Source organism: Rutilus rutilus (genome assembly GCF_951802725.1).
Source record: "Rutilus rutilus genome assembly, chromosome: 3".
NCBI classification, from domain to species: Eukaryota; Metazoa; Chordata; class Actinopteri; order Cypriniformes; family Leuciscidae; genus Rutilus; species Rutilus rutilus.
The window spans coordinates 14,075,706-14,322,508 of NC_140211.1; the positions used below are offsets into that span (position 1 = coordinate 14,075,706).

Here is a 246,803-nt window from a genome sequence, read left to right on the forward strand (position 1 = left end):
TTTTTAGAGCCAGTAGCGACCTTAAAAGGTAGGGTAGGTAATTTCAGAGAGGCTAGCAATAGCAAGCTAGCTTTGAAAGCATAAGATCCCACCCTCCCTTCAGAGCGTCTCCAGAGCCACGCCTCCTTCAAAACACATGAACAGCCTCTGCAAAGCGTCACGAGATGAGAGACGGCGTTAAATTACCTTTATGTCTCAAAACACATAATATTACAATAGTAATGAACGTAAACAACTTACAGAGCTCTTACTTGAACCTGACAGCTGCAGATTCATTTCGGCCTTGATTGCGTTGATATAGAAACGCATAAATCCGATTGACGTGAACATCACAGGTTGCCATCTCACATTACGGTTACAACATGGCAGGAATAGCATAAGCTCGTTGTTTTGGTTCAGGAAGAACTGTAAAAGCTGGCTTCTGTTTGTTTGTGGTGCTCTGGGAACGTCTGTCTACAACTCTGCATAGCCTTAAGGAACACACTGATGCCATGTAATGTCTGCACATTAGGAAATACAAGGCCTATATGTTGACAAGCAGGTAGGACATTGTATCATTGCAATCAGACCGAATGCAGTGATTGGATGACAATTTTTTTTTTTGTTCTGAGACTTCCACAGAAATGTACATGTTTTAATATTTAGACCACTTCTATTTTTGATTTCTATCAGGATGTGAAGAGATAATCAACCAGTATATAAAAAAAAATTTTTGTCTACCCTTGCTTTAATTGTCTGTAAGCTGTGTCTTAAGAACTGTTCGACAGGTACATGAGCAAATCGTTTGTTCACTGAACAAGCATGAAAAACATTGTTTATACCTTTTCCAATGAAGATCTGTAAAGATTTTTGGGGGGATTTTACAAAATTCTCTTTAAAATACAGTATCCTGGAAAAGGGACGTTTCTTTTTTTGCTGAGTTTATATGTCCAACAAAGGGAACTTTTGTCAGATTTAGCCAACTTGAATGGACAATTGTGTCCACCAATTAAACTCACAGATACACACACAGTATCTTTGCCAATGTTGAGAAAGATCATTCTCTCCCTCTTTTTGAAGTTCAAATACAAGCCAGAGTTACAGAACTGAGAATATAGTATAAAACAGGGGTATCTCTCAGAGGCCAGGGCTGTTTGCATTTGAACATCACTATTTGTGGGCTCCTGACAAGATGTGACAGCACAACTATAACTCACCAAACCCTGCATTTTGGTGCATTTTCCAGCCTTAACCATTTATAATGGTTCAGTGGAGATTTCTTTATTTCAGCACAGACAATGGTCCCTTTCTTTATGGCTGCCTCGCTCGCTCTTTCTCTCCCTCACACGCATATACACTCGCGAGCAGACTCACACTCTCGTTCGCCGTCGCGCGCATTTTGATGGTAATTAATGACATCACTGCAAAGCGAGGGGAAGAAAGGCTGAGGTGCGTTTGTTTGCTGTGCGGACCGTGGGAACCTCGAGCCTCTTGAGAGTGGCGAGTCAGGCGCTGGAACAATACTCACGCTGTCGCCTCTCACCCAAACACCCCCTCGCGCACTCCCAGACCCTCACAGTACTCCTCCCTGCCTCCTCCTCTTCAATGATCTCCCTCTGTCCTGAAGCGTTGTGCTGGGAATCGGCTGCCCTCTTTCTGCCTGGTGCTGCAACGCACCGCTGGCCTTCATGCATGCACGCGCTTGGAGAGTTTTTACAGCTTAGTTTTAACGTTGTATAAGTTGCTAAGGAAGCATTAGTGTTGCTCATACACTGGGTCTTTTTAATGAAAATGTATATTTGTTTAAAACTACGGGATTTATTTTTAAATCGAGCTCCTAATAGACTTTGAAATTATAAATTGCATTAGTATCAAATCAGATGCAATAATGGTGGTCAAATTACTATTATCGTGGTTAGACACGTTTAATATCGCCCACTACCTCCAATAGCCAAAAATGATGCTATGCTAAGTGATGCACAGCTTGGGGTTAATTTTGGGATTTCTTTCTTTTTCGCGCAAAGCCAGACTGCTGTTGTTTTTTTCCTGGTATCATTTGCAGCCATGAAGCAAACATGAGGTGGAGGCGGATGCGGGAATGTTGCGTTGCGTGTGCTTCAAAAGTACTTCAAAGTGTTTATGTATTCTTAGATTTATTTTTATGTAAATAATATAGAATGAACTTTTTTTTAAGCAACAGATGGTCGCCCCTGGGATTTGGTGCCCTACAAACTGCGTATAGGCAGCGGCGGTAGGCCTACTGCAGCTAGTAGCAGCCCACCCTATCAACTCCATTCACAACATTTAGAACACCTTAGCAACTGCATATCTATCCCCAATCCACTCAGTACACCTTGGCAAAGCAACATGCTAAAAACTACAGAGAACTACCCAGCAACAATCCAGACTACCCTAGCAACTGTATCTGCTAGGCTACAACTTAGAACACATTTGACAACCACCTAAAGCAACCTCATAGGCAAAAAAAAAAAAAAAAACCACAAAGAATGAATGAAGGCATTTATATAGCGCTTTCATATGTACTACTGTACACCCAGAATGTCTTGGCAACCACGTCATTACTAATTCGTCTTTTACATGACATTTTTGCAAAGTAGTTTACAGTATATTTGTGACAGTAACCCTAACCACAATGATGACAGGTCAAGATTTGTCCTTTACAAGTCTCAAACCTTCAACTTTCCAGTTTCAAGCTCAGATCTTCAACAAATGCAATGCAGTCGACTTTTGTTGATGTTTTAGGATCTGAGAATAAAACTAAAGTTCCTCTGTATTTTTCTATGCTCAAACACGCTGGCTTGCTACCACTGTTGAAGCGCGGTCCCATTTGGTGGGCAACAGAGTGGTGTGGAACTGAGCTAGATGTCAATCAGCAGCCAGCCTGGGGCCAGAGGTTAGTAATCAACTCTCATTTCACTTTAATGTTGGCAGAGATGAGTGGACACTCACCATAGGTCATGCTCTTTAATAGTACAGTCTGTGCTCTGCAACATGGCACCTGTGTAATCACCCACCACTACACCCTAATGGGACATCCTAGTGTTATGTCTATAACCATAATTACATCCTTTCAAATGCTTTGCCACAGAGCTGAGAAGAAATGCACTGGAGAACTGCTAGATCTTGGGTGGTTAGGGGAACAGAAACCATTTATGACATGACTTTAAAAAGGGTCTTTAAAAATAGCAGGACTGGGTGAGAGACAGCAGGAAATACAGTGAGATGTAGTTTAGCAAAGATATGATGGTATAGCCTACTAAAGAGTGGTTTTATAATCATTGAGCATAAGCCTGTGGGATAGCAAACACAAGACAAAGGATTAGAGAAAATGGCAGAACTTTCCAGCGAGTGAGCAAATGCACCAAGTAGCCTAATAATAAAAACTTCAGACCTCGATCACCTAGTGACTGTTCACATCTAAAATTTTCGATTGGCCTATTTGAATTTCTGTGAACTGGATTTGATCAATTGTGGCAAGTCTCTTAACATGGGCTTAAATTAAATGTTTAAAAAAAAAAAAAACATTTTTAAAATAGCAATATTGTTCATTTCTCACAAAAAAAAAAAAAAAAAAAAAAATTAAGGAAAATACAAAACAGACAACAGGGTTGACATTTTATCACATACTTTAATAAATCAATTCCAAAAGGATATTAGGTGAAAATCTTATTAAAATTAGGGAAAACACTGAATACATTCAAGAAGTCTTCCGCAAAACAGGATGTTTTGATGTGAAAACCTTCACATCTGGCAAGTGACAAAACAAAAGTTAGTCTACTTAATTATACAATGAGGGTGACTGTCAGGCGATGTAGATTTTTCTTTACAGTTTATTAGCATACGGGTATTCTCCTCGGAATGTTTCGGTCTTCAGCAACCGTTGAGCTCTCCCGCGCATCTGCATTTGAATTATACCAACGGTTTTCCTCAGGCGCATTTTGCGCAAACAATTTTGGACACAGGACTTGCTCAGCCAACACACTTCGACTTGATGGATTGGTGAATACATTTTTATTTTAAGTGAAGACCTTAAGCTATGATTAGTAGCCTACAAGGCATATTTTTGCAGCAAGAGTTATTTGGAAAGTAATTTATTGAGCCAAAATGTAATAGTCCATTTCCAAAAATTATTTTTTTTACAGTGTGGCAAAACAGGCAAGTAATTCAGAATAATACTAGCAGTTCGTGATGATAAATGGATGGTAGCAATTTGATTGACTGTTTTGCAGGTGATGATGGGGATCGTAAATGAGGAGATCGATGGCGTGGGGATGCACACACCTTGTCTGGGTAGAAGTAATTTAACAGGTAATCTACTCACAAGGACAGAAGACGAGGGAGTAGAAATACACACAGGCGATACGCTGGCGCTTGGGAGTGCAGGTAAGCAGAGCTTGCTCAAACGAGATCAGATAATGTGTGTATCCAAGCCGAGGTGTGTGCTTTTATCAGTGAGGTGATGATCAGTGACAGGTGCAGGTGATAGCTGAATGAGTGCAGATGAGAACCAGGAGGGATGCTGGGAAATGCAGTCGAGAGTGTGAATGAGGTAGTGTAGCAGTGAAGGAGGACCGGTGAACTCGTGACTGTTGCATCTTTTGATCGTTTTTTTAAGCACACTGTTAAAAATCAATATTGAAGTTGATTCAGTCCTTTAGCACAGTGTTAGAGTAGCCCTACTCAGGCAGGTCAAACTAAGGAACCCAGCTGGAATTGAATTAAGACCAATCCGTGGTAATACTTAAACGCAAAAAGATACTAACTCACCTCAGAGAAACTCTTGTGCTGCTGAACAACATTTGACAAATCACAGTGTAAACAAGATAAAATACTACAGGTTGTGTCACCAGTTACCACACTGGGTGCCTTGCTGCTGGATGAGTTTTGACATGGTTTGGGTCCAAATGCTCTCAAAGATTTAGAAAAATTGTTAGTGTGGTCTTAGTTAGTAAAGGATCAGAATTGTGTGTGATAGTGCATGTTGTGTATGTTGGTTACCACTGTTGAATAGTGCATCCTCGGAAGTCTATACTGGATTGCCACAATTTGCCAGTTAAATGTCTTGCATGCTATAGGCTATTGTATATAGTTTATTACACTATGGCTGCAATGCTTTGTGTGAGGTATTCTGCTGTTGCATGAATCAACAACGCGCACAGTAAATCATGTTAAGTCCTTCAAAAACGATCAGTCATAAAATTATCTTTGGCTTATGTATGTGGAAGATTCACATTGATCATTAAAACATTTGGTTTTACCATCCAAACAAACACTACATCAAACAGTTACAATACAAAACAACAAATTATTTTGATATCAAAACTCTAATGAGAATTAAGGCTATCATTTGCCTTAAGAATAGCTTCAGCCCTTCATTAGATGAATCAGTCCTACTGTAGATAGATGAATAGATAGCCTACAAAATCCTACACTATGTGGAAGGCAAACCCTTGAAATCTACTTTCACACATGCTGTTCTAGTTTCCTATAAATGTCTGTTGATTATGAAGGGCATGAAAGGCACTTGACTTCACACTTCATGTAGACACTCTTGAATTTGTTTAGCAGTATATGAGAGTGTCGGCAGGGTCGATAATGCTTCCTTGGCTTTGGAATGCAAAGCAATCATTACACTTAATGAATCGCACAAGTAATCATTTTAGACACCTCAACATGCTTAACAGCTAGCAATAGTAAATAACTGATTTGCAAATGCAAAACCATCAGGATGATGGAAGGTATGAGCAAGGTTAAAATGACTCATTATTCCATATAGATTTGTTCCACTGCTCGAGGTCAAAGTATTAAGCTATTACAGTATTATGAGTCATTGTACAAAGCCTTAGGATACCAATAATTTCTGAATGGCAATATATTGTGAAAAATTCCTCACAGTGGTAAATGGATGTGCTCCTGCATGAGCCCATCTTAGTGTTTCTGTCACACACTTGTATAATGTCTGAAGGAGAGATTAAATGTTCTGTCATAGAGAATACGGCTCAAATATAATCACATATATGAATTACTGCAATTGCAGTACTGTCAAGAATCTTTAGATACGTAACCCGAAATGCTCAAGGGATTAGAACGTAACAACGGCTTCATTTTGATGGTTTAATTTCAGCCGCCATGTGAGAATTCCCATGGATTGAACACAATAGACGGCGCATCTGCAATGCAGTCTAGTCTACAGAATGGCAGATTAGTTGCCTCAGACTGACTTTTTGACCCCAGTGTCTGGGAATTGCGTCCTCCGATGGTAGTGGGAGGCAAAAGCATACACTTTTGAAAGCCAGAAATCTGATCAGACGGTGATGTCTGTGATGTCAATGGAGTAACGTGACTCCACCCCTCCAGCTCCACCCATCCTCGTCTGGCAGTCTTTGCACTTGAACATTGCTCAGTCTGGTTCCAGACAAGGGTCTGTCTGGGATGGTGTCTATTAAGAGGCTTTTGAGGGCGTATCTCCCCTCATGCATCCTATGTGGTGCTGTCATGCTGAAGCAAGACTCTGGGAACCCCAAAACGTTTCCCAGGGGCCTCACGTGTTCTTTGGTTCTCAGAGCTGCATGCAGAGATATGAATATGCATGCTTTCATAAATGGAGTCTGGCTGAGTTGTGATTGTGCATTAGCAGTTCTGCTTTATGTCCTGGAAACTTAGTATGTAGAGGCCCCCATTGACCATTCTCTGGACCCTATGGTTTAGATGCAAGAGACTGTCTGGGGCTCTTTTTGTGGAAGATATTGTCTGTTTTTACCTGGGAGCGTTTATGTTAATTATTTAATTAAGTTGCCAATGACAGCTAGAAAACAGCATATTCCAATATTACCTTTTCAAACTCATGGTTTATTGGACACATTTGAGCAAATCAAGATCTATATAATAGGGGTATCGCTTGACCTTAAAATATGCTGCGCCCCAGTATAATATTACTGACCCTTGCCTGTCAATGGAGATTACCTTATATGAGAATAATTTTCCCTGATGTTATTTCAGCAATCAAGTCATGTGTTTTCAAGAATCGGACGATGCCAGATTCGCAAGTGAATCACTTTTCATTTAGGCTAATGGGTCAAACAGCTTTACAAAAAGATCTGAAATTGTTTGTGGTTCAGGTTGATTCATTCGGATATGCAAAAACTGTACTCAAGTAAAAGTACAAGTACTATTCGAAATATTTACTCAAAGTAAAAGTAAAAGTAATAATCTTAATAGTTTCTTGAATAAAAGTAGAAAAAAAAGTATCCAATGAAAAAACTACTCAAGTAGCGAGTTAGTTACTTCAGATAATTTGTGTAAACTGGTTAACTGTGTCTTAGCAAAGGCATTCCTTTTCAAGACGAACAGGTCGCCGCCACTTCACAATACCACAAATTGCGGGTTGGTGGGTGTTCATTTCATACTCTGTGAACAATGGTAGCTTATTTAATGTATACAAGGTAGGCCTATATGTCCAAAAAACTGGTTATGCCATAGGCTACTTTGTAGTAGTGGTATCGTGTAGTTAGTGTAATAATCTGTTTGGTTGTAAAGTGTATTACCTGTATGAAATGAAATCGAAATGAAATCGAATGTAGCTATACCCGTGGAATCGTTCACCAATAGGATATGCAGATGTTCAACTAATAAAGATCTTCATTGCTGGCCACTGTAAAAAATAACACTTGCTGCCTTACATTTGACTGTGTAAGTCATTTCAACTAAATTACATTACACTGACTTAAAAAAATGTGTTGAATTTCGTATAACTTAAAAAAATAATGGCTTAACTTATTTTGATGAGTTGAAGTAATGTAAAAACATATGTGGTCATGACTTATTGATCATGTCATTTTGTACAGGATGCATTTGCAGATTCACTTTCAGTTGACTCTGTAGGCCCACGGGCACTTCATCCAGCACTCTTGATGTTCTTAAATTTCCTGTTACGACTCCAAGTGTGAAAGATTCAGTGTGTGCAGGAAACTGAACAAATCATTCAAACTGATTCGCGAACCAATTTAGACAGTTTTGCCAACTTGTTTGATCAAGTCTTTGAATCGACTCAAAAGAGTGATTTATTTGTGAATGGGAAATCGCTTATGCCCAAGAAAAAAATGACCCATGTATTGCATTAAAATAAAGTAATGAGAGGAATGTCAATACTAATGAAAATACTTCTTTTTTTCATTAGAAATGTACTCGAGTTAAAGTACCTGCATTTAAGTCTACTCTTTAAAACTCTAAAAAAAATGAAGTAAATGTACATTGTTACCACCCACCTCTACAAACTGAATTGTTTCCAGCTGTTTCTTACATCGAAATAGTATCAGGATACTTTATAAAACAAAACAAAAAGAGCATCGGATGAGATGGATATTTACAACCATTTTTGTAAACAGATCTTGGCAGTGACTTCTTTCGTTTGTCAGTGATGAAGCAGTTCTTTATTGCACATGCAGCTTGTGAACGACTCTGCTGCAGGTGAAGACAATTTATATCCCGTACCCATAACAGAACATAAAAAAAGATCAAACTATAGGGACAGTTTTATTGATAGGGGCATGTGCCCTAAAGGATAGCAATGCTCCTGGTCTATATAGAAATATAGTGGAAATCAGCCAAAGAGCAATCAGGGAAACCGGCCCAGCCCATATTCAGCCCATTGCATTCAAAGCAACGTTTTGTTCCATGGTACCACCCAGTAAGTCTGGGGTCCCCTTCACAAGGAATCGGGTCCCACGTGAGGTACGCAACCGACCTGTCATTCAGCAAACATCAGGAGAAAGAGATGTTTCAACCAAGGCAACAATGCTGCCAGACGGCATAGCGTGCACTCCTCCACTTTCTGCCCTGCCTAGCAACTGCTGTCCAGTGACAGAGAGGCTTCATCCTTAGCAACAAGAGCATAGAGATGGAGAGGTCTTATACCTTAGCAACAAGGCCCCTGCAACTGAGAAGGGCGCTTCTCTAAGTGTGACTGAAAAGACGTCCCTCTCCCCGCATCCCCCACCTCTTTTTCTGGTGTGAAGTTCATCTGATGGCTCTGAAAAGCGGAGCCTCCCCCTCTCAGACACTTGTCAGATGGAGAAAAGAAAGGGGCAGATACTTGGTGGATAAGATCATGACTAATCTGTTGTTTTTTGCTTCCAAGATCCGACGGGGCCTCTACAAAAACCTCACAAGGGCTGCTGGCAGCAGCGCACACAGATGACGCTGGGTCTCCTCTCTGGATCAGGGGGTGGGAATGAGGATACAAGGGGCTCCTGAGCCTTTATTTGGGCGGGAAACAACTTTATGACGAGATGCAACTTTTTCCCCTGCATTTTTAAAAAAATATTTAAGCTTAGATTTTTGTCCATTATATATTCAGTTGCATCACAAAAGCCTGCCAATTATCTAGACCATACTAATAAACCTCTTGGTGTGATACGCATGTGAATAATACAAGAATTTATGGACATTTTATTTGTCACTTCACATAATAAAAATGTTTGTCTCCGTTTTTTTAAGTAATTACTTTTATTCAGCAAGGATGCAGTAAATGTGACAATAAAAACTTGTATATTGTTAGAAAAAAATTACTTTTACTGATGAACTTTCTGTTCATCAAAAAACATAACAAAAAACAAAGCAAAATCAGTTCCCACTATTAATATTAGAGCAGCACAACTGTTTTCAACATTGATCATAATCAGAAATGTTTCTTGAGCAGCAAATCAGCATATTAAAATAATTTCTTAGGGATCATGGGACACTGAGGACTGGAGTAATGATGCTGAAAATTAGGCATGTTTCATGCATTATTACAAATAATTGACTCCAAACTCAACTATGCAATATGCTTTTAAAATCTTTAAAACATTTTAATAATATTTAAATAAAGAGTGAAGATGTCAGTTTTCTTAGGCTGAACACTTTTGGCCACTACTGTATATTCAGATAGAAAACATTTATTTTAAATAGTATAATAATGATGTACAATATTGTCGTTTTTTAATCAAATAAATGTAGTTTTTGGTGAGCATAAGAGACGTCTTTAAAAAAATAATATTTTTTTAAATCTTACTGACCCCCAAACTTTTTAACAGTGTAGTGAATCTTGTAGGTTCCTCTGCTTTGTGTCATTTAAATAGAAGCTGTGACTTTTTCTTTAAATGTTTTTCTTCAGAAAAATCCTGTGAATTAAAGCCAGTGAAGCCATCATCTGGGATAACAAAAATAATAATCCAAAAGTTGTTCAAACTTTTGTTCAATATTTTTTTATGTAAACTCATATTTGATCACCACATATTTAAAAAAAAATTACCTGTGAATGTTTTTGCATCATTTATACCCTGATCCATGAATATGGACATTAGCCCCACCTCCACTCACTCACACCAGCCCGTAGATGGTCAACTTTACTGAAGTTACTGTAGTAAATGCTACACAATGGTATCGCTCTCTACAACGTTGGACACATAACAGTAATTAATATGATTAGCTTTTTGCTTGACTACATTGTCAAACAGCTAATAATGTGTTGCTAATGTAACAAAAAACATGTTCCCATTCGCCATCTCAGAGTCAGACAGTTGCCTTCTAACAATCAGCATCCTTAGAAACCCTTTGAACATCATAAAACATCAGTGGAGGAAGGCATATAATTCATCATAACATCATAATATATACCTCATATACATAATTCACACGCTGTATTGCTAAATGTCCCCGATTTTTCACATCAACAGAAAAATAGGCCAAGATAACCTGGCTTCTCTTGAGACTCCCCAGTTTCACAGCATAGTAATGTTGATATGCTAAAGCCCACCGGCACGTTGACGTGATTGGTTACAAGGTAGTTTGTGATGTCAGAAACAGCAGATTTCAAACTGCGTTTTTGAGACTGTCTTTGGTTCACTGCCATTTTAGGGAGAAAATACTCAGCAATGATGTTGACTTTTGAATTTACACATGGTCTGTCTTATAAACACCACATAGACATATAATGTATATATTATAATATTCAAATACTAATTAATTTTCAAATTGCAGATGTATTTCAATGAATACCATAGTATTACCATGGTACATAAAAATAACATAAAATAAACATGACGTTATCATGGTTATCTTAGTGACATGTAAACAATTACTGGCTAAACAGGTGCTGCTGCTTTACAAACAAAATTCTCTTCAATTTGAGCTGGAAAATACAATGTTCTCCACAACCCAGAGAACACGTCAGTCAATAAGAAACTTTACATAAGAAACTTGCAAAAATGCAGCTAATGACTACGTGCCTCCTTTGCACATCACCTTAAACACATGTTAAACACCAGCAGATGGTGGAACAGAGGGAGAGAGGTGTTTCCTTTGCTCAAGTGCTTTTGTTTGTCAGCTTGCCCTGAAAGTCCATCCCTACTTCAGAGCTCTCTGCTTTTCTTCTTCTTGGTCAGGTATAGCAACCCTTTTTCCATGTCCACTGAAGGAAAATAATTTGTCCCTGTCTGTGTCACTCAACAGAGGAATCGATCAAAGGAGCCAATCAGTTTATTCCGACCAATTAGTCCCCTTTTTGCCCTGAGCATTGGCTTAAAGGAGCCGACCATAATCAGCGGTTCCACCTCCTAATTAGTTGTAATTCTAGTGCTGACATGGCTTAAGATCCTCATTTATAGTGCTTGTCACTCTGGGGGTGGGAACGTAGTACTGGGAACAGGAAAGGCTACCGTCTCTTTAAACACGACAGATGTGTTCATCTATTGATTCCATTCTCCTCCTCCATATTGAGCAGTGCACAGCTGATAGGAGAGCTGAGAAAAGGAGGATTGACCAAATAAAAAAAAGGTGAGATTAATGTGTTAAAGAAGAGAACCACAGTAAAGGCCCATTCACACCAGGGACAATAACTATAACAATAAAGATATAGTTTTAAAAAAATAGTACACACCACAACTATAAAGGCCCGTTCACACCAAAAAATGATAACTTACTCTGTATTTTTGTTGTCTGCCGCTTTAAATGCTGGAGCTCTTAAAGCAGGATGGATTCTGATTGGCTGTCAATGTTTTCATTGTTCATCAGCTGGAGAAAAAAAAGGGATGTTCCTCTTTGATGTTAAAGGTATAGTTTATCCAACAATTATAATTCTGTTTTATTTACTTGCGCTCTGGTTGTTCCAAACCTGTATGATTTTTTCTTCTTCTGCTGAACACAAAAGAATATATTTTGAAGATATACCCATATTTGTCAATTATCCTCTTTTATGTTCAGCAGAAGAAAGAAATCCATACAGGTTTGGAACAACTTGAGGGTGACTAAATCATGACAGAATTTTTTTTTTGGGTGAACTGTCCATAGAACATTATAGCTGTGGTGAGGACTCAGCTATTCTTTTAAATTCAGAATGATTTTGAAAACTATATTTTTATTGTTATTGTTTATTGTTATAGCCTTGGTGTGAACAGGCCTAAGTGACCATGACAATTGACATGACAAATCATGACAATTGTTGTTGCTTTTTAATGGAATATTGCAGTATTTATTATGAATGATTTATCAGGGTACATTATTATTATTATTTTTATTAATATGCCCTTGTTATCTTTAACCAAAATATCTTCCCCGCAACATCTTTTCTCTTCTCTGATGATGTGTTTACTGGCACAAGAGCAGGACAACCTGTCACTCTCAAGAGATCGACCAATAGCAAACCACAACCATCCAACAATCCAATCAATTCACGATGTACAAAATCATGCCCCGCCCTAGATTTTTTCTTGTTTGAGAAGCCATTTGTCTTGGATATGTCACAATTGGGAAGAAAAGACTATCGCAAGTATTCTTTACTAACTGTTTCATGCCGACTTTATTGATAATCACTTTCCCCCCAAAAAATGATTCCAGCTGATGAACAATAAAAAGATTGACAGCCAATCAGAATCCATCCTGCTTTAACGAGCTTAAGCATTTAAAGCAGCAGACGACAAAACTGCAACGCGTGCTTATAACGCACGTTATCGTGCGGCCTATTTTTCTAATTTAAAGGAACCTGCAGTCATTATTATGTGGCCATATCTCAAATGTAAAAGCTATCTTTTTGCAACATAATCCTAAAATGTCTTTTTTCTCATCCAGTATCCCACCAATCAAGCACAGAGAGTGACTGAAAATGCAAATAATATTTTCAAAAGAACTGCCATTATATGGACTCTTGCTTCATCCCTCCCACATCCATTCATGTTTTTCCCAATGCAGGTGGATCCTCTAATTAGAAGAACATTTTAGTTTAAGCTGCTCGTGCTCCATCTTTATTGTCCCACCACCATAAATTTCCTCTTGTGTCCGAATCAAAGAGAGCGACTGCAATGCATTGCCGTAAATGGACCCCTATATTTATTGTCCATGGGGTCATATTCTCTCAAACCTGACCCTTTGACCCATGCGAATGGATTCATGTCGCACTGAAAAAGCCTGATTCTGTTTTAACAAGGCTTAATGCTCTTGGTGGTAGAAACCAATGAATATGTATAAAGGAACGGCCGACATGAGAAGCAGTTTGGGAAAACCAACACATGAGAGAAGGAAGGTTCTCTAACAAGGGGACAAATAATAAGGATTAGCATGACAAACAGGGCTTGGATTGAGAGCCCATGATGCTATATATGGACTTTTCTCTATTAGGAAACCGACCCCTGGTTTCACAGACAAGGCTCAAGCCTAGTCCCAGACTAAAATGCATGTTTGAGCTGTTTTAACTAAAAACAACTTGTACTGACATCAAATATGTCGGTGCCATTGTTATGTTTTGTCTTATTTTTGTATTTTTATAATGTGCATTTATAAAAGCTACTTAAATGTCCAACTTGAACTAAGGCCTAATCCTTAATCTACGCCCTGTCTGTGAAACCGGGCCCAAGATTATGAAAGGTCTTATTTATATTCACATACTTAAATGCAACATGATTTTGTATGGTATGGAAGTGTGGTAGGGAAGTATGCGATTTCGGATGCAGCCACAGTCACGAGGATTCCTGTTTTATGAGACAAAATGGCTTCCTGCATGTTGGCTGCACCTGACTTTGATTTCGCGTCGTTTTTCAAATATTTTAATATTAAAATGTTTGTTTGTATAAAAAACAATTTAAAAATAAGAAGAATTTACCATTTTCTTCATTACGATCTCACTACATATTTCACACTATCTGTCATGCAGTGTTTACATTATAAACAGCCATTTGATCATACAGCCACAGAACTTCTTCCCATCATTTCTTCAGAAACTCAATTTAACCCTTAAACAGGACCTTCGGCTTTGGGACCCAAGCGGAATGAAGTGTTTTTTCCCCCGACCACAAGTAACGAAGGATTCAGTGACAGATTCTGGGTAAAAAGGTCTATCGACACAGATGTACCAATCAGCCAGTGCCAATCAGCCCTTAAGAGTGATATAATTGTCAGGTCAGGAGGGGAAAGACTGCTGAATGAAAGACACCACCTTTCCTCCAGCCCCCCCACACCCCCCCCACACTCACTGCCCACCATTATACCCAAGCAACAACAGGCCAATTTGTCCATGAGGCCCTTGTACCCACACTCCCTGCCGAGTTATTTAGCTCCTCTCCTGCTCTTCAATGGCAGGTACTGATTAGAGGGGCTGCAATCTCCCTCCCTGTCCCCTTAAAAAAAAGAGGAAAAAAAGAAAAGAAAAACTAGCCCCCTTCATCCTGGCAATCTTTAATCTGATTACAGGCTTTCTACAGCTTTTCAGACAAGACCGGCCATGTAGAACAATGGCAGGCCAAGTGGTTCCACACACAGCCTCTGAGCTATGTGATCCAAGTGTGGATCTCTGGGCGCTCTAACTCCGCTGGCAGTTCTTTTCAGAGTAAACTAAGGCTGGGTCGGCCCACCTGCCCGCTCCCCTTCACACAGGGGATTAGCCAGAACATCTCTGTTACAGGAGCGACACCCTCCCCCTCCTCAGACCCTGACCCCCCCGTCCCCTGCAGACTTGTTTGATTAGAGAGGAGAAGAGATTTGACCCCGGCTCTCTTGCTTTCAGCCGCTCAGCCCCGATGCGGCGGTAGATCCTTAACTCCGGGCTCCGCCTCCCTCTTCCTCATCCCCATGGGAAAGCCGATCGGAATCAGTGGACGTGCCGGCGTGCGGTTATACCTTGTAATCCCTCAAACCTGAGTGAGCTGTTGTGTATCTGTGCCTTGACTTTATTTTGTATGTATTTTTACTTTGACTTCAAGGAGGCTTCAAAAAAGCCCCTTCAAAACATAGAGGGAAAATAGCACTGGAGATTTTGCAGGATTTTTTTTTTTTTTTTTTACATTTATGGTGAACATGGACCAAAAAAATGGTGATAGAATCCGCAATCTGTCAAACTGCATAGAATAATAATTTCAAATAAACAAAGACAAACAAAAAAATATTTACGAAGTGCACAACAACAACAACAAAAAAAGAAAAGAAAAAGCAGCATACTAAAGTGTAATCAGGAGATTTGTATAAGCTGGAAGATAATAACAAACAATGAGTAAATGCATTGAGTTTTAAAAAATGTGAAGATGTGAAACTAGTGGAAAATCATTTTTGCTGATATTTTTCATTTTTGATCCATTTTTGTGTAAATATCTCAACTTTAGGCAGTCAAGAGAGCAAATAATGAACCAAGAATAAGATGTTAAAAATTGTGGCTGATTCAATTGTCGCACTGGAAATGGAAGGTCAAGTCGAGCACATTGCATTGTGGGATACAGTGTGCTTTGTATATTTCACATTTTGGAAAATAGTAGGTCCGTGTATACAGCTGATTATATTGTGCTCAATATACATATTGTGTATTGTTTCTGGCCTTAAAATTAAACAGTACTTTTTTCATTTAATTTTTTTTTAAATATAGATAGAATCCACAATCTATGTCATACTGAATGAATATCAAATAAACAAATACAAGCAAAAAAAAAGAAAAAAAAAAGAGTGTACAAAAAAAGAAAAAAGTGCTTAAAGTTTTGGCAGTCAGAACAAATATTGATCCAAAATTCAGTTGTCACACTGGAAATGGAGGGTCAAGTCGAGCACATTGCATTGTGGGATACAGTGTGCTCTACTGCGCATTTTGGGAAATGTTGTTATTGGTCTTCTGTGTATTTTATGCATCTAAAATGTACATATATTGTACTCAATATCCATAATATACTCTGCAGATATAATATTCATTTTTCAACTCAGCCTATTCTGAGTGTTTTTGTCTGCAATATTACACAGTCAGTAGCATTAATAATAGCAGACCTATTAAATTCATGAACATGAAATCATGCACAAACTGAAGTCCTTCATAAAGACACGAAATCACTCAACACCATCATCGGCGTCTTGCTGTGCTCATTCACAAAAGCAGTGCGTATTTGAAGTTCATTAAATGTCACGCTGATTGATCAGGAAATGACCCAATTGACCCCGTTTGACCCTCTACAAGGAGTCTATTTCCATTAGAATGGAGGAGTCTGGCCTGAGGGTGACCAGAAAGCACGCTAACAGATGACCAGCAGCTCAATTAAACAACGTTTTGTTGGGATTTTGACAGACTCTAGATAACCGCTAATCACTGCGCGTCTCTAGCAGTTACACGGTATTCAACTAGGGTGACCACCATCAAATGTGGGACGATTATAAGTTTGTGTGGGACAATGTGGGACATGTTACCAACACTAAAACCTAACCTCAAACTGTTATATAATGCTTATCTAACTTAATCAAAAAACATTTGTATTCTGCCTTTCAGCTGATAAAAATGCTTCGTTCTTTAGTCCCTTCCAGAAAACACCATTATATCACAATGTAACATAACATGTCTTTATTTGACATGTCATTTAAATTCAACATCACTGAGCCCAAAGGCAGCAGGCATCATGCTGATAACTATTTTTTGATACATTTCTGACCAAGTCCAATTAAAATCCAACAAAATAAATAATGAACTAATAAAATATAAAACAACATGAAATTAGATCACTGACAGTCTTATATATAAAGAATATATTAAACCAAAAACTTTCAAATTTTTAGAAAGGATGTGAATCAAAACAACCACAGCAGGCAACAAGTTGATAAATTCTGTTACATTTTTTATTTTAATTGACCGAATTATCCATTTGTTTTCTGACGGGGAACACATGGAACGTATCACCGCTCCACATTTTGATTGACAGCCGCCACAACCTACTAGTGGCCATGTTTACTCCTTTCCTTTCAACCATTGGATAGGATTTAAAAGACGGCTGTTGTAGTTGTGCTTCTGACGAAGCGCTGTTAAATATAGGTGAAAAACGATGCCGCAAATATATTAAATAAAATGCTTTCTTAAAAAGGCAAAAGAAAGCATGCACGTTTTCTCAATATGATAATTAAAAACCGACAGACTGATGAAAATGCGGGACGTTGTCTCAATATGCGACGTGCGGGACAAGGGGTGAAAATGCAGTGCGGTACAACGCAAAGCGGGGACGGGTGGTCACCCTATATTCAACTAAAACCAAAAGCAACGTTTAAGCATTTTTAATGAAATGAAACCAGAAATCTACGGTTTGATCATTAGTAGTAACCAAACAAATGTATTCATTAACAAGATTTATTTGTTTAAAAAAATTCTGCCATGTCAAAAGACAATCAAATTATTTTAAGTCCATGTCAAGACCTTTATATGTAATAGAGTTATAAGCCTACTCTGCTCTGATTGGTCAGACAGCCCAGTCTGTTTTGATTGGTTTACCGCTTACAATGCATTGGAAACGAAAACGCCTATTACCATATCTGAATTTCAGCTCCTCAGCACTTGATACACAGCGGTATGATCAGTAACAATGGCGTCTGTTTTTCCGTATCAATTCTAGCGCGAGTCCTCATTCTTTTGAAGTGCAAAGTGGATTCACAGAAAAGCATCTTTTCGACATGTCGACAACACGAACCAAACTCTTCCGTCTCAGCTATAACTACAGTGTTTGAGGGCGGGGCAAAGTAGATATTGTTCGTGGGCAGCCAATGAAGACCATAGACGCACTATGCAAATTTGTTACAAAGGTTTGTAACAGGAAGTGAGACAGGAATTGCAGGCGACTTGTTTCAGCAGTTCAGAATCGATTCTGACTTTTAAGAGACAATAACTGCAGACCTTTTACATTCACAAACAGCTATATTACACACTTAATGAAAGGTAATATTTGAAAAAGTATAGTAGTGATTTGGTCAAAGAAGAGAGGTTTAAATGGACGTTTTGCACAGCTGCCTTGATGTATATTTGAGAAAATTAAAGCAACAGTTACAGTATACACAGTACAGTATTGCCGTTCGTAAAATGTTAAACAAACAAACATTCAGCACCAATGTAAAGTCATTGAGTTGAAGATTGTAATATTGTCTTTTTATTTTTTTTATATTATTTTTAAAATAGCAAAGAATATACAGCTTTATAATTAAAAAATCCAAAGAAATAATATTACTATCATTCTACATGGTCTGCAGACACATTGAGCTCTCAAAAGTTCTCATTTAATCCTTCCTGATCAAATATAATAGCCAGGAAGGAAGCAATATCACATCACTGTACTCTTGAAAATAACTATAGATAAATAACTAACATTATTAACACATTCATCATATCAAAACTGTAATAATCTAGTCAATTCATTAACATTGCAAACATGATAAAGTACAATCATTATTATTTCATTCTTTTACAGAATGATTGAAACTTAATATAATTTAAGTTTAGAACTAGTACTGGTGAATTATGAAATATATATGCATTAGTTTCAGAAATTAGACATGTATAAACATCTTGATTAAATTAAAGGACTGTAAAACACACAGACTTGAAATTGAACTAAGAGCTGACCCTTTTAGCCTTGCAGGCCAATACCTCCAAAAGGTATTACAGGGACTAGATTCTCTTCAGCACAGACTTGGTCTGAACATTCTTTCTGTCTCTTAATTATTGTTATTTTGTCCCAATATGATGTGCTCAGGTTCATCTTCTTGTGTCATAAAGACATTGTGCATTTCTTCATTCTTGCATTAGCTTTGTTCCACAGAGAAGTTAGTATCTGACCTGAAGGATGAAAAAAAAGAAGAAATATTTTAGACTAAAACTATGAATTCATTCATTAATAGGTAGTTAAATAGTTCCCAAATAACACATCTGACACATCATCTTAGTCATTTTGTATAAAAATAGAGTTGATGTAATTTATTTCTTTACTGAAATGCTACTGCACAGTTACTCGATCATTCCGTTACTGTGCTCTTAAAGCTGGAAGTTTATTATGTGGTGTGTACTGCCATCTCATGGTGATGGATTAGAATGCAAGAAGCACTTCAAAGTTCAATTTACTTCTAATATAGAGAATTTTAACAAAATAAAATGACAAACATTTGATATTTTGATCAATCGTATATAAATAGTTACAGTATAGTGTCTCTTTGCATAACATCAAGAGAATCTAGGAGTCCATCCTTACATCCTGTCAGCACTTTTGCCGACCATGTGGCTGTTGTATTCTAGAATGGGAGGGATGCTCTCCTCATCTTCAGGCACCTGTAAAAGAATGAGTTTTATTTAAACACAACTCAGACCTTGACACCATATAGAAGAATCCCGGCTACTTGTCACATTTATATTTAATTACATTCTCATTTGAGTTCTATAGTGCCACCTAGCTGTGCAACAATGAAATACATATTCAAACTCACCTCCCAGTACACCTCATCATCAAAGCAGTTATCATCTGATGGGTCTCCCCAGAATGGCAGTCTCAGGATGCAACCTGTATTTACATATACCAGGGTTATTATAGTTGACTAAAACTAAAACCATAACTCAAATACATTTTCATTATTTGGAATAAAATAAACAATAACTGTAATTATATATATATATATATATATATATATATATATATATATATATATATATATATATATATATATATATATATAATTACAGTTATTGTTTATTTTATTCCAAATAATGAAAATATATAAATATATAAAAAATATAAATATATATCCCTCCCTATAATTATGGATACTAATTAATTAAATGAAAACAGAAAATACAACAAAAATATTTGTAAAAGATTTAATATCTCGATATTAAAATAACAATGACATATATTTATATTACATTGTGCAGCTGCTACATTTTATATTCTTACGTGTGGATGGACAGTATTTCAGTATATCCCTATCATTTCTTTTTTGTTTTTTGGATGCTCACCTACTACAATTCCACCAACGATTCCAAAAACGAGAGCAACACAAATACCAGCTGCCTGGAAGCCTCCTTGCGTGGCAGGTGTCCTCTTAGCAAAGGCCCCTTCAAAATCAAAGGTGTTTATCAACCTGAAAAAGAAAAGGATTTGTATCAGCAACATGTACACACTTTACCTATTCAAAAAGACTATCAATATTCAGTAATATTATCGATTTATCTGCACTGATGCTTTTGGATGAGAACAAAATTTGAACTTTATGACGAAACTAACTTTGCAACATTGAACTAAATTGAGTCTGAATTTCTGAATAATGACACTATTGCCACTGTAGAGCTGCTTATAACTGAACTGACTTTGTTTCATAATTGATGAACTATGCAACACTGACATACTTATAAAACTGAACTGAAACAACACTGAGCTGAATAATGACACTATTGCCTTCTGTAGAGCTGCTTTACAGCTGAAACTAAGTCATTTCATGATTGGACTATATTAAACAGTTCATTAAAGGTACACTATGTAACTTTTTTGTTCAAAATTAACGAAATTGAAATAATACATCATCAATCCTTATTCCAAAACGTGTTTTTGTAAGCCTATTATAAGTGTCAATATTTTAGGATGGGAATGATGGTTTTCGCGGAAAAATCGCACACGTCACTCGCCCTTGCGTCATATTTTACGTCATATCCGTAAATAGAGAAAGGTTGCTCCAGCTACTTAGACGTGTGTATGGTGTGTGAGTGGAATGGGTTAGTTGTCGCAACGAGTGAGAAAGGTTTACATGGATCACGCTAAATCTCGAACCTTCGGGGAATCAACCGTTTTAAACAAACGCAGAACAAAGGAGAGTCTGCTGTCAAAAGAGAACGAGACAGCTCGTAATAAAACCAGAATCAACACTGGCTTTTCGGAAATGGCAAGAATTGAGGGATTTGTAAAGTTGTAAAAGCAATGTGGAGATGGCGTTTTTATTACTCAACAGGTGAGCAAGGTATTTTATTGAACAGATACATTTCCATATGTAGCTCTAACAGAGTTTACTGTAAAGCATTATCTATCGTGATTATGGTTGCTGTAGCGCTGTGTGTGCTGGAATTTATTTTCAAGGAAGTTTCGTGTCTATTAACGGGTATAGCGACGCTATCTCATGACCAATTTGTACGAATTCGTACGAGTAAGTAAAAGGTGGCTAATTCGTACAAATTGCCATGAGATTGGGTTGGGCAAAGCTACAGTAATGTCTTCAGCTAGTCAGCTTGAGATCCTTTCCATCTAAACTGGTTATATCACTTAAGCCCAGTAGTGAATGTTTTATTAGCAGTAGGATAATCTCTCTCTCTCTCTCTCTTTTAGTTATGAGAAATAACCATATTCATCCACACAGAGCTTAAGCACAACCAAAACAATCGTCTTCGGCAAAATGCACGCAGTTTTGTTTTTAAGTGCTAGATGGTGCACCTTTAATGTGAAGCTGACTGAAAACAATCTGTATTGTGTAAAGCACTATATAAATAAATTTGACTTGATTTTTACAAATAAATCAACTTTGTTTGATTTAAATGTTTAAATTGATTTGTATACTAATAGAAAGTAAACAGTCACACTCACCCCTCGTGTCCATAGACGCTCTCACTGGCAGTAGCCGCTGTGATGGCACCTATAACTCCTCCGAGGATGCCGGGCATGGCATGCAGGTTGTGGATGCCACAGGTGTCTTGAATCTTCAGGTACTTCTCCATGAAGGGCTGCGTTAAAAAAAAAAAAAAGCAGGTATAAATGAATCTGTTCACACAGAGCAAATGACGCTCAAATCTGCTCTTCTGTCACACTCACAGTGAGCACCAGGTAGCCGAACGTGGAAATTATCCCACAGACGAAGCCCACGATGAGAGAACCGTAGGGTGTGATCATGAACTCGGCCGCTGTTCCCATCGCGACGCCCCCAGCCAGAGTTGCATTCTGGATATGCACCTATGTTGCACAAAACAGGTGCAATGTTACGAAACACAGATAGGATGCTGCAGACGTAATTGTGACATATTTAAGTGCTGTAACTTACCATGTCCAGTTTTCCCTTCTTGGCAGAAAGGCTGGATATGGCAAATGTAGTCAGTACAGAGGCAGCCAGAGCAAGGTATGTGTTTATGGCCGCCCGGTGTTGACCATCTCCATGATCTGAGATGGCAGAGTTGAAACTGGGCCAGAACATCCAGAGGAAGAGGGTCCCTGTAAGCGGAAACATCTTCAGATAAAGAACTGGATTTTTTTAAGCGGCTCATGTAAGATCTTATCAAGCGTGTGTAACATACAAAAATGACTCATTCATAACATACCGATCATAGCAAAGACATCAGAGTGGTAGACAGAGCTGCCCAGATGCTTGCTTTGGTCTAGCTTCGGTCGATAAAGAATCCATGATATTGTCAGACCGTAGTAGGCTCCGAAAGTGTGGATGACCATGGATCCGCCAGAGTCACGAGCCTGTGAAACACAAGAACAATTTAATAAAATCTCTTGATCTAGGCAGACATTTTCAGGCTGATGGCTACTCACCTGGGTTATCATCAAGAACTAAAACTATTTTTGTTTAAGGGTTAGTTCACCCCCAAAAAATGTAAAGTCTGTCATTATTTACTCACCCTCAAGTTGTTCCAAACCTGTACGAGTTTCTTTCTTCTGTTGAACACAAAAGAAGATATTTTGAAGAATGTCGCTAACCAGACAGTTGACGGTATTGACTTCCATGGTATTTTTTTCCCCATACTATGAAGTCAACGGGGCCCATCAACTCTTTGGTTACTCGTATTCTTCAAAATATCTTCTTTTGTGTTCAGCAGAAGAAAGAAACTCGTACAGGTTTGAACTTGAGGAACTTGAACTTGAGGCCGAGTAAAAGATGACTATCCATTTAATTGAAATAAAGCTGAAATAAAATTCGTTATTAGGTGAAAAACTCATTTTGTTTAATTCAAAGCACTGAAATTAATAACTGCAAATAAACTAAAACTGAAATAAATAAAAAATATTCTAAATGGTCAAAAGAAAATAATAATAATTTAAATTAGTTTTTATTTTCATGACTTAATTTTAGCAAAGTTTTTGTCATTTTGTTGTTTTTGTCATTTTTATTCTTTTTTTTATGTCTACATAGTTCTTAGTTATTTTAGTACTTAAACTAGAAGAAAATGAGAAATGGTGCATTTGAAACTAGCTGAAATAAACTAAATACATTTTTTTATATAAATATGTATTATTTTATTTCAGTTAACGTTTATTTAATTTCAAGTAATGGAAATGTTTATATGGTTTCAGTTTTAATTTTAGTTAACAATAATTACCCTGAAAACAAAATGTATAAAAATGTAACTAAAATGACTAAAATAACACTGCTACTCACATGGAGAAGAGAAAGAATGATGTGTTCCTCAACCGCAAACAGTGTGATGCCAAATAGCGTCAAGACCATCAGTTGAACTGGACTGACTTTTCCCAGGAGAGCTCCATATGCGATGAGACATCCCGCCACACAGAAGTCGGCATTGATGATACTGGTGAAAGCAAGATGGGAAATGATGAATATCAGCTGTATCACACAAGTCACCATCTTCTGACGCATTGTTCAAGAAAGTCACATTTGCAATGTGGTGATTTAAACGGCCCTCTGATGCCACATTCTTTTTGTGCAAGAGGAACCAAGGACCTTAAATAAATGAATCAAAAGAAGTTATTCGAAGATAGTGAGGTGCAAAACGTACTTCTCAATCCCGATCTTGATTGTGCCGTCAGTCGGGTCCAGAGAGTGGAACCAGCCCTGCATGAGCAGAGCCCACTGCAGACCAAAGGCAGCGATGAGAAAGTTGAATCCCACCCCGCCGAAGCTGTAGCGCTTCATGAAGGTCATGAGAAAGCCGAAACCCACAAAGATCATCACATGTACATCCTGGAAACCTGAGAAAAGTGGTCGAGAAGGTTAATGGATGAAAATATAACACAACTTCCGTAACTTTCTACCTACCGAAGGCTCAACAAAACTATTTTACTCATTACAAATTTGACCTATAAACTGATTTTAATGGCCTTATCAGTATCCAACCCTGCAGAACACGAATACTCACTTGGGTATCTGAAGTAGAAGTCGTTCTCGATGTCACTCGTGATGTTCTTCTCGTGTTTGTGCTCAGACCAGTGCGCATCTGATTCTTCATCGTAACGCACAAACAGTCCGAACAGGATGATCATGGCGATCTGCCACACGAAGCAGACCATAGGCAGGCTGATCCGGACGTCAGGGTTCTTGGTCCCGCACCAGAAGCCTCGGCAGCAGTCAACGAAGTTCCCCATGGTGGAGTAAAGAGATGATCTGTTGGGAGAAGTTCTCCTGTAATTTCTGAGTGAAGTGCAGCTGTATTTATAGCTGGGGATCTGGAGGCGTGTCACTGCTCACCTGGTGCAGGTCTGTCTTCTGGAAATGAAATCAGGGTGTCTGACAGTCACCTGACAAGACTGATCAATATCTTGTCTTGTGTCTGACTTCTTTTTTTTTTTTCTTTTTTTTAAAGAGGTCATACTAGTCTTACAAGACATAATTATAATTACACTTGGACTAAAGACAATTCAGACCATCTTCTTTGACAACTGCAATTCACCTTCAGGTGAGATTATTTTCGTTGCTTTTTTTTTTTACCACTACTAGAAGTTTTGGACTTTATATAATATAACTGCTGTGCAAACTGTCAAAATCAAGAAAATCAGGGCAAACATGTTACGTAAGAGTAGGAAACTTTCAATGTAGCTCTTTATTCTGCTTTGTCTCTCTGGTCTACAGGGCAAAAACTGCACTTCTTTTGAGTATCTGAATAAGTCAAATCGCCTTTTTAACTCCTGCAAAAAAAAAGAAGAAGATCTATTCAGTTCCTGATCGTTAGACTCTACACAAGTAGTTGACTTGAACTTTTCAGCCGTGTGACTAAGATAAAACTAGGTTAAACAAAAATTTTCAATTATTCTAAAATAATTATATAAGAGACTACATATTTTTTAATAAAAAATCTGTCTGACTACAGGAACTAGTGAAGGCAAAAAATATCATTAAAAATGATTAAGAATGAAATAGTGCTCAGTTACAAAACATAAATGTTGCTTCATTTATACAGTATATGTACATTTTAACCTAAAAAAAATTGATTTGATGATGTTGCATAAATTGAGTGATGCTGTCATTAATTATATTTCTATATTAAAAAAAAAATGTTCAAAGCGATTTGACTGCAGAGAAAAGCGCTATATTAATGTAATTAATTATTATTATTAAAATCTGCATTTTCTGCAAAATCTTTTTTTTTTTATCTTAAAGAGATAGCCAGGTGAGCATGACCAGTTTAATAGTTATTATCAAGCTTCTTTTGCAGGCATTCAACTCATAAGTCATAAGACACATCTAAACAGTCAATATCTCATGCTTGACATTGTTCTCTGTTGGGTACATACCAGATACTATCAGTGTTTCTGAAGTAGCTGAACTGCTGTGTTACATAACCAGATCACCTCATTATGAAAATACTAGGCATTTCTCCGATACCACATTTTCCAGCACGAGGCCTATACCCAACACCTGCATATTCACTGCATTTGTAATAAAAAAAAAAAAAATGGTTAGAGAACCCAAAATAATATGTTAGTTGGTACAAATTAGTTGGCTTAAAATGTATTGTAGAAGCTTCTGTTACTTTCACTGTTCATTCCATTGCTCTCATATTTTATCTTTCATTTACAGTTTTTCTTGATTGCTTAAACACTATAACCAGACTTTTGAACTGAAATTTCAAAACCATAACACCATTTATCAAAAAGCACACCCATTTTCCTAAACTATAAACACTATTCCCCTGTTTCAGACTGATCTCATGAAATGGCGTATGTATGACATGCCAATTCGTATTTCCATTTCTGGCGTGCTGTCAACACGCATAATCGCTTTTCAGCGTGTTTATCAACGCCGTTGACTTAACGTTACATTACTCTCTATATAAATATATATGACTTTCCCCAACCCCGTCCCTAAACCTACCCGTCACTGGGGTTAATACCATTTATCAGTCTTCCCCTACCATCCTAGTAAAAAAATATCGCTCCCCAGATGTAGATTTACATTTTGCTTCGTTTCGCTCGGACATTTAACGGCGTAGACATACACGCGGAATCACTCTGACATTTAACGGCATAGACATACACGCGGAAGATGACGGCGTGGACATATACGCGGATAGCTCAAAATGCGTATAGATAACACGCCACTTGACTTGAAAGTGGCGTGTATGTTTACGCAAAGTCATGATGTCATGTTGCCTGTTTTGACACATAAGTCAGATTTGTTGAACTGTCACTGCAAAATTCTACACATGTTTGGGGAATTGGGTGAGACGTTATGGATTTGTGTTTACCGTTTTGAGAATACGAGGCATAGTTCAAGAAATGCGTTTAAGCAATGGAGAAAAACTAATAGCACAGTGAATATTAAGAGCTGCTCCAGTAGGGCTCAGCGCTAAGTGTTTTTTTTCCTACTAGCCTGGTTGGGTCAGTGGTTTAAATATTTAGATACCAGGGAAACATCACAATTTTCAGGTACGCACTGCATGAAAAGGGTCGAATCTGGTCATTTCTGGCCATGGTAAACTTGCGTGTAATTTCAGGTTTGCCGGATGTAAACCTGAGCTAAGTTACACAGAACAGTACATTTCCAGAAATACCCAGATACTTGGCCTACATGGACATATACAGGAATCTGTGAAATGTCATGGCCATTCACAGCTGAAACACTGATGGCTGTTAGGTGTGAAGACCTTTGACATGTTAATGACCCGTAGTTAAGGTGCTTGCTGTGTTCTCAGATGGAGGGAGGGGGTGAGCCTGGGGAGTTTCACAAAACAGCGGCCAATAACAGTGGAAAGTGTTCAATAGTTAAAACCTAGTCTGGTAAAAACCTCTTTTCATGCAGTGACAGAAATTGGAAAAAGGAATCAAATGTAAAATAACACTGCATAGCATTACATATAAATTAATCCTTATCAAAGTTGCAAAACTTATTCAGTCAAGAACAGCAGGTGATTTTCTTTTTGTGTTTTGTTGTTATTAGGCTACTGTCACTTTAAAGGGATACTCCACTTTTTTTGGAAATAGGCTCATTTTACATCTCCCCCAGAGTTAAACAGTTGAGTTTTACCGTTTTCGAATACATTCAGCCGATCTCCGGGTCTGGCGGTACCACTTTTAGCATAGCTTAGCATAATGAATTGAACCGGACAAGACCATTAGCATCTCTCTCAAAAAAATGAACAAAGAGTTTCGATATTTTTCCTATTTAAAACTTGACTCTTCTGTAGTTACATTGTGTACTAAGACTGACAGAAAATGAAAAGTTGCGATTTTCTAGGCTGATATGGCTAGGAACTATACTCTCATTCCTGCGTAATAATCAAGAAACTTTGCTGCAGTACCATGAGTGCAGCAGGCGTAATGATATGACGCAGCACATGCCGCCTGATAATAGGCTACTGAGCTGGGGACCATTATCAGGTACTGCGTCATATCATTACGCCTGCTGGACTCATGGTACTGCAGCAAAGTTTATTGATTATTACGCAGGAATGAGAGTATAGTTCCTAGCCATATCAGCCTAGAAAATCGCAACTTTTCATTTTCTGTCAGTCTTAGTACACGATGTAACTACAGAAGAGTCAAGTTTTAAATAGGAAAAATATCAAAACTCTTTGTTCATTTTTTTGAGAGAGATGCTAATGGTCTTGTCCGGTTCAATTCATTATGCTAAGCTATGCTAAAAGTGGGACCCCCAGACCCGGAGATCGGCTGAATGGATTCGAAAACGGTAAAACTCAACTGTTTAACTCTGGGGGAGTTGTAAAATGAGCCTATTTCCAAAAAAAGTGGAGTATCCCTTTAAGAGCTGCATGTATCCAACATACTGTTAAACACTCGTTTTCTTTCTCAGTCTCAGCTGTTTACATTCACTTAAGACATTAAGAGAAGCAGCTTTCGTTTTATATCATGAATTGTATAAATGCATTTCTGCATTTTCAGTTTTTGCAATTGGTTTTCTTTCCTCGTGTCTTTTCACGCCACATACAGCTTAAAGCAAATTGTATATTTTGGGACTGATTTTTTTTCCCGGAATATTCTGAAAACACAATATTTGATGATTTTTTTACCCCTAACTTTTAGCAGCATGGACTTTTATTAAATTTCCATTTAAGTTGTATTCATTATTAAATATTATAAATGAATTTAAACACTTTTAAAAGGCAAACAATACATTTCCCTTAACTAGACTGCCTCCACAAGTGGTATTTAATCTAATCTAAATATATGGAAAAAATACTACATTTTAAAATAACCTGTGCTTTTTTCTTCTTCTTGGATTTAAAAAAAACGTTTATATTAAACAATCTCTCTTGCATCATCCATGCAATAAGATACACTATGACTCATTTAACATTTACACTACTTTAAGATAACATGATCAAAACTGAAATAACACCAATGAAAGTATGGGAAGTAAGAAATTAAAGCATAAGCAATTTACATGTGTATACAAAACTAATTTCAAGCAATAAGTCAGAAACATTTATATCAACAGACTATATTGTAAATCAATCGAGCGTGTCCAAACTTTTGCCTGGTAGTGTATTAATTTGTCTCGCATCCCAAAGTCAGTTGTAGAAAACAAAAAGGGGAGTGTGCATGTGCATTTCTTCACACTTAGCTAGAGAACATGTGGCTATTGAAGCGTTATGTTTCACCAAAAAAACAGGTAGAGAACATGTGACAAAGTGTGGTCCAAAGATTGTTATCAGGGTGGCATTCCAAGAATAACAGGAATCACTTGACTATACCTGGCCTTTGCAATCTGTCACTAGGACATTCCATTACTGATGACAAAAGGATATCACATGAATTTCTGTCAATCAAAGACAAGTCACCCCTTCACTTATTGTACAGCTGATTCTACATTAAGATAACAAAAATGAAAAAGCAAATCCACACCTGTACAGAAGGGTGCAGCTCAAAACCTTTCAGATGTGCTGATGTTCTGGATCGCAGAAGCATAGGATACAAGAAAAGAACATTCAATAATAAAATTTAAAAAACGTGGTGTTTATCAAGTCATTTTTGCTTATTAGTATGGTTGAATTGGATCATCAGAATCAGAATCAGAATCAGAAAGAGCTTTATTGCCAAGTGTGCTTGCACCCACAAGGAATTTTTCTTGGTACTGAAGCTTCCAGTGCACATATACAAATACAAATACAACAAGAACATAGTAATACAAATTCTAAGAATGAAAATATATAAAAAATAAATAAAAATAGTATAAAAGTAAAAAAGTAGGGTCACAGTTGGGTTTAGTCTGAATAAACATTTACAGATTATGAACATATTTACAGTATTTTGAGTAGTATGAATAATATAAATATCACCTGAATTAGAGAATATTACACTAGACAGTGGGAGTCTAGCGCATGTTACAGATTATAAACATATTTACAGTATTTTGAGTAGTATGAATAATATAGATATAAATATCACCTGAGTTTATTGCACTAGACAGTGGGAGTATTGCACTTACAGGCATATGCTTTGGGGGGCATGTTAAGTGTTCAGAAGGGAAATGGCCTGTGGAAAGAAACTGTTCCTGTGCCTGGAAGTTCTTGTGGCCAGTGATCTGTGTCGCCGTCCTGACGGTAACAGTTCAAACAGGGGGTGTCCAGGGTGAGTGGAGTCTGTGATGATTTTACCTGCTCTCTTCCTCACTCTGGAAGAGTACAGGTCCTGGAGGGTTGGCAGGGGGGCACCAATAATCCTCTCTGCAGTCCGGACTGTCCGTTGTAGTCTCCTGATGTCCGATTTGGTAGCTGAACCAAACCAGACAGTGATGGAAGTGCTTAAGACAGACTCAATGATGGCTGAGTAGAACTGGATCAGCAGCTCCTGTGGCAGATTGAACTTCTTCAGCTGGCGAAGGAAGTACAGTCTCTGCTGGGCCTTTTTCACAATGGAGTCAATGTGATTTGCCCACTTCAGGTCCTGGGAGATGGTAGAGCCCAGGAACCTGAATGACTCCACTGCTTCCACAGTGCTGTTCATGATGGTGAGAGGAGGGAGTGCTGGGGGTTTTCTCCTGAAGTCCACGATCATCTCCACTGTTTTGAGTGTGTTCAGCTCAAGGTTGTTATAGCTGCACCAGACAGCCAGCTGTTCAACCCCCAGTCTGTAAGCAGACTCGTCACCATTTTGGATGAGACCGATGACAGTGGTGTCGTCTGCAAATTTCAGGAGCTTGACAGAGGGGTCTTTAGAAGTGCAGTCATTAGTGTACAGGGAGAAGAGCAGTGGGGAGAGAACGCACCCTTGGGGGGCGCCAGTGCTGATGGTGAGGGTCCTGGATGTGAGTTTCCCCAGTCTCACTAGCTGCTGCCGGTCCGTCAGGAAGCTGGAGATCCACTGACAGATTGTGGATGGCATGGAGAGCTGAGTCAGTTTGGCTGTGAGAAGATCAGGGATGATGGTATTGAAGGCCGAACTGAAGTCCACAAATAGGATCCGTGCATAAGTCCCAGGTCTGTCAAGATGTTGCAGGATATAGTGCAGTCCCATGTTGACTGCATCATCCACAGACCTGTTTGCTCTGTAAGCAAACTGAAGGGGATCCATCAGGGGTCCGGTGATGTCCTTCAGATAGGCCAACACCAGTCTTTCAAACGACTTCATGACCACAGACGTGAGAGCGACAGGTCTGTAGTCGTTAAGTCCAGTGATTTTAGTTTTTTTGGGAACCGGAATGATAGTGGAGCGTTTGAAGCAGCAGGGAACTTCACACTGCTCCAATGATCTGTTGAAGATCTGCGTGAAGACTGGGGCCAGTTGGTCAGCACAGGCTTTTAGACAAGCAGATGAGATGCCGTCTGGGCCTGAAGCTTTCCTAGTCTTCTGTTTTTTGAAGACTCTGCTCACGTCCTCCACACAGACCTTAAGCTCAGGTTGGATGGCAGAAGGGGGGAGGAGAGGGGTTGCAGGAGGTGATGGTGGATGTGTGAAGTGCACATCAGGGCGGGTGTGAGGTGTGAGTCTGGGCTTCTCAAACCTGCAATAGAATGCATTGAGAGTGTCAGCCAGTTGTTGATTCTCCACAGATGGGGGGGATGGTGATTTGTAGTTGGTGATGTTCCTCAGGCCTCTCCAGACTGATGCCGGGTCGTTGGCTGAAAACTGGTTCAGCCAACGACCAAATGTCAGCAGCAAAGACTTTGGTAAATAAAGTGAGATTCAATACATAAAGTATACTTGTGTTATTTAACATTTAATTATTGCAGGTTTGCATAATATTCTGAATTTGCATTTCTGGTTTTAGTTATACTGAATCTGTTTTTGTGTATGTGAGATGCATAACTCACATTGAGTCTAGAACTACAATGTTTACAACGACTAATTACTCAATATTTCTCCCGATTTCATTACTTGTTTGAAAAAAGTAACACGTTACTATACTAGTTACTTGAAAAAAGTAATCTGAATAAATAAGTTGGGTGTCCACCTGAGATAATCACCATATTTATCTCCATATTTGAAACCATCATATTTAAAAATATGATATTAATCAAATAATACAATTTCATTTAATTTTACTACTGTATATATATATATATATATATATATATATATATATATACATATATATACACACACACACACATACATACACAGTTATACAGTTTCACAGATAAAAAGGAATCACTAAAGGCAACTGTAGTTCATATCACATTATCACCAGATGCAGTTCATGTGACCAAGATATGAAAGTAAAAGCATCTTACGAAACCATCATAAGCAAAATTATAAACCATCACATTATAAATCATCTCAATGACAAGCGGAGTGATGTCAATTAGTCAAAAACACACCCACAAACTGGGAAGAGAGTCTTGGCGGAAATAGACATGCTTTGATTAGGATCAGATCTTTATGATCTCACCTTGTGAGCAGCCGAACGGTTTAGAGAATTACCTGGAAATGACAAGCTATGAAGCGAACCGTCAAAGACAAACGAATTTCAGCTAATCATACCGTCACAAAGACAATGACTTACTGATAGTCAGGCTGATAGTAACAGTGTGCAGTAATGTGCCACATGCCTGGGCATGTGATGCCACGGACATAGATATTTTAAAAAAGATGCAATTTTTAGACCTTAGCAACAACAACAAAATTTCAAAATTTAAAAAAGCAGCATACTAAAGTGTAATTAGGAGATTTGTATAAGCTGGAAGATAATAACAAACAATGAGTAAATGCATTGAGTTATAAAAAATGTGAGGATGTGAAACTAGTTTCTGCTAAACCAGTGGAAACTGAGGATTAAACTGGTCCTAAGTCCTAATAATTATGGCCAGCGTGATTTCATAATGTGATTTCCCCCCCACTTTCAATTCTTTTACTTCAATGAAAGGTTAGATTTTTGCTGATTTTTTGAATGAAAGATCAAAAGGATAAACAATGCAGATTAATTTTTTACAGCCATTTTTGATCATATTGACCAGGGGTGCCATTAATTCTGACCACAACTGGCCATATTTATTTTATTTTTTAAATGTATATGTATTTGTGTGCTCATAATGCAAATGTCACAGGTTCACTCATCATTAAGGGTGACCTGTGAAGTATAGAGGAGCACTGAGGGAATTCTGTCATTGTGACATGGCAAGTGGTGAAGGTTAAATCACTGCTCCTCTACACTACCTCTACATGCTATTTCACACGGTTGTCCACAGATCTGCACAGTACAGGCTTCGACTTTTGCCGGATTCCTCTCATTGTGCTGCCTATGAGCTCAGCATACATGCATATAGAGTATAATATATTCTAAATTGCAAAATACATGAAATACACTCAATAATACAAATGACACATTTATGACCAATGAATATACATGATGTTTTTCCATTCGTTCATAATTATAGGACAAGTTGTGCAATTTTTTTATATTTACAAACAGCACAAATTTCTGGCCAGTGAAATCCTTGAAAGTTTCTCATAACTAAAATTCATATTCATTCAAGCAAATTTCCACAACTTTTTTCATGTCTGGAAATCACAATTTTAAAATTCCGTCAGATACAGTAACCAGGTTTTCCAAGACTGTGAAAAACCCTTAAATTACAGTTCTTAAAAGAACATAAGAAATATGTCTCTTATTTTTAGCTTATTTTTAAACTTTTTTTGTCTTATTTTAAATCATTTTAGTCCATTTTGTGTCCAGTCCCTTGTTTGAGAACCACTGCTATAATGTGTTTCTAACAAACATCTTTTTCCACATGAAACCAAAAAAGTAGCCACCTGCATCTCTCTAGTGTTTTTGGTAGTGCAGTTCCTAGACCTTTCAAGATTCAATCTCTACTGTACACAAAATGCTAATATCCGAACTGTAATAATCAATACAGGGAAGCTGAAATAACACCCCATGTGTAGCAAAACCACTTGCAGAACATAAAAATTCAAATGTCCTCCGGCAAACTGGTACTGTCCTCTGGCAAACTCAGAACTGGTATGACTATATGTCCAGTTTCCTGAGCTGTATTTTTAATTGCATGTGGACAAAAACAACCAATTAAAGGTGTAATTTGACCACAGATCTGTCAAAAAACACACACACACAAAAAAAAAACACTAGAGAATCTGCTACAGGCACTTTCACACAATGCTTTGAAACGCCCTTTTAAGAAAGGTGTCCTGCTACATGCCTGGTCTTAACCCCCTTTGAGGCTGATCATCCTGTCAAGCGTTTAGATGGGAACATTTGTCCAATGTGCTTTTTTTGTTGTTGCATAAATCAATGAGTTATTTTATGCATAAAAAATAACCTAACCTAACACACAGGGATAACATCGAACACTCGTGACAGCACCAACCAGCGAGTGCTGTGAGGAAGCAGGCGCTCCATGCGTGAACACCTGCGGCCCTTTCGAACGGTATTTGCTGTAGCATGTGGCTGCATCACGAGATGTGTCAGCTGACACTCAACATGTCACACTGGCATGTCATTTATCAATTCAGGACCATCAATGTCACCCTCTCAGAACAATGATGACGTCTTTACTTGGCTCCTGTGTCAAATACATAGCAAAGCAACTTTGAGAGACAACAAAGTGAGTCTTTAAAAATCTTTAAAAATCACGCTACTCTATCTTCATTTCTCTCATCATGCACTGATTATTCTGCGCCATAAAAACTGATAAAGACCAGAATGCGTTTATTCTGACTGCCGTGCGCGTGGAAATAGTTTCATTCAAGATGCTCAAATATCTGCTAGCATCAAGTTTCAACGTCTCCAGATGTGTCACACACAGTAAATGCAGATGTATGATGCATTTTAAATATTTGCAAATATGTGAATTTAAAGTCCATAAGATACACCTGTACCAAAATTTTTTAAATAATGTCTGCACAATGAAGTTACAGCTCCATAATATGTATATTTATAAATACAAATATATATAGGCTATATATTTTTTTATGAACAGATCTGTTGAAACTTTGCGCTTTTCAGAAATAATATATATGTATATTTTGTACGGAGCTGTAACTTCAGTGTGCAGACATTATGTTTTTTTCTTTGTATTGTTCTTTTTTTTTTTCTTACACCTGAGCCCAAATTGGGTTTAGGATATGCACACCTTTTTGTAATTTTCGACCCCAAAAAGTATTTTTAGACATTTAACCCACACTTAATGTATAAACGTCATTGCATAGATAGAATATCCCTGGAATCTGCAAACACACAATGCTAGATCTTTTCTTGAGTTGAGTAATAGCCATTTAACCAAATGGTGTTTAACTATGGACTTCAATTAAACCTAACAAACTTCTTTTTGTGAAATGTTCTGCTTAAGAAGTATGCCTGTGCTATCTTTTAAATAAATGCATGTTTTGATATTATATTATAGTCTGGTTTAAGTGTCCTAATACCTTTCAGGGCCTCTGTACGTTGCATTTGTGTAGAAACAATGGTTGTTCTTTTGCAAGAAGCATTTTTATCTTTTGTAAACACTTTAGTTTAGGGTCCAATTCTCACTATTAACTAGTTGCTTATTAGCTTGCTTATTATTGGCTGTTTATAGTATTTATATAAAGCACTTATTCTGCATGACCATATTGTACATCTCTTAACAATACCCAATACCCAAATTTAACAACTACCTTACTAACTATTAAAAAGCAGTAATTAGGAGTTTATCAAGGCAAAATTCGTAGATAATAGTTCGTTAATAGTAAGAATTGGACCCATTTTTCCATACTTCACACTCTATTAACCCATGTTGAGCATTTTTAGAACATAAAGATGAACCGGGTAATCCTAAATAATGGTTTTATATAGAGTTTAAATTAGCAGTTTGACAGTGCACTGAAATATTTTCTTATAATTCAAAAACTGTTCTGGACCCATGTTTATGGCATGTTAGCAGTAAAGCCTCTCAGCTTGGGTTATCTGTGACTTGTCCCAATAATCTCAACCAGTTTTCTAAGCAAAATGAATCCTGGATCAGCAGAAATGAAAAATCCAAGAAGTGTCATATGATAGTCTTGTATCATGCAATCAATTTCAGTTATGCAAAGTGTTAAAGTTGAGCAGGTTTGGCTGTGAGTCACATGTCATATCTTCTGCTTTGTCTTCTTTCGTCCCTAAGGCAGATAAGACACACCCATTCACACCTGTGAGTTCTGCAGTGCATTAATGTTTAGGAAAATGGAATGCTTTATGGAATCTATCCGATGTTTCATGGTGAAACTGCAGCACTGAAAGGCCAGAAATACATCTCAATGTACGGAAAATGTAAGATTTGTTCACACCAACAGCTAAATCAATTTTTGGTGGAGTGAACTGAAGGATTACAAATTGAAGAAACTATTTCAGATATGCTTCCTTACATAACATCACGGTGAATAATATTGTATTTAGCTTTTAAGGTTAAGATGACGATATCACACGAATGATTCTGCTCAGCAAAGTTGCAATTCCTGTTTTCTCTTTATCGTCTTTAATGGCTCGTGGAGTCCCAGTTTCACTCAGACTGATGGGATTAGCGTCTATGCAGTTTGAATGATAGTGTTATGCTGACTGGATTGAGACTGGTAACACGCTGGAGTCTAGGGGGGTTCCTTAACCTGTATACTTCAGTTACATGCTTTGTTCAACCTCAATGTAAATCCCTCCCCCTAAATGTGGGGGGTATTTTTGGCTTGCTCAGTTGGGGATATTTTGGGGATATTTAATTTTATCAATCAATAAATTCCACTAGAAACAAACCTTGTTGTATTATTTTAATTTAATACTGTGAAGCTGCTTTGATACAATCTGTATTGTGAAAAGCGCTATACAAATATACTTGACTTGACTTGACTTAAATGTATATAAAATTGCAAGGCAACTTTCTTTAGAATAGATTGTTGGATGACTGCAGCAACGCTCAGCGAAGTCCTCAATAAAGAATAACTTCTGCTTGAACGATATCCCAACATCTCCTGGTCTTGCTTCGATGAAGGAATGAAGTTTCCAACAGAACCGAAACTAAATTGCCTCTAAGAAGATAATGTTAGCATGTTCAAAGGTTTTTGGGTTTTGAAAAAAGGTCTCTTCTGCTCGCCAATGATGCATTTATTTGATCAAAAATCAAGTACAATTTAAAATAACTGTTTTCTATTTTAATATATTTTAAAATGTAATTTATTCCTGTGTTGGTAAAGCGGAATTTTCAGCATTATTACTCCAGTCTTCACTGTCACATGATCCTTCAGAAATCATTCTAATATGCTGATTTAATGCTCAAGAAACATTTCTCATTATTAATGATTAATGACAGCTAAGTTGCTTAATATTTTTAAGGAAACCAAAAGTATTTTTTTAGGATTCTTTGATGAATAGAAAGTTCAAAGAACTTTAACAGCATTTATTTGAAATATAAATATTTTGTGAGATTATAATTGACTTTACTGTCACTTTTGATACATTTTAATGTGTCCTGCTTCATAAAAAATAAAATAAAAAAAGTACTCGAATTGTTATCAATAATTATTAAATTTATTTACAATATTTTCATACAATAAACAGCGAATGTACAGACTTATATAAGATCACATTTGTCATCTGCAAAAAATAATTTATCTGTTATTTAAACATCGGAATGTCACCCAAAAAACATTTGGAACACCACATTACACAGAATTTAATATATAAAATCAAATATTCTTAATTATAATCTATTCTTATTAATAGTACTCGGTCAGAATGCTTTTGTTCAACTGTGGCACACAAATTAAAAAAATAAATCCTTTGCTTTGGCCTCATCTTAAAATATCTGCACTGTAAGCATGTGTGTGTGTGCGTTACCGACTTAAAGCACACAGATCTGCCTTTAGTTTGCGAAATGAGGGTCGTTTTCTTGGATCATACTGCCAGCACTGACACATGAGGGCATAGATTTCATCCGGACAGTTATTTGGGGCCGGCATACGATATCCTAAAAACAAAAACAAGACATAAAAAAAGATTTAAACAACACTTGCTTTGCAAACAGGCAATAAGCCATAGTTTGGTGTGTGTGGTACAGTATGTGTACAGTATGTGAAGTACCTTTCTCCACCTCGTCTCTGGTCTGTTGGTTATTCATGTTATTTGGTATGGTATACGGTGTGACTCCTCTGGAGAACGTCTCCCACAGCAGCACTCCAAAACTCCACACATCACTCTCAGTGGTGTATCGCCCTGATGAAACAACAGAGGGCAGCGTTGAGACATGAAACCCTCAATCGTGACCAGTCAAACATAATGGATACTATGTGCTTCGGGTACAGACTGATCCCCCTTAACTTAGCATAAAATACTTAAGAAACAGAACTAAAGCAGCACATATAGGTGTTTAACATCTGTTTTAGTTCTTTAAAAAAAAAAAAAGGTGACCAGATTTCTCATGGTGGAATACAAAGCGGGATGGACAGGCATCTTTTTTTCACAACTTACTGCGCATAATACCTTGATAAACTCTTTTAAAATATATTTGTTAAATGTACACACATGCTTTTCTGACATTGCATCTGACTTGATCTCCTCCACGCTCTTTAATATCCCTTTATTCCAATTAAGGAAAGAAGAAATAGGGAACAAAACATAAGTCAGGACACAAAAAAAAGAGCTGAAATACGGGACTATCCCAGGGAAACCGGGATGTCTGGTCACCCTGTTTTTAATGGATCAATCTATTGGCAATGTTTGCTTAGGGGAGCTATTATACAAAGTCTTGATTTAGTTTTTGGGGTCTAGTAGAATAGGTTTTCATGCTTGAATGTTCAAAAAACATGTGATTTTTCACATGTGCACTTCTCTTCCCATTAGTCAGTAACACTCTGTTTAGTTCCGGTTTCTATGAATCCCCTCTTTCCGGAAAAAAGTGCAGTGTGCTCTGATTGGTCGTCTGGACCAGTGTGTTGTGATTTGTCAACTGCTTCAGAAACGCGTGTTTCCATAACCCAGAGCTTTAACAGACTACAAACTTGGGAGAAACCCAACTGAGCCTGGTTTCTCTCAAGGTTTTGTTCTCCATTCTGTTACCTGATGGATTTTGGGTTCCTTGCCACTGTCGTGCTTAGTTGTGGAAACTTAATATTCAACAATATTATTGATCTGACTTACTGACGATGTTGAATGAGAACTGAACTGAGCTGGACGATGACATCATTTTTTTGCAGAACTGCTTTATAGATGAACTGATGATCTTTACAACGGAACTGAATCAACACTGAACTGACATCATTTTCCTGTTATCACTGTAAAGCTGCTTTGAAATAATCTGTATAAAGCGCTATATAAATAAAGGTGACTAGACTACAGACGCAACTCAACCAGGCCTCTAATTATTTAAATGAGGAACACTGTGATGTGTACGTTCCCTGAAGAAAACTCAAGACTACAATCGAGGCGTTTCAGGGAGTTCAGACACAGCGCGCACTGATATTGAAAATATCTCTCTACAGCAACACTACACACTACAGACATGTAAAAAAGCGTAATAGGCTCCTTTAAGTGATTGTTGGTACCATAATTGAGGGCCTCCGGTGCCGTCCATTTGACTGGGATCTGCTTCATTCCTCCTGTAGCAGAATAAACACCATCCTGCTCCTCACGAGACATACCAAAATCACTGATCTTCACCACGCTCTCCTCTCCCACAAGACAGTTGCGGGCAGCCAGATCCCTAGAGAGGGAGACAGGGAAAATTGGGATTTATTGTAGGTTGCTCTGAAAAAAAGGAAAGCATAGTGTAGAGAGAGAGCAACCAGAGCACGCTAGAAAAACAAGTATAAGAATGACAGACAGAGAAACACAGAATGCATTGGCTCTATTAAAACTCAATCCTTTCGAGAGACACTGAACTGTTTGACACAGCATGAGGGAAACAGGCACTATCAGATTTCCTCTCAGTCTCATTATCCCAAAATATTCCCATCGGGCATTGCTTGCAAACCACTGGTAAAAAGACTCAACCTTAATAGAGAAATACCTAGAGTCTACTTATTCGATTCAATAAAAACCAGCTGTGAGCTCTTTATGAGGTCTGCTAGTGCTTTATGGATCTACTATAGTTTTTCAGCGTTGAGACTAGGGGATCTTATGCAGTATATCACTATATTTCATTGTCTTTCTATTTAATTTTCAAACTCTCACCGATGAATGCACTTCTTGTTTTCCAGGTACGCCATGCCAGATGCAACATTTTCTGCCATTCTGATCAACATGTTGGGCTTCAAGTTGTGGCCCTCTGTGCGCAAAAAGGTTAGAAAGTCCCCTCCTGTCAGAAGAATACGCCATCAAGAGACTTGAACATTTTAAAGTAATAGTTCATCATTTATTCAATGATTTAACACTTTTAATAATTAAAAAATATATTATAATAAACAAGCAAATAAACTTTTGTTCTATCATATAGATTAAGAGGATTTGCAATATAAGACACGAGACCATTTTTTAAGCTTAACAATATAAATCATGATCTACTTTCACTGTTACACTGCTAAACATCTTTTGTGTTTTGTGATAGAATGACAGCTTTGGAACAATTTGAGGGAAGTAAATGATGGCAGAATTTTGGGGTGCACTGTCCCTTTAAATGATTTGAATGAAAGGTTTAGATGTACCTTGGACTAGCTCCATGATGATATATATTGGCTGTTTTTGAGTGCAGACGCCGATTAGCTTCACTATGTTTGGGTGGTCGTACTGTTTTAGGATCCTGAGACAGAAATGGAGATAAGTTAGTTAAATGAGAGTGTGTATGTGTGAGTACACACGGTATGTGTGTGTTAACCAGTGTATCTACAAACCGGGCCTCCATTAGGAACTTGTTCTTGTGTTCTACAGGCAGATTCTCTCGGCAGGCTTTCACAGCGACTGGCGTATTGTCTGAACGCAGGCGGCCACTGAACACCTCACCAAAGTTGCCCTAATATCATCCAAAATGTTACAAGAAGCAACATCATTAATATGTTAGATAATATTTTTTATCTTTACTGAAATTTCAATCCTTTTATATAACACAGAAGATATCTGGGCTTACCCGACCAATGCTCTGTCCAAGGATGACATCGTCATGCTCCAAAACCCACTTATCCTAAAAACACCCCCCCAAAAAATGTATTAATCAATGCAAACATAATAATGACTGGTCAATCACAGCACTCAGCAGCAGTGGTCGACTGATAATAATATTAATGGCTAATGCCCATATCTAGATATCTATAATGCCCATTCTCTTAGAAGAAACTTAAAATGTAAAGTTCAACTATAAACTTTTAACTTTTGAAAATGTTCTATGTTGAAAACTTCTATAAACGTCCTTTTGTCATTTGATGTTAAATGTTCTTTAAGAATCTTTGCGTAAAAAAGGTTACTTTGTAACAAAAAGGTGTACATTTACGAACATTTTTCAAGGTGAACCTTAAAGGACAAACAAACAAACAATAAATAAAAAAATCCTTATTATTAGTATTAATTTAATAATTAATACCAATTATTAATATTATTATTGATGTATTACATATTTGAATAATTTAACAGTTTAACAACGTAATCTTAATGTCATTATTCATTTATTTCTATTTTTGGATTGTGAGTTATGGATTTTTTCTAATATTATTATTTTATTTATTATAATATCATTTGCAAATATTCATAAAATCCCAACATTTTGAAAACAGTTTATGAATAGTTCATCAAATGAACAGGCCTAAGTAGATTGTAGAGACCACTGGTGCCCATGCAGTTAGTACATTCTGAAGTGGACAGGGAAAAGGGAAGCTCTAATTTGGCCAACGAGGAACTGATACCACTCAAAAAAATGTTTTTTTTATTAATAACCTTGGCCAATAGATATCAACCTGTCACTACTCAGAAGTAATATGTACAGTACTTGTGAGACTGATTTGGGATCAGTGACAAACCTTGAGGATGGGTCTCTTCAGCACAATTTCTGTCCTCTTTGTGACGTTTTGATGGGAGCTGAGGAGATGATTCATTAGCAGTGGTACGGAAGTGAAGCCCTCACCGTCAAGACGATACACACCCTAAATACACACATAAACATGACATCATCATATAAATGACAGCTAACCACTGCACACCATGAACTGGAACAAAAAAAGCACGGTTACACTTTATCTTAAGGTGTCATTGTTACAGAGTAATTATATATTTAAGTACTGAGTAATATAAGCAACTACATGTACTTACTATAGGGTCAGGGTAGGATTAGGATTTGGTTTAGGGTTAGTTGCATGTAATTATGCTTAATTTACTGTTATTACTATGGTAAGTACATGTAACATATGTAACAAGGACACTGTAAAATAAAGTGTTACCAAAAAAAACTATAAAACACTCACTTCTGCACTCTGAATAAGGAAGTGCCGGCACTGGCCTCCCCAGTGCACAGACAACACGTATTCTTGTTTTCCCTGGCTTTCTCTAACCAGAAAGTCCCCATCATTCTTCAGCAGTGCCTGAACCTCCAGACGGGGGATGGCACCATGATACCAGCCCTGCTGGGACAAGGGCTTCTCTATTTCGGGCACCGGCGTCAGAGCGGGGGGAACCTGGTGAGATGCATAAAACACGCTACTCTACAGAAAGTTGTAGATACAACAGTGAGCAGGGAGGAGGAGAGAGAGAAAGACTGCCACCAAACACAACACCACTAACCATATACTTGGGCTTGAACAAGCTGCTGAGATGGTTCACGATTACGTCTATGTTGAGGTGCTTATGGTCTTTGTCACGCTCCTGCAGGAAAACAACATGACAAATAACACAACGGCATGATAAACGAAATAGTACTTTTGTTAAAAGTTCTTGCACTTCAGCTCATGATACTCAGTGAGTGACTGAACAGTGGAGTTATGTCTTTGATTGTTGTATTTAATTATAGAATAAATTATGATTATTTATGTGCATGCATGTTTTAATTCTTTAATTCTAAACTAAATACATTTATTTTCCCCCAAGTGCATACGCTTGAAATATTTTTTTCTTTTAAGCAAAACATATCTGTTTGGAGAACGTACAGTTAAATCGGGAGGTCAAACAAAAATGAAAATGATTTACAATTCATGTCTCAGTCTTCTGATATATGTAAGAGAAACATCCATATTCAGAAAGGTCAACCAGCAGCATGTGAGTACCAGGAGTTCAGAGTCAACAAAGGTTGTGCAATTCTCATATTTCAAAATCAATGTAAAACACAGCACGACTGGCTTTGATATTTCACTGTACATCATTATGGTGCTGCATTTTACAGCTCTGAAGAAGCCACTAGATTCTTTACAGGGGCCATATTGTGATTTTATTTCAGTCAAGTTATAATGTTCTATCGTTATTAAAGTTTTTCTGCAATAATTTAGTTTATGACCATTTCTCTTAATAAATACATGGGACATTTTTGCTCCTGTGCCTTTACGACTTCTGTAAAACACCCTCTTCTGCAAGTTTGACTAATTTCCCAACATTTTACTCTTATCATTATTTACTCTGGGTTTTAAAAATATTACTAGTTATCTATGCTACTTCCTTCTACCTTGACTAAATAGACCAAGTCAACAGGTGTCAAGTCAAGTCACCTTTATTTATATAGCGCTTTATACAATACAGATGGTTTCAAAGCAGCTTTACAGTGATAACATATACAGTGAAAAGAACTCAATTCTGTTGTAAAGCTGCTCTAAAAAAAGACAATAGAGACATTATTTACCTGAAGGTAGTTCAGTGTTGATTCAGTTCAGATCAAAAATTGTAAACATGAAAACATGCATGGCCTTGTGTTGACCTGATGTCAAAAAGTTGCAGATTTGTTTAAACAAATAGTCTTTCTTCACTGGGGAGGAAGTTTTAAGTTATGGAAGCTACCGTATATGTTCCTATACTGTAACAATGAACTTTTATTTTTTAAAGATTATGCAAAAAAAAACTGAAGCTCTCAGGACAGATTTATTGAGATGAGAGTGGACTCACTGAGTTGCTGGAGGTGACAGATATCCGATCATCATCCAGGCCTATAGGTGCGACCTCATTATTGCCCAGAGACTGAAGTTTATCGGAAAGAACTCTCCGCTGGGCCTCCAGACGAGCGCGAGCCACCATGGACAGAACTACCTGCTGTCTGCTGTCCTCCAGTGCATTACGCTTACTGAACTGATACACCCTAAAAAAACGACAACAGAGGAGGACAAGCTCTCATTAATAGTGAAATCTAAATGTTCTTATTGTTTCAAAATGATTTGATTAGATTAGTTCTGATTCAGTTCCTTTTATTGCCACTGTCGAAGCACAAGAAGACTAGTTGATATACTATATATTGCTTCCATTAAAGGTGCTTAAAGGTGCAGTAAGCAATTTCTGAGAAAAGCTGTTGAAAGTGCTGTTTAATGTATTAATACTAGTGTGGATTTTTTTCTACAATATTCACTCATGACAGTAAAATAGGGCATTCTAAGTCAATCTACCGCAGTATTTCCTCTCTCAATCAGTAGAAAATATAGTTAACACCCAGTCATGCTTGAGAACGTCATATACCGTGAAACCGGTATTATTTAGAAAAATGTGGATTTTTGGTCATACCGCCCAACATTTCCAGAAATGTGTCTGTGTCATTTTTATTTTAGTCCATAGATGACGTTGTGAGGGATTTCCCCAATCCTCAAAAGAGGAGTGACATCAGCTATTATATAAGCTTCGATGGCGTCAATGGCGGTTCTCTCTCTATGTTGGATCTTCATGGTGGATCTTCACGCCTCTCTCCTCTTTGCTGGAGTAATCTAGCTTTGATTATAGTTTCATTTGGATTTTGGTGTTTTCATTGACCCTTTGGAGTATATTAACATTTAATGTTCTTTATTTTAATCTCTCATCAGTAACAGGTAATGGAATACCTATTTTTCGGTTCATGTTTTAATTATTTAGAAAGTTCAGCGAGGGAAGCAGAGGTGTACTGCGTACTGTGGTGTGTTTGGAGAGCTCGCAGACTCACCTCTGGCCTATGTTTGCAGAGCCTTCCTCATTCTGCAGATCCAACTCCAGCTGGTTGACAGTGGCCTGCTGGGAACCAAGAGTACTAGAGAGACACAAGAGCTCCTCCTCCACAGCGGTGAGCCTTGGAGGAGAGAAAATATGAGAAGCCACAACAGCGCAAAATGAGTTGTGATGTGACAGAAGATAGCCAAAATGCTGAGGGCCAGAAATACTGAGTATGACATTATGTAAATATGTGTGTGAATCATGGAGCGTGACTACATTTGCTTGCATGTGCATATATTTGCATACTACTGTTAAAAAGTTTGGGGTCAGTAAGATTTTTGAAAGAAGTCTCTTATGTTCAGTACGCATTTATTTGCTCAAAAATACAATAAAAACTGTAAATTGTTTTTTATTTTAATATATTTCAAAATGTAACTTGTTCCTGTGATGCAAAGCTGAATTTTCAGCAGCATTTCTCCAGTCTTCAGTGTCACATGATCCTTCAGAAATAATTCTAATATGCTGCTCAAGAAACATTTGTATCATCAATGCTGAAAGCAGTTCTGCTGCTTGACATTTTTGTGAAACCATGATGCATCTTTGATGAATAGAAAGTTCAACAGATCAACAGATATTTTGGTCAAATAAAAGTCTTTGTTGTCTCTTTTGATCAATTGAATGCAACCTTGCTGAATGAAAAGAAAAAATCTTTAAAAAAAAAAAAGACTTACTGACCCTAACCTTTTGGTATTGTATATACTAGTGCAAAATCAGTTTTTGTGTGTGTTTTTAGTAATTGTTGGTTTGGTGCCCGTGAAAGAGACTGTGAACGCATTGAATTCAGGGAGCAGGCTAGGTTACTACAAATGATGGCTGTGAATAAAATATAATATTCAGAAGTAAACAGTGTAGGTGACAGAGTGTTTATGTCAGAATGTTTATTTTTAAACCACAACCTTCTAAAGTGCTTCTTTTACCGATATATTTACCGATATCTTTAGCATTTCTAATCCAAACAACGTCAAACTTGGCACTGCACTTACTCGTGCCCATAGCAAGACACCTGTCAAGTTTGAAATCCATCGGACTAACGGTTCGAGAGATATGCGAATAACAGACACACGTTTCTGTAATTTATAGATAGATAACATTACTTTTCTTGCATTTCAGTATTTAGATGATCTCATGATCAATGTATGGTTTTGTGATTTCTGCATGAACACATTGTGAATTACTAAATGTGTGTTAAGAAAACAAAAGTGTTTTGGAAAGAAAAAACAGTTAAACGTTTTAACAATATAACAGTTTAACATTGTTATAGAAATCGGCATAATGGGTCGGAATGTTCTGCTTAAAGAGTTGATTTTCGAATGTGTAAGTAATTGGAAAAAACAATTATCTGGTTCCTAATAAGCTTAAGATGGTGCCTTACGGCCAAAATGCACGCGTGCGCGCACACACACACGCACACACAAATCAAAAAAGATTGTTCCAGAAATTAACATGACCGTTTCTGAAACAAAAACAAGGCTCTTGTGGGTGATTTCACTTCTGTCTTTCTATGACATATGTGCATTCACTTTCACTACTATGCTACACAGCGATGTAAAGAAAGAAACTCACCGATGCTGGATTCCCTCTACTGTGAGCTCATTGAGCTGCAGATCTTCAGGCATTAGACCTTCAGCATCCTCCAACAAACTGCTGTCAAACTCCACACATGCAGGAATCTCTCCTCTTGACCTGCACAGAAACATACATACATGTGCAATGCAGAACGATGTGGACAGACAGCACTCCAACTATCCTTTCAAAGGCAACATGAAAGGACATTTGCGATGCATTCCAAATGCATTGTATAAAGCAGAATATTTAACAGGAAATAATGCATAATAATGCATGACTTGATTTTATCAATCATGATTTGATTGGACTGTAAAAACTGGGGCTATGATGTTATTAGTTATATTATGTTGCCTCGCCCACATGGCCTTAGTTAATATTTGGTTGTTTATGCAAGAAAAACATTTTCATTCTATATTGACAGACATTTTGCAGTGTGACACTTTTTTGGTCACATTTATTCACAAACAACTTATTTATTTATGATTGTATGAAAATATTTAATTACAATATAATAGCTGTTTTGCCAGTGACCATTTATTTTTGGAGGAAAAGCTTGAAATTGACTTATTTTATGTTATTTATAGTAGCCTTCCACTTTCACACAGCTCACAAAGGCCTGAGATTGTGAGCAACTGTTTGATCTCAGCTTTTTTTCTTTATAATAATAATCACTGATGAATCATGCACAATAAGAGCTGGAACATTTCTTATGAAAGTAAACAGGATACATTTTGATTTCATGTTGACTTCAGGAGACGAGAAGTTAGCAAAAGTGTGCAACATCCTTTGTTCTTCTGGTCTAGTTTCCCATTGCATTCCACAAAAACTGGGAACAAAAGGGAATGTTAATGTACCTGTTCTGCTGAATGAAGCTCTCGTACTCTTTGTGAGGCTGGATGGCTTTCAGGGCGTTGGCCATTTCAGTGTGAACACTCACTACCTCATCATGAAGCAAATTAGACAGATCAAAATATTCCTGCAGAATCTCCTTCCTAAAAAAAAAAAAAAAGTAAGCCACACTAGTCATATGGGTTTTAACGCACAAGACGCTCAGCAAAACTACTTCTTCTTTTCAACTAACTGTAACAATGTGAGTAACGACTGTTAACATTGCTTGTGAGAACTGAACAGGATGACATATCATCCATTAAAAAAAGCAGAAGTCTATAACTGTCACTGTGCTGTGTTTCTTAAAATAAGGCAACGAGTTCATAGTCTGAATTTCACTTTGATGCTTTTGGGTGCGACTACCACAGACGGTTCAAGACTGCACAAGTGGGCAGTTATATTCAGTTATGAATTACATGAATCAAATGTCTAAATAACATCTGACAAGAAACGTCTAAGAGACATATTGCAGATGAGCAAACAGTCTAAAAAATCATCTTGCAGATGTAAATGCAGACATCAAATAGATGTCTCTGTGATGTACGTGTGCTATCAGCGAGCAAACTAAAATTTTAACTTTTAAAACTTTTTGTCAACCTAACAATAAACAGAGCAGCACATAATGGAGTGCAGCAGAGCAGCATCAAGAATATCAAAAACTGGGGGGCATTTTGGCCATTTCTAATTTTATGAGGGGACTTGTCCATCTCAATGTCTATGGTGCTTACAGCCCTATATATTATATCTTCTACATTTCATACATTTATATATCATATCTTCAAAGTTTAAGATACATTAACAATGATCGACCGCTATACAAAAAGTTAAAAACATATCTTAGGCCTACCTAATGCAGAAGAAGCCGCTTCTTTTTCAGAGTTGCGTAGATGTTGATAGTTGAAGAGTCAGAGTTAGAGTCCCCCACTCCTTTAATTGTGGGTTTATTAAAAAAAAAACGTTGAATATACATTTTGTTTAGTTAGTAGGGGTGGCACGGTACATGAAAAAACACCCGAAGTGTTCGGTTCGCTTGTCTTGGTTCGGTGCGTGTGTGAGTCGCACGGTTCAACTTCGACGCATGCGCAATGTAGCCTCGTGCCCGTGCTAATACAATGCTAAATCATAAATCAGATGTACAGTGAGGAAAATAAGTATTTGAACACCCTGCTATTTTGCAAGTTCTCCCACTTAGAAATCATGGAGGGGTCTGAAATTGTCATCGTAGGTGCATGTCCACTGTGAGAGACATAATCTAAAAAAAAAAATCCAGAAATTACAATGTATGATTTTTTAACTATTTATTTGTATGATACAGCTGCAAATAAGTATTTGAACACCTGTCTATCAGCTAGAATTCTGACCCTCAAAGACCTGTTAGTCTGCCTTTAAAATGTCCACCTCCACTCCATTTATTATCCTAAATTAGATGCACCTGTTTGAGGTCGTTAGCTGCATAAAGACACCTGTCCACCCCATACAATCAGTAAGAATCCAACTACTAACATGGCCAAGACCAAAGAGCTGTCCAAAGACACTAGAGACAATATTGTACACCTCCACAAGGCTGGAAAGGGCTACGGGGAAATTGCCAAGCAGCTTGGTGAAAAAAGGTCCACTGTTGGAGCAATCATTAGAAAATGGAAGCTAAACATGACTGTCAATCTCCCTCGGGACTGGGGCTCCATGCAAGATCTGACCTCGTGGGGTCTCAATGATCCTAAGAAAGGTCAGAAATCAGCCCAGAACTACACGGGAGGAGCTGGTCAATAACCTGAAAAGAGCTGGGACCACCGAACGAAACGAATAATTTGCTAGTTAACTGGAGATGTTTTATTTATTTGTATTGGTACATCCGTGCCGCGAGATGTTTCAAAAGTGGTGGGGACAATATCGACCCTGGGGTACATGTCCCACCCGCAAATTACGCCTATGATGACGAGACACCAGGAGAAATTGACAAAGAACTGTCCGACACAGCCCACATAGCTCTCCAGATGGATGGACCTCCAGGGCCACTGAAAGTTTCCTCACGGTGACCGCTCACTCACTATATTACTTCGAAATGGGAAATGAGAAGCTGCGTTTTGCAAACACGCCCCATTTATGAAATAAATCAATTAATAATTAGATAATTAAGCTATATATCATATGCTGAAGTACATTTTTGGAGTGTTAAAGATTAAAAGAAAAAAATAACAACAAGAACCGTACAGAACCGAAAACCGTGACCCTAAAACCGTGATACGAACCGAACCGTGGGTTTTGTGAACCGTACCACCCCTATTAGTTAGCCTGCTATTTAGCATAAGCGTTAAAAAACGCGGGAACAGAGCGAGAAGAGTGTACTCGTGTATCGCAATACTTGACTCGCGAGTTGTGAGAGAATGGGCCTTCTTGGTTTTTTATTATAGTATTTAAAAATAATCTAACCTTAGCTTACTAATTCTAACCACTGAAATACCCTAATAACACCCTAATCACCTAATAACCCATGTTAAAGGACTGATTTCCCTGTTTAACATTATAGTGCTGGTGTTATTGATGTTCACTCACAGAATAAGCACCATCTCCTCCTGCAGCGTCTGAAGGGCTCCCAGCAGGGCCGGCTGACTCTGGCCGTAGTGGAGTTGGTGATGCACCTGGGCGGCCTTCACCGACAGCACATATTCATTGTGATGCTCATGCAGTTTCAGAGTGGCTTTGATGTAGCGCTCCTTCGCTTTCTCCCGTTCTCTGTCTGTACAAAAGGCCACCCACAAACATAAATGAACATGCAAGTGAAAGGTGACATGACAGCTGTATATCTGTCAACAAAAGTGGTAACCTGCAACTTTATAATTAAGTTCCACCATTACAAAATTATAAATGCCACAAAGTTGTTGACTTTTGGTAAATAATATATAATTTAAAATTCAAAGTGCAGAAGGATTTGTATGCATGCAGGTGGTAGGGGAATCAGTCCAATAATTGCCTACCATTCATTGTGTAAATGTAATTAATGCATTTCAGTCTAACAAAAATTAAACAGAAAAATAAAATGGAATAGCTTAGAATTGTAAATAAAATAATGTAAAAACAATTAGTGCTGGGCAACGATTAATTGCATCCAAAATAAATTAGATCAATCGTTGCACAGCCCTAATATACACACACATGCATGTATGTATATATTTAAGGAAAATGTGTTATTTATATATAATATAAATGATGTATAAATATACATACAGGCAAATATTTCTTAAATAAATACATGCATATGTGTGTATTTATATATACAAAATAATTATACACAGTACACATATATTATGTAAAGACAAACTTTTATTTTGGATGCGATTAATCGTTGCCCAGCACTAAAAAATATATATAGAAAACAGTTATTTTAAGTTGTCATAATATTTCACAATATTATTACTGCGTTTTTGATCAAATAAATGCAGTCTTGGTGAGCGCAAGAGACTTTCAAAAATCTTACAGACCTTTAACTTTTGAACAGTAGCGTGTATTCTCGTAGAAATGAGCATAGCCCATATTTAAATCAGGAAGCCATCAAACCACTATACTCCCCCATCTGCTAAGTGCTTTAAAGGTTGTGAACACTTTGCTTATCCTATCAAAGTCTGATATAAAGTACACATCTATCACAGGACACTGAAGCTCATTGTAAGTACTGCCTTGCACAGTGCAAATATATCTGCCATTGCTCTTCATATCTGTTGTCTGTAGCTTGTTCTATTCATTGTGGCCCATATAAGTGCTGCAAAATGTGCTCTGTGGAGCATTCACACTTCGGTTATTGGAGAAACCACATTTAGTTTCCTCTGTTGTTACATAGAAACAAGTGTCTTCGTTTAAAGGCAGGTTTTTCTCCTATTGAGTAAACAAGTGCCTTATTTACACATACTATCATAAAACCATTCGTGTTTAAACATTAAACAGTTCCTCTTGTTGTATGTGTATCTCTTTCAGCACAAAGTACCCTATTCAGTCAAAATGAAAGAAAAGTGGCCATGCTTTTTAGAGAACTAGACAACACGGAGGCATCATACCTTTGCTCGCTTCCTGATATTTTCTTTTCGCCTGGGTCGCGTCCCGTACCAGTGGTCTGTAACTGGACTTGAGCCGGTCCAGTTCGATTTGGGTGACCTAACCTTCCACAACAGGACACAAAATAAAAACAAATAAAAATCCAGGTTTGTGCATCAAAATGAGACATGTGTCATGTGCAATCATGAAAGGACGCTAGATTCACTGCTGACAATCAATTTCACATGTTATTAGCCTGGTTTAGCAATGAGGAAGAATATGCACCATATTCAGCTAATAATAGTTTTAAAAGCCTCCAGGCTAAACATAGCAAAACCCACACAAAACCACTGAAGGTGAAATAAAATATGACCGTTATCATCTTGGGTCGCTGCTTAATGTCCTATACAAAAGAAAAGGCATTTTTCTACTTCCTGATTTTTGTTACTGCAAAGGTTCTCAACGTTAAACCATTCTAGAATTCATAGAAACCATCTAAAGACCAACAGGCAACTCGTGCGTTGGTAATGGCTTCATTAAAGACATTAAACTAAATGATTTTCTAAATGATGATTTTGAAAACTCGTTTAGTAAAATATTATTTCAAAACATTTAATATTAAATAAATGAGTTCATTTAAACTCATTTAATGATTTTAATGATTTTCTAAACTCAAACTAAATGAGTACAAAAAGAAGTGCTATTTGATCACATACATTTCCTCTATCTAAAATTAGATTCTGCCAGACGTCTAAACACATACACAAAGCCAGATGTGTGCTGATACAATGATAGTATGGTAGTGAGCAGCCTGTAAAGGTGTAGCTATGTGGTTTCTAAAGCCTGTTTTATACTTCTGCGTCGAACTGCCGCCGTAGCTACGTCGTAGGCTGTGTGTAGCGCGCGTACCCTTCGGCGTACCCTGACGTGCACCTCTCCAAAAATGTAACAACGCGTCAATTCTACGCGGACACAAGCGCTGTGATTGGTCTGCCAGAACCCCTCCCTCTGGGTTTCATGCTCCCCAGGTGCGCGTCAACGCGGACAACGACACAGAAGTATAAATTAAAACCAACACGTTGCCTACGGCGTATAGGCTCCGGCGTATGTCCGACGCAGAAGTATAATGAGGCCTTAACGTGTTACGAGTGGATTATAGCATGCTATGAGGTTGATTACCAGCCCTAAAAAGAGCCTCCTCCCTTTGCTTTACTAAACTGATCAAAAGTGACAGCAAAGACATTTATAATGTATTGTATAAAGGAATTTGTTAAAAAAAATTCGAGCTCAAATAAATGCTGTTATTTTGAACTTACTATTCATAAAAGAACTCTGACAATAACGTATCACGATTTTCACAAAAATATATTAAGCAGCACCGCTGTTTTCAACATTTATGATGATACGATTTTTTTTGAGACAGCAAATCAGCATATTAGAATGATTTCTAAAGGATCATGTGACACTGAAGACTGGAAAAATGATGCTGAAAACTCATATTTGAATAAATTACAGTTTATAATATATTCAAATAGAAAACAGTTTATTAAAAATGTAATAATATTTCTCAATATAACTGTTTTTACTGTATTTTTGATCAAATAAATGCATCCATATATATATATATATATACATACACACACACACACACACACACACACACACACACACACACACACACACACATACACACACACACAGAGTACTTCCTCATTTAATGTGTAACTACTTTTACTGACCCTTGACTATCTTCTGTTGCTTCAAAAATAATTTTATACATATGGGTTGGCCTTGTGAAGGGGTTTATAACTTTTGGGAAGCTATTTCAATGGCTTCAGAACTTATAATTAAAACAGCGCTATACTGAGTTTTTGGACATTGCATATATGGAATTATCAGTTAGATCATTTTAACTCTCATGCACTTTGCATGAGAGTTAAAATTATCTAACTGATAATTCCATATATGCATGTGAGTTAAAAACAAATAGACACCAGCAAGCAAACGTTTCAGCATATTGCTATCTACAGTGTAGCAATGTGCTGAAACGTTTGCATGCTGGTGTCTATTTGTTTTTAACTCACATGCACTTTGCACTTTTTGAATATTTTTTATGAATTCTGAGAGCTTTCTGTACCTTCATTGACAGCTACGCAACTACCACTTTCAAGCCCCAGAAAGGTAGAAAAGACATCAATAAAGTAATCATTGTAACTCCAGTGGTTTAATCTCCAACATGGGTGAACTGGCCCTTTAAGTGGGAGTAGTGAAGTTTTTTGTGGTGTCTATGTTTTCCGTATATGCTTTTGAATTTTATTAAAACTAGAAATGAATAAAGTTAATTACAAAAAAGAACTCACTTTCCAATGGTAGTATATATAGAAAATCATTAATATTGAAAATTGTCCAAATTATCATAGTTAAACAGCTACTGTTCAGCAGAAAACGTTTACAGTACAGTCTGTACAGTGTACTGTAAAATTATCATTTAATACAGATAGCAACAGTAAAATGTTGCCTTCCATCCGGACCACGGGACATAACTGCGCCATTTTACAGTTTCTACAGATTAAAGTGAGCAGCGCGTCAAAACAACAGAGTGGTTCACACCACAAGGACTCAGGGTTGTTTATGGTAATGATCTTTTGGAGCTATATCTATAATATTTTTTATCTAGACTAGCCAAAAGTAGATACTTTCGCTAAAACACCGCAGAAAACGAGAATTCAGCTAATACATTTATTTTGATCTGTCATACAGATGACTCTGACCGTTTAACTAAACCAGGTTTGAGACAAGTTAACGTGTGGCGTCTTTAGACCTTTTTTTCAATCATTTAGTATTATTAATCAGCATAAAAAGAGCATTTCATAATAAACAATGTTAGAATTTGGAAAACTATTTAGAGATGGCAAGGGAAGACCAAAAAAAAAACGTTGAAATGACTCGTTACCTTTCTGTCCTCATGATGAGAGTTTTGATTCGATTATGTACATTGTTTGGTTTTAGTAGTTTATTGCTTTGAGCAAAATAAAAAAATTTTTTTTTTTGCATTTCCCCTCTGTTCTAGTTTCATGGCCTACATTTGGCATTGAATACTAATAAAAAAAAGTTTTTAATAATAGTTGCAGTAAGTGCCTTTAAGCTCCCATAATAAGAAACACGTCTGTATACGTGTGAGAATGTACTTGTTACGAGAGCGTAATAGTGAAGTGATGTGCGTGTGGCGCTGACCCTGCACATCTCTTGGCTGAGAAGGTTCCACTGTTCCCCGTAAGTCTTCCTCAGCTGCTGTTTGTCCCGGATGAGGAGGGTGAGTTTGCTGAGGGGTCCCACCATCAGATCCTCCGAATGCTTGCGCATGATCCGACTGAGGCTCTCCGTCTGACTGACCAGCACATTCCACGACTGTAAGAACGAGAAAATTAATGCAATTTTAGGATTTACTAGGCATTGAAAAATTAGAATGCATGATTATAATTTATTGCGGTGCACTTATCAGTGCTTGTAAATGCTAAAGTGAAGGCAAGAATCCAAAAAAAACTTGACTGTTTGTGGACTTGAACGAGTCAGCAAGAATATATCTAGTTTTTGGCAGAAGGTTTTGTATTGCCTGCATGTTTACAGTGCAGTTTCCCATTTCAATGGCACCTTAGTCTCAAAATATCTTAAAGGGATAGTTCACCCAAAAATGAGAATTAGCCCATGATTTACTCACCCTGAAGCCATCCTAGGTGTATATGACATTCTTTTTTCAGACGAAAACAATCGAAAACAAACAATTGTTTGCATCGCTTCACTTCAGAAGTCCTTTATTAACCCACCAGAGCAGTGTGGAGCACTTTTATCATGGATGGATGCGCTTTGATGGACTTGATACCCATTCACTCCCATTATGAAGCTTGGAAGAGCCAGGACATTTTTTAATATAACTCTGATTGTATTCGTCTGAAAGAAGAATGTCATACACACATAGGATGGCTTCAGGGTGAGTAAACCATGGGCTAATTTTCATTTTTGGGAGAACTATCCCTTTAACATCATGTGGAAAGTAAGGATTCAGACTCAATGCAGTACTTAAGACCATTTTAGTGTGGATATATCATCTTAAATCTCCAATATACATTGAAATCAGTCATGGAAACTTTATAGACCTTATGCGCCAGAGAAACAAGACCGCAGTCATCTTTAGAAGATTGTCTTTGAACTTCCGTTTTTGCGGTCGCTCTGTATATTTCTATGGCATTGCTGTCCAAGAGTAACTAGCTTTTGAAGTGGATTTACTTAATGTAAAGTTAATGAAAGTTAAGTTAATTCAAATTTAAGAATCTATTTCAAATATGCTTCCTTATATAACATCACGGTAAAGAATATTGTATTTAGTGTTTAAGGGTAAGATAATGATTCTGCTCAGCAAAGTTGCCTTTCCTGTTTTCTCCTTATTGTCTGTAAATGGCTCTTGAAGCCTCAGTTTCACTCAGACTGATGGGATTAGAACACGAATGATTCACTGAGAATCTCACCTTTTGTTCTGCAAATGGCTTTCGGACCCAAATGGCTCTTGGAGCCTTATGCTGATTAAATTGAGACTGCTGGTCTGGGGCGGGTTCCTTAACCTGTATACTCATTTACATGCTTTGTTTGAATTTGTCTCCACATTCAAAAGCCCCTCCTCCTAAAATGCCTATAAAACACCGTGTAAATTTATATACTTTAGATTATGTTGGACGAAACCTCAGCCGCGCTCAAATAAAGAAACTCTTCTGTTTGAACGTGATCCCAACGTCTCCTGGTCTGCTTTGAAGAAAGAAAAACTTTACAACACTAGTTAAGGAGACGCTTCCAACCTTATTGAACTGGCTGATGTAGTCGATACCTCCTCCAGGCTGGGAACCCTCCAGTTTCTCAACAATGGCTGACATCTGATGCAACTGTACGGAGAACTCGCGATCGCTCTTGGCCCTCTGCGTGATCCATTTCTTCATAACCTCCATCAAACGCAGCTCAGAGTCTTGTAGTTTCATTAGGGCGGCGTGACCCTGAGGGCACCACAAGTCCTCCGCAAAGCCCATACCTGCAGCTCACTACAACTGTCTGGGAAACATGCGCATCGTTACCATCGTTGGGATGTCATGCTGCTTTCTGATGTTCCAAATGTGTGTGAAAATGTTGTCAAAAACAATAACTAAGAGTCAAATTACCTATCTGTCAGCAGCAGTATGCTGGTAAAACAAACGTTCTGGTCAGGTCAATGAGAAACACCACAAATCGAGATCTACGGAAGGAGGAAGATTATTTTAGACTTTCAAAACATCTAAATGTGCATTTCATGGCATAATTAAAGCATTTTGAGTGCCTTGCAAAAAAATGTAGGAGTTTTCAAATGCTTTCATTTCCTCAATGGCAATTCAGGACAAAAAAGTGATGCTGTTTATACTGACCACTTCCCATATGGCAAAGCCATTTCAGATGTGAAAGGTTATTTTATAATGAACAGCTCAGTCATAAGGAACAATGCTGAAAAAGTTAATGATTTACAATGCATACAGTCTACTTACAGAAAGAAAAATACATTGATCTTGTTCCATACTCCATGTCAAAAAACCTGATTTGCATCTCTGTAGTTATTTACCACTATGCTTTATTAAAACTAAACAGAGCCAGATACAAGCTACTTAGGCTAGTTGTACAAAAGGGTATGGGAAGTAAACTTCAATAAAAAAAAAGAACTTTATATAAAGACCTAGTGCACTTTATCCTACTATTTTCAAACCAATAGTAACTCAACATATTAACTTCTATATTAAATAATTATTTTCCAATAGCCCATTTTTGTTTGTGTAGCTATATGGTGTTTACTCATTAGACATTAGTCACATTTGGTTAACTCATAAGATGGAAGACATTCCGTTTCAAAAATATATAACTCAGATGTTCAAAGATTAAAAAATAAATAAATAAAAAGAAAAAAACTAATTTATAACAATTAAAAAAGAGAAAAGGTAACACTTTTTTTCGATAGGCCACTTGAGACATTCTACTTATGTAACTTACTTTACAACTACGTCAACTAGTCTGACCACTTACTAGCTGACTGTTGACTAGTTACTGACTGTAACTTTGCAAGTACGTCAACTTGTTCTACTAACACAAATACTTTGAGACAGCCTACTCTGAATAATGAGAGCTAGTGGACATGTAACGTTAGTTGCAAATTAATGAGAGTTGAGAGACATGTAGTTGCAAAGTTACTTATAGATAGAAGAATGTTTAAAGATAAACTAGCTAAAGAACTCTATTAAAAAATATATTACATTAATAGAGCTGAAAAATTAATTGTTTATTGTCTGAAGGGGATGTCGCCGTGACGTCACGGAAGCGTCTCTTCTATTTTCGGTCAATGAAACATGAAACATTATTATCTTATAATGATGCTCTTAAATCAGACAAACATATATATTCTTTTAAAAGAATCGATTATGTAACACTAGAGCTCCGAATAATTCATTGTCGAGACCTGAAATTGTGCGAATTCTCACCTCAGATGTCTGGCGCAGCAAAACGTCCTGTCAGAGCGACCGGAACACGGAATTATCCATTATAATAAAGCGATGAGAAGAAAAGAGCGCGTCGAAACGAAAAATACTGGAGATGGTGAAATGAGCAGGGCGACAGACGAGCTCTTGTGTTGACAGAGGAGGCTGACTGAAACTAGTGAAACCAGGAAGACAGTCCGGCAGCAGGACGCAGACTCACTGCATTCAACAGGATTAAACCACTAATGCACGACAACCCCTCAGTTACACAGGTACTAACATGTCTGCTAGGAATTTATTTATACATGTAGCCTACATTCATACATTAAAAAAATATACAATACATAAGTATTGTAACTATTGATAAAAAATAAACGAACATTAAAATTCAGGAAAAAATTTTTTAAGAAGCTCATGACATACACATATAGGATATTGGATTTAAAATAAAAGGATGAAATTTTGGGGGGTATATATATATATATATATATACCTTAAATTTAATCATTTTATTATATATATATATATATATATATATATATATAAAACAGTTGCTATATTTCAGCAAACATTTTAGTATATCTTCTCAAGGGACAATACTATAGAAATGAAACTTGGATATATTTTAGAGTAGTCAATGTGCTGCTTGTATATAGCAGTATATATTTATTGTCCTCTGAAAATAACTTAACATACAGCCATTATTGTCAAAATAGCTGGCAACAAAAGTGAGTAGCCTACACCTTAAGTGAACATGTCAAAAATGTGTCCAAAGAGTCAATATTTTGTATTCGCACCATCTAGCACTACTTTAATCCGCCTAGGCATGGAGTTCTCCAGATCTGCACAGGTTGTTGCTGGGATCCTCTTCCACTCCTCCATAATGACATCACGGAGCTGCTGGATGTTAGACACCTGGTGCTTCTCCACCTTCCGCTTGAGGATCACCACAGGTTCTCAATGGGGTTCAGGTCTGGAGACATACTTGGCCACTCCATCACCTTCAGCTTCCTCAGCAAGGCAGTTGTCATCTTGGCGGTGTGTTTGGGGTTGTTATCATGCCGTTCGGCCCAGTTTCTGAAGGGAGGGCATCATGTTCTGCTTCAGAACTTCACAGTAGGCCTACATGTTGGAATTGTAAGCCCATCTAAATCGGTCCAATGGCGGTATCCGATAGAACGGGTGAAGGTCTCTGAGTGTTACTGTCTTTTCCGCGTGGCAAAGTAATTTAGTTCCAATTAAACTTATCTGACTCCATATATATGTATATAATTTAGTAGCTTTACTAAGCTTTAATAAGAAATGCTCACATCAGATAGCAACATATAAAAGATCTAGCGGTCATACCACTGTCATGATTTAATATTTTGGTCAAAAAAAGAGGATGAATCATAGTTTTTTCAGTGAGCATGTTTTGCTGAGGATTACACACATTTTGCACCACTGATGTAACATTGTACAAACTGAGGGAAGTCGTCTGGATGTCGTCTTGCAAAACTGGCAATGTTTCGTTCTGTCTACATTTTCATTGGATTTTCCAATCACGTTTCGAATAATTGCCAAAGCGCTGACCAGTAAATTGTTCTACACTTCTCTGTTTAACACTTTTATTTGTACAAAGATCCTCCCTTTGAAGACATTGCAAGCCACACTTCAACCTCAACAGGATGCTAGACCGGTCTTAGCAAAGCAGTTTACCTTTAACATATACACTCACATATTATGGTAGCCCTGTTTGTGCTAAATAGAGTGTAATTATACCTTTGCCATTAATATGTTTATAAGCAACTGAAAAAAGCACAAATGTAAGGGCATGTCAGAACATCTCAAGGACCCCAAAAACACCTTAGACCCCAGAGGTTAAAGTGTCACATGTACCTTTGACAAGAGCATTTCAATTTAACCACCTACTATTATTATAAAACCTTTGTTCAGACACAAACTACTAAAGCTGTGGACTACGAGATTGTCTGACCTACAGAAAATGCAATAAAGAGCTCACAAAGGAAAATTATGAAGTTTGCATAGATCTTTATTTTTTTTTTGTATAATCTTTAATTCGCATATTGACATCAATTAAATAAAAAGAGCAAAATAATCTTTAAATTACATGTAAATGACAATGCACCATATATAGTACAAAAATAGGCCTTATTTTTTATATCGTTGTCCCGTCTCAGGTAGTCATATAAATGATTGGTGTTTTCTACTTGGGGATCTACATGCAACAGTTGACTCTTCAAAAAAAGTAAAAAAAACCCCTATGAGTCTAGAAAATTCTCGTTGAGTCTGAACACACACACACACACACACACACACACACACACACACACGCTCTTAAAAGCACAACACAATCAGGGTGAAAGCATTTTGCGCGTGGTTTACGCAAGAACTGTTGTCACAACACCAGCATTTTGTCCAAAACCCAACCTGCTTAAATGTGTCATTCAACAGCCTATTCTAAGCATTTCCTAAACGTGTATGGTCAAACCAGTGACCCAATTTAAAACTGCAACTAACCTCAACAAAAAGTTTTTGTTTTTTTCAGGTCTTATCATCACTCTAAGGCAAGCAGATTTTCATCCGGTGGTCTTTGGTCATGCCTTTGCACACTTTAAGGCTTTCCAAAACACAAAACACCAAATCATTACTGCAGGGGGTGAAAGAGCTCAGCGGGTTTTCAGACCTTGCACTATGCACTAACTATGCATTGTTTTTGCACTAACACTATGTTCGGTTGGTTTTCAGACCTTGCACTATGAGTGTGTAGATAAACAAGACATTTCATTATAAGCCATGCTGATGCCTCGATAGTGTAAAACAAAACAAAAATTTAAAATTCGGTTACCCTACTCAACTAAACGAAGGCAAGGCTGAGGATGGTGCGAGTTGTTTGTGGACTGGCCACAGTTGTGTCCTTATCTATTTGTTGTGTGACAACAATGGTTTGGAGAGGCTGATCATGTTCACCAGTTATCGGAAATCACTGATATGATATATGATAAAAGAAAGCCGGACTCCAACTCCATACGCATAACATCGCATAACCCTGTTGGGTCTGTATTGCACAGATTTGATAGATAACATTGTCATTTCGTAAAGATACTGCATATGACCACCATATGTAAGATCATGAATATGTGATTCAGAAAAAAAAAATTCTCTGAAAAACAACTACTATATTCCTGGAAAGTTGCAATGAGCTGACAAGGCCAAGCAAATGACTAATAATAAACAGTAGTAAGCAAAGAAAATGACCTGATGAAGTGACTGTTCAGCATATAAAACGAACCAATCCTAACTGATATCTGGTATTCATTAGAGCCCTTTCTCTGATTTATTTCAAAAAGACACCCATACTGTGCAGAACAAAACCTCTAACATCGCTATATATAATCACTATAACATAACAAAATGGAAGCCAGGTCCTTTCAGGATGCGCCTTTAGCAAAGACCTTTTCTAGTGTTTCAAACCCTTGACTGCAGGACAGAATTAAATTGGCTTGGAGTTCATCAGAGTTTCTTCCCTAAATACAGTCATATCTCACACAAAAATCTAAATATTTACCATATTCACTTACTCATGTCTTTTCAAACCTGCATGAGATCTTGCTAAAATAAAATACAAAAGTCATTTTTGTAGAATCACCAGAGCAAATTTTGCACAAAATAAACGAGGATAGAGGCTGTCGAGCATCAAAAAAAGACAACAAAAGCACCGGAAACGTGGTCCATAAAACTTGTGCACCCTATATATCGAATCTTTTGATGTCATATTAATTTTACACAAGGACATTTTTTTTCAATTTAAGTCGGTATTTGCGGATAATATTCTCCTGCACATTCGTGCTTTGTTTCAAATGCCATTCCTGCTCATGTTTAATTCAAATATGATATATAAAATATAAAGGTTTGACGTCATGAATTTGACATTTTGATGAGCCATATTTGAAGTGAATGACATTTGAGAATATAGTGCAGAGATCTGCACCCTAGTCCCTATTATATTTTGGTGATACGGATACAAAGCATTCAGACTTTTGACAAAAAGTCATGCAGGTTTGCAATGACATGAGGGTTAATGACAGAGGTTTTATCTTTGGGAGAAGTATTCCATTAAACAGCCTACATAAAAGAAAAATCATGAATTCAGCAATGCAGATGCTCTAGGGGGAGTAGTAAGCTCTATAAATATGTGTAAGACAACATGCTGCTCTCCTCTCCATCTCTGACCATGTAGAAATAGTGATATGTTCTTCTAAAAGGCTCCCTGCGCAAAGCCAGTGGATCCGACCCACCGCAGCACTGACTGACTTCATATAAATGTAGTTTCACTCACTCACCCACTCACTCACTCAAAGATAAGCTTTGTTTTTCTCGTATGCAAATATTTCAATCTTATTTTTTCTTTAAATCTCACTAGGCAGGAGGAAGAGACCAAACAATAGTCATGTTTATTGTAGTTTCGACTCGTCCCCGTCGCTTGCGTTTGGAAGCTTTCCATGTTGAGGCACCGAGAGGTCAACGCCCAGGTGAATCATGGCTCAATATAACTAAGACAGGTGGGAAAAACAAACCAAAATGCCCCAAAGGTGTGATATGTTCAGACGAACCCCAGAATGAAAACACATTAAAAAAAGAGAGCGAGAGAGAGACAACAGTGCAGTAGAGGCTAGAGAGGGGAGGAACAGAGTTAAAGAGCACTTTGTGTTTTGATGAAGGCAGTCCTCTCGTTGTGGATCTCGAATTCCTCATTCTCAGACTCGGTGTTGCCCTCGTCCTCCCGCCAAACGTTTGGGATGCCTTTGTAGGCAACTGCGGTGCGGTTCAAGCCGAACCCGACCAGTAATCCGGATCCCGCCCCCGCTTCGGCAGTTTGCAGTTTGTTCTGGTTGCGCGTGTGCATCTGCAGCAAGCCGAACACACCCACAAACGTAGCCACGATGAAGGCACAGCTGAGCACCGCCACGGTAACAGGCAGGCGAGAGGCGAGCTCGGCGTAGTTTTTCGGGGACGAGCCGTCACCTTGCATCTGAAACAGTCCGCCGTCCGGAGACTCGCGCAGGATCTGGTTCTGATGCAGACAGGAGCCGGTGACGTCGTCCAGGTGGCTGTGAGGTGGGCAGGAGAGGCAGTCCTGAGACCCGGGGGCGCTGCAGGTGAGACAGACGGGGTGGCAGGGCAGGCAGGTGGGGTGGAGGACGGACGACACCTCATTGTTGGGGAGGAAGGTGGAACGGGTGCCAGGGGTGAATCCGGCTGGACAGTCTCTCACACAGCCCTTCTGGTACAAGTAGAACCCGGGGTTGCACTCTGCATGAGGAGGAAGAAAAGTAAACTTTAATCATTTATAAACGCTTCAGTACGGGCATAAAATTCTTCTGGTTTGAATACAAGTCTAAACTGTATTGTTGATTTCACAGAAAATCAACTTGATGAATAATGGAAAGTAAAAAAAAAAAAAAAAAATTCTCAAATGACAACAATCATTGCGATTTTAATTTTGAGAGAAATAATTGTGAAAATGTGACCAAGTTTTCATTGATTAAACCTAGACTAAAATGCTCAGACATTTAGTGGACATAATATGATAAAACCTAAAAAGGACATTTGACACAGGGCTGACATTAATAAATAGCTGATGAAATTGTCAAGAGTGCTTTATACAGAATGGGTTTTGTCAAAGCTGGCATAATTTCAGATAAACCCGTTATATGACACGCAAAAAACTGCCACTGGTTACTCTACGCGTTCGGTCACACTTCAGGTTTAAGTGGGCAGTGCTTGGCCAGAATAAGCCAGGTTGAATAAAAGTCTAAACTGCATTACACTAAGTGTAAACAGACTTTAAGAATCAGATTTGTTGGAGAGAAATCAACTACATACTCCTCTGGCCATCACAGTACAGACTATCTTTTCAGCATTAATAAGGCCCTTTTAGGGTTGCATCATTTAGAGAAGGACAGGAGAGGAGGAGATGGCAAAGGAGAGAAAAAGGAAAGAGCTGATGAAGGAGGAAAACTGCTGAAAGAGAAGTGGTAGGGTCAAGTAAGTGTGTGTGTGTGTGTGTGTGTGTGTGTGTGTGTGTGTGTGTGTGTGTGTGTGTGTGTGTGTGTGTGTGTGTGTGTGTGTGTGTGTAAGAATGAGCTGGCAGTGAGTGGCCACATGAGGGGCATGGCCACAGGCTAAACTGGACAGCTGCCTTGAACACGGCTGCCAATGCAGCTGGCACTGTGAACTAAATCCAGGATGGAGTTATGAACACACAATTTAACAGCTAAGACATGACCAGCACAACACACTCAAGACAAGCAAAGGGACCTATAAAAACAGCTGTAAAGTTTATAGCTTTATTTTTAAAGCATTCAATTATTGGGGAGATAGGGTCACATTTACAACCGATTATTGATGAATTCATTATTAGAAACATTTTGTACAAAGAAACAGAAACAAAACACAGACTAGCATTCAAAAGTCCCATAAGCTCACTAAGGCTGCATTCATTTGATGCATTCATTTTTCGATTTTAATATGTTTTAAAATGTAATTTATTCCTGTGATGTAAAGCTGAATTTTCAACATTTCAACATAATTACATTATTACGGCACAAATAGAAGGCTGTTCTAATGTTACGTCATCTTACCTGAGTGTTCCTCAGCGAATATTTCAATATTAACATGAGCGGAGTGGAATAAAGAAAGTGTTTAGCAGGATTGATATTCAAAACGGTTAGCACGCACTGCTTTGTTTATGGTTTGTGTATCTGCAACGTCGGTTTCCCTTTTTGAATGACGAATATAGACAAATTTATCTGCAGAAATAGACAGTTGTCTCATTTACACGCAGGCGCAGAAAGTGCATTCTAGCTGACAGTGGGCTGTAGTTCTCTCCGTGTGTTCAAGTGCAGCTTTTTACCCCAACGCGAGGTGACAACACAGTCGGCTTTCATCAGCGCTAGTTCGTCGGCGTCGGCTTGGTGTGTTCCAGGCTTTAATGGACAAAATCCTAGTCGACACACAACTAGTCTGATGTTTCAACAAAATTAAAGGTTGTGTTCCTAATGGAAAACCAGCTTAATGCATACTGAGCAGTATACACTTTATACTGCCTTCTATTTCTTAAAAAAAAAGCATGTGAAACAAAAGGAATTGCACAAAAATTTCAAACAGTAGCATGCTACATTGTTGTTGTTGTTGAAAAAAATATGGCTGTTTCGAATTTTTTTAAAATTACATTTTGCATAAAATTTCTAAATGTTTTGGATGGCAAATAAAATAGTCAAGATTACGTGCAGTGTACTTTACTGCACATCTTTGCACATGCAATAGGTCATCTAGGTGTTCCATGCAGGAAAATGTGCATAATGTACTACAGAAGGTGTATCATCATACCATTCTGACAAATCTAGGAAAGCTAGTAAATCCCACTAATAGTTGACAGGGGGCGCACTTTCACCATCATTTACACTTACCTGTGCAGATCTGACTGAGGTCGTAGGTTTTGCAGCTGATGTCAGCGGTCTGGCTGGAGTCAGCTGTCGAAGGGCCGGATAAACTAGAAGCCGTGCCATAGAGAACCAGTGTGAACTGAGTCAGAGTGCCTAAAACAGACAGAGAGAGAGTCTGACTCGTGTACAGAAGAAACATACAAAATTATAAGAGTTGACATTTGTGAATCATCATGTCTGTGTTCTCTCTGTAATATTTCTAAATCAGTACAAGTCCTCGTGGAATTGCTCCGTTTATTATTATTATTAGGGCCCAAACACTAACGGTGCAAGGACCCTCTTGGAATTGCTCTGTTTCTTCTTCTTCTTCTCCAAAATGAATCGCATTTTTGAGGGCCTAAACATGCTCGAAAAATTAATGAAACTGCAAACGCGTCAGAACTAGCGAAAATTTACATCTGATATGGGTTTCAGAAATGGGTGTGGCAAAACGGCTCGATAGAGCCACCTATGTAATTTCAACGAAGCGCACCTCATGCCACTTTTCGCGTATGTGTACGAAATTCGGCACATACATGTAATGTCCCAATACCTAAAAGAAATTCTCTTGCGATTTTTATGCAGTTTTTGCCATTTTCAGGCATCGTACTTTAACAAACTCCTTCTACAGTTTTAATCAGATCATCTTCAAATTAGGTGAGTGTAATCTTAAGGCCTTTGCGATGTTAAATTGTGAAGATCTTGAGTTTTTGTCAAAGGGCGTGTCCCTGGCGGCCTGACAAACTTCGATGTTTCGCCATGAAAGAGGAAGTTGCTGTAACTCTGGAAAACAATGTCCAATTTGCCCCAAACTTGACACGTTTGATAAGACTTTTAGCAAAATGGTAAAACATGCCAGCAACACTTAGTAAAGTGCTAATGCATGTTATTAATGCAATAAAATAGGACGTTGTAACCCAAACTGCCCCAAACTTCACGTTTAATAAGAGTCCCAGCCTGAAGACATCTACATGCCAAAATTCTGTTCTAGTCATTGCGCCACCAGCTGGCAGCAGGAAGTGTGACAAATACAAGCGATTTTTATGCAGTCCTCCTATATTTACCTACTTAAATGCATATTTGCCCACCGTGCTCTGTTTTCCTAAAGCCAGGGTGGTGGTGGTCCCGGTGCGAGGGTCTTTTCATCGCTGCTTGCCGCTTTAATTAGGGGTTCAAGCACGAAGTGCTGAAACCCTATTGTAATTGTACTGATTTTTATTATTAGGGGTTCAAGCACGAAGTGCTGAAACCCTATTGTAATTGTACTGATTTTTATTAGGGGTTCAAGCACGAAGTGCTGAAACCCTATTGTAATTGTACTGATTTTTATTATTATTATTATTATTATTATTATTATTTTTCTTCTGCCGTAAAACTCATCGTGCAGCCCAAACCGTAAGAGCTGGAGCTTTGAAACTTTGCCAGATGGTAGTACAAAAATCGAGGAGAGGTTCAGAGAATATGACCCCAATTGGCCCATAGGTGGCGCTATAGCAACCAAAAGCGCGAAACTGCTCATAACTCCTAGACCGTATGACGTAGACTCAAGTGTCTTATATCACTGGAAAGCTGGAAACCTGATGGTCAAAACGTATATCTCCGATTTCATTTCCTGTATGCAAATTGTCCGCCATTTTGAATTTAGTTAAAAACCTACTTTTGCGAACTAGTCCTAGGTTTTTTGTCCAATTGGATCCAAAACAGTGCAGAAATGTTCTCTGGAGTCTGAATATCAATAATTATCGAAAAAAAGTCGAAATTTCGATTCCTGATCGCCAGGGGGTGATAAATTAATGTTGTGGGAGGAGCCTATTTTACTAAAATGGCTATAACTCGAGAATGAAATTAGATATCTTCACCAAACTTGGTGCACATGTGTATGAGTTCAATCTGGGGTCACAGTAAAAAAATCGCGACGATTGATCACTAGGTGGCGCTATAACATGAAAAAAACACGAAAACGGCTATGACCACGTGACCGTTAGTCCGATTGACTTGAAAATTGGTATGCAGTGTCTTGGTCCAAGGTGCCATGTATGTCTATGAGGACATTGGCGTATCTCGAAAAACATGGCCGCCATCGACCAATGAAATTTGAGCACCTATTAGACAAGGTTAACGGAGGCCGATCGGAACGAAACTCGATGGGCATGTTCGACTCATGGCCCTAGAGGTCTGTAAGAGTTTTGAAAGAAATCGGCCACTAGTTGGCGCTAACGAGTTTTATGGCTCTGTAATCACGTGGTGTTCAACTTATCGTCACAAAATGCATATCAACTGATAGATCTGCTCATGCTGAACAACTTTGCCTCAAGAACTAATGCTGTCAATTAAACCGTTTATTAAATATTCGTAATTATGTTAAAAACCTACTTTTGCAAACTAGTCCTAGGTTTTTCGCCCGATCGAAACCAGACCAGTCTAGGACAATTCTCTGGACACTCTAGATCAATAATTATCAAAAAAAAGTTGAACTTTTGCATGTAGATGGCTGTAATAGGGTCATTTAGAAAAGGGGCGTGGCAAAAAAACACTAAAAAGCCTATAAATCCTAAATGAAAACTCAGAACTTCACAAAAATTGGTGAGCATATGTGACATAACATCATTAACAAGCATGCCAATTTTTATGGAGATCGGACCATAGGTGGCGCTATAACTGCTAAAAAGCTTTAAAACCATATATTTCCTATGGTATTTCCTGTAAATGGTCTTTTCCATCTATTATGTCAGTAGTTACATGCTTGCTAAATAAAACTTAATCACTTTTGATGCTTTTGTGCTTAAAGGCCTTAACTGCTTGAACCCCGATAAATGCTGCTTGCAGCTTTAATTATTAGGGGTTCAAGCACGAAGTGCTGAAACCCTATTGTAATTGTACTGATTTTTATTATTATTATTATTCTTCTGCCGTAAAACGCATCGTGCAGCCCAAACCGTAAGTGCTAGAGACTTGAAACTTGGCCAGAAGGTAGTACAAAAATCGAGGAGAGGTTCAGAGAGTATGACCCCGATTGGCCCATAGGTGGCGCTATAGTGCCAAAAACCCAAAAAAATCACGGTTTTGCTTAAATCTCCTTAACCCTTTGTCACAGACTCAAGTGTCTTATATCACTGTAATCCTTGTCTCAAGACGGACAAAATGTATATCTTCAATTTCATTTCCGGTATGCAAATTTTTCCGCCATTTTGAATTTTGTCTAAAACCTACTTTTGCAAACTAGTAGAGGGTTTTTTTGGCCAATCGGAACCAAACCAGTGCAGAAATGTTCTCTGGAGTCTGATTATCAGTAATTATCGAAAAAAAGTTGAAATTTCGATCCACGGTTGCTAAGGGTCGTCAAAACGTTCGCAGGAGGCGGAGCCAGTTTACTAAAATGGTTATAACTCATGAACGAAATTAGATATTTTCACCAAACTCGGAACACATGTGTATGAGTTCAATCTGGGGTCACAGTAAAAAAATCGCGACGATTGAACACTAGGTGGCGTTATAACATGAAAAAAACATGAAAAGGGCTATAACCACCTGACCGTTAGTCCAATTGACTTGAAAATTGGTATGCAGTCTCATGGTCCAGGGTGCCATGTATATCTATGAGGACATTGGCGTATCTCGAAAAACATGGCCGCCATCGGCCAATGAAGTTGAGCACCTATTAGACAAGGTTAACGGAGGCCGATCGGAACAAAACTCGATGGGCATGTTCAACTCATGGCCCTAGAGGTATGTGAGATTTTTGAAAGAAATCGGCCACTAGTTGGCGCTAACGAGTTTTATGGCTCTGTAATCACGTGGTGTTAAACTTATTGTCACATTATGCATATCATTTGATAGATCTGCTCATGCTGAACAACTTTGCCTCAAGAACCACTACTGTCAATCAAACTGTTCATTAAATATTCGCAAACATGTTAAAAACCTACTTTTGCGAACTAGTCCCTGGTTTTTTGCCCGATCAGAACCAGACCAGTCTAGGGTAATTCTCTGGACTCTCTAGATCAATAATTATCGAAAAAAAGTTGAACTTTTGCATTTGGATGGCTGTAATAGGGTCATTTAGAAAAGGGGCGTGGCAAAATACACTAAAAAGCCTATAAATCCTAAATGAAAACTCAGAACTTCACAAAAATTGATGAGCATATGTGTCAGAACATGCTAAAGAAGCATGGACATTTTTATGGAGATCGGAGCATAGGTGGCGCTATAACTGTTAAAACGCTTTAAAACCATATATTTCCTATGGTAAATTGCCTGTATTTGCTGTAAATGGTGTCTTCTATCATCATATAATGTTCATATCATAATGTTCAAAACCAGTGCAGCACAATTCTCTGAACTCTCTAGATCAATAATTATCAGAAAAAAAGTTTAACTTCTTCAAAAGGTGATTTTATATGAATATAATGACATATTAAGCCAATAAGTGGTATTTTACTGCCCCCTGCTGTCATTTCATCATACTACTCCCTAATATTGTTATAAAATTCATATTTAGACTTTATAAAATCATTATTTTAACATTTACAATCACATTTTGTCAAAACTCATCTATTGAGTATTACTATTGACAATTGTGTTACACTGAGATATGGAAATGGACGAAAGTAAATGAATGAAATGAAACGAAAGTAACGGCATTTAAGCCACGCCCCCGAATACAAATTCATTCATAACTCGAAAACGGAAAGTCGTTGCGCGCTCAAATTTTGATGGTGAGGACCTCTCTGGGCTCTTGATCGAAACGTGTCGTCGCGGGCCTCGGGAGCGCGCCCCCCGCGCATCGCGAATCCGCGGGACCCCCGATTTTGAACGGCCATTACTCCCGACCCAGACCACCCCGAACATTGTGTGAGAGCTCGTTGGAAAGGGCGCGTCCTTGGCTAGCTTCGATTCAAATGTGGTGTTATTTGCCCTGGGCATTCCAGAGATAATAGCCCGAACAGATATGCCTTATAACAATCATAACTCCCAGCCCCAATCGCCCAAAAACACGTTGATGGTCTCATTCAACAGGGCTCCTCAAGCACTATCTATGCTCTGAGTTTCAGAATTTTTCGCCTTTTGGTTCCTGAGATATAAGTAAAAAAACAAATTCCCATTCATTCATTCAAACACTTCAACTGTAAAATGTAAGCTATAATACCACTGTTGTCCACTAGAGGGAGCAGCAGGATTACGCATGATCTTTTAATTCGCTTCAGTATTGGGAAATAAACAAATGCTTTAAGAAGCAATCTTTTTTATTATGATGTTTTTTTTTTATTATGATATTTTTTATACATTTTATTTTTTATTATGATTATGAACGGTTTGATTGACATTAGTGATTCTTGAGGCAAAGTTGTTCAAGATGAGGAGATGAAGATATTTTCACAATATCACATCCTAAAAACATTGAAAACATATTTGTCTTTGTGTGTGTGTGTGTGGATGTGTTTGTGTTTGTGTGTGTGTCTGTGTGTGTAAGCATGCTTAATGGAAAGAACATGGAGAAACTGCTTTGTTTTACTGGTGGATAAAAAAAGTCTTTCAAATGAAAGTGAGTCAATTAGTGGTCTTCTACTGCCCTCTGCAGGACATTCTACTTAATAAAATATTTTCATCTGTGCTTTTGCGTTAGTTTTTGGACTATATAAAATTACTTGCATGAAAATCACCTATTATAACACAGTCATGTTTTGTCAAAGTTTATCACTTCATTTTTACTGAGCTCTCAGTTTGAACAATTCTGCCTCTCAGTGATTAATTTGAAATCTGAAAATGGTGTTATACAGAGGAGATTTGCAATTATCATTTTGTTACCTATCTTTTATTTTAAATATCTACATCTACAACAAAATGTGTGTGCATGTGTGTGTTCAAGCATGGTTAGTGTATTAAGTATTATTGTTTAAGTATTATTGTTTTCATTTACATTTTAACCACCAGAAGAAGAACACTCATTGGTTCATTCTGCTCACTAAAATATTATTTTTCATTTTTTTTCCATTTGAAATATTGTTTAAACTTAATAAAATCATTAAAATAACATTTCAAATCATATTTTGTCTGTTTATAAATCCCACAGACTCACATTGGCTGCAATACTAATGTTTTTGTAAAACACAGACCTGATAGTCTAATCTGTGTGTATTGTGCATATATTATTGATATTATTACTATTGCAAATCATGTTATTGTAACTCATATCTTAATTGAATATTATTTGTAATTTTAATTCTTTATTTCTTAATTGTTTTTTTATGATTACTACAGATATTATCACCAAAGATATCAACTACACCTTCACTTTTAGTATTGACACGCTGCACACACAGCACAATCACACACTCACTAATGCATTCAAATAAATGTAATCTTATTGTGCTACTTTATTTGTACATGATTAGAATGAACAGAAATCTAAGAATATTTTTCTTCTTTTGTTAAAGCCATTTCAGACTCCAAGTAAGCATTATATTACTAATCATCTATTTTAAAGGTGCCATACAATTGAAAACTGTATTTATCTTGGCATAGTTGAATGATAAGAGTTCTGGACATGGAACTGACATACCGTGAGCCTCAAACACCATTGTTTCCTCCTTCATGTGTAAATCTCTTGTTTGCAAAAGACCGCTGAAAAATGAGTGAATCCCACCATAACACCGACTGTGACGTTGGAGTCAGGATCATTAATATTTATACCCCCCAAATTTGCATTTTCCAGTCCATGTTCTAGGCCAGGCAGTGTTAATGTGGACCTGCACAGCCGAATCATCAGAAGATCTGCAGGTATTGTGAAGAAGCAAGCAAGGACAATAGTGAAAATGGCAGATCATGGATATAAATGTTATGTCTGAGGCTGTGCTGCGGATTTGAGAACTTTTCATTCCCTTCCCACAAAAGAGAACTGTCAACAGGCATGGTTGATGTTTACAACAGGATAAACTCACCATTTTAATTCAAAGCTGTTAGTTTACTCTTAACGGAGGCCGATCAGAACGAAACTCGGTGGGCATGTTCGACTCGTGGCCCTAGAGGTCTGTAAGAATTTTGAAAAATCAGCCACTAGTTGACGCTAACAGGTTTTACGGCTATGTAATCACGTGATGCATATCATTTGATAGATCTCCTCATACTGAACAACTTTGCCTCAAGAACTACTGCTGTCAATCAATTTGTTCATTAAATACTTGCGATTATGTTAAAAACCTACTTTTGCAAACTAGTCCTAGGTTTTTCGCCCAATCGGAAATATACCAGTGCAGTACAATTCTCTGGAAGCTCTAGATTATTAATTATATAAAAAACTTTAACTTTACCCATTGGGTAGCCATAACAGGATCATTTAGAAAATGGGTATGGCAAAAAACACTCAAAAGCCTGTAAATCCTAAACAAAAACTCAGACAACTCACTAAACTGCCTTATGTGCTTAAAGACCCTAAATGCTTGAACCCCGCTAAATGCTGCTTGCAGCTTTAATTATTATTATTATTATTATTATTCCGCCGTAAAACGCATCGTGCAGCCCAAACCGTAAGAGCTGGAACTTTGAAACTTTGACAGATGGTAGTACAAAAATCGAGGAAAGGTTCAGAGATTATGACCCTGATTGACCCATAGGTGGCGCTATAACAACCAAAAGCGCGAAACTGTTCATAACTCCTAGACCGTATGTCGTAGACTCAAGTGTCTTATATCATTGGAAAGCTGGACGCCTGCCGAACAAAACGTATATCTCCGATTTCATTTCCGCCATGATAGATTTTCCGCCATTTTGAATTTTGTCAAAAATCTACTTTTGCGAACTAGTCCCTGGTTTTTTGCCCGATTGGAACCAAACTAGTGCAGAAATGTTCTCTGGAGACTGAAGATCAATAATTATCGAAAAAAAGTGGAAATTTCGATTCACGGTCGCTAAGGGGCGCCAAAACGTACGTTGTGGGAGGGGCCTATTTTACTAAAATGGCTATAACTCCCGATGTAAATGAGGTATCTTCACCAAACTTGGTACACATGTGTATGAGCTTACTCTGGGGTCACAGTAAAAAAATCGCGACGATTGGCCTCATGGTGGCGCTATAAAATGAAAAAAACATAAAACAGGCTATAACCACCTGACCGTTAGTCCGATTGACTTGAAAATTGGTATGCAGTGTCTTGGTCCAAGGTGCCATGTATGTGTATGAGGACATTGGCGTATCTCAAAAAACATGGCCGCCATCGGCCAACGAAGTTTGAGCACCTATTAGACAAGGTTAACGGAGGCCGATCGGAACGAAACTCAATGGGCATGTTCGGCTCATGGCCCTAAAGGTCTGTAAGAATTTTGAAAGAAATCGGCCACTAGTTGGCGCTAACGAGTTTTACGGCTCTGTAATCACGTGGTGTTACAAATATCCACACAATATGCATATCATTTGATAGATCTCCTCATCCTGAACAACTTTGCCTCAAGAACCATTGCTGTCAATCAAACTGTTCATTAATTATTCATTAATATGTTAAAAACCTACTTTTGCGAACTAGTCCTAGGTTTTTTGCCCGATCGGAACCAGACCAGTCTAGGACAATTCTCTGGACTCTCTAGATCAATAATTATCGAAAAAAAGTTGAACTTTTGCATTTGGATGGCTGTAATAGGGTAATTTATAAAATGGGCGTGTCAAAATACATTAAAAAGCCTATAAATCCTAAATAAAAACTCAGAACTTCACAAAAATTGGTCAGCATATGTGACATAACATCATTAACAAGCATGAAAATTTCTATGGAGATCGGACGATAGGTGGCGCTATAACTGTTAAAAAGCTTTAAAATCATATATTATATGGTAAATTGCCCGTATTGGCTGTAAATGGTATTTTCATATAATCATATAATGTTCATATAATAATGTTCAAAACCAGTGCAGTGCAATTCTCTGGACTCTCTAGATCAATAATTATCAGAAAAAGTATAACTTCTTCATTTGGATGGCTATAATAGTGTCACTTCAATATGTAGCCTTGACCAAGTGTCTCCAAAAGCCTATATCTCTTTAATAAAAACAAGTCAGAACATGTGACTCTTAAGAAGTATGAAAAATTTCAGACAGATCGGACAAAATTTGCCTCTATAACAGTTAAAAATGTAAAAAAATATATAACATGGCATATTAAGCCAATAAGTGGTATTGTACTGCCCCCTGCTGTCATTTCATCATACTACTCCCTAATATTGCTATATAATTCATATTTAGACTTTATAAAATCATTATTTTAACATTTACAATCACATTTTGTCAAAACTCATCTATTGAAGTATTACTATTGACAATTGTGTCACATTAATGAATGGAATCCAGAAACGAAAGTAAAAACGGAGGCCGCCATTTAGGCCACGCCCCCCCAGTACAAATTCACTCATAACTCGAAAACGGAAAGTCGCTGCGCGCTCAAATTTTGATGGTAAGGACGTCTCCGGGCTCTTGATCGAAACGTATGGTCGCGGGCCTCGGGAGCGCCCCCCCCCCCGCGGATCGTTAGTCCGCGGGACCCCGACTTTGAACGCCCGTAACTCCCGACCCAGACCACCCCGAACCTTGTGTGAGAGCTCGTTGGAAAGGGCGCGTCCTTGGCTAGCATCGATTCAAATGTGGTGTAATTTGCCCTGGGCATTCCAGAGATAAAAGCCCCAAAATAATATGCCTCATAACTCCCGGGCCCAATCGCCCAAAAACACTGCGATGGTCTCATTCAACAGGACTCCTCAAGCACTATCTATGCTCTGAGTTTCAGAATTTTTCGCCTTCTGGTTCCCGAGATATAAGTGAAAAACCAAATTCCCATTCATTCATTCAAACACTTCAACTGTAAGATGGAGACTGTAATTCCACTGTTGTCCACTAGAGGGAGCAGCAGGATTACGCATGATCTTTTAATTCGCTTTCAGTATTGGTAAATAAACAAATGCTTTAAGAAGCAATCTTTTTTTATGATGTTTTTTTATTTTATTATGATATTTGTATATATATATATATTTTTTTTTTATTATGATTATGAACGGTTTGATTGACATTAGTAATTCTTGAGTCAAAGTTGTTCAGGATGAGGAGATGAAGATATTTTCACAATATCACATCCTAAAAACATTGAAAACATTTGTCTTTGTGTGTGTGGATGTGTTTGTGTCTGTGTGTGTGTCTGTGTGTGTAAGCATGCTTAATGGAAAGAACATGGAGAAACTGCTTTGTTTTACTGGTGGATAAAAAAGTCTTTCAAATGAAAGTGAGTCAATTAGTGGTCTTCTACTGCCCTCTGCAGGACATTCTACTTAATAAAATATTTTCATCTGTGCTTTTGCATTAAGTTTTGGACTATATAAAATTACTTGCATGAAAATCACCTATTATAACACAATCATGTTTTGTCAAAGTTTATCACTTCATTTGTACTGAGCTCTCAGTTTGAACAATTCTGCCTCTCAGTGATTAATTTGAAATCTGAAAATGGTGTTATACAGAGGAGATTTGCAATTATCATTTTGTTACCTATCTTTTATTTTAAATATCTACATCTACAACAAAATGTGTGCATGTGTGTGTTCAAGCATGGTTAGTGTATTAAGTATTATTGTTTAAGTATTATTGTTTTCATTTACATTTTAACCACCAGAAGAAGAACACTCATTGGTTCATTCTACCCACTAAAATATTATTTTTCATTTTTTTTCCCATTTGAAATATTGTTTAAACTTAATAAAATCATTAAAATAACATTTCAAATCATATTTTGTCTGTTTATAAATCCCACAGACTCACATTGGCTGCAATACTAATGTTTTTGTAAAACACAGACCTGATAGTCTAAACTGTGTGTATTGTGCATATATTATTGATATTATTACTATTACAAATCATGTTATTGTAACTCATATCTTAATAGAATATTATTTGTAATTTTAATTCTTTATTTCTTAATTGTTTTTTTATGATTACTACAGATATTATCACCAAAGATATCAACTACACCTTCACTTTTAGTATTGATAAGATGCACACACAGCACAATCACACACTCACTAATGCATTCAAATAAATGTAATCTTACTGTGCTACTTTATTTGTACATGATTAGAATGAACAGAAATCTAAGAATATTTTTCTTCTTTTGTTAAAGCCATTTCAGACTGCAAGTAAGCATTACATTACTAATCATCTATTTTAAAGGTGCCATACAATTGAAAACTGTATTTATCTTGGCATAGTTGAATGATAAGAGTTCTGGACATGGAACTGACATACCGTGAGCCTCAAACACCATTGTTTTCTCCTTCATGTGTAAATCTCCTGTTTGCAAAAGACCGCTGAAAAATGAGTGAATCCCAGCATAACACTGACTGTGACGTTGGAGTCATATATGTCAGTGGTTAAATGCTTGCTAAATAAAACTTAATAACTTTTGATGCTTTTGTGCTTAAAGGTCTTAAAGGCCTTAACTGCTTGAACCCCGATAAATGCTGCTTGCAGCTTTAATTATTATTATTATTATTATTATTTTTCTTCTGCCGTAAAACTCATCGTACAGCCCAAACCGTAAGAGCTGGAGCTTTGAAACTTTGCCAGATGGTAGTACAAAAATCGAGGAGAGGTTCAGAGAATATGACCCCAATTGGCCCATAGGTGGCGCTATAGCAACCAAAAGCGCGAAACTGCTCATAACTCCTAGACCGTATGACGTAGACTCAAGTGTCTTATATCACTGGAAAGCTGGAAACCTGAAGGTCAAAACGTATCTCTCCGATTTCATTTCCTGTATGCAAATTGTCCGCCATTTTGAATTTAGTTAAAAACCTACTTTTGCGAACTAGTCCTAGGTTTTTTGTCCAATTGGATCCAAAACAGTGCAGAAATGTTCTCTGGAGTCTGAGTATCAATAATTATTGAAAAAAAGTCGAAATTTCGATTCCTGATCGCCAGGGGGTGATAAATTAATGTTGTGGGAGGAGCCTATTTTACTAAAATGGCTATAACTCGAGAATGAAATTAGATATCTTCACCAAAATTGGTGCACATGTGTATGAGTTCAATCTGGGGTCACAGTAAAAAAATCGCGACGATTGATCACTAGGTGGCGCTATAACATGAAAAAAACATGAAAACGGCTATGACCACGTGACCGTTAGTCCGATTGACTTGAAAATTGGTATGCAGTGTCTTGGTCCAAGGTGCCATGTATGTCTATGAGGACATTGGCGTATCTCGAAAAACATGGCCGCCATCGACCAATGAAATTTGAGCACCTATTAGACAAGGTTAACGGAGGCCGATCGAAACGAAACTCGATGGGCATGTTCGACTCATGGCCCTAGAGGTCTGTAAGAGTTTTGAAAGAAATCGGCCACTAGTTGGTGCTAACGAGTTTTATGGCTCTGTAATCACGTGGTGTTACACTTATCGTCACAAAATGCATATCATCTGATAGATCTGCTCATGCTGAACAACTTTGCCTCAAGAACTAATGCTGTCAATTAAACCGTTTATTAAATATTCGTAATTATGTTAAAAACCTACTTTTGCAAACTAGTCCTAGGTTTTTCGCCCGATCGAAACCAGACCAGTCTAGGACAATTCTCTGGACACTCTAGATCAATAATTATCAAAAAAAAGTTGAACTTTTGCATGTAGATGGCTGTAATAGGGTCATTTATAAAAGGGGCGTGGCAAAAAACACTAAAAAGCCTATAAATCCTAAATGAAAACTCAGAACTTCACAAAAATTGGTGAGCATATGTGACATAACATCATTAACAAGCATGCCAATTTTTATGGAGATCGGACGATAGGTGGCGCTATAACTGCTAAAAAGCTTTAAAACCATATATTTCCTATGGTATTTCCTGTAAATGGTCTTTTCCATCTATTATGTCAGTAGTTACATGCTTGCTAAATAAAACGTAATCACTTTTGATGCTTTTGTGCTTAAAGGCCTTAACTGCTTGAACCCCGATAAATGCTGCTTGCAGCTTTAATTATTATTATTATTATTATTTTCCCCTTAAACGCATCGTGCAGACCAAACCGTAAGAGCTGGAACCTTGAAACTTGGCCAAATGGTAGTCCTCAATTTGGGGAGAACCTATAAAAGTATGACCCCGATTGGCCCATAGGTGGCGCTATAGCAACCAAAAGCGCAAAACTGCTCATAACTACTAGACCGTATGTCGTAGACTCAAGTGTCTTATATCATTGGAAAGCTGGACGCCTGACGAACAAAACGTATATCTCCGATTTCATTTCCGCCATGATAGATTTTCCGCCATTTTGAATTTTGTCAAAAACCTACTTTTGCGAACTAGTCCTAGGTTTTTCGCCCGATCGGAACCAATCCAGTGCAGAAATGTTCTCTTGAGTCTGAATATCAAAAACTATCGAAAAAAAGTTGAAATTTCGATTCACGGACGCTAAGGGGCGCCAAAACGTACGTCGTGGGCAGGGCCTATTTTACTAAAATGGCTATAACTCCAGAAGTAAATGAGGTATCTTCACCAAACTTGGTACACATGTGTAAGAGGTCAATCTGAGGTCACAGTAAAAAAACCGCGGCGATTGGCCACATGGTGGCGCTATAACATGAACAAAAACATAAAACAGGCTATAACCACCTGACCGTTAGTCCGATTGACTTGAAAATTGGTATGCAGTGTCTTGGTCCAAGGTGCCATGTATGTGTATGAGGACATTGGCGTATCTCAAAAAACATGGCCGCCATCGGCCAATGAAATTTGAGCACCTATTAGACAAGGTTAACGGAGGCCGATCGGAACGAAACTCGATGGGCATGTTCGACTCAAGGCCCTAGAGGTCTGTAAGAATTTTGAAAGAAATCGGCCACTAGTTGGCGCTAACGAGTTTTATGGCTCTGTAATCACGTGGTGTTACAAATATCCACACAATATGCATATCATTTGATAGATCTCCTCATCCTGAACAACTTTGCCTCAAGAACCATTGCTGTCAATCAAACCGTTCATTAAATATTCGCAAACATGTTAAAAACCTACTTTTGCGAACTAGTCCTAGGTTTTTCGCCCGATCGGAACCAGACCAGTCTAGGACAATTCTCTGGACTCTCTAGATCAAAAACTATCAAAAAAAAGTTGAACTTTTGCATTTGGATGGCTCTAATAGGGTCATTTATAAAATGGGCGTGTCAAAATACATTAAAAAGCCTATAAATCCTAAATAAAAACTCAGAACTTCACAAAAATTGGTCAGCATATGTGACATAACATCATTAACAAGCATGAAAAATTCTATGGAGATCGGACGATAGGTGGCGCTATAACTGTTAAAAAGCTTTAAAATCATATATTTCCTATGGTAAACTGCCTGTATTGGCTGTAAATGGTCTTTTCCATCTCTGATCATATAATTTTCATATCATAATGTTCTAAACTAGTGCAATACAATTCTCTGGACTCACTAGATCAATAATTGTCAGAAAAAGTTGAACTACTTCATTTGGATAGCTATAATAGGTTCACTTCAAAATCTGGCCTTTACCAAGTGTCCCCGAAAGCCTATATCTCTTTAATCAATGCTCAGACCTTCTTAAAAACAAGTCAGAACGTGTGAAATATCACCCTGAACAAGCATGAAAATTTTCAGACAGATCGGACAAAATTTGCCTCTATAACAGTTAAAAAGGTGAAAATGATATGAATTAATGGCATGTTAAGCCAATAAGTGGTATTTTACTGCCCCCCGCTGTTTAAAATAGTCATTTTCTCATATTGGTATTGGTATCAGCCATGGTAAATCATGATAAATGATGGTGTGTGTGTGTGTGTGTGTGTGTGTGTGTGTGTGTGTGTGTGTGTGTGTGTGTGGTACAAATATAACAAAGGTTTTATTTTCCAACATGAAAACAAACATAACAGAGTGCTAGTGCACAAACAATAACCGACAATGATAATGGATGAGAGGGGAACTTAAATACACAGATCAAGACAAGGACAACAGGTGACGGTCACGGTTATGATGATGAGGAGCAGGTGATGATGAGGAGGGTGATGAGGAGCAGGTGCAGGTGATGACGACAGATAGTGAATGTGATGAAGACAGAAGGTGAATGTGATGAAGGTGAATGTGACACCAATATCACTAAAACATTTGTGTGTGTGTGTGTGTGTGTGTGTGTGTGTGTAGCATTATTGTGTGTAGCATATGTAGCAAGTATGCATTATTGAGTTAACATGGAAACACTGGTTTGCTTTAGTGCAGAAAACTGGTCAAAATCATGAGGTTTAAAGTGAAAGTGAGCCAATAAGTGGTCTTCTACTGCCCTCTGCTGGCCATTCTACTTATTAATTAAATTTTTCCACATGTGCTTGCATTTATACTTGAATACACACTAAAAATCACTTATATAGCAATAACTATTATAACACAATCATATTTTGTCAGTGTTAATCACTTTATTTGCACTGACACTTCAAATAATTGCTAGTAATGTGGTAAATCATGGTAAATCATGGTTAACTATGCTGTGTGTCTGTGTGTGTGTCTGTGTGTGTGTGTGTGTGTGTGTGTGTGTGTGTGTGTGTGTAAGCATGCATTGAGTTAACATGGATAAACTGGTTTGCTTTAGTGCAGAAAACTGGTTTAAAGTGAAAGTGAGCCAATAAGTGGTCTTCTAGTGCCCTCTGCTGGCCATTCTACTTATTAATGAAATATTTCAACATGTGCTTGCATTCATACTTGAATACACACTAAAAAAATCACTTACATAGCAATAACTATTATAACACAATCATATTTTGTCAGTGTTAATCACTTTATTTGCACTGACACTTCAAATAATTGCTAGTAATGTGATAAATCAGGCTAGAAACATGGTAAATCAAAGTAAATAATACTAGATTGTCGTTTATCTCCTGGTAAATAATACTAGAACGTGGTATATCATGGTAAATCATGGTTAACTATGCTGTGTGTGTATGTGTGTGTGTGTGTGTGTGTGTGTGTGTGTGTGTGTGTGTGTGTGTGTGTGTGTGTGTGTGTGTGAGCATGCATTGAGTTAACATGGAAAAACTGGTTTGCTTTAGTGCAGAAAACTGGTTTAAAGTGAAAGTGAGCCAATAAGTGGTCTTCTAGTGCCCTCTGCTGGCCATTCTACTTAATAATGAAATATTTTACATGTGCTTTTGCATTCATACTTGGACACACACTAAAAATCACGTATATAACTAACTATTATAACACAATAATATTTTGTCAGTGTTCATCACCTCATTTGCACTGACACTTCACATAATTGCTAGTAATGTGGTTAATCATGCTAGAAACATTGTAAATCATAGTAAATAATACTGAAATGAGGTGTATCAAGGTAAATCATGCTAGAATCCTAATAAATCATTCTGGAACAGGGTATATGATAGTAAATCATGCTAGAATCATATTAAATAATTCTAGAATGTGGCAAATCGTTGTGGGAGGAGCCTATTTTACTCAAATGACTATAACTCAAGAAGTAAATGAGATATCTTCACCAAACTCAGTACACATGTGTATGGGTTCAATTTGAGGTCACAGTAAACAATTTTATGGAGATCGGACCATAGGTGGCGCTATAACTGTTAAAAAGCTTTAAAACCATATATATCCCATGGCAAATTGCCTGTATTGGCTGTAAATGGTCTTTTCCATCTATTATGTCAGTGGTTACATGCTTGCTAAATAAATCTTAATAACTTTTGATGCTTTTGTGCTTAAATGCCTTAAAGGCCTTAACTGCTTGAACCCCGATAAATGCTGCTTGCAGCTTTAATTATAATTAAGATTCTAATACATAATATAGGAATAACATAGGGCTTTCTGGAATATTAAATTGTTTTTGGTCAATAACAGCATTCTGCGTTCAGAGGTTTTTGTACAATGACCAATAAACTGCATAAATGACCACTGTCACAGGTAAAAAACAGCTAAAAAGCAACTATTTATTTATCTACTGAAGTAGCCATGTCTTAAGAACAAAATTATTCAAATGCAAAATAAACTCCATTACTATTCTACACTTGTATTCAATTAGTCAATAACCCTTCTTACAGAAAAACACCATTTTATTTTGAAATAATGCCTGATTGTAGATTATCATCTGTACCTATTGCTCATTTTGTGCCCACTAACATGAATCACTCAGAAGATACAAATCTGAACATCACGGTGCAACAGCACACAAAATGTTCTTGTCATCATCGTTCAGTAACTGTGGTGCCGCATCGCTTCGACATGCTTTAGATTGATGGCCCATTTTGTCTCTATAGTCCAATAAAGTCAGTAGCTCTGTAAATTCTTAAAGCAACAAAGAGAAATGGACTAGGTAATGCACTGGACTGATGGTCCATTAAATCCAGATATAAAGCAGTTATGTTAGTGTCTGGGCAGGACAAAAGAATGGGGTTTGGCTGGAAGTCGCTCTATATTTACAGCGTTCAGGGCGGCTGGAGAGTGTGATAGTGGGAGAGGGAGGAAAAACTCAGTCCTCTGATTTACTTAGCTAGATTTAATTAATCAGATTTACTGCAGGGTGTGGTGAAGGAAGACAAATTGACTGTGACATAAAAGAGGAAGACAACAGGATTGGGCAAATCAGGCGGATTTGGAGAGAAGATACTCCATACACCTCTGTGAAATGCGGCGCACTGGGAGCCTTTTTTTTTGGACCAAAATCTATGTCTGACTCTTTTTAATCATGTTAAAGGATTATGTTTTTCTATTTTATTTGTATTATCTTTTTTATTTTATTATCTTTTTTTATTATAATTTTTGTTTTATTAGATTTTTGGCATGTTTTTTATTAGTAGAGAAGTATATAGTAGAAAAGAGACTGGAAAACATTGGGGGAAAAGTGACATCAGGGCATGTTGGAGGTCCGAATAAAATATGCTGGATTTGACTCATCTCTTGTATGAGCACCATAGCTCAATGCATCGAGAGCATAAATGGAATAAAATAAAATAAAAAGCAAAATAGATGGACGAGATGTTACCATAGTCGGTGGTTCCAGCCACATTCTCGATCTCCAGCGTCCATTCTCCACGAGGATCTTCATCCCAGGAGTGGGTGGTCATGAAAGCCCAGTCATTGAAGCCCTCAGAGGAGTAATCGTGAGGTCTGTGAGAGAGAGAGAGAATGTGTGAAGCTGCTCACATCACAGAGCAATGTTATATGCAAGTATTATGAGAGTGGATGTTTCAGTGGCTAACCTGGGTGCAAGCAGTGTGGAGCGGGTGCCCTGTGGGCTGATCAGGTAGATGGCCAGATTTCCTCTGCGGTTGTAGGACAGGGTGAGCTGGGCTTGAGCATGCTCTAATGAGCTCACAAAGTTGGCCGTCCCAGTACATGCATCCACAATTTTTGTGATCACCAAATGACTTCCAATATTCCTAAAAACAGGCAAATAGTAGGATTAAAGTCATTAAGCAAAAAGTGTTCAAGAACTGACAGTTAAAAATAACGAAAGTTATACTTCTAAATACAAATAGTTACACTGTTGTCCAAAAGTTTGGGGTCGGTGAGATTTTTGAAAGTAATCTCTTATGCTCACCAAAGCTGCATTTTTTATTTTATTTTATTTGTGCTGCTTAATATTTTTCTGGAAACTGTGACTTTTTTCCCAGGGTTCTTTGATGAATACAAAGTTCTTAAGAACAGATTTATATGACTTTTACCTCATTACAAAAAATCCTGTCATTTTTGATCAGTTTAATGCAACTAATTAATACATCCTTGTTGAATAAAAGTATTAATTTCTTTAATCTTACTGACCCCAAACTTTTGTAAGTTCAGTGTAGGATCATCAAAAAAATAGCTGTAAACAGTCACAACACTAGATATTTGTATGTATCATCCAGCAGGTGAAAACTGTTAGTTCAACAGCTTATATAAAAGCAATAGCCCACATCTTCATGCAAAGCCACATGATTCAAAATAGTAAGTTACCCTGGGGTTCACTGAAATCCATTAAGAGACTATTACTTTGCATAAACCTTTAACAAATTTCCAAAAATTGTTTGGACCAATAGGTGTTTATTTCCCAAACGCGCACCACCAGCAATTGACATGTTAAAGGTGAAGTATGTAATTTCTGCGATACTTAGTGGCATTTAGCGGAAATATAAAAATAAAGCATGCTTTTGAACAATCTGGCAAACGTCCCATTCGCACACCACCCCTAATGCATAGCAGCACAATGGTCTGTTTACCTGGACTTGTTAACGACCCGTTTTAATCTTTGAAGGTCTAAATGCAGTGATTTTTGACTTGCACTTCTGTAACGCATGCAATGCATCAGTCATGGTCAGTGTTGCCAACTCTTGCAAGACAAATAAGCAACCGCAGCTTCAAAATAAAGCCCAACACAACAAGCTCAATACTATTATATTATCATCAATGTTATTATCAATTATTTATTATCAATAAATGAGCCTGCAACATATAAAACTGAAACCACACTGAGTTTGAAAAGCACTAAATTTGTAGCAAATTGCAACAAGGATCCTCTGCAGAATAGGTTTGGAGAAAAAGACAAGAGCACTAACGGAGAGCTGTAAAATAGCCAGCCACATATTTATAATAAAATTAATTCGAACCATATATCTACTTTTAGCGACCATAAGTGTAAAGAAACAAAGTTGCTTGTCAGATTTTCCTAACAAGCAATCATATTTTTTAAAATAAGGTTTTATAAAAAATAAAAATAAATGCAACCCGCAATTTTTTAACGCAACTTACCAAAAAAAGAAGCTTAAAGTCGCGTGGTCGCACAGCAGCAAAACCCCCTTTGGCTCTGCCTGCTACAATATGTTAATCTTACATACTTCACCTTTAAACAATGTTTTGAAAGCACTACAATATTGACTTATTGTTGACTCTGCAACTCAAACTGGGATTTTTGTATTTTAACACTAAATAAAATGATACAAATAAATATCTTACTGATATTTAGTGTTATATACAGGAGCGTTATGCGGTCTCAAACCTTTTCTACAACATTGAAGGGTGCAAAACACATTCCTGGTACATCAGAAAAGTTGAGCCAGGTTAAGACTTGTGCCACCAATGAACGCTACAGGAGCCAGTAGGCTTTTGGCAGTCTAAGCCCAATCCTGTAAGGAGCTTAGAGCTGCTCGGCCCTGCTCACCAGAGACATGGTAACACAGGACGAAGAGCTTAAATAAAGAGAGAGAACGACAGGCTACAGCCCCTGACAAGTCCATGAGGAATGAAGCGTAAACCCCCTTCTGTGCAAGGCTTCAAGTCGGAGATGTTGCAAGCAGAAAAATGAAGAAACGTATGGCAGAGCCAAAGTGAGGCGGCCCGTAATCACTTTGCTCTGTGACTTCTGCAACCAGCATGTTAAATTGGGCTTTGCTCCAAAACCCCTTGATCTTTCCGTAAAATTGGTGAACCATAAAGGATAACTGGAAGAAGGGATAAAAAGAGGGTGAATTTTTAGAGACAGACATGATACGCTGAGTGAGAGGACGAGATTGGAGAAGAAGCACTTTGAGGGTCCGTCTTGAGTTCCAAGATGTCAGCAGCGATGGTGTGACGAACGTGGATGTAACAAGCTTATCTGCAAGTCATTACCTCTTATAAACATGCTCTGCAGGCGTGGAGATGTCTCATGCATTGAAGTAGCATTCAAGTTGCCCAGCTCTAAATTTAAATGTGATAGACCATCAAAAGTGATGGTTCGCTCCCACCTCATTTCTTATTCCTGTTTCCTCTTACACTCCATGACCTTTTTAGCAGCACTAAATTTAAAACATCATCCCAGTTGTGTGCACCGAAGAACCTCAGTTTACCACATGTTAGTGTAGAATCAATTAAGAATGCAGTTTCATCTAGTATGGAGGGTTAAGTTCACACAAAAATGAAAATTGTCAATTTATTCACCCTTATGTTGTTTCAAACTGACGTCCTTCTTTGGAAGACAAAATTAGATTTTAGGTTTGCAGAGCATTCACACTGCTGTTTGTAATTTAGGACTTATATTTCCCCTCAAAATGATTAGAAATCATTAAAAGTTGCATTTTCAGTTGAACTTGGGGAAACCACTTGAAACATTTGTTGTGCTGAGCTATTTCAATTACTTTTTTTCGATTTGTTCATTGCAAACAGCTGAAAGTCTGTACATTTTGCCAATAAACCTGATTTGCAATGGGGGTTGAATTTTTTCAAATGCAACTGGAAAATAAATACAATTTTAATAATATCATTCATAAACACTACCATTCTCAAAAAAAAACAAAAAAAAACATGAATGATGTTACAATGGATTTCTATTCTATTTTCTTTTGTGGTTTGATAATTGGACTAAACCAGGAATCGGATTTGAATTAGATTGTGAGGCCGTATTTTTGATTAACATCATTCAAAAAAAAAAAATTTATTCTATGAAATACAACACAATTTTGAAGACTAAATTTCCGAGATTCCGTCTGCATTTTCAGCACCACAATAATCAGGCCTTTATCTATGCAATGAAAGTGAATGAAGACTAAACATGTTAAGCTTGTTTTCGGACTACTTTATGGTGGTTTTTTTATTTTATTTTTTAAAGATCGGCAGCCCCTGGTCACTGGATGGTTTCACTATGGACAAAAGCAGAGCGAACATTCAGTCTAAAATCTCCTATGGGTTTGGATGAACATGAAGGTGAGAAAATGACGACAGAATTGCCCTCTTTTGGTGAACCAACCCCTTTAAGCCTGTGATCTAGTTTGGAGGGTTTAACCTACATGGGCTCAGACACCAGGGAAAGGACACACTTCTGCTGAGGTCCAACATTTGTCCAGTTCTTTGCCAGAGATACTATAGCCCCAGCATCCAGCAGACCGTATCCATAAGAATGGCTTACTGTAAGACAGAGAGAAAAATCAATACTGTTGAAAGTAACTATAAAGGCAGTATAAAAGACTGACATTATAAGTAAAGAGGTGAATAAAAGAGGCTGATATCATTAAGAGATCCAGAGCTGTTTGCCGATTGGTGCAGCCAATGATAATGTTATCGATTACATCACAAAATGTTCAAGCAGCTGGAAAGTGGAAAGAAAAACCGCAGGGAAAAGAAAAGGGAGGGAGCAATGAAAAGCAACGAGATGGGCTTTTACCTCGGCGACCCACTCCATTTATCTTCCAGTCATTGGTGCTGAGGTGGGCAGGGTTTGACGTCCTCACAACCAGATGCTGCATGTCTCTCCAGGTTAGGTTTTTACTGCAGAGAGAAGTCAAACTGTTAGTGCCTTTCAAACGTGAGATACATGGTGGAACGAAACTCAAAACTGCCTGCATGCTTCGCAGCTCTCCAAGATAATCTCTTCTGCCCTTTTATAAAGGTCACTGATAGCTACAGGTAGAGTCATAAAGGTTATATTGTTGGGGGTGAATTCATTTAAAACTATATAAATAAAAACTGCCGCTCAATTCATGCATTTGATCCAAATGAGAATTTGCAGGTTAATTCCAGTCTGCCAATCTAGCCAGTAACCATTTTATTTTAAACGCCTACGGTCACTCAAAGAGCTGGAAGAAATATGACCTCGCTCGAGGACTGAACAAACACGCTTCGGACAACTTACTTGGCCTCAAGGGCGAGGGCGATGATCCCTGCCGCCAGTGGGGCCGAGGCAGAGGTGCCTGTGTGGGAGTCTGTGCACTTCTGCCTGAGGTCTGTAGTAACCTGAAACAGGAAATAGAGCGAGACAACATTTCACATCACTGATATGATGGGAAAATCGAATTATTCCAGAAGGGAACACAATACCAACATGACAATGAAGTCACTGCATTTCTCAAAATTATTTTATCCTGAGGTGCACTTATAATACTGGTAGGATTTTTACATCAAAAACTGTCAAAATTGTGTAATAAAAGGCCATTTTCTACTATGACTTTAGCCTTCTGGTTTGAACACACTTTTTAAAGAGAGGTGCGTCTCTTGTCAAACAAAAAAGTCTTTAAGGACTTCATTTACATCACATTCTACTTTATTTTTTCATTAAATAAATGCAGCCTTAGTGATGATAAGAGACCTTAAAAATAATTGTAAAAACCTTAATTAATTCAAATGTTTGACCGATAGTGTGTGTCAAAAAAATCAGGGAAACCTTTTTTTCATTTATGACTCCTTTAACAATCTTGCAGTTGCAATCTGCATCTCTATTATTGCAACTAGCATCTCTATTATTATTGCTCTTACTTACAATCAGGAATTCGAATAAACACAAACACTTAGTATCAAATTCTGATGTGACTTTTAATTTTAGCAGACAAATAAAAAACTAAAAAAACTGGGGACCAGAATTTCATAGAGACTTGGGAATTGGGCTCTTTCCACTTGGGCCAGTAGGCAACCACCCAGCACTTCCTAGCAACTGCATACCAATGACTTAGCATGGGCAAGCAGCACTCACATATTCTTCAGAAAATGTAAAAAAAACCAAAAAAAATTATTCATTTAGTTTAAGCCCGTAAAGTGACCCAGGTGGTTCAGTTAAATGTTTGACATTTTCGACACTTCAGGGTAAAAAGCGTAGCATCTTTAAGCCCTCAGGGTCACACAGACAGAGCTGCGACAAAGCTAGACAAATGCAAACACAAAAGGGTTGATGGGTGACACTTAAAAAGCCAGGCATCATAGGATGTGCACTGACTGCGACAGACCTCCTTGCGTGACTAATTGCTAAAAAAATGGCAGAGAGGCTGAATGACAGGAGCGATGACAGGAGAATTCAGCATTTGTACACTTAAAAATGAATCGTGGGAGACCACAGGAGAGGGATATCGCCTAGCAGAGTCTCTGCTGCAAGGAAAACAGCGGGTATATCAGGCTTCTGTCCTTTAGAAGCACACCTCCATTGTGAACAGTAGTGTCTGTGTCTTGAATGCTGGACAATGGATGACTCAGTCAGGCACAGCCGGTTATGAAAACAATGCTTGGGTGTGTGCCTCGGTCGGCACTGAGCCGGGGTAAGGAAACAAAACCGAAAAAGGAGCAAAAGAAAATTTCATGCTATGAAAGTGAGGTATTGTTTTGAATCACAAGGATATTCATGTTTTGAAAATAGAGTTGAACATTTTCTGAAGAACATGAGAGGGTTGCTTGCTCATGTAAATGCCATTGTCACTATGCCAGGGTGTTGCTTTGGGGTTACTTAGATGTTCTGAGTGGTTCTTAGAAAGAATTGATATTCATGAAGAGCTATGAAAAACCATCGTAATTAACTAAGTTGGATAACCTCGAACTTGTTTTAAATTCTGAAAGGTAAGATGTTTCATGAATTTATTGGGTTGTTTCAATTGTTGTTGTAATCATTACAACATAACACTAGCTACATAGGTAACACTTTAGCTTAGGGTCCAATTCTCACTATTAACTAGTTGCTTATTAGCATCCATATTACTAGGATATTGCCCGTTTATTAGTACGTATAAAGCACATATTAATGCCTTATTCATACATGACCATAATCTACATCCCTTAATCCTACCAAATACCTAAACTTAACAACTAGCCTACCTTATAACTATTAATAAGCAGTAATTAGGAGTTTATTCAGGCAAAAGTCAGTTTTATAGTGAGTTACAGTTAATAGTGAGAATTGGACCCTAATCTAAAGTGTAAAGCGGGGAGAGAAAAAACACGTACACACAACACAAGGATGTAACAGACCCATTGTAATACATATTACTATTCCTAGTGGTGTGCACAAGTAATCTTAAGTGACGAGTAATCTTATGTAAACAATGATCGGTCATGATTATGTTCAACATACATTTTTTCTGAACGGATGAGTCAAATAGGGATCTCTTTTTTTTATTTGATAAAATTTTGGCAGAATTTTCAGCACATACACAGGAGACGCAAGAAAGACGGAGGGCAAATGAAAGCAATAGCCTGTCCGTCTTGAGACAGGTTATTTAAAAATAACTATTCAAACAAGGCACATTAAAAATGGTGACACTGATCGCTCGCCAAGCCAGTCACAACAAAAATAGTGTGTGCGCTTATTTAGATTATTACAGTAATCTGCAAGCAGTGGAAAACGATGGCATTGAGTTGATTTGCGAGTCTTCGGTAAGAACCGCCATACAATCTGAAAATCACCATAAGTCTGTCATTTCATTATTAAGAAAAACAAGATACCCTTGAGGAAATATTTTAGAACATGTGTGAATCTGGCCCCTGGGTAGTTGCCTACTGGATCAAGTTGCCACCTAAAAATCTCCATGATATTCTGGTCTCTAGATATGGTCTTCCTATGACCTTTTTTCCAATTGTATCATCTGACAGGCCAACACTGTAAGTATGATACTTAAAGTAATAGAACACCTCTCCTTAACAAGCTGCACCATTTGATTTACAAGGAAGAGATACTGTAACTTTTATGGCTTGTTGCTTTGTTTGGTTAGGACACGGTGAAATGCTCGGAGCTGGGATTTGTAAGTATAAACAATAAAATTGTGATGCTTGACATAACGATCATCATTAAGCGCAAACACAAACCGTGCGGGATAGTTAGAGGTTATGGTTTTGATTCACAAGAACATCCGTGTTTTTTAAGGCTTTTAAACAGAGTAAGGCTTGGAAAAGCACTTAAAGGGCCATGAAGACGAAAGCATCTATCTTCCCCCTCACTAGTGACCGCAGTATTCATTGACAGCCAAAAAGCCTGTAAGAACTTTAAAGACGCTGCAACAATTCTTAATAAATTGGCTTGGCAGTTTATCTTCTGAACTCCAACTGTTTTCAAATCCTTTATTTTTGGATTAGATTAGCTATGCCACTTCTTCAATTAAAGGATAACTGGTGCTGATTATCTGGAGGCGGAGAGAGAAAGAGACTCACAATCTGTTTCTCATTGAGGCCTCCACTGCTGTAGGTTGTGGCGAGGGTGGACGAACAGGCCTCGCTGTACCAGGGCACGTTGCCGTTCTGCGTACTGCTGCTGATCGACAGCGTGTAGATGCTATTGGTGTAGCCGTCACAATTGCAGCTGTCCTTCTCGCGGCCGCCGTTCCCCGAAGCCCACACGAAGATGGACCCCCGTCCTCCGCGGCCCTAGAATTTGGGAGAAGAAACAGTCACTCAAATGCATTTCCCTTCATGCAAGCCCAATCAAATGCCGTTAAGATGTTGAGAGCCAGATTCGAGCACTGCGCTGCCAAGTCTGAGATGGAAGGATTACCGGGGACAGAACTCAAAACAAGTTTATACTATTTGTGATGAGTGGAGTCTGGAAAGTATTGTCTCCCAGAAAGGATTTTCAGTGTCATGGACTATTAAAGCACTATCATGGTTTCGATTGCCGGGCCAGATGATTTTGAAAGGACCTTGTGGAACAAAGCTAATGTTCTGAAGTCATTTATCATGCATGTTTATTTTCATGCGCAAATGAAAGACACAAACAGCACCGGGTTCTTGTGGTCTACTTCTCAGATGAAGCACAGTAATACAAAAGCAAACTGTCAGAACTGATAATGAGCTTGTGAAAAATGCACGCACCACATTAACGAGGCATATTTCAATAGCCGCGACTTTCATTTCACCATGTTGCCACAAGGAAAGGGCAGCAGTGCAAATAATTAGATTCAGATGCTGTTTGCTCGATACCTTTGATCGTTGTGTTTTTTTACGATCATTACTGTACCTTACAATTTCAACAATGCACCAAATAAAAGTCTGCAGTGCAACGTTTGGCTCCGTCTTTCAGAGTTTGCTCTCGTTTACAGCACACACCTGCTCGACTGTGGGCATCCATTCAGTGAGGGTGTTTACACAGACCAGAGCCTCATTTGCATTGGCCTTTTCCCCACACAAAATGGATCTTGTTCACCAAACAAATCTGACTGCTAGCACACACATGTAACCATGGCTAGAAAATAGAAATAAATATGGATGGGAAAAACACTGTGCTATTCTGTGTAATAGGTTAAAAAAAGATTTTTATATTTGGTATCCCTAACACCTACTTAAAACTTTGTATTTTCACTGGTTACAGTGAAACATCAATAAATACCTCTGAATATTGTTGAATATTAAAAGTAGTATCTTAACTCCGACTAAGGGATAATCAAACAATGTAAATGGAGAAAAAAGAACGACAGTGATCATTTAAAAATAAGTAAAGCAGTTGTGGTTGAGTGCTTGCACACTAGAGTTTCCCCATATGTCAGCGGATGTTGTGAATCTACTGATATCAAAGGAAATTATAAGTGAAAGACATTTTGAAATACTTGTTGCACAATTTAAAATGTTGTCACAACGCTTTTGCTGTTGACCAACGATAAAGTAAACCAACTTACAATATAATATGCCATTCAGGGGCCTGTTTAATGTTAGTATCTTTGTCTTAAACTATAAAATACAGTATTTTTACACAGTTGTAATATTTATGCATAGCTTACATGTTTCCATGAACGTTGAAACTGAACAATTTTCCTCACTTCAATTCTTTCATCACTTACTCACCCCGATGTCATTCCAAACCTGTTTGACTTTCCATCTTCAAAAGAGGATATTTTGATAATTTAACTGTAAAAATTAAAAAAAGCAAAAAAAAAAAAAAAAAAGCAAACAAACAAACAAAACCGAAAATTGTCAGTTTTTTGTGTTCCATAGAAACAAGTAAGTCATAGTGGTTTGCTACGACATGAGGGTGAGTAAATGATGACAGAATTTACATTTTTGGGAAGAACTAACCCTTTAAGTGATGCACATCAATCTGACATGGTCTTCTCCCATAATGTTTCTATAAAAAGTCTGCTCCTACAGACAATGCGGTAGGTAGCATCTTGGCACGACTCTCTTCCATTGTCCTTTTATTGGCCGACAGCCAGTTTTACAACCCCGGTGCACGTTCATGTGTGAGTGAAGGGCTAAAACTAATGCCGTTCCGTTACCCCACGCATGATAGCAGTTTAGCTCAAATGGCGTTAAGTAATTAGGTATTAAGAATGTCAATACTGTTCACGCTCTGGAAAATCTGCATGAAGATGTCTCAGTTAGAATTGCCATTTAATGTGACATTCTAAATTAAACAAACTTCACTCTGACTAGTAAGTGCTTTTATGACTCAAGGCACTCGCAAATGAAGTGTGGCAATATCAAATACAGTTCATCCCATCCAAAGCCCCCCAGACATCACTAACTTCAAAGCAAATAAGAAAAAAAATGTCAAATTTCTACCCTCTAAATTACGCTGCTGGTAAAAGTTCAAGATTAAGAGGCAAATTCAGGCTCAGATAGGACCATTTCAGCACAAGAATATCAATGAAAGCACATCTACTGTTTGTGGCAAAGACCAACTGATGTAGATAATGGCAGGAAACAGTCAAAATAGCTCATGAATCACAGAAGCAATTGTACAAGTCATGGAAAACAGGACCTTTTCTTTGCTCCTTTGAAATGGGTTTTATGTAGACATTCACAGAGCAAAACTTCCTCCCTAGTCCACCCTAATGAAAAATCTAGACTTCGTACCAAGCACTGGTACCTTGGTTTACAAATAAATAAACAGCCTCAAATTTTTGTAATTAATTATTTTGCATAGCATTCAGTCCCTTCTAAAGGAAGTAAAAATGATCTCTTTTCAATCTAAATAGAAAATTAGTAAATCATGACAGCATTTTCATTTTTAAGAACTAACATTTGCATATACGTACCATTCAGATAAGTCTTAAAGGAACAGTAATACAAGCCAATTTAATTCTAATGTGCAGAGAGGTGTCTAAGTTTTAGAGAAGGGATATAAATAGCCTTCCAGCATAAAATAAAATGAGGCAAAAGTGAAGAATAGTGTTTCTGATCATCAGCTAAATGACAAAGTGCAACAAGGTGAGATTAAAGAGATGCCAAACCTCTAATACACCACGTAGGAAAGCCTCTTTGGCCAACTTTGCAGGTCCGTCCACCGTTTTGCCGTCATCTTCGGGTCCCCAGCTGGCACTGTAGATGTCGATGTGATTTGGGTTGAGACTAAGGGACTGAGCTTCCACCACATCAGTGACCTCTCCATCCAACATACGCACACCTGCAAAACACAAAACATCATAAACATTAAAGCATAGGACAGAGAGCAACTTATGAACAAATACTTTGGTTCAATTATTTTTGCAATGATTATTGTAATACCTCTATTTAGATGAGATGATAAAAGGTTAAGAATTGTTGGCCATTACAAGCATTTCACATTTAGATGGGATGTTAGGGGAAACGGATTCCATAATATCTAGATTTACAGTGATATTAGTAAAAATGCAGAATACAGATGGCAAAAAAAATGCAACAGAGGGCTATATTAAGAACTGGTAACATGTTTTAATGTTTTTGAAAGAAGTTCACCAATGCTACATATATTTGATAAAAAAATACAGTAAAAACAGTAATATTGTAAAATATTATTGCAATTTTAAAAAACTGTTTCCTACTTTAATATGTCATACGTAATTTATTCCTGTGATGCAAAGCTGAATTTTCAGCATCACTACTCCAGTCTTCAGTGTCACATGATCCTTCAGAAATCATTCTAATATGCGGATTTACTGCTCAAGAAACATTTATTATCAATGCTAAAATCCTTTGAATGAAAACTGTGATACATTTTTATAGGATCCTTTGATAAATAGAAAGTTCACAAAAACAGCATTTATTTGAAATAAAACAATTTTGCAACATTATACATGTCTTTACTGTTCATTTTGAACAATTTAATATGTCCTAACTGAATTTTTTTTTAATATATATATATATATATATATTACATGAATAAAAATAAATAAATTACATATCAAATACTTCAAACAATGTTTAAAGTGAAAACAATCTTTCATTACATTTGAATGTGTATTATTATAAATGGTGTCAATGAAAACTTTAAAAACTTTTTTTCTTATACTTCCAACCCCTACCTGCCTGTCAAGAGGTTAATTAGCGGCCCAATGCCTGAACCTATATTTCCTTTGAGAAGCAAGCAAGTAAATTGATTACCAATGTTTTTAAGAGAACGCGCAGAGATGCAACATAACTAAACATACAGAAAAGCTGAATACAAAGAAACCACTTCGAATAACCCTACTAAAACCCCCATCTGATATTTTTGCTGTTTATAACTTGCAGAATGAAAGGAACGAGGTGCACAAACAGATAGTGCTGCATATAAAAGTTCTTTTAAAAGTAAAAGGATGAGTGCATGCGATCTCGTGTTCGAATTTGGAGTTCATTCAAAGGTGACAAGCGGCTACATTCTTCTCTTTCAAACATCCCTTCACAGATGCTTCACAACAGAGGAGACCATCTTATCTTTTTCCACTTCCCTGTACAAAAGGGAATCTTAAACCGAATTGTGGGTTTGGGAACGAGCCAGAGCGTTTGGTCCAAAAATGTCAGAGGTGTTGAGTTATTGTGATCCCAGCATCAGAACGTTATCTCAGCCTCAAATAAAAAAAAGAGCACATTCTGCCCACAGCTCTTAGTTTTTAAAGTGGTAAAGATGAGAAATCAGAGTCGAACATCTTCAAAACAATGTGAATCACTCTTTTGATACACAAGGGGGCGAGGTTACTCAAGGCTGCCCTCATACGGGTTAGTGCAAATAAACAAAAGTTCAGTCCTTTCAGGTTTTCCAAAGCAATCTGAGAGCATTGGTGCAGACAGTACTGCAAACAAACCGACAACAACTACAGAAAAATACAGCACAGCATCTTGGAAAGACAATGTTACTATCCCATATCTGCATTCCAAAAGTCCCAAATATCCCCACAGGACAAAGAGAGAGCTGGCTATGATTACTTCCCAGGAAATGAGAAAGGCATAACAGATATACACGGACGCACTGTGGCAACAAAAGAAGGGAATTTTTTATTCAGACTTGGTAAATACAAATAATCTACGTCCCCTCAAAAATGCAACATGAAACCTCAGGTTTATTCTTTATAAAGCAAATTTTAACAAATGCACTCCACTGTTTCCTCCAAATCTTTCAAAACAATATTCTCTCTTAATGAGTTCTGGCAGAGGAATGAGCCGTGCTGTGTGCCATCTCTGCTAGTGTGCTGCCATATCCACATTCAGCCTTCCTCTAGCAGAAGCACTGCCTGCCAGTTTGGGCTGATGTTATGGGTCAGCTATCCAAAGACCTCCTGTTCTCTCTGCCTTCTGTCCCCATGGTACATTAGGAGTAGTATCTGCCATAAATACATAGGTGCCACATTCGACCGCTCCAGACACATTGGCACGCCCGGCATCTTGGAATCGTTCAGCGTGTCGTCACTCACAGCAAGAATCAATGATGCCACAACATCCCAGAAATGGGATAACATTTCACAGGTGAAAATGTATTGGTTTGTGTTTTTATGTATTAACTCACTATTACAGGTGTTTGCTATGGTACTTTTTAATGTTTTAACTTTTACTATGGTAACTTTTTAATGTCGTGTTAGCTGACGCCTTCGTCTTGTATTGTGTTAGTTTATAAAATCCTCTGCTGAAGTCTATTGCAGATATAGATAGTAACATGCGTCTAAATACGGCTGCAGACGCTCAGTCAAATTGCTCTCGAATGTTCACGGACCGGCATTGACTGTTACAGTATGGCCCATAGAAACAACTGCTAATAAGGCATCGACACACACACACACACACACACTGTATGTGTGTGTATATATTATATATTATAAGTATCTGCTGCTTATTAAGCAAAGATTTCCCCCTGGATTGAAGGTGAAACTGGTCACAGGAAGATTTATCCTTCACTGCTTCTCATTAGGAGGCTAATTCAAAAACAGCTGCTTTAGAGAAAAACAAAGCTGACAGAAAAGAAATGCACATTACCCATAATGCATTATCTTTCTGCATAAAAGGGAAGATTTGATATGTTGCATATATTTAGTCCCTGAAAAAAACAAGATCTGTCAACAGAGCCCACCCACCCGCACTTTGGTGTTTTCATACTGTATGGCTTTCATACTGTATTTTCCCGCTGTCTGCCAATTACCATAATAAATATAAGCAGAGCACACAGGGTTTTCGGCACATCCATCTCGATCAGTCACTTTACTCGCTTTGCAGATCCAATGTAATATTAATATGTATTATATATAGCTAGTGTTATGTTGTGTTGCTTAATATTTGAAACAACTCAATAAATGTATTAAACATCATACCTTTGGGAATTTATTAAAGGCAAGGTGGAGGTTATCATAACTCTAATGGGTAATTTACGATGATTTGTAAGAGCATTTTTTCAGGAATTCAAAGTCTTTAGAACAAACTTAAGAACAAAGATAAGAACATTCTTAAGAAATGGTTTTGAGAATATAATATCCTGCCATTGTTCTCCTTTTTTGCGCATTTTCATTAGCCAAATTGCATCAAATTCAAATGCATCTTGCATCATAAAATAACACACCCTGCACCCTGTTTGTATTATGGGCGTGAGTGATACGTTAAATCATGCAATTTTTTGAGGGAAGGTGTGTGCTGTTATTTTATGATGCATTAGAGCTGCACGATTCTGGATAAATTGAGAATCACTATATATATATTTTTTTTTTTGTAAAATGGAGATTGCAATTCTCCCGTAGGGGAAAAACATCCAGACAACTAAACAAAACATGCAAACTAGAGGTTCTGACAAAATGATCATTGCTTTAGTGATGCTAGGTGAACACCTCTTATAACAATCACCAGCAAAAATTATAAATGGGAGAAAACATACAAGGTAGAGTGTGTTTCAAAGTCAAAGTTTAAAATAAATAGAATAAAACACCAAAATCTCCTGGGTGTCGTTAAAAGCAATTTCTCTCTGAACATACAGAACCTAAATGTTGTTTGATTAGTCAGTGCTTAAAAATGCTATAATGGCTGCTGCTGTATAGAGCCGGTGTGACCTCATAATACACGTTATATAAACAGAAACATAAAGGTGTTACATAATCTATTCTGTGGTGTCATTCATCAAATGTGCTATCAAATGGTAAAACTTAATTCACCCAAAATGAAAATTCTGTCATCATTTATTCAACCTCATGTTGTTTCAAACAAATGTGATTTTTTTCTCCCATGAAAAAAAACACAATAAAAAATGTTAAACAGTTCATACAGCTTGTGTACTATCATTCTTTTGCAGTCATATGACAGCTATCGTTATGAAGTTATCGTACTGGAGAAGAGCAGTAAATAAATTCTGCTTAACATCTCCTTGTGTTAAACCAAAGAAAGTCAAACAGTATTTTGCACAATTTGACAATGACAATTTGCATATTTTAGTGAATTTACCCAGTAAAGTGAAGCATTTTATCATATTGTGATCTAAAGTGAGATTGTTCTGGAGAGAGTGTGGAAAGCGTTTGTCACTATCAACAACACTATCAATGACATTTATCCCTGAGTCCAAGAGCCTGTAGACAGCAGAAAATCTGCACCGAAAAGGATCAAATCACCTCAGCCAATTAAAAGGATTACATATGCTAGCGTCCAAATCGTTGGCGCAAAGGGACCTGTGCTGGAGCCTGTGATAACTGTCCCACTTGAGCTCATGAAGCCATCACTAATGGAGTTCCTCTTCTGAAGTGCTCACGGTACGGAGCGGAGGAAGAGTTATCATACAGTTTAATGGACAGAGACAGGGCTAATCTGAATGCAAAGCTAATCGGATGCTTCACTGAGGTGTTTTGCAATTCAAATATTAGAAAGGGCAGGGTGTGTGCTGACAATAGACTGTACGTGATAAAACACGATAAATGTATGTTTAAATACGCCAACTCACCTCCGATCTTGGCATTGTAGGCCACTCCGACACCACAGATGCCATTGTTGGCAACGGCAGCAACTTCTCCAGCACAACGTGTCCCGTGTCTTCAAAAAAAAAAAGAATAAAAAGAAGAGAGATTATGACTTTTCTGTACACTTTCAAAACATCAGTATTATTCCCAAAATATTCCCTTGCGTAACAGAATAAATTGTTATATAATATTATAACCATAAGACTTGTATTCATCAAAATATATCAAGAGTTAAATCATTTAATGTAATGCATCTTCTACACGCAGAGAAAGTAGGAGCAAGCATAAATGAAGGAATGCAATTCATGAATTGAACATTCTCAGTACTGCCAAAGACGGCTGGCAACAAGATCAAACTACAGTGCTGATGACGAGGGGCGGGCAAAAAGACGCCCTAATCCTCATTCACAGCAGGTGACTGAAGCTTCTCATCCCGCAGGACTTATTCACAGCTATTTTGCATGTGTGAAGAGCTCCTTCTCAGTCCTGCTGTAAAACAGGCGGCTATCTGTTAAATATGATAGCAGGGGACACACTGATAACCGTGGCTTTTAGGAATAAGATACAGCCTGTGACAATGTGCAAATGCAACTCGCTGTATGCATTTAATCAAAATGAGTGAGGACCAAAGGCAAGGAACCAGCTAAAGAACCTCAACGGTTTTAGACCGAGCAGAGACGTGTCACCTAGATCACTATCCAAATGCATTCTAATATTATATTTAGCCTTTTCAACACAGAAGAAATACTACATATTTTAAACTTGTTTGAATTTGCACTGTAGCTCCAACTAAACGTTTTTTTTTTTTTTTTTTTGACATTACTAACAAACAGATTCTGCATGCACACTCATTGCACCACATCCAAGCATCTGAGACGGCGATGGATTCAAACATAAATCCACAGCGTCTGTGTCACAATAATCTGCCGGGTCAGTAGACATATAAAAGTCAAGAGAGCAATGAAGGCTAAACACAGAGTTAAACAGCACAGAGGAAGGATCAGTGAAATCCCAGGAGAACCCCTGCAGTCATCGGTCCATTCATAGCAAGCATGAGATCAGTGAGGCTAATGTCTCAGACATACTCAGTCCTGAAATAAGGAGGATCATGGGACCTAGATTACATCCAAAAGGAGGAGGTTTTATGGGAACCAAGCTAGCGGATCGTTAAAATTACAAGAGGGTATTTGTTTGAGTGAATGCAAGATTACAAAACAAAAAGTGTGCACATGACGTAAATATTAAATATCATCATTTATATTGAATTTTACATTTTACATTTTAGTGATAAATCTTTGTGGGACAAAATATGTGGACTTAAAAGTTAAATAAAATATTTACATAATATTATTTTTATTTCATATGTTTATTTAACTTTTATACATACATTACATATGAAGACTTCAGATGCAAAAACCTCTCTCTTTTAAATGGGCATTTTTATCAGGCTCCTATGTTTGGGTTCAGTAATTTCACTTAAATGGCAATGAAAAGGTTATTAGTCAGTTATTGAAATGCCATTTTTCAAAAATGTCACTTTAGTTCCAAAAACGTTTAAAAAATTTGAACGTTTATGTGAAACGTTCTAGGATTTTTTTCCCATCTTAAACAATTTAAAACTGATGTTTTGTTTTTGCAGGAGACACATTTACGGTTAGATCACACCAGACTCCGTAAATCATGGTTTAATCATATCTTCCATTCCCAAATTTAATAACAGATCACGAGGGGTGGCAATTTTGATTAATAAACGAATTCAATTCTCACTAAATGCAATTATTGCAGACCCCAATGGTCGATATGTCATTGTATCGGGCCTCCTATTTCAAACATACGTTCTTTTGGTAAATGTGTATGCCCCTAACTGGGATGATACTGAATTTGCCAATAAGCTTCTCTCATCTCTCCCTAATTTAGATACACATAGACTGATCCTTGCAGGAGATCTTAATTGTACAATTAACCCATTGCTCGATAAATCTAGCCCTAAATCTACCTCGCCTTCTGTAATGTCGAGGGTCTTTTCAGACTTTGAGACAAAATGGCTGTGTAGACCCATGGAGGTTTCAAAATCCGACCTCCAAACAATTCCCTTTCTTTTCTCATGTCCACCATTTTTTCTCAAGGATAGATAATTTTTTTATAGATAGCTCTTTCATCCCTGCAGTGAAATCGGTTGAATACTTGGCCATCATCATTTCAGATCATGCACCACTCATCTTAGACCTTTCTTTCATTTTGAACGTTAGAGAGCAATCCTTCTGGAGACTTAATTCCCTGCTGCTTTCAAATGAGAAATTTTGCGAACATGTGGCTACTAATATAGATACTTTTCTAGAAGTAAACAAGAAGGAAGGTATATCATATTCCCTACTTTGGGAAACCTTAAAAGCATTCTTAAGAGGACAAATTATCTCCTATGAATCCTGACGGATTCAGTTTTTAATTTAGACCGCAAATATTCTGAAAGCCCCTCCCCAGAATTATATAAAGAACGGATAGCTCTACAGTCTAAACTTAATCTTCTATCCACCAACCAGGCTGAATACTTATTACTGCGGACCCGGAGCACTTACTATGAGTACGGAGAAAAAGCTAGTCGATTGCTGGCTCACCAGCTGAAACGTCAGGCTGCTTCACGGCTCATACCCCAAGTGAGAGATCGGGGTCAAAACATAGACACCAACCCAAAGGAAATCAATAATACTTTTGCAACATTTTACTCTACACTTTACACGTCTGAATTCCCATCAGATGTTACGAATATGAACAGTTTTTTAGATAATTTAGAGTTACCTACTATTGAGCCTGGAGACAGGGAAGTGTTAGATCGACCTCTAAAGATAAACTTGCACCTATTATGCTAGAAGTATTTAACGAATCATTGGGAAACGGTTCCTTGCCCCCAACCCTCACACAAGCTAAGATTACACTACTCCTCAACAAGGACAAGGACCCTACTAACTGTGGCTCTTACCGTCCTATCTCCCTCCTAAATGTTGATATAAAATTTTTAGCCAAGGTGATGGCACATCGTTTAGAATCCGTGCTCCCCAAAGTAATCTCTGAGGATCAGACTGGTTCTATAAAGAGTTGCCACTCTTTTTCAAAAATTCGCCGACTTGCTAACGTGATCTACTCCCCCGGTCCCTCCTCGACTGCAGAAGCTGTAATCTCTCTGGACACGGAGAAGGCCTTTGACCAGGTGGAGTGGAAATACTTGTTTGCCGTATTGGAAAGGTTTATGTTCGAAGTCGTCATTGTTGTTACGGGGGGTTGGGCGTGGGACTGAGGAACATCGCGTCTCTCTGTATGCAGACGATCTCTTGATCTATGTAAGCAATCCAGAAACTAGTGCCCCTGTAATTGTATCACTATTGAATAATTTTGGGTCTTTTTCTGGCTACAAACTCAATTATCAGAAAAGCGAATGCTTCCCCATTAATGATTTGGCAATGCAAATTAAACAAGCAGCAGTCCCCTTTCACTTAACACATTCTGGTTTCAAATATCTTGGAATAAACATTACGCGTTCCTTCACCTCTCTTCTTGGGGCTCATTTTACACCTCTAGTTAACCAAATGAAAGCTGACTTTCAAAGGTGGAGCTGCCTACCTCTGACTATTGCAGGGAGGGTACAATCGGTGAAGATGAACGTACTCCCAAAGTATTTGTATTTGTTTCAATGTCTACCATTATTCCTGACAAAATCATTTTTTAAATCAGTTAACACATCCATGGGGGAAAATTTTATTCTGGCTCTATGTGCCAGACACCGACTGGTGTACACTTGAGGCACACTCTTGCCACTCATCATCTCTCCCTGCTTTGGTGTACTCCTCCCTGCCCACAAAGTGGTCCAGGTTTACCTCCAATCCCATAGTACTGTCCACCCTTAGAATCTGGGCCCAGTTCTGAAATCATTACAAATCTCACCTCTCCCTCCCCCCTTAGCCCTATTTGTAAGAATCATTTATTTCCAGCCGCCTCTCTCGACTTAACATTTACTCAGTGGGGCAGGAAGCAGCTTTCCTGTTTTAAAAGCTTGTACTGTAAAGAAGGGTTCGATAGTTTTGATAATATATGCCAGAAATATGATCTCTCACGCAGTAACTTTTTTAGATATCTCCAAATACGTCACTGTGTCAAAGCACTGTTCCCTTCTTTCCCGGTCCTCCCTACTGAGGCAGCATGGGAAGAAATGACCCTCCTCCGTCCAAAAAAAGGACTGATATCACGATTATATTCTCAACTAATGTCTCTGGAAAACCATGACCTTTCAAAAATTAAGAACGGGTGGGAAGGCGAGTTGATGGTTGAGTTGTCGAACAGACACTGGGAGGATGCACTACAAAGGATTAACTCATCCTCATCCTGTGCACGCTTGGGGCTCATTCAGTTTAAAGTAGTGCATAGAGCTCATTTCAGTAGGGCTAGGTTAGCAGATATATACCCAGGAACAGACGGGAGTTGCAATAGATGCTCCCTCTCTCCAGCTGATTTAACACACACGTTTTGGTTGTGCCCCCGTCTAATTCAATATTGGTCATCTGTTTTTCAAACTTTATCCGAAGTCATACAAATTCTAACTAAGCCCTGTTCGTTGATTGCAATATTTGGTATTCCAAAGGAGACCTTAACTTTAACCCGGGACCAATCGGACATTATCGCTTTTACATCACTTCTTGCCCGTCGTAGAATCTTATTGGTTTGGACACCTGCTACTCCACCAGCGGTGGCCGCATGGTTAAGGGATGTTTTATTTTTTCTTAAACTAGAAAAAGTTAAATTCACGTTGAAAGGGTCAGTCCAGAAATTTTACTTAAAATGGCAACCCTTTGTGACATATTTTGAGAATCGCAAAGTATTGCCTGAAGTATGAGACTCCTTTTTATTTTATAATTTACTTCTTCTCTCTGTGTCCTTTTTATTTTTTCTATATATGTTTATTCAAATCAATGGTCAATTACCTTAATGTGGTGGGAACTGAGTAGCCTGACTGACAATTGTGAAACTGTGATTAACAACTTTGGGTCGAAATGTGGGCATGCAGTTGTGTGCTTGTTTTCAATGTGTAGATCCTTAAACTTTTTTGAAGTACTGTGTAAAACAAAATGGAAAAAAATTCTGTTTTCCCAGAATGTTGTCAAAATATGGGGGGCGGGAAGGGTGGGACAAATGTGTTGAGGGGGGGGGGGGGGGGGGGGGGGGGTTACTAAGCAGTGTTTTCTTTTCTTTTTTTTGGGGGGGGGGGGGGGGGTTTGAATAATGTTTTAGTTGTTTAAGATAAAATGAAACTAGAGAACTGTTTCACTTTCTGTAAAATGTAACATCCTTGATTCTCCAATAAAAAGATTTACAAAAAAAAAAAATAATTCATTCATTAGTATTTAACTAATTTGATTGTCAGTGTGTGTGTTTTTTTGCAAAAACCTCTAAGTCGGCGTCATGTTTCACTTTATCATGGGTAGAATAGAGCTGTTCTATAATGTAGCTTATGTCCGTTTCTGTCAGAGTTACAGTATCACACGAAACACTGTTGTGTTTCCATGCTACTCCCAAAATCCTGTCATTGCCACTGTAACGATTTTCTTTAGCCTTAGAACGGACAGAATTATGAGGTTGATGATGTTTCCTTTTGCCAGTGACTTAAACTACAGTACCACAGGTTCATCCATTTCATCATACTCCTCCATCTTGCTTAGTTAAAAATATCTTTAAACAGGATAAAAACTTGCAGCTCATAAGTGCGCCATCATTCATCTTGAAATCACATGATTCGATTAGCGTCTTCTGATTGGTTCTTTAAACTTCGAGGCTTTTGCTTGTACAATGAATTTCTGAATGGGCTGAGGCTGGGATTTAGCGGGTTTGAAGCGAAAGTATTTGATGATCGTACGTATACTATGTGCGAAGAGCATTCGCTCAATATCGTTATCTATCATCGACTGACGGAGGTGGCGGCTTTTGCATATGAAGTCTATACTATAGACTTCATATGCAATATATTCTATACTATACTATAACATAACATACTACACTATACACTATTATTTATTTATTTCAGAACATTGCACATTACATTACACATTACATTACACAATTTTAATTTGTTTTTAACTTAAAATATACTGGCAATCTGCCGGTCTCAAAACATCACAATTTGATGAAGATAAATGTGGTGAATATGTTCACCATTTTTCAACTGTCCCCGATGATGCATGGATGAGTGGCATGTTCAAAATGAAAAACTAGTCCAGATGCTCCTCGACACATTTCTACAATGCAAACCCTGGATGACTGAATTTGTGCAGACATATTGCAAGCATCTGCATTTATTCACTGACTGAACAGCAATGTAGTGACGCTAACCTGACTTGCCCTTTCTAACGCATTTTAAACTAAAATGTGAATCAATAGACTCATAACGATAATCGACGCGTCTCACATGCACCTGAACAAGATATAGATTTCAGTAGCTTTAATTATAACCATGGGCTTTCTCAATTCCCAACCCACCACTGTTCTTTAATAACTGTGAATTATCCCTCTGGCTTGAACCTCGGAAAGTGCTGTTCTTGTGTACGTGATAATTGTACGTGACTGCATCCAAATTCATGGGCTGTGATCGTGGCTGGATGGTTTAATACTGAAGGTTTAGTTTGGTGAGACACCTTGCATTGCCTTCCCCCCATGCTGACTCACTTTAAAGCTATACAGATGCAGGTTTCTGATGTTGAGAGTGAGATATGCCACTACTGAGCTGTCTGATAGATGTAAAGCCTGGACAAATATAAGAGTTTTATTGCCATTTCAGATTGAATCTAGCAGGTTCGGAAGGAATGTGCAAACCATTGCATTTCCTACACGGATTTTGGGAGGACAAAAATCTAGGCAAAATTCTGCTGATTTAAACGGACTTTTACAGAGCTGAGAGTAATACACTTTTACACTGGCAGCTGAAAAAGCATAATAAAATTAGGCAAAACATCTCGTAAATGAGCAGGCAAGAGGCGGGCGATGTGTAGAACTCGAATCGTGCGGAAACCTGAGCAGCTTTCTATGAAATTCTGAAACTGTAGGTTATGTGTGAGCCCAGTAATGAGCAAGTCGAAACACATTTTACACTAATTATCAAACATGTAAAAAACAAACCAAAAAAAAAACCAGCTAATTATTGTGAAATATTAACCGTTTTCTTTGTGAATATATTTGAATGCAAATGTAAAAATGTAATTTATTCCTTTGATAGCAAAGCTGAATTTTCAGCATGAAAATTTCACCAATCTTCAGTGTCACATGATCCTTCAGAAATCACTCTAATATGCTGATTTGCTGCTCAAGAAACATTTCTTATTTTCACTGTTGAAAACAATTGTGCTGCTTCATATTTTTGTGGAAACTGTTTTTGTTTCGTGTTCTTTGATAAATAAAAATAAAAAAATACAGCACTTATTTGAAATAGAAATCTAAACATTTATAAGACAGAGTACTGCATAAAATTTGCCAACAAGTCAATCAGCACTAACAGCAGATGTAAAATAAGAGTATTTCTGCTTCATATAACAGAAGAAAATCAGTCAATGTAGGACACGCTGGACCATCTGCTTTCTCCAACACCACAGGCGTTTTTACTAAGACATCCGGTTTGGACCTTTATATAACCCTGAGAGGATTCAAACCTGCAAACGTACTGCTCTTGACATACAGCTCAGTTCTTATAAGAACAGGATTATTCTGGGCTGGATGACTGTTTGGCATCTCCTCCACAGGGAAGTCATCCTAAAAGTTTGTAGACGCAACCAAGCAAACTATTCTTTACATATGGAAGAGATAATGAGTGAGGCAATTGGAACTATATTTTAAATTATAGCTTTTGCTAGAAGTGCAATGTTATGCAAAACATGTAAAGACAACATGATGTGATGGGAAAGGGCTAATAAAGGGTTAATTTAAACAACAAAAATGAAAATAATCTGTCATTTACCCTCATGTGGCATTTCAAAAATGCTATTTTGTCCATGAAATTAATGACTTTATGATTTATTCAATTACTTATCTTGTGTTTGGATTGAGATGAGGGTGCATAAATTATATTTTTGGGTAAACCTTTAAGTGTGTAACTGCTCTTTGACCTACTAATTAAAATTTTGAAAAGGACTGACATATCTCACTATTTTATAGAAAAAATAAATAAATAAATCTGATTCAGACAACTGACAAGGATTCCCCACTGAAAATGTTCCAGTATTCTCACATTAAAGGGGCTTTATTAATCGGTTTCCTGTACTGCCAATGTGTGAACAGCTTGTGATGAAACTTAAAAAACAACACCAATTCCCTGACTTTCTAGGTTGTCTATGAAAAGCCTGTAGACTGATTTTAATGTGAAGGACTCGGGCCAGTTTCACTGGGAACCTCTCTTCCGTTCAATGACACATAAAATGAATGCTTATACAATATTCGGGTATTCTGTACTGTAATGTCAATGTGTCATGCAAAGAAAGGGGATTTATTCAAACTATATTCTCACATAGTCAGATCTATATAGTCTATAGTCTCAGATATACTTCATCAAACTATCATAAGTGTAATTTTAATTATCTCATCTGTCGACATGATGCCAGTGAATTGCAGAGCTGCTGCAAACGCACATGTCTATGAGCAGATGCTTTGTTTACTGCTGTTTTCTCACCTTTCATTTTTGTTGTTTATTTGGCTATTGAGAGGAAAGTGTGCACATCTAAATGTCGCTCTCAGTGTGAACGACGCCTAGATGTTCGTTAACAGTATACTGCTGCAAAGCCGTTTCCAAAATCTTTTTTACTTCTGAGCAAATTACGAAAAATGTATGTGTGCACGAATGTGAGCACGAGCAGTAAGTTGCTGCGTGCAGTTCATTTAACGGCCAGCGGTGTCGCTAATAACAAGGGTTTCTGAATTATACATATAGCCACTTTTAACTAAACGAAGCTTCTACAGAATGCATATTATCATCTACAACCCTCACCATATTAAAACACAATATAGTTGGATATCATATATAAAGACATTAAGATGTTTAAAAAGGTTTCCTGCAGAAAGATCAACATGTTTTGCTTGAATTAGCAGGCCCACGTTACACATACTGAGTGTTTTAATACATTCAATACAGATGTATTCATAACCATCTTAAAATTGGATTAGGCAGTATTCCAGCTGGCTTTATCGGAGGCTCAGGAAAATAAATCCAGGGGAGTGCTTCAGTGTTTTAATCTTGGGAGAGAAACCAGGCGCAAGTCTAGAGGCCGTCAAGCGGGATCTTTAACGGAAGGCTCACTATCCTCTACGAGTTATGATTTTATGGAAGAGCAGAGCTGTTCTGCTTGACTTAACACTACATATTTCTGTCTTCTCTCTCATATTGTGCCTGATGAATTAACAATGACAGGACAGGAAAGTATACAGTCCGTTTTGAGCTGCTGCTAAGCAAAGCTCACTTGACTGGCTAGTACAAACACATTAACTGTGGGAACTGTATATGAGAGAATACTTCATCCTGCCTTTGTCTGAACAAAAGGCATTTCCAGATGTGAAGTTTTAATACACCAAACAACACTGTGTGTTATGGTAACCTCTGATGTTTTATCAGCACACGTTTTGAGCCGATCTTGATCAGATTACACCCTGAGAGAACGGGTCTCTAAAGTTGTGCCAAACGCCCATAAAGCACTGCATTGCTGAAGACAGCGATCTATAAAAGATATGATTTCTAATACATGTTCATCTTTACTATAACTCACTGCTGAACATTTTTAAGTGCAGAGGAAAGCTTGAGATTTAGTCTCAATCTGTAATTGAATCAAAGCCAACTGATTTTTTATTTTATTTTTAACATATGGTAAGAGTCAACACAGAGCTGCACATGAGAGTAATTAATGTATTAAGGTGCTTGGCATAGTCAACTGATTCGAGTATCGGATATCTAGAGAGAAAGATAAGAAAATTAAATAAAACGAATTATAAAAAAAAGATAAGATTTAAAGGGATAGTTCACTTTGAAATTAAATTTTGGTATGTTTTAGCTTGTAGGTGTCTTTTTTTCCGCAGTAGTTTCAATTTTGATATTTTTAGGTCAAACCGTTCTTGTCTGTCAGTCATATAATGCAGGTCTATGGTCACTGTCTCAAAGAGCATGCACAGAGTCAAAACACAAATTAAAACAATTCCCCGTCGTCCAAATTAAACAATTCCTCATCGTAAGTACACATTGATGGCCTAAGACACGAAACGAGCAGTTTGTGTGAGAAACCGAACAGTATTTTTATCGTTTTTACCTCTTATACACAGCCACGCATAGATATATACACTAGATGTCGCCTTGTCTACGGCAGTTCATTGGAACGAATGTCTTTAAGGCGACGTCTAGTGTATATATCTATGCACCAGTCTGCGTACACGTTAGATCAGATCACTTGGACGTGGCTGTGTATAAGAGGTAAAAACGATATAAATACTGTTCGTTTTCTCACACAAACCGCTCGTTTCGTGTCTTAGGCCATCAATGTGTACTTACGATGGGGAATTGTTTAATTTGGACGATGGGGAATTGTTTTAATTTGGACTCTGTGCATGCTCTTTGAGACAGTGACCATAGACCTGCATTATATGACTGACAGACAAGAACGGTTTGACCTAAAAATATCAAAATTGAAACTACTGCGGAAAAAAAGACACCTACATCTTGGATGCCCTTTGAGGTAAGCTAAAACATACCAAAATTTTATTTCAAAGTGAACTATCCCTTTAATCATGGTAAAGACATCCATCTGCATGTGTACATAGACCAACACCACCACACACACACACACACACACACGCAGACACACGCAGAGACGCGCACACACGCAGACACACAGATATATATATATGAATGATTTTTTTTTTTTTATCATACACAAGCTTGTATGTTTGATACAAAGTATGTATTTGTTACATACAAAGTATACATACAAAGTATCAAAGTATCAGAAAAAATATTTTAAGGTAAATTACAGAAATGACAAAAAAAAAACAACGTTTTACGGAAAAGAGCTCTTCAGAGATGAAAGTATGAAAAGAAAGGCCTTTATGTGGCTCTAACACTTCTCGCCACAGCTAAGGTTTCTTCTCGAAACACAGTGCTGACTCAACCTGCCCCACTTCCGTGGAAACGCACTTAAAAATTCTAAATGTGAACTGCATTATTTATCCACTTTATAACACAGCCGAGGATTGTTAAAGCACTGGTAAACGGATGTTTTACAAAAAATCCAGATTTGACACTGAGAAAAGCACACTAAAATGCACTATACAAACACTAGGGGTGAGGGCTATGGTTAAATCTCAATATTTATCATCCTTTGAAGATATTTGACAAAAAAAGATCTAAATAAATAGAAAAACATTTCTCTATTTATACTTTAGCTCCGAAACCGATAAAAAAGCATTAATAAAAGCCAAGATTTGAAATGTTTTAAGTAAAACGAAAAATAGATAGAAAAAATGTATGTAAGAAACTATTATCATGTACTGTACATGCACCAAGAAAACAATACATATCAGTCTACAAACAGTAATATTTATCCAATAATAGTCATAAGAGTAATAAGAATATGAATCTATTAATTGAACTTGAGCTTTTAAACTAAATATAAGAAATGGGTTTAATGAATGGCCCATTAAAAGCATTTCAATTTAACTATGTTTTTTTAATAACTTAATAATTGCAAATTTAAAATGGCAAATTATTAAATTGCATGTGCAATTACTTTGTATTGTACATACATATATGCACTTATTTATGTATATTACACACACACAGGGTTGGTGTCACACAAGCCTTGAGAACAGAAAGTGTTACTAAAGGTTCCCTGCTGCTACTGTTGCAAACCTGAAACCAGCTTTGTGGTTCTGTGGTATAAGATGCAAAGACTAGATCAGTGCAATGGTGAAATACCTATCTGGAGTGCAGTGTGCTAGAATAGAGAGGACTAAAGCGACAAGAAGAGATGGGTATCTGAAAAAATTGTGAATTTCACAGCAGGGGTCAGAAAAAAACATGGCAGCTAAATAACGTGTAGGACGAGCAAAATTGCTCCTGCTGTTGTACTACTGCTACTAATGTATCTCCTGCTGTCTTTGCATTATCAGATAGAGACATTTTAACTGATCCTTAATGCTTTATAGTGACTAGGAAAGTGTTTCTGCATTGCAAAATCATTTACGAAATGTTTTAAAAGTCAAACTTGATCACATTTCATCTAGCACCAAAGATGTTATTTCATTAGAGTCCATTATAGGAGTTACGCCAACGCGGCCTACACTGTGGGGTACCTTCATTAGAGGAGCACGGGACGGCCCCTCCAAAGACTACAAAGCTGTGCCATTCAGCCCAAGAGCATTGATTTCTACCCACTCGTAACTATACGCTTTTCTGCCTGTCATCACCAATCATGGTTAGCCTCAAGATAAAAACGGCTCTTTGGCTGGTATCCTAAAAAAAAAAAAAAAAAAAAAATGGACGAAAGAGGAAAATCCCAAAGTGAAATAAGGACAGACCAGAGTTCAACTCTTCATTAGATGGCAACAGAGAGTTTAGCCGTGATGTCCATAACAATGTCTTGTTTTATAAATATTGATTTGATTCAGTTTGGAGGGCTGGTGATGACAGAAATGAATAGAAGGAATAGTTCACCCGATGAAATGAATGTTCTGTCATCATTGACTAACCTTCATTTCACTACAAATTTGTATACTGTTAGTTATTCCATGGAAAACTTAAAATAAAAACTCTCTTCACAGATCTTTTGCATAGAATGACCACAAGTTTATATTGCCCACAAACTGAATCAAAAAAACTATATAAAAGCACTGTGAAAAAGCTCATATCACTCATGTGTATATGAAGAGTTCAGATGCAAAAGCCTCTAAGTGCCATCTGAAATTTTCTTCTAGAATGATCATTTTTATCAAGCTTGTTTATTTAAATTCAGTAATTTCACTTAAATGGCAATGCAAATGACCTAATAATTGTCATTTAAGTGAAATTACTGAACTTAAATATACAAGCTTGATAAAAATGATCATTGTAGAAGAAAATTTCAGATGGCACTTAGAGGCTTTTGCATCTGAACTCTTCATATATTCCAATTCATCTGAAGCTATAGCCTACATCTTTGAGTGATAAACAGACAGATATTTTTACACTACCGTTCAAAAGTTTGGGGTCAGTAAGATTTAAAAGAAATGTTTTTTTCTCTCATTCATGAAGCATGCATTACAGCCATAAAGTGACTGTAAAGGCATTTGTGTTACAAAACATTTCTATTTCAAATAAATGCCGTTCTTATGAACTTTCTATTCATCAAAGAAACCTGAAAAAACATGATCATGGATGCCACAAAAACATTAAGCAATTTCAACATTTTTAACAATAAGAAATGTTTCATGTGCATAAATTCAACATTTTAGATTGATTTCTGAAGGATCATGTGACACTGAAGACTGGAGTAATGATGCGGAAAATTCAGCTTTTCCATCACAGGAATAAATTACACTTTAAAATATATTAAAATATAAAATGGTTATTAATTTTTTTTAATAATTACTATTATTATTATTTTGGGATCAAATAAACGCAGCCTTGGTGAACATAAGAGGCAGCAAAAACATTTAAAAACCTTACCGAACCCAAACTATTTATTCTTTTTTTTCATTGATTATTCAATTATTACCTTCATCTCCAATGCAGCTCTCAAATCAAATATGCTGCATATTTATAAATAAAACAACAACAATTGCGCGCTGTGGCGGAGGTAAACAATTAGGGATTTTGTTATTTTTGGTTTGTCACAAAACTATCGTATGGCTCCAGAAGACCAGCAATTTAGCGCTCAAGTCGCTAGGACTAATTTGAGTTTTTTTTTGGGAGCTTGAAAGTCCAAGGTCACTACTAACTGTGTCTAAATGGAGATTTTCGCAGAAAGAAAAAAGCTTACAGGTTCAGACTGACAAATTGACAGAATCTTCTCCTTTAAAGTAACCCGTTCTCAACACCAACCTTCTTCACAATTTAACCTAAATCCCTAGTGATTTATGAACTAGGCCAAAAAACACCCAGTAAAGTGAATAGCCATTACCAAGGCAACAAAACACAATCCACAGAGGGAACTAAATTCACAACACATCAATCACAAAGAAACTAATTTCCCAGCAACGAAACGCACAACGCAGAAAGCATCCAGTGAAAGCTGTACTACTAACTGCATGGTTGTCTCAAGAGTATTACATATAAATGAATTTAATTTAGTGTAAAAAAATACACTTTCGGCTGGAAGATATGCTAGCTCCAGCACATACTGTAGGATAAATTTTAAGCATGCAGCCGAGTAGGAACGCCAGCTACAGTACAGAGACTTTTGAATAGCTGTCAGTGTGAATGTCACTGAATGTGCACTAATATATCAAGTAACTTCTTTTGTTGTATGGTTTGCATTATGCTGAGTCAATTCACATAAACTGCAGAAGTTTTGTTTTTTGTTTTTTTTTGCAGGAATTTTACATAGTGAACTGCATCTGACCAAGAGTGATCATGTGTAACACCATTAAATTAGTAAATGACGCAATAAATTAATAATGATGAATGATGAACGAAAATCATTATTGTAGATTGCATTTCTGAAAATTATAGTGGTGCCATTTGCTTGCTGGGTAGGCAAAAAAACTCATTAGGAAAAGCAGTTCCTGTCCAATATAAATGGGCTACGGCAACAGCACTAATCACACTATTACAGGCTGTGTATTCCTGTGCCCATCTCCACGCTGCAGGGGAAACCTTTGGCCTCATTAAGTAAAGCAGTAAATGTATAGTAGTATTCATACTTCAGCTGGTTTTATGCCAGGAGCTTCAGGCCTAGGCACAAAATACAGTGATGGCTAAGACGGGAAAAACAAACAACAACAGTTTGAGCCGCAACAGCCCATGAGTCACTGGGTTTGCAAATGGGGACCTAAACTAGGTTTGATTCCATCAAGTAAATTACAGTCAATTATGTTAACTGGTTACATTGTACACAATACCTGTTATCATTGAGCTGGGTGTATCGAGGTTGAGGGTCTGGGTCGCCATCGTTAACATCATAGCTAGCATCTGGATCCTGAAAATATGAGGGAACATTTAGTGAACTTATTTTGTTTTAGGTTTTAAGTCAAAGGAAATGGTTGTTTACTCAAACTCACATAGTTTTGAAGCAAATCTGGGTGGTTTTTTTCAATTCCATCATCTAATATGGACACGACGACGCCTTGTCCAGTGACGCCCTGCTTCCAGGCTTCCTTCACGTTGAGGTCACGGTGATCTTCATTGTACTGAATGGAACAGGGGGGGAAAAAAACAGATCAGCATAGACGCCACTTCTCTCCGGCTAGCTATTCAGCTGACGCCAAACATCAACCTGTGCTTGAGGATTATTTTTCACTTTTGAAGCTCAAACCAGCTCTCTAGATCAAGCCTGCAGACTGCAGTCACCTCAATATCACGTGGCGTTCTGTACTAGACATGAAAGATGCTGAAACTCTAGTAAATGCTTTCACAACATCCTGTCTCAGTTATTGCAATGCCCTGACACACTCCATGCCCTTCACATACTGTACCCTCAGGTCTGGAGTTTCTGGTTTTCTTGTGGTTCTCTTGCTGTGTTAACTGATAGAGATTTTGCTGTAGTATTCACACTAGTTTTATGTTGCACAATTTTATGTTATTTCCACACAAACTAATATATAATATAATATAATATGAAGCAGTTTTTGCACTGATGCCAGAATTATTTTGTGACAGAGAGGAAAAAAATTAAAGGAGATTAAAAAAACTATCATTTAATGAACTGAATTATGAAAAAAAAAAAGAATTATATATATAAAAGGAAATACTATACATATTTGTAATCAACAAAACTAAATTTGAATAAATAATCAATAGAAAGAAAATTATACTTTAATTCAGCAACGATGAATTAAATTGATTAAAAAAAATGTAAAGACATTTATAATATTACAAAATATTTATATTTCAGATGAATGCTTTATTTGCATTCTTTTTAAACATTTTCTACTCAAATAATCCTAAAAAAAATACATAACAGTTTGCACAAAAATATTAAGCAGCACAACTGTTTTCAACATTGACAATAAGAAGAAATACTTCTTGAGCAGTAAATGAGCATATAAGAATGGTTTCTAAAGGATCATGTGACACTAAAGACTGGAGTAATGATACTGAAAATTCACCTTTGACATCACAGGAACAAATTACATTTAAAACATATTCAAACATAAATCACCAGTTATTTTAAATTGTAATAATATTTTACAATATTACTGTTTTTACTATATTTTTGATCAAATAAATCAAGCCTTGGTGAGCATAAGTCGACTACAACAAAAACAAACTAGGGATGCACGATATATCGGCCACCATATCGGAATCTGCCGATATATGTTCATTTTTAATGTTATTGGTCCAATAAGAAAATTTGTCTTAAATCCGATAATTGCAATAAAAACCGCTGTGAATTCTTTGGGTTTAGCTGCCGTGTTTCAGTGCAACCACAACAGGACATATTCTGACTAGCACGTAACTTCAAGTTCACTTATGCATTAGTGTCATTTTGTGCAGACATAAGTTCTAATATTATGTTTATGTTGTATGAATATAATTAATTGAATTATTGTCGATGCATAGGCTATTCCATTTTATTTATCCATGGCATATACATGTTGATTATTTATACACACGTAATGTTGTCAAATGACTTGTTTGCATTATTTAGGCATTGTTTTATTTATTTATATGACAATATATATATTTTTTCTTTTTGATCAGGAAAGTTGGCCATAGGAGTGTAAAATTAATTTTAAAACTTATACTGGTTCAAACTAGGCTACTATACTGTATAGGTTTGATTCATGTTGAAGTGCTTGAGACATGGCTTTTATTGATGAGACTTTTTCTGTAATCAGTCTCTAAAAAAATGATATACAATTTGGATTTAGATTTATCGGCCAATATATCAGTTATCGGCTTTCAAATATAGGGCCACATTTTTCATACCGGTGCATCCCTAAAACAAACACATGCAAATGTCGAACAACCAAGCAAAAAGCGCTGTGAGGGTGATGGTACAGCCAACCATTGTCTGGCCAAAGAGATCTGACTTCACCCCACTTCACACGTGTGTCACTCCAGTGCAGAAATGAGCCTGGCCACCCGAGTTTATCTGAGCAGAAAATTGAATTTATTTCTCTGCATGGCTCTTTGAATCTCCTCTTGGTCACAGTGTAACTGCTCTGCTCCCCAGGGTGGTTGCAGGGAGAAATTGAAGCCAGTAAGGCGCAGTAAGGTCTGATGACCCCAAAATTATACATTCTCTCGTGTATCCTGGGATTGCAAGTCAAACGAAGAGAACTGACAGTTTATTTCTTAGGTCTACATCAGGCAAAATGATGCAATCTTGCCTCAAAGGTCCAGTTATAATGGCGGTGAGGCTGATAAATTGCAGTTGATAACCTTCGGTCAACTTTCCCAGCATTCCATTCTGCGGAAATGTTATTGAGTTGTACTGATAAACATGATTGATTGCCACAAAGAAGGGGAAAAAATGTGTTGGAAAAAGGACTGGAGCTCAGAGTACAATTTTATTGTTTTTTTTGTGTGGGTTTTTTCCAAGTCATGACATTCCTCAAAATGATGTGAGAAAAAGCATCTATTGTCTTCTGGGTTCATTAGCTGGAACAAAACGTCCGGGTCTGGTGAATCACCACTGAATGAAGAAATGACTGAGCAATGACTTAACACAAATTAACGATTCTCAGAATTCTCATAAAAAACATATATGGGGTGTTGGGGGAACCTTAACAACTAGTTCAATAAATAAATACAGATATATTCAAATAAATATATTCATATTAAACAAACAAACCACACACTACTGTCATTGAAAACAGATCTTAGAAAAAAAGGTACGAAAGCTGTCTCTGGGGCTGTACCTTTTCAAAAGGTACACTTTTGTTCCTTTTAGGTACTAATTTGTCCCTTTTAGGTACTAATATGTACCATTAAGGTACCAATATGCACCCTTTAGGTACAAAAATGTACCTTTTAAAAAGGTACAGCCCCAGTGACAGCTTTCGTACCTTTTTTTCTGAGAGTGAGTTATAATTTAAGTATTCATGAGGTTTTTAAAAAGTGCACATTCATTTAATAGTCATTGTTTTAGTAATAGTGAAAGTAGAAAAATAAGAGGAGACTATAAGGAAAACATTACAAATAACAGTAAAACACTGCATGAATTATTATAGTAACTGAATCATAAGCTTTCCAACCTTGACAAATGGTCATATGATCACATGAGCTACATTTACATGGAGCCTAATAATGATACTAATCTCACTAATAGCTCAATATGAAAAAAGCCTTTGTAAACACCTCAATCATGGGAAAAAATAATTGGTGTAATATAAATGAAATGTCTATCCAATTAAAAGAGGTGGAGCAGATCTAAGATAATAATAGAAAAATACACAGATCAGCCAAAACATTATGATCACATGCCTAATACGCTGTTGGCCTTGCGCATGCTTCCCAAAACAGCACTGACCCGCCTAGGCAAGAAGTCTACAAGAAGGTGTCCTGTGGTATCTGGCACCAGGACATTAGCAGCAGATCCTTCAAGACCTGAAGGCTGTGAGGTGGAACCGCTGTCGATCGAACTTGGTTTCATTCCTCCCATAACCATCATTAAAAGTTTGTGTGACCTGTGCCACAGTAGAATTTCTGTTGGCCCGGATCAGATGGGATAGCCTTCGTTGTCCTCGAGCAACAATAAGCCTTGGTGGCCCAACACCCTGTTGCCAGTATGTGGTTTGTCCCTCCTCGGACCATTGTTGGTAAATTCTCTCCACTGCTGGGATCAAGCCACAAGCCAGAGATAGTCTGACCCAGGCACCTTGCCATTACAATTTGGCACTTGTCAAAGTCGCTCAGGCCTTTATTCCTGTGCATTTCTCCTGCATCCAACACGTTGATTATAAGAACTGATTGTTTGCTTACCATCTAATCTACGTAGACCTCAATCTGTGGCCTTGTTAGGAGATGATTAACAATATTCGCTTCACCCATGACTGGTCATAATGTTTAGGCTGATCAGTCACTGCCATGTAATCTTTTCAATCACAAACATATCCCCTCTTTCACCCATCTTTGTTACATCCTTTCATCCAGAGATTTATTTGAGGAGGCAGCTAATATTTACGCCAGATGTTTTTAAGTACGTTTTATTGTTATTTTGGTAGTGCTGATTCTAAATGCTGCTCATTTCTCATGAAAATGTGTATTTTCATCAAATTGCAGTTTAAACTGCATACAAACAGTAAAAATCTTCAATTGGAATGAAATGAATATAGCTAAACAAAAATGTGTGAATATAAATAGTCACAAATCATTTCAACATCTCACTCACAAACAAATTAAATACGGCCAACTTAAAATAGTGAGTGGCATATCAGGAGAAGATATGTATAAAGACTGACGGAAAGTGAAGGCCAGCACTTCTGGAATGTTTCCGAAGAGCCAAATCACAACCGGCTGATTAAACTTTAAGCTCCACCGGATGACCATAATGGCAACAAGTTCGCCGTTACATAACGTCCCATTTAATAGGGGCAAAAGGAACAGAATTCTATGAATCCAAACAGAACATTACAACAGCCCACCCAGACCATCCAATCTGAGCGGGAGGTATAGTGCTTCCAAACAAACAAACAGTTTGTGAACACACGTATGCACACAAAGAAACCGATGAGCTATTTACTCACCAAGTACCACTGCTGTGCAAACTTCGGATCGGTCGGCTCGTTGTAAATATCCCTCTTCTTTCTTCGTTTTACCACCTGCTGTTCCGCCCACATTACCTTGAAAAAACAAACAAACAGTCAGAGTCATACGAGAAGTATTTGTTTCCAAGGTTTCCCGTCAGCTCAGTTCTAAAGATCCAGAATCATCAATGGATAATTAAAGGGGTCATGACACGAGAAATCAAATTTGCCTTGATCTTTTGACATAAGAGGTCTTTGTACCTCCTCATTATAAACAAAGCGTTTATTTACTAAAGCTCCAAAATCAGCTTGTTTTTTAATATTGCAGGATCTGGAAAGTCATACAGGCAAATACATTGGCATATTATGCCTGCCTACACGGCAAGACATCGACGAATAGTTCTAATCATCACACCGTAGTTGGTTATAATATTTGATGCTGTCTACACTGGATACAGTATACAGATGCGTGTTCAGTTTCTGATGTACTCAACGCACTTGAGTCTGTCGACAACAGGACAAATGAAAGCCCTAAAGTAGCCCCTTAAACGTTGGATGGGTTGGATTTGTGTGTGTGTTTGTGTGTGTGGATATGTGACCCTCAAGGAACATATTGAATATATATGGAACATACATGACAGACATGATAATGGTACCAAATCTTTACAATGCAATTAAACATGGAAGTAAAATACTAAAACTGCATTCAAAATGCATTTATCTTCTGTAACATGAAATGTTTGTGTGAAACAGAATACTCAGTATCACTATTTGTTCATTTATTATTATATATTTTATAAGAACATTAAATTACATGAATGTAGGGCAGGATATGAATGGATTTTATTTTGTAATTTTTCCAAGGCCTTAGTAATGTCTACAGAAAAATGTAAGTTAATGCATTTTGATGAAAGATATTAAAACCATTTACAATAAGGCAGAATAGCAAGTAACAACGAAACGTGTGCAATAAGACCAGAAACGTTACAGTAAATATGGTCAATTTGGATTTCATGTCATTAAATAAGAGCTGATGAAATCTGCTGACAGACACCGTCCTGTTTTCCATCTCCTCACAATCCTCCTCCACTCAACACAAAGACAGAGAGGCCTGCTGAAAGACGGGAAGCTGTTTCTCTGGGGCAGCGACTGCTGCAGCAGGGCAGAAAACGCAGGCGGTGGCAGATTATGTGATTGACAGCTCAGTGTTGCTCACGCCAGAGCTCACTGCTCACTGTCTAGAATGAGTTTTTGTAAAGTGGATGAAATGGACAGACATGTGACAGCAGAGTGAAGTAAATATTAAGAAAAATGAATGACGGGCCAGTTGGGACCTTAACAGGCCTAAAGACAAATCAGGACACATCAACTTGACCCACCACTCAACGTCTCTCAAGGTCAAGTTGTTATGATGAAATTTTATGTGCAATCTGAGCATGATATTCCGGGAATCTACAGAATTGCAATACATTTGCTTTCTCCATGATGAATTAGTTAATAATTAACCAATCACTTGTGCAGTGACGGCTGTTCAAAGTTTAGGTCATGTTGTCAGAGGTTCTTTGTTTGACTTGACTGACAAAACCAAACATTTCCACAAACATTTTAGTGTTGTTGAAGGCAAGCATCACTGTTGACGTGCCGTATACTTGGAGTTAGGGATTTATTCATGTTTCAAGGTTAAAACTTTGCCGTGTGACCCATAACCGTACGCAACTGATCTTTGAGTCATCAACAGTCGAACCAAAATTAAATTTCAAGTCAATAACATAATTGTTGAATACAAATAAAAGTTGAATAAAACAAAATTACATTGTCATTTCAAAGTTTCAGATAAAAACTTTTTTTATGATCAAGTCCCTTAAGTTTTGGAGTAGAGTCGCTTTGTGGCAAGATCTTTTTGAACATGTAAGATAAAGTTCAAAACCCACTGATGTTATCACTGGAACGCAGATCCAAGAAAATGCATGAAAAAAAAGTGCCGGATAGGAACGCGGATTAATATCTGAGGCTGTCTGCTTGGCAAGTTATTGAAGAGAGACATGTTGTCTAAACATTGTATCACTCTCCCCCCAGCTGATTAATTAGCAAGAGTAATACGGTAATTAAAAAAAAGTAGCACACATAAGCGTTTCTAACTTTTAAAGACCGACCTCATCTGAAAGTAAGCTCAATTAGAGCCGGTACTCAGTTGGCAATGCAATGCATAATGTATAACCTCATGACTGATGTTGCTACATCTGTGACAGCTCTGATGTTTTGACTTGAGCCAAATGTGTTTCAAAGAGAATATGAATGCTGCCAAAAGACTCAGAAATATGAAATGCATTTCTGAAGCTATGAAGATGGATTGAGTGATGGACAGAACAGAGAGAGAGCTGAAGATGAAACAAAGTGATCTGAAATATCTTAACCTCTACGAAAAATGCAGTTGCTGAAATCATATTTTCACAAAACATTTAGCCATAAAGTCTATTGCATGTTTTTTCTTAATATGTAATTTATTAGACATAAAAGACTTTACTTAAGACTTGCACAAATGAAAAGGTCAAGTAAAATATGATGCATGAAGACTGCATAGTATAAATAAAGTAATTAGCACTCTATTGTTTGAGATTAAACATGTAGAGCGAAAGGGAGCGAAAGAATTCAACAACAGGAAGTGGAGCAGGGCAGTCAGGGGAAATGCCACTGGGACCCGCTGAGAGCAACAGGACTGACATGCTTTACAAGAGCAACATCTTCACATGACTGCAGGTTTCACTTCACAAGGAGCGATTTCTGTCACAATAATAGTCATTTGTGGGGTTGTCAAAAGTACTGGTACTTTGGTACAAAGTCGGTTTTGACATTTTAAAAGCTGGTAGTACCGAGTACCGGTTATATTCGGTAGCCGCTGATAGGCGGATGCTTTCAAACACTCCTGTGTGTATTTGTGTAAGCGCTCTGTGAAGAGCGTCAAAGGTTTCGGTTTACAACATGTTTTTGAAGTATTGATCATTGGAGTCAATCACAGACATATCTGTTGAGCACGTGAACGCTATGGCCAATCCGCTCAAAACACTGGAGGTTTCGTTCACCGCACACTTTAGAGTTCTGCATGCTCGCGAATCCTTTCATTATAACCAACAAACGATGCAAATAAAGGGCTCGTTTTGCAGTGTAGACAGCTTTTTTGATTATAGTGGGAGCTTGAGATCTCAGTAAGCAGGCACTGAACATAGCCGTGTCTACACCGAACGTGACGGTTATCGCACCGCAACAGCTTGAGGCTGTCTACACTGAATGCGACAAAGCGACCATTGCAAATTCATTTGTTCTTCGAGTCAGAACAAGTTGCGCGAGCGCTTTAAGTACGTCAGAAATAGAACAGGGCATTGTGTCGTGTCGTGTCGCATTGTGCCGCATCCAGTGTAGACAGCATTGCTCATTATAATGGCTTCTATTGACAACTTCAGTGATTATAAAGGGAGCGCTCTTTGCTCGCTTTCTGTTTATAACCCATATACAATTTGAATAAAAGTTTTGTTTTACATGCTGCTCAGTACACGGCAAATTTCTGGGTTTACAACTGTATTTAAATGTGCGACTGAATCCCAAATGCAAACTGACCTGTTACTTGTTCTATGTAATGTGGATGTGTTTCTTTGTCATCTTTTCATTTGATCTTTTTATAAACAATGTTATAAACATGTGAAGGCTATTTAAATGTATAATATAATATAAAATATAAAGTTTTCACTTTTTTTATACATCTTTAAATCAATATATAAAATGTGTGAATATTTATAATATAATTATACAAATTAAAATGTTGTGCTTTTGTTTGTTTATTATCCTTTTTAATATTGTTGTTTTAAGTTCTGCTTTAAATTAGTAATAAATCAGTTGTTTTTAGGTTTAGATTTTCGGGGGGAAAAAATGACCCTTTTTTGCTTAAGTACACGTAGGCACAGCCTACATAGATACATTCACAATATTTAACTTATCATTACCACTAACTTTATATTACACTTTTTTAGAGGACAGTATTGGGGAGGATGTGAAATAATATTGTTTAAAATAATGAGTTTAAATAAATGTTTCATACATTTTTATTTGATTTTTCATCCGATTAATCTAAGAAAAAAATTCAACAGATTAATCGATTATCAACATAATCCCTAGTACCGACTACTAGAATTTTGTACCATGACAACCCTAGTCATTTGCATAATCAAAATGGTCAGGTGGTCAACCTTCTGCTGCTATCTGAACGACAGTGACGATTAACAATCCTACAATGGTCAATAGGGCTGAGAAAATCAATCAATTTTGCTCTGACTAAAATTAAATATATAAATAAAAGTACAAAATTAAACCAAATATTCACACATTTTACGTACTGATTTAAAGATGTATTAAAAAAAAAGTGAAACTGCCCTTGTTGTGAAAACCTCCAAAATATTAGTTACAAAGAGCACAGTACTGCAATACAATAATTTGTTATGCTTTGGTTTTGAACGTACTTTGCTACTGTAGAAAAGGAGCACATTTACAAAGTGACTTACCATTAGTGCAGTTCACTTTCATGATGCATTCCCATTATTTTGTGCAGAAGCAAATTGCTAAATTATCTTTATGTTGTGTATTTGTCTGATAATTTTTTTAAGGGTACAAGATGCATTTGGGCGAATGAATTAAAATGTAAGTAAAGCACTTCATTTTACTGGTGTTCAGCAAGCAGTGCAATCCCTGATATTATTGTCTATGACTGGATTATTTGAAACACTAGAACTGTTCTTTCTAGATTTTTCTACTTACTGTTATTGCACTGTTAATATAATTTTTTTAACATGGTTTTAATTGAAATTACTTTCCAATTAGCATTTTTATCTTAAATACGACAAATATTTGCAGCCAAAATTTCTATTTGACAACACTACAGCTCACTAATTGTTTTTACATAATCATTGGAGAATGAGAGGTGCTGGTTCACTTGGCGAGCGAGCATTGACAATCCCAGCAACAAAAAGGTATTTTTAAAATTTTGCAGATGCGTTCATCAAATGTGACTGACAAAGGAGGAATACAAAAAGCGATTGATCATAAGGTGGCAGTAGCATGAGAAAAGCTATAATAGTATAATACTTCCCAAAAGACTTCCAATGCATCCAATGCATGAAATTTAAGTGGACAACCAGCATCATCGTAGCTCAAGGACTAATCATTGAGTGTTCATGAACAAAAGAAACTTTTTGGAAATTTATTTGACATCAGACAGGCTTCGTGCGATGACTCTCCTTCATTGTGTTGGGACCCAGCTGGGTTTATTATTCACACACCTCATCACTTCTGCACACTGGACAATGGAGTGCTTTTCCCATCTCGAGGGAAGTCGCTTTGCTCCTGGAGGCCATTCTCGCTGATGGAGCGTGGCGCTGCAGCCATGTTACAAGATGGACTTTTTAACCCCCTCTAAAAGTTGAGTAATGGGCCATACGGGTCCAGTCAGTGATTTCCATTAAGGGGGTTTCTAGCCCTTAGCATTCCTCTGGCATTAAAATTGCAGGGTTTGTGTTTCACGTCTCCTCAAAACTCGCCATCTGGATCAGAGAGGCCGGTGAACGACAAATTCTAAGGCTGTACTGAACGAACGCAGATGTCAGGTCGACGCATCGTGAGCAACGCAACTTTAAAACCTCGTATTTCACACCTGTGACAAGAGAAACCGAAAGTGTTTTATTCGGTGTTCTTAAAAGCAGTGTACACAGGGGAGGAAACTGAGGAGTTGTGATATATAAGCTTTACAAAAACAGTGTGTGAGTGTGACCGGAAAGATTCACAACAACATTCACAGTAGACGATTCAAACAGAAGAACATTAAAAAAAGTAAGGTTTCTAGAAACAGTTGGGAAAAGAAAAAAAGGATCTCTGGACAAATAAAAAAAAATGTCTCCCCTTAATCCTTTATAAAAAAAGAAAAGAGAGTGTGCTGCAGAGTGTCAGTGAAATTATAACAAAGATGAAAGACTTGAAAATTGAGTGTGCAGGTCCTGGTGCTTCCTTACATGCCCAACAGTGATTGGGTCTAGTTGAAGTCCCTGAGGAAATGTAATGAGGTCTTTGAGGAACCAGACAAAAACTTAAAAACATCAAGGGCAATAGCGAATGTCCAAAGTAATGCAATGTCCTATTAGCTGAAGCTAGGCTAAAGTTAGAAAAATGGGTACACAGCAAAATATAGTCGTATAGTCCAATGTCATAAATCAGCACAAAGCAAATAACTTGCTCGCTTTAAACTTTACTTGCTTCAAGGCACTTTCCATGAACAGTGTACAAATTAGGGGCAGAAATTCTTACAAGACCAGTGAAGGATGTGTTTAACCTTCATAATATGTTGATTATCAACCTCATAAGGTCAAACTAAATATTTTATGAATTGTTTTATTTTCTATAAATTTTAGGACTGCGTGATACATCGTTTTAGCACTGATATCATGATGTGCGCATTCACGATAGTAACATCGCAGCATGTGCGATGTCAGGTATAAGGATCGTAGTTCATACGTGATCCTTACGGACCAGGCACAGTTCAAACCGCATGTATTTCTCGGATTAATTGCAAAGTTTAATCATCATAGAGTGAAAATGTATCATTCGCACGATTTTATGTCCTGTCAGTTTAAACGTTCAAGCGAGTTTAAACAATTTGAGCGCACAAAGATGTGAAAGAGTATAGCTTACGTGAATGTAAACAATTGAGAAAGAAAATGGATAATTATCATTATATTGGATCCATGCATTAGCTCTTAAAGTGACAGCAGCCTAATTTAACCACTGCTGTCTGAGTCATTAATGTTAATCAAACAACAAAATACAAAGAAACAAAACCCTTTTGTAGCTTTAACAAAGATTAATTCTATTTAATTTATGCAGTGAAGCCTATGCAGTGTTATTTATGTACCTAAATACCGTTAGACATACATGAAAAGCTAAATATCACAATGTCAGTTTTTTCCCAATATCATGCAGCCCTAATTCATTTTATATGAGGTCAGCAAATGTTGCTACCCTTTCATCAAAAATCATGATGAAATGCTCTATATTTCATCAAATTTGATCATGACTAAAATGCCATTTTTTTTCTAACAATTATCATTAAGTATCAAAATTAAAAAGAAAGGGGGGATAGGCTAGATTAGGAACCAAATGTTGGTCCCAAAAAACATTTATTCAAACAAAGTCATGTTGAAATAAAATGGTTGCATTATTGAGCATGATGAATGGTGTAAAAAAAAAAAAAAAAAGGAGAAACTTTAATAAGAAGTGGTCCAAATTGTGAAACTTTCTTAGTTTCACAATTATAAACCGAAAGTTGTAATACATAATATTTGTGTGTTATTTGTGTAAAATTGTGTATTTTTTCAACGTAATATTCACTAATTTCTTTACTCTCTCTATCAGGCTTATTCAGGTATCAATGGCTTCCGTGTTTTGGCTTTTTACATCTCATTTAGACAAGGCTTGGTCAATAAAACCTTTGAGCTGTTCTGAGGCGGGTCCGGAATCTACATTTCACACATACCTGGGGTTCTGTTTGCAGACGAATGTGTGTTCCTCTGTGCTCTGATAAAGACCTCTTCACCACCTTGCGGTGCCTGAAGTGATAATAATCTCCAAATACCTGAGGGGAAGAAAAAAAAAAAACACAAGGCTACATTTAGCTCACCACATACAGATTTTTCCAGGAATTCAAACAGCCATTTTGTTTGTAGACTTTAAATGTTTGAAAATGTACGTGCAAGAACTAAAACATTGCAAAAAATCTAGTTTAGATATTTTGAAGAATGTTGGGACCCATGTCATAATGTCCGCTTGTTCACAATTAGCTTCAGTCTATTCTGTAACACAAAATTGAAATGAAAGTGAATGCCACTCCAGATCATCGGTACGAAGCCCAGCTTTGGACCCCTGCGTGACCTTAATGATCCAGATGGAAGAAATATTAACAGAGAGAAAAGCATTACACACAGCTGTACATGTCCAACAGCCTCAAGTACAAGTAACACTGAACGAGTCAATCTCCTGTCAGCTGACTGCACAATCACACATGACAAGATCATCCAGAGGGCCAGAGTCATCAAACCGGCACTGGTGCAGATCGATTTCTCTCTCCGTTTGATGAAAGCTAGAACTCTGGAGTGAGCCAGGGTTCAAGCTGTCATGCTATAGATTCAGACACGTGCTATTTGCAAGACCAGAAACATTGACGATTGTACAGACCAGTTACTAAACACATTGATTGATTAAAGCAGGAAACCGGTAGTGAATTACACACAGACGAACCCAAATTTTAACTACATTTTTAAGCAATAAATTCAAAGGTGCAGCAAAACAACTATCGCAAAGCGCAGTGCAAACAGTCATTCTTTATTTGAAGGGCGGAAACATGTAATAGGAACCCCTGTCAGGAGGATCGAGGACAACAGCTCAACATTTATTCTTCCATGACGTCCTCAGTATACAGACCGGATTACAGTGATGCAAACATCTCCATCCAAACAAAGCCAGTGAGTCAATAAGCCCTTGAACAAAGCAAATTTGACAACCGGTGACCGAGTAAAAATCATTCTAAACACTGAAAGCATCAAACAAGGGTAAAAATAAAACCCTTAAAAGAGGAAAAAGCCAAAGAGATGGAAGACTGAATGAGGGAAGAAACACATTTATTGAATGCTAGCTAGAGCCTGGCACGTCTTGTGGTTAACAAGAGAACAATAATGACAGAAAATAACACAAGAATCGATCGCAAGAAAAGATAACCAAAGAGGGATGGGTAATAAGAACATGCAGTGCTCTGAGAGCTTTGTTAGTCACAAAGGGAAATAGATTGAGGATGGGTATGGGTGTATTGTAAGATAAGAGTCCTAAAAAGATGAGCATCAATCTCAGACAGGCCTGAATCCAGCGGCTCCAGGGCACAGGGGAGCGCAGATGGAGATATGCTGGTCTTGTCATATCAGACCACCATCAGACAACCATCTCAACTGCCTGGAAACATGCAAGAGGAAAGGCATGTGGAGGAGAAAAAAAACCTTATATCTACACTAAAACTTACAACCCACATCTGAAAATGATATCAGTGTTGGTTAAACAGTTGGCATGCCTTTGCAAAATGTGTTCCTTATGTCTGGAAGCAACCTACACATTTCAACTCTACTCTTCAGACCAGACTACACTAGAATAAATATTTGTAATTATTAACTTACTTTAATTACCCCAAAAAAATATAGCTAGTTTTGTCCCACTATTTGCATCCAACATTGTTAATGGCATGATTTACACAGATGTAACAGACGTAACACAGATGGGCTACAAATTGCTGTACAATTACACTTTTAAAGCATTAGAGGCACTTTTTTTAGTGAACACTATTAGAAATAGTTATTTATTGAATGTATTCCAACATGAAAAGCAGCTAGCTTTAAACACAAGCATTTGTTACCAAACTTGTTACTGTAAAAATGATAAAGGTAGAATTATTTTTGTAATTTAATTTATGTGAAATGTATAAATTTTTTAAATCAATAACTAAAAACCAACTGAAAGCTTAATTTAAGATAAATCTGCAATCCAGGTACTTATAGCTTTTAATTTATTATAATCTTGACTTTAATCTAAGTAAAAAAGATAAAAGACAATCTGATATATTAAGCTTTGACTTAGGATTTAATTAATGATTCATTAGAATGAAATGAAATACGAAACTAAATGAAATATGAAATGAAAAGAAAAGAAAGTCTTTATTCAGACATGTCCCAGGACTGCATATGAGAAAAAGGCTACACAAACTTGAGATCTTACAACTATGACTAAGGAGTATGACCTGTAATTAAAAAGAACATTGTAAATCTTGCATTTAAGAGCTTTACATGAGTATTAGCCAAGACGCTGAGGTAATGCTAGCATGCAATAACCACATAATAATGGCATGTAAAGAGTATCATTACACAGCTCAGTGGAATACTTGATTCGGGTATAACATACCGCTGAAAACAGATAACACAGGCTCATCCGGGTTACTGAAGTCAGTGCTAGGAACGTTTTTTTCCTCGTGGAAGTTTTGCGTTGAGTGAGCAAATACATTTTAAAAATCAATATTTTGTGTACAGTTATTTCCTTATGTCATTCGGTATCGCGGACTCGCTCTCTATTGTTTCATACAAACGCAGCTGCTGCCGCCATTTTGCGACTATTGTTTTGGACACTGTTGGATTATAAGATAACAAACAGGTACGATTTTAAAACAGTTTCACCTAAGATTACTATTTCTTATCCCCATATTTATTTATGTGGCAAAATGCCGTGTAATGATATGACTGTACCGTATCCTTTAAATGTCCAAAATGTCTAATTTGAACTTGCTGCTTGCTCGCAACTGATCTCTCCCCAGGAGGTTTGCATTTAAAGAACTAATAAAATATTTAGACTAAGATCAATATTTCATGTCTAATCATTTACTTATGTGGCAAGTATCCGTGTAACAAGCGGAATAATGCACATCCAGTCGGTTGTTATTGCAGAATAAACCCCTCCAGGCTGATGCAATACCCCTCCGCATCGTGGTCCTGATCATCATGTCGGGGTTTATTCTGCAATAACAACCAACTGGATGTACATTATCTCCCTTTACTTCCTTGACATTAAAATCTGAACTCAGTGACCTCAGTTTAGGGGTTAGACCATATAACACAGACCAGGAGTGGTCCACAGTATCCCACACAAATTAGGGCTATTATCTAAAATTAGCCTCCGCCTCGCATCAGCTTGAACCTACCATTAACATTCCTTTTCCATCTTCTCTTTAATGAAGGCAAGCACACGTACAGCTGTTGGAACTTTAACTAGTAGGTAGAATAAAACAATGGAAACGGCAAGCTGTAGATAAGCCAAAGCTGGTGCGGAAACACGGATGTTTTCTGTGGGAAAATGAGCTGGCAGTGGGCAGGCTAAATTTGTGATAATTTCAAGAGCAATTACAAATCAAGGGAACAATCCATCTGACTCACTGAGCAAATGGAGCAATTAGTCTGCAATTGAAATCAGTCTTTATGGATGTGCATCACAACCATGCATCAGTCCAACTTATCCATAAAGCATCAAAATATTGGCCCGGGGTGCATTTCCCAAAGCCAACTATGGTCACAAGTTATCTGGATCTAATCTCCAAAATCTACTGACAGCTTTGACAAAGGATGAGAATATACACAAAAATACTCATCTAAAGATATCATACTAAATGTAAATGCAATACACAGCAACTGTTTGACATTATAAAAACAAACATCAAAGACGTGTCAGAAATTATACACAGTAAGTCTAACAAACTCTTTAGAAAAGTACAAATGAAGCCCCACTCATTAAAAAAAAAAAAAATTATATGACTTAATGTTTAATGTAAAACTGTCAGACCAAACACTGACTAAAGCATGAAATGGTTAAAACATTTCCTGACAAGAGTTGTTCCAGCATTTCTATGTGAATCAACACTGAAAGGGAGCGCTGTGAAAACAGAGTTTAATAGTGTAATTTATCTTGTAATGAGCATGACCTTAAGATACGCAAACAACCACTTACAAACTTAATGAGGACAAGGGCAAGTATGAGAGCGTATATACAGAGAACACTGAAAGAAGACATTTCAGAGAAACTCTATGACACCAGTGACATCAACAAAAAAAAGGTTATACCCCATTTACAGCTTTTGGTTAGAAAAAGTGCTTGTCCATGTTTATATAAAGTCTTAAGACCCAACCACACCCCACGTCAGCGGTGCTCACTGGAGCTAAAGCAGCAGCCCAAACCCACGCTGGAAAACAACAGATAACTAGCAGTTTCTCTTAATACCAGAAGGACAAATATGCTGCGAAAAATCGTGGAACGCAGCAATGGCCAACCAAAGCTTTTAACCAAGGTTATTTAATGCAATTTTATGTAAGTGCATATATAAATAGATACAAAACATTAAAAGATATATAATATAAGACGAGATATAAAAAAATTATTTTATTTTAAATATACTGTTCAAAAGTTTGAGGTCGGTAAGATATTTTAATGTTTTTAAAGAAGTCTCTTATGCTCGCCAACGCTAAATGTATCATTATAAAAATGTCCTTACTCTCACTTTTGTCCCTACTGAGTAAAATAATTCCTTAAAAAATGAATTTTGAACTTTTGGTAGTGCATTTTATAATCTATCCTCAAATAAACTACATAATTGTAGTCTCTTCTTATTGACTGATCTGTCACTTTCTCTTTCTATTCTATCCCTGGCCATTTCTCCTATTCCTTTATACCAGAATGTCTTCATTTCTTATACTTCACTCTCTTTTCCTCTTTCTCTAACTTTGAGTCTCATTTCAGCTGTTCTCAGCCAGGGATTGATGAATCACCACAGCCATCAATCAACATTGCAGCCCCTTCTCTGAGTCCACCAACCTTCCAAACAACATTTAGAGAAAATTAGACCGCACAAATAGTCCCTGCAGATCCCAGTCCAGGTGTAAGTGAACATGGAACATTAAGGGTGTGCTTCACACTCCAGGTGGTTCGAGCCATGAATCGTGATACTCCAGTGAAGAGTATCTCCGCACATCGTCTTAAGATTTTTATTTTTATTTTTTTCTGCTGAGGTCATCTGCTAGCTTTATTCAGATTTATGAAGATGGCCAAAAGACGAGGTTCCAGCTGCACGGTACCTTCCCTAGAGATGGACCAAGAAGAAAACTCTCACAGCTGCCAAAAGAAAAATTATAAATGTCTAAATCTGTGAGGGAACCTTTTAGGGGAAGATATGGGTTGCTTCTTCCCTGGGTGAGCTGAATTTATGGAGTTCATTGCTGTAAAAAAAAAGGCTGCAAGCACTGCTAAATAGCAACTTTTTGGAAGCAGGTCCATGAGCTGACTTGACAACCCTCTACAATGCAAGTAAATCACTTGCATTTGCGACTAAAACTTCACTCTGGGCGACTAAATAATGTCTACCATTAGCCATTGGCTAATAAATTCTTAGATTTTACTTGCCAGTGTGTGTGTTAGAGGCTAAGTATAAGTTAAGCATATATATATTTACACTCGCTGAACACTGACTGAGTGCTTGAGAGTTTTGCTCACCGTCAAGCGATCTGTACTATTACTTAAATTCATCTCAATGGATGCGCAGAGTATTTGACGTACCGTAAACTCTAGTGTGAATGCGCACAACTCGTCGTCGCTTTGCTGAGAGCGCTGTGTTTCTCACATACACTCAAAGAGAGAGGGAAGCGAGAGACTTTTCCTGTCAGAATAATGGAGTTCATTTGGAATTATTCATCTTTTAAGAACAAGCTGAAGATATGCAGGTTTCTCCGGTAGTGGGCGGAACAAATGCGCAAATGGCAATCTCATTGGCTGGCGCTCATCTATCACCTTACTATTACCTTAAAGTTCTATCATTAAATAAAGCTTGATTATCATAATAGTATAATATAACGCTTGATTGACTTATGTTAAGCTGTGCCATTTCATATCAGTCTGGCGAGTAAACTAAAAAACAATTACAAGCCAATGGCAATTCTATTGCCAAAATGTGAGTAGAGGGTTGCTTGAAAGTTGTTCCCAAAGTGGATAATTTAGGGCTATGGGGCAATTTACAAGAACTTAAGGTTCTTCATAATTTTAAAGTTCTATTAGAGGTGAAGCGAAGTAAAGGATGAATATTTTGGAGAAGCTCTGGATAACTTATCTGCAAGACCTATCATAATCAATTAAACCCGATCAATGGATATGGCTCCACTGAAAGCAAAACATTTCGTCTTTTGGAAACCGATCTGTGCATTCAGGTTTTCACATTAGTAGCTGGTTAATCAATTATGCCTGAAAAACCCAACTAGAGCTCTCCAAACATAACAGGTCTCCTTCAACTCATGCATTATTAAAGAGAGATTTTGGGAAAATGTCCTGTGGCGGGAAAAAAAGATAGAGGGGGCATTGACAGAAGATGAGGAGCGAAAAAAGAAATATTCATACCTGGCTACCCATGGTTACTATAGAAACAGCCCATGGTAGGCAATGAATTTGACATCTTGGTTTTATAACGGCAAAAACAGACAAACCAATAACCTTTCCAGAGAAATAATATCCATGTTGCACTGTCAAGTGAGTTGACATCACATTTTCCATGCTTTAACAACTGCTTTCATGCCTACTATGACACAATATTCAAAATGAGCCATACTGAAGTGATTCGATGATGTTCAAATAAATTGCAATGCATTCCCTAGGTGATTTCCCTTTGTGAATGAACTGAGAGAAAAAGAAAAGAAAAGATTGGTCAGAAAAATACATAAATAAACAAATGTGTGAAATTATCAACGTATCGCAATATGGAACAGCATGTTAGTAGGTTCACCAAAGAATTTCCATGTGTTCAACAATGAGACCTGATGCTCTGCGGCAGCTAATGTGTGAACCACAACCTGCTGAAGAAGTAAAAAGATTCGCACAGACAAGAAAACCCCTTTTTACAGGTGTGAAAGACAAGAACCTGAAAATGCATAATGGCACTGAAAGACGTCAATGTATCCAACCGCTTTACGTCACTAAACTTGGAGCAAATCCATTACAATTTGTCTTCAATCTCACCTTCAGATAAGCTTGTTTAGATACTGCGCATTGTTATGGAAATTATTTCAATTTTAGGTTTGGGTTGACTTTGGTCTAGATGAAAACATCAGTAGCCGAAGCTGGGCCAAGTCTAAGTGAAAAAAGAGAGACCTTGGAAAAAATAAAATACCTTGATGAAAACTAGACAAACCAGTGCTGTTAGGAAAAAAAGGACCCTTGTCTGCATGGCAAATAAAGACCTGACCTGTGTTCCTTAACCACCAGGAAAAGTACCGGAGCAAATAAATGTAATCTTAAAAAAATAATTCACCAAGAAATGAAAACTGAGAGATGATACTCAACCTCATGTAGTTTCAAATTCAAACCCATGTGTGTGTGTGTGTGTGTGGTTAGAAACAGAAAAGGCAATATCTTTTGATACATCTCTTTATTTTACTTTAAAGACTGAGCACGTTTCTGTTGAAGTATATCCGGGCGACTCAATATAGTGAAAGAGAAAGAGAATTGGAGCTGTCAAGCACCAACATTACTATAACAAAAAAAAAAAAGCACCAGTGTTATAAAAATAGCTAATACAATATATTCAAAGCTTTCTAAATCCATAGCTTTGTGTGATTAACAGACATAAATTTAATGTATCAAAATTCATTATAATAAAAATGTATTATAACTTCTCTCCTAAATTCTGATAAAGAAAGATTCACAAATGTTCAGTTAATCCAGTTCACAATACTGATCTGAATTATTAGTTCACAAATCGAACTAATCTGGTTCTCGATTTCAAATAATAAAACTGTTCTTTAGAGGTGGCAATTATTAATGTATAATTTCTGTCTGTTCATCACATAAAGTTATTGTATGGCTACAGAAGACTTTGAACGTAGTGCATATATAGTCGAATATAGCTGTATACATTATTTTTAAGATATTTGTATGGTGCTGGCACTGGCACTTTTATTATAAGAGTGGCCAGGTATTCTTCAAAAATCACCTTTTGTTTTCCTGAAAAGACAGACAGATATGGGTTTGAAACAACACGTGAGTAGGTACATAAAATTATTTTCATTTCTTTAAAGAAGCAAATGTCACTGAGCTTTTTGAGTGCGTTTTTACATATTAAAATCTCGATATACAAACCATACAGACTACACCCATAACAGGAAGTAGCAAATTTCATTTGTGGTCTCTGAAAAGTTCCTGTTAAGCCAAGAAAAGCAAAGCACATTTATATTTGCGGAAAAGTAAATCATCACAGATTTGCATGCATCACCTGCAATATGAATTAAGTGTTTCAAGAACTGTATCAAATCATGAGAAAAATGGCATAATTTTGTCCATTCAGAAATTAAGCTTAATACTTTACTTTACATCCTGATTGAGGCACTGAAGCTCCCTTTTATGGAGTGTGAAAAATACAAAAATGACTTAATTAAAATCCCATGAGGCAAACAAGACTGCTTTTTTTCCCCTTAAGACGCCAACAATTTTTAAGCAACTAAAAAACACAAAACCAATACCTTAGTTGAAGTGTTGTCATGCGGTTGCTAGAGTGCAGGGTACTGTTAGGCTAAAAACACCCATAATACACCGGTTAATCGACGTGTGACAACACATGTAATACCGCTATCACTGGGGGTGGGGGGCAATAAACAGCAATTCTGAGTGCGGCAATTACTTGAATGGTGGGTTCATTATTTTTCTTAATGAAAAACACAACAAAACAGTACAATGACAAACTTGCTTATATTAACACAGAACCTTTATTAACAAAACGAATAAGCATGGCACACACACACCATGCTGATAAATGAAATCTGACTCCTGCTGCTGATCTGTGCTGCGACTCTCGTTCGGCTCGCGCTAAATTGAGCAAACGCATTTAGTTTTTAATTGTAGTGTCTGTTCTCTAACTAAACTAAACTTTTATTACTGTAATAAATCAAAATGCTGCTGTGAGCAAATGATGTAATATGTGTGTGGCTGCACACCGTAACACTGACTATTGACTAAGTCAAAAGAGCCCACCTCTAAGTCTCTATGATATTCTGGTCTCTATATATAGTTTATAGTAAATTCATAAGACTTTTTCCACCTGTTTTACTGTCGGCCAATGAAAATCGTAAGTACAGTTGCTAGATAAAAAAGCAATACCATGCCTCTTCCTCAACAGTCCGACAAGGTTTGTTCTAACCTCAAATCTCATCAATAAGTAATATGTTTGTTGTGAAAAACACTTTCTTAAAGCACTTAAGTTTGTTGTAATGAAAACCGTACCATAAATTGCCAGTCATAAAAATGAATCCACAGACCCTATCATGACACAGCAAAGAATCAAGAACTTCCAGGATGGTGTCTTAAAAATAAACGCCGTATGCAGTAACTTCTGAAGCACGAAAAATATTTGGCATCTACAAACCGAACCTCAATGGTCAAAGGAGCCTCATTTAACGCTTCCTCTTCGTCAGCGAGACTTTTAAGGGAGCGCTGCAAAAAAAAGCCCATGCAGGGAAACTGTAGGGGTATTGGGATGCTATCCATTAGACCACGGGCGACATTAATCACGGCTATAGCGCTGTAAGTTCCTGTGAAGGCGACAGAATAGAGTGGCAAAGTCAGTAACTAAATTGTTTTCCGAAGCTCTGGATAAGCACCTTTTCCAAAAGTTACTACAGCCAATGGAAAAACACAAACAGAGCGAGCGAGAGCAGTGGAAAGTTAATCTTTATTTTCAGAGGAGCCGGAGAAGCTGGTGCAGATGGATCGCGAGCCGCACCATTAACCGGCGCCGTGTATCAGCAAGTCAACAAGCTGTAGTACGGGCCGCTGCTGACCTCCAGGCTTAGATGCTATAGGAGGAATAGAAAAAAAAAAAGAAGTTCACTAAAGCGGCACCACCCTGCTCCAGTGGAGAAGCGAGTTTGGGAGAAAAAAAAAACATCCTTATGGTCTTTCTGAAAGAGTTCTTCAACGTATGCTTACTATTATTCTTTTCAAATTCTTTTAATTTCCCTACCTCAGGAGAACCAATGCTGCATCTCTGTCTCGCACACAGCACTCAATTAGTTTATCTAAGCCTACTAAAACAAAAACATTATCTGAGGTTTTGGAGGGTCTTTTTTTTAAATTGCAGTCTGCTGCATATTTAACGAAATGCACACATGGTTCTTATTTGCGTCGGAGGAGGCTGAAAGAATGCCCGAAGCATGGACTTTCAAAGAGATTTCGCCATAAGCTCCGAACATTAAATCAAAGTGAGAAGCAGGACCAGGTTACGCAAGCAAAGTCATTCATTTAACACTTCTTCTCATTAGAACCAGCTTGACTTGCCCTGTAACTCAAATTGTGTCTCCTGTCTCACAAAACCAAAACATTAGATTGTCATTTGGTGATTAAAATGATATCTAAAGCAATTGCACTTGTGCTATTTTTTTTTAAGAGGACCATGTTGCCCACGAGACCTCTCAGTTGATACATCTAGAATGGAAGTGTCTGAAAGCCCGGGTCAAAGGTGAATTAATTTGCACAGAAACGCAATTGGTTTTCCCTTCTGGGCTCTGGCCCAATTACAGGAAGACAGGGGAATATGATTGCTCAGGTGTTCAAGAAAAAAAAAAATGCATCAATTAATCTCAGACGTCTGCGGCCGAGTCACATCAAAAGACGTGAAAGAGTAGCCCGGAAAAAAAACACACAGTCTGTTAAGAGACTTTACTTGAGCTTTGAGACTGATTGAAGATAATTTATCACGGTGACGGTGAAAACAGTTACAAAACCATACGCAGTAATAAATCACTGAAGTAATGCTACAATGATATTGCCTACATTCTTATGGAGAATAATTTTTTTTTTTTCAGAAATCTGAACTGACATCAATAAAATTATTTTGAGACATTTAAGACACACGTTATATAAGAGACACATACACTGCCGGTCAAAAGTTTGGAATCAGTCAAATTATAAAGAAGTCTCTTATAGAGCTGGTAAGTCCCGCCCCTTCCGCTAACCCCACTGGACCTCTAGGTTGAAAAATCGTCAATGCAAGTGAATGGGAGAAAATAATAATTTTCTGGTCCCGTTTGAATTGTGCCATGAATGTGAATATATGTTGTCTGTGAATTTTTTATATAATCTTTCGTGTGAAGAATGCTACAATTTAGCGGGTAGAAGTTTGATACGGTTAGACTTTGTGTGAGAGCACTTTGTGGACTACAACTCTTCGCTGCTTTCGACGCGTTTGAAACGTCACCACCATTCGCACACGGCTCTAGCTCACGGATCCCGCTAAACATGACTGTGTCTTTGGTGCACTTCACCGCCTTCTTTCAGGGAGAGGACAAAATCGTTGAGGTTGGCGAAAACCACGGGTAAGTCAACTTTATGGGGTGACGTCACATAGGCGACATGTAGTCTTTCTCGTTATGTCTTTTCCACAACTGCTAGCCGAAGAATCATACCATATACTGTCAAACTCGTAACATGAAAGATTATATAAAAAAATTCACAGACAACATATGTTCACATTCATGGCACAATTCAAACGGGACCAGAAAGTAATTATTTTCTCCCATTCACTTGCATTGACGATTTTTCAACCTAGAGGTCCAGTGGGGTTTTACGGAAGGGGCGGGACTTACCAGCTCTATACTCACCAAGTCTGCATTTATTTGATAAAAAAAAACAGTAAAACATTCTGAAAAATTATTATTACATTTTAAAATACCTTTTCTATTTTATAATATTTTAACTTGCTTTTTATTCCTGTGATCCGAAGCTGAATTTTCAGCATCATTACTCCAGTCTTCAGTGTCACATGATCCTTCAGAAATCATTCTAACATGATGATTTGCTGCTCAAGAAACATTTCTTGTTATTATCAATGTTGAAAACATTGATTGAAAAGAAAATAATTATGCCTGAAATCTAAGGCAGCATCAGATGTATCCTTCACAGAGAAGGCAATTGTGACAAGCTCAATGAATGCCAGACGACTCGAGTTAACTATAAATCTACTCCTATTTCATTAAATTAAAGTAATAAATATACATGTAAAAACATTTTTTTTTCTTATTTTTGTGTTTGAACCAAGCGTGCCGCACAAGCCCTGAAAAGTGAAGCCAAAACGTCTCGATCGCCCCCCGGTGACTGGTCCTAGTATCGGTCATAAACCCCGCCTCCCTGTGTTATTCAAAGGGACTTGAGACCAACTAAACAATTTAATTACACTTCAAATATCTTTTTTCCGAAGGTGGTTCCTATCATTTACTGTAGTTTTTAATCACGCTGATGTAAATTCAAGGGTTTGTTTTTAAAATCAGTTTGTTTTTAGTTCGTTTTTTGATGCTATAAAAACGGTGGTGTGACGTCATGATTGACAGCTGTGATTGACAGGTTCTCTGAGCGAAGTAGTCACTGAAGCACCAACAGACTTTTTTTTCGGGATCTTCGGAGGACTGAGGAGATTGGAGCTTTAAATTTAATATCTAAATTTCTATAATGAATTATTTCACACCGAGAGTGAGGGCGGGGCCTTGATTTCGCGGCTTTACTTCCTGCTCACTACTGCGCAGGTCTGGTCCCTAAATCGCTACTTCGCAGACTCCAGCCCCAAGATGTCAGCACCATATCGGGACACTGGTGGCTTCACTTCTCATCAACGGAAGAGAGCGAGGGGGCGTCGTCCATATTTTTTTACAGTCTATGGTTTGAACCAACATACAACATGGCTGGCATGGCCTTTGAAGTGCCCTACAAAGGTGTATTTTATTTGCCACATTTGAAGTGCATTTCAAATCAGTCACACGATTTCAGCTCATAAAATGTGGAACAGACTTATTTCTATCTCCATGACTGTGGCGGCACTGGAAATACATGAAGTAAAGGCAGATTTCCCCTTGTAAAAACACATTACTGCATCCTCTGAGCCATGAGCCAGCTGAAAGATCCTAGGATCAATATATACCCTACAAAAGACTAGACTTGGTATATGGCAATAAATGTCAGGGGATTTCTTTATGGATATCAAAATCAGTAATTGAATTAGGATGCCACAGTGACATCTAAAGCTTACATACCCACATCCAAACGAGACGCAGGACAGAAGATACTGCTTGGCTGATGAACATTAATGCAATGCAGTTCTACTGAGGAAACATGAAAGGGAAGGAAAAAAGGCAAAGCTGGAGTTGAAGTATGATAAGTAACGTGTGCTTTGAGATGGCTGAGTACCTATAAATGAACCATATGAAATTACTGGCATGAAACCATTTTTCGGACACTTTTGTCATGTCATGTTATTTTATATATATTACGGGCAGAATGTCTACGAACGTCACCCTTACTAATAAAGTCTGTTTCAAATCCCATACTAAAGATGAAAAATTACATAAAAAAATGTGTCATGGTTTTCTGGCATTTATGATTTTTTCACTATTGTCTTGTTACATTTAAAAGTGGAAAAGTTATTTTTTATTTTATTTTAAGTCTTTTGACACTTTCAGTGAAAGGACAGCGTAGAGGTCAGAGATAACAATATGGAAAAGTGGAGGGCTGAGTCAGAAAATCAAAGCCATATTTAAATTCGGGTCACTCGAATGGTAAAGTGTCAGAGAACAAGCGAATATTAAAATTCTTATGTACTTTCATGTTGAATAGAGCTGAATGGACTATATTAAATAGTTATTTTAAGGCGAGACACGGCAGGCAAAAACAAAAACAGGTTCTGCACGCTCGCAAATCTTTTAATTATAACCAACTAAAAAGTATAAACACAATGTCAGTAAGAATTCATTGCATAAGACAGCTTCATTAATTATAATGGGAGTTTACGCAAAAGTGCAACTTTGTGCACCTTGCGTTGTAATTGACAGCTTCAGTGATTCCTTACTTTCTGTATATAATATATATTTTTCCTGCTGCGAACTACACTTTGCAAAGTTTCTGGTTTGACAGCCATATTTAAATGCGCAGTTAAATCCGAATGACATTGATGATAGCAATGGATGGAACAAAACAATCTGATACTTTATCTCAAATGAACTGTACATTCAGTCTTGGACTGTAAATGCAAAATAATAGATCTGCCACTTTTTATATGTAACGTGCAATGTGTTACTTTATTCATTTTATTACTAACTTTTCAGATCAGTCACTTCATGACTTTTTACATATAAATGTACAGATATTTATAAAAGTAGTTCTAAGCAATTTGCTTTATGATCCATTATTATGATCCTGTGATTATTTAAAGTTAATATTACAAACGGTTTCTTTGCATTTATTTTGGATTTCTTGTCAGTACTGGGCTGCTTGCTGTGTGTGTAGATGACCTTGTCCGTCCGACACCACCAAAGACCATTTTTGAGCCAGGAAAAACCCTGAATAATTATTCATTTTGAGATCAGAAGTTAATGAGAAAGTATCTACAATAGAGATGTGAAGTACTCATAAATATTAAAACCTTTTCAGAATTAAAAATACAGTATAGAAAAGTATTACGTCTATGGAGAGTCCCCACAAAGATAGTAAACCAGACGTGTGTGTGTGTGTGCGTGTGTGTATGTGCGCGTGTGTGTGCGTGTGTGTGTACATAAACTAGTGGTGTAACTGTTCTCGGTAAAATAATAATAATAATAATAATAATAATAGTTATTATTATTATTATTATTATTATTATTATTAACGAACCATACCGTTGTCTGCCCATGGTTCGGCACGCACTTGCACCACAGTTAATCTCAAATCTGATGATGCATCTATAATTTATTTATTTTATTTTTTTTAAGAAAAAAGAATTCGTAAAACGGACAGAGTTACGCTAATGTGTTTCTGTCAATGCGTCTCAAGCGTTTCACGTGAGAGTAGCTTTCCAATAAACTGTTAGTAGGCCTATGTAAATCTGTTGTTGACGGTTCCTCATGTGCTGGTGTGTTACAGTTCAGCATGGCAAGCATAGGAGACAAGCCGCTGATAGAGCCGCCGTCTGAGTCATATAAATCTCCTCTCTGGGAACATTCTGTTTTCTCAATACATGACAACCCTGATGCGATGGTCTAAACAATGTGGACAAAACAGTAACTCTTTGTAAACTACGTATGTGGCGTACGCTCTAATTTGGCCAGTCATTTATGCTGTCATCACCCGGATATTGATAGCGTGAGAGCGCAGGTGAGACCAAAACAGCACACATTGCCTTCTGTGTTTAAACAGGCACTCAGTGACGGAACTGTCATTGTCCCGATCGAGCCAGTGCTGCGTCGTCACAAGAGTTGATAATTTGTGTGTTTTTAAGCCTTGCTGATGTAAACACTCGGAAGAAGATGCGAAAAAGAACCCGCGCTCGCTGTGTGAGAAGTTTTCTGTGCGCACACATCCGAAGCCCCCACATGGAAAGCCGCATCTCAGACAGCATGTGAAAACTAAATCGAGATTTCCTTCAAGTCTTCTTGCGAAGTTGCGCTTATGTATATTGAATCCGTGCATTATGTCCTAAAGTGACAGAAGACTAACATTTACATTTGATTACTTTATTCAAAAACAGTGACCCTACAAATCGAACCGTTAAACCCCTAATACACACACAAGCATATGTACATCAACACACACACATAAACATTGACAGGATACGTAGTAGATCTTTGTTCATATCTATCTTTAGGAACATTCAACCAAATGGTCAGTGAGGTCATATTCAAAATATGCCCAAACACACAACTATTCCACACTGTCAGCCTTGTTTTGACATGTCAGACATCACTATTTCAGCACACAGAGAGAATGACAAAGGGGAAAAAACCCACTGGAGTATGTGATGTTAAACCACAACAGACTAGAGTCTGCAATATCCAGACCGTCAGATGTTAGGACCCACTCACTGAATAATAAGTCTCTCTCACGCACTTGATTATGCATGCTCATACCACAATATGACTCAAAATAATAAATAAATAAATAAATAAATTGAATGAGTAAGAGGAGTCTAGGCACCTACTCCAGATGGCACACAAAACTCACAGATCCCACAGAGCCTAATATAGTTGTGAAAATCAATTCAAGATTAAATTTGCTCACTCAATGCCTCCAACATGAAATTTTATTAGAAAACAAGAAGTAGGACAAGCTGTAACTACACAAACTTGGTGATTTGCTACAATGGAAAAACTAACAGATGCTACTTCTCCTGGCTGGAAATCATGTTTTATTGAACAAAATGAATGGACAATGAACTGCCGGAAGCTCGTTATAGGGCACATCTGAAGCTAATTGTTCCTTTTAACTGCTGCCATAAATCCAGCAGTGTGCCTCGTCCATCCTCACGCATGATGCCCTCCAAGTCCAGGTACAGCATAATACAGTCGGGTCACCATCAATTGAATGACCAATGCCCTTTTGTTCTCACACTCGGCTTGCCGCGGAAGTCTGTGTTACCGGTGTTACACGGTGTTCAGCCATACACCAATTATATTACTTGGCCACCTCGGCACCACCTCAGTGTAATTTAGCTTATTTATAGAAATAAAACCCATTTTGTTGAGTTGCGCATTCTACAATTGTAAACTGAAAGCGTCTACTCTGCTCCATATACAGCACAGGCAGCAGAGTCAGAGAAATCAGATCTCACTTCTTAGCATGTGACGAGAGTAAGGAGATATGACTGACAGGACGAAGGCAGAGGATTTGTTGCGCAACAGATACTGAGCATCACTGACATTAATCTTATCTTGTAAAATGTGCCGTCGCTCCCATATACAGAGTAGGCTACGCGCATGAAGAGTATGCAATGTGTGATTGTGAATTTAAAAGCAAAAGTGAAAAGAGAGCAATTTGAGATTATTTTTAAATGTCTGAAATTATTGCATTCAATTCCAATAAAATTACAAATACATAATATGCCACAACAACCCCTACTGGGAATCTAATTTTGTTTAAAGAAGCCAAGTTTGAAGCTAGTATATTAATAACATCATGCAATATAATATCTGATAAAGACTCGGCAGAACAACTGACATGAACATTTAGCAAAATCAAACCTTCTCTGACCTTGGGAAGCATTGCTACTCGCCTATGAACACATCTCGCCTCAAGGAGGAACACATGCTCTTGATTCCAGCAATGCCATTCAACACCTTGAGCAGAGCTGTGACTAACGTGTCAGCATTTGATTAAAACCACAGCAATCTAAGAGGTTGGAGGTAAGAAATACAAATAAGAAATGCATCATATGACATAAAAACAAATAGGTTATTATTTAGAACTGCCAAACCGTGACAAGACAATGAGGCCAGTTTGAAGAGATCATACAGGTTTTATTACTTGCCAACATTAGGAGGAAAAAATGACTTGACATTGAAGTGTCATGAGAAATTACTCTGAGGGAAAAAAGCTTTATAAAAAGACTGCAAATTGGGTCAGAACAATTTTGAGGTCTGTCAAAAAAGATCCCCACGGTGTATAAGTAAAAGCGTTCGACTAGATATTTTAAAAACTGAGTAAAAGGGATTCAGAAAGGAGGACAACACCACATTTAAGGTTTGTTGCCGGCAAAATGGTGGCATTAACTAAATTCAAAAAATGTTCAATAAATAACGGCATTACTACTATACATTTAAATAAATAAAAAAATCACAAGTACATTCAGCATATATAAGTTAAACTTTAATGCTTATAAATTTCACATTACAACGTAAAAATAAAATAAAAAATGTGTTTCTTAGACGGTAATCTACTCGAACACTAGACAATAAGAAGCCCTGTACTGGGCTGATTCAAAGTCATCTGGTCTGAGTCAACCGTTTTATAAAACATAAGCATGTGCAATGCAGACACCTAGGCTATACATTGCAAAATTTTGGGGTCAGAAAGATATTTGCCTCTTATGCTCAAGTATAGTTAAAAATACAGTAAAAACAGCAACATTATTACATCTTTTTACATCTTCAGTGTCACATAATCCTTCAGAAACCATTATGGGGCCAGATTTACTAACAGCTTGCACAAGCGCAAACCCTCTTTTGGCATAAAAAAAAAAATACTGTCAGGATTTACTAAAGACACGCGGTTAAAATTTTGCGCTGAAAATGTGTGGACAGTTATTTTTGTGGCTGACCTTATTGCATATGCATTTTTAGGAGTTCCCCTTTCAGACCCAAAATGTATGGGAGGAGTATCATGCAACACAATTTACTAAGGCAAGTCTTAAACCAGACGCTAATTTACGCTGCTCTAAGTGGATTGTGTTGGTCATTATGGAAACGATCCAGCTGAGTCTGTGTTCTTTAATTTGTGCGTCGTCAGAAGATCACTCGCAGAACTTTCCACTCCCATTGGCGCTTTTATGGGATTGTGGTCTCACGCTAATTTGCCCTGTTTAGTAAATCTGGCCCTTAGTACGCTGATTTGGTGCAATTTCACATTATTATTATTATTAAATGTTCATTTCAGGATTCTTTGAAGAACATCTTTATTTATTTGAAATAGAAATCTTTTGTAACATTATAAATGTCTGTCACATTTGATCAATTTAATGTATCCTTGCTGAATAAAATGAATTTCTTCAAAAAAAAAAACTGATTCCAAACTTATGAACGTTAAATAAATAAAAAAAAACACTGAAAAAGAACACACATTATATAGCAAATTACAACAACAACTATTGATGCAGATCTGGTTGATTATTAAATTAAATTGATTAAAAACTCAAAATGACTAATAAATGCGCCTTAAGTAGACAGTGGGAGTCTCACAAACATCCCTCATTTCCTTCACTTTCTTTATCCTTATCGAAATCAGTTTTCTTTGGAAATGATTGCCTGTGATTTTCAAAAATGTAACGCATCATTTGCACAATCACGTAATCAAACTATTTCCTCTACAGACAGTTAAGTGACTTTTCTCCATTCCCAATAATTTTCCAATTATGTAATTTTCCTGAGGAGGATCCCTTCTTCACACAATTGCTACTGTTCATTTTGGTGTTCACTGTGAACTGTTTGCAAATGGGTCTGTAACAAAGATGTGGCCAAAACAATGTTACCACTAAAAACAATTGGCAACCATACCCAAAATAATATAAAGCAAAACATCAACCTTAATTGAGTGTTTCTCATTAGGAATTTATAGCGATTTCTACAGGATCAGCAATTTATAAATATCTGTGTAGGGTAAAAGTAAGTGCAGCCTTGAGTTGTCCCAGGTGCACGTATGATCCCATACTGTTCTGTGATTAGGCTGCGCCGCTCCGTTCAGTTCTAACACAGAACATTCCATTCCCTCCCCGGAGGCCACTTCCACTCCCAACTTCTGTAGCTGCTCGGGAAGGTCAGACGGTCACTATGGCGACAGTTCTGAGGTCGCAGGTCAACGCGGACGCAATGCTGACTGGTGATGAGAGATGACAGCACAAGAGGCCACGGGGAGCTCTTTGAAGTTCATAAAAACGAGTCACATGGACTCCATTACGATCCCTGTACGAGCGACTAATATCACATTGCGGGATCTAATAAATAAACAAACATCGGCTCCTGGACCTGCTTTAAGCACTACCGTCAGGGTTGAATGAGATAAATGCGCTCCTGTTAAATATTAGACAGCATACTAAACAATTCACCACCCAGCACCATTAAACATCTCTTTTGTCTGACATTGGCCCTCACAACAGTTCACAAACATCCAAATGTTTCCTCAAACAAAACATTAAACTTAAAAAGCACAAAATAGTTTAACGAGTGGATTCCTATTGCAGTGCAGCTGTTACTAGCAGCTTTTGTTAAAGCGAATTCAATGCCGTGCCATAGAAGTGGTCGGCTGTGTTCTGTACACAAAAGCCTACTGGTTGCAGAATCGCCCAGACGAAACATAGCTCAGCTATTTCCACATGCCCGTAATTGCACACCGTGTGGTTTGGTACCAGGGACCAAAGTTGTGGAGGATCCAAACGGAGTAGGCTGGACATGATCCCGACGAGTCAACAAAAGATGCGTACGCGAGTGAATCTGGCTTGCTGCGGCTCTCCAATTATAACCTGCCCGAGTTTCCTGTCCGAGACGCTGCGGTCAAGTGTTCCCTGGCGAACTTACCCTTGAGCTATTCGCTGAGCCAAATACATTTTTTTGAATTTAAAATAATTGCCACAGGTCCCAGATGGAGCTGAGGCAGAGGTGAACATTTGAAATGGTACTCAATCATTCAATTCCTATTACCAACAAAGTTAACAAAATAAATGCATACATTTTTGGGGGGGGGCAGACAGTCGAGGAAAAGGGCATCTTCATTTCAAATTCAACTCATTCAACTCAAAAATTCAATTTTTGTTAGAGTCCCATAAACTGAAGTGTAATTGTTAAAGGGAAAGTCCACCCCAAATAAAAATTCTGTCATCACGTTGTTTCATTGCTGTATAAATGTAATAGGAGACATTAAACAAGTTTTCAATTCTTTTTGTTCTTGCAGTGAAAGTCAGGGTCAATCAAGGTCTGTTGACTATTGACTTTCACTATATGGAGGAAAAAAATACTGATACATTTTTTTTTAAATAGCCTATCTTTAAGTGTTCCACAGAAGAAAGGCACATCAAACAGGTATAGAATTACATGAGGGTGAGTAAATGGTAATTGAAATTTCATTTTTGGGTGAATTATCCATTAAAATGAGCAGGTTGCCAGGTGTGTTATGAAAATTAGGTCACCCGTGATAGCTAACAATCCAGATCTGGCTTATTATTCTTCTGATACTGAAGCTTTAACCTTAATTCAAGGTTACTGAAGTCTCGGAGGAACTAGGCATTACACAGAAACACATAACCAATAGTACTGCATGCATAGGCCTGAATAGGGATGGACTTAAATAGAGAAAGCAATGACTGATTATGAAAACACAACTACGTATTCAGACAAATTAAAATGAAATGGTTTGGTTGCATTTTAGGCAGTATCATGATTAGAGTTGGCACACCAACAGTGCTGCTCAACACGTTTGAAGATGCTTGGGGGCGTACACATAGGACCCAGCTAAATGGGATACAACTGATGAAATGTAACGGAACACAACCCGTTATGGACCTTTTTCCACAGTTTGTGATGATGCATTTCTGCTGTTATCAACATCGCAAATCTATTTTGGAGCAAATGGAAACACATAGACGTTTACCCAACTATGACGACTTCCGCTTCTGAGAACCCCGGAAATCTGAAAAGGGTCCGTTAAAATAATTAATGTTAAGTACTAAATGATTAACTATTTTTAACTTAAAAATGAGAAGCGCATTGCATGAGACACTAAAAGAAGTAGCAGGGTGAGCATCTGCATTTTGGTCATTTTGACTACCTCAAACACAATGTGAGCATAAGGCAAGATGATTGATTTGACAAGCAGAAAACAGGTGTACCATACGGCAACAAGGATTCATAATCCAAAATAGGAGCAATGCTGCCGTCGCTGGTGTCATCACAATGAGACTAGTGTTATCTGATGTTTTTGCCAAGACAAGTAGATAAATGTCCTGCAGGTGGCCAGTCCCTGTTGCATGACTTCATAGTGTGCGGTTAATCGATGGTTTCTGTTGATTATTATTGCTGTAGAGAAAGATTCATACGTCTGGAGAGCGAGCCTCAGACCGAGCCTTGTCTTCGAAAAACAAACAGCGGGTAGCAATTTGTTCCAAGCACAATATCAGTGCTCTTTTCACATTGAAATCTCCAAGAAGCAATTCAAAACTCCAAACCAAAGAGTGGCAAGCCAAGCCAAAGCTGCTGGAATAATTTTCCCCAACTTGGAGTTAAGAAACAGAAGACACATAAACACGCACATATTTATAGATAGATAGAGACAGATAGAGATTACGAGGGCAGACATTAAAAACCAACTTCCAGGAAAATGCACCCCATTCAGGACAGAATTACACTCCGCAGGTCTCCATAATGTTACACATTGAGTGTTATCAAATGGCCGATGTAATATCTATGTCATATATGCAATACAAATTAACAATAGCAAATAATTATAAAATGAAGGCAATAACTAACGTTTTTGCTCACCTAGCCAACAGCCTAAAAACTAGGCTAGTTTTTAATTACGCATATCATTAAAAACATTACATATTTTTGATAACGTGATTCATGGATTCTCATCCATAGAATGCGCCACTTCCGGTGTTTTACCGGTTACGAACACGGGTCAATTGCAGTCAATGGTTATTTTATTAGAAATTAGAATTTAATATCTGATAGCCAATTATGATCTCAAATGAAAAAGAAAATTGACCAAGATAAACAATTCTATCTTAATTAGCTGGATCATACAATGTATTAAAACTCAATATTGAGTTTAAAATGGTTGGCGAAATGAACTGCAGAAAAACCAAAAATGAATTAAGATGAAAGAAGAACTTATTGTTGATATCGAGCCACTTCCTGTCTACATAAAATTACTGAATATCCTGTTCATTAGCTAACTTCAAAAGAACTAAATAAGTGCTCTTAGCCGGATCGCCCCCTCAGTGCTGAGCTCCTGAATTCTTTCAAGTATTGCGCTGAGTGATCGCTAAATGCAAGAGCACTGCAGAATGTCAATATTCAATTATTATTAATAGGATTCATTTCTTCCATATCTACTGCAGGCATCCAAAGATAGTGAACACCCAGGAAGCGTAAACCCCCCCCACACACACAGGAGTTTGTTATCTCTTATGGTCAGTCTCCCTCCATTAGAATAACAGATGAATGTTTTCCATGTCAGACCGCTCTCCACTACAAAACAAAATAAACCCCACAATTTTTAAAGGCATCATTATTTTAGCAGTCCTTACTCAGTCGCTCCCGAGTGAACGCAAACAAAAATTGCCCATTAATTCAAGTGCACTGGAAACAATCCAGACCACCTCATAGTGGGCAATGTAAGACAAACATGCTGCAGTCCAGTACATTCATTTCAATTTGCTTACAATACTAAATTACAACCGAAATTAAAAACGTACCAACCTTTAGCAGCTTAACCAGTGGCTCTGGCTGTACATTCTCTGGTTATGGTTTCACTTTCGTGATGATGCATGTGTTTTTGAGCCTTTTAAATATTCAAGTGCAAGAAGACGCAAAAGAGAACTCAATTTTGTGCTTGCTGTGAAATGTTTTGTGTGTGCATCTAGCACGTGAATACTGAATTAAGTTCTCTTTCATGTGTTCTTGCGCTTGAAAGGACAAATTCACACTAAATTATGTCACCATGCCGTGAGTAAAGTCGGTTATGTGTTAAGTGAAAATAAAAATGATGTCTAACAGTATCAGCATATTGGATCTGTGCATGAGGTCTTAAAATGACAGCAGCCTATTACTATTACCAATCAATGCTAATAAAAATAATAATAATCGCTCACTGCTTTTGACCGAATAACTTTAATAAGGATTAATATAATTTATACAGTGAAGAATATGCAGTGTTGTTTTACATTTGATTACTTTACCTTAATGCATGTATTTTTTAACTTTTCTCATTTAAAACATGATCAAAACATTAACCTATTTTAATGACAAAAGTTCAAATAAGTGACCGACCACATGACAAATATTGTATCGGAATTTGCCAAAAGTTGTTTGTTAGAATCAGTATCGGCCAAAAAAAAGAAAAAGAAATCCTATTATTGCATCCCTTCTTTTTTTATTTTAATGAAATTTGTCAAGTAAGTGTTTTAATTCAAGAACTGACCTTGCATTCTAGATACGGTACCAGTTGGCCATTAAAAAGTAATTAGGTGCACTTTTAAGGAATGTTTGTTTCTGAATTATTCTGCATTCTCAATGAGTTGATGAAGTTCAAAGTTGATCAGAAAGCTCATGACTTTTAAGAAGCATCATTACCATGTGAATATTAAAGTCATCTTAAAGAACTCTGCTAGAAGAGCAACAGGGCATTTTTAACTTTTTGATTATGAGTAAAAAATAATAATTATATACAATAAAAATCTCCAAAATGCAAATACAAGCATTTAGTTTTTCTTGTAAATGAGTTCCTAATTACCCCAAACTTAAAAGTAAAGAACATTAATGCAGTCATGATTTATGAAAAGTTTGCCTATTTAGCTAACCAACATATAAAATTAGCACATGACCTTAAAACGCAAGGAATACAAATCAGAGCACGGCTCAAAACATCCAAGCACTGTGTAATAATGAATTTTTGGGTACGCATTATGTGTTCTTGTAAATGCAAATTCTTGTTAATTGAGTTCGTTCCGCAGAGGTCACCTGTTCTTCTGGGACCTCTCTTCAAAAACAGTCTCATACAAACAGGTCTTTAAGCAATGCCCAATGTCAGTGAGCTCATTTGCAATGCAAATGCTCATTTGCTGTGATTTCAGCAAAACAAAACTGAAGTTTTGACTTCCGAAACCAAGCAGGATCGATTTATCATATAAAAACATCAAAGTTTGAGTGTAGCACAAATTAAATATCTTGCCATTAGTCCGGTAATGCACAAACACGTCGCACGCTTCAAATTTGCAAGCTTCAATTAAAATAGTTATGACATCTAATCTCCTTATAAATGTAGAGCGTCTCACATTCCAATCTAGTCTCCCAGTGTGATTACCAGCTAGATGGCCCTAAGCAACACTAAAATGCTTTTATTGCAAAAGACTTAATTACAAAATCATAACTCCTTATAAGCCGCAAAAGTACACAAACACACACCTGGGCTTGCAGATGCTTGCACCTGAATGTCTTTATTGAGTGGAAAGAACAGGACAAATGTTAGGAAACACTGACAGTGATGCACCGAATCCAGGTTCCTTGCCGTATACAGCCTACAGAAGATAGCATCATAACTGAAATGCATCCTCAAAAGTGAATCTGTACACACTGCATCTTGCCAAGCCAATATTGTGATATTCTCAGTGTTTCCCATAAACTACCTGGTAACCCATCTAATCTGTCCTGCCAGTGTTTCATAATGAACTGAAAATATTTTTGCACTCTCATAACATCATAAAATATATTTATTGCATCTGTCAATCAAAATAAAATCAAAATGGCTATATGGCAAAAAGCTGTGATTTAATTAAAGGTACAGTATGTAACTTGTGGCCCTCTACTAGCAGTTAAAAAAATAAAACCATGTATTTTTAAAAATAAAACTGCATGTGTTTACAGCGCATCATAATGGCTTGGTTTACTCAAGTCTACAGTGCATTAAGGAACACGACATGGGGAAGTAACTCTTTAATTTCATATTCGCAAAACTTCCTACATGCTTGTGTATGATTTCACCAGATTTGTAATAAAGAAGCATTTGTATACCTGTTGGTATCAGCAGTTTTCCACCAAAATAAAAGCTCAAGGGTTTAATATCCTGCAAGTGAAGACATTTTACTACTGTAGTGTAAAGTAAAAAAAAAAAAAAACTTATATTTGGGGGGAGCGTGTCATCCTAGCGAGTCAGAGGTCCACTTACCATAGTCTTATATTAAAAAAATTGACGAAGTGAAGGCCAAGTATGGTATCACACACTTTGTCCTCTGCATTTAACCCATCCCATTTAGTGAACACCCATTAGGAGCAGTGAGAAGTAAACACACACACACACTGCAAACCGTGGACAGCGGGCAGCCATGTTGTGACGCCTGGGGAGCAATTGGGGGTTAACTGCCCTATCTATAATAACTAAATACAGTACTAATACTAAGTACACACAAGTATTGGGTAAATTGGGTCTGTTAGACTAGACCTTTCAGAAAAAAAAAAAAAAAAACATTAACATAAGCATACAACATTTCCCTAGCTTCATTATTCTTGGAAAACTCTTTCCCAGATGGAATGTATTCTGAGAATGCCTTCTCTATGAAAGATACACATGATGCTGCTCATGATTTAGCTAAAATGGGTCATCTTAAAAGTCAATATAAGACTGCTATCAACCTTTTGAAACAGCCTTCCTGTAGGAAGTGAATCTTTGATATTACAGGAAGTGTTCAGTTGGCTGTAAAAACATCTTACGGGCAACTCAACTTCTCTTACCAAGATCACGAATACATTTACCATTCTGCTCCTATACACATAAATATTCCCCAGATACACTACATTCTCTAGGCTTTTGTTACAGACAATAAATGATCATTCAAAATTCATCACTGGCCTTACACTGACGAAGCACAAGCACCTTCAACAGTAGACAAGCCCAGCACAATGTCAAGACACTTTGTTTTTTTTTTTAGTCTAGCTCAAGGACTCGTTCGTTTTAAGCAATTCCTTTCCGTTCAAAGATGATTTATCTCTCTGTGACAGGCCAAGGGGCATGGCGTGCACACGAGCTTGGCCTTGACAAATTGAGCCAAGGCCTTGGTGAAAAAAGGTGGGGGAAAAATGCAGACAATCTAATGAAATCTCACTCTATCCGACCATGTCGAACTATGCCATGTCTTAATTAAACGGTTTGTGGAGAAACCCGAGCTGGAGTGGGAGGCAGGGTGACAATGCTTGAAAAAAAGGACATTGAGCTCACACCTTAAACACATCTGGCTTTGGTTACGGATTCTGCTTCCATTTCTCGAGTCTATCTTTCACTCTGGACAGCTGCTGAAGCTGCAACACGGCAAAAGACACGGGTAAAAAGAACGATCAAATTCTGCTAGTGTCGCTTCAAATCTGTCATGCTGAGGGTGTTCAATCCGGTTGCAGATTTGCAACAATGGTTTATTATAACAGGGGTGTAATTTCTCTGAAACTGAAGGAGATGTTTTGTGTGGAGGTGTCGAGGTGTGGTTAAAGACCAGACCAAACCCCAGACTGTTGTATCATTACCCTGCTGTTGTCTGCAACCTCAAGTCAGAGCTTGTTTTGCAAGTATGAGGCGTAGTCAAGATTCTCAGGACTATCAGTGCACAGTATTGACATACTGGACAAATCTGAAACCTTATTTACCACACAACCACTACATCTGATCCTTTTCTCCTTTAGTTTCTGACTGGGCAAGAGCAACTCTATGCCTGATTTCAAAACAAACCATTTATCTTCAACTAATCTGCTCATTAAATGTGTTACAAGAAAATCTTTGATACACTAAACTGCAATGTTTGACCAGTTAAACAGCGTTAATCTGGAGTGTTGAAAAACATTTAGACAAATCCAATCATCCATTAAATACTGAAATCAAAAAAAAAAAAAGAAAAAAAAAAGCAAACATACAATCAAACATTCTGAAATCACAACATTAGCCAATTTTAATTAGAGTGCACGCATACTGTCTTATACATTAGCCTACATATTAAAAGTTTCTTGCTGGATCATTCAAGTCAGATCATTTTTCAACTTGGTAACACACAGACTGCATTGATCAAAGTTCACAGGGAATATTTAAAATGGAGACAACGATAGCCTGTCCTATATGTTAAAAAACAAACAAATATTATGCAAATAATAGTCTTTTTAGAAAAATAAGGAAATATACACTACCATTCAAAAGTTTGGGGTCAGTAACATTTTTTATGTTTTTTTTTCCCCCATAATATCATTTGCTCACCAAGGCTGCAATTATTTGATAAAAATTATATCACAAAAATTGTGAAAAACTATTAAAATTTAAAATAAGTTTTCTATTTTCAAATATGTTAAAAATGAATAGTCTTCAGTGTCACGTCATGATTAGGGTGGTCCTTATTTTTAAAGTCTCCAATTGTCATGCTCTTAACCCTTCAAATTGTTCCTTTAAATACAGCATGCCAATTTTTATGGCAGTAACATAATAATTACTACATAATAATTGTGATATAAATATATTATATCTAATAATATACTATAAATATTATTATATTATTATTATTATAAATAATATAGATATTACCTATAAAGGTAAACATAATAATTACTGGTAGCTCAATAGCTTTAAACTTTCTGAGATTTTGTTGATTTTCGTAAAAAACGATCATTTGAATTGGTATTGTACCTGGCTAATAAAATTCCCAAAAAATCTCCACATATTCCATATGCTCCATATATTCCTAAATATGTATTTTAGATGCATATCTCAGTTTACTTATTGTAGAAAATAGGCTACCTTCCATCAACATAACCAACGTGACAACCTGCTTGCACAGGGAGCGTTAGAAGTTACCGAGCTGGGGACTAATTTCAGGCGCTGCGTCATATCATTACGCCTGCTGCACTCAGTAAAGTAAAGTAAAGTTTCTTGATCATTACGCAGGAGTGAGAGTATAGTTCCTAGCCATATCAGTCTAGAAAAATCGCAACTTTACATTTTCCGTCGGTCTTAGTGCACGATGTAACTACAGAAGAGTCAAGTTTTAAATAGGAAAAGTATCGAAACTCTTTGGTCATTTTTTTGAGAGAAATGCTAATGGTCTTGTCCACTTCAATGATGTATGCTAAGCTATGCTAAAAGTGGTGCCGCCAGAACCGGAGATCAGCTGAATGGATTCAAAAACGGTAAAACTGTTTAACTCTGGGGGAGTTGTAAAATGAGCCTATTTCCAAAAGAAGTAGAGTATCCCTTTAATATTACTTGCATATCACAATAACGCCGCACAGCTTAACATAGGCAATCTTCCACATGATTGAGCTACCTCTAAATATAATTTTTTTGTCAACATTTTTGCATATTTCCAATTTTGAATTTAAAAGGAACAGTTTAAGAGGTTAAGACACTAACATTTTGCGCAAAAAAAAACTTGATAAGGACCACCCTAGTCATGATCCTTCAGAAATAATTCTAATATGCTGATTTGATGTTCAAAAGACATGTTATTGTTGAAAACATTTTGCTGAAAACATTTGTGTTGCTTAATATTTTTGTGGAAACCTGGATATTTGAAGGAACAGCATTCATTTAAAAAGAAATCTTCTGCAGTATTATAAATTATATATACAAGTTACTGAGACTAAAGGGGACATATCATGCCAAATGCACTTTTTTAGCCCTTAAATGCATTTTGTTGTATATTTGGAGTGTTTAGAAGTACAGAAAATATGAAATTATTCTCTTCAGGTGCTTCGTTGATATCTTTATATTCTGTTTTGGTCATATTTTTCAACCTGTTCCGATTTTTCTGTTATCTATGACGTTTTTTGAACTATTACGTCACAGTATTTGCAGCGGAACTGCCAAATAAGGACATTGACTTCCGGCCCAACACTTCGAGCAATCCGCCATTTTTATTTCTCGCTGCAATTTTGTAGTCCAAGCTAAAGGATGCAGAAGTTACGAGAGGGTAAGTTAAAATGTTCGGTTGTTGGATGTAGTAACCCACACGCTTCATTACACTGTCTAATGTAGATAAACTGCCGCGCTTGTGACAAGGGCGCATGTTTAACTGAAAGAACGAGCAGAGAGAGAGACCCGGTCGCGCGCGCACTCTCTCTCTTCGGAGCCAGGCGAAAGTGTAAACAAGACCTCACCGTCTCCAAACTAGACGCTGTCTTGCTCTCTCTCCCTCGCACATATTAATCAAAATAAATCGACACGGTGGTAAAAGGTCGGAAGACCAAAGTTTCATGTGTAAATACAGTGCGATACATCCACATGAAGACGTTGTTCTACAGGTTCGTCGTCTTCATTTTCATCTCGCTCCGGCTCCGACTCTGGCTCGAACATGTAAGGCTGGCTGGACAAGTCTTCCGTTGTTGACATTTTGTTAATAACGTGTGAATAAAAAGTTTCTGTGCCGCTAGATAATCGTATCTCTGCTATCAAACTACAAAAATGGCCGAACGGGGTGGAGTTGAACCTCTGCAACCTGGAGAGGGGGCAGGGTATGAAGTGTCTCAATGTTTTTAAAGAGACCGCACCAAAACGAGTTGCTCTCAGACGCACATCAGAAAAGGGGTAGAAAAGGGGCCTGTGGAGCTATAATAATGAGGAATTCAGACCCAAGCATTGCAGTTCCGCTTTATATACACTACAAATGTATGATTTATATGTAAAAAGGAACAATTTAAAAGCATGATATGTCTCCTTTAAACTTCTGATTCATTTTAGAAGTCATGGTCAAACTTCCTGTTCAATAGGAAATGAGTCAACACACAAAAGAAAAACTGCATGGGTTCTTTCATTAAAAAAAAAAAAAGATACAAAATACCAAAACACACTTCTAATAAATGATCAACAAAACAAAATGCCCTTCTAGTCCTTCGTTAGCTCAGGGGAACTCTATTAATTACTAGAGCAGCAGCAGCAGACACATTGCAGATGACTTGTTGTGGGTCTTTAACAGTCTGGCAGGACTGCTTGGGCTTAAGATGTGTGAAAAGATGTCAACAGATGTAAGAAAGCCTTCCAAACAGGAACACACCACCCGAGGCTGCTCAAGAACATAAATTCACTGAGTTTTGAATTACGTCATTACATTATAAAACAAACTGCGTTTTTATACTGTCTGGAAATGTAGCTGGCTTTCAAACAAACACCAACTCTTTAAGAGGTGGGATCTTTATTACAAAGAGCATTTAGGCTTTATGGCTACTTCAGCTTGAACTACACAGGTAGCAGTAGAAGCAATCTGCTTTCCACACTGCTAGTTTATATGATACAACCAGCTGATGTCAGGGAGGGGAATGGCACATGACAACTTGCTCAGAATCATATGATCTGATACTGAACATTTCAATGGCAGAGGTGTTCAGTTGGGCCCGACAACCTAACTAGAGAAAAGTGTTGACTAATCATATAGGCTAAAAGAGTCCCCCCCAAAATCTTGTTGATGTTCTGGTCCATCTTTCAATGCTTGTGCGCTTGTTTTATGAACAACCAGGCAAAAAAAAAAATCTTAATTTAAATTGATTATACATTTTAATTAGACAATTAAATAAAATTAAACTTTATTATTATCAATGGGTAATCGTTCAAGAATGTAAATATTTGTAGTCTTCAAAAAACAAGAAACCAAAAAAATATTCACATTTTAATTAGGCTAGACCTTCATTCTAATCAAAGAGTAAAAAAAGCAGAGGAAAAAGAGGTTGTTTCTACAAGCACAACAAATGAATAAAACTAGTCACATGCATGTAGATCGATACGTCAATGTCTATCGACTCAAGGAGTTAAAGATCTTGCACTGTGGTCTAGAGAAAATCAACCAGAGTAAGAATGATGATTGCGGTGCCAGAAAACCTGACTAGTCAAAAGAGTATTCTCACCCTCAATTCTCACTCTTCCTTTATCATAAAAGACAAGTCGATGTTCATAGCTCATTAGCTTTCATTAGAAATATCCAACTGTGGTGTGATTGTCTGCAAGGAGCGGTGGGGAGCCTTAGGGGCAAGAACAGGCATAAAGGCAATGAAGCCGACTCTATGGAGTGGAATAATACACTCTTATACGTCTGAAAAACAAAAGGCAAAAAGATTAAAATCAAGAGCAATCAACACCCTAGCTTTAAGGGTTCGTTCTTTCTGCTGTGCTTTGCGGAGAAGGCAAGTTGACAGCTAAAAACTTATCAACAACCGCTTGCACCAACATGCTGAGTTACAAAACAGTGAATTGTGATGCAATATTTATCTTGTAAGGACACCTCTTTGAACCAATGTGATGAAAAACAATGGATTTCTGAGAAAATGGAAATCTTTTTTTTTTTTTAAGTCTAGTTCCCATGAATAAACCATTTCACTAAAAAATCGGCTTAGATAAAATGGAGAGTAGGAAAGGAAATACCTGGACAACTCTATTGAAGAGTGTCTGTCTGGACTATCATGGACTACGACGAGCCATTTCCTCTCAACAGCTGAAACTCTCTGGGGGCCAATTATGCGCTTTTTCTTTCCTTCTGGGTAATTTTTAGCCTTAAGCCTTCATATTATCTTTCATTGTAACATTTTTGAGGGAGTGAAAGGAATTCGAGCAAGCTAAATAGGGTTAAATAAGATACATGACCCACAGAAGAACACCGTCGACAGCTACTGAGGAAAAAAACGGCGAGCTTGAAACATGTTTGCGGTTCCCATGAATGTGGCAAGTGCTGTTTTCTGACTCAAGATTCCAAAGAGAGGCATGGGAACCCATCAAAAGCTATAAATCATTGGGACGGCAAGTAAAAATTCTTTTGCAAAATAGTATTATGGTTGTGAGGACAAAAGACAAGATTGGTTTTTGAAGTTCCGCAATCCTCTCTTTATGAGGTAGATATTGCTTCTAGGAAGGTAAATCAGGTAATGGGGGTAAAATAACCTTTGCATCCAGATGCAATATAACCTGCATCTTGTGCTGTAGGCACAGAAATAAGGTTAAAGCAAACAAGCAAGACATTACGAGAACAAAATCATCATTATATGAAAGCCTTCAAGTGACATGGAATAAAAATAGTCTGGAACAGTCAAGACAATTTCCCAACGACAACTAATTGGTCTGTACACACTGAAAGGGAGAACGTTGCAATGTGACTTCACACAACGGCAGCCAATTTGAACATATTTGATGTTTAGAGGTTTTGACTAAAGCATAAGAATACCATAATATGTTAGCAGATATTTAGAAAAAATGCTAAGTTCACATACTGGCTTCTCTGAAAAACAATGCTATTGTACAATTACTTTGAAATGTGCGTTCATATCAGAATGTCTTTTTTTTTTTTTGGTCTGTGTGTTTCCGCCCACTGCCAATTTTCCCAATAGTGTTTCGACACCCAGTGTATTGCAGTCATGGAAGCCAGCAAACGAACTGGGTCAGAGCTTTGACCACTTATCAAAGCACACCAATAACATGCTACATTCAGTATTTCTCATTTGATTATTAATTCAAACTGAACCCGAGTTCAATTCAATTCAATTCTATCCTTTATCTGATGATTACTCATCAAGAAACAACTGATCAAACTCAAAAGTTATCTTGTTGTTAGCTTATGCGCTTGACTAAAAAGCTGTCTGTAAATAAATAAAACATTAGAAATATCAGCTGTCCTCGTGTAAGAAAAAACAACACGGCCTTTGTAACAGGAACTACTAAATGAGTCTCTTAGTAATGGTAAAAAGCACAACATGGAGAAGAAAGCAAATAGCAGGACTGTATGAATTAGTGAAATTTGACTTTGAACATTAATTTATAAGCTAGCAGGATGTAGGTTAGTAGGCAAGGCACTAAATGCAACTGCAAGACTCTCATAAACTCACAAACCAGGACACTTCTCTCATTTCTGACTATCAATTCATTTCATACATGCTTCTGACATCATCTTTAATCAGACATCATCTTAAGGGCATATTTTTAAACTGCATTACTGAAGTTAAAAAAGTAACTTGTTTACATTTTGTGTCAGTCAACTACAGAGGCACATTATCATGATGTTGAGCAAGTCCCTATAATTCAACTTGTGCCTTGAAGCAAATCTACTGCCTTGTAGTCCAGGCACAATTGCGTGCCATAAAGCTTCAGCTGCAGCCCAGGATCTTGCTTTCCCTCCACATCAGCGCAAACACCTGCAAGGATCCGTCTGGTTTCCCAGCTGTGAAATCCTTCAAACAGATTCATTTCTGGTAATCCAAGCCCTTGTTTTCCATCAACATAATAATAAAATAAAATGGAACAAGGAATTTCTCACAGACAATTCAAAGTGATTTTGGGTGGGATTCATAATTGGTCTTTATGGGAAAGTTGCCATCTACAACATACTACATTAAAAGTAAAAAAAAACTATTCCACCATGATTTGGCCCGAGAGCGTCTGTGAATTATGATCATGAGGGAATGAAAGCAAAGATAACTAAAATGGAACAGATGTCTCAGACAATCCTAAAAGACTTCACCGTGAAACCATCGAGTCACGACGGCTGCCTAAACTCCAAACACAGGGGGAGGTAACAAAATGTATCCTGACCAAGCAACCAGGAAAATAATGAGATGATGTATCTGGATGGTGTCCAGGACCTAAAGGGATCCACCTCTAACCCACATTTTCTTTGCAGACTTTGCCGTGCTCACAGCTTCTCTTCATAAATCTAATAATGGCACCCCTCAATAACATAGCCAAGTCATCTCATTTATTATTTCACTCTTTTCCCTCAGCCTCACTTAAAGTCCCCTTGTGTTGAAAATCAAGCTTTTAATGTTGTTTATATGTCCACATGGCGGTTTTAATATGGTTTAAGACAAACCATGTGCAAGTTCGTAAGTCAACACCATTGCTGAGTATTTTCTCCCTAAAACTGCAGTAAACCAAAGACAGTCTCAAAAACACGGTTTGAAATCGCTGGCGTTTCTGACGTCACAAACTACCTTGTAACCAATCACGTCAACGAGTGGATCTCTGGGCTGGTGTGAGTGAGTGGAGGCAGGGCTAATTTGCATATTCATAGAACCACATATACTAAACGAGGCAAGTGTAGAGTTACATTCAAGCTATTTTAAGGCATGAAGAATTTTTTTTATTATTATCCCTCCGGAGCGGCACTTTTATGATGGATGGATGCACTTTTTTGGACTTCGAAATCAGGACCACTATTCACTAACATTATAAAGCTTGGAAAGATATTGCAATGATATTTTTTAATATAACTCCGATTGTGTTCGTCTGAAAGAAGAAAGTCATATACACCTAGGATGGCTTGAGGGTGAGTAAAACATGGGGTAATTTTCCTTTTTGGGTGAACTATCCCTTTAAATATTTAACTGAAAAAAATTGAGAAGTAGTATTTTTCTAAGTTAAACGTACACTCGAGAGCACATCAACGGCTTATTCATGCCACTCATTACATCACCAAAGAAAAACAGAGAGGAAAAAACTACACAAAACTAAGCATCTTCAAATGCACAAGAAAAAGAGCAGGTACTGTTTGGATAAATCAGAAGCTTTTCTCCGTCTGTAGAAGAAATCCTCCACTTGGAACACAAATGAGACATGTTAAAAACGTTAAGCCCACGGCACTAGTGTAACCAAACAATACGCTTTTCAAACTCTGCCAACAGTGCTGTCAGCATGTCTCATCACACAATGTGGGTCTGGGGCTCGGCCAGGTGTGATTTCTGTTCTGCGGAGCTGCAGCGGTCTCACAGTGAGAAAAACCATGCTACAATCTTATTATAAAAGATCACAGGTGATTTACAGTGATCCATAACAGCTCGACAGTCCAACATAAACATTCTCCGTTTCAAAGCTCAAAAGCATCCTGTGGCTTCAAGTTTTTTCCCCTTCAAGTTTGTTCCCCTTCTTACGATCAGTTTCAAAGAAAGCTCGGGCAATAAATTGCTAAATGTAATGATAATGCAAATCAAAATTACGTGTTTAGTTCTTTAACATCAATCAAAGGGTTCTGGTAAAGTTCAAAATAAAACTTCCATGCACAAGTCTATACGACTTTCTAGTCTCTATGGCTCAAGTCTATGGGATTTTTAACCCATTTATGGACACACTAAGCTACTTTAAATAGTAGGCTATAGTAATAATAAAGGCAATTAATAGTAATGCCTGCCTTGGCTGGTCCTACAAAACCAACTCCAGTTCTACCAATGATAAAAGCAGAAATATGCCTGTAGTAATGCACTTTGGTCAGCTGCGAAACCATCACTCAGGCTGCGTTTACACTGGCACGTTCTGAGCCACTTCCAAATGTGGTTTTAAATCAGATACATATCGGATATCTGAACATCTGACCTGCGTCTAAACACGTACACCCGGTTCCCCTAGGAATTCCCAGACACCACAAGAGGCGAGGGCGACGCATTTGCCACAAAGATAACTTTTTAACGCCACATTATGAAGCAGACGAGCCCGTATGCGCTCGCACTAAAACTCACAGCTTTTTTTTTTTGAGGTGTAAACTTTATATATGGTTGCAAAAGTGCACGCACACAGAACCATTCAGGAGCATAGAAATGGGTTTTCAACCTCTGCCTCGTGAATTTTATAAATAAAACAGCTTCACTATTGAAAGATAAGATACATTATATTTCTCAGCAACAACGAGATAAATTCGATCTAAACGAGCCGTAGATAAAACAAACGAAAATTACCAATATTTTCCGGACTATATCCGTTCAGTCAGATTTTGCACTGCAAACATCCATGACAGCTTTTAACTAGTCCATGCTGGCAAATAATCATGGACAATCAACTATTATATACCATTATATAAATAATTCTAGTAAGAACATTCAAAATCTGAAAGCCAACCATGTCGCATAGTAAAGCGATCACCATCAGAATCATTTTGGATGGGGATTAATGTAAACAGAAATCGGATACCAGTCATGTCTAAAAGTGAAGGTAAACAGGCGGGACCACACACACACAAAAAAAAAAAAGGATATATGGTCAAAAGATCAGATCTGTGCATTAAGACTTGCAGTGTAAACGCAGCCTCAGTGACAAGTCATCATGCACAGAAGCTGCATTTTTAAAGCTGCGCACACACGCTGCCTCGCAACACTAAAAATGGCAGCGTTATTAGTTCATCTCTCAAGAGATACAGGACTGAATGCCAGCGTGGACCCTGAGGCATTCATTTTCAGCAATTACTAACCGCAGCATATTCAGTGCTCCCGACAATGCGTGCAAGGATCCATTCATCACCTGACTTTACAGTACCATCTGGACACAGGGCTGTTTGCGTTTTAAAGTGAACCCATTACTAGAGGGTGGGCTGTAATATACATCTAAATTAATCATCTAACCTAATGAATTGACTCTCGACTGCTATAATGTGCTTTCAATTACTTATGGTAAATGAAAAATCAGATCAGTTTTGTTCAAGAGCAGGAAGTTGCAAAACTGTCTAATCGAAACAAAACCTAGCCTATAGGTTTTGCATGTAAAAAAAAAAAAAAAAAAAAAAAAGTGTATCGCGGTCAGGAAGTGAGGTAGCAGCTCATTCCACACGAGTCTACAGTCAAGTCAAGGGCATGTTATAAGCTGAGAATATCAAATGACAACCGGAGAAAGAGGAAGATGTTTTATGCATTCCTTCAGAGAGAGTCAGAGCATTCAGACGTAACATGCAGGAAATATTCAAAATTCATGAGTTCTACAGAGCGGGGCAGTGAGAGGAAGAAAAAGGACAAATCTGCATCTTTACTAATTAGAATCTCATGGTGCAGCGGCAGCAAGCTTTAAAAGTTCTCTTCAAAGTCAAGTGGACACAGTCAGTGTTTGAGACCCTCTCTTCTGTGGGGGGTGTCGACACAAGACAGGTAAAGTGCTGCCTTGGCTGAAAGCGGAAATATATGCTAATACGGGACGGTCCGTCAGTGGTTGTGGACGGAGCATGAGCAATATGACACCATATTGCTCAGAAAATCCAAACGTGTTTTATTTTTATCGTTTACAGTTCAATAGGCCTTTTAAACACCTTTCATTTTAAAAAGGAACATGGACGCACATAGATGAGCAAGCCACCCAACCCAAGCGAGCCAAACATACAATAATTACTTGTCTGAACATAACACTCACATTCCCGTGGTTTACAAAGCCATGCTTGCTAGCAATCCGGTTAGCTTCCTCCTCTCCCCCTGTGATGTGGACGGCCCATGCGTTGGTGTAAACCTTCTCTCCAATGGATGGCTGTGGCCCAGAGGTCACGAGAATCAGTAGTGTACAGAGCGTCAATGAGGCAAGCCTGAGATCCATTAGACACAATGGAGGGAACCAAGGCAGGAGTTCCTAATGTCACCAAGTCCGTCAGCACAGCGGCCCACTGCTATATCTGCGCTGCCCCGGGCACATGCGGAGACGGAGCCGAGGAAGAGAGATGGACTCGGAGAGCTTCAGGAATCACCTGGGGAGAGAAAAAGATGGAAGATTGCAGGATGAGTCATTTGAGTTGCAGGTGCAAGAGAATAAGTGAGGATATGAATCACAGATGAGCTTTAATACTGTGGAACTGACTAACTAGGCTAGATTAAAAATGAACAGCACACCCAAACAAAATGTTTCCGGCGACAGCTAAATGCAGGGGTTTGATTCCAATCAGTTAATGGACCTCAGTCATATATTTTATTAAATACAAACGTAAAAGAGGCTGTGAGAGAGTGAAGTATATATTTTTCTATGTCTACCTGGGATCGTAGAGAAAATATTCAATTCGCATTTATTCACAATACATATTGTTTCAAAGCAGCTTTACAGAAATCGCAATTTAGAGTGATCGGTTATCAGAGGTGCCTGTGTCCAAGTTTAGATATAAAATATCTAAATACGTCTTTCCAAAAACCTTTCCAGAATACAAAAAAAGTCTGACAGTGAAAATGAAAGGGTGTTCAGACTGACAGAGTGTGGCGAGCAGGACAAAAATAATTTTGTATTTTTTTATTAAAGTCTTCAAATGTTCGCCGGTTCCCGCCTCCTTCTTCCCATAACAACGAACTGTGTTACCCAGAGATTTGCAGGGATCAAGGTAATTGTTTTCGAATAGAGTTGACAATTTGAGGTGACTTGAGCAACAGCAAATTTACGCAACTGTACAGCATCATGTCACACGATCTGCCGCCTGATACAGCTGGATTGTAGTCGAGTATAAATGCCTGCGACTAAGCAACAGTAAATATATTTCTGCAACCGCCACTGATTTAATCGCTATCCAACTCCCCTTCAGATCCAACAAGACATTAATACTGTACAACCATCAAAGTATTTTCGCTGAAAACGAAAAGAAAAAAAAAAGGAAGCTTTCTGACTTCCATAAATAATGTGCCAAGTCATCATCTTTGCTGGTAAGCCACCAGTTATCCCAAGATGGGAGGGAGCACAGTTGACTTATTCCTCCACAGAAATATTAATCAACGTTCATGTTCAGTGACCGACTGTTGTCTCACTTTCAAAACCATCATCCTGCTTCTCCTCTCTTATGACTAAGCAAACTGTGATGCAAGATTCTTGTTGACTTGAGGCTCAACTTGCCAGAAACTTGCCGTTTCATTAGGGAATAAATCAGCGTACTCAGTTGACCCTGCATTTTGTCCATTCATCTGTCTAAAAGCAGAGAAAAGTTTGTTTTTTCTGAAACCATTTTCAGTGACTGGTGGGATAAGTTTGGCTTGCAATTTATTTGCTCTTATCGGAACCAAAAAAAAAACCGAAGGATAAAAACCCTTGCTTGTTCTAAACAACATGTTGTTCTGGTTCACTTCAGCAGAACTATATGATGATTAAACGTAGGTGGAGCGATTCTGCCCACACCCTTAATGGCCTATTTTACAAATCACATAAACACTTGTTACAGAGTCACATTAGACAATATGTCTTCTTTTTGTGTTAAACGAGGGGCAATTGAAATTTTGTCCCAAGATCTGATAAGACAACTCACATTTTAATTCTGTTGGACGTAAAGGCAAAAAAATACAACAACAACAACAACAACAACAAAACAACTGCTGGTATTTCCTTATAGGACAGAGATTTTACTCTATTATTCTATGTGGAGCACATTTCCGTGTTGCTCAAATGACATGTCCTCAATTACCTGCTTTTTGATAGACTCTCAATGCCATTCTCACCATAACAATATCAAAAGAATGCAGTCAGCTGGGTTACACTAGTAGACTTCATCGAACTACCTGTTCTACCACAAATTTGCTCATTACCATCAGGAAATAAATTATACTGTAAATTCTGAAACGCACAGAATTTCCTACAAACACTTTTGCAAATTAAAAATCGAAATGTTGTATAAAACCTTTATACTTGTTTTAACTAGCCTTAATGTTTTCATTAAAAAGATGCTTATATTAGTAAATCAATCTGCATTTTTTTTTTTTTTTGAAAGCACAACACAGAAAAACGATCCAAATGACAGAATTCAGGCTATACGTAAAGCCTGTAATTGTATTACGAGTTTAGTAAGACTAATTGAGCATTACTGTAAAGTAAACAGCTAACAGATTTTTTGATCACCAAACACTGTTTATGAGAGCACAAAAATATTGCTACAAAATGTTTGACAACTGAGTCAAATTAAAGATCAATTTACTACGCATGCATGCATAAATTTAGTCTTCATATTCTAAGACCATAATTTCCACAAAGTATTTCACATAAAACAATGCGTCAACAACCCCAAACCTTTTGCCAAAACCTTCAGTTATTGGAAAAAAAAAAGTGCAAAAATAAATAAATTAATAAACACACGAAAATCTGTTTCGAAGCAAGTTCTTAACATGGACGGTAAATTACTATCACACAGGTCACATTTCCCTACACAATGCTTTTATCAGGTGAAGAGAAGAAAATAAAACAATACTCACTTGAGCACTTGAACGTGTGTCTAACCCAGATTAAGTAGGTTAAGCAAGAAGTGCGTAACTTTCCTGACAGCAATTTAAAGCTGTGCCAGCCCTGATCTCAAAGTACACCCACTCATGACATCACAACATGGTTAACACTTAACAGGGAGAGGAAACCGGCAGTGAGACGACTGACAGTAAGTGCGGACCACTTGGGAAAGGAAAAACTCAAGACTGGATGCAACTCGTGGGACTTTTAGAAGCCCATTTTATCTGAAAATTAAAGGGAATCTAAATGTTATCTGACAGCTGTACGTATGCAATCCATTCTTCATTTCAAAACACAAGTGAATGCTTTTTCCAAAGAAGAGGCAAACTTTTTGTTTCCTGGCATAAGCATGACACTGGGATTGGGAATGGATGAAACATTAGTCTCATGAGGAAAAAGAATGAAAGTATGATCACTTTTTTTTTTTTTTTTTTGGCTAATAGAATAAAATAAAAACAGAAACAGGACAACTCTAACTTTAACATCGGGATCACAGCACTTTACTTTGATACAAATAATTTAAATTATATTTAAAAAGGTGAACGCTCCACCTTACTACAACAGCACACATTTATAAATGACTGTGTGACCATTTCCAAATGGTATATAGTCACTTAAAAAAAAGAATGAAACTGAATTAGACAGCAAAAGATCAAACCAGTTGGTATCTGCAAACAAATTATGCTTTTCTCAGAACTAATTTTCTGAGACATTTTTGTAATTTAACTTTTATTCAACTGGATTTTAGGTATCAAAATCAAATCTGAGTTAATTAGTTTTATTCTTGTTTCATTTGTCAAAAACAAGTCATGTTATTGTCAACAATCACTGAAGAAGACGGCTATACATGAATACTATGAATAGCAGTAAATAAGTAAAAATGACAGCAAACTATAAAGTTGTAATGCAAGTTTTAGACAAAAAAGCACAAAAGTAGCATGCACAAATTTTAGGTATGCAAAGTGAGGTTGACAACAAAAATGTTAACTTAACTTTTCCAAATCTATATTTATTGTCCTCATTTAAAATCTAAATAAACTATAAATTCAATTGAGAAATGTGTTGAATGGAAAATGTGTTTGTGTTGTTTTAAAAAATAAATACAATATGAAACCAATTAGTATCCATATCGCAATGAAATTACGTTTTATTAAGTGTCCAGAGACTTTTAGGTGGAAATGTATGTTTAATTTATAAAGATATTATAATTTATTTATAAATATAATGCAGCAGCTGTGCAACGGTGTGTCTTTTGTAAAAATAAGTCCATTCAATAAAACATGATATTGTTTTCAGACATTCAAAGAGGTAGTTATAAAACAATCGTATGTGGTTCACATAAGTTTGTAGACTACTTACTCTAGTACGGAACAAGTCACAAGACTAAACCACCTTCTTGGTTTACGTTACTTCATAACTAACGTTACTGAATGAATATCTTACCTCAACAGCATCAGCGTCTAATCTTCCGTTTCCTTGGACACGACGTAAATCCACTAACGTAAAACCTGTGCACGGACACGACGAAAAGTCCTCCGTGTTTGACTGACGACAAATGCAGTCCCAAAAACAAAGCTAAACTCAAGAGACCGACGAAGTAGTGTTGTCAAGAGGACAGAATGAAATGTCCTGACGTACTGGACTGTCCTGAAGTCCACGCGCACTCATCTACTGTACAATAGGGAAACTTTGCGATAGGTTTGCTCGCTCGGTCGCACGTAACGCGACGCTAAGGCATCACTGAGACCCGGTTCGTCTGTGCCACCTTTGGGCCGATACGCCAACATAGTTACGTACGCATGCTAGAACGTTTCAAAACGGCGGGATCAAGTAAACAAACAAGATATAAAAACATCTATCCAGGGGACTGGACTGGAGAGATGTCTACGTACTGCTTCTCAGGAAATACGTCACACATGTACGCAATGAGAAGCGACGTCAGGACGCGTCCACTTGAGCGCGTCATGCGGTGTTTGATTTTCTGGCGCCATCTAGTGGAAACATGTGCGCAGTTCACTTTAAAAACACGATATTAAAAAAATATGATACATAAAAAAATCTAAGTACTTACAATATAAATATTGTATGATTTGAATGTAATTTTTATATCACATTTATTTAAAGTTTGCAGGTTTGTGTCCATTCAAATTGAAGTAAACTTCCATAATTATGTTTTGCTATCTAAGGAAAACGAAGCACATAATAAACCATTGACTGCAAAAAGTAATAAACTGATAGTTTTTCACGTTATGTAATTATACCATCTACCATCTATCCCCATGTGACCCAATGCACCCCGTGTTTACTTAATTGTGGTATGTTGATAAAAGAAAACCAACTAATATAATTTCATGCTTTAATTGATTGATTTTATATTACATGTATGATGATAGGAACATGAAAAATGTAGACATAGGAATGACTATATATATATATCATATGTGTGTGTGTGTGTGTGTGTGTGTGTGTGTGTGTGTGTGTGTTGTCTCTTATATATATATATATATAGTCTGGAAGGTTGGGGAAGCTGTAAAGGAAAATATATAAAATTGCTTTATTCTGTATGGATGTGCTGTTTTATGCTACAACTTTTGCGGGGGTAAACGCGCATGCGCAGTTCACATCACATTAAAACCCAAAACGTGTTGGATTGTGTTCGAACTTCGCAGAATAGACCACAACTGGTATTTGATCATTCTTCTTTATTTTAACATAAACTTGATCATGGAACTCTTGAGTATTTTTATTTATTTATTATTTTTTACAAAAATTAAATATGTTCATTTTCTTATTAAGCACAACAGCAGTCTCCTTGAGTACGATGATGACAAGCAGCCCTTCAAGTTGGAATGCAAATTAGGCGGGTAAGTGCTTCCTCTCTCGTGCACCCATCAATTAGATTGGGAACATCTAACCACAGCTGACTTAATGATCCAGATAATGAAGCTCCTGAAGCCCAAACTCATTATGGTCACGTCAACTGGGATCACGTTTCAAAGTGTATATTTCATATTTCCCTTCTTGCTTGCCATAATTGTAATATTCAAGCATCGTTGGTTTGTTGACCAAAGGTCAAGCTGTTTTATTTGTCAGTGATCTTTGTGAAAGGCAATTCAATGTACTGACAATTCATTATGTAGATGGACAGTTCATAGCTAACTGTATATCATTATGAATGCATTAGAAACTTTGAAATGCTTTTGCCATTAATCTAAACGCTACAGTTCTGTCTGCAATAATGAAAAGAAACATTCTTATTAGATTTGTTTGGAAAAGTCTTGGACATAAACTTAAAATTAATGCATTTTTTCATATAGTGCACAGAAAAAAAGTGAGAATCTGGCTTGTTTATTTGTGCATTACTGAATCAGATGAATCTGTGTATATAGAACCATTCAAGAGACTAAATTATTGGAAAAGTCTTGCATATAAACATGTAAAAAAAAAAAAAAAAAAAGTAAACATGCACAAATGAATTCTTAAAGTTTATTTGTAAATGATGTAAAATGTTAGTTTTGTGCTTGAGTTGACATTTAATTATAAAAGTAAGAATTCAATAAAGAGGAACAAATAAATAGCCTTAGGTTATAATCTTTATAATAGAATCCACAATGTGCAGACAAAAAGTAATAAACATTTTGTAAAGCTGCTGGCAAACCATAACGACGGAGCCTGGTTCCTGCCTGCAGAGACAAATATATTGGTTAGTAAAATGACAGAGTTATGACTGCTGACAACTATATGCAATCCTTTCTAACTACCAAGATATATTTATTTAAGGATTAAAATAACTGCATGACAGGAGGTTAAGCTGTTCTCAGGTCACCTGAAAAGAATGGTTTGAACTAGAACGGTACAGCTTACCTCTGTGCTCAAGCATGAGTTCGCCTTCATACTGGGCCATGCCAAGTGCTTGCCTTTGTTCACTGTCTAATTCTGCCCACTGCTCCTCTGTCACAGCACACGCTTGTTCAGAGCTCAGCCAAGACAGCTGCGTGGCACTGAATACCACCTGAAAATAATGAGACGCATGTCTGATGAACAACTGTTGGCAAAGATTCGGGATCTTACTTACGTTGATCTTTGGTTGGAAGCTCTTAGTTTCAGGTAAGTCATCTAAGAAACAAAAATGCTCTTTAAGGCCCAGTACAAATACTGTATATTTTTTTAAAAACAGCTAGCAGCTGGGTCGCTTAAACAACCCACCAACCAACTAATCGAGTAATTGACCTTAACTGGAGGATGACCTCCACAATTATGTTGGTTTGGGGTTCACCTGATTCTGCTCAGATGCTTCTCTTTAGCTCGGTTTACACCTGGTATTAAAGCAACACTATGTAGCTTTTCAACCTTCATAATATATGTCCAAGACCCTTGTGATGGTACATCGACTTACAATAGGTTGAATGACACGTCTGCCATAGCCTGACGGGGTCTGTATCGCTTTTACTGGGACTATGTAACTTCGGGGTTCGGGTAGTAACCCGAGCACAAAAAGAACTACAAAATTCGACTGCTTTACGGCATACGTCACTTCCCCCACCACTTCCTCAAATTTGGATGTGAGCGTTTACTGTCTATGGACGTGAGAGGCCAACCAGCGTTTGTTTTCCGGCTTCCGTGCGTATGTTTTTGTCATGGACAAAGCAGCAACGGACAAAAAAAAAGTCAGAAGTAAGCCTATGTCTAAACGGCGTGTACAAGTTTGGTAGGAGCTACATTCTTGCAAGTAAATAATACATGATTAGACGGACAAAATTATATTTTAGGCTAAGTAGCCTAATGACTGCAGGCTGATAGTCATGTTTGTTTATTTATTTTTCTGGTGAAAGTGTCTTGCCTCAGGCTATAATGCAAATCGATTTTTCAACTTTGCAGATTCATCTATGGTAGCTTGATATTATAATATTGACGATATATGGCTATTACCTATCACACAAACATTGAATTGAATTAGCATTCTGTAAAACAGTAGCCAATAGGCTACTATAATGACGCTGGCTTGTAAACGTGAGCTACGCAATCTTTTGGTGTTTGAAAAAAATAAAACCCATGAAATTATATTCATATGACATGCTGAAATATATGCCATTGTACCTGGGATGAAGACATTTCACACGCAACGCAGGCAGTCTGCCCAAGACGTGAGAACTCCTGCAGAGTATCAGCTTGTCAACAAATGCATGTGTATCCCCTGGTGTAACCATGACCGATTTTACGACCGCAGTAGAAGACAATACTGTTTCCCAACTGTAGGGGGACCCCGAGAGCAAAAGTTGCTTGGTGTTGCTTTAAGATGCGTTTTCGTTGATCGGATCACAGGTGGACAACGCTAAATACAGGTGTAAATGGGGTCTGAATCTTTCGACCACTTCCAGAGGCAGTCGAAAACGCATTAGATCGGATTGCTTTTGTAGTGTAGACGCTCATGTGGTCGAATGCGATTGAACAGGAACAGACACAAAAGTTCGCCTACGGACTTAATGAGTAAACATGATGATGGGAAGCATGGGATTTAAACTTTGTCGGCTGAAGACCCAAGTTTGGTTTGAAGACGAAAAAGGTACCAAGCACAATGTTCTCTCACCATTCCTGATTTCTAACACGCATTCACTGTGGTTTTGCGGCTATTGGAGCAGAAACAAAAGCTGCTGCTCTTTGCATGTTTTTCGTTGTCTCTGATCGTGTATTCATATGTAAATTACGCAAGCTTATTTTGTCTATTAGATCAAAAGCAAAAAAAAACATTGATTTACCCACCGATTGACCCTCCTCTTGAAATCAGGACAGAAGTGGTTGAAAGTGGACAATAGAGATTAAAACACCAGTTGTAAACGGAAATGTGTCTCCCTCGTTTACTTGTGATCCGAACGCCCAAAACGCATCTTAATATACCATGTGTAAATAGGGCCTTAGGGGGTATTTTCATAAGACGTAATTGCATTCAAAACCAACAGAATGCATGAGTTTCCAGGCCTGTGGGGCTATTTTAATCCAGACATGGCATCCTAACTCTTTCCAGCCAGCATTTCTATTTTAAGTTGCCAGCCACCGCCAGCATTTTGGGTCATTTCCACAAAAATTTCATGGCCCCCAGAATATATTGTTTTATGAATATCTGACCGTGCAATATATCAAAAGAAAGAGCAGACCCTCTGCTTTTAAACAAAAAAATCGGTTTTATTCAAGCTTCATGCATTCTTTTTTATCAACACTTTGAATGTGGTTAAGTTTCATAAAAAAGCAACATTCTGAGCAAAAAGTTGAGAAAGTCACGTTTTTGTCAAAGACTATGTCTGGATCAGATTCATTACGATGATCAAAACACAGATGGAGTAGATCGAGTCCATCAACACCCCTAGACCTTGCGCAGTCCTATACAACTTCCTGGGACGACATTTCTTTCAATGAAATGACTAATTTTTGCTGCTTCTTTGCCTGTGTTTTGATCTGGAGAGATGTTCTCATTTAGGAGATGTGTAATAGCGCCCCCTACCTTATAACAGTATTAACACGGATAGCCGTAAAAATCTCATCAATGGCAGGGAAGTGTTTTCTCATAGAAGACGACAGAACTCGTCAATGGTGGGGAAAGAGTTCATGTGAAACCATGGCCTAAACGTTTATCTGAATGTATATGGCTGTAGCAGGGGCGCTGTAGCTGGGAAGAATTGAACTGTTTTAACATACAAACTGTCTAAAAGTGTTTACCGTTTTTCTGTGAATTTTGCGGATGAAATACAGTAATTTCCATGCGATTAAGAATTGCGCATTAGGATTTACCCATGCAGATTTCGCAAAGGGTTGTTGTGTGTTTTTGTTTCGTTGACCAAGAAAAAGCTGTTTGAAAGTGACTTCTGTATGATCTATGCTTCAAACAATTCTAAACTATTGACAATAGACAGATACGACAAATATGAGAAAAAACATACATTAAGTAGTCTACCTCACTAAGGTTGTTAGATGATTAATTAACTATTAAAGTGTAACAATGAACAGAAGGAATGCCAAATGAAAGAAAATAAATGGAAGCATAAATATCCATCACTCACAGACAGTTTTCTTGGAGGTATTAAGGTTATTGCTGTTGGCGTCAGTCCTTCCACTTGCTCTTTTATAAGTGCAGACAATACCATGTCTTCCAGACCAGCTGAGGACAGAGAATCAATTTGTCTTATTCGTTTTAGGAGCCTGCCCATTTTGGCATGTGTATATTGTCCATTGAACCGATTGTAATCGAATCCACAGTCAGTACCTGCCAAAGTTCCAATCTCAGTGAAGACCTCAGAGCCCCAGCTGCTGACTGGACCGAAGCCCAGAGGATTGGATAGGCGTGACGTCAGCGCCTCGGTCTGTTGCTCAGAACACGGCAGTACCATCTCCCTCAGAAACAAAGCGGCCACACTAATGGGCGCAAACACAACACAATGCTTTCAAAGATTTTAAGGTGAATCATATTACATTTTGGATTGTGTACATAGATTTGTCCACTGACCTTAGGTTGAAAGGATCTAGACGGGAAATTTCAGAGGAACTGAAGCCACAAAGCAGATGTCCAAGGGAAACGAGCTCCACTACATCAAGTTCTTCAGGCTTCCGTTGAAGTCGCTTCATTATGCCAAGGACAACTGCTCTCATCTGTAAAAAAACAAAGAAGTGATGAAAAATTAGAAGTGATGTACAGTATCTTCCCTGTTTATGATATCAGGCTAATCCGAACAACTGTAAAAACATACTTTCTTTGTGCTCCACCCATTGAGGTCTCCAAGATGGGCCACCACCGCCAGACTGGACAAGTTGACAGCCTGTAGCTCTCTTTCCCCCATCTCAGTCACTATGCAACCCAGTTCCAACACCTGCTCTGGTTTAAGCTGCTTCACTGGTTTATACACCTAAGATAATAGTTGTTGTGTGAAAAAAAACATTGAATAATCATTGAACAACAGCATTTGGACAAGCACAAGCGGCTTAACTGGTCTGAGTTCCATCCAAAGTGCTTCACGTTGTTCTGCGTCAAGTGTGTCATCCTGACCAATGAACTCAACACATGTCTTCAGCTCCCTCCTCTTCATTCGATTCAGCTGATAGGACCTCCAGGCTGAGGGAAATGTCCCTTTAATGTCTGCACAGCTTGGGATGGGCCCTAGTAAGCAACAATATATGATTTACCAATCCGAAGAGGTCACAAATAACATCAGATGGATTCTGTACACAACTCACCCCTTCTCATCCACCATTGACCTTTAATGATCCTGTGGAGGAGACCGTTCATCTTTTCTCGTAGTCCTTTCAGGTCCAAACAAGCCTTTCCCACTTCACTGTTTTTCCAAAGCCACTGGCTCATAAGAACCTGTTCAACTGTGTCTCTACCTAAATCAACCTTGAGGGAAAAATTTAGAAGATCAATGTGATGAAAGCTGAGCATTGGTCGAATGGATAGGCATGTGTTTCCCTTTACCAGTGGTAGGGATCTTATCTGCTGAGGTGAAAGGGTGAACAGAAGTCTTCCCACATGCTCAACATCCCCAACTGTCCATGTTTTTGGTTCTCTGTTGCAAACAACAGGGACTTTGTCAAATTCCCAATAAAGATGCATTTTGTATTTTGCTTGCTCAATGAGGAACTACATTTTAGCAGTTGAAGTCAGAACAAAGAGGCTGTCAACTAAATGAAAATGGAACAACTTTATCTCACCCCAGCATGCTCCTCTCTGTAAGTAAAGCTGATATTTGTCTGAAGGTGTCAGAGGGAAAGCAATATTGTTTTAGCTCCTCCAGTTGTAGTTTCAGGGCCTCTCTGTCCATATGAGACAACACATCACTGTCCAGGAACGGCAGAAGAGGGCCGAGCATGTCCATGAAGGACCCAGTGAGACCATCTTCAGAGATGCCCTATCAATGGAGACAAAAGGATGGAAAGTAGGAATTTTGATTACAATTTATATTATCTAAGTCTGCACAATCTGGTGATTTGGCATATTTTACTTGATTTACACTAATGTTCAATTGTTTAGGGTCAGTAAGATTTTCTTTTAAATATTAAGCATTTACGCAATATTGTGCATTCAATTTATTAAAAGTGACAGTAAAGACAATTTTTGACAATGTTACATTGGTAATAATAAGAAATGTTTCTTGAGCATCAAATCAGCATATTAAAATTATTTCTGATTGATCATGTGACACTGAAAACGGCTAATAGCTGTTTTGCCATTACAGAAATAAATTACATTGTAAAATAGAATAAAATAGAAAACAGCTATTTTAAATTGTAGGACTTTATAACTCACAATTGCGAGTTTATATCTTGCAATCCAGACTTTTTTTTTCAGAATTGTGAGATATAAACTTGCAATTTCAAGTTAAAAAGTCCTACAATTTAAAATAGATGTTTCCTATTTTATTATATTTTTACGATGTAATTTATTTCTGTAATGGCAAAACAGCTATTAGCCTTCTCCAGGTTTCAGTTTCACATGATCAATCAGAAATCATTTTTGATGCTCAAGAAACATTTCTTATTATTGTCAATGTAACACTGTCAAAAATGATAAATGTCTTTACTATCACTTTTAATAAATTTAATGCACAATATTGCGTAAATGCTTAATAGTTAAAAGAGAATCTTACTGACCCTAAACAATTGAACAACAGTCAGAAATAAATTTAATATGCTGATTTGATGCTCAAGAAACATTTCTTATTATGTTTATGAATTGCGAGTTTATATCTCACAGTTCTGACTTTATAACACAATTGTGAATTTATGTCACGCAATTCTGAGGAAAAAAATCAGAATTGCAAGAAAAAAGTCAGAATTGTGAGATAAAAAGTACAATTTTCAAAACTTATTTAGTGGTGTAACAAACTTCCAAACATAAGAGACTTCTTTCAAAAATGTTACAAAAAAATCCTCCAAACTTTTGAATGGTAGTCAATAAACCATCCAAATCACATCCATATATATTCCAGATTTTTGGAAATGCGTTTCTGCATTTTGCAACAGTAAAATTGGATTTCAATTATTTGAAAATGAAAACAATGATTTGGTGATTTTTTTCCACCTAAAACAGTTACTGTATGAGATCACATTCATCTGGGTCACTGTGAAACTTTTAAAAACTCCTCCGCTGCATTGGATTCAGTCATGAAATTTTGAACAACTGCAATGATTTCGCTCTTACGAGTACATCGATAGCTTTCTCTGCTAAGGCTGTTTGCTTGTGTCGTGGTAGCTGCAGAAAGTCAATAAAGTGTTGTTGAACATAGTCTAGAACACTTAGGAATGAGGAGTTAGACAGGTGCTCCATCATGGTCAACCTGTGAGACAAAAATACATCAATAAGACCCTGCAAGTAAAAGAACAAACAAATGAGATGCTTGGTAATCAACTGCTGATCTTACGGTAATCTTGCAGCAAATGAAGGGTCCAAGTCATTTAGATCAATATCAGGCTGTTTCCGTAGCTCCACCACAATGCATTTCCTCTATTGAAACATAACATCAATTCTTTATTTTCTCTCCATTTGCATGTCTAATACAGACATGGTAATGTTCCCTTTCCTACTCAGTTGAGTCATATACTTTGATAATGAAAAACATAAGTGAGGCACATTACTTAAAGTACCATGAGCGATGTTAAATCATTTGATTATACACTTATATTACTTAATCAAAATATTATAAACTCTGCATTTTACATTAGGACAGCAAAGGCTTTTAAGTCAAGTCAAGTCACCTTCATTTATATAGCGCTTTTTACAATACAGATTGTTTCAAAGCAGCTTTACATTGATGGTCATGTGTATATTTTAATGGTATTGTGTATATTAAAAAGATTGTTTCTCATATTCTTACCAAACCAGATCGAAGTCCTCCTGGTAATTTAGTGAGGAACTGCAACAATTCGGAGAAGCCTGACTCATTTACCCATAGCTTCAGCCAATCGCAGCTCATGCCACCTGCAATACGACCTAAATCTCTTCAGTGGGAAATAAACATTTTTGTAAGAATGTTATTACATTTCAAAACAATGCAAATACAAAGACAATGCATAATATTTGTGCTATAGATGTTTAGTTCCAGACTATGATGCAAAAAAGACCAGCATGAATTTCCAAAGCAAATAGCTGGTAAGGCTAGTTGACCATTCAACAATAATAAAGTGTAGTAATGCTTGTTATCACTTACAGCAGTGTCTCTCTTGTGATGTTTACGGTCTGCTGAATCGTTTTGAACAGCATTTGAGCCTGTTGTGTCAAATACAACAAGTGAGTCTGAGAAACTGGATCGCCCTCAAGGTAGTATCTGATACACTTTTGGCTGAGACAAAGTCTCTTTAATGTGGGTGATTATTAATTTATATTGCCTGGTGGAGGCTATTGTACCACATTAAAATCAATTTGCTTGATGACAGTAGAGGGGCTCAGATTATTAATTTACTGAAAGGCTCCTTTGAAGCATGACAAATAAGCCATCAAAGAACTTGAGATCAGCTTTGTCTGGCAAGCGCAGTAGAGGGCACTGAATGTAATGTACAGTGTGCTAAAACTGAACACCAAGTGCTTCCATAATTTCCTTAAAATGCTTTTATGCAATTAAGGGGCGAAATAATACATATTTGTAAATCAAATATGTTTAATTTACATTTAACATTACCAAAGTCTGATGCCTCTGGACAGTGTTAGCTGAAGGCTTACAAAATGTCTGTTTTCATACATCCAATACAAGAGTTTGTGAACTAGAAAAAAAGCAAGCTTGCTAAACCCAAAGGTATGAAATTAGGGATGTACCTGTTGATGAGACCAGGGCATATGCTTATACAGAGATATGTGTTGAAGAACTGTCTCTCCATTTAGATCAGACATTAATTTCTTCAAGGAGACGAATGGAAGAAGACATTGCAGTTGCTGTGTTATATGTGCAGATGTGCGTTCCAGAGCCTTCAAACAAACAGAATGTTTTCATGCACCAACAGACCAAACCAAATCTAATGCATACGCACAAATGGTAAATTGGAGATTGTTTAGTCTAAAATACAAGCAGAAGTTCAAACCTGTTGGAGTGCAAAATAGACCATCGCTCGATGAGCAGGTTGCAGATCAGACAGCAGTGAACTCCAACACCGGCAATCAGGTGTAGACTCGGGTACAACCAACTTTCTCAAGAAAGAAGGCCCCAGACCCAGGAACAATGGCTTCAATCTGCAGAGTGTGTTGGCACTGAACTAAACAGGATTGAGACTGTGAACACAAGACTCACTTAAAATAAGTATCATAATTAGTCTGGTATACAGCTTACATTTGTTTCTTCTGCTATTTTGTTCAGTATCTGGAATGCCTGCATTAAAAGAAATGGAAAATGGTTTTAATATATAGGTGAAATTATGTAATGCACTTCCAGTGACTAAATACAATATCATTCTATCAGGGTTGTGCAAAATTCAGAATTGAGAAATTGTCATCTGCCCAATGGACCCTTTTCACAGAATGTGATGATGTGTTTGCACAGTTCTTAATATATTTTTAAAAAATGTTTAATTCGATGTACATTTATAACAATATACATTGCGTTATATTACCATGGCCACTGTAATCAAGCTCTCTGTATTTTTTTTTTTTCTACTTTTGGAAAGTCATAGAAATGCTATTATAGATTTTTTAATTTTTTAATTGGATCAAATGGGATTGCAAAATTGATATTTGTTGTAGTTTCCGTTCACCACTATACAAGTTTACTCGACACTGACAACATCCGCTTCTGAAAACCCTGAAAATGTGAAGAGTTCATTCATGAGTTGGAATTTGAAAAGGAATAGAACTCTATCTATCCATCCATACATAATTTAGTTGTTCTATATATTTGTCATTCTGTCTATCTGTATATATCTGTCTTTCATCCATAATTCATTGTGTCTTGAGAAACTTTGCTTGTCAATTTAAAAATTAGTATAATTCTACAATTCTGCCTGTTGTTCAAATTCAGGAATTGAATTGGAATTTAAAAGGCATTCTCAATTCAGTTCTGAATATTGCACAACCCTCCATTCTAATATGCTTACCTGTGCAGGTGGGAAAGTTGGCATGTCTGGCAGAGTTACCAGATCCAACAACTCGCTTGAGGACAACGGCTCCAAAAATGTTGCGCCCATTTGTGGCAACATACCATGTAATGAGGCCATTGCCGAAGCTGATAAGATGCTGGCATTTAAAGATTTAAGGGCCATTCCAAGCCAGTGAGACAGCTGCAGATAAAATGAATCTAAATGAATTATACTTCAAACATTATTATTCAATGCATTACATCTAAAAACTAAAGTCTCACTCTGCCACTTCCACTGACGTGTCCCTCTGACACACATCGAGCGAGTTGCTGCCACAGGATGGGTGAGAGATTTGATGAAGACAATAGCTGCTGTAAGTCCTCAGAGTCAAGGTAACATACAAGAACTCCTAACCTGTTGTGAGAAACATGGTGTTTTGTTTTGTACTTGTTATTTAATGTCAAATGATATTGAACTTGAATTTGTACCTCATTATGTTGTCACTCGTCAGGTTCTTCCCCCTGCCAAAGACAGAACGAAGTACATGGTGCCCCCTTGTGGCATCCAAACTGCTGTTCCCCAGCATCTCCATTAAGGGCATGAGCTGTCACACATTCAGATGTGACTTTCAGCATGTGAAAAGTAGAAGGAAAAAAAGTAGGATTCCCTGAAGGAGACGTTACTTACTTGTTGAGATGTGAGCTGCTGAAAGTGACTGACTGGGAGATGTGGAAGTAAGGGTAGAATGGAGCTGAGGAAGTATGGAGGCCATGTAGGGACATCTCCAGCTTCGCTGGACTGCAACAGGCGCTTTACGAAGGCTTGTTTTTGTGGAGACTTCATCTCAGAGCTGTGATCCCTAATAGCCATCAGTCTGGAGCGATTGAACAAGAGTTGAAATCATGAACATGTGGAGAACTGAATTATGAGGATATCATTTCTATATGATCCACTTACACACTTTCATTGACCATGAGAGAGGCAGGGAAGGTCATAATGTCAGAGACAGACATGTATGGTATAAATTGGGAAAGGTCAATGAAAAGTTCTGGTGTGACACGAGGAAACTTGTGAATGAAAGCAGCTGTCATGGTTTCCATGGCCTCTTGTTCTTTTGGAGAGACCTGTGAATGACACCAGTTGAATGTACATAAATGATAAATTGGTATTATATTGGTTAACTGATACTGTTGGTTAAGCCATACTGTTCATTATAGTGTTGCAATGCAAAAAAAAATACTTGTAGCATTTAAAATGATTGATTTTGGTTTTTACTGTTTTATTTTTTAGTCAAAAAACAAATTCACTTCATAAATCATTTGAATTTTAATTGAACATTATATGACTTTATCTCAGCCATAACATGAAAATTATCATCTTATCAGTTTGGTCCTCACTCTTTTGGAATAACATCTAAAATGAGCTCAATCATGTAAAATGTTTTTGTTCACCTGTATAGTTTCCACTTGAAGTTGATCCCAACTCTGATGAACTTGGGAAAGGAATCTTTTCACAGCATCTTTTTCTGCCGACAGAACTACACTGCGAATACTCTCTCTAGGCATCTGTAGGTACTCCTTGGAGTATATAAATGTCAGCATTAGATATTGACAAATGTATACTGACAAAATAGTGCAGTTTTGCAAGAAACATCTGTAACTGGGTTTAATTTATTAACTTCTTACAAACTAGCTTCAAGAAACAACAGTATGGAAAGTGAAAAGAACTATATTTTATATGTTGGGTCTGAATTGGGTTTAACTCAAGGGTTTTCAAACTTGGTTATGCAGAAAAATGTAAAATAACTATATTGAAATATAATTATATTTTAATCATTTCTTCTAGTTTTAGCAAAATGATAATTATGTAGTCAACATGTCTTTATATCACACACAATTTTCTCACATATTAAAAATAGGTCTTTACATGAACCTATTTATAGCTATCTTCATATTTAAAAAATGGGGATTATTGCAAGAGAGTCCTAAATGTAATAAAAAAGTTTGAAAACCCTTTGGTTGAACTGACTAGGTAAGTTACCATCCAAGATAATGAGTTATACCTGCATTAAAAATCTTAAAGCAGAAGAGTTGCCTCCCCTCTGAATAAGATCCCACAGGACAGGCTGCTGGGGAGAAAAGAATTTGAAACTGAATGCATCAAGCAGCATGGTAATATAATAATAGCATGGGAAGTTATGCAACTTTTCAATGCAAGACATACACTGAAACAGCTTAAAAGGTCTTCTTTTAAGGTAGAGTTTTGCTCTCTCTTCAGGTAGACGGCAACAGTGTGAAGTACACTTAAGGATGCCTCTGGCCGTAGAGTGGCCCAGAAGGAAGCATTGTCCTGGAGGCTGGACAGAAGAATGGCCTGACCCAGGCCCTGACGCACCTCAAGTTCTCCCTCCTCCAAACCCGCTGAGAGCCCTACCACAAAGTCCAACACTCGAAGCACGTAGCTTACTGTAGCCAACCAACCCGTACGTTCATCCATTACTCCTTCGCATAGAGTGAGCTTATGAATGGCTTCTTGTAGAACGGGAAATGGGTTCACACAAAGTTGAGAAGTGTCAAAGTCATATGGTGCTGGCAGCATGTCAAACAGCTTCTGGAGGACACACTTGGCGCCCTGTGTTTCTTCAGAGTTCAAACAGTAATCTAAGAGTGAAGGCAGCTTTAGAACTAATGTGAGGTACAGTGTGGTGTTTTTGCAAATAGAGTCCTTCAAACCAGCTTTACTGCTGCAAAGTTCAAGGGCGGTGAAGTTCATAAATTGCTCTGCCTTCCAGTTTGAGTAGTCACAGTTGTCTATGTGGACACCATAAGAGTGATTAGGGACTTTGGAGCAGTACTCCGCCGCCCAGCTCCCATCTTGAGGCATTTGAGATGACTCATTTCCGCACAAAGAGGCAATAAGGGCTGTGTTATTGGGCAGAAAACACCTTCTAAAATCCTGGGCAGTTAGAGTTTTGCTGCTTAGCAGTGCTAAGCAATCCTCGGTGGTGGTGTCTGGAGGAGATCCCCCAGAAACATCGTTGGAGAGCTGAAGACAGAGGTCGTCAATACTTGACTGGTTGAGGTAATGGTAATCCCTTGTAGATTCTACCTGAGAAAATTTTCACAGAAAAGCAATTCAGGGAGATTTAATTTAGGTGTTTAATCACATATAAACACACACACATTGAAACTTCATTGGTTCTCACGCAGCAAATCCGTTTGAGCTTCCATGTTTATTATATGTGAAGTGTGTGTTGAACACTGTTTATATGAAAATAAAAGACTAAATTAAATCTGTTCATCATATAAGAGGTCGTGTCTCTTCACAAAACTTGGATTAAACTGCTAAATGACCATAAAACCGGTTTGGATCTTCTAAATTTTTGTTACCTGTGCTTTCAATGGAGGGACAGAAACCTGACAAGTTTTATTTAAAATATATCTTAATTTGTGTTTCGAAGATTAACCAAAGTCTTATGGGTTTGAAACGACGTTATGGTGAGTAAACGATGACAGAATTTTCCCGGAAACATAAACTAAATGTAGCTCAATTTACCTTATGTGCATGTTGCAGCCAGAATGTAGAGTTGGCACACACTGTTTTGTTAAATTCGTGAGTGAAGTATTCGCTGCAAACGTGAGCCCAAAGAAAATCTTCCTCAGCTGCCGAGAGGTACCAAGCAGCATCGGAGCAGGTCGCGTGCAAGTCTACCCCATAATGGTTGACTTCAGAGTCCTCTGAGCCACCCTCTCCATCAAAAAGATTGCAGTAGAGGAAGACGGTAAAATTTGAGACCCCAGTGAGACCAGGGATAGAGGCATTACAGGCAGCTTCTAGAATCTCTGCTGAAAGTGAGGGGTTTGAATCACTCTGCTCATGGACTTTTAGCTGGGATTTGTGAAGTTTAGGCCATCTAGATGAGTGCTGAGGTTTCAAAGTCCTTGTTTCCTCTTCTGGAGAGGGGCAGGTCATTAAAGACGGCATTCTGGGTAAACCATCTGACCTGAAACCCATCGCTTGAGCGTTCCATGTCAAGTTATGTCTAATTCCCCTGTACAAAGATGACAAAAAACTCTGTTCATTTATGAAAATCTTCTTTATACACTTAGAAATTAGTTTGAAATGTTTCTGATTCTCGTGACACTTACCACAATATTAGCTGCCTGAGGTCACCTTTACAAAGAAACAATGGAAAAGTTATGGGTGAATAGTTTATTGAAACAAATCACAGATGATCGCAGAACACTGTTGATTAATTGAGGAAAATGGAGAGCCACGCACTGTATTATACAATTGGCCTTGATGTAACAGCATAGCTGTGCACATAATACCAGGGGTGTACGATTACCAGCATAAAAGACAGAGGAAATTATCCAGGCTATAGAATTTAGAGTAACAAAGATCTGGTTAATGACTAACAATGCCATTGTGATTTCAGTCAGGGTTGTGCGACATTTAGAATATAATTGAGATTGCTTTTTAAAATTAAATGACTTACATTTGAATTGAAGTAACAAAAATTTGAATTTGTATGTAGAAAAGTAGAATCAAAATGAAATGGAAAGATGGCTGTAATTTTTAACTCGATAAGCATAGCTTGTCAAGAACTTAAAATTATGCTTAAAGTCTTGTTCGAAAGTTTTGAGGTTTGAATAGGCCTTGCAGACAGAACAAGATAAGGAGATCATGAATCCAAGTTCATTAGATAATGAATGTTACAGGTTAACTATATGCATCCATATGCTAGAGCCTGTTAAAGGCTACAAAAACAGCAGGACTATACTTGCCTACGGAACATCTTCCATGATGACTGTACTGTGATTCGCCCACCATGATGCTAACATCATCGAGCAGTGCCTTGGTCATATGTGACACTTTTCTTCTCAGATTACTATACACACTGCGGCCAACATTGTGCAGAAATCCATGTCTGAGGTTATCCAAGCCCTGCAGGAGGGCGGGATTACGCTCTGCGAACTGCACTGCCCTTTCTCCTGCGTTTGACCTTGACAAAGCCTGAAGAAGCAGTGCCTGCATAGAAGCAAGGCTCTCTGAATCAGTGCCCGACTTGTTCAACAAGAGCTGCTCCTCACGAAGCACCTCGGGTGGCACGAAGAAGGGTTTAAAACGCCCTGTAGAGAGTGTGGAATCTCTTTGATTGTTTTCCACACTCACAGGGTGTAGACTGACCACAGGTTTCCAGTTCCTGGTCTCCATAAAGCTGATGAACTGCTCAAGCCAGCTTAGGTTAAAGGCACAATCATTTCGTCCTTTCAGGACGCAGATGAAACCCTGGAGACCTGCGACGGCCTGGCCATACGTCCCACTGACCATAGCTTGAAGAACAGTTTCAAGCAAGGCGCTGATGGTCTTCCAATTCTGAGAAACAAAAGTCAAGATGGGTTTTTGAGGCTGGCGTTCAGTGAGGGTCAAAATGCTCTGTACCAGCCCAAGAAGTCCATCCCAATGTGGGCTGCCCCTGAGCGACAGAAACAGATCCTGGAGTCTGAAGGTGGGTCGCGGGGGACTTTTCCCATCCCATATTCCAAGAGATGTTTCCCTTCCAGTCTGAAGAAGAGAATAGAGCAGGTTCTCCCAAAACTGGTCATCGTTAAAAGGCTGCTGACGATCATCTATCTCTGCGCTCATCTCTTGCAGATACATGGAGATGTTATAAAGGAATCCTGACAGCCTGTTTCGATCGAAGGCTTTGTTTAAAGATGGGGGACTTGTGCTTTTCCTTGGCAGGACACCTAGAGACTTGAGACCTCCCATAATGCTCCTCACTATGGAATGAATTTGTTGATCCTTTTGTATTTCTACTGGTGGCTGTACTCGGTGTGGACTCCATCTTCCACCCTTCCTCCATATCTCAACAAGCTCTTTTAAAATCGCCTCCTTCTGGTCCTCTTTTTTGCTCGCTAACATGAGAGGAAGATTCAGTGAAGTTAGACTGTGAAACAAATTGAGTTATTGTACCAACAACAGCCAGGATTGTCTTACCTCCAGCAATGGCTGATACTTGTTCCAGTAAAAGCAAAATCACAACAATTCCCAACTTGCCCATCCTAAGTTCCTTTGCCTCAAGTTAGCACGGACAAAGTCATTTTGTTGTTCTTGTAAGACTGCATTTATGTTCCTTTAGGAGCTGACAGAGACATTCAGAGAGTAAAGTGTCACACTGTGGAGTGCACATGAAATCTTAATGACTATCCACTGTCACTTGGCTAAACTTTCACAAAGAAAAGTTTGCCCACTTTAAGTCTAAACCAAGTCTAAAACAATAAATAGCAAACAATTATTTTCAATTTGTTCTTTCTCAGTTTTGTCTTGAAAAACAAGACATTTAATTAGTATAATTAAATGTGGATTATTCATGGATTTGTAAAATACTATTACAAATTAGACTTAAAAGGGTTTTTGTAATACTTATCTAAATGCATTTAGTCTTGAAAAATAAAACATTCAATTCTGACATTTTCTACATTTGTAAAACACTTTTAGAATTTTTTCATTAGCTACTTACATATAAGCTGTTGTGTCTGTTTAATCCTGTCCGTAACTGTGAAAATAGATTGGATGTCTCTAGGATTGCGAGTGTGAGCTAATTTCTCAGTCTCTCTCTCTCTCTCTCTCTCTCAGCATTTGTCACTTTTTGATCCGCTCCCCCTCCCAGTCTTTGAGATTCAATTGGATCCTCAAAAGCTAAAGCTTCATGTTTCAGCGACATCGTCCCATCATGTGCCAGCTGACTGTGTGCTGGAGTGAGAGGCCAGAGGCTCAGGCATGTAATATGAGAAAAGAGAAAGGCCAAGGAACTTTAAGAGGGTATACTCTTGTATCACAAGGCAATTTCATAGTAATTAAGATTAAAGGAGTAACAAAGGTAGGTCATTACTTTGACTGAGGCTAAAATGGAGCACAGTAGATATACAATAGATAATGCACATTGGCTGCATAATAAACAATCAATCGAATAATAGTTCTTTTGATGGTGATATTCCAAAAAATGTATATCACTTATTCTTTATGGTTATAATGATACATGGCAGTGTTATTTTAGTATTATTTATTTACTATTAATGTATTTATTAATATTTTGAATTAGCTTTAGAATCAGTTTCCATTTTAATTTGAGTTAAAATGTTAGTAATTTTATGTGCTTTTTTTTTATTTTATCAACATATTTTTTCCGCTTAAAAGCTTACATAAAGCACTTAATCATGATTGAATCACTACACGCCGTTTTTTATTGCTCAATCTGACATCTCATGAGGTAATTTTCACCTGCGCCAACACTGACATAAAATGGTACCCTTGTCCTCATGGGTATTGTTTTTCTTATGTGGCAGCCAGCAGGTCGCCTACAGCTGTCATAAAACAAAAGTGTCCCTAAGGGCCACACAATCAGGCCCTTCACTGACGTTTGAAATCATCTCTCTCTTGTCCGAGGCCTGTCTACAGCATCTGAAACCTGAGTGGGTTGAGTGAAAGGCCTAGCACAACCTCCCCACAAGCCTTTTAATTCTGTGTTGCTGTCGCCTGCAGCGGAACAATAACTTCCTCTTGTATTATTGATGCCTGAGGGAGCGGCGGTCACTCGGCAGCATGGAGCTCGGTTGGCTGCAGGAATATTAAATGAGAAACTTTACTCCTCATGCCTTTGACTAACTCCACTCAAATCGCACAAAGCAGTCAGCTTGTTTGTTTGCTCTGACATGACTAAAAACAAAGCTTAAAAATATAGCTAAGGGGAAAAAAAAGTATTAGTTGCATGCTGTCTAACTTAATAACTGTGAATTGTAAAAAATAAAAACAGTTAAAAGAGCTTGCAGATCTAATGTAGACAAACTCAAGACTTAAGTCTAACTTATTCAGGCATGTTAGACTAACTGTACCAAAGCATCTTTTGGTCCAATGTGGAAAATATCAAGTAAATATGGTCATATGAAGAGTGTAACTTTTGAGATGGAAGGAAAGATTATAGCCTATTTCAATGCCTTTGCAAGCGAAGCTCCTTGGGAAAACACAAATATTTTGCAAGCGAATGCAAAATCATTGAAATATAATTTTCCTCTGCATCTCATATTTTTGTTCCCCAAAATAATGTGTTGTCAGACAAACAGCACTTGCCAATCACATGAATCACATGTCTGGTTGAGACAATTAATTCCTGCTTACATAATACTTTAAAAAGCCTGTTCTAGCACCATTTGTTCCAGTGGGGGGGGGGGGGGGAAGCTAGCAAGTTAGCTATGTATATATACTAGACAGGTAGTAGGTTCTATACGTTTCGTTTGTGAGGTTTCAAGCAATTGTATGTCAAACTTGGACATTCAGAAAGAGATCAACTAACTTTCAGAAGAAAGAAAATTCAAGAAAATACATAACTAACATTACTAAATAGTTTGACACAAGCAAGAGTGTCTTATTTGTTTTCTTAAGACAGCTATACAAAACTTAATAAGAATTACAATTCTTAAAAATATCACAAATAGCTTCCTAAAGTTAAGATAAACGTCTTGACTAATCTGTCTTAAATCCACAAAAGTATACAATGCTTTTGTTAGGTTGTTTAAAATATTAAGTATTATTACAACATAACACTGGCTACATAATACATTCTCTTAAGAAAACATTATGCAAATGCTTATATTAAGAAAACATTATGTAAATGTTAATGTCATTATATCACACACTTTACATTCAATAAAAGGATCTCTGTTTGCTACTTAAAAGGGGTTAATATGGACAAATATATCATTAAGATTTCCCATTGTAAAAGCTCAATCAGTAAAGTTCTGAATTGACAAAGCATTCTCGTTTGTTTAGCTACAATCAGACACCAGAGCCTGTCAATTAAAAAAAATTAAGATGTTCATATACGAAAATATTTGATAACTTAAAATGTTTATATTGCTTCTATTCAACAGCTCCATAAACAAGTTAATGTTGAGCAACTTACATTTTAAGCACAATTGTTACCCTTCGAAGTCCTAGTCCTTCGAAGGATGCATGAATTGAGACGCAGCTTCAGTGTCCGAATTCATTCACTCATTTTTTATTCACTCCCTCAATGAACTATATTAGTGAAGCATGTAAAGAATAGTGAATGAGGGTATAGGCTGTTGATTTCGGACACAGCCATAAAGTTTCACTCACTCACACTTCACACAAAGAATGACTCACTCGTAGAAACATTCACTTGTCGCCACCTACTGGCATATCGATGTAGAGTTACTGAGAAAAAAAATCCCTCCACCATTATGCACAGACTGACAGAAAACAAAAGTGTTTGTGATACACTGTAAAAAAAAAAATCTGTTAAATTTACGGTAAAATACCGGCAGCTGTGGTTGCCAAAAATTTACTGTAAAAAATACGGTGGCAACATTTTAGATTTTACAGCCTTTACTTAAAGTTACAGTAATAAACTGTTTTTTGTTATCTGATATAATGTTCATTGTCTCATCTATTGAAGTATTTATATATGTTTTGTTACAAAACTTCTTTACCATAGTAATACACTTACAATCACAGTGGAAATGAGAATCACATGATGAATTAAGGCTCATCACAAGCAGTTCTTTCACAAGAGGGTTACTAATAATATACAGAAGCTGCACAGTGTCATTCACACAAACACTAAACACCATGGTAACACACATTGTTGTGTCAATTCATGGTTACGTCAATTCACTCCTCCGGTCAATTCATGGTTACAAGTTGTACTGAGCACTCCCAAACTGCAGGGGGCAACCATGCAACCAGAGTTGGTGGAACCAACTTCTAGGAAGTGCTCTTGGGACCATATTTACCTGCGCACCCACAGAGAGTGCATGGCATTTGAAATGTTTGGTAAGAGCTCTGTTGGCTCTCTCACCTGTTCCTGAAGAAAGATACTGTGACCACAGCTCCTGATCATCCAAAGACGCAACTGGTAGGATTGAATGTGTTTGAATGTGTTGAGTTCATACTTCTACAGTATATGACTTTTTGTATAAGTTTAATTATGGGATCATGTGTATTGTTTAATTATTATATTATATTATTATATAAGTTTAATTATGGGATTGGTATTTTAATTATTAACTATCCTAAGTTAATCTAAATTACTTTGTTTGGTTTGAGGATTCAGTACCATTTTTGTATTATTACTTTGAGAAAGTGTTATTGAGATTTATTTTGTAACTAATTCATGTTTTGTTTGTGTGTCTTAAAGGTTATCAACCTATTCTGTTTCATCCAAAATCTATCAAACCATCTTTAAGAAAATAAAAAATCATAAAGTGAACAGATTTGAGTTGTCCTTTGCGTTCATCAGAGATAAAGCAGTTTTCAAGTTTGGGCAGAGCTGTGGTCAATCAGAAAACACACAAAACTTGACAGTTGATAACCAGCGTGGCAGTGAGAACAAGGATCAAAGGCCTGAAGTCAAGCTGTCGACGCAAAGGAAGAATTGACTGGAAACTCTTCACCATGGCAAAGGAAACTCTTGGGAAAACAGTCAAGCAACTGAAGCAAGAGCGGACCTTAGCTAAATCTGCTTTCACCAAGCAAGCAAACTACCTGAGCAAAGCTGCAGATGGTATGATTAAGCATGAACTACAAGAGGAGTTCAGCAAGCTCAGTTCCCTGGCAAGGTATGTTAGCGACGCAAATGATGACTACAGGGCTGGCCTACTGGCTGAAGCAGAAACTGAGGAGGATGAAGAAGTCAAGCTCGACAAGCACCAGCAGGCTGAGCTTGAAAGGACAATGGAAGAGTGCGACATGAGACTGGGGGACATCCGTGAGGCAGTCCAATCCAACCTCTGGCCAAGATATGGTAAAGAGGAGGTAGACTTTGCAATCCAAGAAGCGGAAAAAGCCTGTGACAGAGCCCAAGCAAGCCCTATCACTGCTATCAATAGAGACGGCTATGAACTGCAGCTGGAGAGAGCGAGGAGGCTAATCCATGATGCAACTGTAAGCCTGAAAGACTGGGAAAAATGGATCCCACATGATCAGACAGCACACCTGAAAGGCAGATTAAAAGACCTGAAAACATTCGGCAGCAACCTCGAGGCCAGAAGAGCAGAATTCCTCACTGCACAAAAAATTGCAGAAGAGGAAAGAAGAGGTCCAGAGCCTCAACCAACAGCAGTTCCACAACCAGTGGTAAGAATAAAGCCAACCAGTCTACCTAAATTCACTGGGTTTAGGAGGAATTTCCATAGATGGAGGAGAGACTGGGAAAGTCTGCAAAAGCAGGGAGAGCCGACTGGTTCAGTGGAAGTGAAGAAGTTCCAGCTCCTTGACAGTGTGGACGAGAGAATATGTAGAGACCTGCGCCTGTCAACATACAACAGTGCTGAAGACATATTTAGAGTACTTCAAAACAGGTATGGAAACAAGTCAACAATTGCCTTGGAAATAATTGAGGACCTAGAGAGGATCCCTCCTTTAAAGTCACACCAGCCAAGGAAGGTAATTGACCTAATTCAAGCTGTGGAAAAGGCCCTGAATGACCTCACGGAGCTCGAAAGCACTGGAGCCATAAAGAATCCCCTTGTGATCAGATCCATAGAGAGCAAGCTGCCAGATAATATAAAGAGGGACTGGCTGACATTCATGGTCAATCCAAGAAATGGAGTCACACCTGACAATCACTTCGACATCCTTCTAACATTCTTAAAGACACAAGAGGACATTCTAGAGAAACTAGACCAACTGGGTGTAAGTGAAAAACCTGAAAAGAAAGCTACGTACCTGGAGAAGAGGTATGCCTCCACAAAGTCCACGAGAAAAGGAGGATGTGTTGTCTGTGGAGATGAAAAGCACCGTGAGAAGATCTTCTTTTGTAAGCAATTCAAAGAACTGAAGCCTGGTGAGAAGCTGAATGCTGTCGAAAGGCTGGGAGCATGCAGGAGATGCCTCAGATGTCATGCAGAGGATGATGAATGTACGGACACTTACCTGTGCAGGAATAGAGACTGCAGAAGAGGAAGCTCTTCAGATCACCATTTCTTTCTCTGCCTGAAAGGAGGATTCAAGGGGAAAGAATCTGTGAAAGTGGGAAAACCCAGCACCAGGAGGCAAACATTCACAGAGGAGCAAGATAAATTAATATCTGAGCTTACCCCGGACATGGCAGAGAAATTCAGGAGAGCCTTCACCAACATGGCTGCAAAATCACACTGCACTGGAAGAAGCCTTCCTGGAGTGATGGACTCAAGCACACGTGAGTTACCAGTTATTCTTATGCTTCTCGAAGTAACCACCAACGCAGGACAGAAAATTGGAACTCTCATTGACTTAGCATCAGATACCAACTACATCACTCATTTAGCTGCCAGGAGACTGAAGCTTCAAAGTGAAAAGATCACGCTTGTTGTCCATGGAGTTGGAGGCATGGCCATGAAGGTAAAGACCAAAAGATACTTACTCAAGGTAAGAGTCAAAACACCTAGAGGCACGGAGAGAGCTCATGAGCTGATCTGTTATGGGTTGGATGAAATTGCAAAAGTTCACAGAGTAATCAAAGCACAGCAACTCAAGAAGTTCTTCCCCGACACCAACCTGGAAGATCTTCACAGACCAGAACATGTTGAGCTTCTCATAAGCCACCGTGAAGGAAGACTCGCGCCACAGAGAGTAAAGGTAGTAGGAGATCTTGTCCTGTGGGAAAGCCCTTTAGGAAAGACCGTTGGCGGAGCACATCCAGACCTCTGTGAAGTAGTGGACATGGCCCTGCACAATTCTGAGACTCACTTTGCACGATCGATGAGAATCACAGCAGTGAAGTATCAAGAAATTGCTGAGATGCAAGAATCTAGAGCTGAAACCAAAACCACTGTTATTGGCAGAGAGTTCTTGGACTGGTGGAAGTGGGACAGCATTGGTGCGGCCTGCGAACCCATGTGTGGAGGATGCCGGTGTGGTAACTGTCAACCAGGAGGCAAAGACATGACTCTGAGTGAAGAAAGAGAGCTTGAGATGATCAGGCAAGGCCTCAGATATGTGAAGTCAGATGCGCATAGTCAGGAGCCTCACTGGGACACAAAATACCCCTGGATTGAAGATCCAAGTTCCCTGCCCAACAACAGAAGAGCAGTGGAAGCCACGTTTCTGAGGACGGAGAAACAGCTCAAGAAAGAACCAGAGTGGCGTGCAGCATACACAACTCAAGTCCATGAGATGGTGGAAAGGAAGGCAGCAAAGAAACTCACTAGAGAGACCATTGCTGACTGGAAAGGACCAGTATGGTACGTCAGTCACTTGGTGGCGCCAAACCCACACTCTGTAACAACACCTGTCCGACTGGTATGGAACAGCAGCCAGAAGTTTAGAGGAATCAGCATGAATGACCTTCTCCTGAAAGGGCCTGATGTACTTAATCCCATCCGAGCAGTGCTACTAAGGTTCAGGAGAGGAGTCCATGCTGCCCTCGGCGACATCAAGAAGATGTACAATTCTGTGTGGCTTGAAGACCTGGAGATGCACCTCCATAGATTTCTCTGGAGGAACAGTGAAGATGAAGAAATTGAGGAATATGCTATCACCAGGGTCAACATTGGCGATCGACCAGCAGGGTGCATCGCACAACTGGCCATGAGAGAGACAGCAAAGCTGCCCATGTTCACTCATCTGGAGGAGGAACGGAGAGTCCTTGAAGAGGATTCCTATGTAGACGACATCCTGACATCCCATAATGACCTGGAAAAGCTAGACGAAACCACCAAAAAAGTCGAAGAAATTCTGAAGGCAGGTGGATTCTTTCTCAAGCCGTGGGTCCGATCAGGCCAAAGTGGGAGGCAGACATCTACATCAGAACATCCAGCATCATCAGATGAAGTCTTCATTCTCCCCAACCAAATGAGAGAAGGAGACAACAAAGCCCTGGGAGTTGGTTACCTGGTCGAACCAGACAAACTGTACCTCATGACCTCGATAAACTTCTCAAAGAGAAAAAAGAAGATGAGAATCAGCCAAAATCTCGTCGGAGAAGAGGTGAGAGGAAAAACTCCAAATCCACTGACTAGAAGACAACTGCTTAGCCAAGTAGCTAGTTTGTATGACCCAATAGGGCTTGCAACACCTGCCAAACAGAAAGGAGCCATTCTAGTCAGAAAAGCATTTCAAGAAGCTGGAGGCAAAACTCTAACACGAGACACATGGGACACACCTCTGTCTGAAAGACTTAGAGAAGAAGCCATCCACCTGTTTGAGGAATACATACGCCTCAACCAAATTACCTTCAATAGAAGCCTCACACCAGTCAAAAGGATTGGAGAACCCTGGGGAATAACATTCTCAGATGGGAGCGACCAGAGCTATGGAGCTGTTGCATACTTCAGGTGGGAGACCGAGCAAGGTATCCTGGTCCGGCTTGTTGAGTCCAAAGCCAAGCTCACACCACTTGACCAAAAGGGAGAACCAGTGAAGGCTGAGGTCTGTGGTGCTGTGTTTGCTGCAAGACTCAGGAAATACATTGAAAAGCACAGTCGGATGCAAGTCGAACGGTGGTTTCATCTGCTGGACAGTCAAACTGTGCTGGGTGCAATCCAAAGGGACAGTTATGGGTACCAGACCTTTTTTGCAAACAGAGTGGGAGAGATCCAGAAGTCCACATCAGTTGAAGACTGGAGATGGATTCCAGGTGAGCAGAACATTGCTGACCTCACAACAAGAGGAGCAACCCCGGAAGACCTCAAAGAGAACTCTGTGTGGCAAAATGGCCCAGAGTTTCTGAAACGACCTGTGGAGGAGTGGCCGACAAAGTCAGCCAAAGATGTCGCTGCAGATGCCAAAGAAGGTATAAACAAGCTCCAAAGGAAATGTTTTACAGCAGCACTGACCCGAGCACAGGTGGGAAAAAACCAACATGCTCCACCTACAACTGCAATGCCAATGTCTCCAACCTCTGACCAAAACAAGGACCTGCAAAGCAGCCCTAGAGGAAAAGGGCACCAAATCCAAGTCCGGAGGCCACCTTCTGGTTCTTCAGTGAGGAAAATCCTTAACATCAATAAGTTCAGCAGTTTAACCAGGTTGATAAGAGTCATTGCCTGGGTGTGGAGAGCTGCCACAAAGTGGAAAGAAATGCTGACCAAGACCTCAACCACAAGCAAGCCAAAGAGGAAGGAGATTCCTTCAGCTCTTGAGATCAAGTCCAGAGTCAAGGAAGCTACACTTACCATCATGGAGTGTGAAGATGCACTCAGGGATCTCTTCATTGCGGCTCAAAAGGAGGTAACCTTGCCAGACACCACACTCAGCAGGCTTGCTGTGGTCAGAGAGGAAAGCACTGGACTTTTGCTCTGTGGAGGAAGATTCCAAATCTTTAATAAAGACAAAACTGCAGTACCAATCTTGCCCTGCACATCATGGGTATCCACTCTTCTAGCTCAAGAAGCCCACAAGGCAAATCATGAAGAAATCGCAGGCACACTCCTCCGGATGAGAAGGAAAGCATGGGTGGTAAGAGGCCGGAAACTAGCTCAGAAGATCGTTGATAACTGTGTGACATGCAGGAGACTTAAGGCCCGAAGATGCCAACAGATCATGAGTGACCTTCCATTGGAGCGAATAACACCAGCTAATCCATTTGAGTACACGACAGTGGACTTATTTGGACCTTACGAAGTGAAGGATGAGGTGAGAAAGAAGGTGAAACTCAAAGTGTGGGGAATTGTCTTCTGTTGCATGGCGTCCAGAGCTATGCACACAGACCTTGTCAGTGACCAGTCAGCTGAAGGCTTCCTGTTAGCCTACCAAAGATTTACGGCACTGAGAGGACATCCAAAGAAATTGTGGTCGGATCCTGGAAAGAACTTTGTCGGAGCCAGACCTGCCCTCGAAGAGCTCTACATGTTTCTGGACCGACTGGAGAAATCAAAGCTTGAAGATGAAGTCTCCAAGCATGGCACAGAATGGAGCTGGAAGATCCATCCAGCAGACTCACCTCACAGAAACGGAGCTGCTGAAGCTGCTGTCCGGACTGTGAAGCGGGCTTTGCACAATCTGGGGGGTAACGGAGTCTTCACATGGGGTGAGTTTCAAACTTTCCTTTATATGGCTTCCAACCTCGCAAATGAACGACCTATTGATGCCAGGACTCAGAGCCGGGAGGACTGTGTAGAATACATTAGCCCAAATTCACTTCTGCTTGGAAGAACTGGACCCAGAGGAGATCCAGGGACCTTTGACTTTGAAGGATACTCTTACAAGAGATTAAGAACCATCCAAACAGAAGTTGACCGGTTCTGGAGGAAATGGAGCCAGTTAGCCGGACCAAACCTGTTTGTCCGGACCAAGTGGCACACAGCTCACAGGAATGTGGCAATTGGAGATGTCATCTGGCTGGCTGACCAGAACGCCTTGAGAGGTCAATTCAGGCTTGCCAGAGTCATTGACGTTAACACTGACAGGAAGGGAATTGTAAGGGATGTATATCTCCGATCCTTCCCCAGCTACCCAGTCGCAACTGTGAAGCCCACCAAAAAGATGAAAAAACATTCAACCAAGATACCTGCAACAGTTCTTCACAGGGATGTCAGACGGATAGTTGTCCTGCTTCCAGTTGAAGAGCAGCAGCAACAACAGGATCAAAAATGGAGTAACTAAATCTAACACATCACAGTACTGGTGTGACCTCCTTGGGTTGAAGAACCAGGAGGTCAAGTGGGAGGTGTTGTGTCAATTCATGGTTACGTCAATTCACTCCTCCGGTCAATTCATGGTTACAAGTTGTACTGAGCACTCCCAAACTGCAGGGGGCAACCATGCAACCAGAGTTGGTGGAACCAACTTCTAGGAAGTGCTCTTGGGACCATATTTACCTGCGCACCCACAGAGAGTGCATGGCATTTGAAATGTTTGGTAAGAGCTCTGTTGGCTCTCTCACCTGTTCCTGAAGAAAGATACTGTGACCACAGCTCCTGATCATCCAAAGACGCAACTGGTAGGATTGAATGTGTTTGAATGTGTTGAGTTCATACTTCTACAGTATATGACTTTTTGTATAAGTTTAATTATGGGATCATGTGTATTGTTTAATTATTATATTATATTATTATATAAGTTTAATTATGGGATTGGTATTTTAATTATTAACTATCCTAAGTTAATCTAAATTACTTTGTTTGGTTTGAGGATTCAGTACCATTTTTGTATTATTACTTTGAGAAAGTGTTATTGAGATTTATTTTGTAACTAATTCATGTTTTGTTTGTGTGTCTTAAAGGTTATCAACCTATTCTGTTTCATCCAAAATCTATCAAACCATCTTTAAGAAAATAAAAAATCATAAAGTGAACAGATTTGAGTTGTCCTTTGCGTTCATCAGAGATAAAGCAGTTTTCAAGTTTGGGCAGAGCTGTGGTCAATCAGAAAACACACAAAACTTGACACACATGAAATTTTAAAAATGCAATAAACATGAATTTAACAACATTAAATGTAACATAAAACCCTAATGTCATAACTGATTAGAAAAAACTAAGAAAACTATGAAGAAACATAGTTATTTCAACAAAAATACATCAAATGTGAAGTGTCACGCAGGGAATTGTGGGTATGTCAATTTACGGTTTTTCACTGTAGTGTAAGTTATACAATGACTTGTTCTTTTTCACTTCCAAAAACTGTATTTTACAGTAAAATTACATTATATGTACGGTTAGATCTATCACAGTTATTCACAGTATATAGTAAGGAAACTTTCTGTTAACCAATAGAGAGCCTAGCCTAAGTCGATCCCCTCCGCTTCCGGCTCATGTGACCTTATTTCGGAAAAAATATGTATGGTATGGCCTAGTCAATGGCGAGAGACTACTTATCTTTTTATTCCGTCTGAACTGTTCCCTGAATTACACATATGATGTTTGTCAATTTAAAAGATAATTATGAAAGTCAAGAAAGTCGCAGTTTGTCATAAAACAAAAGAGTAACATTTAGTTTTATGTGAAAATCGCTCAATGAACTACATCTCCCGGTAAGCGAAACAACGAGCAAGATCCGTTGCTCGTATGTGTGCAGTCTGGTACAAAACACTCAGGCATGACGGCGTAACGTTACGATAATAAAGTAAGACTATAGAAAAAATGACAGACGTTAGCTTCAGTAAAGTTAGCTTCATTCATTGAGAGAAAAGGTATGACGTCACATGTGCGCCTTTTGGGTTTGTAGTCGTATTTTCACAGTCTTATACCTCAACAGTTTTACATCAAACTGCGACTTTCTTGACTTTAAAATGTATCTTTTAAATTGACAAACATCATATGTGTAATTCAGGGCACAATTCAAACGAGATCAAAATATTTGTTGTCTCTCGCCATTGACTACCATACAATATTTTTCCGAAATAAGGTCCCATGGTGGTCCACCGGAAGGGGAGGGACATAGGCTCTCTATTAACAGTTTTTCACTGTAGCATTTTTACAGTCTTTGACCGTTAAAATCACGATAATTTTTTACAGTGAGTGTGAATAGCGATAGTGAAAAGTCTTACTTACTTGTGGGTAAGTGTGGGTTTTCTGTAGGACAGTGTGGGCAAGGCCAGGGTAAACCCTTTGGGGCCCCATGTGGGCTTTCAGTTGGGCTTGCCCATGCGGGCCCGTAGCAGTTTGGCCCATTTCGGCCCCCATGAGGATTTACTGTGGGCTTGCCCAGTGGGTCTAACCCTAAGGGGTTTGTTGTTTATAGCCCCACAACTGGTCCCACTCTACTTAGTGTGGGCCAGCCCACAGTCAGCCCACACTTCGGGCTGTCCCACTGGGTCCCCACCTGGGTCCCATAGTGTGGGGCCCACACGTGCCCTGCATTTCACGCCAGTACCTGGGCCCACAGTGGGCTGCCCGCAATGGCCCCATTTGGGCCCCAAAGGCCATTCAAAGGTAATTTTGAAAGAGCACTGTACCAACTAACTCAACAAATACAAAATAGTTCTGCAACTTTTCTATTTTCCTCTGTAAAATAAATATAAGACGCACGCAGCAATTTAATTTGACATCAATGCTGATATGACTTTTTTTCCCTCAGTCACAAGGCAGTCATGTGTGGTTTAGTCATACCGTGAACCGCAGATCTATGCCATGCAGTCAAAGCACTGAACAGGAAGAAGTGGAAATAACTAAATACTAACGTATTGAAGTAACATAATCTTCCCACAGGGGGCGCTCGGCGGCTCAAAATACACTCTTTTAATGCCCTCAGATATTATATTTTAGACATGTATACATTAATATTCATACTTTTATTTAAAATGTTAAATATAACTACGAAAATGTAGATATTTCAGTAGCATTATAGACGATTAATATCAAGCCGGAAGCATACGTCATAAAAACAAGGGGCGGGACGAACGGCTGATAAACATGGTTTGGCAATTCGTGTGATGTTAAACCTGATAAGAATGAACCGCTAAACTATCATGAACAGCAAAATTATGGGGTTCATCATTCAAAGACAGCGCTATACATTAGAACATTTACCGATATTTTAGTAATCAGAGTTTGGCAGAGGCGCCTGTCCTCTCTCTACTGTTTGTTTGCATTTAGTTTCATTTGAGTTACATTGTCGAGATGGATTACCTGCTACAGGTGAAAGTGGGAGCGCTGGTTGGCCTGCTCTTCCTAACTCTATTTTTTGGTTTCATCCCAGCGCGGATGAAATGGTTTCAAGACACTAGTGGAACAGGTAAATAATCATAAGTCCTTTTGGGGTGTTGTCATCGATTTTTTACTGTCCTATTCATGATGTTTTCTTTCATTTGTCGCCTCATCGAAGCACAGCAATGTATTTATGTACTGTATGCATGTTACGAATCTGTTCATAAGTGTGTGTTTATGTATGAATGCTTATGCCCATACACTATAGGTTCAATACACTGTACCAAACCATAAGGAATTTACTCAGTCTTTATTTATGTTTAGGCATTTGCTCAGCTTTATACAACAAACACGTGAGAGTCAGCTGATGAGGTTTTCTCTAAACGTAACGTTACATTTCAGTTTACTCGCATATTACAGATGTAGGCTACATAAGGGTGGAAGTGAAACTGGTGTTTGAACATGCTTTAACAAGCAAAAACTGCTACTAAACATGAATTTAGACCACAGTGGTCTATAGTAACCCAAATGTGTTGTGAATTTATTAAATATGTATTCTTTTGATTGCAGGCTTTACCTCAGACACATATGTCACAAATAATTGCTTGTGCAACCAGAAAAGGATGTGGTTTTCACACAGTTATGAGTTATCGGAGTTATAGTTGAGTAAAATGTCATCAACACTTGATTAAGCTCAAATTACATTAACACCTAAAACTTTAGGTTGCGAGTAAATAAAATGATCAGTTCTGCTGATGTATTTTTAATTATTTCTGGGCTCCTGATTAAAATCCCTATGGCGAATCTTGCTTTACTTTGACTGATGAGCTAAAAGGAGTGATTAGAGAAAGATTGCACCATTCATGTCAATCAGCGGCACCATTAATCAATGTAACGTGACTTTGATTGGTGTTTTTCTTTGTTTCCAGCAATCCACAAAGCCGTGCTGAGTTTTGTGAGCTGCTTCGCAGGAGGCGTCTTCCTGTCCGCCTGTTTATTAGACATCATCCCTGACTACCTCTCCGACATACAAGTTGTGCTACAAAAACATGGACTTGATGTGAGCTCACAGAATTATTCATATAAATTATGGAGTTGCTCTGTTAAAATCAGTATGTTGATTCCATGTTTCTAATCTCCTCATCTTGCAGGAGGGCTTCCCGCTTGCAGAGTTCATCATGGCGTGTGGCTTCTTCACCGTCTTGATCTTAGAGAAAATGGTTCTGGGCTGCACGGAGGGCCGCAGAAATGAGGAGACTGCTCCTCTTTTAGCTCCCGCGGGTCACGGTCATGCCCACGGTCATGCCCACGGACAGACCTCGCTGAATGATCTGGAGGGGAGTGGTCACCACATCCACGTGGATTTTCATGCGCACTCGTCCTTCCGATCCTTCATGCTCTTCTTGTCTCTCTCTCTACACTCTGTGTTTGAGGGTTTGGCCATTGGCTTGCAGACCACAGACACTAAGGTGATTTATTGAGTTTTGTTTCGTTTGACAAGACAACTGTGTTGAGTCACTGTGCTGACCTTGTTAGAAAACTGATAAAGTTTTAGGTTCAAAGGTTTACAGTCCGGTTTAGCATTGTGACTCAAAATCATGTTGTGTTTGTAGGGTTTTGTCCTGATATGTCCTTAGGATGCCAAATCTCTGGATAAATGTCGAAGGGTCAGTTCACCCACCTATAAAAATTCGCTCATCATTTACTCAACCTCACGTTGTTCCAAACCTGTATGACTTACTTTTTCTTTTATCTTTGGAACACAAAATAAAGGTACAGAATATATGAAAATATACAGTACAAATGTAAAATTACAATATTAAGCAACCCAAACTCAGAGCAGATATGGAAAATAAGTTCGTGTGGAGCAGAATTTACTGCTTACTTTTGGAGCATGTTATGTTTCCTCATGGTTTAAGTTAGTTGCATTTCCCCTGAAGGTCCGTTCACACCAAGAACGATAACTTTATTAACGTCCACACCAAAGTTATTATAGTTTTGCATTTTTAAAATAGTTTTTATTTTAATATCATTTTCAAATTTCCTATAAATTTCAGTTTAGTTTTTGTTAGTTTCATTAATGGTTTTGTTAGTTTTAGTTTATTTTTTATTTTTTGAACACATTTCTATTTGGTTCTTTAGTTTCAGTGTTAGTTTAGCAGAGTTAACAGAACACCTCCAGTTGAAGACATTTAATTCCAGTTATTTCAGTTTAATGTTTGCAGTTTACAGTTAACTCTTGTGCAAATCTCTTAATAGTAAAAATAAAATAATTGTTTGAGATCGAACAAAGAACCGAACAAACTTAAAAGTAAAAATTTGTCATTCATATTCATTCATATTAAAGATGAAATCTTTAATCGTTAAATGTGGCGTATGAGAAAAAGAAAAAAATATGCGTATGATCATTATGATTATTTTATGGTTTATGATTAATCCTTTCAAACTTTATTCTTTTCATATTCTATTCAACTCTTCTATTCTTTATTCTAACTGATCCATTAATGTTTTTTGTCTATTGCATCTTTTAATATCATATACTCATAGTTATACTCATATTCATATTCAGACCAGACATTTAGTTTACTTCTACTCTGACAAATGTACATCTATTTGTGGGCTAGACATGCTAGGCCTAGACAAGGTCTAGACATGATGGAAATACTTATTTGGCCATTTCTGCTTCTTAGGGCTGGTTGACAACAGAAAGCGGTTTTGCTTTGAAAAAGCGCAAGGTCTCGAGAAGCGTCTTTTAAAAGGTGAACTTACTTCAACTTTAGTGCCGCGTTTTTAGAACGTCGTGTCATGAACGAGACGCTGCAAAAGACGCGAGACTCGAACACAACGGTCATACATTAAAAAAAAAAAAAGCGCAGTGGAATGGAAAAACATGATTTTCCGGTACAGGATAAGAGCTTATTAATTATGTAAACGATTACTTATTTTTGCGAATTATTATTTTATTTCAGTTAGTTTTTCAGTAACTGTTGTTAGTTTCGTTTATTTTAGTTTTTTATTTATGTTGAAATTTCTATTTTATTTCAGTTTACGAAAATGTTTTTTTTTACCAAAACTTTTAGTCTAAGTTTCAGTTTTCGTTTGCGAAAATTACCTTGGTCCACGCCAACCGACGATATCGTTCTGTTTATCCTAAGCGCACTTTTTTGCTTCTAGTAATTGGTGCATAGAAATTACACTTCACAAAGTCAGCACGAGGCAGAATTCCCAACCCATTTTACTTTTGTAATATGTAACAGAATGTCCGAATATGAGAGGTTTGTTATAAAATAAGAGGGGGCTTGGTGACATCTGCCAAAAAGGAAAGTCTTTTAGAATAATGTATACTGATGAATATATAACAAAGACAAGTTTCACTTTCTCCACTTCTCCTTCTGCTTAGGTGTTGGAGATCTGCATTGCTATCCTGGTTCACAAGAGCATCATTGTCTTCAGTCTGTCGGTGAAGCTGGTTCAGAGCGCGGTCAAGCCCATGTGGGTGTTGCTCTACGTGACGGTCTTCGCTGTGATGTCTCCTCTCGGCATTGCCATCGGCATTCTAGTGATCGAGGCTCAGCTGGAGGACGGTGCTTTTATCCAGGCCGTGCTGGAGGGATTGGCGGCCGGGACCTTTGTCTACATCACCTTCTTAGAGATCCTTCCCCATGAACTGAACTCCCCTGAGCGGCCACTGCTCAAAGTTCTCTTCATCCTCTGTGGCTTCTCAATAATGGCTGGTTTGAGTTTTCTGGGTTGAAAGACACCCTGTGGCTAGAAATGAGACTTCTCAAACTGTGCATGATTTCAAGAAAATGAAAGCTTCACTTTGCTTGTTTTATAGAGGAACTGAGAGTCTGTTTTTTACTTTTACCAGATCATTTTACAATCAATTTAAAAAAGTGTTTTAAATGACTTTTATAGTGGAGAACAATAATTTTGACCAGATTCAGCATTGAAGAACAGTATTGAAGAACAGTATCTCACATGCAAATTGGGACTTTTGAACTTGATTTAACTTTTTTAACTGGTCAGATTTTATCAGTGGAATTGTTTTTTCTTTGACTTACATAACACTATCCACAAAAGCACCAGTTGTCTGATCAAATACTATTATACATGTATATATACTTAAATACTAAAATACTATTTTCGTACATTATGAACATTAACTGCCATATTTCTTAATCTTTATTATTGTTGTGTACTGTATACACACTGGTTTTTCCCCCTTTATGTGCCACATTTCTTGACAGCCAAATGTTTGAACAGTTTGATCATATAAAACATTTTATGAGATTCCACAGTAAAATGGGATCAAATGTGGTGTGTTCATTAAAGAACACACATGTACATGTTCCTTAACCATATTAAATGTATGATTATGAAGAATATTCAGACCGTTAAATAATGCATTTCCAACTAGTGGAAAGAGCATGCTGTTTTAGTGCAGAGTGCAGACGTCTTTCTGTAGACTACTGTGCCTTTAGAAAGAGAAATAACAAATGACATGCTACTTACTCTGTGCTTAAAATGTCATTACCAAACACTAACACTAAGAACGTGTTTGTGCTGTTAAAAACTAAGGGCAGTGGAACGAAAAAAGACGTGTTTTTAAAAGTTGAATTTATTTTAACTTGAGCGCTGAAAAGCAATGGAAATAGTGGAATGGAAAAACAAGTTCTGTGTGAACGCCCCTAAGTCTTTTGAAAGTTAATGTTTAGGTATACTGAGAGAAGTTTTTTTTGCTTTCTGTCTCAACATGCTTTGTTAGGAGTAGCAGAAATGCATATAGGATCTGAAACATGGTTCAAACATGACTTTATCTTGCAATACAAGATTTAGCCTCTAGATATTAGACTTCTACATACAATGTCGGTAAAGTATTGACTGTTTAAAAATGGAATAATAGTAGTACTATTTTTTGCAGTATATAATATGTATATTGCAATATGTGAATTTTCAGTATGCAATGAGTTAAACAGCATACATTCTGAACATACTGCATGAGAAACTGTATCCCACCATGTAGTGTACTCGACCTTTCCCAGTGTGATGAACGAACCCATAATATATACACATCTCTTTTGTTTTTGTTTTTTTTAACTGAATTAAAAATGCAACTTTTATATTCCAGATCCAGATGATAATTATGTTACAACTGTTTAGCATAATATGGAATGTATATGGCTGCATATTGCATACCATTTCACATACTATTTTAAATAAAAAACAATGTAAAGGAACACGCCGACTTTTTGGGACTTTAGCTTATTGACCGTATCCCCCAGAGTTAGATAAGTCCATACATACCCTTCTCATCTCCGTGCATGCCGTAACTCTGTCTGACGCACCCACCGCTAGCCTAGCTTAGCACAAAGACTGGAGGTAAATGGCTCCATCTAGCCTTTTTCTCCTAATAAGTGTCAAAATAACGCCAACATTTTCCTATTTACATGTTGTGATTTGTATAGTCACAGCATGTACAAATAACAAGGTCACAAGAGACACAGCCATCTTCTAACCGTATACATACTGGGAACTATATTCTCAGAAGGCGCAGCACTGCTACTTCTGCGGAGTGATTTGCTCGCTACTAGCTAGGTAGTCAAGTTGGTTTTGTTGACGGAAGTAACAACGGTGCTTTCAGGTGTTCTGCTAATCACTCCGCCCAAGTAGAAGTAAATATGGTCATGGCCTCCATACTTCCTCAGCTCCATTCTACCCTTACTTCCACATCTTCGCCTTCTAAATATATAGTTCCCAGTATGTATACGGTTAAAAGATGTCTGTGTCTCTTGTGACCTTGTTATTTGTACATGCTGTGACTAGACAAATCACAACATGTAAATAGGAAAATGTTGGCATTGTTTTGTCACTTATTGGGAGCAGTAGGCTAGATGGAGCCATTTACCTCCAGTCTTTGTGCTAAGCTAGGCTAGCGGTGGGTGCGCCAGACAGAGTTATGATGTCGATGAGAGATACGATGAATAAGCTAAAGTCCCAAAAAGTCGGCGTGTTCCTTTACATTTTTATTTGATATATATATTTTCCAAAACAAAAAAAAAATCATTTAAATTTATCAAAGCCATAAATCTTAACAAGCTGTCCTCCAAATTTGAGGTTGATTTCTCCAAAAATGAGCTTTCAGTAAGACTTCGTTTGGGCGCAGTACAATTGTTTCCAATAGATGAAATTTCATCTCCCATTCATTTCCAATGCGGTCATTTTTAACCTAGAAAAAATGAAGTGTGACTTTTTTTCAGGACTTTTTAACGTGTGTGTGTGTGTGTTCACACAGCAAGTGCCAAAACCTTTACCAAGTTTTGTAGCATTCTGATGAACTAAAAAATTATACCAAACAGCAACAGAGGGTTAAATCATATTAAGTCATCTTGAGGCCCTTCTAGTGGGCCCCAGCCTCTTGGTTGAGAAGCACTATTTTAGATGTTTTAGTTGGTCTGTTATTATCTGAATTTCATCTAAATGAGAGTTGCTGTTTATCCTTAGTTGTCTGTATTTGAAATCAGATTAAATCTCAAAATTCATTAGAGAAATAACCGTAAGGTATGTTTACACAGCTGAGTTAAGGCTGCTATATGCCTGCTCAAACTTCTGCGTATAGACGCAATGCACCACAAAAGTCAGACTAAATTATGCCTGCTCTGACCCACCTCAGCCCCTATGACAATATTCTGTTCAAATTGTTGTGTTATTGCATTTATGCCACCTCTGAGCAGCATTAAACACTCAGCTTAAAGATACCCAATTGCCACTTCAGAAGCACTTGTGTGCCACCTCTGCCTCTTTTTTTTTTTTTTTTTTTTACAAAAATAGTTCAGTAAATGAGAATGAAAAAAGATTCTGTAAACTGAAAAGCAAATGACTGAATATGCTAGTCCAAAACCTGTGCAGTGGCCCCAACAAGTATTTAAGCCAGACTTAAAATAAATGGCTTTGCATTAAGTGTGGCATAAATGTCCAAATAGTTTTTGGGGCCACTGTAAAAAAAAGTGCAGCACTAATGAGTGAATAGCTATGTACTGAGGAGCTTTTCTGTAGACAATGACTCGGGCTGCCGGGACGGGGAGGGTTGTTCATTTGTGCATGTGCAGCAGAGCAGCAGGGTTTGTGACGGACACGTACAAGAACTGCTCCTCCACTGCTCATTATCGGCTTTTTGCTCACATGCCTGAATGGATGGCATCTGTGCAGACCTGTCGCTTGTCCTAAATTCACTCGCACTGAATTGTTAGTATTCACTGTAATTATGAATGAAACGAGGCCAAGCAGGACTGCAATTTCGTAAATGGTAGCTAAATCTTTTCATTTTGGAAAAGCTTATTTTTATTTATAATATATTTTTGGTTGCAAGGCCAAAACTTTGATTACAAAAAGTGCTCGCTGTATAATAAAGAGGGAACCACATCAAGGATTGCGGAGCGAGGATTATGTGTAAAACCTAATGTACTACAAAATGTGTTTAATAATCTTATTGTGAAACTCAGTCAATGGTCACTCACAGGATTAATGCCTTTCAGATCAACAATCCGTCTGTGCGCTTGGTTTGGGCTGCCATGGTTTTAAGGGAATCAAGAATTAACTGTTATTTTGTTATAAAAATAACTTCTATTTAATTTGCAGCTTGTATGTGTTGATCTAATGTAGTCTGGGACTAAATCAAAGCAGAGATTCAAGGCTCTAATACAGATGACCAGAGCTAAGTCTTTACATTCTGTAGGTGTGGATGGGGTGAATGGGAGAGACTCCAAGGATTTGGCTTCCATCTTGCTCCTTGAAATGAAATTATTGAAATGAAACCAGCTGCATCTGTTGACTACTTCTGGTAACCTCACTCATTTTTGCTATCCACCTTTAAAGTCACCATGAAATACAAATTTACCATTCTTACTTAAATGCAGTAATTATTATAAATCCTAATAAAAAAAAATAAAAAAATCATGCTCCCTCATAATCTTTAATCAAAACAGATTCCCCTCCCTCTTGCAGCAACTTCTCTTCTCTGATGATGTGTTTACTGGCGCGAGGGCGGGACAACCTGTCACTCACATGAGATCGACCAATAGCAAACCACGACCATCCAATCAATTCCCCAAGGACAAAATCAAGTCCCACACTAAATCTTTTCTTGTTCACTTGGATATACGTCACAATAGTGAGGAAAAGACTGTTACATCCACTTCCAGTTATTTAAGCTGTACAAATAGCTTGTTAAGATACTTGATGTTGCAAACTGGTCATTTCTTATCGTAATCATAAACACACTGGTTTGTAGCACAACCTTTTACTGCACTTTGTCATTCTTCTAGTTATTTATATAGCGGTTAATGAATGGGAAGTCTCACACATTCACAGAAAACAGCTTACAAACGTGATGCAAAATAGCTAGAAAGTTGAAAAACCTCGGAGAAAGAGTAAAAATTCAAGTTTTTTTAAAAAAAATTAAGAAAATGTGAGTGGTTCTTGCCCGTGCAACACTAAAAACTTAAAATGTATTCTGAGTGACAGACCACAATTGAATTTTTTTTTTTTTATGGAAAAATAAAAAATTCTACATTCTACTATTTTGCATAGGCACTTATGGCCAATGACTTCGGAAATGTCGGAAATGTTAAAATCCATCCATTCTCCAAACTGCAAACATTTAAAAACTGCTGAAAGATCACACAATGGTAATCACTTAATTAGTATGTACTATTTGTTATTTTGCTAATGTAATCGATTCACATTTTCTTTGTGAACATCACCAATGGTACGCACCATAAATGGAGTGTGACAGAGAATGTATGTTCAGTGCTCACTGTTCACCGCATCACTGCTCTCTATAGATCTGTGCATCTTCATTCAGTGGACAGAGGCTTCTGTATAAAGGGTTAAAGTGATTCCATAGGTCATTACGTTTTCCATAAAAAATATCTGAACATTCTTAAAGGTACACTATGAAGGCTAACTTTTCTGGTTCAAAATGAGCAATTTAATTAATACATCACCAATCCTTTTTCCAAAACGTGTTTTTGTCTTACCCTGATTCATGTTAAGCCTATTACAAGTGTCTATATTTTAGACAGGGCAGGATAGGTTTTTGCGGGAAATTGCGTACATACATGCGTCACTCGCCTGTTCGTGTCTCTTCATATCTGTAAATAGAGAAAAGTTGCTCCAGCTACTTTGACGTGTGTATGGTGTGTGAGTGGAATGGGTTAGTTGTCGCAACGAGTGAGAAAGGTTTACATGGATCACGCTAAATCTCAAACCTTCGGGGAATCAACTGTTTTAAACAAACGCAGAACAAAGGAGAGTCTGCTGTCAAAAGAGAACGAGACAGCTCGTAATAAAACCAGAATCAACACTGGCTTTTCAGAGATGGCAAGAATTGAGGGATTTGTAAAGTTGTAAAAGCAATGTGGAGATGGTGTTTTTATTACTCAACTTGTGAGTAAGGTGTTTTATTGAACAGATAAATTGCCATATGTAGCTCTAACAGAGTTTACTGTAAAGCATTATCTAATGTGATTATGGTGCGCTGGAATTTATTTTCAAGGAAGTGTCATGTCTATTAACGGGTAAAGCTACAGTAACGTCTTCAGCTAGTCAGCTTGAGGTCCTTTCCATCTAAACTGGTTATATCTCTTAAGCCCAGTAGTGAATGTTTTATGAGCAGTAGTATCTCTTGCTCTCTTTAGTTGTTAGAAAGAACCATATTCATCCACACAACCACGCAAAGCCAAAGCACAACCAAAACTATGTTTTTTCCGCAAAATGCATGGAATTTAGGTTTTTTTTAACCGCTACAATGTATCTTTAAAATCAAGATAGATTGAAGCAAAATGATTTGATACTAAATCAAAATGTTCATGTTCAGTGGGGTAAGACTTGTTTCCCCTTTGAATTAAGTTTATTTTTCTTTCCCCACTGACATTTTTGTCTTGTTCAATGCATAAACTCACCTCATTTAGATACATTTTTCAGAAAAAAAAAAGATTTAAATCATTTTGTTTCTCAAGTAAATGTATCTTCATTCAGGAATGTTTAGGTATTTGTACTGTACGAGAAAATTGAGTATAAGATTTTTGTTTCCCTTGCATCTGATGCCGAGTTTTGTGTAGAAATGTAAAAATCAAATACATTATATAATGCTTAGCAGTCCATTAGTTATAGATCCAAATAGTTAGAAATGTCATGAAACCTGGATTGACATTTGTTTATGAACTACTGATCTGTTCTACATTATGTTTCTTGTTTACTTATCAATAAAAGTTATTAACATTTGCATAGTTCATCAAAATCAGAAACTCAACAATTAAACAAAGCAACAGTCTTAGCGCTGAGATTACTGTAGATCTGTCACACTCATTTTTTGTCCACCTGATGATGTTTTGTTGTTGGTCCCGTTCGGCCCCTCCCCTCATGAATGTTTATTATGTAGATTAGATGAATCTGTTGTGAGTTATGGGATGTGACAGGTTAATCTCACCCCTTAGTGCCGCCTGCAGTCCTCATCGCCCCTCTCCTCTCTGAGCCCTTCTCCGAGTCACTTCTGAATCGCCCTCTGCTGAGGTAAGTCACAGTCTTTGAGTGTTATTAACTTTGCAGGCTTGCTGTGTTTCAGCTGACAGGCTAAGAGGATGCTGAGCTGGATTCAGGCTCCATTGACTGATACTTCAAACATGCTTTTATTGCTTTGCTCATTTATTAAATGAACGATGCAGATCTTTAGCTTAATCCATTAGTTGCCATTTCAATTGTTTGCTGTAATTGTCTCACAAATTTAGTAATAATAATGTAATAATTTAAGTTCATTCTGTTCTCTGATCAGGAAAACTGCTTGATGATGTGATTTTTTCCCCCCAAAACTTTCAAACAAGCCAATATTCCCTTTTATAAATATATTAAAATGGAGTTTGAATTAATATGACTAAATTACATTTGCAGGTCTTTTTTTCCATCAGTTATGTATTTAAATAATAGGCTACTTCAGATGTAATTGCATCAGTAAATCCTGGAATGTTCTGTTTTTATGTTTACATCAATCCTAGTATAGACTCAAACTTCAAATCTGTAATTAATTAAATTAATATATATATATATCTTTTTTAAAGTAACTAAATGATGCCCAAGTAAATAATCTTAACAAATAAAGTGAAGATTATTGCAGCAAAGATTTGAAAAGCCTATGAATCCTACGAATAAACTTTCCCCTGACCTTTTTTCACAATAATATTTTGCTTTATTTATAAGTTAAAGAATCTAAATGCAAAAGTTGTAGACTTATTGTCTTTATTTAATGCTCAAATTGATTAAATCTGAAAAATATAAAGTGAAATATGAAATTAAATATTATTTTTACAGTTTCCGTTCAGCCACTGGAGGATCTCCGCATCATGGCTGCTGTAAGTACACTATTATTTCTACTTCCATAATAAGCACTTAAAAGACTGCATTAGCCTCCACTGTTAAATGCACTCGGTGGGATGAACTAATCTCTTGTTTCTCAAGGTGTTCTAGTGGGTCATGTGATGGGGATTATTAAATAGCCACTGGTTTACTGAGAGTTGTGGGTCTCACCAGCAGGGTCATGTAGACACGGGATTAGTTCTAAACCCTCTTGTCTGTGACATAATATAATGCTTTCTTTTCATTTTCATCCCATTAGACCGGAACATTTCGCATGGTGTCTGAGGAGGAACAAGCATTACGTGCTAAGCTCGAACATCTGACCGTTAAGGACCACGGCCCGGTGTACGGACCCTGTAAGAAAGTCTCGGATCACACAAAACAGAAGGTATCGCTATACTACATGCTGCTATAAACACATTTATCTTTAAGTTACACATAAATGTAAACTCACCTTCCTATCCCAAAAGGCTAAAGATGAACTAAATGAAACGGAGGAGAGGAAAGTGTCTTCTATAAAGGAATTGAGGGCCATGATAAAAGAAAAGGCAGGCGAAGGGGACGATCTGGCCCAAGCTGTGCAAGAAAAATTCGGGGACAAACCAGATTCCCTCCTGCTGAGATTCATACGCGCACGCAAGTTTGACGTGAAGAGAGCACATGAGCTTTTGAAAGGTAAATCGCTTTATGTTATCGTGGCATCAATGCACTACACATTCGCAAAATGACGCAGCTCCATTGTTTCCCAGCTAGACCGTGTTATTGTGGCCATCTAAACATGCTTTTGTCTTCATCTACGCATCCTCAGACCTCCTCATCCCTGGGACAGGGACAAAATCCCTGCTTTAATTGGGGCTTTAACGAAACTTTCAAAGAGACCCTTTGTGCACAAATAGGGCAGGTTCTCTTTCTCAAAGGGGCTGAGAACAGGCAGACAGGCTGGGCTTTGATGTTCTGCATATTTCACACAATCTGGCATTTCTAATGCCCACAGAAACACTTGCACACATGACTGAACCTTTAAATGCATGAGAAACAGGACGAAATACTGAAACAGTGAAACCGAATGATAAGAAACAGTATTATTATTCCCTGTCCATGCTTCCAAACTTGGGGGTAAAGCATAAAAAGTAACTAGTAATCAGATTACTTTTTTCAAGTAACTAGAAAAGTCACACATTATTACGTTTAAATATTTGAGTTACTTTTTCAAATAATGCAAGTTACTTTGTTTCCCCATTTATTGACTGACAGCTCTCCTGTCCCTAAGTTCAGAGAAATCAGGAGTAAAGGTGTTGTGTGCAAACTTTTGGCTAATGTAAAGTCCCTTTCAGAAAGTGAAATGAATAAGCCTGAAGAAAATGCTAATTCACACCTGTTCAGTAGAGGGCGCAGCTCAAACAAACCTTTCGGCTGTGCAGCCATTCTGAATGGCAGAAAAATAGAAAAAGTAAAACAAAAAGAAACATAATGCATTACTTTCCATAAAAAGCAATTAGTTACTTTTTTTTATTGAGTAACGCAAAATTGTAGCATTACTTTTAAAAGTGCCGTTCCCCAACACTGCTCACAAACCAGATGCAGAAAAAAATGTTAAAGCTTGCTCTTTCATAACTCCTGAAATTTCTTATTTAAAATAGGCATATTAAAATAAATACTACACATACAGTAGTGGCAAAAAGTGATGTCTGGAGAGAATAGCCTATTTGTTTTTAAAGATCCTACAAGTTAGATTAAACCATCAAAATATGAGGAAAATATTTTAGATTTTTTTTTACATAGGCTTTTTTTTATATATATATGATGGAAGAACATAACACTAAACTCGGTTAAAGTATTTATCTGACAATTATTTGGCAAAAAAAGCAAACTACAGCTACAGGTTTTATTTTACTATGCCAAAAAAAAAAAGAAAAAAAAAAGAAGCATATATTGACAACAGCATAATCCGATTCAGTTATTAATAATTCATTGGTTCTGTCTTGTTTTTGCATGTGTTCATAATTTCTTTGTATGACAGCCTTGACAAAAAAATTATGTCTGCACAATTTGCCGTTAAAATAATTGACTCCAAGCACAACTATGCAATTTATACAAAATATTCAACACATTTTAATGGTGAAGATGTCAGTTTTCCTAGGCTGGACATCACTTTCTGTAAAACAATTTGGATTGCAGCTCAGATTATCTGGTCTTTGAAGAATACACTGACTAGTTTGCAGACTTTGGTATCTTGGCAAATGTGAGAAAGGCATTGTTGAGATCTCTTCTTAAACAACAGGGATTCATTTTTGTCATTAAAAGGCAAATTTTCACTTACATTCTACAAATCATGATTAGTCTATTTGTTTTTCTCCCTCTTTGACAGGTTATGTGCGTTTTAGACGAGACTATCCGGAGTTGTTTGAGAATTTAACCCCGGAGGCCGTGCGTAGTACCATTGAAGCCGGTTACCCACGAATCCTCTCCACCAGGGACAAGTACGGCCGAGTGGTGCTGCTCTTCAACATTGAGAACTGGGATCTAGAAGAGGTCACTTTTGATGAAGTATGTGTGCTGTTTGCATAGCCTAATTTCCATCTACGGTCCAAAAATACTGAGCTTTTCTTAAAGAATATGAGCAAATTATAAGCTGATTGTATATTTTGATGATTTTTATGAAATTTTGGCTCGTATAAACAGTCAAAGTTCAATTTTCATCTTATGAAGAAATCCCGGTCACTTTAAGGCCACTTTCAGGGTGAGATGAGTGGCAAAAGCGGCCCAGTTTACTTAAATTCACCCTGTATATTTCTTTATAAATTAAAGGTATGTTTACAGAACAACACTGTACTAAAAATTCGACGTTTTTCCTTTGCATTTTTCACGTACATACGACACCATTGTCAAAAAGATCACACAGATCCACGAAAATGACTAAAAATGCTGTATTATTCATTCCAGGCCAGTAGGTGATGTAATTTTGTAAAGAAACACTAGGCCTATAAACTGAATCAGAACACGTAATATGCAAATTCACGTTTTTGTAGTTTACACAGAGACGATATCGTTTTCAAAAATCTTGTACTTTGAAACCCATTTTCAAAAGTGTACATTTTCAGGCCCCAAAACAACGTTGTCGTGTAACTTAAAGTATCACGTTTTTAGTTGAAAACAGTGTCGTATAAATGGCCCCTAAATCAAGCCAAAAAGTCATTAGACAACCCAAAAAAGGTAGTTGGAGGTCATCACAAAGTTAATTATTGCATTTCGCTAAGGTAAAGAACACGCTTGTCAGATTGTTATGGTTGTTTATAGCTTATCTAGGCATACAAACATACAAGCATGCAAAGGTACGCTTCATGTCATGACGGAAAGATCGTCCGAGTTGAACGCACACGCCACCACAATGTCTAGTGGTAAGCTCGGGATTTTCTTAAGCCCCGATGTTTTCGAGTTGGAGTGTGTGAGTGAGAAACATATGGTGGAATACCACAAAATGTAAAGGTATTTATATGGTCAGGCTTTTTAAAAAAATTTTTTACAACGAAGCTAACTGCCTGCACAAAATATGAAAGCATTGTAATAACAATATGTAGGCCTAGGCTATAGCCTTCGTAAGTAACGATAAGTTTGTGGCTTCATAAATTAATTAAAAACATAAAAAAGCAAAACACACCTGATGCAAATTGTTTGGTTTTCATTTTCTACAAGTATAAAGTTACAAACCTTGCTGTATTTTTGTGTAGTTAATTAATAGAAGGTACACCGCCATCTTACTCCGACGAAAATGACTTGAACACGAAACCGTAACACGAAAACGTAAACACGACTTCCCACCTCTTAAATAGACTACAAACTTCCCAAGAGACGAGTCTTGCTGTTTAGTAAAGACAATGAAATCTGAAATACATCTGAAAGCTTTTCGCAGGTGTAAATTTAAATGATATACAGATTAATCACTGAAAATGAAAAGAAAGTTTGCACTGTGTAGTGCTCAAATACAAACGAGTTTACAATATTGGTAACACTTTACAATAGGTTCATTAGTTAACATTAGTTCATGTATTAACAAACATGAACTAACAATGACCAATACATTTTGTTACAGTATTTATTAATCTTTGTTAATGTTAGATAATAAAAATCCAGCTGTTCATTGTTTGTTCATGTTAGTTCACAATGCATTAACTAATGTTAACAAATACAACCTTTGATTTTAATAATGTAGTAAATGTTGAAATTAATATAATCTAAGATTAATAAATAATGTAGAAGTATTGTTCTTTCTTAGTTCATGTTAACTAAGGTAGTTAACTAACTAATGAACCTTAGTTATTGTACGCTGATTTCACGCAGCCGCCATTTTGAACTTGAAAGTGAGGCTCCGGTGGGAAGAACCCCGGAAGTACAGATAAACAACAATGCCTTGGACTACCAACCTGAAGCTGCTGCCGCGATTTACACTATTGGAAGATAATTTCTAATATAGGATATGTATATAGTTCATTCCTGCTTCGTTTTTTACTCTCTGAATTATATATAAAAAATTAATTTTATTTATAAATAAATTTCACTGTATATAGTCTAAAGTATGAAAGAAATGTATGTACAGTTTTAGAATTGACACAACATCATTAAACACAACAATACGCCATCGCATTCACGACTCTCCTATGATTAAAGGCGACACTTCCGGTTTTCTTCCCACCGGAGCCTCGCTTTCGATTTCAAAATAACGGCTGCGTGAAATCAGCGTGTTGCTTTCTCTCAAACTAGTGTTGTTTTAGTATCACTGATATTGTGATATACCATTATAGTTTTATTAATATTTTTAATTAGTTTTCATTTTAGCTATAGCCATAGTTTTAGTCATTTTGTTGTGTTTTTGTCATTATTATTATTTTTATTTTTTTAATGTGTATTTAGTTCTTATTTTATTTCAGTTATTTTAGTGTTTCAAGTTAAACTAAAATAAAATGAGAAGTGATGCCTTGGCAACTAGCTGAAATAAAATGTTTTTTTCAGTTAAGCAATTCGTTTTTGTTAACAATTAGTAACCCTGTCTCAAACTCGAATGCGTATTTTCACAGACTCTGCGTGCCTACTGCGTAATCCTCGAGAAACTTTTAGAAAACGAAGAGACCCAAATCAACGGCTTTGTCCTCATCGAGAACTTCAAGGGCTTCACGATGCAGCACGCGTCTGGCATCAAACACACCGAGCTGAAGAAGATGGTGGACATGTTACAGGTAAGAGCTTACACTGCCTTTAAACCACAACAATTTCATTGAACTCACAAATCACAAGGAAGATCATGAAGTGCTGGCTCACATACAGCGTGTGCTGTCTGTATGATTCAGGACTCTTTCCCGGCCCGATTCAAGGCGGTGCACGTGATCCACCAACCCTGGTACTTCACAACCACCTATAACGTGGTGAAGCCCTTCATGAAGAGCAAACTGCTGGAGAGGGTGAGTGGAGTGAGGGGTGGATGTGTAAAAAAAATCTGAACAGGGCACACAAACGAGCTTTACGGTGGACTAAGATGTTCACTATTCTGACTACTGAACTCAAAAGGAGATTAAAAGATGCATTATTTCCACTTTATAAACTTAAAGGGGTGGTTGATTATTTTTTCACTTTTCTAACTTTAATTAGTGTGTAATGTTGCTGTTTGAGCATACCGGTAAACAACATCTGCAAAGTTACAACGCTCAAAGTTCAAAGCAAAGGAAGATATTTGCTTTTAAAGAACTTGTTTTTTAAGGACTACAACAAACGGCTGGAAGGGACTACACGACATTCCTCCCGGGTTAGTGACATCACTAACCCTAACATTTACATAAACCCCGCCCCCGGGAACACGCAGTCCATGTTGAGAAGAGGAAGAGTTGTTGTAGTCGAGCACATTTGTGAGTCTGCTCAAGCTGTCGCATCCGTCTTTTCACATGCAATACAGTACGTAACACAAATGCAATAGCATGTCACTCTGTAAGCATCTTCCAACAGTTCCCACACGAGCGATTTTATTGATTATCATGACATGATAATATGCTAATTGAAGATAGTTAACTCCACATCAGCAACATAAATTCATCAACTAACCCTTTAGAAACGTCCTGTTGCGTTCTGCGTGTTGTCACTTCTTCTTGAGTCTCTCCATCATTGTCAGACTCCGGTTTAAACATAAAAGGCAGAACAGTTTATGCCATTTTAGTGCTTGTCTGAGTGAGGTAATCAGAGCTGCTAACACACACACACACACCCATGAGCTTTTGAAGCTCCGCCCTCTGTGCAGGGAGCAGCAGCTCATTTACATTTAAAGGAGAAGTTCACTTTTAAAATGAAAATTATGTCATCATATACTCACCCTCATGTTGTTTCAAAGCTGTATGAATTTCTTTCTTATGCTGAACAGAAAGGAAGATATTTAGAAGAATATCAGTAACCAGACAGTTTTTGGGTCCCAATGACTTCCATAGTATATTTTTTTCCTACTATGGAAGTCATTGGGACCCAAAAACTGTCTGGTTACTGATATTCTTCTAAATATCTTCCTTTCTGTTCAGCATAAGAAAGAAATTCATACAGCTTTGAAACAACATGAGGGTGAGTATATGATGACAGAATTTTCATTTTAAAAGTGAACTTCTCCTTTAAAGGGACACACAAAACGACGCGTTTTTACTGACCCTCAAAAAGGGACAATTTTAACATGCTTTAAAAAATTATCTGTGGGGTATTTTGAGCTAAAACTTCACATACACACTCTGGGGACAACAGAGACTTATTTTACATATTGTAAAAAGGGGCATTATACCACCCCCCCTTTAAAACCTTGCAAATCCATTTTATTCACGCCATATTGAGATCACAATCATATGTGCATATGAAACTGTTTAAATGAAAACTTTGAACCTGTTCATCTAGGTTTTTGTTCATGGTGACGAGCTGGACGGCTACTTCAGGGACTTTGGTGCTGAAATCCTTCCTCCGGATTTCGACGGGACGGGTCCCAATTGTGACGGCAAAGAGACGGCGATCAAGCTGTTTGGCTCTGAAGATACAGCCCTTTAAAAGACCCAAGCCAATAGTACAACACTGGGACAGACACCGACCTTTTGTTTGCTTGTTTAATGTTAAAATGTTTTATATAGTCACCACACTCTTAGAAGAAAAGGTTCTATATAGAGCCTTAAAGGATTCTATATAACAAAATCTATATAGCAAAAACAAAAAAAACTTCACTGAAATGTATCATTTGCCTTGAAAACAGTGGCCTGAAGTTGATCAAAAGAAAGTTTTGTACTGGTTGTGTTTTAAAAATAAGTGTAATAATTAGAGAATCAAATACTAGTCTTGTCCAAGAAATAATACAGTAGTTGCTTTGTTGTTTTACACTGAAATGGGTTGTATCAAGTATATCATGTTGTGGCTGTCGTTTTTAACCCACGTGTTGGTTCTTCTAGACCCAGAGCTTTAGCCTGTCAAGTGAAATTGACATTTTCAAATATAAATAAAATATTTTCAATAAAATGACAATTTTTACATTTTCACATGTAAACTACTAGTATAATAATACTATGCACTATAGAAGTTTGGGGTCAGCAATATATATATATATATATATATATATATATTGGAAATACAGCAAGGTTAAATTCATTAAATTGATTTAAAAGCGTCACATTTATAATGTTATAAAATACTGAAAAAATGTATCATGGTTTCCACAAAAATATTACAGCAAAACTGTTTTCAACATTGATAATAAGAAATGTTTCTTGAGCTGCAAATCAGCATACTAGAATGATTTCTGAAGGATCATGTGATAAGACAGGAGTAATGATGTTGAAAATTCAGCTTTACATCAAAGGAATACATTTAAAAAAATTAAAAAATATATGTATATATATATATATATATATATATATATATATATATATATATAAACAGTTCCTCTAATTTGTAATAATAAATCAAATAAATAAAGCCTTGGTGAACATAATAGACTTCTTTCAATAACATAAAAAAAAACTTTTGAATGATATATATAATTTATCTTTTATAATTTATGTATATATATATATATACATATACATATATATATATATATATATATATATATATGCACACATAATATCTATTTTAAAAATGGGTTTATCTGAAAGAGTTGATAGCAATATATTTAAAAGGTGAAAAAATTTAATAAATAAAAATAAAGAAATATCTGCTGGCGAAAAATAATGTAACAGCAACTCTGTTTTTTAAACAAGAAAATAATTTATTTCTGGAACACAATAACCATTCTTGTAATAATAAATTATTCAATCACACACCTTTTTTTTTTTTTCAAATCAAAAACACACCAGTGATTGAGATATTATGCTGCATGGGGTTTTGAGGTCATGAAAATGACACATTCAAAAACCAGCCATCAAATGCAATAAACTGTAACGTGAATGTGGGTCGAAATAAGAAAATTTAGTGCTATTCGGTAAAATAATCCCTTACAAGTGAGATTACAGGGGCACTGGGCAGTGTCAATCTGAAAGCTTGAATACTCTTCTCTATATTCTGCAAATAGACAAATATTTTTTATATGTATGTGGCCTTTCACTTTCTTTTTATAATTCCCATTTGTGACTGCAGCACGAATACATTTTCTCTGAACTCCATTTGACACAATAGCTAATGATCTCGGTTTGGCGTGGAGAAAAAGAGAAAATAATTCAGAGTGTTATTGCTGATCATCAAACAAAATAATGTTCCTTGGTTTCCATAAACAATCAATATATTTCAACTAAACATTTATATTTTTTTTACCAGCCAATGCAAGTTTGTTGGTAGTTTTCATAAGCAGACATGGTGATATGATGCAAACATTAACGTACACATTTACAATCATACTTTTGTACATAAAAGAATAACAACATAAAAATAACAACATTGAAATTAATGTAAAATACACATCAAACAATTTTGGTTAACATTTGCAGAGGATGTACAACATAAGCATGTTTCGTTTTTTTTTTTTTGTGTGCAAAAAGTAAGTGAGAGACATTCTGAAAGGCAAACTGGATCAAGTTACAGCAGAGATTGAATTTGCGCTGGTGTAAAAGGCCAAATAGATCCGATCACTGGAAACAGCCGAACACTGACACCCAATCAGGAGCTTTTTAGACTTACAACACCATTTTGCTGTTTTCCAAAGGTTCAAGAAATAAGACAAGAACAAATTCACACAACAAGACCTAACAGTGGGGGGGTTAAACGCTCTCTCTAAACCAATTAATACTAAATATCCAGATGGGATTTTCTGTGAAACTGCACATTCCCCTCAGTGCTTTTACACCCGATAACCCATAGGAGGCGTCGTTCAACTGCTAATTGCTAAAAAACAGTCTTGTCTTTTGACACTTATAACACTAAAAAGTGCAGTTGGCACCTTCTCCTTTAAGAAGATGCATCACGATTGACAGCTAAACACTAATAATGAAGGCAATTACGTATGTTAAGAAATGCAAATTTTTCACAACATATGACTGAGGGTTTCCAGCAATCGGTGACAGATCTTAACTGTCAATTAAACAATATACTTAACACTACACAGGATATTTGATTGGTTTTTTTTGGTCATCGAATGGCTTTTCCATTTTCTCCCTTGGAAACGCAAATAGTTTTGTCATTTTCTTTCACAGCTCTGTAAAGATCATGTGATCTCACAAAACCTGTCAAGAAATGGCCAAGTAATATTTCATCCCCAAATCAAAAATTAATGGAAATTTCACCCTTAATTCTCAATTTGTGTCATATGTGTGTGTTGCTTGTAACAATATTGTTTTCATTGTAAGAAAAATACTGTTACAATAAGAAATGATTGGTGGAATATTGAGAAAAATTAAGGAAACTACATAATTGCCATGAAGATAATGTAAAAAAATATATGTATAATTTTAAATATATGTAGAAATATATATTTATATATTTAAATTATCTAATTATATGATATTTATCATTATAAATTATATATATATATTTAAGTATATGTATAATTTAAAATTTCTTCTTTCTTTTTGTATTGTGGGGTGAAATATGACCTGGGCATTTTGTGAAATTGCGACTTCTCTGAAACAAATCAAGTCCAACTGCACTAAACCGCTGTGTTAAAGGTTTTAGAGTCTGGAGAATCCGCACAGGCCTTTGGAAACAACACTTTGAATGTTCCCTTCGAATTTTAAACATATATATTTTCCCCTCAGCATTTGATTATTCAAGTGGGTAAACAAGAAAATGTTTTAAATAAATAAAGATTAGTTCCATTAGACAGTCTTGATACCAAGAGTAAAGAAACATAAATGTATCAAGTAATTGCACAAAACAGCGAAATGAAAAATGAAAAACTTAAAACAATACATTAAACACAAATCCCTTTAAGTAACCAGTTTTCACAGACATGCACCTAGCAATGCACTGTTGTCTCCCACTGGGTCCCAAATCAACACATTACACAATCTAGTTCTACCAACTTCAATGGTTCTCCACAAACACGAGTCAATACTGCAGCAACAGTGTCTGCTGTTCTCCAGCAGGATCTGAACGCAATGGGATTTGCCATCTAAAACTGGGCCTCAGTGCTTGTGGTATCATAGTGGGCTTGTGATCAGGAGGAATCATCCAGGAATTTAGTCAAGGTTTTCTCTCTCCCTCTTGTTTTCATTTTTAAATCTCTAGATTTAACATGGTCGGCTAGTCTCTCTAGGCTCTTCATGACAACGTAACGGATCATATGGCAAACATTATATAAAAGTGCTAAACAAAAACTGATCCGACTAGGAATGTGACTTGGATTCAACCGGCAAGGACTGGTATAGATTCACGCTTAATAAAGTTTCTCATCATACCCTGGTATACTTGAAAAAGGTCTAGTTAGTTTTAAAATATGAGCGACGTGAATGCCAGGCTGTGCTTAAACAGTTACCAGACCAAAAACCGAAGATAGCTACTTAATATCAAATGTTAATATGCACTCAAACGGTGTGCCGGTCGTATCCAGAAGCACACAGTGCCTGCATAACACTCACTTCCCATAAACTCACGTGTTGCGTATAGTGAAGTTCGCCGGGTCTGTTTAATAAGATGGCTGGGCTGGGCGAATCTCACAAAAGTAGTCAAAAACCAAAAGGAAGGAATGAATTATTTAGCTAAAAGAGATTAAGGGCCATTACATATTTGTATTGCGACATCCAATTATCATTACCTTGACATAAAAAAAAAAAAGTGAATTATAGTCATACTATTATTTGTTGCACTGCCTTTAGTTTATGCTGATTTAAACTATTGTATTACAGTAAAACATTACTGCGAGTATAGTGATTCACCATTGAGAAGAAATTGACCAAAAATGTACCAAAAAATTACCAAAAGTGAGGGGATGTGCTGAAATTTTTTAATTGTCCAAAAATAGGCACCTTTCTATTTATGCAAAATATTGACTATTGATATTATCCAAAATATGACTCCCCCAACCTCTTTCCTTTTTTGACTTTGGACGTTTTTGTGAGAGTCACTCAGCTCTGTTAGACCTATTTAGCAGTGATAAACTAATCAGTTTTTAGTGTCCTAATTCGAGGGCAAGATATACTGATAATATCTAAACAACTACAAACTACAGTAAATACAAAAGGGTGCTCTCGCTACACCGGTTATTTGATTGTTTTTGGTCATCGAGTGGCTTTTCAGTTTTCTCCTTTGAAAAGTTGTTAGGATTCATGTCGCTGATAAACCGTGATACAAAAGAGAAACACATATTCCCCACTGACAGTGAACGCTTGAAAATAGTTGTCCGATCCCTCGTGTGCGCGGTGAAAATGTCTCAGTGGAGGTGCAACGGAGGCGGGGTCGGTTAGGATTTACTGTCTTGGCATTTGGTTTCGTTGGAATGGGCGCCTTGACTTAGGCACGGTGGTTTCTGTTTCTCCCACTGGCAGATGGCATTAACGTAGCCGACAATGACCTTGTCCATCCAGGTGAGGGGCTGAGGGAACAGCACAGCGCCCTCGAAGAAACCCAGGTGTCCACCGTGCAGCGTCAGTGCGAAGATCACGTTTTCTTTCTTTTCTGGAAGGTGAAAATGAACCAACGAATCTCAGAATTGCAACAACTCAAATACAGAGAATAGCATCTATTGTAGGCGGTGTGATGAAAATCTCATGACGACACGAGTCATTTTATATCAGGGTAATAGTCAACAATACTGAGCTCTGTCACACACAATAAAACACTCAGGTTCCCTCTCTGACTTCCTGTCACACTGACCCTGAGCAATAAAAAGGTTTCGATACACCGCCAATGTTGACCAGAGTTTGTCATAGTTTGCCTTATGACACGATATTTATTATATACGGGTATGTTTAAACAAGTAGAGATCTCACGACTGTAGTAATTATGGGTGTTTTGGCATATGAGGTCATAATCTAATAAAAGATCACCGTGGAAAAAGGCTGTAGGCATGTTGAAGAAGTAGGAGAAGCTATGCGAAGTGGCCAGAAATGACTATACAGCACTTAAAAAAAAAAGGGAATTAGGTGGTGTGTTTAAGGCAAGCATCACTTTCAATATTTCAAAGTATTCAATAATTAATAATTCACTATTCTGAAGATCTTTCTGATGAAATCTGAGAGCTTTCTGTCCCTCCATTGACAGCTACACAACTACCCCTTTGACGCTTCAAAAAGTTCATAAAGAGATTGTAAAACTAATCCATGTGAATTGAGCAGTTTAGTCCAAATTTTCTGAAGAGACACGATCGCATTATGTGATGAGCAGATTGAATTTAGGCTTTTATTCACATTTAAACATTGATCATCAAACAAAGAAACTCAGCTGAACCTGCTTGACACATGAGAATGAACCTCATTGGTTCTTGCGAAAGCTCAAACGTGCTGCGTAACACAGGATGTGTGCTTATAGATAAAAGGGAAATAATTCTGATGAAATGTAAAAAAATAAATTTCTCAAATAACAACAATCGTTGTATAATTTTAAGCAAATAACCGTGATTATCAATTTAACCATTGTGCAATATGACAAAATTGTGACGTTTTCATTGACTACGCACCAATCATCGTGAAGTGAACAGATAATTTCTTCCACTTTACCACTAGTTATAGCAATCTGGCGGCACATTTCTCATGGTCAAGTACATTTTCTTTGGAAAATGTGAAAAATTGAGTTGAGGATAAAATGAATAACTATTCTTTTGTATAATTCAAAAACTACACTCTTTGGTTTTCCCCATGCCATTCTTTCCAGACTTTTGATAGTTTGGTGTGCAGTGCTGTACCTGCGAGTGTGCGAGGAATGGTGAGTAACGTGTTGTGCACAAGCGGATCATCAGCCGAGTTCACCAGCAGCAGAGGCACATTTATCTGCAACACAGACAGAAAAACTAGTCACGAACAGGAAGCCAACACACATTTCCATAGACTCTCTAAAATTATTCACTAAATTCCATTATCATTTTACTCACATTATGAATGAAATGAACACAGCTCTCCTTCTCGTAGTATTCCTTCAGAGAGTTGTGACCATGGAATTTTCTAAAAAACAAATTGACATCTTTCTATACTAGGAATAGTATACTAATATACTAGTAGTATATTAGTATGCCTACTAATATAGCATTAGATATGAAGAACTAATAATATAATTTTTTTTATATCATTTATTATTTTAGGTTCATTTATAAATAGAATACTGCTCATTTAGAATTAATTTTCAGAGTATTTTAATGTTTACAAATGTTACAAATATTTGTATATGTAAAATTTCCCCCTGATTGACAGAATTTTCCGCAGCCTTCACTATTATAAGGTAGGGGGCGCTATTACGCATATTCTGAAAGAATAGAGTCTCAGGATCAAAACATAGGCAAAGATGGGAGAGAAACCAGTTATAAAAGCATTGCTTATGCAAAAATGTTGCATTTTTTACGAAAAAGTATCATCAATGTGTTGATAAAAAAAGAATGCATGAAGCTAGAATAAATTTTATTTTATTTTTAAAGCAGAGACTCTGTTCTTTCTTTTGAATATTGCATGTTCAGATATTCATACAACAAAATATTCTGTAGGCCATGAAAGTTTTGTGAACTATCAAAAAAAAAAAACGCTGGCAGGGAAAGAGTTAAACTAGATCCTGTAAATAAATGCATTGCTAACAGCATATAAGCACCATTTTATTGCAGTAACAATAGCTATGGTAAACATGGTATTCTATAAATAACAGCACAAAACATTCTTTGACAATGCGGAGTGAAGATTCAGTTTCAGAGAACGTGACTTAAAATAACCCCTAAAAATACTACATACCATTTGTCAGTGTGTGTGGTCAATCACAATTCTTGAGTCTCAAAATATGTCTCTTGTCTCGGTTTCACGAGACCGTTAGAAAATGACAAAAATCACATTTAGCAATTTCCCTGCACTCACCTCATGATGTTGTCATCGATCTGCATGAGTGATGTGGCAGTATAGAGCCGGCTCAGATCTGCATCCACCATTTTAGTGGAGCCCATTCCGAACAAGGCGCTCCTGTTGAACCACAAAAAGAAACGCTTTCCTGACTCTGTTCAAATGACAACTCAGTGATTAGATTTGTATACTCTTACCACTCAGAAGGCAGTAAATTTATCTTGTTTTTGTGTCATCAGAGACAGCATTACTGTAAGTTATTCTGAGGTCTCCTAATGGCTTGATTGCAAAAGAACATGTGAGCTTCACAAAAATTTCAGGAGAAGAGTGAATATCACAGCTGGCCACTAAACAGTGCTCACAGCGAAATCTGTCAAGGTTCAATGCCGAAGACGAGCTGGACAGTACCTGTGGGACAAAATGATCTTCTTCATGTTGTCGGCCATCAGGAAGTTATAGAAACGACGACACTGGTCCCACTGCAGAAACGTCTCCTGAGCTCTGAAGTAAAACACATAACACAAGTTTTCAACGCAGTTTAAAAAAAGCGTGTATTTCTTTCATACTTTTGAAGGTTATGATGCCCCTAAAAACACCAAATAAAAATCTAATGAAGTAAAAAACAAAAAAAAATTTACATTTATTTTTTTTATATATAAATTATATATTTTATATATATATATATATATATATATATATATATATATATATATATATATATATATATATATATATATATATATAAAAAAATATATATATATATATATATATATATATATATATATATATATCATTTTATATATATATAAAAAAACAGGAATATTGTGAAATATTATTACAATTTAAAATAACCGTTTTCTATTTTAATATATTTTAAAATGTAATTTATTCCTGTGATGCAAAGCCGAATTTTCAGCATTACTCCATGTCACATGATCACAGAAATCATTCTAATATGCTGATTTGCTGCTCAAGAAATGTTTATCATTTTTATTATCAATGTTGAAAACAGTTATGGACAACTTTTTTCAGGATTCTTTGATGAATAGAAAGTTAAAAAGAACAGCATTTATCTGAAATAGAAAGCTTTTTTAACATAATACACTCACGTTCAAAAGTTTAATTTCAATAAAAGAAATCAATACTTCTATTCAGCAAAGACATGTATAATGTTACAAAAGATTCTGTTTCAAATAAATGAAATACCTTTCTATTCATCAAATAATCCTGAAAGAATATTTTTTCAACATTGATAATAATAATTAATGATTTTTGAGCATCAAAATCAGCATATTATAATGATTTCTGAAGGATCATGTGACTGAAAATTCATCATTGCATCACAGAAATAAATTATATTTTTGAAAAATATTCAAATAGAAAACAGTTCTTTTAAATTGTCATAATATTTAACAATATTATTGTTTTTTTGTTTTGCTGGTAATTTTTAATAATTTTTTTTTTTTTTTTTTTTTTTTAAACACAGCCTTGGTGAGCATGAGAGACTTCTTTTAAAAACATGAAAAATATTACCGATCCCAAACCTTTTTGAACAGCAGTGTGTATATTATATATTATAATATAGATGTTAGACTCATAATGCTGATTAAGTGGACCTAGAAACAAACAACTATGATATGCATGAGCCCTTCAATATCAATTCCAGCTAAATTCATAAGGTGCATTAAAAGGGATCTTGAATATAATAATCCGGCAGATAATCGGGGAGAGCAGATTAGCAGGGGCTTTACAGATTCGGTAATCCAGTCTGAAGGCAGAGCTAGACTGTTTGGCAGTGCCAAGTGTGTTGACATGCTGTAGAAAAGCCCAGCAGAGCTGCTGACAAACAGAACAGACAGCAAAGGTGTGGCCTCAGATTTTACTGAAGTCCAAACACACCCACTGCATTCCAGAGCTGCTTCTGCTCAGCGGAACGGACATCACAAGTTTATTCTCTGACAGTGATGCTCACTGTTTAGTTGTTAGACCAGTTGCTATGGTGCTCTTTAGTGTTGACATGTCAACACTGACATCTTTATAGCCAGTGGGTACAAGTATACAATGACTTTTTTGTGGCTGGAAATATCCAAATATATCAAATTAGATTTACATATCATGCTAATTTTAAGTCTATAATTAAATAATACTGTAAATACTTTATTTTCAGCATCATTACACCAGTTCTCAGTGTCACATGATCCTTCAGAAATCATTCTAATATGATGATTTGCTGCTAAAGTTATTTCTAAAGTTAAAAGTTAAACTGCATTTATTTGAAATAGAAATCTTTTTAACTTTTGATTCATTTAATGTATCCTCGGTGAATAAAAGTATTCATTTATTTCAACAACAACAACAACAACAACAAAAAAATCTTACTGACTGGAACCTTTTGAATTGCATACTACTTTTGTGGCCAGATGATTCTTGTCGAAATGTTCCTCATTTAATGTTGAAATAAAGGGTGCTTAGTACATTTGACTTCCTTTTGTAGGGTGCAAACATGCCCTGTGGAAATTCAGTTTGTCACTTCAATTTTTGAAGAGCGCCGTTAGGGAGGCTCTATTCAGGCTAACAGAGATATGCTTGCACAAATGTACAAACAAACGAGCTTCATGCAATATGCAAACGTCAAGCGGAGAAAACAGGTGGACACAATACTGAGACCATCTGTGCCTCTTTTAAATAACTAAGTACAATGTACACACTGTTAGTTCTTATCTAGAGTTCAGTCGGAGTCCACTGAAAGCAGTAGTGAAATGGTCTAACTCGTACTCAAAGCAAGCTGGCAGAATTTTAATCTGGGCATTTCGCCCAACCCTGGCTTCGTGAATCCCCGTTCCACACCCCTCTGGAGCGACATCAGGTATTATGTAGCTTCTGTCAGAGAACAGAGCGGCTCACCTTAGTGCACTGTAGCCCTGGCACACGCTAACACAGCACAGAACCCGCTCCTGGTTGGTACGGTTCTCTCCCAGGAACTTGCAGACGATATTTCCCCCCAGACTGAAGCCCACGACAATAAGTTTGGTCTGAGGATATGTTTTTTTAATGAAGCCAACCATTGCTGCGAACTCCCATGTACAACCTACGAAAAAAAAAAAAAAAAAAAAACTTAGTAAATCCCATAATTTACTCAACCTCAAGCCATCTTTTGTGTATATGACTTTCTTATTCAGCCAAACACAATTAGAGTTATATTTAAAATAGGGATGTGCACGAATATTCGAATTTTCGAATATTCGATCTGTAATTATTATTCGAAAAATAAAATACTATTCGAATTTTATCGAATTTATGAAGCCGTAAATACTTTGCGGGTCGTAAATGCAGTGAATCCCTGATAAATCCCAAGCACTAACTCGCAGTTATAATTAAATGCACTGGGTGGCACTGTGGCGCATGTTTAACAAGTTGTTTGTATTTTATCATAATGTCGTCGTCTGCCTCGCGAAGTTTGGAATTACTAGTCGAAAATGAGGTTACTAAATGATTTTACAAAATGGAATTACTTTTGATCAAATTAATTTATTAATCTGGAGTTATAATATCATCACCACAATGAGAAATCACATGAAATCCAAACAGCAGCAGTCGACTGAGGAAAGACAGCTGTCTATCACTGCATCACGACTGCAGGTAAGCGCAGCTGTTACGTGCGAGTGATCCGAAATGATAACTTATCTAATAGTAAAATGATATTGAGGTATATTCTTCCTTTAAGTTTTCTTTGAGAGAGAGGTTTAAGAACAGAAAACGCAAGGTGCTGTTAGAAACTTAGAACTAGAACACCGTTATCTTTGTTTCTCTGAAACGTCTGTCAGCGCAGCGCGTTTTCTCACTCGAGCATAAATTGCTCGCGGCGTCCCTCCATGTGGATATTATTGTTTTTCTCAACATAAACGTGAAACAATATAAACACGATAATCATATGCTGACTCGAGTGTATGTGTACGTTCTGTACGATAACTGGCGCAATCTGCTACTCTGCTTTATTAGGCGTTTTTTTCCGTTCGCGCTGCTTGAGCATAATCCTTTTGTTCTTATATTTTTTTGTTTACACATAGGCCTACTGCTTAATGTTTTCAATTAAAAGAAAACTTTAACACATGTTGTAAGCTTGTTGTGTATATTGCCTAATCATAAGCTTCTTCAGAAATGGTGACAAAACGTTAAAAAAAAATTACCTTAAAAATAACGTATTTTTCGTTAAACGTCATTTAAATAAACGAATATTCGAATATTCGAATTTTATGAGCCCGAATATTCGAATGCAATATTTTTTTAAAAATGCCCATCCCTAATTTAAAAATACCCTGGCACTTCCAAGCTTTATAATGGGAGTGAATGGTGCCTTGGTTTTTGAAGCCAAAAAAGCACATCCATCCATAATAAAAGAAATCCATACGGCTTCAGCGGATAAAATCACTGGCTTCCGGTAGCGGCCGTACGAGAGTCTAGTTCCAGCGGAAGAACGACCTCTGACCCGACGCATGACGTAGGATGTAGGAGTAGACGCATCTAGGGGTTCAAACAAATAGGGCTGGGCAACAAACGCAAGCACGTCCACCATTTCTCTTTAAACATTCTCGTTTTAGACTTCTAATTCATGACCGGTGTTTTGTTTTGCTCTATCCTCTGCGCTTCCACATTTGTCATGCGTTGGGGTCAGAGGTCACTCTTCCACTGGAACTAGACTTGCGTACGGCCGTTACTGGAAGCCAGTGATTCTAGTTTATAAAGTTATAAATATGGATATTTTTCCTACAAAAATGCATCGTTTCGCTTCAGAAAGCCTTTATTAACCCCCTGGAGCAATATGGATTAATTTTATGATGGATGGATGCGCTTTTTTGAGCTTCAAAATCTCAGTTACCATTAATTACCATTATAAAGCTTAGAGAAGTCTTTTCTAATATAACTCTGGAGACGCTGGTTTGAGTCTCACTCAGAGCAGGGCAAATAGGACCAGAGGGGTTACATTAACTGTAATTAAAACACTTTAAGGGTGTGTTCACACTTGGCATGTTTGGTTCGATTGCTCTGTTAGTGCGGTTCATTTGAACATGTGTGAACAAACAAGCTTTAATCAATAACTTGAAAAGTGCCTAATTCATTCATTCATTCATTCAATGTGACATTTCCTGGATAAGCACATTTGCTCATCATAATGCATAAAAGTCTCGTACCGTAGGTGAACATGCGAGGGGAGGTGAGCTCAATGTTCGGCAAGGCCCCGAGGTGATTGAGCACAGCACACCGGTAGCCCTGTTTCTGCGAATGGTCCACAAAGGTGCGGATATAGTGCTTCTCACTGTGGTTCCCAATGCCAGGACAAATGACCATGGTGACGTCCTCTGTGAAACCAACACACAACATTAAGAGCGCTTGCTATGGAAGAAGTGACACATGTAGACAAATACATGCAAATGTATGCAGACAAATGCTTGATTTGATCAGCATTACCAAGCAAATGTGGTGCGTTTATCTTTTCTTTTCCAGGTAATGTGTCACAATGTTGGCACAAAGCAAACAAGGGTAAATTACATTGTTTGCATAACAACAAAACTGCATAAACTCCACTTTCTAATGCATTGACATAATGCAACAGGACAGATGGAGGTTTTATTTAATTTATATATTTAATTTATTTAATTTCTGTGCTGTATTCATCTTAAATATCAACATAATATTTACGGTCTTTGAAAAAATCCTGGTCTTATTTTGTGCAATTGTTATTTCAAATGGTTAAAAATGTATTTATAACTAAATAATATTCTGTTTTCCTCACAAAGATCACATTACAGAAGTAAAATGGTTGCAAATGTCATTTCACATTGATCTTTACATGACCGTTGCTTTATTTAATATCTCTTTTTCAGAAGAACGATGAGTAAGCAAACCATTCAAATGTAATTTAAGTGATACTGTCTCCTTGAACCTGAGCGTGAGAATTTCATTTATCAGGTTTCCACATAGCAGAGTAGCGTTACAGACTAAATGCGCCCGACTACGTGGCACTGACCTCCGGACTGATGATCCGCCAGGGGTTCAAAGAGGTCAAAAGTCGCAGTGGCCCCGTCCTGCATTGGCAGATATTTGCGCAGGCCGAACGGGTGAGGTGAACTGACCCGACCCAACTTTCCATAGAGGGCTGTCTGCAGATGACCGCTTTTACCCCATAGCAGAGGAGGAATGTACCTAGAACATGAAACAAAATCTCAGGTTTACACAGAGGTACATGATTTGATTTTGTGCCCAACTAAAAACTTCAAAAAGGTGGCCTATAGTCAGCTCAGATAGATGAGAATTATTCAAAAACAAAAATAGGTGCAATAGGTGTGGCATGACCTAGGTCATTTAGAAAAACAAAGGAAACTGCTGTTAAATCAATGGTTAAGATTGTGTTTCTAGGTTCATGTTTCGCCAAAAGAAAACATACAGAATGTGCATATTTTTCTGATGATTATGAACGATCAGTGTAGCGGCCCACATTTCTGCAGTGCTTTAAGGTTTGTTTCTGGGTCTGTATACTAACAGCAGGCACTGGGACAGGTCACCATGCGGCATCACAGAGGTGCACGCTGCAGTTATGTAACAGTCCCGCCCACCAATTAGGCTTTAACCAATTACACACTGACCCTTTGCTAAGCTCGTAGGTTGTCTGTGTAACAGTCTCATAGGAATGAACTGGATTTCTTTGTGAACAACATGATTTTTGGTGAAATGTGCTCATGAAGTGGTTATGGATATTACACTTGTGTGGGCAGGATGAAGTAAAAGCATTTGTATCAGCTGTTTGTCTTTAAAAAAATATTAAAAGAAATTATACAATTACTGTGATAAAAAGGCAGAGGTCCAAAATACAGAAAATAGAGAAAGGTTTTTCCACTGACAACTGAAAAAGCTTTATTTTATAGTGATTATAATAAGTGAACAAAACTATTAGTCAGTTCTGTGTTCTGTGAAGGGCATAGTTACTTGCAATCGCCACTACAATTTCTCAATTCATACATAACCAATACAAAATAAACTGTTCAAAAGTTTGGGGTCAGAAAGAAATGAATACTTTTACTCCACAAGGACACATTAAATGTATCAAGTGACAGTAAAAACCTTTACAATCTAACAAAGCTCTCAAATTAATGCTGTTCTTTTGAACTTTCTATTGATTAAAGAATCTTAAAAAAACAAATGCATCTCAGTTTTTTCAGCATTAAAAGAAACCATATTAGAATGATTTTTCTAAAATATCATGTGACAATGAAGACTGTAGTAAAGCTGAAAATTCAGCATTGCATCACATAAAGAAATTATATTTGTAAATATTAAAATAACTTATTTCAAGCTGTGATACTATTTAACAATATTACTGTTTTTACTGTATTTGTGATCACATAAATGCAGCCTTGGTGAGCATGAGAGACTACTTTCAAAAGCACAAAAAAATTTGTACTGTACTACTAATATTTTTAACATGATTATTTGCAGCTAATGCAGGGATCATTACTGAAGACATAAATGTTTATTTGTGAATAATGGTTGACATGAATTTTAATTAATAGCATGAACTTTAGGACTTATTTAAATTTGAAAAGGGGCAAAAATTAAAGGTACAGTATGCCATTTCTGAGAAACGCTGTTGAAAGTGGATCGGACAGAGCAGTACAACACACTTGAAGCCAATCAGCAGATTTCCTCTAATAACCAAGTGGTATATAAAAAAATAAAAAAACCCTCTACAATATTCGCTACCGTTTGTAGATGTAACTTTCTGGAATATCGCCATTTGAGACAACATTTCAGAGTATCACTGTTATCAGAGGTAAAAATTCTCAGGATAAACATTCCATAAGACTCTTTCTCATTGACAATGAATCAACTTGACCCTCCTTTACTCTGATGCCTCAGGCACCCAGACCACTTAAACCACGTTTATTCCCACAAAGTGAGGCTAAAAAACAGCAGTAAACAAAGTACACAGAACACCTTCCACATCTTTCCTATCTCACTGTCACTGCGATCTATTCCACACCTCCTGAAGTATTACATAAGATGCTCTCACGATAGCATCAAGCGTAGCTGCATAACCAGTGTCTATTATATGTGATTTCCCTTAAAATATCGGTTATGAGATGTGAGGGAAAGCCCGGCTGGTTTAATCTGCTCACAATGACACGGTCAAATAAGACAAGAGGATCAGCACAGAGGGTTTTACCATAAAAAAAAAAAAAACAAGACATTTGAGGTGAGTTAAGGTCCTAGGGCAGATAAAATAAGCAACACAAATGCATACTCGCTTTAAATAACCAGGAATGTTGACAAACAAGGCTTGAGTGTTACTTAACTAACCACAGAACTGTATAGAAACAGGCTTTTTTTTGTTCCCTGTACTTCATCTTGAACCATTCCTCTTTTTGTTGACTGAGCTGCAGTCATCCGCAAGCAATAAAGAAAAAAAAAAGGAAAAAAAAAAGGAAGCATGCAGCGGCACGGCTGCGTTGGCGTGACACGCCTAATAATGCTCCAAAGTCCAGACCCACAATGCAACATCACAGGCATGCACGACTATTATCAATGCTTGAACAAATAACCTACGGCTCTTCAAACTCTGACTGGTCTAAAGCCGTTGTTTTCTTAAAAGGCGTTTTGCTAGACAATCCTCTAGCCAAACAAACATGGGAAAAGTTAAATGTGGCACTGAAGAGATAAGGATAAGTACAGACAATGGGCTGGTGTTTTTTTTTTTTTTTTTTTTTTTGATTGATCTCTTGGCCCCTAGTGTAGTAGCTGTACTGGAAAATAATGATTACATAACCAGCTGGGAGTCACTTTGGGTAACAAAAGTAACACCCACCCGCACAGTGCAACAGACAACTTCGGAGGTCAACGCGTGCAAAACGGCCTCCAGAAGACATGCGTCTCATTTTAATTGCAGATTCTGTGCTAAAACAAGAAAAATGAACGATTACCATCACGTGGAATTGAAACATTAATATTGCCAGGAGGACTAACAGTGGCTTGATGAATCACCCTGTCAAGTGTATTACACACTATACAATAGCAGTGCAGGTACACCAACATTTCTGCTGATGTTATTGGAAAGGCATGCTTTGTATTGGCCTAGACAAATACGAACGGTATAATAACCATATGTTGTTTCAGCTCACAAAAAATTCTTGAAGCAGCACCTCACTGTTTACATGAACTGTTGTTGTTGGATTTGAGCGTGAAAAAGCCTACATTTCATTCAAATTTGTTTTCAAAATAGTTTTAATAATCGAAATAAAACTGAAATACAATTAACGCTAAAAATGACAAAATTAAAGTGAAAACATAAAAGACAAATCTAAGATCATTTAAAATATTAATGAACAATAATACCATGGTACTGAATGCTTACGATATTCATATACCATGGTTTTTACATGCCAGTCTAAGTTAATTCAAAGAATACTAGATACATGACTAAAAAACATGGAATTACCATGGTGCCAAGTACAAAAACATAGTACTACTACGGTATTTTTGGAAATGCACATTATAGGTGCGGACTTAGACAGTTTGGGGTCAACAGAAGTCTCTTATCTTCACCCAAGCTGCATTTATTTGATCGAAAATAGAGTAAAACAGTATTATTATATATATATATAACTGTTTTAATATATTTAAGATTTATTAATTTATTCCTGTGATCAGCATCATTATTCCAGTCTTCAGTGTCACATGACTGTTCAGAAATCATTCTAATATTCTGATTTGCTGCTCAAGAAACATTAATTATTATTATTATTATCATCAATGTTGAAAACGGTTGTGGTGCTTAATATTTTTGTGGAAACTCTGAAACATTTTTAAATTCTTTGAGGAATAGAAATAGTTCATTAGAAGAGCATTAACTTGAAATATTCTTAACTTGAAAAAATTATAAATGTCATAACTGTAACTTCTGGTCAATTATATGCGTTCTTGCTAAATAAAAGTATTAATTTCTCCAAAAAAGAATCGTTCTGATCCCAAACATTTGACCGATAGAGTATATTTATGCAAGTGATTCTAGGAGCACCGCATTAGTCTTAGCAACCACATGCTAAAAGCAGCGCCGTTTCAAGAACAGCCTCTAAGCTATTCTGAGATGTGGTTTACTCACGCAGTAGACACGGTAACTGCAGTGAAACGATAATCTAAACTGTCACACTCACTCTTTGGTCAGGATAGGACAGGACTTGAGCAGGAAGTGGTTGAGTGTTGTATCCTGGTAGGTGAGATCTGGTGGAGCTGTGGGACTTTTCAAGTTTAGGCACCGGACGATGACGTAAAGAACTGTGGCCACCGCTGCCAACTTCATTCCGTCAAACATCGCGGGCATCTCCGGTGCCACCGTGTATACTTCGGATTCGTGAGTGTTCATAGTTGCGCTGAAAATAAACAATAACAGATGAACATCAGTGTTTTACTGTAGCATAAGAAGAGTTATTTTAACATCAGTGTAGGCTAAACCACAGGGTTAAGGGTTTCAGGAAGGCCTACATTAGGGTTATTTATCAACAGGAACTGTAAAAATAAAACACTGCTTAGTTTTCACTGTATGAATTAAAAATATACTGATTCTTATTAAAGCTACAAAAGTTATTCAGCCAAGAGCAGTGAGTGATTTTCTCTTTGTCTTTTGTTCATGACCCGTTATTGCAAGCTGTTGCGATATGCATATACAATACAATGAAGAATAAAGGATGATCTATGAGGTCACATGACTTTATATGAGGATCTATATTTGGTTAAAAATATTCCAATGTGCAGTCAGACAAATGGAAAACAACACAGTTGCCCTCGATCCAAAGATTTTTCTAGTCGACAGGTAGTTGTTAAAGCCATTAGTCGACTAGTTGCACTTTTATGATATAAATTTAATTACTTAAATATACTGGAGGTCAGGGCTGAGAAAGAATATGTAACATTGCTACATTACAGAGAAATATTACAGAGAAATACTAACACTCAGGCACAAACACTTGGATACGCGCCTAATAATAGTGCACATTATCTAGATTAAGGTTAGCATGAGCGGATATGTAAAGTGGCATTAGCAATATTTGAGGTCAGTGAACAACAATAGGCGAACGTTTGGATTTCTTGCCCGACATAATTACCACACAGACCAGCCGTATTAACGGTCTCTCCATCATGGAGTGTGTGATAATTATAACGATAATGATACAGTTCTAGATATCATTCTAAATATAAAAGAATAGCAGAGTCCACAGCACGACTATAACGGCACAGAGAAACAATATCATTGGAATCACTTTCAGAATCACTTTTTTTCCAGCTGACGAACAATTAAAAACCTAGACAGCCAATCAGAATCTATCCAACTTTAACTCTTTTCCCGCCTGCGTTTTTTTATTATTTATTATTAAAGGAACACTCCACTGTTTTTTGAAATAGGGCTTATTCACCTTCTTTCCTACATTTAGATAGGTGGGCAAATGCATTTTTGTCTCAGTGCATGCATTGTTTTAGTTTGACAGGGTCGGCGCTAGCTTAGCTTAGCATAATGAATGGAATCCTTTGTTGCCAGCTAGCATGTCCTGAGTAAAAGTGATAAAAAAAAAATAAAAAAACACCTAATTACTTCTTGTGGCCTGCGTATTCACAACAAGTACAAATAGTGATGCAGATTAACACTAGGCGATTTCCTATGCAGATATTGACATGGGACTATATTAGGGGGAAGCACAGGCGAAGCACTGCTACTTGGGCGCAGAGATATCACGCCCAAGTAGCAGTGCTTCGCCTGTGCTTCCCCTTAATATAGTCCTTAATATATAACTCAATATCTGCCTAGGAAATCGCCTAGTGTTAATCTGCATCACTATTTGTACTTGTTGTGAATACGCAGGCCACAAGAAGTAATTAGGTGGGTTTTTATAATTTTTTATATCACTTTTACTCAGGACATGCTAGCTGGCAACAAAGGATTCCATTCATTATGCTAAGCTAAGCTAGAGCCGACCCTGTCAAACTAAAACAACGCATGCACTGAGACAAAAATGCATTTGCCCACCTATCTAAATGTAGGAAAGAAAGTGAATAAGCCCTATTTCAAAAAACGGTGGAGTGTTCCTTTAAGTTGCCAGCCACCGCCAGCGTTTTTGGTCATTTTTGATAAAAAATTGCATGGCCCGCAGAATAGTTTGTTGTATGAATATCTAAACATGCAATATATAAAAAGAAAGAACGGCTTTTAAACAAAAAAAGTCTATTTTATTTTAGCTTCATGTATTCTTTTTTTTTTAATCAACACTTGTGTGTGGATAAGTTACATAAAAAAGCGAAATTTTTAGCAAAAAGCTGAGAAAATTGTGTTTTTGTCAAAGACTACCTCTGGATCAGATTAAGTACGATGATCAAAACACAGATGGAGTCGATCGAGTCCATCAACACCCCTAAAGCTTGAACAGTCCTAACCACTTCCTGGGGAAAGAGTTAAAGAGCTCTCAGACGTTTAATACATCAGATGACAAATCTGCAGCGCTCGCTTATAATAAACAGAACAATATCATGCGCTGGTGTGGACACTTACACTGTATAGTCATCGTCCTGGTGTGAATGGGCCTTTAGGGAAAAGCCATTCAAACAATAGCTTAGTTTGTAATAATAGAAACTGATGGAGTAACTTACTTTGTAGTTTAGATGGGGTCCTTGAATGTGATTTCGTATTCTCTGATGAAGAGCGAGGATATTATGGGCGTGGATTTTAGGTCACAGTGATCTGGTCAATTCTTTGAAGAAGGAAAAGAAAGAACAGTGACACGCATTAGAAACGATAAGATAAGGTTAATGATGACTAACAGTGTCAACAAGTACCAAGCCCGTGGTAATACCTTAACTAGCAGCTGTAAGCATATTAAAGGAATAACAGTTCTCACCCTCATCTCATTACAAATGTATGATTTTCTTTCTTTAGTGGAACACAAAAGAGTTATGTAAATTGAGTGCTAAATTCAATTAAAGGAAATTTCTTGATTTCAATTAGATAATCTTAAGGCACAGGGTACTTGATCTAGCCCTGCTAACTCAGGAAGACTTCAATTTTTAATTGTGAGGAAATGCACCTGTCAACTTGATTCCCTGAGACCATTCTCATTTCGGTCTTAACATGCATTAAGTTCACAAATGCACTACATGTGAATTTTGCCCCCTAATTAAAAGAGGAAGACTGTATTTGTTTTTGTATCCATCCATGAGGATGAGCTTTGTGAAATTAATCTGAATGAATAAAATGAATGCAATAGTACATTATAAAGCAAATACAGCCAGCAACAATCACTAATCAAAGATAATCCAAAACGATCCAAATTTGGCGTGTAATCTCCTATACAATTATGTGAGAGCAAAAAAAATCACCTTGAAGAGAAATATAATTAAAAATATATACTATACAATTTTGTTTTACAAAATTCCATTAATAACATCAATAAACGTAATTACATAACGCTTAACAGGTCATTATATCATTCGAACACGTCAGCATCATAAAACTTAGCCTTGTATCGTTCATTCAATTCATATTTAAATATGTTTAGATAAATGGAAACTATATAACATATCAGTGGAAATAATGTTTGTATACAGCGCATACACACGGTTTAAAAGTATTTATATAGCATTTGTTGTACTTCTCTATTTTAATATAAATCATAAGCTTATTAGTGTAATGGAGTAATAAACAATCATATTGCACAATGAACATCATCATTAAAAATAATGGAAATAGTAAATGTAAAACCTCATGGTTGCATTACAGTAATGAGAATAGAGGGGTAAAATCTGATTAATTGTCATCAAAGTTACAACCAGACTTCATTTTTCACACACACTTACATATTATATTAAATTTAGAAAGAAAAATAAATAACCTGAATCACAGGCACTGATTAATGGCATTGAAATGATCAAGGTGTTAAATATCAAAAAGTATTTATCAGAGTATTATTAAAGCACATAAAGAGTTAAACACACACTTAATGATGGTGTTATGATGATCGTGACAGTGTGGTGTAGTAAGAGTATCCTGCAAAATAAGGCCCAGCATCTGCCATTACTTCAAAACAACCTCACATACTGACATTTCCTGTGATTTTAATATTTTTATACAGTGTGGATGTGAATGTCTACGGAAAACAAGTGGCATTGCAGATGTCAAAAGGGTAAACAGGAATCATCTGTCCATGATGTTAGTGTGATGGACAACGTTACGTCTATATGACATAAAACGTTATATACAAACATCCGCTTGAGACATAGGCTAACTAATGGGGGGGGGGGGGGGGGGGGGACACTAGGCTGATTTGATAAACATAACAAAAAAAAATAGACTTATGTTAAAAACCGCACAATGTTGTTTAGATGAGCAGTGTAAACAGGAAAAAGAGACGACACCCCTACACATACATATTAAGTAGAATAAAACGCATCGTGTTCAGTGCAGATGAACGCATCATACCTCGTTCCCCAATGTATCACAAACAGCTCCCTTTCTGTATTGGTCAAATGTAGATTTGTCCTCTTTCCTTGGGACACGGTGAGTTTACTTAGCGTTGTATTATCCGCGGTCCCCTTTCTAGCATTTTCTTCTTTCTCGTCTCATCTACAGACAGACAGACGCGCAACGCACTTCCTGCTTTAGAAGAATTCATTAACATATCACGCGCCCTATTGGCTAAATAAAGCAGTTATGTCATGGAGCACCGCCTCCTTTTTAGAGTGCACGTTTTAAGCGCATGTACTGGCTGCAAATGAGAGGAAGGTGGTTGGAATTATACGCCTCTGGAGTTAAGAAATAATAATAACACAAATTATTTAGAATTTGACCACAATGTCGTCTACCTTCTGATTGTATTACAGTATACAATTTATATTTGTTTTTGTATATTGTATACATTTATATATGTGCCTGCCAATCAACCGATAACTGCCCTTCTCACCTACTATTTTTATTCTTTTTTTTAACCGGTGTCCCCATAATCCGACATGTCTCTAAATATTCTTAAGTGGTGTTTAGTATAGAATGTCAAAGGTTTTGTGCAGCTGTTTAGTAGCATGATCTATCTTGTTTTTAACAACTGCATGTTGTTATTGGTTGCAAACTAGCTCCACCTTGTGATGGCATTACATATTTTTGAAGTGCATTATGGAGATTAGACGATTAGGTCATATTTTATAGACTAGAGCATACAAAATATAATACATACAGTTCTACTTCTCTTGGCTAGATAATAGATTGACATTGTTCAGAAGAGCAGTGTGATCTATAACTATAACAACCATGAAATTATTTTAAAAGGACATTTTTAACACTTTTTTTTTTTAACATCTCCTGTCTGTTCCAGTAGGGGGCGGAGCACACATTTTTTTTTAAATATTCCCCTGGACCAAAAGGCATATTTAAACTCTCATATAAACATTAGCCCATTTAAAAAATACTTTAACTAAATCCTGAGGCACACTAAACAAATTGGGATTTTCCCCAAAAGAAAAATGCTAAATGTTGAACTTAGGTATTTGTTTACTGCCAGCAGCCATATCACCCTGTAGCCCAAGCCTGGTTAGTACCTGGATGGGAGACCTCCTGGGAAAACTAGGTTGCTGCTGGAAGAGGTGTTAGCGAGGCCAGCAGGGGGTGCTCACCCTGTGGTCTGTGTGGGTCCTAATGCCCCAGTATAGTGACGGGGACACTATACTGCCAAAAGAACACCGTCCTTCGGATGAGACGTAAAACCGAGGTCCTGACTCTCTGTGGTCATTAAAAATCCCAGGATGTCCTTCGAAAAAGAGTAGGGGTGTAACCCCGGCATCCTGGCCAAATCTGCCCCTTGGCCTCTGTCCATCATGGCCTCCTAATCATCCCCATACGCTGATTGGCTTCATCACTGTCTCCTCTCCACCAGTAAGCTGGTGTGTGGTGGGCGTTCTGGCGCAATATGGCTGCCGTCGCATCATCCAAGTGGATGCTGCACATTGGTGGTGGTTGAGGAGATTCCCCCCTTCCATATGTAAAGCGCTTTGAGGTCTCAGAAAAAGCGCTATATAAATGTAACGAACAAATTATTATTACTCATAAAAGAGCAGAGGCAAAAAGTACACGGATAACCTACTGTATGGAAGTAAAATAATGTCAAATGTTATTGAAATAAAAAAGCCTGTTGAATTGCACTACTTGAAAAAAAATAGGCATTGTATTAACCATGCTTGCATTTTAATGCATTGTATTTTTAGGGCTTGCATTTTTATGGGCTGAAATTCAATATGGTTGAATATTTAAGCTGTGAATATTTCAATTAAAAACATTTTTAAACACATTTTCATTATAAAAAATTCAATAATCCATATTCACCTTTCATATTTCACTTCCAAAATATTCAAACTGTTTAAAAATACAACCTATAATATTCAACAGGCAATTTTCGGTCCATTTTATTTCGCTTTGCAAATTCGCTTCCACAAATTCAGTGGTTCAAATTCGACAGTAAATTCAATATTGACATCCAGGAACTGCAGGAAAAGCAGTAGATTGCCGAGCATACTCTCCATCTGCTGTTAGTCAACTGCAAAAGCGCGTGTTGTTGACGAAGACCAGCAACAGTTAGAGCAAGCCATTCATTCATAAAATGAAAATGATTATCTGTGTATGCGGAAAAGATGATAAACACACAAAAGCTGTGTTTATGTTTCATTCAATAACTTCATTGTTACTTTCCCTGTGTAGCCTACATGCTTTCTCTATGAACGGGATTAAAATCGGTTTCCCTCAATTCCTCATACTCAACGATTCCCCTTTCGTTGGGACAAAACGCTTAACGTAGCTTAATGGACTAATACAGTGATATAAAAGACCAAACTCGCACCTTATTGGGGATGTAGGCTGTATAGGCTAGCCTACTATATAGGCTACAGGCAAGCAGATGGACTCAGAATATGAATTTAACGCGCAAAGTTTCATGCTGAGCGTTTCGTGATATACTGGCATAAAATCAACACTTGATCAATTAATACTAAGGCAACTAAACAACCAAGAGAAATATATGTCAACCTCAAAAATGTAACATTGGATCTCCGCATCGGGGAATAACATTAATCTCGTTCACGGTAGAGAAAGATGCATGTAGGCTACACAGGAAAAGTAACCGTGAAGACACTGAATTTAACATAAAACAGCCGTCATAATAATCACAAATACACTTACATTGCTGTAAATGAGTTTTATGAATGAATGGCTTGTTCTAACTGTTGCTGGTCTTCGTCAACAACACGCGCTTTTCCACCACCTGCTGGTGGGGTCGACTAACAGCAGATGGAGAGTATGCTCGGCAATCTACTGCTTTTCCTGCAGTTCCTGGATGTCAATGTTGAATTTACTGTCGAATTTGAACCACTGAATTTATGGAAGCGAATTTGCAAAGCGAAATAAAATGGACCGAAAATTGCCTGTTGAATATTATAGGTTGTATTTTTAAACAGTTTGAATATATTGGAAGTGAAATATGAAAGGTGAATATGGATTATTGAATTTTTAATAGTGAAAATGTGTTTGAAATGTTTTTAATTGAAATATTCACAGCTTAAATATTCAATGTTGAATTTCAGCCCTAAAAATACAATGCATTAAAATGCAAGCATGGTTAATACAATGCCTATTTTTTTTCAAGTAGTGCAATTCAACAGGCTTTTTTATTTCAAAAACATTTGACATTATTTTACTTCCATACCCTGTGTGTGTGTGTGTGTGTGTGTGTATTAGATCACGTTACCTGATTCAGCCAATGGCAGCACGGAGCAAAAGTTAAGCAAGCAATATTTCACTTTAACCCTTTATAGGGCACTCAATGAAATATTTGGAAATTCTAAATTTTAACCTCAGAAAGATAATGGGGAATTTTAAAGGACATTTAAAAAAAAAATTGTTCTACATTTTTTCATCTTTGCATTGCAAATCAAGGTCAATGAAGATACCATATATGAGCACTTGCCTGTCTAGGGTAAAAGAAATTACCGAGAGTGAATTTTAAACAATATGACACAAACACACACAAACTGCAAGGAACATTTATTTATTATAGGCACAAACTGCAGGGAACATTTATTTAGAGACATCTCTGTCTTGAGGTACTGATACTGGCATCTTGTGGAGGGTGCTCTGGGAGTATGGGGTCAGGGGCCCTTTGCTAAGGGCTATCCGGTCCCTGTACGACCAGAGCAGGAGCTTGGTTCGCATTGCCGGCAGTAAGTCAGACTTGTTCCCGGTGCATGTTGGACTCCGGCAGGGCTGCCCTTTGTCGCCGGTTCTGTTCATAATTTTTATGGACAGAATTTCTAGGCGCAGCCAGGGGCCGGATGGTGCCAGGTTTGGGGACCACACGATTTCATCTCTGCTCTTTGCGGATGATGTTGTCGTGCTGGCCCCATCAGACCAGGACCTTCAGCGTGCACTGGGACGGTTTGCAGCAAGTGTGAAGCGGCTGGGATGAGAATCAGCGCCTCCAAATACGAGGCCATGGTTCTCAGTCGGAAAAGGGTGGCTTGCCCGCTTCAGGTTGGTGGAGAGTTCCTCAAGTTGACAGACGGATCGGTGCAGCTCCTGCAGTAATGCGGTCGATGTACCGGTCTGTCGTGGTGAAGAAGGAGCTGAGCCGCAAGGCGAAGCTCTCGATTTACCGGTCAATCTACGTTCCTACTCTCACCTATGGTCATGAGCTGTGGGTCATGACCGAAAGGACAAGATCCCGGATACAGGCGGCCGAAATGAGCTTTCTCCGCAGGGTGGCTGGGCGCTCCCTTAGAGATAGGGTGAGAAGCTCGGTCACTAGGGAGGAGCTCAGAGTAGAGCCGCTGCTCCTCCACATCGAGAGGGGCCAGCTGAGGTGGCTCGGGCATCTTTTACAGATGCCTCCTGGATGCCTTCCCGGGAAGGTGTTCCGGGCATGTCCCACCGGGAGGAGACCCCGGGGAAGACCTAGGACACGCTGGAGGGACTATGTCTCCCGGCTGGCCTGGGAACGCCTCGGTGTCCCCCTGGAAGAGCTGGAGGAAGTGTCTAGGGAGAGGGAAGTCTGGGCATCCCCGCTTAGACTGCTGCCCCCGCGACCCTGGCCCCGGATAAGCGGAAGAAGATGGATGGATGGATGGAATAAAAACAGAAAATACAATTATAATTATTATTGTTATATTTGCTCATAATTGTGTTTTATCACAAACCAATATTCAGTAATTAAAATCAATTCACACAGTACTAGGCCTCACACTAACAATAAGCACCTGTGTATGCCATTTAACTATAATAAAAAAACATACATTCATAAGGCAGGCATATGTCTAAAAATGGACACTTGTGCCACTCATGCTAGTCTTAGGTGAACGGGGCATATGATCAGATATGGTGCATTTAGTTTTCAGCCAAACATTAAGCTAATTTTTACAAATGCTATGCAAATAACAACAATCTTAATCTTTAACACAACTATTCAACCAAATAATTTGTGAGTTACATCAACTTACCATGTTTAGTTATGATGTTATTACTATAGCTGTGGGAGAAGCTAGGTTCAAAAAAGCAATATTTATGATTTCTGCATTATGGCTGTGTTTGAGGTGCTCCAGGCCACTGCTGATTGGTCAGATGCCTTGATGTCAATATCTGTCAGATAGCTTGATCTCCCCTGATTGGCTGAGAGAAAACCACATGACTCTACAACTCCAAATGGAGGCAGGGGGAGGGCATTTTGAATGTGTGCAGAAGTGACTAAATATGGTTACTTGCCCCATACAAGTTACAGAAAGAAAGAAAGAAAGAAAGAAAGAAAGAAAGAAAGAAAGAAAGAAAGAAAGAAAGAAAGAAAGAAAGAAAGAAAGAAAGAAAGAAAGAAAGAAAGAAATATTTTATTTATAATCTTAAAATGCATTTCTGGGTTAAAGTGACTCAAAATAATGGAGCATGTCAAAATCAAAACAAATTTAAGGTAGCTTAATTAGGCATCTTTACTCTTAATGTAATAGATTATTTTACATAAATCTATTAGCCTACATTTTGTGCTCAGATTGAAAGATAATATTGATTATATAATAGACATTGTTTCACTTATACATTATGTGCTACTTTCTGAACCGTGATTACATTACAAGTTGCTTGTTCATAATGTAATAGGCCTACATTTCTCACACAATAACCTATTCATTATGTGAAAAATCATCATTACATTGGAAAATCGTTATTACATTATGAGCTCAAGACATAAAAAAAAAAAAAAGTTGGACCTAGAAGGAAACCATTCTTAGTATAAAGATACTATTGTGAGGAATGGCGTTTATCGCTTCACCTCTGCAACAATGAAAGTGACACCTAGTTCATTCAACCTGAGCGGCTCCAATCATTTGCTATAAAGAAATAAAACCCACCTCTCTGTCTACACAAGCAAACATAGAGGCATGTGACAGATACTTGACCGACGAGTCAAAGACTGCGTCCCTCTCATCTGTATTCTGCTGCACTAACATGGCAAGGCTATGCAAACACTGAGAGAGAAAAAACCCTGACACAATGGCCTTACAGAACGCAACCGATCATAAACAGTGTCTAGAATGACTTTTACTTCGGTTAATTCATTTATTGCCTGTATTTATCTCAAGATAGCCTAGTTCTTATACTGTATTTCCTGCATACATAAACATGTCCTATTTCAGCCCAAGATTTGTACAAAATAAACGATAAACTAAATATACATACACTCAATAACTTCAGCTTCACCTAATTATGTAAATAATATTTGCTTTTAACTAACTCCCAAATCATCATCATCATCTGAAACTTTCACCTCTGAGTTCATAAACAAATCTAACTGCTCTATAAAATGGAGAGGAATTACAGGAGTGTATCTCCTCCCATTTGAACTTTGGAAACTCTCTGCCGTAGTAAAGCGTTCCCAAGATGTGCATAATCATTCTTTCTGTTCTGTCCCACGTCTGCCTCTGGAGCTGTGCACTTCAGGTGAGTTCAATTTATACATGTTCCCATTAATAAGCATAGTTCATACAGAAGCTCTGTGATCTAAGTAAGCCATTGGGTTATTCATGTCTTGATAAAATTGCTGATGAGAATCACTATTGTAATGCATCTCGTCATTTTTGTTACAATAATGCTTACAGTAGCGAGACCCTTTTTTATTGATTTTTTTCCCCTATAACATAACAGTAAACATCTTAAATTAGTTATAATTCAAAAGCATTCACACTCAATATTCATCCGGGGAATTAAAAAAATTGGGCACTGAACCTT

At 37.5% G+C, this 246,803-nt stretch overlaps 9 protein-coding genes and 1 long non-coding RNA gene across 14 annotated transcripts in view; 5 read left to right on the top strand and 5 right to left on the bottom strand.

The window, feature by feature from the left end:
* Window positions 1-18,243: 18,243 nt before the first annotated feature.
* On the bottom strand, window positions 18,244-24,737 carry rhcga (Rh family, C glycoprotein a). Its single transcript, XM_084404045.1, has 11 exons — window positions 24,371-24,737; window positions 24,011-24,203; window positions 23,653-23,803; window positions 22,589-22,736; window positions 22,315-22,481; window positions 22,089-22,226; window positions 21,864-22,000; window positions 20,252-20,376; window positions 19,726-19,799; window positions 19,494-19,570; window positions 18,244-19,084 (listed from the first exon to the last, which is right to left on the bottom strand). The coding sequence occupies exons 1-11, from the start codon at window positions 24,594-24,596 to the stop codon at window positions 19,051-19,053; spliced, it is 1,470 nt and encodes a 489-aa protein (XP_084260171.1). The 5' UTR covers window positions 24,597-24,737; the 3' UTR covers window positions 18,244-19,050.
* A 12,630-nt stretch (window positions 24,738-37,367) lies between these two features.
* fes (FES proto-oncogene, tyrosine kinase) lies at window positions 37,368-58,196 on the bottom strand. 2 transcript variants are annotated; one of them, XM_084404047.1, is made up of 20 exons: window positions 57,954-58,196; window positions 56,616-56,689; window positions 56,262-56,508; window positions 54,649-54,822; window positions 51,438-51,534; window positions 49,942-50,125; window positions 47,355-47,492; window positions 46,498-46,617; window positions 44,888-45,010; window positions 43,873-44,062; window positions 42,568-42,648; window positions 42,252-42,461; window positions 41,811-41,933; window positions 40,928-40,981; window positions 40,695-40,813; window positions 40,509-40,603; window positions 40,039-40,162; window positions 39,411-39,568; window positions 37,951-38,082; window positions 37,368-37,837 (listed from the first exon to the last, which is right to left on the bottom strand). In XM_084404047.1, exons 3-20 carry the CDS (start codon window positions 56,484-56,486, stop codon window positions 37,704-37,706), a joined length of 2,481 nt encoding a protein of 826 aa, XP_084260173.1. In that variant the 5' UTR covers window positions 56,487-56,508; window positions 56,616-56,689; window positions 57,954-58,196; the 3' UTR covers window positions 37,368-37,703. The 2 variants fall into 2 exon arrangements, with proteins under 2 accessions (XP_084260173.1, XP_084260172.1); XM_084404046.1 differs by having other exon boundaries at window positions 42,252-42,488.
* LOC311287315 lies at window positions 57,954-60,961 on the top strand. Its single transcript, XR_014626724.1, has 2 exons — window positions 57,954-58,222; window positions 58,775-60,961. It is a non-coding gene; the product is annotated as an uncharacterized lncRNA (long non-coding RNA).
* furina (furin (paired basic amino acid cleaving enzyme) a) lies at window positions 59,986-168,896 on the bottom strand. Of its 2 annotated transcripts, none has more exons than XM_084404048.1 (16): window positions 168,418-168,896; window positions 164,158-164,482; window positions 126,719-126,817; window positions 119,152-119,247; window positions 114,520-114,648; window positions 114,361-114,437; window positions 99,246-99,334; window positions 94,339-94,511; window positions 91,328-91,540; window positions 88,059-88,159; window positions 87,591-87,694; window positions 87,217-87,334; window positions 83,677-83,856; window positions 83,460-83,584; window positions 65,423-65,551; window positions 59,986-63,263 (listed from the first exon to the last, which is right to left on the bottom strand). In XM_084404048.1, exons 2-16 carry the CDS (start codon window positions 164,332-164,334, stop codon window positions 62,644-62,646), a joined length of 2,430 nt encoding a protein of 809 aa, XP_084260174.1. In that variant the 5' UTR covers window positions 164,335-164,482; window positions 168,418-168,896; the 3' UTR covers window positions 59,986-62,643. The 2 variants fall into 2 exon arrangements, with proteins under 2 accessions (XP_084260174.1, XP_084260175.1); XM_084404049.1 differs by lacking the exon at window positions 168,418-168,896 and adding an exon at window positions 166,947-167,068.
* A 1,424-nt stretch (window positions 168,897-170,320) lies between these two features.
* Window positions 170,321-186,649, bottom strand: LOC311287386 (stereocilin). Of its 2 annotated transcripts, none has more exons than XM_084404202.1 (30): window positions 186,542-186,649; window positions 186,019-186,163; window positions 184,803-185,936; window positions 184,164-184,188; window positions 183,571-184,066; window positions 182,239-183,123; window positions 182,078-182,140; window positions 181,467-181,592; window positions 180,973-181,139; window positions 180,703-180,889; window positions 180,504-180,619; window positions 180,297-180,429; window positions 180,034-180,216; window positions 179,274-179,312; window positions 179,029-179,199; window positions 178,766-178,915; window positions 178,164-178,222; window positions 177,831-177,954; window positions 177,378-177,460; window positions 177,158-177,293; window positions 175,669-175,865; window positions 175,433-175,523; window positions 175,195-175,354; window positions 174,948-175,117; window positions 174,711-174,866; window positions 174,470-174,612; window positions 174,230-174,378; window positions 174,027-174,124; window positions 170,839-170,986; window positions 170,321-170,657 (listed from the first exon to the last, which is right to left on the bottom strand). In XM_084404202.1, exons 2-30 carry the CDS (start codon window positions 186,080-186,082, stop codon window positions 170,569-170,571), a joined length of 5,742 nt encoding a protein of 1,913 aa, XP_084260328.1. In that variant the 5' UTR covers window positions 186,083-186,163; window positions 186,542-186,649; the 3' UTR covers window positions 170,321-170,568. The 2 variants fall into 2 exon arrangements, with proteins under 2 accessions (XP_084260328.1, XP_084260327.1); XM_084404201.1 differs by having other exon boundaries at window positions 182,078-182,143.
* A 3,039-nt stretch (window positions 186,650-189,688) lies between these two features.
* Window positions 189,689-197,402, top strand: LOC311288626 (uncharacterized protein). 2 transcript variants are annotated; one of them, XR_014626960.1, is made up of 2 exons: window positions 189,689-196,960; window positions 197,243-197,402. XR_014626960.1 is itself a non-coding variant. In XM_084406134.1 (2 exons), the coding sequence occupies exon 2, from the start codon at window positions 190,495-190,497 to the stop codon at window positions 196,621-196,623; it is 6,129 nt and encodes a 2,042-aa protein (XP_084262260.1). In that variant the 5' UTR covers window positions 189,689-189,955; window positions 190,238-190,494; the 3' UTR covers window positions 196,624-197,402. The 2 variants fall into 2 exon arrangements, 1 of the variants encoding a protein (XP_084262260.1); XM_084406134.1 differs by having other exon boundaries at window positions 189,689-189,955; window positions 190,238-197,402.
* Window positions 197,403-199,338: 1,936 nt separating this feature from the next.
* slc39a1 (solute carrier family 39 member 1) lies at window positions 199,339-203,988 on the top strand. Its single transcript, XM_084403583.1, has 4 exons — window positions 199,339-199,695; window positions 200,537-200,667; window positions 200,759-201,076; window positions 203,008-203,988. Exons 1-4 carry the CDS (start codon window positions 199,581-199,583, stop codon window positions 203,359-203,361), a joined length of 918 nt encoding a protein of 305 aa, XP_084259709.1. The 5' UTR covers window positions 199,339-199,580; the 3' UTR covers window positions 203,362-203,988.
* Window positions 203,989-210,130: 6,142 nt separating this feature from the next.
* rlbp1a (retinaldehyde binding protein 1a) lies at window positions 210,131-218,527 on the top strand. Its single transcript, XM_084403717.1, has 8 exons — window positions 210,131-210,179; window positions 210,972-211,012; window positions 211,276-211,404; window positions 211,487-211,691; window positions 213,385-213,563; window positions 216,089-216,247; window positions 216,359-216,469; window positions 217,929-218,527. The coding sequence occupies exons 2-8, from the start codon at window positions 211,004-211,006 to the stop codon at window positions 218,073-218,075; spliced, it is 939 nt and encodes a 312-aa protein (XP_084259843.1). The 5' UTR covers window positions 210,131-210,179; window positions 210,972-211,003; the 3' UTR covers window positions 218,076-218,527.
* Window positions 218,528-221,717: 3,190 nt separating this feature from the next.
* Window positions 221,718-240,185, bottom strand: abhd2a (abhydrolase domain containing 2, acylglycerol lipase a). Its single transcript, XM_084404051.1, has 11 exons — window positions 239,982-240,185; window positions 238,157-238,257; window positions 235,675-235,890; window positions 231,498-231,673; window positions 230,662-230,829; window positions 228,377-228,560; window positions 225,881-225,973; window positions 225,491-225,592; window positions 224,530-224,599; window positions 224,344-224,428; window positions 221,718-223,118 (listed from the first exon to the last, which is right to left on the bottom strand). The coding sequence occupies exons 3-11, from the start codon at window positions 235,881-235,883 to the stop codon at window positions 222,904-222,906; spliced, it is 1,302 nt and encodes a 433-aa protein (XP_084260177.1). The 5' UTR covers window positions 235,884-235,890; window positions 238,157-238,257; window positions 239,982-240,185; the 3' UTR covers window positions 221,718-222,903.
* Window positions 240,186-246,410: 6,225 nt separating this feature from the next.
* LOC311287611 (uncharacterized protein) overlaps window positions 246,411-246,803 on the top strand; it is a 10,293-nt gene continuing 9,900 nt past the window's right edge. The window contains exon 1 of the mRNA XM_084404550.1: window positions 246,411-246,515. The gene's annotated coding sequence lies outside the window, so the exon portion shown is untranslated. The remainder of the gene's footprint in view (window positions 246,516-246,803) is intronic.

Bases quoted from the DNA above. Each gene is read 5' to 3' on its own strand.
- LOC311287386 (XM_084404201.1), bottom strand. From the start codon at position 186,082: ATGGGCAAGTTGGGAATTGTTGTGATTTTGCTTTTACTGGAACAAGTA. The intron at 180,890-180,972 runs GTAAGTGGATCA...CAATCGCTCCAG, and splicing joins CTCATGGTCAATGAAAGTGT to ACTGATGGCTATTAGGGATC. The intron at 177,461-177,830 runs GTAAGAATATGA...ATGTTTCAATAG, and splicing joins GAGGACTTCGATCTGGTTTG to AGGAAATGCATTGTGGTGGA.
- abhd2a (XM_084404051.1), bottom strand. From the start codon at position 235,883: ATGAACACTCACGAATCCGAAGTATACACGGTGGCACCGGAGATGCCC. The intron at 231,674-235,674 runs GTGAGTGTGACA...TTCATGTTCTAG, and splicing joins TGTCCTATCCTGACCAAAGA to GTACATTCCTCCTCTGCTAT. The intron at 224,600-225,490 runs GTGAGTGCAGGG...TTTGTTTTTTAG, and splicing joins ATCGATGACAACATCATGAG to AAAATTCCATGGTCACAACT.
- rlbp1a (XM_084403717.1), top strand. The intron at 213,564-216,088 runs GTATGTGTGCTG...GTATTTTCACAG, and splicing joins AAGAGGTCACTTTTGATGAA to ACTCTGCGTGCCTACTGCGT. The intron at 216,470-217,928 runs GTGAGTGGAGTG...CTGTTCATCTAG, and splicing joins AGAGCAAACTGCTGGAGAGG to GTTTTTGTTCATGGTGACGA.
- furina (XM_084404048.1), bottom strand. From the start codon at position 164,334: ATGGATCTCAGGCTTGCCTCATTGACGCTCTGTACACTACTGATTCTC. The intron at 114,438-114,519 runs GTGAGTTTGAGT...TCATATTTTCAG, and splicing joins CAGATTTGCTTCAAAACTAT to GATCCAGATGCTAGCTATGA. The intron at 83,585-83,676 runs GTTAGCCACTGA...TCTCTCTCACAG, and splicing joins TCCACACTGCTTGCACCCAG to ACCTCACGATTACTCCTCTG.
- LOC311288626 (XM_084406134.1), top strand. From the start codon at position 190,495: ATGGCAAAGGAAACTCTTGGGAAAACAGTCAAGCAACTGAAGCAAGAG.
- rhcga (XM_084404045.1), bottom strand. From the start codon at position 24,596: ATGGGGAACTTCGTTGACTGCTGCCGAGGCTTCTGGTGCGGGACCAAG. The intron at 22,737-23,652 runs GTGAGTAGCAGT...TGTGTTTCACAG, and splicing joins TCATTCTTTCTCTTCTCCAT to GCTCGTGACTCTGGCGGATC. The intron at 22,001-22,088 runs GTGAGTGTGACA...TTTTTAACGCAG, and splicing joins TCGGCTACCTGGTGCTCACT to CCCTTCATGGAGAAGTACCT.
- slc39a1 (XM_084403583.1), top strand. From the start codon at position 199,581: ATGGATTACCTGCTACAGGTGAAAGTGGGAGCGCTGGTTGGCCTGCTC. The intron at 199,696-200,536 runs GTAAATAATCAT...CTTTGTTTCCAG, and splicing joins TCAAGACACTAGTGGAACAG to CAATCCACAAAGCCGTGCTG. The intron at 200,668-200,758 runs GTGAGCTCACAG...CTCATCTTGCAG, and splicing joins TACAAAAACATGGACTTGAT to GAGGGCTTCCCGCTTGCAGA.
- fes (XM_084404046.1), bottom strand. From the start codon at position 56,486: ATGGGCTTTGCGGAGGACTTGTGGTGCCCTCAGGGTCACGCCGCCCTA. The intron at 42,489-42,567 runs GTTAGTGGTGTT...AACTTTCTGTAG, and splicing joins TGTTCAAGCCCAAGTATATG to AGTAGCGTGTTTTATGCATC. The intron at 40,604-40,694 runs GTTTGTAGATAC...TTTCTGTCTCAG, and splicing joins AAGTTCCTAATGGAGGCCCG to GATCCTAAAACAGTACGACC.